The sequence below is a fragment of the Bos javanicus genome, chromosome 17, assembly GCF_032452875.1.
Source record: "Bos javanicus breed banteng chromosome 17, ARS-OSU_banteng_1.0, whole genome shotgun sequence".
Lineage (NCBI taxonomy): Eukaryota > Metazoa > Chordata > Mammalia > Artiodactyla > Bovidae > Bos > Bos javanicus.
Window position 1 is genome coordinate 4,101,016 of NC_083884.1, and position 288,358 is coordinate 4,389,373.

Sequence of the window (288,358 nt, forward strand, 5' to 3'; positions counted from 1 at the left end):
GCTGCAAACAAATAACACTGGCGTGTGCTCGCAGTGCCTCAGCCACACTGGGCCTGCCCCCGCTCATGGCACATGTAGCCTGCCTGCCCACAGTGCTCAGGCTCTAGGTTGCTCCGCCAGGAACCATCCGCGGCTGGCCCTGGGCTGCTTGCACCTCCCAGGTCTAAGCCGCTCAGGTTCAGGCACTCGGGTAGTCCTCAGAGGCGCAGACTCGGTTGGGCCTGTTTTGTGCCCTTCCCAGGTGTGATCAGCTCAGGTGATGAGGTGTTTGGCGAGCACGGTTGCTGTGACTTATTGCCTCCCCGCTGCTCGGTTATCTAGGTGTACAACCGGCGCACCTTCTCAGGCAAATGTTGACCGTCCAGAACCCCAAGAAGTTTTAGTTAGCAAAGAAGCCTGCTTACAGTTTTGTAGATAATGTCTCTCTGGGGCTGCGATTGCCCCCTTCCAGCTCTGGCTGCCTGTCACTGGAGGGGACGGTCTGCAGCCGGCTATCTCTGTTCAGTCTTTTGTTCCTTGAGTGGGTCTGAAGGTGTCTTAGGTTAGGGCTGGCTTTTCGCATGGTAGATATTCCACAGTCTGGTTTGCTAGCCCAAATTATTTCGCTCAGATAGCGCTCGGGATATTCAGGCCAGATCCTTACTCTAAGCGCTGCAGCCCGCGCAGCGCCTCCCTGCCCAGCCCCCGCTTGCTAGTGCCACACCCTTTTTATCCTTTTATGGCTCTTACCGTCTGGTCCCGGCTGCTGGCAGGGGTGTCATTTTATTAGGGGAAGCACACTGATTGAAACCGCCCACCCTGGTCAGGCACCATAGTAACCATTTGAGTGAGTTGTTTTATGACAGGAGATCCCGATAAGGAATACAGAACTAATAAGCCACCACCAACCGGAAGAGTTCGGGAAAGGTGGAAAGGATACACCACGTGTCTGTCCACTTCCCAGAATCCCTCTCCCTAGCATCCATCTTGGCTGAGCGATATGGATTCAAGAAAGACTCTGAATTAGAATGATTGGCCAAAGACCACCGGAAAACTAATCCCATCACCATAAAACCTGAGACTGCAAGCACGCAGCAACGTAGTTCTCCTGGGTTCCCTTACCCTACTGCTCTCCACCCAGGTGCACTTTCCCAATAAAATCTCTTGCTTTGTCAGCACATGTGTCTCCTCGGACAATTCATTTCCTAGTATTAGACGAGAGCCTGCCAATGATGACTGCCATTCAACCGTAGGGGACTGGCTTGGGAATCTCCCTCTAAATTAGAGGCCCTGGGAAGCTCTAGAGGGCAGAGCCTATTCAGTGCTGCACAATCTGAATTCCTGGGCTGACCTAAGACAGCAGCCATAGGCCCTCTAACTGTTTCCACTGGGCTTCTATTATATGCAGATTGCTATGAGACTTTAGGGGTAGAAAGACAAAGAGGGGTTCTCACCTTACTTATCTGTGTGGCTTATTGTCTGTCTCAAGCACTAGTGATTTTCATGTGTTGTTAACCACTCTGCCCAGTTCCTAGAGGTGGTCCTCAGGAAATAGTTCGAATGAGTAAATGTTTGAAATACTGGAGACTCTATCATCTCTAGGTAGCAGTTTTCTTAGTTCTTTAATGCATTGCCCCCATAATATTTCCTAAACTACCCAATGGCCAACTTTGTCTAGTTTCTAGCCCTGTTTTGCCTTTATTATGATTTGTTAAAATCCTTCAAGCTAGACTCCAGCAATATGTGAATTGAGAAGTTCCAGATGCATAAGATGGGTTTAGAAAAGGCAGAGAAACCAGAGATCAAATTGCCAGCATTCACTAGATCATAGAAAAGCAAGGGAATTCCAAAAAAAAAAAAAAAAATCTACTTCTGTTTCATTGACTACATTAAAGCCTTTGACTGTGTGGATCACAACAAACTGAAAAATTCTTAAAGAGATGGGAATACCAGACCACCATACCTGTTTCTTGAGAAACCTGTAGATGGGTCAAGAAGCAACAGTTAAAACCTTAATGAACAACACATTGGGAAAGGAATATGTCAAGGATGTATTATTGTCACCTTGCTTATTTAACTTCTATGCAGAGTACATCCTGTGTAATGCCAGGCTGGATAAATCACAAGCTGGAATCAAGATTGCCAGGAGAAATATCAAGAACCTCACATTTGCAGATGATACCACTTTAGTGGCAGAAAGTGAAGAGGAACTAAAGAGCTGCTTGATGAGTGTGAAAGAGGAGAGTGAAAAATCTGTCTTAAAACTCAAGACTAAGATCACGGCATCCAGTCCCATCACTTCATGGCAAACAGAAGGGGGGAAAGTGGAAGCAGTGACAGATTTCTTTTCTTAGCCTCAAAAATCACTGGGGAGAGTGTCTGCAGACATGAAATTAAAATATGCTTGCTTCTCGCAAGGAAAACTATGACAAACCTAGACAGTATATTAAAAAGAAGAGATATCACTTTGCCGACAAAGGTCTGTATAGTCTAAGCTATGGCTTTTCCAGTAGTTATGTATGAATGTAATAGTTGGACTATAAACAAGGCTGAGCACCGAAGAATTGATGCTTTCAAGCTGTGGTGTTGGAGAAGACTCTCGAGAGTCCCTTAGAGAGCAAGGAAATCAACCCTAAATATTCACTGGAAGGACTGATACTGAAGTTGAAGCTCCAATACATCGGCCACCTGATGTGAAGAGCTGACTCATTGGAAAAGACCCTGATGCTGGGAAAGATTGAAAGTAAAATGAGAAGGGGGCAGCAAAAGATGAGATAGTTAGATAACATCACCAATTCAATGGACATGAATTTAAGCAAACTCAGGGAGATAGTGAAGGAAAGGGGAGCCTGGCGTACTGCAGTCCAGGGGGTTGCAAAGAATCAGACACAACTTAGCAACTGAAAAACAACAACAACAATGATTTGTTAAACATGTTTCTCTTCCATCATTGAAACCATCATTTCAGTTTTATGGTTAATATAGAGACAAGAGGGAACAATCTTATCTTTTGTTGTTTATTTCAATTAAAAAAAAACCACAAACATGAATATACCAAGGGGGGAAAAAATGTAAGACTCTTCTCAATAGGCATGCTATGCTCCATTTTTCTTACCATGTATTGGTCTCTGGAGATCAACTTCTTCCAGAGGAGACTGAGGATGGGAGCTCCATGTAACAAAGCTTTGAAACAGTGTGAGACAAAGAGATGTGCCTTTGGCCTAGTAGGAATGGAGCTTTCCAAATCTGTGGTTCAACTTTACATTGAGACAGAACTGATGTCTGTTAGGAAAGTGGTTTATTTTCTCTAGAGGTTATATTGAAATGTTCACTGGCATTTCATTTAGTGATAATGAAAATGGCAAAAATAAATGTGCATTAGTCTATTTTATTTGAGATGGGCTCAAAGATCTCTCCAACATGCTGGACACATCATGGCCTTACCAGCCAAGAGGGGGATGACTAAATAGAAATCTGTTGCAAATACTCAATCAGTACATATGATCTGAATTTCAGAAACAAAATTTCCAATCCCTGTAATTCTACTGCACACCATTATTGGTGGAGGTTGCCAAACTGAGAAAAAATAAAGTACAAAGCAGTTGAACACACCCTTATATAATACATAGTTTTTATTCTGCCAGCAATAAAACATCCTCAGAGGACCCAGAGACCTACATTCCTAAGGACCATGCCTGACATTGATTGATTGTTTTCTAATACATTTTCCAAGCTACCTGGTCGAATGTGTTCACCGCAAATCTGGCTCAAATTCTAGCCAGTCCTTCTGAGTCATCCCGCCTGACTATCCTCATCTGCACTGTGCTTTCTGCTCAGCTGATGTCATTTCAATCAGACTTTCTAATTCACCCTTTGGGTTGACGTGATGCTCTGTAAAGGCCCCTCCTGCCTGTCCCATGGGCTCTGCATGGTACCTCCCCAGCTGTTGAGGGTAGAGACCCAATGTCTTCCTATCCTGAAGTCACTTAGTATTCCGTATACAATAGGAGCCCAGTGAGTGCAGTAAGAGGACCTGTGGCCACTGTCCCGCAGCTGGCTGGGTTTGGGACCATTGGGTAGTCTCCCACCAGGAGAGGTTCCCAAGGCCTCTAACTTACAGGGAGAAGCCCAAGCTGCTCCCCTAGCATTGCACAGTCACCACAGGTAGCAGTAAAGGCATGTTGCAGAACGAGGAGTCAGGTGGGTGTTCAAAAAGAAAGACCCGTCAGGGGGGTGCCTAACAAGATGGCTGCATGGGCCTCAGTCCTTCCGACTGCTTGGGCTTTACCCTGATGGTTGGAGAGCAGAGCCCTAGGGAGCCGAGTTGGTCCCCATTGCTATGGTAAACCACCACCCGCTCACCTTCTACCCTCCCACAGAGCAGCTCTTTCTTCCTTTCCCCCTTCTGACTCTTCTCACTTCACCCATCCTCCCCTTCTTTTCTTTGCTGCCCTCACCATTCATGGAGAATTTCCCACAAGGCTTTATGTCCAAGGCCATGAAGAGTCAAAGGTGAGCACAACTTGATCTCTGCCCTCTAGAAACTTAACCCACCTTGGGGAGATGAGGCCTGAACCTGGGCAGGAGCCAGAGGATATTTCAGATGGGTGGAGCATTTACTGAAGAGACATTTCACAAAGATGTTGATAGTGTCAGGAGAACTGAAAAGGATTGAGAAAACCCAAGAATCAGCAATACAGGGAAGACAGGACCACCTTAAGCCCAGAGGAGCAAAGAAAGAGTCAGAAAGAATTACGTCGGGGAAGAGGGGCTGGCCGAAACACATTGGCCGCAGGGTCTCCGTATGGATGCTTCCTTGCTCCTCAGTTCCCTCTGTCTCATCTGCTGCTCCCCTCCAATCTCTCCCTATGGCCCTAACTCAAGCCTTTATTCTCTACTGTCTCTTTTCTCCATCAGAAGACTCTTCCCCTTCCTGATATTCATAGACACCCTCATCAAATAAAGTGTACAAAATACTGCATTTATAAATGCTTATACAAGTGGATTTAAAGTCATATTCTCATTTAAGAAAATAAAAAGCTATGCTCTCACATTTATCTATACAAGTTCAGAGAGAGGATTTTGTGTCTAAAATGATGGACAACAATGAGAGGGCCAATTGAAACCAAAGAATACAGAAAAATCCAAAGAAGACAGGCCACAGAAGCCCAGAGCAAAAATAATCACTAATTTAACAGTGCAAGATAAATTAATAGAAAGAAATCCAAAAAGATGAGAAGACGAGATGAGACAAATGAGATAGGGTTGTGAGGGACCTATACAAGTGCTTTTTGAATTCATGGCAAATCCCTGGTGGCTCAGAGGATAAAAAATCTGCCTGCAATGCAGGAGACCGAAGTCTGATCCCTGGAGAAGGAAATGGCTACCCACTCCGGTATTCTTGCCTGGAGAATTTCATGGACAGAGGAGCCTGGCGGGCTACTGTCCATAGGATTGCAAAGATTCAGACATGACTGAGCAATTAACACTATTCCTACTACATTGCTTCTATCTCCCAAGCAACTCATCTGTAAAATGGTTCATGTCAAGTACATTTGGTTATGACCAGCATGGGAACAATAAAAGTCATAGTAATCAAAATTATACTGTTTCCTAAACATGCTATATTATCCATTTTATATTTAGTTACACTGAGCTTTGACACGTGCAGAATTCCACCAAAATGCCCTTGTGTAATTTCATGAGAAGTACATTTCACAAAAACTCTGCTTGGCTGATCTTGAAGGAACCGTTCTCTGAGCCCATTTGCTAGGCTGCTGTCTGGAACATGGTGTGGGACTGGGATGAAATCCATGATGGGATTGGCAGGTGGTTAGCCAGCTTTGGACAGAATATTTCAAATAAACACCTGTATGTTACTTTAGAATCTTCTGCAGTTTTGACTTTAATAGATTTGAAATATTTCAAACATGTTTAAAGTTCACATGTTTTTAGGTTTTACACCAAGGCTCAAACTGGAGCAAGTGCTTTTTTTTTTTTTTTTTCTCCTGCTATTTCAATGAGAAGCTGCAAGACTTGCTTTCAGTTCCATAGTCACCATCGAACAGCAGTGCATGTGGACCATCTCCCTGGAGGGGGCTGACATGAGAACTGCAGCACAATCCAGAGGTTTGCCACATCCATCTGTTTGTTTGATTGTGACGTTTCTGCGTACTCCTCTGACATCACTAACTTCCAAGCCACCCTCAGAGACGTGGCTCTCAGCTTCTCCTTGGCAGCTGTGAAGACTGGACATCATACAGAAGCTTGCCAAAAAGCCACGTAAGTGCCTCTAGAACTGAAATTCTGAGCTCTTCTCCATTAACAGACAAACAGTACTGACACTTGAAACATGCCATTAATTAAATGCCCAGACAAGTAGAATATCATCTTGGTGCTGACTGAACAAAAGAATACATATTTAACTGAGTCCGTAAATATCTTACCTATAGGAAGAGAGAGAAAAACGTGGTCATTATGATTGATTTTCTGCTATTTCTTAGAAATATACTAACCCAGCAGTCATTTTATTTGTCATATCACAATGGAGTTAGTGATGTTTTAGTTTTGGTTTGTTAACACCAGGGGTGGCTTGCGTTTGGGATTTATGCACTACAGGATTTTGTCCATTTTGAGAGATTTTTTTTTTCTGTGACTTTCCCAAGCCCATTTTTAACATTTCGATGTTTCCATCCTATTGATCCCTCCCCCGCAGCTTGAATGTCCAGGGCAGGAAGTTGAGCAAGTTGGAGGCCTAAGCAATGTAGAAATCCATGGAAAGGTAGCTGGAAAGCTCAGTATCCCACAGCAAAGTATCTGATGGCAAGTACATTTGGTTATGACCAGTGTAGGAACAATGAAAGGCACAGTAATCAAAATCACACTGTTTCTTAAACATGCTTTATTATCCATTTTGTATTTAATTATGTTGAGCTTTGACCCATGCAGAATTCCATCAAAATGGGTTTCCTGATTACTTGCTCGTCGCTCTGAATTGATGAGCTGGGATCATCATAATGATAATTATTTGTAGTTTAAAAAGTGTTTCTGGGCACAATATTTTTCCAGACCCTCAACCTTGTGAGGTAGGCATTACTACCATGAACATCTCAACAGATATTTGAACAGCAGACCTCCAGAAGACTAAGGATGTCTAAGAGAACAGGGCAGGTGTGCTGTAGCCCAGAGCTGAAGAGCTTTAGCTGAGTGCAGAGAATCAGACGTGGGCTCCTTTGCCGATCTTGTATATAACTCCGTCTTCAGAGAGCCAACCTCTTGATGCCCGGGGCATCAGGCATCGATACATTTGGCTCAGGATGCTCGTGGCACATTGCTTCTTAAGATGCAGACTTCTCCCACCTGCCACCCCACATGTCCATGAATATTCATTTTCTCCAATATGAAAAAGCTCTGCTCTGCAGATGAGCTCTAGGTCTTTGCCACCATTACTCATGATGCCAGGGCTTCAGACATCTGACCTTCATGCCCTTCCTTCTACTCCTCTCTTTTTTCTCTTGTCTCCCCATGCTTCTCTGAGTCCTTCAGCTTTCCTTCCCATGCAATCTTGGGCAGGTTATTTCACTTTACTTGTGCTCTAGTTTCCCCATATGTAAAATGAGGGTGATGAAAATAGCATTGACTTCCTACAATAGTTATGAAATTTGAATGAATTAATACCTGGAAACAGGTATCTAGTACATATTAAACACTAAGTAAATGCTATTTGATACTGTTGTTTCACTTATATATATAAACATCCATATAGAGATGTTTCCTTCAGGTCAGTTACTGAGTTAACCAAAAAACACTCAAGGGGGTTGATCCTTTTAAAACTTCTAATGTGGGTTCTAGGGCTGCTGTATGGTTTGGGGTTTTTTCCCTTTGCTAAATTCCTTCTTCAGTTTTTGGATATTAACCGGGGCCTTGTTTGAGTTGCCAGGCATTCAGTTTCTGAATAAAGTTTCCTGAAATAATAGGAAAGCAAATTTATTCCTATGAGTACATTGCTTAAGCCCACAAGAGTTTCATTTACTTTGAAATGATATCCAAAGAATGTGTGGGAGCTGAAGAAAACTGAATAAAGAAGCCCCAAATGATTAAAAGTTTTAAAAGTTTTAGAAAGAAATGTGTGAATATACCCAAGGTTCTATGGCCTTGAGAAAAGGAAGTTAAGGAGAGATTTGACCACAGTCTTCAAATATTTCTGTACTTATTAAGGAAAGGATCCTAGCTGGCTTCTCTCTCAAGACTCAGATAAGAAACTAGTCAAGTTTGTTTGTTTTTTAATAATTTCTTATTGAGTTATAGTGAATTTACAGTATTGTGTTAGTTGCAGGTATACTATTGAGTTATATATATAATATATAATTGATTGAGTTGTATATATAATATATATATTATTGAGTTTTATATATAATATATATTGATTGAGTTGTATATATAACATATGGAGGCTAAATAACACACTTCTGAATAACCAATAAATCACAGAAGAAATCAAAAAAGAAATCAAATTATGCATTGAAACGAATGAAAATGAAAACACAACAACCCCAAACCTATGGGATTCAGTAAAAGCAGTGCTAAGGGGAAGGTTCATAGCAATACAAGTTTACCTCAAGAAACAAGAGAAAAGTCAAATAATTAGCCTAACTTTACACTTAGAGCAACTAGAAAAAGAAGAAATGAGGAAGCCCAGGGTTAGTAGAAGGAAAGAAATCATAAAAATTAGGGCAGAAACAAAGGAGACCATAGCAAAAACCAACAAAACTAAAAGCTGGTTCTTTGAGAAGATAAATAAAATAGACAAACCATTAGCCAGATTCATCAAGAAAAAAAGGGAGAAGAATAAAATCAACAAAATTAGAAATGAAAATGGAGAAATCACAGCAGACCACAGAGAAATACAAAGGATCATAAGAGACTCCTATGAGAAACTATATGCCAATAAAATGGACAACTTGGAAGAAATGGACAAATTTTTAGAAAAGTATAACCTTCGAAAACTGAACCAGGAAGAAATAGAAAATCTTAATAGACCCACCACAAGCACAGAAATTGAAACTGTAATCAGAAATCTTCAAACAAACAAAAGCCCAGGACCAGATGGTTTCACAGGTGAATTCTACCAAAAATTTAGAGAAAAGCTAACACCTATCCTACTCAAACTCTTCCAGAAAATTGCAGAGGAAAGTAAACTTCCAAAATCATTCTATGAGGCCACCATCACCCTAATACCAAAACCAAAGATGCCACAAAAAAGAAAACTACAAGCCAATATTACTGATGAACACAGATGTAAAAATTCTCAACAAAATTTTAGCAAACAAAATCCAACAACATATTTAAAAAATCACACATCATGACCAAGTGAGCTTTATCCCAGGGATACATGGGTTCTTTCATATTCACAAATCAATCAATGTGATACACCACATTAAAAGATTGAAAGACTAAAACCATATAATTATCTCAATAGATGAAGAGAAAGACTTTGACAAAATTCAACATCCATTTATGATTAAAAAAAAAAAAAAACCCTACAGAAAGCAGGCATAGAAGGAACATACCTCTACATAATAAAAGCATATATGATAAACTCACAACAAACATTATCCTCAATGGTGAAAAATTGAAAGCATTTCCCCTAAAGTCAGGAACAAGACAAGGGTGCCCACTCTTACCACTACTATTCAACATAGTTTTGGAACTTTTGGGTGCAGCAATCAGAGAAGAAAAAGAAATAAAAGGAATCCAGACTGGAAAAGAAGTAAAACTCTCACTGTTTGCAGATGACATGATCTTCTATATAGAAAACCCTAAAGACACCACCAGAAAATTACTGGAGCTAATCAATGAATATAGTAAAATTTCTGGATATAAAATTAACATACAGCAATCCCTTGCATTCCTATACACTAACAATGAGAAAACAGAAAGAGAAATTAAGGAAACAATTCTATTCTCCATTGCAATGAAAAGAATAAAATACTTAGGAATATATCTACCTGAAGAAACTAAAGACCTATATATAGAAAACTATAAAACACTGATGAAAGAAATCAAAGATGCCACAAATAGATGGAGATTTATACCATGTTCATGGATCAGAAGAATCAATATAGTGAAAATGAGTATACTACCCAAAGAAATCTATAGATTCAATGCAACCCCTATCAAGCTACCAATGGTATTTTTCAGAGAACTAGAACCAATAATTTCACAATTTGTATGGAAATACAAAAAACCTCGAATAGCCAAAGCAATCTTGAGAAAGAAGAATGGAACTGGAGGAATCAAGCTGCCTGACTTCAGACTATACTACAAAGCTACAGTCATCAAGACAGTATGATACTGGCACAAAGACAGAAATATAGATCAATGGAACAAAATAGAAAGCCAGAGATAAATCCATGCACCTATGGACACCTTATCTTTGACAAAGGAGGCAAAAATATACAATGGAGAAAAGACAATCTCTTTAACAAGTGGTGCTGGGAAAACTGGTCAACCACTTGTAAAAGAATGAAACTAGAACATTTTCTAACACCATACACAAAAATAAACTCAAAATGGGTTAAAGATCTAAATATAAGACCAGAAACTATAAAACTCCTAGAGGAAAACATAGGCAAAACACTCTCTGACATAAATCACAGCAGGATCCTCTATGACCCACCTCCCAGGGTAATGGAAATAAAAGCAAAAATAAACAAATGGGACCTAATTAAAATTAAAAGCGTCTGCACAACAAAGGAAACTATAAGCAAGGTGAAAAGACAGCCTTCAGAATGGGAGAAAATAACAGCAAAGCAACTGACAAAGAATTAATCTCAAAAATATACAAGCAGCTCCTGCAGCTCAATTCCAGAAAAATAAATGACCCAGTCAAATAATAGGCCAAAGAACTTAAACAGATATTTCTCCAAAGAATACATACAGATGGCTAACAAACACACAAAAAGATGCTCAACATCATTCATTATCAGAGAAATGCAAATCAAAACCACAGTGAGATACTACCTCACACCAGTCAGAATGGCTGCTATTAAAAAGTGTACAAACAATAAGTGCTGGAGAGGGTGTGGAGAAAAAGGAACCCTCTTACACTGTTGGTGGGAATGCAAACTAGTATAGCCACTATGGAGAACAGTGTGGAGATTCCTTAAAAAACTGGAAACAGAACTGCCATACGACCCAGCAATCCCACTGCTGGGCATACACACTGAGGAAACCATAAAGAGACACGTGTACCCCAATGTTCATCACAGCATTGCTTACAATAGCTAGGACATGGAAGGATGTCCATTGGCAGACAAATGGATAAGAAAGCTCCGGTACCTATACACAATGGAATATTACTCAACTATTAAAAAGAATGCATTTGAATCAGTTCTCATGAGGTGGATGGAACTGGAGCCTATTATACAGAGTGAAGTAAGTCAGAAAGAAAAACATCAATACAGTATATTAACACATACGTGAACTGTGAACTTCCAGATTTTCAAGCTGGTTTTAGAAAAGGCAGAAGAACCAGAGATCAAATTGCTAACATTCACTGGATCATCGAAAAAGCAAGAGAGTTCCAGAAAAACATCTATTTCTGCTTTATTGACTATGCCAAAGCCTTTGACTGTGTGGATCACAATAAACTGTGGAAAATTCTTCAAGAGATGGGAATACCAGACCACCTGACCTGCCTCTTGAGAAACCTATATGCAGGTCAGGAAGCAACAGTTAGAACTGGACATGGAACAACAGACTTGTTCCAAGTAGGAAAAGGAGTACATCAAGGCTGTATATTGTAACCCTGCTATTTAATTTACATGCAGAGTACCTCATGAGAAACGCTGGGCTGGAAGAAACACAAGCTGGAGTCAAGATTGCTGGGAGAAATATCAATAACCTCAGATATGCAGATGACACCACCCTTATGGCAGAAAGTGAAGAAGAACTAAAAGCCTCTTGATAAAAGTGAAAGAGGAGAGTGAAAAAGTTGGCTTAAAGCTCAGCATTCAGAAAACTAGGATCGTGGCATTCAGTCCCATCACTTTATGGCAAATAGATAGGGAAACAGTGGAAACAGTGGCTGACTTTATTTTTGGGGGCTCCAAAATCACTGCAGCTGGTGATTGCAGCCAGGAAATTAAAAGACGCTTACTCCTTGGAAGGAAAGTTATGACCAACCTAGGTAACATATTAAAAAGCAGAGACATTACTTTGTCAACAAAGGTCCATCTAGTCAAAGCTATGGTTTTTCCAGTAGTCGTGTATGGATGTGAGAGTTGGACTATAAAGAAAGCTGAGCACAGAAGAATTGATGCTTTTGAATTGTGGTGTTGGAGAAGACTCTTGAGAGTCCCTTGGACTGCAAGCAGATCCAACCAGTCCATCCTAAAGGACATCACACCTGGGTGTTCATTGGAAGGACTGATGTTGAAGCTGAAACTCCAATATTTTGGCCACCTGATGCGAAGAGCTGACTCATTTGAAGAGACCCTGATGCTGGGAAAGATTGAGGAGAGTAGGACAAGGGGACGACAGAGGATGAGATGGTTGGATGGCATCACCAACACAATGGACATGAGTTTGGGTGGACTCTGGGAGTTGGTGATGGACAGGGAGGCCTGGTGTGCTGTGGTTCATGGGGTCGCAAAGAGTCAGACATGACTGAGTGACTGAACTGAACTGAACTGAACTGAACACATATATATGGGATTTAGAAAGATAGTAACAACAACCCTATATGTGAGACAGCAAAAGAGACATAGATGTCAAGAACATACTTTTGGACTCGATGGGAGAAGGCGAGGGTGGGATGATTTGGGACAATAGCATTGAAACATGTATATTACCATATGTGAAACAGATTGCCAGTCCAGGTTCGATGCATGAGACAGGGTGCTCAGGGCTGGTGCACTGGGATGACCCTGAGGGATGGAATGGGGAGGGAGGCGGGAGGGGGTTCAGGATGGGGGACACACGCACACCCATGGCTGATTCATGTCAATGTATGGCAAAACCACTACAATATTGTAAAGTAATTAGCTTCCAATTAAAATAAATTAATTAATTAAAAAAAAAAAAAGAATTCATGCTTCCACTGCAGAGTGCATGGGTTCAATCCCTGATCTGGGAACTAAGATCCTACATGCTGCATGATGTGGCCAAAAATAATTAAAATAAAATTATATAATTATTATTATGTATTCAGTGTGTGTGTGTATATATATATATATGTATATATATATGTATATATATGTATATATATATATTAGTTAGTGTTAGTTACTCAGTCGTGTCCACCTCTTTGCGACCCCGTGGACTGTAGCCCACTAGGCTCCTTCATACATGGAATTCTCCAAGCAAGAACACTGCAGTTAGGTAGCCATGCCTTCCTCCAAGGTATCTTCACAACTCAGGGATAGAACCCAGGCTCCCTGCCATTGCAGGTGGATTCTGTACCATCTGAGCCATCAGAGAAGCCATACACACAAACAGAAACACACACACACACACACATGTATGTATATTTCTTTTTCAGATCCTTTTCCATTAGAGGTTTTCAATGTTTTTTCTTGAAGTCATTCTCTGTGGTGGGGTTCTGTAATGAAGAGTCATGACTACATTAGATCCTCAGATCATTTATCCAGCTCTAATTTTATTTCCTTGTTGAATCTGGAATGGGTCAACAGGGCTGCCTTCCTTTTGAAGACTTGGAGAAGAATCTATTTCCTTGCCTCTCATCTCCTAAAGGCTGTCTGCATCTCCAACTCATGGACTCATCTCTACCTCCGATACCAACAGTGTAGTCTCTTCCAGTCTATCTCTGCTTCATCATCACACTGCCTCATATGCTTCCTCTGACCCTCCTACCTCCTTCTTATAGGACCTCTCGCTCTTTTAGAACTATATTGGAAACACCAAGATAATCCAGGAAAATTTCCCTAACTCAAGGTCTTTAACTTAATCACATCTTCAAAACCCCTTTTATTTAAGGTAACATAGTCACAGGTTCCAGATATTAGGATGCAGACACCTTTGGGGCTTACATTATTCTTCCTTCCATACCACCAACGGGTTCACACTACACAGATGCCAGAATCACAGTGGCTGTCCATTCTCCCACTTCCTGGACACCTGAAGAGCTGCCTCCCATCTCTGCCCTTACCCTAAGAACTCTCTCAGATATTTATTGGAACCTCTAGGGATACATTTCATATTCTCGCCTCCAGGACTTCGTGGATGGGGAGTGCAGAGGGTGCCTCTCTAAGAACAGTGTGTCTGTGTCTTCTTGGAAAACACTGATTTCCTACTACTCTCATGAACTGGCTTAGAAAGGAAGTCACCTGAAGTGTTTTCCTCAAGTTGCAGTCCTAGAGACAACGAACAGCAGATTCATCTAGCAAGATATGTGATAAATTGTACTATCTTGGCTGAACATTCAACCTACAGAATGAGACAATGTGTGTGTACAATTTGCTTTAAAACTCTGCTTAGGAATATGCTTTTTCCCAAGGTAGTGTTTTCGTAAGTTTTGAGATTCTTTGGCTTAACAAACAATATTAGCATTGTACAGAAAAGCAAAACATCTCCTTTCTTTTGTCTCCTGGAAACAATGTTTCACCTTCCTTAGCATTTTTTTTTTTTTTTAGGTATTTCCATTTCCCTAGAGCATCCCTAAAGCTTCAGTCAACAAAAAACTCTAAATCTGGTCATCACTACCATTATCAGTTTATGCCAGATTCTCCCAAACAATTATTTGTGTGTCTGTGTCCAACTCTTTGTGACCCCATGGACTGCCAGGCTTCTTCCAGGCAAGGATACTGAAGTGAGTCATCATTTCCTCCTCCAGGGCATCTTCCCAATCCAGGGATCAAACCCTCCTCTCTTGCACCTCCTGCATTGGCAGGTGGATTCTTTACCACTAGCGCCATCTGGGAAACAATATTTGGCTTAAATATTTGCTTCCTCAAAGCACTCTTGTGTATGTGTTTATTCTTTAAGTAAGTCAAAGAAAAATATTTCTAAAATGTATAACTCTAAGGCAACTTGAAATGTTATAAAACCAAGGCAGGCAATCACTGGGTATGTAATCTATTTAAGAATAAGGATACAGTTGTCTAAAGATACATTAAAAAGTCAACAAAAGGTTGTGAACTTGACTAATCACTGCTCAACACTGATTATATTCAGCTGTGGGCATGTTAGAAAAGGCCAAAATATGCAGTCTGTGAACTGACTCCTATTTAGCTGATTACTCATCTGCATCACAGCAAAGGAAACTTGGGAATTGTGGTCCTACCACTCAAAACCCTTGAAGACCAACAGTCTTTGGGGAGTGGGCCAAAGATTTGAATGCTTTTTGCTAGTATAATCCTGCTTAAGGCTCATTCCAGGAAACATACCCAGGGCACCATTGATTCAATATTTTGGGTCATTTAAATTGTGCAGCTGGGTCATCACACACTTAATCCTGGGGAAAGGTGAAGCAAACAGTTATTAATACAGCTCAAGATGTCAGTGGCCCATGGCCAATATTTGACATGGCCGTGATTTGATCCCCATGTTAAACACACAAACCGAGAAACTGCTTAAGCCTCTTCTATTTGTTCTGCTTTTCTAGAAATCAAGCTTTTGTGTTAGTGGTAGGCAGATTTTGAGGTGGCCCCACATTTTCTGTTTTTGAGTGACTCTCCGCTCACACAGTGCCTTTAAGGGAACCCCACTCCAAACTGCCAGACTAACATGTTGGACAATTTTGCCATGTTTTCAAAGAGCTCCCAAAAGAAAATTATGCTTGTCAGTGTATAAACTCTGCCATGGGGAGAGGCTTTGTGAATTGAAAGCCTTGCCTTCAGAATTTTCAAAATGATGGCAAATTTAGCCAAATTGGGCAAAAGTGAATCAGGTTTCACAAATTTTGGAATGTTTATTTAAATCTTTAAAACACATGTTGCCACAGCTGTGTTTAGCATAAAATTATGATGAAAATAATCTTAATGAAAATGACGGCATATTTATATAATGCCTTCCATCCAACCAGAGCCAAACCCACGACACAGCTGATCTCATTAGGCCTGACTAAATCCCCTTTGAGCTACAACGTAAATATTAGTTCCAATTTGCAGATGAAGAAATTGGGACATGGGCAAGATTATTTACAGCTAAGTAGATTAAGTTATAACTAGCCTGACTCTCCATCTGTGGAGTAAGTTGCCATTAAATCAGACTCTGAAGAGGGGGAGGGAGGAAAAGTCCTCTCTCCAAGGTCCCCACGTGGGTTGCCTTGTCCTAGCCATGGGGGCAGAGCACCATGCCAGAGATGTTATGCTGTACTCTAGAAATTCACTGTATAGATCTACAGGCAGATATTATCTTCTCAAAACATAGCAGCAAGGGTGAGAGTTGAGGTGACAGGAAGTTTTCCATCTTGGGTTTCATTGATAGGAAACAAGAGACAAGAAGAGGCTAATTCCAAGCCCCAAACAGCAAGGACCAAGAGTCAGCACCCAGCCTGCTCTTCCTGGCATCGTTAGTCAGTCTTCCATCTGTTTGGAATGTTGGGGAATGGTAAAAACGTTTTACAAAAGGTCCATTGTTAGCTCAAACACTTCAATTTGGTCTATGGAATATTGTCCTTGCCTCAATCTAGATTCTCTCTAAGTGATAAAGCTAACCCAAGCAAGCAAGCATATTGCAGGTTAGTTCCCATGGGTTTCTGCCAGCAGATGGGTAAAGTTCTGCCCATCAACTCCTAGAAGGCAGCTGTGAGATGTTACCTTATAACATAGGACTCAAACCCCCAACCTAAGAAGCACCTGAACACTAGAGATGTATCAATTACCAGTTTTGACTCTCCTTTTAACACCATATTTTGAATTATAACTTTAAAGTAGAAAATAAAGCTCTGCTTCATCTCTGCCAATCAGTACTGATGTTAGGTATGTGTTTTCCTAACTCAATAAAAAGTTGCCTTTCTTCTACTCAGAAAAAAATTCCATGAAGCCATTTTTGCCAAAACCTGAATAAAATCTGCCCAAGAAAACACACTCTCTAGAAGCAGAGAAAAACAACTCTTTTGAATGTCGTATCAGTTCACTTCAGTCACTCAGTTGTGTCTGACTCTTTGTGACCCCATGAATTACAGCACACTAGGCCTCCCTGTCCATCACCAACTCCCGGAGTTCACTCAGACTCACGTCCATCGAGTCAGTGATGCCATCCAGCCATCTCATCCTCTGTCATCCCCTTCTCCTCCTGCCCCCAATCCCTCCCAGCATCAGAGTCTTTTCCAATGAGTCAACACTTCGCATGAGGTGGCCAAAGTACTGGAGTTTCAGCTTTAGCATCATTCCTTCCAAAGAAATCCCAGGGCTAATCTCCTTCAGAATGGACTGCTTGGTTCTCCTTGAAGTCCAAGGGACTCTCAAGAGTCTTCTCCAACACCACAGTTCTAAAGCATGAATTCTTCAGCGCTCAGCTTTCTTCACAGTCCAACCCTCACACCCATACATGACCACTGGAAAAACCATAGCCTTGACTAGACGGACCTTTGTTGGCAAAGTAATGTCTCATTTTTCAATATGCTGTCTAGGTTGGTCATAACTTTCCTTCCAAGGAGTAAGCGTCTTTTAATTTCATGGCTGCAGTCACCATCTGCAGTGGTTTGGGAGCCCCCAAAAATAAAGTCTGACACTGTTTCCACTGTTTCTCCATCTCTTTCCCATGAAGTGATGGGACCAGATGCCATGATCTTCGTTTTCTGAATGTTGAGCTTTAAGCCAACTTTTTCACTCTCCTCTTTCACTTTCATCAAGAGGCTTTTTAGTTCCTCTTCACTTTCTGCCATAAGGGTGGTATCATCTGCATATCTGAGGTTATTGATATTTCTCCCAGCAATCTTGATTCCAGCTTGTGCTTCTTCCAGCCCAGCGTTTCTCATGATGTACTCTGCATATAAGTTAAATAAGCAGGGTGACAATATACAGCCTTGACATCCTTCTTTTCCTATTTGGAACCAATGTGTTGTTCCATGTCCAGTTCTAACTGTTGCTTCCGGACCTGCATATAGGTTTCTCAAGAGGCAGGTCAGGTGGTCTGGTATTCCCATCTCTTTCAGAATTTTCCACAGTTTATTGTGATCCATACAGTCAAAGGCTTTGGGATAGTCAATAAAGCAGAAATAGATGTTTTTCTGGAACTCTCTTGCTTTTTCCATGATGCAGCAGATGTTGGCAATTTGATCTCTGGTTCCTCTGCCTCTTCTAAAACCAGCTTGAACATCTGGAAGTTCACGGTTCATGTATTGCTGAGTCCTGGCTTGCAGAATTTTGAGCATTACTTTACTAGCGTGTGAGATGAGTGCAATTGTGCAGTAGTTTGAGCATTCTTTGGCATTGCCTTTCTTTGGGATTGGAATGAAAATGGACCTTTTCCAGTCCTATGGCCGCTGCTGAGTTTTCCAAATTTGCTGGCATATTGAGTGCAGGACTTTCGCAGCATCATCTTTCAGGATTTGAAATAACTCAACTGGAATTCCATCACCATAGACTTTATCTAAATTTGAACTCTCAGAGTGCCACACTATATTCAACTTTAGTAAAAATACACATACTCATACATGGAGGGAAGCTTTTATTTCCATACTCCTTTTTGCCATGAGAGTGATGGAAATAGTATGTATTTAATACTCTATTTATTTTATATTTTAATAGTTAATAATAATCAAGGCTTTTCCTACATATGGACCCAGCCTCTGACAGGCCTGGGTTATTGATTCACTTAGCACATGACTAGGGAAAGTCATTCAAGCTTTCTAAACCTCAGTTTTCTCATATGTAAAATGGATATAAAATGGTTGTGAAAATTAAACTTTGACACAGAGCTTGCCCAAAGTAGGCCCTGGATGAGTGAAAAATTCCTCATACTATCTTTCCAGTCAACCATTCCTCTCCTAAACCTATAAAGATTTCCAAAATCAGTGTGCATTTAATAGACAGTGTGTGTATGTGTGTGTGTGTGTGTGTGTGTGTGTGTGTGTGGACTAGATATACTAGAATATCAATAGCAGTTATCCCTGGAAAGTAGAATAATAAACAATTTTTATTTTCTCCTCTGTACTTTTCTAATTTGCAAAATTCGCCATCATGTAAAATGAAGATATACATTTTTAAAGGCTAATTTTTAGAAAAATCACTTTGAAGACCTACTTTGAGAAAAACAAGATTGAGTTGTAAATATTTAGAGCTAACAAAAAATAATATTAGAAAAGGTTAACTGCAAGTTTTCTTATATATGAAAGAAAATTGAGGCCCAGAGAGACCATTTCAACCAAAGACTCTAAGTTGATTTGAGGCTGTAACCCACTTTCTCATGTAACTGGTACCCCAGAGCTCTCCAGCCTGTGAGCACAGATGAGGTAGCAATTTGACCCTAAGTCAATACCCCCGTCTGTTCAATGCCTGCCCTGCTCAGTGATTCCACTGATCTGCATAGATCTGTACAGGTCAAGTTAACTGGTCTCTATAAAGATATACTGGTCACATACCAGTAGATACTGGTCACATACCAGGATGTGAGAGTTGGACCATAAAGAAGGCTGAGCACCAAAGAATTTGGTGCTTTTGAATTGTGGCACTGGAGAAGACTGTTGAGAGTCCCTTGGACTGCAAGGAGATCTAACCAGTCCATCCTAAAGGAAATCAACCCTGAATGTTCACTGGAAAGACTGATATCAAAGCTGAAGCTCCAGTACTTTGGCCACCTGATGTGAAGAGCTGACTCATTGGGAAAGACCCTGATGCTGGAAAAGATTAAGGGCAGGAGGAGAAGGGGGTGACAGAGGATGAGATGGTTGGATGTCCATCACCCACTCAATGGACATGAGTTTGAGCAAATTCTGGGAGATAGTTAAAGACAGGGAAGGCTGGCATGCTGCTGTCCATGGGGTCACAAAGAGTCAGATACCAGTTAGTAACTGAACAACAACAATAATAAATAGTGGTCATTAAATTATTTGATACATGTACATCTTATATTGAAGGCCTTACCACTTCTACCTTTGTCAGGGTCCCATAATGGGAGGATGAGAAGCAGGGCCCTCAGGGGAGATGAATAAGGCACTTATCTAGACACCAAATTTAAGGGAGTGTCAAAAAGCTCAGTAGTCAAGACAAATTTTGATTTTTAAAAATCAAAATCAACAGGAAAATCCTTAATGAAAAAATATCAAAATTTTAAGCACAGATAGTGCGGTATAACAGAAAATACATATTGGTCTTTGATTCCTGGCAAAGAACTCCTAAAGCCCTTGGAATTTCCTAAGTGACAAGAGCATATTTTGTTATTCATAACATGCCTTTTCAATCACACCTGAGTTTATCCTAAGGAAGTGACTCTGGTAGTCAGCAGGAACAAGTGTGGGTACCTTGGGCACCCCACTTGCAGCTGGCATCTCAAGTGGGAAAGTCTTTTTGGTCTGGAGCTTATAACCCATGGTCTGCTTAACTGTCAGAATTGAATTAAATTGAATTGTTGGACACCCAATTGGTGATGGAGAGCTGGAGAGCTGGTGTGGAAAAAATGACAAGTACACAGTGTTGGGGGAAAACACACACGTTTAGTGTCATGAGTGATGTAAGAAAACACTGCAAAGATAGGATCAGCTGCACTACTGAGCCAGAACATAATGGAGACAGAGGCAAGAGGAAGGGTAGTCATACTGCTCCCATCCTCATGGAAAACTTTGGTATTTTGTTTATCATGGATTGCTGGCATTAATTTTTTAAATGCTGCACTAAAACATTTATCCAGATGACCAAAGTTCTTGGCTAATTAAATGAATAAATAGAATAAATGAATAAATAAAATATGGTTAGAGTAACCAAGAAGTCTATAACTGAAGCCAAGATTGGACTCTGGATTTCTTATCTGAATGAGTCATCATGGAAAATGAACTGCTCCACAGTCAAGTAATTGCCCTCTTCCAAGATCCCAGGAAAACGAGGCTTTTCTCATTTGTAGAGTGTCCCAGCTTCTCAAAATCCACGTCCAAGAAAACAAATCCAAAACAGCCAATAGATTTAACAAATGGCACCACTAAAATGCAAAAGACTTGAGTCCTGATGAGGTTTTCACTGAATGTGGTGAGAGGTCTGCCTGGGACATATAACAGAGTGGGTGCTGCATCCTGGAGCTCCCAACAAGGTGACCAGGAAGCAATCACCTGGGGGCATCAAGACTAGAAAGGAAGTCTAGAGTAGGGTCCAGGGAAATGGACCAGGTAGTAGGTCCTGCAGTAAGAGGCAGACAGCAACTCATGGCCACTCAGGTGATGGCAGCCCTGGTTAATCCCTTATGTTGGAGAAGACTCTTGAGAGTCCCTTGGACTGTAAGATCAAACCAGTCAATATCAGTCCTGGATATTCATTGCAAGGACTGATGCTGAAGCTGAAACTCCAATACTTTGGCCACCTGATGTGAAGAACTGACTCATTGCTAAAGACCCTGATGCTGGGAAAGATTGAAGGCAGGAGGAGTAGAGGATGACAGAGGATGAGATGGTTGGATGACTTGATGGACATGAGTTTGAGAAAGCTGCAGGAGTTGGTGATAGACATGGAGACCTGGTGTGCTGCAGTCCATGGGGTCGCAAAGAGTCACACACAACTGAGTAACTGAACTGAACTGAGAGCCTGAAAGCAATCAGCTTAGAAAAAAGCAATTAAGATCCCATCATATGCATGGTTTTTGCATCAACCTTTGGCGAAAATATATTAAAAGGCATTTTCTTCACTGTGCTTCACATAATATCTACGTGGCTCTTGATTTCTGGAACTCTTCACATAACCTTCAAATCTCTTGGCAGCAACACTGGAATACCACAGCTTTTGCTAACACCCAAAGCACCAGGCTTCTATGTGCTGGAAATTCCAGTTTGCTGTGTGAAACCACTGTCTCCAGGCAGTTTGGAGCAATGACTGACAGGACTGACAGCAATAATTCTAGAAGCCAAAAGTTGAGGTTCTACAAAGAGGATCACATTTTCTACTCAAGGCCAGTTGTTCTCCCAAGCTCTGAAATTTAGATTTTGAATTTTGCCACTTGAAAGATTTTTTTCCACACCCCTCTCACCACTTTAAAACAGTTCACTCAGTCTTTACAGCCATTTTGAACACTTATGGAGCATTGGAAGTAATAAAATTCACTGAATTTTATGAGACGTGGTGATGTTGTTTGTTGAATTCTTTTTTTTTCTAAACTGTCTTGATATTTTTTTTCTCCTATGTTTTGTGGTACCTCAGGATGGCACAGAACTTTTAAAATACTTGATCTTACCTCTTGTTCATTTGTGGTATTGTTGCTCTTTGGTAGTTTGATTTGATTTTGCTTTAGGCTGGGTTTGGTTGAGAGGGAATTGCTATAACAGGAGTTTTCCACTCAGCTCAAAAGTTTGAGCTGTGAAAGCTTGTGTTTCCGTCTCTATACTAAAAGCAAGGAGAAAATGAGGTCCACATAGGTTGAGGATCTAACCAGTGTCACCCAATGATTTCAGGCTGACCCATGGATGGGACTACTCTCTTTAAACCACACAAACAAAGTCTGGTCCACAAGGCTTCTGCAGAAAGAGACAGAGTTGTAGCAGGTATTAAAACCTCTTTCCCCTAAAACACAGTGACATTCCCAGGGGCCTATATGGAACATGAAACAGGGGCAAGAGGCATGGATCTCAGCCTATCACTGTCCCGAGAGTTGGCAGCTGGCGAGGGCTAGTCCTCTTCTGTCGTGAGGCTCAGCTACTCCAGGTGTCTTCTGAGACTCTCCTCCCAAAAGTCTGCTCCATGGATCAAGAGACCCAGAGACTTCAGCATCCTCTAAAGGCTTTTGGTGTCCTTCTCAACCAGTATCCTTGGCTCCATGGCATGGCTCACAATCACAGAACCTCATGCCCATCCCCTACCCAGCTCCTAGGAAGACATTCCTCTCCCTGCCTCTGGATGGGCCACTTCCTTCAGCTCTCAGCCCTGGGCTTCATCTCCTATGAGGGCTGAGATAAACTGTCTTCTTCTCCATTAAGAGACAAAACAATGCAAAAGTTATCTGCTTGTTTCCTGGAAGCTGTATAAAGTAAAGCCAGCAGTATTGGTCTAGTTGTAAAAATAAAAAATAAACCAGCCTTTTATTTCTTATAAATCAGTGTTTTCTATGTCTTGGGGCACTTATAAGGAGAAGGGCACTCCATAGGGCATCTCTGTCTACATTGGCATCCCCAGAAAACTTCAAGCCTCCCCTCCCCTCCACCTACCTCTTAGCTTAAACTCCATCTGTAAAACTCTTCACTAAGTACCTAGAACCCTGGGCTTTAGTGACCTCTGCTTGGTATTATAAAAATCCCTTAGGGCAGGAGCATATACCATCCTGATCCACTCTTAAGAAATAAGGGGCAAGGGAGTAACAGTGGAAGGATAAACACAGATTAACATTGATTTAAGTTATCCTGTCATATCTGGATAATGCTTATGGGGAGAACAGATTTTATGGGTTAAAGGGAAAAATATTTTAAAGCATCATTCCAGAGCTTTAAATTGCTTTATGCTAAATAATATTTTAAAGTTATCATATCCAAGACCATAAATAACACTTCAGAAAAGTTTGATAATGACCTTTTTTTCCTACTTATATTAAACATAATGCCAATTTCTTTCTTAATGTTCTTGTTTTATGAAATAAAAGACTTCTCTAGTTCTGCTTCCTTACCTCCTGCATTAGTTTCCCTATGACTTTTGTAACAAATTATCATAAAGTTCGTGGCTTAAAAAGCACAAATTTCCTGACTTACAGCTCTGGGGGTCAGAATTCATAAAATCAAGGTGTCAGCAGGGCTATGTTCTTTCTGGAAGCTCTCAGAGAGAAACTGTCTCCTTGCTTGTTCATCTATGGAAGCTGCCAGTATTTCTTGGCTCTTGGCCCCTTCCTTACATCATTCCTCTTGTCATCGCTGCTTCCATCTTCACATCTTTTCCTCTGACTCTCTCTGTCTCTGTGTTTCACTTATAAGGACCCTTGTGAATTCACGGGTTCATCTGGATAATCCGGAATAATCTCCCCATCTCAAGATCTTTAGATTGATCACATCTGCAAAGGCCCTTTTCCATGTAAGGTAACATAGAGACTCTGGGGATGAGAACATCTTTGGGGTTGCATTATTCAGCCGACCACTCTCCTGAGCCACTTTGACCATATTTTGATATCCCTAACCTTGCACTCACTCCTTCCCTGCCACCCTGGCCTCTGGCTCTCCTGGTGTCATGTCAGACACCAGAGCATCCCTGATGTTTCCTCTGCCAGGCGTCCCTTCCCTAGTGAGCTGCCTGAACCACTCCTTCTGCTCCTCCAAGCCTCTACTCAAACATCACCTTCTCAACAGCCCCTCTTTAATCCACCTTATTTGTAAATTTATCTTCCTCTCCCTTCTCCAGATACTTGCTATCCCTTGGCTTAATTAATTTTACTCCACAGTAATCACAATCTAACCCACTGTGTATTTTATTCATTAACTTTTTTTCTGATTTAAAAAAAATTTTTTCCTTTTAATGGGAAAATAATTACAATATTGGGATGGCTTCCCCTAGTTATCTCTTTTACCACTTTCAAATGTGGGCTCCGTGAGGGCAAGGATTCTTTCTTTTTCTGCTGAATCTTTTGGACTTAGAAAAGTACCTGGCACATAATAGGCCTTCAAAAATATTAGTTAAATAAATTGGCCTGGGTCATTTATTAGAGAATCTCCCACATCAATATCTTTAAGTTTTACATGGGGCTAGTTAGGCTCTTAATAAAACACATTTCCTAATTTTTGCAGCATGCTAAGTAAGTTGGTCACTCACCTAGAGCCAGACATCCTGGAATGTGAAGTCAAGTGGGCCTTAGACAGCATCACTATGAACAAAGCTAGTTGAGGTGATAGAATTCCAGTTGAGCTATTTCAAATCCTGAAAGATGATGCTGTGAAAGTACTGCACTCAATATGCCAGCAAATTTGGAAAACTCAGCAGTGGCCACAGGACTGGAAAAGGTCCGTTTTCATTCCAATCCCAAAGAAAGGCAATGCCAAAGAATGCTCAAACTACTGCACAACTAAACTCATCTCACACACGAGTAAAGTCATGTTCAAAATTCTCCAAACCAGGCTTCAGCAATACGTGAACCATGAACTTCCAGATGTTCAAGCTGGTTTTAGAAAAGGCAGAGAAACCAGAGATCAAATTGCCAACACCCGCTGGATCATCGAAAAAGCAAGAGAGTTCCAGAAAAACATCTACTTCTGCTTTATTGACAATGCAAAGCCTTTGACTGTGTGGATCACAATAAACTGTGGAAAATTCTTCAAGAGATGGGAATACCAGACCACTTGACCTGCCTCTTGAGAAACCTGTATGCAGGTCAGGAAGCAACAGTTAGAACTGGACATGGAACAACACACTGGTTCCAAATAGGAAAAGGAGTTCGTCAAGGCTGCATATTGTCACCCTGCTTATTTAACTTATATGCAGAGTACATCATGAGAAACGCTGGGCTGGAAGAAGCACAAGCTGGAATCAAGATTGCTGGGAGAAATATCAATAACCCCAGATATGCAGATGACACCACCCTTATGGCAGAAAGTGAAGAGGAACTAAAAAGCCTCTTGATGAAAGTGAAAGAGGAGAGTGAAAAAGTTGGCTTAAAGCTCAACATTCAGAAAACTAAGATCAGGGCATCTGGTCCCATCACTTCATGGCAAATAGATGGGGAAACAGTGGAAACAGTGTCAGACTTTATTTTGGGGGGCTCCAAAATCACTGCATATGGTGACTGCAGCCAGGAAATTAAAAGACGCTTACTCCTTGGAAGAAGAGTTATGATCAACCTAGATAACATATTAAAAAGCAGAGACATTACTTTGCCAACAAAGGTCCGTCTAGTCAAGGCTATGGTTTTTCCAGTGGTCATGTATGGGTGTGAGAGTTGGACTGTGAAGAAAGCTGAGCACCGAAGAATTGATACTTTTGAACTGTGGTGTTGGAGAAGACTCTTGAGAGTCCCTTGGACTGCAAGGAGATCCAAGCAGTCCATTCTAAAACAGATCAGCCCTGGGTGTTCCTTGGAAGGAATGATGCGAAAGCTGAAACTTCAGTACTTTGGCCACCTCATGCGAAGTGTTGACTCATTGGAAAAGACTCTGATGCTGGGAGGGATTGGGGGCAGGAGGAGAAGGGGACGGCAGAGGATGAGATGGCTGGATGGCATCACTAACTCGATGGACCTGAGTTTGAGTGAACTCCGGGAGTTGGTGATGGACAGGGAGGCCTGGCGTGCTGTGATTCATGGGGTAGCGAAGAGTCGGACACGACTGAGCGACTAAACTGAACTGAACTGAAAACACTGTCAGGCCCGCTCACAGAACTAAGGACTGAGCAGAGCTAACTGGCTCCAGACCAGCCTGTCCCCCTCTGGTGACAGGCAGGCGAGGGCAGCCAGAGCCAGAAGGGGGCAATCGCTGCCCCAGAGAGGCATTATCTATCAAATTGCAAGCAGGCTTCGTTGCTAACCAAGACTTCTTGGGATTCTGGACGGTCAACATCCGCCTGAGAAGGTGCGCCGGTTGTACACCCAGAAAACTGAGCAGCAGGGATGGGGGAGGCGATAAGTCGCAGCATCTGCTCCCGCCAAACACCTAGTCACCTGAGCTGCTTGGATCTGGGAAGGGCACAAAACGCAGGCCCAACCGAGTCTGTGCCTCTGAGGACTACCCAAGTGCCTGAACCTGAGCGGCTTAGACCTGGGAAGTGCATACAACCCAGGGCCGGCCTCGGACGGTTCCCGGCAAAGCAACCAAGAGCCTGAGCAGTGTGGACAGGGAGGGCACATGCCCCGTGAGCGGGGGCAGGCCCAGTGTGGCTGAGGCACTGCGAGCACATGCCAGTGTTATTTGTTTGCAGCGACCCTCCCTCCCCACAGCGTGACTGAAGAAGTGAGCCTAAAAAAGTGTGCACCACCACCCCTGTGTCAGGGCAGAAATTAGACAACTGAAGTGACCAGCAAACAGAAGAAGCTAAAACAGAGGGAAACTCCTTGGAAGTTACAAGTGCAATAGATTAAAACCCTGTAGTTAGTACCAACTACATAGGAAGGGGCCTATAGACCTTGAGAAATATAAGCCGGTTCAAGGAACTATCCAAAAATGAACTGACCCCCACAGTGCCCACAACAACACCAGAGAAATTCCTAGATATATTTTTACTATTTTTACTATCATTCTTTAATTTTTTTAAGTCCTCTATTACTCCTTTAATTTTCATTTTTATAACCTACTATTACTTTGCAAAAAAAGGAGGGACCCTATTTTTTTAAAGCAAACTTCATATATATATATATATATATATATATATATATATTTTATAATTTTTGTGACTTTGTTTTGTTTTTGTTTTTTTTCCCATTACTATTGTATTTTTGAAAATCCAGCTTCTACTCTAGACTTTTAATCTTTGCTTTTTGGTATTTGTTATCAATTTTGTACCTTTAAGAACCCAATCTTCAGTACCCATTTTTACTTGGGAGCAAGATTACTGGCTTGACTGCTCTCTCCCCCTTTGGACTCTCCTTTTTCTCCACCAGGTCACCTCTATCTCCTCCCTCCCCTTCTCTTCTCTACCCAACTCTGTGAATCTCTTTGTGTGTTCCAGATGGTGGAGAACACTTAGGGAACTGACTACTGGCTAGATCTGTCTCTCTCCTTTTGATTCCCCCCTTTATCCTCCTGGCCACCTCTGTCTCCTTCCTTCCTCTTCTCTTCTCTGTATAACTCAGTGAACATCTCTGAGTGGTCCAGACTGTGAAGCACACATAACGAAGTGATTACTGGCTAGCTTGCTCTCTCCCCTTTTGATTCCACCTCATCCCATCCTGGTCACCTCTATCTCCCTCCTCCCTCTTCTCTTCTCCATGTAACTCTGTGAACCTCTCTGGGTGTCCCTCACTGTGGAGAAACTTTTCATCTTTAACCTAGATGTTTTATCAATGTTGCTGTATAGATGGAGAAGTCTTGAGGCTACTGTAAAAATAAGACTGAAAACCAGAAGCAGGGGGCTCAAGTCCAAATCCTGAGAACACCATAGAACTCCTGACTCCAGGGAACATTAATCGACAGGAGCTCATCAAACACCTCCATACCTATACTGAAACCAAGCACCACCCAAGGGCCAACAAATTCCAGAGCAAGACATACCACGCAAATTCTCCAGCAACACAGGAACACAGCCCTGAGCTTCATCTTTTTTAATATAAATTTATTTATTTTAATTGGAGGTTAATTACTTTACAATATTGTATTGGTTTTGCCATACATCAACATGATATACAGGCTGCCCAAAGTCACTCCAAACCCATTGACATCTCCTAACTCATTACTGGACACTTCATTGCACTCCAAAGAGAAGAAATCCAGCTCCACCCACTAGAACACCAACACAAGCTTCTCTAACCAGGAAACCTTGACAAGCCACCCGTACAACTCCACCCAAAGCGAGGAAACCCCACAATAAAGAGAACTCCACAAACTGCCAGAATACAGAAAGGACACCCAAAACACAGCAATATAAACAAGATGAATAGACTGAGGAACATCCAGCAGGTAAAGGAACAGGATAAATGCCCACCAAATGAAACAAAAGAGGAAGAGATAGGGAATCTACCTGATAAAGAATTCCGAATAATGATAGTGAAAATGATCCAAAATCTTGAAATCAAAATGGAATCACAGATATATAGCCTGGAGACAAGGGTTGAGAAGGTGAGAGAAAGGTTTAACAAGGACCTAGAAGAAATAAAAAAGAGTCAATATATAATGAATAATGCAATAAATGAGATAAAAAACACTCTGGAGGGAAGAAATAGTAGAATTTCTTCAGAAGAAAGGATTAGTGAGGTAGAAGAAAGAATGGTAGAAGTAAATTAATCAGAGAGGAAAAAAGAAAAATGAATTAAAAGAAATGAGGACAATCTCAGAGACCTCTGGGACAATGTTAAACACCCCAACATTCGAATCATAGGAGTCCCAGAAGAAGAAGACAAAAAGAAAGACCATGAGAAAATACTTGAGGGATAATAGTTGAAAACTTCCCTAAAATGGGGAAGGAAATAATCACCCAAGTCCAAGAAACCCAGAGAGTCCCAAACAGGGTAAACCCAAGGTGAAACACCCCAAGACACATATTAATCAAATGGACAAAGATCAAACACAAAGAACAAATATTTAAAGCAGCAAGAAAAAAAAAAAAAAAAAAACAACAAATAACACACAAGGGAATTCCCATAAGGATAACAGCTGATCTTTCAATAGAAACTCTTCAGGCCAGGAGGGAATGGCAGGACATACTTAAAGTGATGAAAGAAAATAACCTACAGCCCAGATTACTGTACCCAGCAAGGATCTCATTCAAATATGAAGGAGAAATCAAAAGCTTTACAGACAAGCAAAAGCTGAGAGAATTCAGCACCACCAAACCAGCTCTCCAACAAATACTAAAGGATATTCTCTAGACAGGAAACACAGAAAGGGGGTATAAACTTGAACCCAAAACAATAAAGTAAATGGCAGCAGGATCATGCTTATCAATAATTATATTAAATGTAAATGGGTTGAATGAGCCAACCAAAAGACAAAGATTGGCTGAATGGATACAAAAACAAGACCCCTATATATGTTGTCTACAAGAGACCCACCTCAAAACAAGGAACACATACAGACTGAAAGTGAGGGGCTGGAAAAAGATATTCCATGCAAATAGGGACCAAAAGAAAGCAGGAGTAGCAATACTCATATCAGATAAAATAGACTTTAAAACAAAGGCTGTGAAAAGAGACAAAGAAGGATACTACATAATGATCAAAGGATCAATCCAAGAAGGAGATATAAAAATTATGAATATATATGCACCCAACATAGGAGCACCGCAATATGTAAATACACCACAAATGCTGACGAGTATGAAACGGGAAATTAACAATCACACAATAATAGTGGGAGACTTTAATGCCCCACTCACACCTATGGATAGATCAACTAAACAGAAAATTAACAAGGAAACACAAACTTTATCTGATACAATAGACCAGTTAGACTTAATTGCTATCTATAGGACATTTCACCCCAAAACAATGAATTTCACCTTTTTCTCAAGCACACACGGAACCTTCTCCAGGATAGATCACATCCTGGGCCATAAATCTAGCCCTCACAAATTGAAAAAAAAAAGTTGAAATCACTCCAAGGATCTTTTCTGACCACAATGCAGTAAGATTAGATCTCAATTACAGGAGAAAAACTATTTAAAATTCCAACATATGGCGGCTGAACAACACGCTGCTGAATAACCAACAAATCACAGAAGAAATCAAAAAAGAAATCAAAGTATGCATTGAAACAAATGAAAATGAAAACACAACAACCCAAAACCTGTGGGACATTGTAAAAGCAGTACTAAGGGGAAGGTTCATAGCAATACAGGCATACCTCAAGAAACAAGAAAAAAGTCAAATAAATAACCCAACTCTACACCTAAAGCAACTAGAAAAGGAAGAAATGAAGAACCCCAGGGTTAGTAGAAGGAAAGAAGTCTTCAAAATTAGGGCAGAAATAAATGAAAAAGCAACAAAAGAGACCATAGCAAAAATCAACAAAGCCAAAAGCTGGTTCTTTCAGAGGAATAATAAAATTGACAAACCATTAGCCAGACTCATCAAGAAACAAAGGGAGAAAAATCAAATCAATAAAATTAGAAATGAAAATGGAGAGATCACAACAGACAACACAGAAATACAAGGGATCACAAGAGACAACTATTAGCAATTATATGCCAATAAAATGGACAACGTGGAAGAAATGGACAAATTCTTAGAAAAGTACAACTTTCCAAACTGAACCAGGAAGAAATAGAAAATCTTAACAGACCCATCACAAGCACGGAAATTGAAACTGTAATCAGAAATCTTCCAGCAAACAAAAGCCCAGGTCCAGACAGCTTCACAGCTGAATTCTACCAAAAACTTAGAGAACAGCTAACACCTATCCTCGGAGAAGGCAATGGCAACCCACTCCAGTACTCTTGCCTGGAAATTCCCATGGATGGAGGAGCCTGGTAGGCTGCAGTTCATGGGGTCGCTATGAGTCAGATACGACTGAGCAACTTCACTTTCACTTTTAACTTTCACGCATTCAAGAAGGAAATGGCAACCCACTCCAGTGTTCTTGCCTGGAGAATCCCAGGGACAGGGGAGCCTGGTAGGCTGCCGTCTATGGGGTCGCACAGAGCTGGACACTATTGAAGAGACTTAGCAGCAGTAGCAGCAGCAGCAACACCTATCCTACTCAAACTCTTCCAGAAAATTGCAGAGGAAGGTGAACTTCCAAACACATTCTATGAGGCCACCATCACCCTAATACCAAAAATGCCACCAAAGATGGCACCAAAAAAGAAAACTACAGGCCAATATCACTGATGAACATAGATGCAAAAATCCTTAACAAAATTCTAGCAGTCAGAATCCAACAACACATTAAAAAGATCATACATCATGACCAAATGGGCTTTATCCCAAGGATGCAAGGATTCTTCAATATCCACAAATCAATCAATGTAATACACCACATTAACAAATTGAAAAACAAAAGCCATATGATTATCTCAATATATGCAGAGAAAGCCTTTGACAAAATTCAACATCCATGTATGATAAAAACTCTCCAGAAAGAAGGAATAGAAGGAACATACCTCTACATAATAAAAGCTATCTATGACAAACCCACAGCAAACATTATCCTCAATGGTGAAAAATTGAAAGCATTTCCCCTAAAATCAGGAACAAGACAAGGGTGCCCACTGTCACCACTACTATTCAACATAGCTTTGGAAGTGTTGGCCACAGCAATCAGAGCAGAAAAAGAAATAAAAGGAATCCAAATTGGAAAAGAAGAAGTAAAACTCTCACTGTTTGCAGATGACATGATCTTCTACATAGAAAACCCTAAAGAATCCACCAGAAAATTACTAGAGCTAATCAATGAATATAGTAAAGTGGAAGGATATAAAATCAACACACAGAAATCCCTTGCATTCCTATACACTAATAATGGAAAATAGAGAAATTAAAGAAACAATTTCATTCACCATTGCAACGAAAAGAATAAAAGACTTAGGAATATATCTACCTAAAGAAACTAAAGACCTATATATAGAAAACTATAAAACGCTGGTGAAAGAAATCAAAAAGGACACTAGTAGATAGAGAAATATACCATGTTCATGGCTTGAAAGAATCAATATAGTGAAAATTAGTATGCTACCCAAAGCAATCTATAGATTCAATGCAATCCCTATCAAGCTACCAATGGTATTTTTCACAGAGCTAGAACAAATAATTTCACAATTTGTATGGAAATACAAAAAACCTCGAATAGCCAAAGCGATCTTGAGAAAGAAGAATGGAACTGGAGGAATCAACCTACCTGACTTCAGGCTCTATTACAAAGCCACAGTTATCAAGACAGTATGGTACTGGCACAAAGACAGAAATATAGATCAATGGAACAAAATAGAAAGCCCAGAGATAAATCCATGCACATATGGACACCTTATCTTTGACAAAGGAGGCAAGAATATACAATGGAGAAAAGACAATCTCTTTAACAAGTGGTGCTGGGAAAACTGGTCAACCACTTGTAAAAGAATGAAACTAGACCACTTTCTAACACCATACACAAAAATAAACTCAAAATGGATTAAAGATCTAAACATAAGACCAGAAACTAGAGGAGAACAGAACATAGGCAAAACACTCTCCGACATAAATCACAGCAGGATCCTTTATAACCCACCTCCCAGAATATTGGAAATAAAAGCAAAAATGAACTAATTAAAATTAAAAGCTTCTGCACAACAAAGGAAACTATAAGCAAGGTGAAAATACAGCCTTCAGAATGGGAGAAAATAACAGCAAATGAAGCAACTGACAAAGAATTAATCTCAAAAATATACAAGCAACTCCTTCAGCTCAATTCCAGAAAAATAAATGACCCAGTCAAAAAAGGGGCCAAAGACCTAAACAGACATTTCTCCAAAGAAGACATACAGATGGCTAACAAACACATGAAAAGATGCTCAACATCACTCATTATCAGAGAAATGCAAATCAAAACCACAATGAGGTACCATTTCATGCCGGTCAGAATGGTTGTGATCCAAAAGTCTACAAGCAATAAATGCTGGAGAGGGTGCAGAGAAAAGGGAACCCTCTTAAACTGTTGGTGGGAATGCAAACTAGTACAGCCACTATGGAGAACAGTGTGGAGATTCCTTAAAAAACTGGAAATAGAACTGCCATATGACCCAGCAATCCCACTGCTGGGCATACACACTGAGGAAACCAGAATTGAAAGAGACAGGTGTACCCCAATGTTCATCGCAGCACTGTTTATAATAGCCAGGACATGGAAGCAACCTAGATGTCCATCAGCAGATGAATGGATAAGAAAGCTGTGGTACTTATACACAATGGAGTATTACTCAGCTATTAAAAAGAATACATTTGAATCAGTTCTAATGAGGTGGATGAAACTGGAGCCTATTATACAGAGTGAAGTCAGCCAGAATGAAAAACACCAAGACAGTATACTAATGCATATATATGGAATTTAGAAAGATGGTAACAATAACCCTGTATGAGAGACAGCAAAAGAGACACAGATGTATAGAACAGTCTTTTGGACTCTGTGGGAGAGGGCGAGGGTGGGATGATTTGGGAAAATGGCATTGAAACATGTGTAATATCATATGTTAAATGAATCGCCAGTCCAGGTTCCATGCATGATACTGGATGCTCAGGGCTGGTGCACTGGGATGACCCAGAGGGATGGTATGGGGAGGGAGGTGGGAGGGGCTTCAAGATGGGGAACACATGTACACCCATGGTGGATTTATGTTGATGTATGGCAAAACCACTACAATATTGTAAAGTAATTTGCCTCCAATTAAAATAAATAAATTTATATTAAAAAAATAAAGCTGAAACTCCAATACTTTGGCTGCCTCATGCAAAGAGTTGACTCATTGGAAAAGACTTTGATGCTGAGAGGGACTAGGGGCAGGAGGAGAAGGGGACGACAGAAGATGAGATGGCTGGATGGCATCACTGACTTGACGGACAGTAGTTTGAGTGAATTCCAGGGGTTGATGATAGACAGGGAGGCCTGGTGTACTGCGATTCATGGGGTCGAAAAGAGTCGGACACGACTGAGCGACTGAAATGAAGTGAACTGAAATAAGTTTTGGGAGCCCACTGGAGGAAGGTTTCTGGGCCCTTGCTATCTATTATACATTCATTCATTTAATCCTCAATTTGTGCCAGATACTCTCCAATTTACTTGATCCAGGAAACCAGTTAATGGTTGGGCAGAGGAAGAGAGTTCTCCAGGTTGAGTGGACTGGGAGAAAGGACTCATGGGTCAACTGCTCTTTAAACACCCTTCCAAGCAGTCCTCCTAATTTTAGGTGCATTACACCCTCAGTTCCAGGAGGACCAGGTGCCATTGCCTCCTAGGATTCTGGAAAACTCTGCAGTAGACATTTCCATTTAATATATTGTCTTTCACTTTTCTTTATATCTTTACCACTCGTTCGATTGCTTTCCAGCATTCTAAGTTTGATTGCTCTTGTCTCCTCTTTGCTCATCCTTCCTTTGGTGTTTACACCCATAACAAATCCTTTTAACGTTATTTTTATTAGTTTTACGAGGTAATAAGAGTAAATGTACACCCAGCCCACCATCTTCATTAGAAATGCCCCATATTTCCTACTTTGGGATTTTGGATCAATATATTGATCTACTGTATGTTCTATGCACGCTTATTTTCTTAACGCGAATTCTAGTAGAAATTATGCTTCATGTCACGTCCCAGTTCGCATTTATGAATAACACCTCATAATTGACTATCGCTTTACATTACATGGGGCATTTTTTAAATTTGTCTAACTAATTCTGTGAGGTGCTCGAGGATCCAAGACTCAGAAGAACTAGGGGACAACGTGCCCAAGATCAACACAGCCAGTCAGTGGCGGGCCTCATTCTCAAACACATCTTCCGGCTCCTGACTCTGCCACGTGGTCTCTCTCTTTGTCATTCTACCTTTCCATTTCACAAGAAAAACACATGGGATGGAGCAGTGTTTCTTTTCATAAATTTGACACAATTCAGAAAGCTGCTGAAAAAAACAAGTATATTCCTGAATGTGAATCCCGGAAGACTGCCCACTCCAGTCCTGAGCAGGGAAGACATTTTGCTTCCCTGTTAGAATGGCCCATTTGTTGTAGTTTACCTAGAATGTCTTGTCAGTACTGCCTACCCCATGCAGTGGCCTAGTGGTGATTCAGCTTAAGCTGAGAGTCTACCCACTCGGTCTCTATGGTCCTTTCTGGGTCTCAAGTCTTCCAAAATCTCATAGACTCTTCCTCTGATCCCCACGAAGTTCTCACATCTTTGCTCCCATAAGGAGATCTGCACATATGTTTCCCATGACTGTGAACTATGAGAAGTTGTCAGGGCCTTTCAATCACTCTAACAGCCTATAAAAGCTTGCTGTATTTTCAGTTTTACTAAATATTTCTATAATTCAAAAATTATGGAAATGGATAATGTTTCTGTTCTTCGGGAATATATTTAACAGCTGTGTGCATACCAGATGCAAATGAATATATCGAAATAAATTGTGCGTTTTATAGACTACACTTCATATTAACTGCCTTCCCCTTCAGACACCTTGGACCCTGCCCCTGCCAGAATATGGAAGATGCTAGAGCACTTTACAGGGGGCATTTTTTTCCTTGGCTCTACCAAGAGAAAAGGTGAGGTTCTATCCAAGCATTCTGAATATAAGCACAAGTCCTTTGGCCTAAGCCAGCACTTCTCAAGTTGAAAAGCAACTTGGTAAAGGTGACTCTGTGTTAAGGAGTGGTGGGCATTGGTTAAGCTATTAACCCTCTCTAACTCCAGTTTCCACAGTTGAAAAGCAGAGATATTTCACCCAACAGAGTTTACTCAGGGTAATTAGGTTCCTAACAAAGAGATCAGTAACTATAGGGGGATGATTGTCACATACTGCCAAACCTCCAAATCAAAAGCTGAAAAGTTCAGTCTTAGCTTTTCCTAACTGCTGGCAACTCCTTTGCAGGCAGAGGATTTGAAAATGGCCCAGTTGGTCATCACAGCCTAAGGCTTTGAATCTGAAGCAAGTATTACAAAAAACAAGAGCAATTGCAGAAGATTCCTTGGTGGCCCAGGGGCCTCCAGGGTCCAATCCCAGTTCCAGAGTGGGATACAGTGCTTGACAGCTCTGTGCATCCTTTCCTGCTTCTTCTTCCACTTCTGAGTCAGTTTCTCTGACCTCCCTACTATTTTGTGACCTACCCATTAGCCCTCTAATAAATGTATTTTGCCTTAAGATAGTTTAAAATAGGTAAATTCTCATGTTTATAACTAAGAAAGCTGTTATTAAATACACTTCTGTTCCTTTCTAGAGTTTAAGGATCCCACCTTGTGCATCACACAGGAAAGTTCTAAGCACATAATGGAGATAACAGCAGAGATTTTCCAGAAAGCTGCTTGGTAGAAACTAACCATAAGTCATATTAATTTGTTTACTTCCTCAGAGCCTCCTCTCTTATTTCTCTTATTTCCAGTTATCCAGCTTTGAAAGACAAAAATCAGACTGGGAATGGAGTTCTGAGCAATCAGGAGGGTTATCAGTCAGGGTTGCTTGGGGAAAACTGTAACTCAGGGCTTTTTTGTAGGGATTCTCTCATTGATAAGGATTGGGGAACACTCAGGAGACTGTCACAGGGAAAACCATTGTTCTTGTAGCCAGATGGCCCAGACAAATCTCCACAGACTTCCATGTACCAATCCTGGGACATCAGCAATGGCTCTGGTTTCCCAGACATGCAAGCAAGAACTCACTAAGTGAATTCACTGGGCCAGTGTTGAGACCTAGGCCATGAATCAAGAGTACATCATGCAAAATACCAGGCTGGATAAATCACAAGCTGAAATCAAGACTGCTGGGAGAAATATCAACAATCTCAGATATGCAGATAATTCCACTGTAATGGCAGAAAGTGAAGAGGAACTCAAGACCCTCTTGATAAGGGTGAAAGAGGAGAGAAAAAGCTGGCTTAAAACTGAAAATTCAAAAAACTAAGATCATGGCATCCAGTCCTATCATTTTGTGGCAAATAGATGGGGGGAAAAGTGGAAACAGTGGCAGGTTTTCTGGGGCTCCAAAATCACTGCAGTGACTGCAGCCACAAAATTAAAAGATGCTTGCTCCTTGGAAGGAAAGCTGTGACAAACCTAGACAGTGTATTAAAAAGCAAAGGCACCACTTTGCCAACAAAGGTCCATATTGCCAAAGTTATGGTTTTTCCAGTGGTCATGTATGGATGTGAGAGTTGGACCATAAAGAAGGCTGAGCACTGAAGAATTGATGCTTTTAAATTGTGGTGCTAGAGAAAATTCTTGAGAGTCCCTAAGACTGCGAGGAGATCAAACCAGTCAATCCTAAAGGAAATCAACCCTGGATATTCATTGGAAAACTGATGCTGAACCTGGAGTTCCAATACTTTGGACTTTTCCAATGAGCTGACTCATTGGGTAAAAAAAACACCCTGATGCTGAGAAAGATTGGAGACTGAAGGAGAAGAGGGTGGCAGAGGATGAGATGGTTAGATGGTATCACTGACTCAATGGACATGAATTTGAGCAAACTCTGGGACAGTGAAGGACAGGGAAGTCTGGCATGCTGCAGTCTATGGGGTTGCAAAGAGTCAGACACGACTGAACAACAACAGCAACTCACAGGAAGAAAAGTCATACAGTTTGTCTGCCTGGATCTAAACTCCAGCTCTGCATCCTGCTAGCAGAGGGACTTTGAGCTTATTACTAAAGATATCAGTGTCCTCCTTTCCACATTTGTGAAATGGGAATAATAATAGCATCTATTTCACAAAGCCCTTGTGGGAATTCAGTAAGTCATGTATGAAACGAGATGCCAGTCAAGGTTCAATGCACGATGCTGGATGCTTGGGGCTGGTGCACTGGGACGACCCAGAGGGATGGTGTGGGGAGGGAGGAGGGAGGAGGGTTCAGGATGGGGAACACATGTATACTAATTAAATAATTTTCTATTAAAGAAAAAAAAAAGAAACAATTAAAAAAAAAAAAGAACATCTCAAGTGCTTCCTACAGGGCCTAGAACAGCACTGGCACTCGATGAATTGTGGTCATTATTGTTGAAAATTTTCAGCTGCCAAATAAATGGACAACATGTAACTAATTGCCTTATAAGATGGCCATCAAGTGCTTACTTTACAAGAATTACTAGCAGTGGTACAATGGTCAGCAACTTACAAAGAACTTCTTTGCATAGGGAGTAATGGTTAAGAGCTCAATCGTGACATCAAAAGAGCTTGGGTTCAAGTCCTCATCTGTCGCTTCACAGCCCAGTGATTTTGGGCAACTTCTCTGAGCATCCATTTACACATCTCTGATACAAAGTTAATAATACCTACTTCTTGGAGCTAATTTGAGGATTAAATTAGATATATACATAAACAGCTTAGTTCAGTGCCTGACACATGGAAAACACCCAAGAATTATTATCATCTTCTCAACAAATCTATGAGGCAGTATATTTTTTATTTCTAATTCTCTAGATGAGAAACCTGAGGGTAAAAAGAATAAGTCACCCCTCCAGGATCATGTGACCCAGAAAAGGCAGGAGAACAACTTCGAATCCTACATTTTTCATCTAACCACCTTCAGCCCTCCCTGGTCAGCATGACATTGTGATTTCTACTTTTGGTGGGTAAACTGTCAGGCTGTGTCCAATTTTCTCAATTAGGTAAAGAAGTTTCCATGATGCTCAGATTATACTAGCATCATTTCTGTCTCTGCCTGTATCCTTTCGAGTCAACCAATCCCAACTTGCTGGGCAGATGATTGGGAGTGTGAGAAGAAGCTAATCCATGTTCCTATCATAGAAAGGACAGCCTTTATCCAAAACTGCATTTTGTCAGATCCTCTCTAGGCATTTTCTTTCTTGTCAATGAGCTCTCTGGTGTTTGAGACCTCTTATGGAGTATATTCTTGTCACCCTTCTTTATGTTAAACAGGATCATTTCAGGCCAGGAAACACATCAGATCCCAAAGTGAAGAGCCAGTTTCAGAGCCATAAATTAAAAACATGGGGAAAATGTTCTATCCTGTCAGAAAGAACTCCATCTTCCTCAAACTTGCTTTCCCATACTTCATCCCTGCACTTTCTCTCAGTGGACTTGACAGAAAAATTATTTGGATGTGTCATGTGCTGTCATCTTGGGCCAACAAACTGATGGTTTAACGCAAAATGACTGAGCAGCCCAGGAATCTCATGCTGGAACTACCTCACACTGGAGTTAAGGGAACAAGTCATCCCACCTGGGAATTTTAAGCAACAGTTTGGCATCACCCTAATTTGATCATTGATTTCTTAGTGAAGATAACATTTCTGGGAAGAACAGGGATTGGGAGGGGTGGGCAGCAGGAAATACCTTCTCATGGCCCTAAACACAAGGTTCTTTTCACCAAAGGAGCGGGAATCTTCTCCAATGGAAACAAATTTCTGTCTGTCTGTCTCTCTTTTCCCCTCTCTACTTGCTCTCTCTCTCAACCCACAAAAATGCTCAAAAGAGCTAGAAACATCCAACAACTCCAAAACAACGCAGGGAGTCAATTTATTATTGTACTTTTAGGATTACTTGTTTGCCAAGTGAGTGAAGTGAAGTGAAAATCTCTTAGTCATGTCCAACTCTTTGTGACCCCATGGACTATACAGTCCATGGAATTCTCCAGGCCAGAATACTGGAGTGGGTGGCTGTTCCCTTCTCCAGGGTATCTTCCCAACCCAGGGATCAAACCCAGGTCTCCCGCATTGTGGGCAGATTCTTTACCAGCTGAGCCACAAAATTGTTCATTATTGAGTAATTTAGTAATTACAGCACAGCTGGTTGGAGGAGAGCCTCTTGCCTGGGCGACCAGGTCTAGTTCACGATGCTGTGTGACTTTGAGGAAGTTGTTTGACCTCTCTGGGTCTCAGTTTCTCCATCAGGGAAAACAGGTGGTGGGTGGTGAGGAAGAATTGGATAATTTAGTATTTAATGATGTGCATGTTTTATGGACCTCAATTTGGGAAATTTTGGCTGCCCCCTGAGAAAGAACCAAAGAGGAACTCTTCTAAAAGTCTTCCTTCAGAAGAAGGATGAGTATTAGTTTATATGGAGAAACTCTATTAGAACTAGGGGTATGAGTACATGGCAACTACAGAAGTTAAGAAATTGATACAATTCCAAGTAAACTTAGAGCTGAAATCTCATGGAGATCCACTGTTGATCCCTTCCTTCTTCCAGGATGAAACCTGAAGTCCAGACAGGCAAAGAGTCAGAAACACCTGAGCTCTTCCCACACACAGGAGGCCACCACCTGGTTAGAATGACTCAGCTTGTGAACTATGGCGCCATTCAGTATTTGGCAATCAGACTCTCAGTAACGGAATGATAAAAGGATTCCCATCATTGCTTTTGCGATGTTAGAGAGGACCCTCTCACATATGCATTTTTGTGAGTACAGAGGGAGAAAAAAAAAGATCAGCTGAACAGACATTTCTTTGGGGGACATGGCCCTGACACTGAGCTGGGGCTCCTGGGGTGAAACAAGCCTAGGGAAGTTACTGGTTGTCCTCATGTGATGCGTTCTGCCTTGACCAAGGAACATGTCATTTATGTAGGACAGTTATTCCTTGAAATCAGAAAAAAAGTTTGTGTCTCCTGGAGTCTTATTTAGTAATTATTTTCCCATTACAAGTAAAATTAATATGCTCAGACACAAATATGCTGCTCTGTTCAGCTGCTAACCTAACCTGATTCTGTCTTCAGCTCTGAGTGTGTCAACTTAAAGTTTGTGACAACCATCTATTTCAACACTAACTGGCCTTGATCACATTTTTACAAAACAGTTAAATTATTTGTTTATTTAACTGACGGCTGCATTGCTCACTGGGAACACATATATAAAAAAGTTAAAAATCAACAGATAACTTCATGAACAAAACAGGAATACAAACACAAATTACCATTTTATTAGGTTTGACATATATAACAGCTCTCAATATTGCCTGGAGCCATTAGCTAAATAAATCAACTCTTGCACACTGACAGGCAAAAAAGAAAGGAAAGTTCTATTTCATTTGGCCTAAAAAGAAAACCAAATTCACAGTTTAGCATGTGAGAAAGGTACAAACTTCAGTGAGGCAAGGCTCCAATAGCTACCCATTCTTTTTCTATGGAATTGGGCATGAGCCAAATCAGCAACTAAACCATAGACAATATTTTTTTTTTTTTTTTTTAGTGGATATTTTGATCAGCCTTTCTTTTTTTTTTTTTTCCTAATTTTATTTTATTTTTAATCTTTACATAATTGTATTAGTTTTGCCAAATATCAAAATGAATCCGCCACAGGTATACATGTGTTCCCCATCCCGAACCCTCCTCCCTCCTCCCTCCCCATACCAACCCTCTGGGCCGTCCAGTGCACCAGCCCCAAGCATCCAGCATCGTGCATCGAACCTGGACTGGCAACTCGTTTCCTACATGATATTTTACATGTTTCAATGCCATTCTCCCAAATCTTCCCACCCTCTCCCTCTCCCACAGAGTCCATATATTTTAATCATATAAACCTTTATGCAAGTGAAGTTGCTCAGTTATATGCGACTCTTTGTGATCCCATGGACTGTAGCCTACCAGGCTCCTCTGTCCATGGAATTTTCCAGGCAAGAATACTGGAGTGAGTTGCCATTTCCTTCTCGAGGGGATCTTCCCAATCCAGAGATTGAACCCACGTCTCCCGCATTGCAGGCAGAAACTTTACCGCCTGAGCCACCAGGGAAGCCCCCCAAAAACCTTTACACAACACAATTTCAAAAAAGTAATTTGGAGGAGAAAGATTTAATTCCTTCTTCATTGTTTCAGCAGAAAGATGCTAGAGAGTTTTAAACTCTACCCCCTTGGAGCACTATTTTAATAAATGACTGAATTTACCTAAGTACCTAGTTTTAAAAAATGTGGTTACATGTATTTTGAAAACCAAGCCAAGAAATACAAGACCCATAAAATCCTGAAGCATATTAAGTGACGGTTCCTTTTTCCTTAATCCACAACCACAAATATCAATTAAATGTAATTATATTAAATAGGTTCCCCTCCGAGCAAATAAAGATTTGCCAGGACACAAATTGCAACCCAGGTGAACAATAGATAATTTTCTTGACTACACAGACAAATACAGATGGTATATTTCAGAATATAATGTAACAAATGTGTATTTACCATAACATATATATTTCTTTCTTTCTTAGCTACTAAATGGCAGTAGGCCAAAAAATACAAATTAAAATATATGAGTTTTTCTTTCTCTTTTCTTGTATGAGAGAATAAATATGGCACTTTATATTAATAACAGCTAATTAAAAGGCTATTAATCAGGGGCAATATTAAATAAGTGGAGTCGATGAAGTAAATGCCAGAAATAACCTTGTAGGTTTGAGGGGGGAAAAAAAACTTATTTAAACAACTATTTTTCTTATTAAAAACAAATGTTTTACTGAGCTCACTGTGAGAGGAAGAAATGAATCCATGAATAGGAAAATAAAATAGGTAGGATTAAAAAGTATGTTCCTAACTATTTAGGGAGCTAACTAGTCCCATGGAAGAGAAAGGAAAAGGAGCAAAGGGCAAAGACCAAATACAGCTTTCTCAATTATGAAAAGAGGCTGCTCGTTCAATGTTTTGGAGAAGGAAATGGCAGCCCACTCCAATGTTCTTGCCTGGAGAATCCCAGGGACGGGGGAGCCTGGTGGGCTGCCATCTCTGGGGTCACACAGAGTCGGACACGACTGAAGTGACGCAGCAGCAGCAGCATTCAATGTTTGAATGTAGAGCTCTCAAGGAATATTTTTCAGGAAAGCTTTTTGTTTTCCTACAGGAAAATGAGCAAGCGTCATACTTGTCTTCCTTTTCACTATATGATATGTAACGTATGAATTTCTTCTGTCAGATGTTCTTAGGGCTGGAAATTTAATTCATTTTTGGTGTAGGATGGAAAACCTCAAAAAATAATCAATTTAAGATTGAGCATGCTGATATGTCAAGTATTTTTAGTCTCTGCCCTTGTTTAAAGTAATAAAAATAATTATCTAAAAACAGAATCTTGGAAGCACAGGCATTTTCTTTTTCTTATTGTTCACTCTCTTCAAATAGAAACCCCTTCCCCCCACTATATTGACTTTCATAGCAAAAATATTCCACTTTCCAATCTAGGAAGTGTTATGGGCAGCAGAACCTGGGGCTTTTCAATCTATTTGATCCTCAGCTTTCTCAGCTGAAAAGTTTCAGAAGTGGCCACTAAGAACCTTAATCAATATTAGTGATTCTGTGATTTCCTATAACAACGTCAAATAATATGACCTCGTGTGTGTATGTATGCTCAGTCACTAGGTCATGTCCAACTCTTTGCAATCCTATGGATTGCAGCCCTCCAAGCTCTTCTGTCCATAGAGTTTTTCAGGTAGGAATATTGGAATCGGTTTGTCATTTCCTCCTTCAGAGGATCCTCCCAACCCAAGGATCGAGCATGCATTTCCTGCGTCTCTTCATTGACAGACAGATTCTTTACCACCTGGAAAGCACCATTATGACCTCAAGGTAGGACTTATCCTGATGAGACAGATACTGCTGTGTAAGAAGCTGTCTGCTCCTTCCCTCCTCAAGGTCCAAGGTCAGTTCTATATGACCCTGGGCTTGAGGGAAACTCCTCCCTCGAGATGCCCCTTGAGATGCCCCTCAAGCTGCCTAGAAAGATTCCTCAGGAGCTGGGGTAGCCTGTCTCTGCTGAGTTAATGCTCAAGGAGTGCAAGGACCAGGAGAGATGTACTTGGTCCTGGTCCCTCCAACTGATGGTCAGGGACCACCCTTCTCACCCAGAGAGTTCCCATCGAGCCAGGCTCTCCTCCAGGGAGGTGAGGCGGGTCAGCTCCTCCAGATCCCTTTTCCCTTCCTCATGCTATTGCCCGCACCACATTCCTCCTTGCTCCCATCATCAATACCCCTAACTTCTCATTTTCCCTAGAGTTTCTTCTTTCCTTTGTTAGGTGTTACTTTAGGTGTTACTGAACCCAAAGCTTCATGTTCTGCCTTGTGAACCTCAAGAGCCTCTTCAGCCGTGGTTGGTGAGCTTTTCCTGTCTCCTGCACTCTCTGAAGCCCAGGTGGGAATGGGGCAGGGAGCTTCCCTCCTCAGATGGGAAAGAGGGAAGGTTATAGAATGGTTCTGCATCCCTTCCTTGTTTGCCACCCTTCCTACCACATCCTACCTCTTCTTCCTTCCCTTCCTTCCTTCCTTCTTTCTTTCATTCATTCTTTTTCTCCCTCTCCCTCTATCCCTTTCTTCTTCCTTCTTTTCTTCTTTCCTTTCTTAGAGGACCTCAGAAATATTAATCACACTTTCTAGTTCATGTCACACTATCCACAACTTGTGGAAGGCTGGTCTCTAGTGTTTAATTAGTTATCCCTTTCCCCTGTTCTCTTCTGCTGTTTCCCTACTCAAACCATGAAACCATTCTGATGTTTTATATGGATCCTCCTGTTCATATGTGCACTTGTAAAATGCATGTCATACATGTCTTTTAAATGATCTAAGTGGTACTATATTGTAGATCTCATAGTAGAAGCTACTACTCAGCCTCTCATGTCACCTGTTGTTACTACCAGCTGCACAGCAACTCATGACATAATCCACATGTATACCTCCACCTGGCTTTGACCACAATAATCACCTCAATGAGCATCTCTTTGTGGACACCTGTGAGGAAATATCTGGGTCGCATGCAGGAGTAGAGTGTCTTAATCTGACTGGGCATGCCAGATTGCTCTTCAGAAGGGCTATCCTGAGCTTCACTCCCATCTGTGGTGCAGAGTTTCCTCTGTCTCCCCTGCAGCATGTGGTCCTCAGATGTTATTTAATGAAGGATAATTATCATAAGTTATAAAGTGAAAGGAAACTTCTCTGTGTTCACTGGTTCATTGCTCCCCAAATTCTTCCCAAATTTCAAAAATACGTACACTTGGATTTTTATTAGACGTTTTCTTTTTAGAAAGAATGTGACAGGTTTCTGGTTCAAAATGGTGGGGTAGAAAGATGTGTGCTCATCTCCTCCTTCGAGAACACCAAAACTGCAACTAGCTGTTGAACAACCATCACCAGGAGGATGCCGGACCTCAACAAAAAAAGATACCCTATGTCCAAAGACAAAGAAGCTACAGCAAGATGGTAGGAAGGACACAGTCATGATAAAATCAAATCCCATACCCACCAGGTGAGTGACCCACAGACTTGAGAACATAATACCAAAGAAGTTCTCCCACCTTTGTGAAGGTTCTGAACACCATATCAGGCTTCCCAGCCTGGGGATCCAACAAAGGGACTGGGGATCCCCAGGGAATCTGGCCTTGAAGACCAGCAGGATTTGATTATAGGACTTCCATAGGACCAGGGAAAACAGAGACTCCAGTCTTGGAGGGTAGAAACAAAATCTTGCTTGCACCAAGACCCAGAAGAAAGGAGCAGTGACCCCACAGGAGACCAAACCAAAACAACCTGCTATTGTTAAAGGGCCTCCTGTGGAGGCGTGGGTCAGCAGGGGCTCACCACAGGGGTTCAGGTGCTCACCACTGGTAGCAGCAGTCCTGGAAGGCCCCCCTTGGCATAAAACCCTCTTGGAGGTCACCATTAACCCTACCATAGAACTCATAGACCCCAGGACTGGGTCACCTCAGGTCAAACAACTACCAAGGAGGGAGCACAACCCAACAACAGAGAAATGGATTAAAGTTTTACTGAGGATTGGGGAGGAGCTAAGATGGCGGAGGAGTAGGATGGAGAAAACACTTTCTCCCCCACGAATTCATCAAAAGAACATTTAAACTCTGAGTAAATTCCACAAAACAACTTCTGAATGCCGGCAGAGGACATCAGGCACCCAGAAAAGCAACCCAAGTCTTCGAAAGGAGGTAGGAAAAAATATAAAAGACAAAAAAAGAGACAAAAGAGGGAGGGACGGAGTTCCTCTTAAAAAGAGATAAGTTTCCAAACACCAGGAAACCTTCTCACTGCCGAATCTGTGTCGAGTCTTGGAAGCACAGAGGGCAACATAACAGGGAGGAAAAATAAATAAACAATTAAAACCCGCAGATTGCAAGTCCTATGGTAACTCCCCCAGCGGAGAAGCAGCGCAGATGCCTGCACACACCACTAGCAAGTGGGGGCTGGGCAGGGAGGCGCGGCGCCGGCTGCAGCGCTTAGAGTAAGGATCTGGCCTGAATACCCGGAGCACTATCTGAGAGAAATAATTTGGGCTAGCAAACCAGACTGTGTGATATCTACCATGCGAAAAGCCAGCCCTAACCTAAGACACCGCCAGGCCCGTGCACGGAACAAAGGACTGAACAGAGATAGCCGGCTGCAGACCATCCCCCTCCGGTGACAGGCAGCCAGAGCCGGAAGGGGGCAATCGCAGCCCCAGAGACACATTATCTGTAAAACTGTAGGCAGGCTTCTTTGCTAACTAAAACTTCTTGGGAGTCTGGACGGTCAACATCTGCCTGAGAAGGTGCACCGGTTGTACACCTAGATAACCGAGTGGCAGGGAGGCGATAAGTTGCAGCAATCGCTCTCGCCAAACACCTCATCACCTGAGCTGCTCGGACCTGGGAAAGGCACAAAACGCAGGCCCAACTGAGTCTGGGCCTCTGAGGACTACCCGAGTGGCTGAATCTGAGTGGCTTGGACCTGGGAAGTGCAGGCAGCCCAGGGCCAGCCACGGACGGTTCCCGTCAAAGCAACCTAGAGCCTGAGCAGTGTGGGCAGGGAGGCTACACGCGCAGTAAGCGGGGGCAGGCCCAGTGTGGCTGAGGCACTGCGAGCACACGCCAGTGTTATTTGTTTGTAGCATCCCTCCCTCCCTCCCCACAGCGCGACTGAACAAGTGAGCCTAAAAAAAAAAAAAGTGTCCTCCACCGTCCCCTTTGTGTTAGGGTGGAAACCAGACACTGAAGAGACCAGCAAACAGAAGAAGCTATAACAGAGGGAACCGCCTTGGAAGCTACAGGCAATAAGACTAAAACCCTGTGGTTAGTACCGACTACATAGGAAGGGGCCTATAGATCTAGAGAAATATAAGTCGGACCAAGGAACTAGCCAAAAATGAACTGAACCCACAATACTCACAACAAAACCAGAGAAAGTCCTAGATATATTTTTACTATGTTTACGATCATTCTTTCTTTCTTTTTTTTTTTAATTTTTTAAAAAAATTTTAAGTACTCTATTATTCCTTTAATTTTCACTTTTATAACTTATTACTTTGCAAAAAAAAGACCCTATTTTTTAAAGTAAACTTCATATATATATTTTTTTTTTAATAATTTTTTTGACCTTGTTTTTTTTCTTCTTCTTCTTCTTCTTTTCTTTAACATTGTATGTTTGAAATTCCAAACTCTACTCTAGATTTTTAATTTTAGCTTTTTGGTATTTGTTATCAATTTTGTACCTATAGTTTTTTTTATAATTACTGTGACTTTTTTTTTCTGTTTCTTTCTCTTTTCTTTTATATAACATTGTATATCTGAAATTCCAAACTCTACTCTAGATTTTTAATTTATGCTTTTTGGTATTTGTTATCAATTTTGTACCTGTATTTTCTTTATAATTTTTGTAACTTCGTTTGTTTTTGTTTGTTCGTTTTTTCTCTCTTTCTTTTTCTTCTTCCTTTTTTTAGCATTGTATTTTTAAAATTCCAAACTCTACTCTAGATTTTTAATTTTTGCTTTTAAGTATTTGTTACCAATTTTGTACCTTTAAGAACCCAATCTTCAGTACCCATTTTTCACTAGGGAGCGAGATTACTGGCTTGACTGTTCTCTTTTCCTTTGGACTCTCCTTTTTCTCCACCAGGTCGCCTGTGTCTCCTCCCTAACCCCTCTCTACTCTTCTCAAGTGCACATGGAACCTTCTCCAGGATAGATCACAGCCTGGGCCATAAATCTAGCCTTGGTAAATTCAAAAAAATTGAAATCATTCCAAGCATCTTTTCTGACCACAATGCAGTAAGATTAGATCTCAATTACAGGAGAAAAACTATTAAAAATTCCAACATATGGAGGCTGAACAACACGCTGCTGAATAACCAACAAATCACAGAAGAAATCAAAAAAGAAATCAAAATTTGCATAGAAATGAATGAAAATGAAAACACAACAACCCAAAACCTGTGGGACACTGTAAAAGCAGTCCTAAGGGGAAAGTTCATAGCAATACAGGCATACCTCAAGGAACAAGAAAAATGTCAAATAAATAACCTAACTCTACACCTAAAGCAACTAGAAAAGGAAGAAATGAAGAACCCCAGGGTTAGTAGAAGGAAAGAAATCTTAAAAATTAGGGCAGAAATAAATGCAAAGGAAACAAAAGAGACCATAGCAAAAATCAACAAAACCAAAAGCTGGTTCTTTGAAAGGATAAATAAAATTGACAAACCATTAGCCAGACTCATCAAGAAACAAAGGGAGAAAATCAAATCAATAAAATTAGAAATGAAAATGGAGAGATCACAAAAGACAACACAGAAATACAAGGGATCATAAGAGACTACTATCAACAATTATATGCCAATAAAATGGACAACGTGGAAGAAATGGACAAATTCTTAGAAAAGTACAACTTTCCAAAACTGGACCAGGAAGAAATAGAAAATCTTAACAGAACCATCACAAGCACGGAAATTGAAACTGTAATCAGAAATCTTCCAGCAAACAAAAGCCCAGGTCCAGACAGCTTCACAGCTGAATTCTACCAAAAATTTAGAGAAGAGCTAACACCTATCCTGCTCAAACTCTTCCAGAAAATTGCAGAGGAAGGTAAACTTCCAAACTCATTCTATGAGGCCACCATCACCCTAATACCAAAACCTGACAAAGATCCCACAAAAAAAGAAAACTAGAGGCCAATATCACTGATGAACATAGATGCAAAAATCCTTAACAAAATTCTAGCAATCAGAATCCAACAACACATTAAAAAGATCATACACCATGACCAAGTGGGCTTTATCCCAGGGATGCAAGGATTCTTCAATATCTGCAAATCAATCAATGTAATACACCACATTAACAAATTGAAAAATAAAAACCATATGATTATCTCAATAGATGCAGAGAAAGCCTTTGACAAAACTTAATATCCATTTATGATAAAAACTCTCCAGAGAACAGGAATAGAAGGAACATACCTCAACATAATAAAAGCTATATATGACAAACCCACAGCAAACATTATCCTCAATGGTAAAAAATTGAAAGCATTTCCTCTAAAGTCAGGAACAAGACAAGGGTGCCCACTTTCACCATTACTATTCAACATAGTTTTGGAAGTGTTGGCCACAGCAATCAGAGCAGAAAAAGAAATAAAAGGAATCCAAATTGGAAAAGAAGAAGTAAAACTCTCACTATTTGCAGATGACATGATCCTCTACATAGAAAACCCTAAAGACTCCACCAGAAAATTACTAGAACTAATCAATGATTATAGTAAAGTTGCAGGATATAAAATCAACACACAGAAATCCCTTGCATTCCTATACACTAATAATGAGAAAACAGAAAGAGAAATTAAGGAAACAATTCCATTCACCATTGCAATGGAAAGAATAAAATACTTAGGAATATATCTACCTAAAGAAACTAAAGATGTATATACAGAAAACTATAAAACACTGGTGAGAGAAATCAAAGAGGACACTAATAGATGGAGAAATATACCATGTTCATGGATTGGAAGAATCAATATAGTGGAAATGAGTATACTACCCAAAGCAATTTATAGATTCAATGCAATCCCTATCAAGCTACCAACAGTATTCTTCACAGAGCTAGAACAAATAATTTCACAATTTGTATGGAAATACAAAAAACCTTGAATAGCCAAAGCGATCTTGAGAAAGAAGAATGGAACTGGAGGAATCAACCTACCTGACTTCAGGCTCTACTACAAAGCCACAGTTATCAAGACAGTATGGTACTGGCACAAAGACAGAAATATAGATCAATGGAACAAAATAGAAAGCCCAGAGATAAATCCACGCACATATGGACACCTTATCTTTGACAAAAGAGGCAAGAATATACAATGGATTAAAGACAATCTCTTTAACAAGTGGTGCTGGGAAATCTGGTCAACCACTTGTAAAAGAATGAAACTAGACCACTTTCTAACACCATACACAAAAATAAACTCAAAATGGATTAATGATCTAAAAGTAAGACCAGAAACTATAAAACTCCTAGAGGAGAACATAGGCAAAACACTCTCTGACATACATCACAGCAGGATCCTCTATGACCCACCTCCCAGAATATTGGAAATAAAAGCAAAAATAAACAAATGGGACCTAATTAAACTTAAAACCTTGTGCACAACAAAGGAAACTATTAGCAAGGTGAAAAGGCAGCCTTCAGAATGGGAGAAAATAATAGCAAATGAAGCAACTGACAAACAACTAATCTCAAAAATATACAAGCAACTCCTACAGCTCAACTCCAGAAAAATAAATGACCGAATCAAAAAATGGGCCGAAGAACTAAACAGACATTTCTCCAAAGAAGACATACAGATGGCTAACAAACACATGAAAAGATGCTCAACATCACTCATTATCAGAGAAATGCAAATCAAAACCACTATGAGGTACCATTTCACGCCAGTCAGAATGGCTGCGATCCAAAAGTCTACAAATAATAAATGCTGGAGAGGGTATGGAGAAAAGGGAACCCTCTTACACTGTTGGTGGGAATGCAAACTAGTACAGCCACTATGGAGAACGGTGTGGAGATTCCTTAAAAAACTGGAAATAGAACTGCCTTATGATCCAGCAACCCCACTGCTGGGCATACACACTGAGGAAAAACAGAAGGGAAAGAGACACGTGTACCCCAATGTTCATTGCATCACTGTTTATAATAGCCAGGACATGGAAGCAACCTAGATGTCCATCAGCAGATGAATGGATAAGAAAGCTGTGGTACATATACACAATAGAATGTTACTCAGCCATTAAAAAGAATACATTTGAATCAGTTCTAATGAGGTGGATGAAACTGGAGCCTATTATACAGAGTGAAGTAAGCCAGAAAGAAAAACACCAACACAGTATACTAACGCATATATATGGAATTTAGAAAGATGGTAATAATAACCCTGTGTACGAGACAGCAAAAGAGACACTGATGTATACATCAGTCTTATGGACTCTGTGGGAGAGGGAGAGGGTGGGGAGATTTGGGAGAATGGCATTGAAACATGTACAATATCATATATGAAACCAGTCACCAGTCCAGGTTCAATGCACGATACTGGATGCTTGGGGCTGGTACACTGGGATGACCCAGAGGGATGGTATGGGGAGGGAGGAGGGAGGAGGGTTCAGGATGGGGAACACATGTATACCTGTGGCGGATTCACTTTGACATTTGGCAAAACTAATACAATATTGTAAAGTTTGAAAATAAAATAAAATTAAAAAAAAAAAGAAGTTTTACTGAGCAAGGCCCCAGTAAAAGAATAAGACCCAGTTTTTCCCACTGCAAGTCCCTCCCATCAGGAAGCTTACACAAGCTTCTCTATCTCTCTCTTTCTTTTTTTTTTTTTGGATGTTCTTTCTCAAGCCTTTTTCAAGTATACCAGAAAAGCTTTTTTACACACACATATATATATAGCATGTATAACATATGTATATATCTTAGAAAACTTATGAATTTTTGCTTAACTAAAAAATTTATGACATTTTGACTCCACTTATTTGTCTTAGTATGAATAGAATGCTATATTCCTAATTTTAAAAATAGATATGCAATAAACAACAAGGATTTACTGTATAGCACAAGGAACTGTAGTCAATATCTTATATTAACCTATAATAGGAAATAATCTGAAAAATAATATATATGTATATGGGTAACTAAGTCACCTTGGTGTGCATCTGGAACACTGTCAGTAAACTGTACTTCAGTAAAGTGCATATGTTATGAAAAAAGAATGTGACAATATTATTATAGATGAAAAAGGAACAGAAAAAAAATGAATTACGCTGGTGTGAATAGTCCCCAAATGTTATATACTAGGAAAAAAGGTGTAATGTGTAAGGCTCCACAAGAAATACATTAGGATTTACTGATTGAAGATCTAGCTGGAAGATGAACTTACCTGGTAAATCTTTCATCCATGAGATTTATTTTACTGAAGTATAATTGCTTTACAATGTTGTGCTAGTTAACGTAGTCTCGCCCTGAAAGCGTTCACTAACACTCGAGCTGGTTGGGTGCACTCCCTGTGTGTTAGAATTGCCTGTTTACTTGTCTGTCTCCCTCCAGGCTTTGTCAGAGTGCAGGGCCTCCTGCCTTGTTCATTGTTGAACCTTACTGCTTAATCCACACTGTGTCTAATTCATTCTGAGTGTCTGATCCATACTGATTATTGAATAAATAAGTGTTCTAATTAGGATGTTTTTGCTCACAAAAGCAAGAAATTCTTGTACTCCAGCTGGGTGTCCCACAATTCAACTCCAAGTTTATCTACCTGAAGCGCGTGAGATCTCACGTCCTCCTGGTCTTCCCTCCAGCACACACATCAGATGCCGAGCGTAAGTCCAGGTTGCCCCTGTCCTTCTGACCATCCATCTGCAGATCTGAGGTTCCAGATGATCTCAGGGAGAGAGAAATGAGCAGTGGCTTGAAGCTGAATCTAGTTCCTTGCCCAGGAATTGAACTTGGGTAGCCTGGATGAAAACCAGGAATCCTAGCGAGTCGTCCACTAGGGGCCAGAGGCAAAGTTGCCCTGGTTCTTGCCCCATCTGAAAAATGAATTTCTCAAAGAGGCAAAAGCTTATTTTGTACAAAGTTGATTATTAAAGGCACAGCATTATATGTGGGAGAGCACACAGAGAAATAATTTATTTAAGACAGAATCAAAGCAGAAATACACACCGGGAGAAATAAGGTGTGAGAGTACCCCTCTAATGAGGAGACACACACCAGAGAATTGTTTCAGGTAACCTGTATACATCCATTCTTCCAGGTCTTTGCTTACCTTTGGCCAATTATCTAATTTCTTTTCCACACCTGACCTGCCCCATGTCCCCCCTGGACATGCATGCACATCTTTCTGCCAAGATACAGATTTCAGCACAGAGAACTGCAGGGAGGGGGATGCCATCCATTATGGGATGGTGCCCTCTCCATTTTTGACCCACAAGGACCCATTCTGTGCATGTGTAGTTGGGGAGGTCTCCTTGACCTCAAGAGTGAGAATATGACAGAGCCAAGATGGTGGAGGAGTAGGACGGGGAGAACACTTTCTCCCCCACAAATTCATCAAAAGAGCATTTAAACATCGAGTAAACTCCACAAAACAACTTCTGAATGCCGGCAGAGGACATCAGGCACCCAGAAAAGCAATCCAACTCTTCGAAAGGAGGTAGGAAAAAATATAAAAGACAAAAAAAGAGACAAAAGAGGGAGGGACGGAGTTCCGTCCCAGAAAAAAAAAAAAAAAAAGAGTGAGAATATGTGGTTTATCTTTTACCCAAGCAGGATGCAGCTCCTCTGGGCTCCTTCCTTTAGCTTTATCTTGGAGTATCTGTCCACAGGAAACAGATTCCAGCTGCTCAGCCTGAGGCCCATCTATTACCTGCCTCATAGGACCTCTTCCTTGGGTTTGATTAGATTCCAAAAGCACTCACATAATCCAGAGACATATCTTATCTACCATATCACCAGTTTATTATGAAAGGATATAACTCAGGAACAGCCTATGGAGAGGTGCACAGCACAACATGTGGGGGAAGGGCGTGGAGCGTCCCTGCCATCTGAGTGCACCACCCTCCCCACACCGCCCGTGGTCATGAATCAGAAAGCTCGCAGAACCCACGTTTAGGGGTTCTTATGGAGGCAACATTCTATAACCATGATCGATTAAATTATTGGCCATTGGCAATTGATTCAACTCCAGTCCTCTCCCCCCGCCACCAGAGGTCAGAGTGAGATTGAAAGTTCTGACCATCTAGTTACCCTGTTGGGTGCCCTGGCACCCAGCCTCCATCGTTAGGTTACCAGAGCACTTTGGAAAAGCTGCTTCATTACCTGACAAAACACATCTTAACACATTACATAACATAACAAAAGACATCTTAACTGTTCTTAACACTTAGGAAATGGTTTTAGGAACTCTTTCAGAAATGGGAACAAAGACCAAATTTTATATTTTTATATATATATATATATATTCTTTTTTATAAATTATAATATCACAGCAAATATTTCTTCAATAAATGAATGCATAAATAAGTGCACTGATTTGGGATTGTCAAAACCTAACATAGGCTTCCCTGGTGGTTTGGGGTAAAGAATCTGCCTGCAAGGCAGGAGACAAAAGTTTGATCTCTGGGTCAGGAAGGTCTCCTGGAGAAAGAAATGGCAATCCACTCCCGTATTCTTGTCTAGGAAATCCCATGAACACAGATCGTTTGTTGTTGGGGAAACTAGAAAGGCCCATGCTCCTGGAAAAGTTGTGGGCCCCTGGACAGGAGTGAGAAAGAACAGCCAAGAGGTAGTATTCCTTGAGGCACAACTTCTCTCCCACCTCCCCTACCCTACAGGCTTTCTCCTTCTTGACAGTGTAATGAAGGGCTGGTTTGGGGCAGGGGTCCCCTGATGACACACAGATCTATACATGCACATACCAAAGAGAAAACGCATAGAATCATAGTAAGACTATTTGTTTTCACATCCTTGCAGTATAAAAAGTAATCTAAAGTTGACAGTTTCTAGGCATAGTTTTCCCTCAATAAGCCTTCCATATTTTTCCTGGATGTGAAAGACTGTTTTCACAGCCAGAAAAGAGCACTTGAGAAATTCTTCAGGACTGAGTGACACTACAGGCCATCTTCCTTGATTCACAAGGAGTGAAAAAGTCATACTGTGTTTCTACCTAATTAAAATCAGCAAGAGAGCCTTCCAAATCAAAGCCATCCTATGCCAACTATTTGGCCAGAGAACTCAGACATTTGATAGCTCCAGTCTCAGCTGTTTACATTCCAAATATGATAACACTTCTGCTTGTGCTGTAGAGTCTGCTCAGGACTCTAGACTGAATGCCTCTCACCTCTCTGCGCCAACCTTGGTGTTCGTGCTGAGATCTGCAGTGGAACACTGATAGCACAAATTACAGGGCTCTGACTCACTGTTCACTTGGAGATTACGATAAAAAGAGAGCATTTATGCTAAATTTATGTTCCCCGAGAACCTGGTCTATCACTAAGAGCTTTAGGGTCTTACCCTTATAGTAACATATCGAGATTGGTTGACTTACTGATATAAATTTGAAAATCAAACTAGTCCTACCGTTACTTCTGGCTCTCCCTTCTAAGGTTGCTGTACAGATGTCCTGTCCCACCTCTAAGACAACTGAGGTAAAAGCCCCACTTCCCTGGCATGGTCACCGGCAGGATGGTGATTTCTTCGGTTCTTGTCCTCCAGAAGGAAAGAATTCAGTCAAGAAGCATAGAGAAGTTTCAGGCAGCAAGATTTTTATTAAGCAGAGTGAAAGTACACTCCTGGAAAAAGATGAGAGTAAGCTTCCTGGAAACCAGAAGCAGCCCTGCAATGTGGTAGGGTTGGGTTTTTTAGAATGGTTGTCCCTCCCTGTGTCCTGTGTCATCTGAATGACAAGTTGATTGACTGCTTTATAACTTCTTTCCTAGAATTCAGGTGCTTCTCAAGGCCCCAGCAGAGCCCGGCAAAGAGAAAGCCCAGGCCACATCCCACTGCCACCTCCAGCCCTCCCAGCACTCCACTTAAAAGCAAATCTGAGTCTGTTTCAAGAATCTCAAAATAAATGTTTTCAACCCACCAGAGCCTGTTAACAAATATGAAATTGTTATATATTTTGCCTCACTTAAAGTGTACCTGATACAACCTGTGATGATCAGGATTTATACAAAAAATACATTAAAAGATGAGTATTAATTTATGAATATTAATGTATCTACTCTAAAAGATTCAAGCAATTCCCCTGCAGAGCAAGTTTCCTTAGTGGCCTTAAACATACAATTCAAACTCCAAACCCACCCCTGACCTCCACCATACACACTTCATCTTGTTTCATTTTAAGTGAAGGTTTTTATTTTTCCAGGAACCCATTTATTGTGTGTTTACAACATATGCTTATCTGGGAGCTTATCAGCAGAGCTCTCCCCAACAACTAAAAATATGTAGGACTAATCTGAAGTTGAGTACAAGTGGTTCTATAAACACTGGGGTCCCCCTTACCCCTCCTTCTTGGCTCTCTGTGAGTAACTGAGTTCTCGTCTCCCTCGGGCTCCCAGCGAGAACACAAGCCTGCTGCTGACAAGAAGAAATGCTGCTCATTGACAGACTGGGGCTGGAAGGCGGGACCCGAGTCACAGCTTCAGCCCGCGGAGGAGGATCGGCTCCGGAGGCGCATCAGCAGACAGTCACCTGATGGTAAACAGTTTGACTTTAAAGTAGTTTTATGGCCGCAGTAAGTGATTTCCACTCTGTCTCACAGGTGTATGTGCACATTTTTTTCTTTTTTGTGGAGGAAACTATAATATCCTACTCTTAGCACCACAGAATCCCTCTCCCAGAGAGCATATTAAATGACTTTTCAGTTTCCAAGGCTTCATTAAGAGCTATGTAAAAACAGTTACATATTTTACACAGGCTGTCGCTAAGCATGTGGACTCCCCTAAAGACACTTCCAGCCAAAAACCCATTCAATTTTTATGAAAGGAGTTCAAAAGAACTTCCTTTTCCCTCTTCCTCCCCACCCTACACCTCATCTGTGCATGCATGGGTGCATGCTAAGTTGCTTCAGTCTTGTCTGACTCTTTGCTACCCATGGACTGTAGCCCACCAGGTTCCTCTGTCCAAATTCTTCAGGTGAGAATACGGGAGTGGGTTGCCATGCCTTCATCCAGGTGATCTTCCCGACCCAGGGAGGGAACCCGTGTCTCTAATGTCTCCTACACTGGCAAGTGAATTCTTTACCACTAGTACCATCTGGGAAAACCCACATCTGATCTAAGGCCATCAAATCATAGCCAGCATGCTGGGAGTATGATCATCAGTGTTGGTCACTTAGTCATTTCTGAGTCTTTATGACTCCACGGACTGTAGCCCACCAGGCTCCTCTGTCCATGGAATTTCCCAGGCAAAAATGCTGGAGTGGGTTGCCATTTCCTTCTCCAGAGGATCTTCCTGACCCAGGGATCGAACCTGGGTGGCCTGCATTGTAGGCAGATTATTTATTGTCTGAGCAACCAGGGAAGCCCTGTTAGGAGTATAGTGACCCCTAAAATAACATTGTGTCATCCCTACCAAATTCCCAGATCAGTAGTCCAGGATCTGGTTCATTTGGAAGTTTCAAAACCTGCATAAGAAGCTACACTTCTACCTCTGAGGACCATCTGTTGCCTTGGCCAGATGAATCCTGTGAAAAGAGAGAGTTTCCTTTGCTTCTTGACAAAGTAACAGAGAGTCCAGCACAGTTCCACGGGCCCAGGATCCGGCACTCTGTGTGTCTCAGTCAGCTCAGTCTGCTGTCACAGAATACCACAAACAACCAGATATTTATTTCTCACAGTCCTGGAGGGTGAGATGTCTGAGGTCAGGGCACCAGCAGATCTCGTGGATGGGGAGGGCCTGTTTCCTAGCTTGTAGATGGCACCTTCTCACTGTGTCTTCATTTAGTGAGAGCTCTGGTCCCCTCATTCTCTTATAAACACACCAATCCTTATCAGGGCTCCACCCCCAAGATGTAATTATATCACAAAGGCCCTGCTCCCTAATGCATCATCCCAGTGGGGGTTAGGGTTTCCACATATGAATTTGCGGGGGCACACAAATGTGCAGTCCAGAACAGTGTATTACTCCCACTAACTATCTTTAATGAACTGTGTTACTTCCCAGAAAATTTACCTCTTCACTCTCACAGGGCAGGATGCAAATCAAGCCTTGTTGTAGTATTTTATTTCTAGCTTTGCACAATGCTTGTACAACAGGTATTCAATAAATACTTCTTGAATGAATGAATAAATCTTAAACAATGCAGGCATGGTGACAGAGACTTTCTCAGCTGATGGCGCTTAAAGCACTCGGCCCCTAGCGAGGCTCCATCCACCCTGTCATCAGGCAGATGCTGTGGCCCTGCCCTTCTCCTCCCTTCCCCAGATACTAATTTCTCTACACAGCTGCTCTCACTCTTGGGAGGAAGAAAAGCAGAAGGAGAGAAGGGCAGATTCAAGAGGTTTCTCTTCTCCAAACACCCACAACAATTTTTCTTAATGACAGCTTTAAATATGTAGATGCTATCATTGCTTCCTTAAAAGATGGTGGACTGAATTGCTTTGCAGCCTGTGCTTGTTAGGGAGAATTTATTGAAAAGGAAAAGAACCATCTGTCCAAATTTCTCTGAATGTTTTTCAAATACACATGAATCTAAAAAGTTAGATTAACTTTTAGATTAACCCTAGATTCTTCCCAAATACTAAGAAAGCAAATACATTTTTATTAATTGAATGCTTCATGTTGCTAGCATATTCCTTTTAAAATAGGTTACATTTTAGATATACTGAACGTTAGTTCACTGACTTTCCATGTTGCTAAGCAAACTTTGCAAACTTCTGGCCAAAATTAGGGTGGGTCTACCCTTTTGCTCGTTCAGAAATGAAGACCATGGAGCCCCCAGGCTTTCTCAGCTAACCTTGCCTTTGAGACTAGCTTCTCTCACCTGTAAATTGCCAGGTTGGGCTAAATTCCCATCAGGAAATGGGGGTAGAGGTGTGGGAGAGGCATGGAAGAGCTAACAACAGCAGTTCCAGTTTCATCTGCGTTCATACTGGTTCAGTCTAAAATTTTCTTTGATCAAAACAGAGTTCTGATATAAAAAAAAGTAAAAATGTCTGAAAACTCTTGGACTAAATGAATGATGGCTGAGGTCCTTCGGGCTTCCAAATTCCCATGGTAGAGTTTAGTCTTATAATTTTACCACTTGGGGGCTTCTCTGCTGGCTCAAATGGTAAAGAATCTGCCTGCAATGCAGGAGACACAGGTTTAATCCCTGGGTTGGAAAGATCCCCTGGAGAAGGGAATGGCTACCCACTCCCATATTTTTGCCTGGAGAATTCCATGGACAGAGGAGCCTGGTGGGCTACAGTCCATAGGACTGACAAACAGTCAGACATGACTGAGCAACTAACACTTTGCCACATAAGTAAAACTCACAGTTTTGTAGTCGTTGATCATTGGTTTGGTTTTAAAAGCAAAGAGTAGCTCTGTTTGGTAAGAAATGTGATACCCTCATTTATAGCAGGTCCTCTGGAAAGATAGGAATCCCCATCAAGAAGGCCTGCTTGGCATAAGGAGGGCACAGGAGAGGCAAACGGCAAGGGATTGCCCTTCTGCTACTGAAAGAGGAGGAAGAGAAGAAGGATGAGAAGACATAGGAAGAGCATCTCAATAGTAGAAGTTGTGGAGAAAGAAGGGCTCCAGAGAAGGGAATCGCATATGGAAGGAAAAGACGGTTCTCAGCTGATTCCCTGCCTTGAACAGAAAGGAGGGGTGTACAGAGCCCCTCACTGGTAGGATCCTGCAAAGACAAACAGGGCCAAGGAGGAGGAAAGAATACAGTGAGCGGAAAGTGATAGAAGAATAAATAAGTCATCTACATACAAACTTTCAGGTTGCCATCCTTCAAAGATATGAATGTGGGTTCCATCAGTGTCAGGTGTGAGTGAAGTTGCAGCCTGCCATCTATCACCTACTGCTGACAACTTTTCAGCTGTGCCATCTCTCACCTCCCCGCCCTCCTCCAGTCAGTAACTCTTCTTGTCTGTTCACTCAGTGCCAATCCCTGCTTGCCAGCTGTTGTATTGCGCTACTGTACTTTTCAAGGTGAAAAGTTAAAGTGTTACTCACTCAGTCATGTCTGACTCTTTCCAGCCCCATGGACTGCATCCCACCAGCTCCTCTGTCCATGGGATTCTCCAGGCAAGAATGCTAGAATGTGTTGCCATTCCCTTCTCCAGGGGATCTTCCTGACTCAGAGATCAAACCCAGGTCTCCCACAATGCAGGCAGATTCTTTACTCTCTGAGCCACCAAGAAGCCCTTTTCAAGGTATTAGATTGTAAGATTACACATGTTTATTTTCTGTTTGTTTTTATGTGATATTTGTGTGAAAAGTACCATAAACTTATTACAATAAAATACTATATAGCTGATTGTGTTAGTTGGGTACTTTGGCTAACTTTGTTGGACTTATGAAACAAATTGGATTTATGAACACATTCTTGGAATAGAACTGGTTCATATGTAGGGGGCTTACTGTAGAGGATGTGTTGATAGTTTAGCATGCTTTGAGAAGGCTTTCAAGGCATGACTGATGGCTGAAGTGAAATAAAAGGTTAAAATCAGAAGATACAGATGAACCAAATAAGAATTTCACAATAAGTGGGGGGAACAAACAGCAGAAAGAAAAAGAAAGAGAGATTTGGCCAAGAAAGAGCTTGTTTCAAACTGCATAGGAAAAAAGATGACTCTTTGGTCAAAGTTAACAGCCCTAAAGATTAGCTTCTGAGTCAAACTATCAATGAAAGTTCTTATAACTGCCTCATAAATGGCCTTATTAATTTCATGACACTGTAAGGGCTCAGAACAGATTCTTAAAACATCTTGGAAATAAAATCTGACGCTAACTATGTCCAGCTTTTATTCAGGAAGCTTCTATACTTACCATTTGCAAGATTTTTACTTCTCTTAATTTATTCTCCCTGTTAGATTTTTATCCACACTTTTAAAAGTCTGGGCGGAAATCAAGAAATATAAGATTTCTATAGAGAAGAGGGAGAAAAAGTGACTAGAAGGAGGTAACATGTATTACAGTCTAGAGAGCCTCATTTTCCAAATCTAAAATGTTAAGTGATTGAAATATTGTGACAACTTGCTTCTGTGCAAAGAAAAACTGACTCTATTTTTAATACATTGTCCCTAAGAAGAGTTGACTCATTGGAAAAGACTCTGATGCTGGGAGAGGTTGGGGGCAGGAGGAAAAGGGGATGACAGAGGATGAGATGGCTAGATGGCATCACCGACTCGATGGATATGAGTTTGAGTGAACTCTGGGAGATGGTGATGGACAGGGAGGCCTGGCATGCTGCGATTCATGCGGTCGCAAAGAGTCGGACATGACTGAGTGACTGAAATGAACTGAACTGAACTAAAGAATACCTCTGCCCACCAAAACAGGCAAGATGAGATTGTGCAAAATTAACAAGCTGAGAGTCCATCCTTCCTCGAGGTTTGAATCCTTTGACAGACTGTCTGCTCTCTGTCATAAAATGTACCACAGTCTCTTTAAAATAGTGACAACTAATACCCTTTATTAATGATCGTGATAATTCTTTTCAGTTCAGTTGCTCAGTCGTGTCCGACTCTTTGCGACCCCACGAACCGCAGCACACCAGGCCTCCCTGTCCATCACCAACTCTCGAAGTCCACCCAAACTTACGTCCATTGAGTCAGTGATGCTATCCAACCATCTCATTCTCTGTCGTCCCCTTCTCCTCCTGCCCCCAATCCCTCCCAGCATCAAGGTCTTTTCCAATGAGTCACCTCTTCATATGAGATGGACAAAGTATTGGAGTTTCAGCTTTAGCATCATTCCTTCCAATGAACACTCAGGACTGGTCTCCTTTACGATGGACTGGTTGGATCTCCTTGCAGTCCAAGGGACTCTCAAGAGTCTTCTCCAACACCACAGTTCAAAAGCATCAATTCTTTGTCACTCAGCTTTCTTTATAGTCCAACTTTCACATCCATACATGACTACTGGAAAAACCATAGCCTTGACTAGAAGGACCTTTGTTGACAAAGTAATGTCTCTGCTTTTTAATACGCTGTCTAGGTTGGTCATAACTTTCCTTCCAAGGAGTAAGCGTCTTTTAATTTCCTGGCTGCAATCACCATCAGCAGTTATTTTGGAGCCCAGAAAAATAAAGTCAGCCACTATTTCCACTGTTTCCCCATCTATTTGCCATGAAGTGATGGGACTGGATACCATGACCTTAGTTTTCTGAATGTTGAGCTTTAAGCCCACTTTTTCACTCTCCTCTTTCACTTTCACCAAGAGGCTCTTTAGTTCTTCTTCACTTTCTGCCATAAGGGTGGTGTCATCTGCATATCTGAGGTTATTGATATTTCTCCTGGAAATCTTGATTCCAGATTCTGCTTCCTCCAGCCCAGCGTTTCTCATGATGCATATAAGTTAAATAAACAGGGTAACAATATACAGCCTTGATGTACTCCTTTTCCTATTTGGAACCAGTCTATTGTTCCATGTCCAGTTCTAACTATTGCTTCCTGACCTGCATACAGGTTTCTCAAGAGGCAGGTCAGGTGGTATGGTATTCTCATCTCTTGAAGAATTTTCCACAGTTGATTGTGATCCACACAGTCAAAGGCTTTGGCATAGTCAATAAAGGAGAAATAGATGTTTTTCTGGAATGCTCTTGCTTTTTTGATGATCTAGCAGATGTTGGCAATTTGATCTCTGGTTCCTCTGTCTTTTCTAAAACCAGCTTGAACATCAGGAAGTTCAAGGTTCACGTAGTGCTGAAGCCTGGCTTGGAGAATTTTGAGCATTACTTTACCAGCATGTGAGATGAGTGCAATTGTGAGGTAGTTTGAGCATTCTTTGGCATTGTCTTTCTTTCGATGGGATTGGAATGAAAACTGACCTTTTCCAGTCCTGTGGCCACTGCTGAGTTTTCCACATTTGTTGGCATATTGAGTGCAGCACTTTCACAGCATCATCTTTCAGGATTTGAAATAGCTCAACTGGAAATCCATCACCTCCACTAGCTTTGTTCATAGTGATGCTTCCTAAGGCCCACTTGACTTCACATTCCAGGATGTCTGGCTCTAGGTGAGTGATCACACCATCGTGATTATCTGGGTCATGAAGATCTTTTTTGTAGAGTTCTTCTGTGTATTCGTGCCACCTCTTATTAATATCTTCTGCTTCTGTTACGTCCCTACCATTTCTGTCCTTTACTGAGCCCATCTTTGCATGAAATATTCCCTTGGTATCTCTAATTTTCTTGAAGAGATCTCTAGTCTTCCCCATTCTATTGCTTTCCTCTATTTCTTTGCATTGATAGTGAGGAAGGCTTTCTTATATCTCCTTGCTATTCTTTGGAACTCTGCATTCAAATGGATATATCTTTCCTTTTCTCCTTTGCTTTTCACTTCCCTTCTTTTCACAGCTATTTGTAAGGCCTCCTCAGACAGCCATTTTGATTTTTTGCATTTATTTTTCTTGGTTTTCAGGTCTTGATTCCTGTCTCCTGTACAATGTCACGAACCTCCATCCATAGTTCATCAGGCACCCTGTCTGTCAGATCTAGTCCCTTAAATCTATTTCTCACTTCCACTGTATAGTCATAAGGGATTTGATTTAGGTCACACCTGAATGGTCTAGTGGTTTTCTCCACTTTCTTCAATTTCAGTCTGAATTTGGTAATAAGGAGTTCATGATCTGAGCCACAGTCAGCTCCCAGTCTTTTTTTGCTGACTGTATAGAGCTTCTCCATCTTTGGCTGCAAAGAATATAATCAATCTGATTTTGGTGTCTATCATCTGGTGATGTCCATGTGTAGAGTCTTCTCTTGTGTTGTTGGAAGAGGGTGTTTACTATGACCAGTGTGTTCTCTTGGCAAAACTCTATTAGCCTTTGCCCTGCTTCATTCTGTACTCCAAGGCCAATTTGCCTGTTACTCCAGATGTTTCTTGACTTCCTACTTTTGCATTCCAGTCCCCTATAATGAAAAGGACATCTTTTTTGGGTGTTAGTTCTAGAAGGTCTTGTAGGTCTTCATAGAACCATCCAACTTCAGCTTCTTCAGTGTTTCTGGGATTATTGTGTGTATTTGCTGATTTGCCTTAGCCAAAAGAGCAAAAGCTCTATGCTTAAAAGTTACACTGTTTCCTAGAGCCAAGTGCCCACAGCTTAGTGACAACATCAGATGTTTAACACAAATAATAAACTGAATAAGCTTGTTTTGTGTCATGCCCATAATGGAGAGTTTCTAGGACAGTTTCCTCCTTATATGGGAGGACACAGGATCTACCACTGATCTTTTCTGGAATGTGACTGATTGAAGATTTACAAATCTTACTCTGAAGAAATCCCTCTCTGTGTGGGTGAGGTTTTTCCCCTCTTGCAAGCTATAGAAAGAACAAAATAAAAACTAAACCAAGAACTAAATCAATAAAGCGAACTGGCAGGGAGCATCGCTGGCAGGGTAGAGCACTTCAGTGTCCCATATTGACTGAACCCAGGAAGCCTGTGGGTCTCTGTCCTCCTCTCACCAAAGCACGAGTGTGCAGAACCAGGACCCCAAGGCCCCATGGGAACACTGCTCCCACCACCCCTCGCCCCACCTCTTTGCCCAGGAGGCCAGTTCTCAGAGCGCCCCCTCTACCCTCAACATAGCAGTGTATGCCCTCTCACTTCGGAAGGAAGCTGCTCAAACCCCACCTACCCCACAGTGCATCCCCACCAGCCACTGCAGCCTCAATTCTTCCTCTTCCAAAATGTTTCCAGGCCAGAAGACTGACTTGAGAACTTGATGTTAAATCTCACACTTTTCTTTCCCTTATAAGGTTTAACCCCTTATAGGGTTAAACCTACCTTTTCTTTCCCTCCAGATCAAGTACAATTTTTTTTGCTATCCCATTCAGATGACAAACTAGAAGAGGGCCAGGCATGTTGTATCTTTTGTTTCCCTGGTGGCCTCAGCCTGAGCCTCACTTGGCGAGGTGAATTGATTTAGTCTGATCAGTAAAGGGTAAGAGGGCACAAAAGCATTTATTTTGTAGATAAAGATCCTTAAAAGCTGAGGGATAAAACTATCATATGATCCAACAGTTCCACTACTGGGCATATACCCTGAGGAAACCATAATTGAAAAAGACACGTGTACCGCAATGTTCATTGCAGCACTGTCTACAATAGCCAGGACATGGAAGCAACCTAGATGTCCATCAGCAGGCGAGTGAATAAAGAAGTGTTGGTACATATATACAATGGGATCCTATTCAGCCATAAAAAGAAATGCATTTGAGTCAGTGCTAATGAGGTGAATGAACCTAGAGCCTATTATACAGAGTGAAATAAGTCAGAAAGGAGAAAACAAATGTATATTAAAGCATATGGAATCTAGAAAGATGGGATTGATGAACCTACTTCCAGGTCAGCAGTAGAGACACAGACCTAGCGAACAGACTTGTGGACCCAGTGGGGGAAGGAGAGGGTGGGATGAATTGAAAGAGTAGCGTTGAAACGTGAACATTACTGTATGTAAAATATATAGCCAGTGGAAATTGGCTGTATGATGCAGGGAGCTCAAACAGTGCTCTGTGACAGGCTCAGGAGTGGGATGGGGTGGGAGGCAGGAAGGAGGTTCAGAAGGAAGGGGACATATGTATACCTGTGGCTGATTCATGTTGATGTATGGCAGAAACCAATAAAATATTGTAAAGCAATTATCCTCTAATTAAAAATAAATTTCAAAAAAAAAAAGATCAGAACCCTTCCTCTTTCTTAAGCATATAAGGTGAAAAACCCCCACCAAAGTCCCTCTCTGCACATATTTGGGGTCAAAGAGCAAAGAGGAGCCTTTGCTCTCTCCTTGCTACTTTCAAATTTTTTTAATTGCCTGTGATTTTGGAGAAAAATAAAAGAATGGAGGAGGATTGACTATCAAAGACAATCGATGAGCTCTAGAAAGCTAACTTTTCTTTTTCCTTATTAATTATATATTTATTAAAATATATCATTATTGAATGGTTTTATGTATGTATATATATATAATATTTCACACTGCAGTATGGTCTAGGCATGCACTGGTGGGTAAAAATGTGCATGGCCATGATCCTCACAGAGCTTGTTGCCTACCAACTGGGACAGATTTTGAACAAGTAAAGAGACAAGACAAAATACTAATGGGTGGGTTATATGATCTTTGAATTATATCTCCATAAGTTTGTCACCAAAAAAGTAAAGACTATGGAGAAGGGTCTTTGTCAGTAGAGTGTCAGGACCGTGTCTCCACTCTGTGTTGCTGGGGAGGGTCTCATGTACCATCCCATCCTCTGCGGGCCCTCAGTGATAGCTGGCCCATGCTGGGTGCTGCTCACAACATCTGTGCAATGATGATGTTTGCAGAGCCAGAATCAAACCTTTCCTCTCAAAGACTATGGAGACTGGGACAAAACGTTCAGCGGCCCCTCCTATCACTAGAGTTCTGGCCACATTCCAGACTTGGCAAATCAGATCGGCTATTCCTGAGGTCACTCCTCTCCCCCTCTCCTGGAAGGTAACTTCCATCTCTAACTGCTTCCACAGCTTCATTTTCCACTTTGGTGAGTCACCAGGCAGAGGATGGAGAATGTGTCATTTTGGTCCTCATCTGTGCAGATAATCTGATACCATACACAATCCTTTAGCATATTTCTTCTGTATTTGTATCTTGGCAAAGGCAAGCTACATTGTTTGCAGTTCTATTCCAGCTTTTTCTGGAAAAATCACAGAAAAGATGAGAATACCTCAAGCCACAAGCACTTGGCTCCCTGGGGTAGGGTTCTGCACATTCCCCTGCCCTCCTCTTTGGTTTCCAGCTCACTCTCTACTCCCTTTCTGTCTCTCTCTGTCTCTCTTTCAGCTGATACTCTTGACAACAACCTCTATAGACTCTTCTGGGGCTCCCAGGTGTACTCTGGAGCTGCCTGAGAACACACTAATCCCTTTCCTCTTTCACACCATGAAAATTAAACATTCCAGAAGAACTCTTCTTCCAGGTGAAACAGACTGGCTTCATCTCTGACAGGTTTTCTACTTGTCCTGACATGAGAGGCAACGAAAAATTAGGTGTTCTCCAATAGGCTCTCTAAGAATACAATGAAAGGAAGCCCCTCATCTAAAACAGCCCAGAATTCCAGTGTTTTGGACATGTCCTACCATCTACAAATCATTAGAGCTAGCTCCTCTAATAACAGCAGGGACTTGTTGGACTTCCAAAAGATAAATTACTGTTTGCTCCAGCACCACATTTAGGGACGCTTTCCCTACAGGGCCAAGCCACGGTTACAGGCATGAGAGTGTTCATTTGGTGAACCAGAGTTGCATATTGGAAGTTATTTACCAACCTTCATCACTAACAATATTAAAATATAAGCCTTGGCTTGTGAGTCAAACTGTTTTCTTGATATGTGGGTTTAAATGTTTTCAATATATTAAGGCTCTGCAGTGAAATATTGACACTATATTTGTCAGCTTTATGTCAATCACGTGTCTGAAATATTTCCTCTGGATAAACAGTGTGACCCAGATTTATTTGTGTGGAGCACTGCATGTTTATTCTTAAAAGCATCTTTATTCCTCCATTAGCTACTGTAGAGAACTCCCCCAAGAAGATAGTAATAGATTGTGAATAGAGAGAACTAAATAAGGAGTTGGGACCATCCCCTAAGTGGAATGCCAAGCAGCAAACTGAATAACATATTTGATTCAATTATCACAAAAAAAGGTTGCATCAACAATTCAAAGATGCAGTCATGGGTTCAGTCATGAATTTGAAAATAATCAATCCCTAATACTATTAGGCTGAGCCAAAGGATGTATCATTTTAGTATAGATTTAAGATGACCCAACAATCATTATAATAATGTAAACACAGCAGAGACTCCTATCAGGGCTGAGCACCCAGGTGGATTTTCTTTTTCCTATCAACTCCAGGATTTGACAGATAATTATTTAGATGGTTAGATTAGTTGTGTAAATGTATCTTCTTGAATGTTCTCTGCAGACTTCACCCCAGGAATGTGGTGCTGCCATGCGTGGTTGCCTGGTAGAAGCTGCATAATTTGTCACCTATAAGTTTGCCTCCTGTTTCAGAAAACCATTTATGTATCTAATTGAGCCAGTGCAGACTTCTGGCCTCAGGTCAATAGAATCTCTATCCTCACCTCAACTGCAGTTTAAAGCAAGCAAAGAAAGGACTGAACAACAGATGCCCAAGTGTGAATAGAGCAAGTAGCAGACACAGCCATTGCTCTCAGGGACTTAGATCCCATTTCCTCTTAATGTAACTTGGGTCATATTTTTCCTCTATTAAAATATTGGATTGTGTCATAGGTTGAATTGTATTCCCCAAAAGTATGTTGAAGTCTTAACCCTTGGTATCTGTGAGTAGAACCCCATTTGAAATAGGATCTTTGCAGATGCAATATCATTAAGACAAGGACATATGGGATAAAGGTGAGCCCTAATTCAATTACTGGTTTTATAATAAGGAGAGAGAAATTCAGACACATGGACTCACAGGAGAGGAGCTCATGTAAAAATGGAAGTAGACATTGGAGTAATGCATCTATGATCCAAGGAATGCCAGCAACCATTGGAAGCTAAAAGAGGCAAGAATGGAACCTAGAGTTTTCTAAGAAAGTATGACTGTGATGACATCTTGGTTTTGGACTTCTAGCCTCCAGAACTATGAGAGAATACATTTCTGGTGTTCTAAGCCACCCAGGTTGTAGAAGGAAATCAATACATGTTGATTTCCCTTTTTTCTTCCATTTCAGTTACTTAATCTCTGAGTTTTCTATTTTTAATGTCTGTAGTGCCTGTACAGGCTTTCCTGGTAGCTCAGCTGGTAAAGAATCCCCCTGCAATGCAGGAAACCCTGGTTCGACCCCTGGGTCAGGAAGGTCCCCTGGAGGAGGGCATGGCAACCCACTCCAGTATTCTTGCCTGGAGGATCCCATGGACAGAGGAGCCTGCTGGGCTGCAGTCCATGCTGTTGCAAAGAGTCAGACATGACGGAGCGACTAAGCACACACACACACAGTGCTTGTGCAGGGCTTCCCTGGTGGCTCAGATAGTAAAGAATCTGCCTGCAATGCAGGAGACCTGGGTTCAATCCCTGGGTCAGGAAGATCCCCAGAAGAAGGGCATGGAACCCACTCCAGTATTCTTGCATGGAGAATTCCATGGACAGAGGAGCCTGGCGGCTGCAGTCCATGAACTCACAGAGTCAGACATGACTGAGCAACTAACACTTTCACTTTCTTTCATTCATAGTGCTTGTGTATTGATTTGAAGATTACATTTTTATTTTAGAATATATTTCTGGGAATGTTATCAAGTTTTGTTGAAGACTTTGCAGTGGAATGTTTGCATATAAGACAGAAAGAAAGAAAATGCTTGTTTGTGTGTTTAAATACATTAAACTATTGCCAAAATAAAATAAATGTTCACCCATGGTATGATGGTTAAATTGGAACTAATACTACTGCAGAAAACCTGTGGAGAGTAAGCTTACCCACCACTTAATGGACACAATTCACTGTGCAGGGGCTCACCAATGGGCTTCTCCATGAATTGTTTCTAGTGGGCTGCCATGTCCATTTATATCAATAAGTGCGGAGGAACAGACAAAGTGGAGAAGGCAATGGCAACCCACTCCAGTACTCTTGCCTGGAAAATCTCATGGACGGAGGAGCCTGGTAGGCTGCAGTCCATGCGGTCGCTAAGAGTCGGGCACGACTAGGCGACTTTACTTTCACTTTTCACTTTCATGCATTGGAGAAGGAAATGACAACCCACTCCAGTGTTCTTGCCTGGAGAATCCCAGGGACAGAAGAGCCTGGTGGGCTGCTGTCTATGGGGTCACACAGAGTTGGACATGACTGAAGTGACTTAGCAGCAGCAACAACAAAGAGGATTTGAATCCTCATCAAATTGAGTGGCAGCAAGGATTAGACAGGATGATATAGTTCCTGCTGAGCGCCTAAGGCCCACTGAAGAGAAACCACTACCATCATTATTAACTGCAAAGATACCTAACATTCTCTTACTGTAAATCACTCTGCATCTTTTGTGAAAGGTGAGTTTGTGATCTCAGTGTAACAGCCACAGATAGGAGAAGAGATTCCTTGCCTCGGCTATGATTCCCAAAGTTAAGAGAGTAGACAGCAGGGTCGGATAGAAAGCAAGTGTAGTGTCGTAGTGGATTTCCCATGCTGTTTGTTGACATCAAATTTAATCACATTTGTTTTTATAAGTATTTTAGCTTTTCATTTTAAAATAATTTAAAATTTAGCTTATAAAAACAGTACAAGGTACACCCCATATACCCTTTACCCTGAATCATCAATTGTTTATTTTATTCCATTTATCTTTCTCTTTCTCCAGATAGACCAGTAGATGATAGATAGATAGAAGACAAATATATTCAGAGGGAAGAAATAGATAATTGATAAAGATAAACATGTGAATATATGTGTGCACGTGTGTGTATTTTTTCTATGTGCACACACATATGTATATGTATGTATACATACACATGCATATTATTTTTTGAAACATTTGGGAGTAACATGAAGACATTATATGTCTTTACCCCTGAATGCGTCAGAGTATATTTCTTACAAACAAGGACAGTCTCTTACAAAACCGCAGTGCAGTTAATTTTGGTGCAATTCTCTTATCTACACAGGCCATTTTCAGCATTTGTCAAAGGTCCCCAAATGAACTTCACAAGATTCATGCCAGGCACACACTCTGCATTTGGGGGTCACATTTCTCAGTCTTCTTCAGAGGAGAACACTTACTCAGGCTTTGTTTTTGTTGGCCTATTCACTTTGAAGATCACAGACCATTTATTTTCCTCACAATCAGATTCAGATCATGCATTTTTGGTAGAAACATCAAAGGGCCAGGCTGCGCCCTCCTCAGGGCTCAGAAGAGGAGGCTCTGCTCTCAGTGAATTTCGTTGGTGCTGGTGTTGACCTCTACCACTTGGATAAGGTGGTGTTCACAGGATTTCTCCACTGTGAAGTAACTTTTTTTTCTATGTAATTAACAAGTAATTTGTGGGGAGGCTTTCTAAGATTCCCAGGGAACTCAGCTGGTAAAGAATCCACCTGCAATGCAGGAGACCCTGGTTTGATTCCCAGGTTGGGAAGTTCCCCTGGAGAAGGGATAGGCTACCCACTCCAGTATTCTTGGGCTTCCCTGATGGCTCCTGCCAAAGCAGGAGATGTAAGAGATGCAGATTCTATCCCTGGGTTGGGAAGATCCCCTGGAGGAAGAAATGGCAAATCACTCCAGTATTCTTGGCTAAGAAATTCCAGGACCAGAGGAGCCTGGCCAGCTACAGTCCATGAGGTCACAAACAGTCAGACTTGATTGAGCAACTAAGCACAGCACCACAGACTCTTAGATTATGAAGGCATCCTGTTCCTTATCAAACTTTCACCCACTATCTTTAGCATCAGTGGTTGATTTTCTAAGTTCATCATTCCTTCTATATTTATTACATGGCATTCTATTCTTTTTTATTATTTTCTTATTATTTCTTATTTATTATTCTTTTTTATTATTTTTGATTCCATGATTGTTAGTTAGCATGTATTCCTCCTATTTATTTTTCTACTTGTGTCAGTATGAACTCGTAGATTTTTATTCAATGTATTATAATCCATTACTATCATATTCATTATTATGCTTAAATTAACCCAGATCGATCAGTAGGAGCCCTTTCAAGCCGGCTCCTCTGTGGTTTTGATATGTCTCCATTAATCTTTGAGCACTACCTTACTTTCTAGCAAAATAAGAGGCCTATGAGCACTTTTAGCAAAACAATAACCTGTTTGCATTAGTTCTCGCCACACAAAAATAAATAAATAAATATCACAGAGTCAGCCTCCCCTTTGCACACCCTTGTCCTGAGGTTCATGGAAGGAAACTGGTTCTGAAACCCTGTGTCCTATAAGGCCATGGAGAAGCATTTGGCAGAAGTCTTTCTGTGCGTGTAGGCACTGAGGCCTCTGAGTAGAGGGAAAATGTGCTTATTTCCATTTACTTCTTATTCAAGTGTCTTTGAATGTCATTTGGCATAGTCTTATGACACTTTATCTGCTCTTAGTTTGGAAGAGCGATGCTGAAGAGAGAAAGTACTCAGATTCAAAAAGAATCAAGGATCTTATACACAGGTCCCATGCCTCAGCCACCAGTAGGCACAAACTGTATTCATATTGGGCATCTCTGAACCAGGAGACAAGAGCAAGAGGCAGCAACACAGAACATGGGGGGACGGGCAGGACAGAGTTCAGAGTGGACTGCAGTGTGACCACAGACATTTCTCAGTGGGCCCACACGTGTAACAGGATGGGGAAGACAAGAATCCTGAAGGAAATGTGATGGGAAGGTTATATTTCATGTTTAAACCTAAATTCCCATTCCCTTATCACAAAGGGTTAAGATGGTTAAATTATTCTCCACTTATAAAAAAGAATGTTAAAAGATTTAACTGCTAATCCCTCTTTAGATCTTAAAGGAAGATTAATGGGGTGAGTAGAGGACTAATTCTATTGCACATTTTGTCTTCAGATCACATTTTTCTAGCAGGTTACATGATTACCGAGTATTAATCATAATACTTGTTTGGAGGGAGCACAACTGGGAGCTGAGTTCTGCAGGGTGAAGGTCTCCATATGCTTAGTGAATAGAAAAGGGAGTAAGTAGTCCTGGACTCGGCTAGAAAATCAAATTCGGTGAAACTGGAAACAAATTGCTGCAGGGACTTTTCATAGATGGCCTTCCATCTGTGTTTGCCAGATGCGGACCTTACTCCCAAAGTGGGAAAACGCAATATCCCACATGGACACAGATGATGACAGCCTAGAAAGAGAAATAAATTATACCCATAATAGCCTTGATTTAATCTTTTGGGCATGGTTAGACCGAGCACGTGAAATGAGGCCAAAACATGTCCTCACATACCTCATAACAAAGTAAGCCCTTTTATTTCTGCAATAAACATTACTTTTATGGTTTGGTTAGGCACCATCACCCTCACCTCTCCACTTAGAGAAGAATTTCCCCCCAACTGAAATCCAGAGAAGGGCAGAGGGCGTGGGGGGAAGCAACAGGCCGCAGGCACCAAGGGGCCCAAAGGCACCACACGTCACCGTATGTTATTTGGAAATGTGGCTTTAATGTGACTTTAAAAGCAATTTAGAAATAAACGTGTTAGCATGTGGAAAGTCAGCTTCAACACAATGGATAAGGGGTCTCTTGGCACACAAAAGGTGTCTGATAAAGTGTGTTCCAGACCAAAGCTCCAAATGAAGTATTTGAGAATGTCCTCCAAAAGAAAGAGGGGAGAAAAGCCAAATATTTGGCAAAAACACTGCTGAATCGTGAAACTGTACACCAGGCTGCCAAGTCTCAAAGAATACTCTTAGGTACAATTTGCTCAACCAACTAAATAAGAGGCAGCCATAAATTACAGATGTATATAAATGGTGGTGGGCTTCAGGGTCACCTCCAAGCCTATTAAAACTTTAAACACTCTGGTGCCTGAAAGGTTGAAAATAGTGCCTGGTGCTGTGGTGACCTGCCTAAAGAAGACTGTGCATGCCCATGTGTGTGTTGTGTGTTGTGTGTGTTGTGTGTTTTGTGTGTGTGGTGTTGTGTGTGTGTGTATGTGTGTGAATGGGAGACAGACAGATAGACAGAGTTCTACTGCTGGTCTACCCTGCTGGTCTGGCTTAGTACTTCAGAAAATAAAACAAAATGCCTGGGGAAATAACCACATGATGCCAATGGAAAATGAAAACGGCTCCAAGAACAAAGATGCCAGTGGAGCTGTGGAACTTTCACTGATTTTTCAGCAACAAGATGCTTACATCAGGGCCATTAAGACAATGCCTGAGGGAAAGCAAGCACGAATGTCAGGTTAGGACAGCAGCCCCCACACTTTCACCCCAAGGAGATGAAGCTGCAGGCGGGGCATAGAGAGAGATGCTGCCTGAGCGGCTCTGGGTCTCCTCAGACTCAGGGGCACATCTCTCTGCCTGGGATGCATCTGTTTGCCTCAGAATAGCAAGGGGGATCTGAACTTTTATTTGTGCTGTGCTCTGCGGTATACAGAAGGTGAGCATATACATTGAAACTTTTAAAGATCCAACTCTTCTAAAATGTGGCATATCTTTTATTCTGAACTCAAAGTGTAATTTTTTATGAACACAAAGTGTAATTCATAAAATACTGCCTAACATGTTATACGACAGACCATACTCAGCTGTCTTAAGATGAACCTCAGTAGAAAGGAAGATGGTCAAGGAGTAGACAATGCAGATCATTGACTGCCTTTACAACGAGCTCCATCCACATTTCAGAAACTTCCCCAAACGCCTTCCTTTCACAGGTCTAGCCTAGGACTCCTCAAAGTACATTCACTAGAGTCTGTCTTCTCAAAGCTGATAACTGAAAAAACAAATAAAAGATACATAAGACTTATTGATGAACAAACAGTTCAGAATGCAGCACAGATGACATATATTTAATCTCATGGCAAAAAAAACACAGACCCGGGGGTTGGACAGACTCTCAACTGCACCACTTACTGTACTGATAACCTTCAGCAAGTTACCTAAATTCTGTGTCCCAGTTATCACATCTGCAGAACAGGAAAATCATAAAAATACTTACTGGAATTAGTCAGGGTTTAGTAGAACTAATAAGATGTATACATATCCTATTTCTATTTAGAAAGAGGTATTGAGGAGTTGGCTCATACAATTAGGGAGACTGGCAAGTCCACAGTCTGAAAGGTGGCCAGCAGGCTGGGGACTCAATGGAGAGGAGACATTGCAGGAGACAGCTGAAGATCATCTGAAGGCAGAGTTTCCTCTTGCTTGAGGGAGGTCAGACTTTTGTACTAGTCAGGCCTTCAACTGATTAGATGAGGCCCATCCACACTACAGAAGGCAGTCTGTTTTACTCAAAGTTTACCAATTTAAATGTTAATCTCATCCAAAAATACCCCCACAAAAACCTTCGAAATGATGTCTGACCACATACCTGGACACCCTGACTGGCTAAATCAACACATAAAATTAACTACACACCACTTCATAGGGTTTTGTGTGCTCAGTCACTCAGTCATGTCTGACTCTTTGCAACCCATGGACTGCAGCCCACCAGGCTCCTCTGTCCATGGGGATTCTCCAGGCCAGAATACTGGAGTGTGTTGCCATGCTCTCCTCCAGGGGATCAGGGATCAAACCCAGGTCCCCCACATTGCAGGCAGATTCTTTACCATCTAAGCCACCAGGGAAGCCCCCAAAGGATTTTTGCCAGAATTAAATCAGTTGGTTTATGTAAAATGCTTTGGACTGTGACAGGCACCTAAAAAGTGTTAGGCATGTTAGCTATTGCTATTATTGTTACTATTATTATTATCATTCTTATTAGGTAAAGATTAATGAGTGGCAAAATGAGCCACTGTGAGGATGGCTTTCCTGGAGAGAGACCCAAGCATTTGGGAAAGGCCTCGGAAAGAAACTGGAGGTTTCTGGAAGTGTGGGAATAGGGAAAGAGTGGGTGGAAGGCCATGAGATGAGGTGTGGCTGGAAAAAACTCTGACTGGGAGCACAGGGGGATGCGTGGGAAGACGAGCACAGTGGTGGCCTTTGGAATAGGAGGTAAAACCTTCAGGCTTCCTTGTAGAGTCACTGAAGTTTCCCCAGAATAGAATAAACTAAGGGTGGGGTGCTTAAAATAACTTTGGCAGGAAATTTAAAGAAAGGGCTGAGCAGGAGGTAAGAGCTTGCAACACTTCAAGTAATGAATGAGGAACAGCCATTTTGTCCACTGCCCCTAAGAACTACAGAAAGGGGGAGGACTGAAAAAATGATAGGTTTTCTTGTGAGGATATTGAAACCTGCCTGCAGGTAGATCCCGGTATGGGGGAAACTTGGCCAAGGGGAAGAGTGGCAGAAAATTCAGCAACTTCTTTTGGCAAGTGTCATTTTCATTCAGTCTTTTCCCTGTGCTGCTTATCTCTTACTTTACATAAGCTTACCCTTCTCAACTTATACCATTAATAAAATAAGACACTAATTTATTCTATTTGGTCAAAAGTCTCAAAACATACCACTGAATGGTTCAGTTCAGTTCAGTTCAATCGCTCAGTCATGTCCGACTCTTTGCGACCCCATGAATCACAGCACGCCAGGCCTCCCTGTCCATCACCAACTCCCGGAGTTCACTCAGACTCACGTCCATCCAGTCAGTGATGCCATCCAGCCATCTCATCCTCTGTCGTCCCCTTCTCCTCCTGCCCCCAATCCCTCCCAGCATCAGAGTCTTTTCCAATGAGTCAACTCTTCGCATGAGGTGGTCAAAGTACTGGAGTTTCAGCTTTAGCATCATTCCTTCCAAAGAAATCCCAGGGCTGATCTCCTTCAGAATGGACTGGTTGGATCTCCTTGCAGTCCAAGGAACTCTCAAGAGTCTTCTCCAACACCACAGTTCAAAAGCATCAATTCTTTGGCGCTCAGCTTTCTTCACAGTCCAACTCTCACATCCATACATGACCACTGGAAAAACCATAGCCTTGACTAGACGGACCTTTGTTGGCAAAGTAATGTCTCTGCTTTTGAATATGCTATCTAGGTTGGTCATAACTTTCCTTCCAAGGAGTAAGTGTCTTTTAATTTCATGGCTGCAATCACCATCTGCAGTGACTTTGGAGCCCAAAAAAATAAAGTCTGACACTGTTTCCACTGTCTCCCCATCTATTTGCCGTGAAGTGATGGGACCAGATGCCATGATCTTAGTTTTCTGAATGTTGAGCTTTAAGCCAACTTTTTCACTCTCCTCTTTCACTTTCATCAAGAGGCTTTTTAGTTTCTCTTCACTTTCTGCCATAAGGGTGGTGTCATCTGCATATCTGAGGTTATTGATATTTCTCCAGACATAAATCATAGCAGGATCCAATTCTCTATGACCCACCTCCCAGAGTAATGGAAATAAAAGCAAAAATAAACAAACAGGATGTGATTAAACTTAAAAGCTTTTGCACAATGAAGGAAACTATAAGCAAGGTGAAAAGACAGCCTTCAGAATGGGAGAAAATAATAGCAAATGAAGCAACTGACAAAGAATTAATCTCAAAAATATACAAGCAGCTCAGGCAACTCAATTCCAGAAAAATAAACAACCCAATCAAAAAACGGGCCAAAGAACTTAAACAGACATTTCTCCAAAGAAGATATACAGATGGCTAACAAACACATGAAAAGATGCTCAACATCACTCATTATCAGAGAAATGCAAATCAAAACCACAAAGAGGTACCACCTCACGCCAATCAGAATGGCTGCTCTCCAAAAGTCTACAAGCAATAAATGCTGGAGAGGGTGTGGAGAAAAGGGAACCCTCTTACACTGTTGGTGGGAATGCAAACTAGTACAGCCACTATGGAGAACAGTGTGGAGATTCCTTAAAAAACTGGAACTGGAACTGCCATAGGACCCAGCAATCTCACTGCTGGGCATACACATCGAAGAAACCAGAATTGAAAGAGACAGCGTGTACCCCTTTGTTCATCACAGCACTGTTTCCAATAGGCAGGACATGGAAGCAACCTAGATGTCCATCAGCAGGCGAACGGACAAGAAAGCACTGGTGCATATACACAATGGAATATTACTCACCTATTAAAAAGAATGCATTTGAATCAGTTCTAATGAGGTGGATGAAACTGGAGCCTATTATACAGAGCAAAGTAAGTCAGAAAGAAAAACACCAATACAGTATATTAACGCATATATATGGAATTTAAAAAGAAGGTAATGGTGACCCTATATGCAAGACAGCAAAAGAGACACAGATGTAAAGAACAGATTTTTGGACTTGGTGGGAGAAGGCGAGGGTGGAATGATTTGAGAGAATAGCATTGAAATATGTAGATTACCATATGTGAAATAGATCACCAGTCCAGGTTCGATGCATGAGACAGGGTGCTCAGGGCCAATGCACTGGGATGACCCTAAGGGATGGGGATGGAGGTGGGATTGGGGTTCAGGATGGGGGACACATGTACACCCGTGGCTGATTCATGGCAATGTATGGCAAAACCACTACAATATTGTAAAGTAATTAGCCTCCAATTAAAATAAATAAATTTATTTTTTAAAAGACGAAAAAAAAAGAAATATACACTCTTATGTCACATCCTTCTGAAGCTACTGGCACCTTTGTGTGTTGTTCTTCACAGCAGATTATCTCAACTTATACTGAGACCACTCTGTCTTCAACCTATTTCAATAAATATGATGACCCAATAAATATGATTATCAAAAGTACGTAGAAAAGCAATTTAACTACAATGTCTAAAATAATTCTGAAGAATTTTGCTAGAGTATTCACTATACCTGATGTGAAGACTTACTATAAAACTATAGGAATCAAGACAGTGTGATATTGACCAAAAAGTCAACAGAATCTGGCAATAGACTCATACATATACGATCAATCAATTTTCAACAAAGATGCAAAGACAATTCAATGTAGAAGACAATCTTTTCAACAAATAGTTTTTGAGTAATTGGACTCCATAAGACCAAAAATAAACATTTCCTATAACTATCATCAAATACAAAAATTAAACCAATATGCATCACAGAACTAAATGTGACACCAAAAGTTATTAAACTTGTAGAAGAAAACATAGAAGAAAATATTTGTGGCCTTTAGTTAGTGCAGTGAGTTGAATAGTGTGTCTCCAAAACTTATGTTCACCCAGAATCCCAGAACGTGACTTTATTTGGAAACACAGTCTTTGCAGATGTGATTAGTTATGTTAAAATGAGGTCATACTAGATTAAGGTGGGCCCTGAATCTGAAGAATGGTGCTCTTACAAGAAGAGAAGCGGACACATAGAAACAAGTGGAAGGGAAATCACCATGTGAAGACGAAGGTAAAGATGAAGTGACGCACCCATAACCCAAGCAACATCAGGTCTTGCCAGCAGAAGCTAGGAGAGAGGCATGGAACAGACTCTCCCTTAGAGCATCCAAAAGGAACCAACTTTGCTGAGATCTTGATTTGGGACTTCTGGCCTCAGGAAGTGTAGAGAATAAATTTCTATTGTTTTAAGCCACACACACACACACAAAAAATTATCATGTGCCCAAGGCTAGAAGGCTAGAAGGCAAAGCCATAGGAAAAAAGGTAGTCACAACTTCTCTTTCCATCTTCCTGGCGGGGGGCGGGGTGGGGGGGAGAGAGAGCAAGGTCACGTTTACTTTTATTCAGTATTTACTTATCATGCATCTCTTACTGAAAGATGTTGTGTAGGACCTAACCACAGGTACCTCCAATGGGCTAGCTACTTTGAATCCATTAACTTGAGAGGAAACAAGACCATTTTCTTAAAGACACTTGATATAAAGAGAATAGACTGCCTCCCCAAAATGGTTAAGTCAAAATGGTTAAGTCATAGGTGGTTGCCCTAACAGGTAGCAGAGAGGCATGTTCAACGGGCTTTTGTAAATAAGGAGAAGGGGTGAGCACTGAAAGCCTTCAGAGCTGAGGAAAGATGTAAGTCTTCAGCTGGTTTCCAAGGATGGTAGGATTTGAATTGGCACCTCAGCCTTGGTGGGGGAAAGGCAGTAACGGAGGAAAGGACAACAACAGTGAGCATGGTGGGACTTTCCTATCCCACTAGGAGAGAAGTCTGCAATAGGAAACAAGAGGAAAGGTCACAGGGTCCCACTGCATCAATGTGCTCTCTGGGGAAACCCATACTTGCTTTCTTCCCTTGCCAAGATCTGAATCCAGCTGAATCACTGTGCTGACTGAGAAGAGCTAGCCCAGTGTCCAGCATAGGCTAGGTGCTCAGTAAGTGTTTGTTCAATGAATGGCCCATCTACTTTACTGACATCTATTTCTTCAGTTGCAGAGATCAATTCCACAGACATTCTGACTATGGACAAAGGAGAGGGTGAGGCCCCTGGAAGCATCTCACTTGCCTTGACTACCACACATCAGACATCTGGGTTGAGCATATGAGATGAGCAGATGCCAACTGTACGCAAGTTCTTGTAGCAGGTGCTGGTAAAGGAGTATGACTTTTTCAGACATTTTTCTTCTCTTGAGGATTTTGGAAAACCAGGAATTTGGGGAAACAATAAGCAGAAAATAAATGAAAAGGGAGAAGCATTAAAATATATTTTTTAAAACACAGTCTCTTCTCACTGGGGCAAACATCTCTTGTGAGAGTAAGAAGGAGGTCTGGTTTGATAGTGATAAAAATCACCATTAGCTTATTATTTTTATAATGCTTTCTCCAAAAGCAGAATCAAGAAAAGTGTGACTATAAAATTATAAGGAAAATCATATCTGGAAAGGGAAGACTCAGAACTTAATAAAGCAACTCAGCTTCAGAGAAATGCCCTAGTGTTACTTCTGTGTTACTTCTGTAGAAGCTTCTCTTCGAAGACCTGGAAAGCACAGCAAGATGGAGTCTCTGTCCTGGGTTTCTAGAGATGGACAGACGCGGCACACCCTCTGCCAACACACAGAGGACATAGCATGTGTGTGAAAAAGGAACTTGGGTTGGGTAAAGCCAATGAGATTTCTGGGTCTTTAATGCCTCTTGAGAAACCTGTATGCAGGTCAGGAAGCAACAGTTAGAACTGGACATGGAACAACACACTGGTTCCAAATAGGAAAAGGAGTACGTCAAGGCTGTATATTGTCACCCTGCTTATTTAACTTACATGCAGAGTACATCATGAGAAACGCTGGGCTGGAAGAAGCACAAGCTGGAATCAAGACTGAGGGGAGAAATATCAATAACCTCAGATATGCAGATGACACCACCCTTATGGCAGAAAGTGAAGAAGAACTAAAAAGCCTCTTGATGAAAGTGAAAGAGGAGAGTGAAAAAGTTGGCTTAAAGCTCAACATTCAGAAAATGAAGATCATGGCATCTGGTCCCATCACTTCATGGGAAATAGATGGGGAAACAGTGGAAACAGTGTCAGACTTTATTTTGGGGGGCTCCAAAATCACTGCAGATGGTGACTGCAGCCATGAAATTAAAAGATGCTTACTCCTTGGAAGGAAAGTTATGACCAACCTAGATAGCATATTCAAAAGCAGAGATATTACTTTGCCAACAAAGGTCCATCTAGTCAAGGCTATTGTTTTTCCTGTGGTCATGTATGGATGTAAGAGTTGGACTGTGAAGAAAACTGAATGCTCAAGAATTGATGCTTCTGAACTGTGGTGTTGGAGAAGACTCTTGAGAGTCCCTTGGACTGCAAGGATATCCAACCAGTCCATCCTAAAAGAGACCAGTCCTGGGTGTTCATTGGAAGGACTGATGCTGAGGCTGAAACTCCAATACTTTGGCCACCTCATGCAAAGAGTTGACTCATTGGAAAAGACTCTGATGCTGGGAGGGATTGGGGGCAGGAGGAGAAAGGGATGACAGAGGATGAGATGTCTGGATGATATCATCGACTCTATGGACATGAGTTTATGTGAACTCTGGGAGTTAGCGATGGACAGGGAGGCCTGGTGTGCTGCGATTCACGGGGTTGCAAAGAGTCAGACATGACTGAGCGACTGAACTGAACTGAAGTGAATGCAGCAAAACCTACTTTGTCCTAAGACAAAAGTTTAGAATAAAAACTAGAAGATGGAGAGGAGAATCTTGTTGTTATTTAGTCATTCATATTCATATTCATTAAGTCGATGATGTATCCAACCATCTCATCCTCTGTTACCTCCTTCTCCTTCCATACTCAATCTTTAACAGCATCAGGGTCTTTTCCAATGAGTCAATTCTTCACCTCAGGTGGCCAGACCACTGGAGCTTCAGCTTCAGCATCAGTCCTTTCAGTAAATATTCAGGACTGATTTCCTTTAGGATTGACTGGTTTGTTCTCCTTGTTGTCCAGGTGATTCTCAAGAGTCTTTGTCAGAGCCACAGTTTAAAAGCATCAATTGTTTGGCGCTCAGACTTCTTTATGGTCCAACTCTCACACTGTACATGACTATTGGAAAAAGTATAGCTTTGACAAGACTACCTTTGTCAGCAAAGTGACATCTTTGCTTTTTAATGCACTGTCTAGTACTCTTGCCTGGAAAATCCCATGGACGGAGGAGCCTGGTGGGCTGCAGTCCATGGGGTCGCGAAGAGTCGGACACGACTGAGCGACTTCACTTTCACTTTTCACTTTCATGCACTGGAGAAGGAAATGGCAACCCACTCCCGTGTTCTTGCCTGGAGAATCCCACGGACCGGGAAGCTTGGCAGGCTGCTCTCTATGGGGTCGGACAAAGTCGGACATGACTGAAGTGACTGAGCAGCAGCAGCAGCAGTAGGTTTGTCATAGTTTTTCTGCCAAGGAGCAAGCATCTTTTAATTTCATGGCTGCAGTCACCATCCACAGCAATTTTGGAACCAAGGAAAATAAAATCTGTCACTGTTGCAATTTTTTTCCCCATTTATTTGCCATGAAGTGATGGGGCCAGATGTCATGTTCTTAGTTTTTTGAATGTTGAGCTTTAAGCCAGCTTTTTCACTCTCTCTTTCACCTTCATCAAGAAGCTCTTTAGTTCCGCTTCATTTTCTGCCATTAGGGTGGTGTCATCTGCATATCTGAGGTTATTGATATTTCTTCTGGCAATCTTAATCCAAGCTTGAGCTTCATCCAGCCAAGCATTTTGCATGATGTGCTCTTCATATAAGTTAGATTAGCAGTGTGACAATACACAGCCTTGACGTACTCCTTTCCCAATTTTGAACCAGTTCTTTGTTCCATGACCAGTTCTAACTGTTGCTTCTTGACCTGCATACAGGTTTTGCAGGAAGCAGGTAAGGTGGTCTGGTATTCCCATCTCTTGAAGAATTTTCCACAGTTTGTTGTGATCCACACAAAGGCTTTAGCATAGTCAGTGAAAGAGAAGTAGATGTTTTCCTGGGACTGTCTTGCTTTTTTCTATGATCCAATGGATGTTGGCAATTTGAGCTCTGGTTCCTCTGCCTTTTCTAAACCCAGCTTGTACAGCTGGAAGTTCTAGAATAACAATCTTCAAAATATATACTAAGCATTAAACTCTAACCTCCACAGTACATTATTTGTGAAGGAAACAATGATTGTTTGTCACTATCTGATCCATTTCCTTTCCTCCTAACACATATACCCATAATAGCCTTAAAATAAGTAAGGCAGCAGATGAGTAGCCCTATGAAGAGTCATTATCTATAGTAAATAAATTGATGATGCACAAGATAAAAATGCTGCCTGCGTGGCTTCCATTAACTGACCCTGGAGACAGACAATAACAATAGCAAATACATTGAACACTTAATGTGTGTCAAGTACTTTTCCAAGAAGTTTACAGACATTATTCTGTCTAAAGCTCAGGACTACTCCATAATCCTGATTTTATGGATGAGGAAGCTGAAGTTCATAAAGATTACATCACTTGCCCAAGGTCATACAGCTGATAAACAGTAGAGTTGAGATGAATCCAGAGTGAGGCTTCAGAGCTCACCTTCTTAGGCCATATGCTATGACTGTCTCTTCACTCTTCCCAAGCCCTCTGAGGTTAGAGGGTTCTCCCAAGGTCACAGAGTTGGCAGAGGGTCAACTACTGTCTAGATTTTTTTTCTTCCTTCTTCACTGCCCTGTCTCTCCCCAGTCTCTTCCCCTTGACTGCATCTCCTCCCCCTGTCTGTCCCCCAGGACTTCCTGTTAGAACCCTGGTTGTGTTCTAGTCCCAGGGGGCTGCATTTCTAAGGTATTTTAGGACACTGGCCTTCTCTACTAAAACATGGCAGTGTCACAGATACGCTGCTAACTGAACTAAACTCCATCATCCTACCCTCTGCCTTTGAGGTTCATTACTTGCTTTTGCTATTTGTGTGTTTTTATAAATTTTTTAAAGTTTCCAAGTGATTCTTCTGGGCAGTCAGAATAGAAAACTCTGCCCAAAGGGAAGTTAAAGATGATGAATAAAAGTTGGCCTGTCTGCACTTCCTGTGAAGAGACTGTTCCCACACCACCAACTGTGAAGGCTCTGGCCTGCCTACACTCTGGGCCAGGTGCTACTCCGCAGAGCCTCCCCTTCCACTCTGTGGCCGCGGAGGCGCCGCAACGGGAGGAGTCGGGTCTGCGGCCGGCACCGGAGGCACCTCCAAGGGCTTCCTGGCGTCCCGCTGCAGTCAGTGCGCCAAGGTAACACCGGGAACGCTGTTCTCAAGGAGAATTTTAAGGCTTAGGTAGAGCCTCAGAGGACCCCCCACTTCTGCTTTTCCTTCTAAACAAGCCTTCGAGACTCCACGGAAAGTGCTGGAAGCAGAGGAGAGGCCCGGCTCTGCAGAAGAAGCCCGGCTCTGCGGAAGCCAGCTCTGAGCCCAAGCGGGAGGAGCTGCAGCCAGGTTCGAAACGTTTATTTCCATGGCTAATCATGGCAGAAACAGAGGATGTGACCTGAAGGATTTGACAGATCCCGTCTCTCAACTGTTTAGCCGTTTTTATTGCCTTTCAGATTCAGGGAACTTCGATGGGGGTTAAGGGAAGGTGCAAAAATCAAAATCTGGGTTTACAGCAGAATCCCAGAGCCTCGGAAGGCAGTTTGTGGAGAGCTGCTGGCACGACACTTCACTGTGCACCCGCCATCCCTGCTCCTCAAGCCGCGGCCTCGCCCCGTGAGATGGGAGACGAGAGGTGCATCAGCCAAGATGGACGCCATTCAGCGCGCCCCGCCTCTACCCCCACTCCTAACCTGCCTCCCCATCGCCAGGGGGCCTGACAAACCCAGCTTCTTGCTCCAGGAATCAAAGCAGAATTCCTAACGGTGATCTGAGAAGGCTGGGTGGAGGCGAGTAAGAAAAACTAGGTAAAAAATCAACAGTTTTGTTCCCTTGCCTTCATATTTGCCTTCAGCTTGGGGATTTCCAGCATACCTGTTACAGCTTTTTTTTTCCTCCCCCAAGTTAAGTAGAGCTGAGCCAAGTTTTCTTTCCTCTTTCCCTGGAGAAAACAAGGGGGGAAAGGCCTGTGTCCTGTATTTTAAAACATCTGGTGAGGCCATCAGGAGGAAAAAAAAAAAAAAAACCTAAAGGCTATATACAATTTAACTTACCTTTTGGGATAGTTTTTATTACATTTACTTTCTTGGATATACACAAAAAAAGTTTGGCATTTCCCCCATTAGTTAATGGGTTCGGAATTTTATTAATCAATGTCTAAATGTTCATAAAATAACACCACCTTTTAAAAGCAGGGCAAGGACCATTTCCAAATGCTTCCAGTCAGAAGGAATAATATTAAAATGCAGGTTAGATATGTGCTAAAACCAGTCTTTGGGGAGTGGGGCATAAGCTCTCAATTATCCCAGCCACCTCCAGAGCCAGAGATCAAGGCCAGAAATGCCCCCCAGGCCAAGGAATGTACCTGGGGACTGGGCGGACAGGGCCCTCAGGCAGCCAAGCTGAACTCACTTCCCTCCACCCAAGCCCCACTGGAAACCCACCTCTAGTCCAGCCCCAGCAGTGGGGCATTAATCACTTGTCTCCAGGAAGTGGGCAGCCCTCTACATGCTGAAAAAAGGTGAAAGTGTATGTTACATCTTCCTTTTTTTCAGAGTCACACGTTTGCTATGACTATTAATGAGAACAGGGACCATGTTTCTGCTCACATTTAATAATTATCAAACACCCAGCACAGAGCCGGATATAAAATAGGTACTTAATACACAGTTAATGAATATCCAGCAACTTCACTCCTAGATAACACATCAGAGAGGAGTGCATTTGTTCATCAAATATCATGGGTGCAAAGGCTCTTGGCAGATCTGTTCTTAACAGCCAAGATCTGAAAACAACCCATGTCTGTCAGTAGTAGAATGGATAAATAGAATGTGGGATATTTGTGCAATGGAATACCCCGAAATTTTAAAAAAGAATAAGAAAACAAAGTTATTATTCTATTCAACAACACAATATTGAGCAAAAGAAGCTCCCTAAAATGTGCAATTACCTTTTATAGTTCAAGAACAAAGCAGAATAAATGTGTGATGATGGAAGTCAGAAAAGTAGTGACTTCTGATGGGGGCAGGTAGCTGTAGGTGGGTGGCCTTACAGGAAGCTGTAGGCCGGTGCCAGGGGTATTGACTGGGAAGAGTTCAGAACTCCTTGAGGAGCTGGAAGTCCTGTCTTTAGTTTGAGGTGCAACAGATGCTAAATTGTCCCACACCGAGAATGATAACTAGTGAAGGAAAGCTGTGATTTAGCGCTCTGCCTAAGAATGTGACCTAATTAGATGTCCTGTTACAAAAGAAAAGCTCCAGGAAAGCAGTGACTTGTCCCTGGTCATCCTGAATCCTAGCACCCGCAACAGGGCCCATCAGAGTAAAAACGTTCGTGAATGAAGTCAAATGCTGGCCACGCTCCTCCCCTGATCCTGCCACCCTGTCATGCTCACTCACTGCTCTCCCCACCCATGAGAATCCGCTGGGCCTGGAGGCCAGTGCTGCCCCCAGTCCCAGTGTCTAGTGGGCACACCTTAGATTTCCACCTCAGTCGGCTCTGTCTCCTGGGCTGGCTCTTTCTCTTCCACATTCTCCCGCGTACCCATGCTCGACACCTCTGCCCCCTGGTGGACCACAGCTCCTCTATAGCCAAGAGACCATCTCATGGGTAAGATGGTCTTCCAGCTCCTACCACTATCATCCTAGTTCAAGCCTTCATGACCTCAAGAAATATCCCCCAGGAAGCTCCCATCCATAATTACCACCCCCCTGACCCCCTAGATCAGTCTTATGCACAGTTTGAATCCTGGCACTCCTGTCCACAAACTTTCACAAGGTCTTCTTCATTGTCTATCAGATGAGACACCTTGCTCCTTGGCCTGGCACTCAAGATCCTCTGAACCTAGGCCTCAAAATGCCTTTTTTTAATCTTTATCTCCTATTATCCTTTCACATGCACCTTTCCTTTAAGTCAAACTGAATGACTTGAAATCTCTAAACAAATGTGGCAATTTACCACCCCCAGCACCTTTGCTTATAGCTTTCCCTCCCCAGGAATGCCTTCCTCGCTTGTCTCTTCACTTGGCACCCCCGGCATCGTCATCAGCTCCACTTGAGATCTTCACCATCTTTCACAAATGCTTAACCTTCCTATTGCCTCTCAGCATGCACTCTGAATTCCCCAGCTGTTTGTCCTTAGTTCCTACTCTCAATCGATTTTTTTTTCTATTTGTGTTATTCTTATGGCTTACTATTTGGTATCTTATGGTAGCGTTTTAAGCTCACTTAGGGCAGAAGACAGGTCTTCCTCCTCTTTTAACTCACACAGTATCTTGTCCTCAGACAAGATTAAATGCATGTTGATAGAATAAATACATAAAGGGAAGGAATCAGCCCTCAATTAGCTTCTATGTTTAATAATATTCAATAAATTAATTTACACTTAGGAGTAAATAAATGCTCAAAGAATTATACACACAAAGATATTTTAACTGTAACTGGGGACAACCCATCAAATGAAACAATGGCTATAATGACTGAACTTCACGCATGTAATACTGGAGCTTCCTGACACCACCTCAAATCAGATCAAGAATTCGTCTGCTTTGGATAAAATCAGCCTTAAAGACTGGCTAGGCCTGGATGTTGCAAGGTTCCCAAGAGGCATTTACCTTCCTTGTAACCCGATACAACCTTACAGTACCACTCAGCTCAAAATAAAACAAGACTAACTGTTACCCCCTCTCTGCCGTGTGTAGAGACTGTTACTCTCTCTCTGCCGTGTGTAGAGACTGTTACCCCCTCTCCGCCGTTTGTAGAGACTGTTACCCGCCTCTCTGCCGTGTGTAGAGACTGTTACCCCCTCTCTGCTGTGTGTAGAGACTGTTACTCTCTCTCCGCCGTGTGTAGAGACTGTTACCCCCTCTCTGCCGTCTACTACAACGTGCAGTTTTAAGAAAATGGCTGCCTTCCCCAGGCTCAGTTTCCTTCTGTCAGATCTTGCTCGAAGGCGCCAGTGTTTAGCCCTTAGTATTGCAGCTTCTGCTTGGACCCTTGGCTGTGTGCTTGTGGTCCCGGCTGGCTCCTCGTGACTTCAGCAGGAAAGGGGAACCTGCCCCTTTCCATCCCCAGTCACTGCAGGGGAATGTTCTAAACTTTCTCCAGTCCTTGTGGGAAGTTATACTAGGAGGCAATTTGAGGCACACTCCCTAAATCTTATGAATTCCTCCACTTCTGAATTCACTAAGACCAGAGGAGCTTTTCCCAGGGCCGAAAGAAACATTCCAGTCCACTGACATAAAAATGCCCATGGGAGAGTCCAAGGGAAATCAGGGAAAATGTACAGGAAGGAGACTGATGAGATTACATAGCAGAGGTTTCACAAGAACACAAGGTCACAAGGTCAGACACTCAAAGTGAGAAAAGGAGAGAGTGCTTCTGCCAGTTCCTATAGATAATCACAGAGGCTTAGCACCAAGAGCAAACACACACACACACTAAAGATACCAAAAACAAATGCAAAGTTTTCCCTTAGAAAAAATTAAAGTCCCTGGCAGAAAACTGGGAAGGGAATTGTGAGGAGCCGGGGTGTCCTGGCCAGTGTTCACTAGACACTCCATACATAGAAAGCTACCGCTCACTCACCAGGCCAGGCCCCAGGCCGGCCTTCCGCGCTCTCGGCTCTCCTGGGGGAGGACTCAGTCCTGCTGCCAGCTGGCAGCATGTCCGAGCAGATTGGCAGGGCCCTGCCTTGCTCTAAGTGAATGCATGTGGTCCTCTCAACCTCGCAGTGCATGCCCGCTAGCCTGCTCTGCTGCCCCTTTCTGGAAAGTTAAGGTGGCCTTCCACCCACACACGACAGAGCCCAACTCATGCGACTGGTCATCTGCTGAGGAGCGGAAAGAGGCCTCTGCTCCCCAAGTCCCTGGATATACACAGACTTTCTGTTCAAGGAGTCAAATGCAAATTTCTTGTGCGTTGGATTCTCTGTGCACATTTCTGTGGCTGTGTGCTACATCCAAAGTTGAGAGAAGTGGATAGAAATGAAAAACCTGAAAAAAGTTAGCCACTGAGCGTGAACCTCAATGTGTCCCAGGGAACACAGCCCAGGAAAAAAATTATTAATCAAATCTCAGTGGAAAGCTGTCTGACCACAGTCATCTTGAATCTAAAGGAGCACCTGGGGAATAACAGAGACACACCCTGTGGGTTTGCTCTCCAGAATCTTGTCACTGCCTGGCCATGGGCAAGGACGCCATCTGCACCGTCTCCTCGGGAGCCCTGACCACGATGGGTGAGACCTGATGGACGAAGGCTTCAAAAGGAAGCCCGAAAAAAAAATAAAAGGAAGTCTGCCAAGTTTAGGGGGTTGACACTTGTCTTCCTTCCCCAGAGGAAGGCTCCTTCCTACATCCTCCTCTTTGTCACATTCCTTCTCTCACCCCATTTTGGGTCAGCTCTTCAAAATAATGGATTTCCTATTCGATAATTGTTCTTAATTCTTTCAGAAATGGAAGGAGGATCAGTTGCCACTTGATAAACAAGCATGTGTGCCTTGGGCCAGTTGGGTGTTTCAGTAAGTAGCAACTGTTGGAGGACAGGGAGAAGTTTTGGGAATCCTTCTGTAGAGAGTGGAAAACAATAGCAAACAGAAGGCCTCTGGAAGCACTAAGTGCCCAGCTGCGGTTCAAGGTGACTTGTATGGAGTGGTGCCCATCTATCTACAGGGCCGCGTGGCTTTCTCCAGCTGTCAGCAGTCCAGTTATAAGCATGGAAAGAACAGGTGTGAGCAAGTCCTGGCTGGAGAGCCTGAGCACAGTGAGGCAAAGGAGCTAGGGTCCTGGTAAGAGAAGGGTGGACTTCATGGGTAATATCCTGTCTGCAGAGGAGGGAAGGGAAGGCTGAGGGCAGCTGAAGGGCAGAGAGAAAATCCAGGTATAAAGAGACTGAGGGACATTCTGGAAGCCCCAACCCCAAGTGCATCTTCCCTGAACAGAGTCCAGGGCAGTCTGTTGAGCTCGTGGGTCAGCTCTCCGTGAGTCTAGAGCAGACACAGGGGACATCGGTTACACACCCCATTCAGTGCCTCCTCTACCACCCACAGATTCCTTGCCTTACCTCATCCTCACAGGGGCTGAAGGGAGAGGTGGAGAGAAGACCAGGAGAGAGGGAACAAAAGCACCATGGAAGGCAGGGCCAGAAAAGATGGTGCCACGCAGCTTTTTTATTCTTTTTTTTTGGTTCACTTCCTTGATGGGTGACCACTGTGGAGGGAGAGTCAGAGACACAGGAAATCTGCCACCCTCACCTTGCTGCCAATCAACCAGGGCTCAGACCACAAAAAAGAGACTACTGGAGGCCAGCGAGGGGGCAGACAGGCCAGCCTCGGCTGCCCCCCACTTCTCTGCGCCATCCCTCCTGCTGGGAAGAAGTGAAGAGGCGGTCTGTGCCCCTGCCCCCTCCTGCATCTCCTGCACTGAGGTGGTGAGCACGGAGCTCCAGGAGGCGCTGCGACATCAACACGCCCCACGCAGAGGTGCGGTGACGTGGTGATTCAGTGACACAGGGTCAAATCAGGTTGCAGCCCTGTCGATCCTCCGCCTGATGTTCCTTCTGGAGATACAAGGAAGCCAACAAGCACTCTTCGTTTTTTGTTCTTTGCTTTTTTTGCTTTCCTATGTTAATTTTTGAAAACTGACACCCAGCACATCTGTAGAAATTCTCTTAGTAAAACAAAAGTACAATTTGAATGCAACATGCCATTCCCTGAAGACACGGTCCTTAGCTTAGTCCTTCCCGTATTTCTGCTTGGTCCGCGGATCCTTAACACCTTTTCTGACCTGGATCAGCCAACGTAATGAAAGGTGTAGGGAACTGTGCAGTTCTCAGGGAAAATTTGAGAACTTTTGAAAAGCAGTTTGATAATACTGTTTAAAGTGTTCACCTTATATAACCATCAATTCCACCTCTAGGAATTCATTCCAGGGAAATATGTAAAGATTTATGAATAAAAATAGTAATAGAAGTTTTCTTTATAAAAGCAAAAAAGTTTGAAAGTGGAAATTTAGCTGAATGACTTACAACATAAGGGGATATTTCAAAACCATTAGAAATTATATAATATGTATAGATATTTATCACAAAAAATAAAAGGGGGTTATAAGCTGTGTGATCCTATTTTGGTGAAATGGAGGGCAGATCCTTAAAGTTTCTCTGTGGTGACCTTTCTTTTTTTATGCTTATTGCATTTTATGAGTGTTCCTTATGAACTGTATTATTTTTTAGTAGAAGGAAAAATCATGCTACTTACACATACATGCACACACAGGCTCTGCCGGCTTGGCTGTCTCTCCCCGGCTGTGGGAGGCAGGCTCCAGGGCTCTCTGTGTGACTGGAGCCGGTCCTGTTCCTCCTACCGCTGACCCACGGCTCTCTCTCAGAAGCTAGTTGAAGGCCTGGAAGAGATGCTTGGAGGGGAGCATGGGAAGGAACTCAGCTCTCCAAGTTCTCCTGTTACCAGTACAGGTATGTCAATCAAACCAAATCTCCTGTTCCAGAATATTTTTGTCTGCAGACTCCAAAATACTGAATCTACAGGAAAAAGAGAAAGCCCTGAAGGGCTCTGCTGGCTCTAAGTGGGTTCTCTCAATCCATGGCTTTACATTCTTGGTCAAAGTAGTTTAAATGTTTACTTTCTGTCGAGGAGAATGAGCATGTGCTGTCCATACGGTGGCTGGTTGCTGATGGTCTCAGCAGCGCCAGCACCACGACCCTGGCACCTTGGTTCATCCTCAAGCTTAAGTGTCCTCTTGTAAAATCAGAGGCAGTATGTGTTCATTGTTTCTCAGGATGTTCTGCATTTTGAGGAGCTTGTGGCTCAAAGATGCAGGAAGGAGGAGTGCTATGTGGGAGCAGCCAAGGAAGATGCCACACCCACAGCACTCTGGACCCCCCACTCCCAGTGTAACCAGACCAACCGCTCTTTCATATAGGAAGGGTCAAAGTAGAGTAAATCTGGAAAATAGAGTCTTACAATGACCAGTTTGAAAACCACCAAAAGATAGCTATCATGTACTTAGTGATACTTACTACTTCCTGTATTTAGTATCAGCTCCAAATCCAGGTGACTTCTTAGTATTTTTCAGTTGAGTAAGGCACTGATCACCCAGGCTCTTTTCCCACTTTCCAGTGTGATTTTTTTTTTCCCCCACAGACAAAGGCTGCCGTCTTTAGGTACAGCTCCAGAAATGAGATTCAAATATGCACCAGGCAAGGATGTGTTATGAACTCGTCCTCCCACAGAGAGAGAGGGACACCTATCAGCCTGGCATGTCTACAAGGCACCTGGCACCCATTAGTCCTGCCCTGGCTAAGTGGCCCTGCGCAAGACTGCTCGAAAGGAAAGTGGAGCTATTTGGGGTTCTTTGCTTGGGTTTTTCTCTTTCTTTCCATATGAGCTTCCCGGGTGGCTCAGATCTGCAGTGCAGGAGATTGGTTTCAATGCCTGGGTCAGAAAGATCCCCTGGAGAAAGGGATGGCTACCCAATCCAGTACTCTTGCCTGGAGAGTTCCATAGACAAAGAAGCCTGCTGGGCTACAGCCCATGGGGTCCCAGACAGTCAGCCACGACTGAATGACTAACACTTTCGCTTTTTTTCTTTCCATTTGGGGAAATGGTTCAATGCCCCATTGTCCATGGTACCTGCTATTTTGCAGCACTGATGGGTCTGTTTGTGCATACATGTGATGCCCTTTGGTGGTGGATGCACGCACGCTCAGTTGTTCAGTTGTGTCTGACTCTTTGTGACACTTTGGACTGTAGTCCTCTGCACTCCTCTGTCTGTGGGATTTTTCCAGACAAGAATACTGGAGTGCATTGCCAGTTCCCCCTTCAGGGAATCTTCCCGACCCAGGGATCAAGCCTGCATCTCCTGCATCACTTACATTGCAGGCAGAGTCTTTACTGCTGAGCCATCAGGGAAGCCTTTGGTGGTGGATATCTGGACCTTAAAAGTACATTGAATGAGGATGAAATGGTGCCAAACTTCACTTCTCAAAATGAAAGCACCAAAGCAGGACTTTCAAAGCTATCTTATCCTTTGATTAAACAAGCTTAAAAATTGTAAACAAGATCAAAAAATCTCTTTTCTTTTTTTCCCTGAAAATGAAAAGTGGTGGGGACAGGAAGAGAAGAGGAGGAGATGGGTCAGAAAGAAGAGTAAAAGATAAATTAAAATTTGTTTATTTTAGAGCAAGATTTTTAATCTCAAGTACTAGAGATTTCAGTTCTGGATGGGCTGGGGAATTCTTAGCTTCTTAAGTACAGCTTGTTAAGTTGAAAAACAAAACCATCTATGGGAAGGGCTGCAGGGGACCTGGATTTGATTGCATTTTGCTCTCATATCTTGAGCAGTGTTGGAAGAGACCACGATGAGGATGAAAGTCATGTTGACAGAATCCAGAGCAACTTGGCCAAGAGCCCTCACCTTTCTGCTCTCCACACCTCAGACACGCACACCAGATCATTTACGACTCATGCTGAGACTTCTCCACACCCATCCTGCCCAGGCAGGGGTAAAGATCTGGGCAGCCTCTCTGAGAGCCATGTATGGGCTGGGCTGGCCTCCCCCAAACATGGCTCACAGAAATCTGACCCCCTACATTAGAATGTGAGAAGATGAGGGAGATTTCACTTTGATTTAAATTAAGCTGGGTATTTCCCATATTTTACTGTTCATAAAAAGCTGCATTTGTCTTATTATGAAACATCTTCATATCTATACAGAAGGGCTTTGAAGATTGATACATTTTCCCAAGTATAGCAGGGTTTATAGCAGTGCAGAGAAGAAAGAAGGCATCTTCAGAGTAGCTCTGAGTTTGTGCTCTAGCAGATGCACTAGGAGGAGCTCATCTCTGGGTGCACAGTACCCACCCCTGCTGTGTGCTGGCAGCGATCATAAAGCCAACATGTGGTGCATCACACCCTCTCCAGAAACATCTCTGAGCCCTTTTCCTGAAATAACTCATGAAATATTCTACACTCCTCGCGGGTGGTAGGCCATGTCACAATCGTCATTTTATGCAGGAGGGTGGGTGATACAGCTAGGAGGTGGGGAACGAGATAGAACCTGGCACTCTGGCACCAGAATCTAGGACTGAAACCACTGCATCCCATCAACTTATTTCAATAATGAATGAGATCGGCTCTGCCTTTGAAGGAAAGTACTACCAGGTGGAAGGAGGAAGTAGTCCTGCTCGTGTACAGCATGGGAGAACAGCGCTCGTGGCTCCGTGGAGAGGGATGTAAGGTCACGGTTCTGAGTGGAAGCATCCGCACTGCAGGAAGGCATGAAAACAGAGCAAAGAGCAGAGCAGCTGTTTGGTTCTGGGAACTGAACAGAAAGTCAAATGTCTTACCTAAGTGCTGTATTTAATTCCTGCATTGTTTCATTGGGTGTTTACATCTCTAGACACACTTGCATCAAAACTTGGCAAAACTGGGTTTTTTTCTGAGTAAGCTTTCCAGAACGGTTGCTGCCCACCAGCTGCTCAAAATGGGAGGCCCTCCCAAACCCTGGTTTTTCCTTAACCAAGGCCATTTCTGTTTGTTAGGACCTTAATGACATCATTATTCTGCTCTGGAAAGCAGCATACAATGTGTATTATACATTCTATTGAAGAACTGTATAAACAATGAAGGGGGAGCCATTATCCAAATGCATCATTAGCAGGATGATTTTATTTTATCTCAGTGCTACTTATTTTTCCAACATTACTTTGCAGACAAAGGTCCATATAATCAAAGCTATGGTTTTTTCAGGAGGCATATATGGATGTGAGAGTTGGACCATAAAGAAAACTGAGCACCACCGAATAGATGCTTTTGAACTGTGGTGTTGGATAAGACTCTTGAGAGTCCCTTGGACTCAAGGAAATCAAACCAGTCAATTCTAAAGGAAATCAATCCTGAATATTCATTGGCAGGACTGATGCTGAAGCTGAAGCTCCAATACTTTGGCCACCTGATGCGAAGAACTGACTCATTGGAAATGACGCTGATGCGGGGAAAGATTGAAGACAGGAGGAGAAGGGGACAACAGAGAATGAGATGTTTGAATGGCATCGCTGACTTAATGGACACGAGTTTGAGCAAACTCCAGGAGATAGTGAAGGACAGGGAAGCCTGGTGTGCTGCAGTCCATGGGGTCGCAAAGAGTTGGACATGACTGAGTGACTAAACAACAACTTATTGTCACTTTGCCAGAATGAGACACTGGGCAAGGCTGATTTAGATTGGAGAACTTCTTTTTTTTTTTTTTAATTTTATTTTATTTTTAAACTTTACATAATTGTATTAGTTTTGCCAAATATCAAAATGAATCCGCCACAGGTATACATGTGTTCCCCATCCTGAACCCTCCTCCCTCCTCCCTCCCCATACCATCCCTCTGGGTCATCCCAGTGCACTAGCCCCAAGCATCCAGTATCATGCATGGAACCTGGACTGGCAACTCGTTTCTTCTGAGCTGAATGGGACACTAGTGTGAGTGAGTTAGTGAGGAAGACTGGGTTGGGAAGTCTGAAGAGGGGCTGGGGCAGGGGGACCTAAGAGCAGGGGCAGCCTGCTCTATGCACTTGAGAGCCACAGGGTTGGGCCCTGCAAAGAGGCAAGTAGAGCAAAAAAAAATAGAGTAGGTTTGGCCACCCTGGAAATACTCTGCTTTCTTCTGTTGGGGATACGTGTTGAAAAGTAAGTCATGTTGACAGAGTGGATTATTTTCATCTCTTGGTATCCATGGAGGATTGGTTCCAGGAACTTCTCAGATACCAAAATCCACAGATGCTCAGGTCTCATATATAAAACGGGCTAGTGCTTGCATATAACCTGGGTGCATCCTCCCTTATACTTTAAATCATCTCTAGATTACTTATAATGCCTATTATTAGTGTTATTACTTATAATACTATTTAAATTCTATGTAAATAGATGCCCAAATTCAAGTTTTACCTTTTGGAACTTTCTAGAATTTTTTCTCCAAATAGTTTCAATCCCAGATTGGTTGAATCCATGGATGGATAATCCATGGATATGGAGGGCTGTCTGGTTATATACAGAAGATTTTCTTCACATGAGGAGGTCAAGAAAAAAGTATGAATTCCAAGATGACACCAAGATTCATTTCCAAGAAAGAAAGGGTGAACAGTGACGTAATAATTAAGGTGGTATTTCTTAGCTGTCCTTAACTGGCAGGATTCACCAGGACCTATATTACATGTTTGAGCAAGTCTGGAATCCGTGTGCTGCAACAATATGCACAATTTTGGCCTTGGTCCCAAGCCCTAGAGAAAAAGAAAGGCAGAGACCGCTCAGCCGTCTGAGCTGTCCTAGTGAAACTACTGCCATATCCGGCAGGGGACACTGGAGGTCACTTGTTCAAGGACAGACATCTGGTCCAGACTCACTTCTGGAGTCCATGGGAACTGGGCCGTTTCTGGGTCAGAGATGGAGGTGAAGGCCTCAGCAAACCACACTCTCACACACACTCACAGGTAACAGCCAGCAGGGACTTGTGCCCAAGCCCTAGTCCCCTCCTCGAGGAAAATACAACAGAGAATTGCTGACCCCTATTTCCGGCAACTTGATTCAAGCAAAATCAAGTCAACAAATAACTTCAAGAAGAAAAACGGGGAAGGGTGCAGCACGTGGTAAAAAGTGCTACCTTGGTATGAAGTGGGGGAAGGGCAGCACCCCTGATGCCTGGTGCCTGTGCGCTGAGTCGTGTCCGGCTCCATGTGACCCTGGGCATTATAGCCTTCCAGGCCCCTCTGTCCAAGGGATTCCCCAGGCAAGAATCCTGCAGTGGGTTGCCATGCCCTCCTCCAGGGGATCTTCCAGACCCAGGGATCAAACCCGCATCTCTTATGTCTCCTGCATTGGCAAGTAGGTTCTTTCCCACTAGTACTACCTGAGAAGCCCCTGTTGCCTCCTAACTAAAGCCAAACAAAGCCATGTTTAGGTCACCAGCTCACTTAATAACTGTATGGTAAAGTTATTCAACCTCTCTGAACCTCACTTTCTTCATATGTAAAACAGAAATAAATCATAGGAGCTGTCTCAGTGTGTTCTTGGAAGAATTAAGATAAGGCCCAGGACATAGCACTTATTAAGCATTTCCATGGATGCTCCTCCTGAGGGTTACCTCCACCGGTGGAGACCAGGCCCCTCTCAGATGGGTGCACAGGATCCCAAACTTGCCAAGAGATCTGGTGATTTCAGTAAATCAGATCCCACCCACAGCAAGATTCCAAGGCAGAGGCAAAGCCTTGCCATCCAGACTGGCAAAGCCATGCCATGTATTAGCAACCACAGATTCTCCTTGGTCACAGATCCACTTTTTCTTGGTGACAAAGCAAGATCAAACCTTCAGAGACTGGGGTGTCATTCATTTTAAAATGTGAGAGAAAATCTAGAACAAGGTCAAAGTTTTCTCTCTCTGTTTGCACAGTAAAGTACTACTTATATACTGTAAATTTCATTTCTTTTAGGTGCACAGTTCTGAATTTTGACTAACGTACACAGTCATGTAACCACCAGTACAATCAAGATATCAAATATTTCATTACCCTTGAGCCTTCAGTCCTAACAATCACTGATAATTTCTAATCCTATCATTTGTCCTTTCTCAGAAATCATAGAAATGGAATTATACAGTATGTAGCTATTTGTGTCTTTCTCCTTACACTTAACCATACTTTTGAGATTCAAAAAACATTGCATTTTTAAAAAATTTTTATTGGAGTGTAGTTGCTCTGTAATGTTGTTAATTTCTACTGTACTGCAAAGTGAATCAGCTATATGTACACATATATCCTCTCTTTTTTGAATTTCCTTCCCATTTAGGTCACCACAGAGCACTGAGTAGGGCTCCCTGTGCTGTACAGCAGGTTCTCCTTAGTCAACTGTTTTATACATCAGTCAGTGCGGTTCAGTCGCTCAGTCGTGTCCAACTGTTTGCAACCCCATGAATCGCAGCACGCCAGGCCTCCCTGTCATCACCAACTCCCACCTTCAATCTTTCCCAATATCAGGATCTTTTCAAGTGAGTCAGTTCATCGCATCAGGTGGCCAAAGTATTGGAGTTTCAGCTTCAGCATCAGTCCTTCCAGCGGATATTCAGGACTGATTTCCTTTAGAATGGACTGGTTGGATCTCTTTGCAGTCCAAGGGACTCTCAAGAGTCTTCTCCAAGACTACACCACACAAAAGCATCAATTCTTTGGCGCTCAGCTTTCTTTATAGTCCAACTCTCACATCCATACATGACTACTGGAAAAGAACACAGCTTTAACTAGATGTACCTTTGTTGGTGAAGTAATGTCTCTGATTTTTAATACGCTATCTAGGTTGGTCATAACTTTTCTTCCAAGGAGCATCTTTTAATTTCACGACTGCAATCACCATCTGCAGTGATTCTGAAGCCAAAAAAATAATAATAATAATAAATAAAGTCTGTCACTGTTTCCATTGTTTCCCTATCTATTTGCCATGAAGTGTTGGGACTGGATGCCATGATCTTAGTTTTCTGAATGTTGAGCTTTAAGCCAACTTTTTCACTCTCCTCTTTCACTTTCATCAAAAGGCTTTTTAGTTCTTCTTTTCCTGCCATAAGGGTGGTGTCATCTGCATATCTGAGATTATTGATATTTCTCTGGGCAATCTTGATTCCAGCTTGTGTTTCATCCAGCCCAGCATTTCTCATGATGCATATAATAAGCAGGGTGACAATATACAGCCTTGACATACTCCTTTCCCAATTTGGAATCAGTCTGTTGTTCCATGTCCAGTTCTAACTGCTGCTTCTTGATCTGCATACAGATGTCTCAGGATGCAAGTCAGGTGGTCTGGTATTCCCAATCTCTTTAAGAATTTTCCACAGTTTGTTATGATCCACACAGTCAAAGGTTTTGGTGTAGTCCATAAAACAGAAGTAGATGTGTTTCTGGAACTCTCTTGCTTTTTTTGATGATCCAACAGATGTTGGCAATTTGATCTCTGGTTCCTCTGCCTTTTCTAAATCCAGCTTGAACATCTGGAAGTTCACAGTGCATGTACTGTTGAAGCCTGGCTTGGAGAATTTTGAGCATTACTTTGCTAGCCTGTGAGATGGGACCTTTTGAAGGAGTTTTCCATTATCTTCATTTACCTCCACCATAGTTTGGCCTCAGGTCAAATAACAGGGAGGGAGCACAGCCACACCCATTGACAAAAAAATTGGATTAAAGATTTACTGAGCATGGCCCTGCCCATCAGAACAAGACCCAGTTTCCCCCTCAGTCAGTCTCTCCCATCAAGAAGCTTCCATAAGCCTCTTATCCTTCTCCATCAGAGGGCAGACAGACTGAAAACCACAGTCACAGAAAACTAACCAATCCGATCAGAAGGTCCACAGCCTTGTCTAACTCAATGAAACTATGAGGTATGCCATGTAGGGCCACCCAAGACGGACAGATCATGGTGGAAAGTTCTGACAAAATGTGGCCCACTGGAGAAAGGAATGGCAAACCACTTCAGTATTCTTGCCTTGAGAGCTCCATGAACAGTACTGAAAAGGCAAATAGGTTCATCTGTCCCGTTTTTCTAGATTCCACATACTCTACATTCTACACGGGTTGCTTCCAGATTTGGCAATACTGAATAAACTGATAAAAACATTTCACATACAAGTTTATGTGAAGACCTATGCTTTCATTTTTCTTGAGAAAATACCTAGGATTTTTATTTCTGGGTAAAATTGAATGCCTAACTTCATAAGAAATTTAACAACCTTTATTCAAAGTAACGATAACATTTTGCATTCATGTATATTCATACTCTGCTGCCTTGTCAGCCCTTAATATTATTTTTTGTTTCCTGTTTTGGGTGTTGTTTTTTTTTTTTTTTAGCCATTCCAATAGGTGTGTAATAATACACCAATATTTTTTTCTTTTTTAATTGAGATATGATTGATGTTATTTTATAAGTTGCAGGTGTACAACATAGTGAGTCACAATTTTTAATGATTATGCTCCATTTATAGTTATTATAAACTATTGGCTATATTCCCTGTGTTGTACAATTTGTCCATGTAACTTAGATTTATTTTGTATGTACTAGTTTACACCTTTTAACCCCCTAGCTACCTCCTTCTCGCCCCTCTCCCCTTCTTTCTCCTCACTGCTGACCAGTAGTTTATTCTATTTGTGAGTCTGTTTCCTTTTTGTTATATCCCTAGTTCGTGTTTTTTTTTAATTACACATGAAAGTCACACTTATCTTTCTCAGTTTAACTTATTTTACTTAACATAACACCCTCCAAGTCCATCCATGTTGTTGGAAATGGCATATTTTTATTCTTTTTCATGGCTGAATAGTATTCTATTGTATATGTATATACTTCTTTTTTATTCATTCATCTTTTGATAGATACTTAAGTTGCTTCCATATCTCAGCAATTGTAAATAATGTTGCTATGAAAATTGGGGTGTATAAATTTTTTCAAATTAGTGTTTTTTTTTCAGATATATTCCCAGGAATGGAATTACTGAATCATATGATAATTTCATTTTTAATCTTTTGAGAAACCACCATACTGCTTTCAACAGAGACTGCACCAATTTATATTCCCACCAATACCGTATGAAGGTTCCCTTTTCTCTACATCCTCGCTAACATTTGTTATTGATGGTCTTTTTAGTGATAGCCATTCTGAAAGGTGGGATGTCACATCTCTTTTTGCTTTTAATTTGCTTTTCTCTGATTATTGGGCCTATATTATATGTTTTCATGTGTCTGTTTTCCTTCTGTATGTCTTCTGTGGAAAAATGTCTACTTGGGTGTTCTGCCCATTTTTAATCTGGCTGTTTGTTTTGCTTTGTGTTTTGATTTTGAGTTGTATGAGCTGTTTATATATTTCAGATATTAACTTCTTATGAGTCATATCATGAGCAAATATTTCCTCCCATTCAATAGGTTGTCTTTTAATTTTGTCAATGGTTTCCTTTGCAGTGCAAAAAGTTTTAAGTCTATTAGATCCCATTTGTTCATTTTTGCTTTTATTTCCTTTGCTTTAGGAGACAGATCCAAAAAATATTGCTATGATTTATGTCCAACAATGTCCTGCCTAGGTTTTATTCTAGGAATTTCATGGTTTCTCGTCCTACATTTAGGTCTTTAATTCATTTGGAATTAATGTTTGCATATGGTATGAGAAAACATTCTAATTTCATTTTTTACATGTAGCTGTCCAGTTTTCCCAGCACCACTCATTAAATAGACTTTTTCTCCATTATATATTCTTATCTCCTTTGTCATACATTAATTAGCCATAAGTATGTGGATTTACTTCTAGGCCCTCATTTCTGTTCCATTAATTTCTCTGTCTGTTTTTGTGCTAGTACCATACTGTTTTAGTTACTGTAGCTTTGCAATAAAATCTGAAGTCAAAGACTATGATTCCTCCAGCTCTGTTGTTCTTTCTCAAGATTGTTTTGGCTATTTGTGTTTCCATACAAAAAAATTTTTAGTTGTTTGTTCTGCTTCTGTGAAAAATGTCTTTAGTATTTTGATAGGGATGATGTTTTTTAGTTTGTGTTTTACTCATGACTGTAATATGTAACAGTAATATGTAGCATCTTTTCATATGCATATTTGCCTTTCAGATCACTTCTTAATTAAAATGTCTGTTTAAATCTTTTGCCCATTTTTAAAAAAATAAATAAATCTTTTGCCCATTTTTAAAAATTAGATTGTTTTCTTTCTGAGATTTGAGAATTTTTTTTCATAGATTCTTGTTATCAGTCTTCTTTCAGGTACATGGTTTACAAGTCTTTTCTTTCCATTTTCATACTGGTGACTTTTAATGATCAGAAATTTTAAATTTTTATAAAGTCCAATGTATCAAAATTGCCTTTTATGGTTTCTGTTTTCGTATTCTATCTAAAAACACCTTTGCCTAATTCAAAGTCACAAAGATTTTCTTCTACACATTTGTTTAGAGGTTTTATAGTTTTGTGTTTTATATTAGTTCTATGAATCATTTGAAGTTAATATTTATAAAATCTAAGATATAGATCAATGTTAGGTTTTGTGTGTTTTTGTTTTTTGTTTTTTTTTTTTTTTGCATGTTCACCCAGTTTTCCTAGTATCATTTGCTAGAGACTATCTTTTCGTCATTGAATTGTCTTTGTCTTTTTATTAAAAATCAATTGATCATATTTGCAATGTATTTCTAGACTCTGTTGTGTTCTGTTAAACTGTATGTCCAAATTTTTGCCAACACCACAGTTTTGATTACTGTATCTTTATAGTAATTCAAGCATTCTGAATCCTCCAATTCATCTTGGCTTCAGATCCTTTTTGTTTTCCATGTACACTTTAGAACAAACTTCTTGATTTCTACAAAAAAAGAGAAAAAACCTAGCTAAGATTTTGATTTGATTAGGATGATGTTGTAGCTACAAACTTCTTTGTGTAAAGAACTGACAGCTTAACACTACTGAATCATCCAATCTATTAATCCATGTATATGTCTCCATTTATTTAGATCTTTTTTACATATTTTGCTAGATTAATTCCTAAAAGTATTATTTTATGATTTAAGTTGCTATTGTTATTGTTGTTTGGGTACTATTATAAATTGAAATAAAGAATTGCTGTTTGTTATTCCAACACTTAATTATTTATTACTAATGTGTAAAGGTGCAATTGATTTTAGTGTAATGGATTGTATCCTGCAACTTAATGAAATTCATTTATTGGATTTAATAACATTTTTCTAGATTGAGATTTTTATATGTAAACAACCATGTCATCTGAGAATAGGCAGTTCATTGCTTCCTTTACAATACAAGTTCCTTGTATTTCCTTTTCTTACATTATTGAACTGACTAGAACCTACAGCGCATTGATTAATTGGTATAATAAGAGCAGACATGCTTGCCTTGACAATCTTAGGGAGAAATATTCATATGATGTTCACATAATATATTATGTATATCTTTAGATTTTTCACAGGTACTCTTTACCAGGTTAAGGAAGTTCTATTTCCTGCTTGCTGAGAATTTTTATTCTGAATAAATGTTGAATTCTGTTACATAATTTTCCTGTATCTAATCAAAATGATCACATGGTTTTTCCTTTCTAGGCTGTTGAATTACATTACTTTTCAAACATCAAACCAACCTTCATTCCTGAGAGAAACCCCATTTGGTCATGATGTATTGTCATTTCTATATATTATATTCAATTTATTATTTTTAAAGGATTTCCATTTTTATGTTTGTGGGTGATGTTGGTCTGTACTTTTCTCATAATGTCATTCTCTGGTTTTTGTCATTAGAGTGATGCTAGTTTCACAATAAACCAGGAGAGTCAGTGTGATCAGACATCTGGGAAAGAGCTGTTTGCTCTTTCTCCATCTGGCTTTTAGTTGTGGTTCTAGAGTTGAAAGAACTGTCATGTTTCTTCAGTAGAAATCTGCATTTGAAGGGAAATGGATGTTGATTTTCAGCATAACCATTAGAAATTAAGAAAACAAAATCTCACAGTTATGGGGATCTTTTCTTCTGAGTGACAAAAAGACTATGCCATTTATGCAATGGCAGAAACAGATCTGTCGGTGACTGACCAGTGTTTTTTGTTTAGGTTCCTTCGTCATCATATCTAAGGAGCATGGGAGAAACAATATTGATTCAATAGTTACCACTCTCAGAAGCTGAAATTAAAGTGCCGGGATGACCACTAAATTTTCACTTTGTCTGGGTATTTAGATGAGAGCATGCTTTCTCCATGCTAAGGAAGTACACTTTGATGTTTCACATTTCTATGGAGAAAAATATAGATTAGTGCTTCCAACAAGATTTTCTCTTATGATGAAAAAGGTCCATATTTGTGATATTGTTAGGGTAGGCATTAGTCCTTTGTGGCTACCAAGCTTTTGAAAATGAAACTGGAGTGACTAAGAAAGTAAATTTTAATTTTATTTCAATTTTTAAAGTTTAGATTTAAAACCACATGTGGCTAGTGACTACCAAATTGGACAGTACAACAATAGAATGCTAATTTTGCCTCTTGAAAAGTTTTAAGAACAGAAGTTTTCACTAAGGAAAGACCAAAAGAAAAAAACTTGGGAACAAAGTTGTAAGTTTAGAGATACAAGCTTTACTGTACAACCTGTAGGTAAAATTTCCATCAGACTGCAAACTAATGGAATCTCAATGCTTCTTCAGTTCAGTTCAGTCACTCAGTCATGTCCAACTCTTTGCAACCCCTTGGACTGCAGCATGCCAGGCCTCCCTGTCCATCACCAACTCAATGCTTCTTAAGTGAATTCTATTCTGATTCACTTTGGTATTATTACCATCATACTGGCAAAAGTACCAAGTTGACAATGGATGGCAATATTATTGTTTTTTTGGAAACAGATGTTCTTCTGGTGCTCTGTACTTTTATATTTATATTCTCTATGGGAAGCATCAAATTGACTATTCAAAGTGGCTTCTTTAAAGTTCGATTCCCACACACTGAATACATGTTTTGGCTCTTGTAGCGTGAATGCCTGAACTTTATATCACCAATAGAAGATTCAAAAAGGAATCAAACTTCATTTTTGTTGTTTCTTGCTGTTTAATTTCATTTTCTATCTTTTCTTCTCTTTCTCTTTCTTTCTTTCATATTTATTTCTTAATAACTAAGCTGGATGAGGGGAACAATTAAAAATAGATGCCATGCTTGGGGGTGGCATTGAGCTTGACTCCACTTCTATGCATTTCTCTCAAAGGACCCTTTATGTTAAATCACTTACTTGCTATCAGAGATACTCAGTGAACACAACTTAGAGATTCATCAAAATGACAAAACTGAGCGGCTCCAGGGCAGGAAAAGGTCACCAGACTCTGTACAGCGCTTGATCTGTTTGAGTCCTTAACAAATGCTCTCAGGACGGTGATGCCTTTGTTCTCATCTATTCTGGTGGAAATGATTTAGTGAATGGTCTGCACCTTTCTCTCCCGTCAATGTCACCCTTGACCCCTCACCCCCACCCTTTCACATTAGATCTTTTTGCTTCACTGGCCTTTCCGGATGAGGAAGAGTCTCACCAAATCAAGAATGCACCTTTTGAGAAGAGGTCAGTTAGTCCTGGGGAGTAATGAGGACTAAGCTGCTCTCTCCACTTTGACCGTTGATTTAAACACTATTCACAGGCTCCAGGGTGTGAATGAGGCAGCACTCTGGGAACTGATGAGGGACTTCACCCTCCATTCCCATAACCCATGCCCAGTCACCCCAGAGAATCAGCCACCAGCCAGAGCTCCCTCCCACCCAGCCACATGGTAACCAAAACAAGCCCCTTCTGTGTACACTTTCTGTGGCGTGTAATTGCCAGCTGGTGAAAGAGAAGAATAGAAAGGAAATGGATGGAGAGAGCTCTGACAGAATGATCACAACAAGGATTCTGAGGTGCTAACCCTACATGCCAAGAGCCAAATCTATGGCATGGCCCAGACCTGCAGGCTGGAAAGTGCAGGAACCACTCCATCACAACGTGGCCTCTTCGCCGATGCCATGCACACCACAAGGGCAGTTTGTGCATCCTAAAGCCACTGACCCTCAGAGTCAGGAGGCCATGAAAGTCCTTTACCCTGTCTCAGCTTGAAGATTCCCCTTCAGATCCTTCACAAGTGGCCACCAAGGAGACACCACTATTTCCCTAGAATAGATCCAAATTGAACCAAATAATTCATAGTTTATCAAACTTTCCTTGATTTTATTATTTCTTCCCCAAGATAAATTCCTATGGTCCTTTCAATTGTGCCTCATAAGGTGTATCAGGTTATTCCCTGTCCTGGTCACTCTCATAGTCTCAAGGTCAGTAAGGACATTAAAGCTCAGCTATACCTATACTGATATCTTTCAGTTCAGTTTAGTTCAGTTGCTCAGTCGTGTCCTACTCTTTATGACCCCATGAATCACAGCACACCAGGCGTCCCTGTCCATCACCAACTCCCAGAGTTTACCCAAACTCATCTCCATCGAGTCAGTGATGCCATCCAGCCATCTCATCCTCTGTCGTCCCCTTCTCCTCCTGCCCCCAATCCCTCCCAGCATCAGAGTCTTTTCCAATGAGTCAACTCTTTGCATGAGGTGGCCAAAGTATTGGAGTTTCAGCCTCAGCATCAGTCCTTCCAATGAACACCCAGGACTCATCTCCTTTAGGATGGACTGGTTGGATCTCCTTGCAGTCCAAGGGACTCTCAAGAGTCTTCTCCAGCACCACAGTTCAAAAGCATAAATTCTTCGGCGCTCAGCTTTCTTCACAGTCCAACTCTCACATCCATACATGACCACTGGAAAAACCATAGCCTTGACCAGACGGACCTTTGTTGACAAAGTAATGTCTCTGCTTTTGAATATGCTATCTAGGTTGGTCATAACTTTCCTTCCAAGGAGCAAGCGTCTTTTAATTTCATGGCTGCAGTCACCATCTGCAGTGATTTTGGAGCCCAAAAAATAAAGCCTGACACTGTTTCCACTGTTTACCCATCTATTTGCCATGAAGTGATGGGACCAGATGCCATGATCTTAGTTTTCTGAATGTTGAGGTTTTTTTTTTTTACTGACCTCTAAATGTTTTATTGGAGTTTAGCAGAGTAGGATCTGAGGTATGTGAAGACTGTGGAGGTAGGAGGTCAGGGGAAGGGACAGTATCTTTAATCTATCGCTGAAGCAGAATTGAGTTAGGGTAGGAGTAGTAGAGGCAGGAACTAGGTTTCTCACTGTGGAAGAACTTCAGTCTTAGAAATGTGTTAAGTTGCTTCAGTCATGTCTGATTCTTTGTGAGCCTCTGGACATTAGCCCACTAGGCTCTTCTGTCCATGGGATTCTCCAACGTACTAGAGTGTGTTGCCTGCTCTCCTCCAGGGTATCTTCTCAACCCAGGGACCAAACCTGCATCTCTTATGCCTTATGCATTGGCAGGTGGGCTCTTTACTACTAGCACCACCTGGGAATAATCGTTTAATTTTTGAGCACCTTTTCAGAACTATACCAGGCATTTCCCATATATTAATCCTTACAATAAAAATAAACCTTGCTGTTCTCATATGCAATGAAAGTGTGAGGCTAATAGAGAGGTAAGTGATTTGTCCAAGGTCGTATAGTTAATAAGTGGCAAATAACGTGTTAATCCAAAATTTCTAACTTAGAATCATATCTCCTGATCAATACTACATCCTCAAAACATACAAACTATCAAGGTTCAGATATTCTGTTTTGACCTTTCAGATCTGTCCAATCATTCCTCTTTGGTCTGATGCTTCTTGGCTTAGCTTATTACCTGTATGACCTTCGATTTCTTCATGATCATTCCAGACTTTCTGCTCTGAACTTGTATATCTTCCTGATACCACAAACTAGCCTGAGTCCCTGGAGATCCCCTTGTTGTTATGTGTGAACATACACTTGAGCCCCCTCAAGAGAAAGGGAGATTCCAGCCCCTTGAATCACTGAGTCCACGTGTTTCTTCCCAGAAAGTTCTGTGAAATGATACTCTTGGTGGTAAAGAGAAAATTTAGCTCTTTAGCTCTAGGCTTCCAAACACCACTAGGTGAGTTTTAAATTCTCCAAATTTTTCTGCTAAATGTTCATGTAAGTGTGTATGTGATTTTTCTCAGAGTTCAAAAGTCCCATGGATGTTTCCTGAGTTGTCAGAAAGTGAAAGAAAAACTAGAACAAGCATCCAGTTGTTTAAAGGCTCATTAAATTGGCTTTTAGCTCATACCCAAATGATGTAGTCAAATCTCCAGAGACCTTTTTAAGCTATCCTGCTTGTAATGCAATTCAGTTGATTGAGAGCCATTAGAAAGTTCACAGTAGAAATCCACTGAAGTTGAACACGGCCATGGTATTCTGACTGAAGAACCCGTTTCTCATGAACTGAAGACAACTTTGTACTTTACCAACTGTTTCATAGACTAGGGCCTCAGGTCGTTCAGTCTTTGCAAGTTACAGCATTCAGGTAAACACAGCCCAACAAATACAAGTAATTAAAAGCAATTCCCATCTTTTTGTGAATATCTTAAAAGATGTCAAAGAGAACCAATTTATTACAACAGTGTTTCTTAAAAGTCTCTATTATTTTTCTTCTCAATATTAGTCAAATTCCCAACTTCTTCAAAGCTTCTCCCTACATACTTTACTTTCGACTTCCAGTCCCCAAATCTTCCTCTAAAATTAAGTTGGCACAGACCTATTCTTTCTTCTTGATATCCCCTACCCAGAGATTTTCTTGGAACCCACAGGAGCCCACTCTTTCTTCATTCATGTGCAGTCTCCCAGTGCGAGGTAGTTAATGCCCTATGGATAAACCTTGACTATGGAGAATAGGAGCAGATTGATAAATGTTTCCTTGTTTCTTCCCCTTTGCATTTCATAAGCATTTCACATTGTCCTAGAGAGGGAATTTGTGAGATACTTAATATCTTGTAGTAAATTCCTCTTTTTTTCTTTTCTTTTTTTTTTTATGTGAAGTAGTCAGAGTGAATTATGTTGTTCGCAATCAAGAATTACATCCAATAAAGATTCCAACAGTAGTTGTTTGAGTTCCAGTGTCCCTGGGTCCTTGACAACACTGGTTATTATCAATTAAAAGAAGCAAACAAAATGAAACAAAAATGTTTCCTTAGGGTCCAGACTTATAGGACAAAAAAAGCAAATAAATTTTTACAGAGTGCCCACAGTTGAGCAAGCTCTTAACTGTGTAGCTACAAACTGGGTTTGGGATTCATTTAAACCAGTGATCATAGGAATTTAGCGGGAAGGCCATTTCCATCCTTTTATTACTCTGATCATTTCATATTGTGACCCCAGGTTTCATGTGATGCTTGGTGGAAAACATGTGTTTTGCAAAGCATGACTGTTTCTGGTTGGTAAACAAGAAGATGGATTTTTCTGACCTGCTGGAGGATATCATGGATTCCTTCTCTACTAAGGAACCAATTCCCAAGGCATTTATCCAAATTGCCTTGCCTCATGACAGCTTCTCAAACTCATCTATTAATGTACCCCTAACAGTAGAGCAAATATATTCCCTTTGGGATACAGAGGCAGGGTAAGGAGTGTCACAGTTTGAATTTTAAGATGTTTTTGAAATTTTGTTCGTATCAAAAAATTAATTTAAATTTTACATTCTGTTCTCTAAAATGCCAAATCTACATTTACATTAAAATAATAAGCAAAGTTGTTTAACTAAGGAGAATTTCCATTAAATAAATTAGATGGAAAAATGCATCTATCTCTGTTCCATCCCAAAATGAATTGACCTGATTCAGATGTCAAATATGCTAGTCACACCTCAGTTTGAAACTTACTTCCCTCTATGTCAGCATAGTTAGTCAGTGACCATCAGATGCATTAAATACAGAGACCAAAATTAATAAACGAAAAAGATGAAACAAAGACCAGACTGGGGCAGAAGGAAACTTAAACTTTAATGTAAAATCTTCAGAGATAAAAGAAAACATTGCCTACTTGAATAGCAGTAACAATAATAGGATGTTATTTAAAAAAAAGAGAAACTTTCAGAGAACAGGAAAGCGCTCTCATGAATACATGCAAGATAAATTTTAAAAAGAAGGTAAATTTGAGGAAGTCTTCATAGAAGTAGAACAAAAAATGATAACAAATGGGGAAACAGAAGAAAAAAGAATTTTTAGAATAGAAGATCAATTCAGAAAGTCTGATCTCTGACTAATAGAAGTTCCAGAAAGAACACCAAGTAAACAGAAGTTAAAAGAATCAGATAATATTGGAAACTTTCCCAGAACTAAAGGCCATGAATTTCAGAACTGAAAGGGTCCACTGAGTGCTCAGGACAATAAATAAAAAACAGACCATACCAAGGCAAACCACTGTGAAATGTCTGAATATTGGAAATAAAGAAAAATAGCTTAATAAATCCCAGAGAGAAAAAATAGGTCATATATCAGAGGCCAAGAATCAGCAAAGCATTAGATTTTCTAAAAACACCTTGAAATTTAGAAGATTCTGGAGTAATATTATCAGTATTTCAAAATCTAAAAATATCTTCAATCTAGGATTTTATAGGCCACTGAACTATAATTTATGTAATTGTACAATAAAAGTTTTCTGATACTCAAGGCCTCAAAAAATTTACTTCCTATGTACCTTATGTAGAAAGTAACTGGAAGATGTGTTCCATAAAAACAAGAAAGTAAACAGAGATAAAAAAGAATGCAAGATGCCCAGGAAATGAGGAGTATAATCTCAGGAAGAGACACGAAAAGAATTCTTTGAATAACAATAATGGAAATACCTAAGTCAGTGTATATAGGAGGCTTTGAAAGTCCTCAACTTTGGGTTGGAGGAGGAAATTAATTAATCCAGAAACAATGTCTCCAAGAGATTAAAAAAAAAAAAAAGTGCCAATTCCTAAAGACATGTTCTTCTGAAGAAATACGCAAACTAATTAGTGTAAGAAGGTAACACCAACCAGATTTTTTTAAGACAATTTGAACTCCAGGAAAAACAAAAAGCTGTACAAAAAGAACATGTAATCATAGCTATGAGCAGTATTTATACTATCCTAAAAATGCATTTACACTGGGTACTAATTTAACAAGTAATTATGGCTTAACTGCACTGAGAGTATGAATCTTAGAGTACGTGTGTGTAAGAGAGTTCAACTTCCATTTTTCATAAGAAAAGTCAATCATTATAATGTGAAGTAGCAGTATTGTTCTATTATTTAGAAAGATGGAGCAAAATGCCAAGAAATGAAAGCAGATGCCTCTGGGGAGCATGAGGGAATGACCAGGCAGGGGACTGCTACTTTATTTAAGTCTTATATTACTATTTTTTTTTAATTATGGTAATAAAAGTAATATATGTATATTACTTTTGGCAAATATATTTAAAGAAAGAAACAGCAAATCAAAATTCTAATGGAAACCCCCAGATTTAATGTGTCAAGAATTAATATAAAGTTAAAACATAAAACGGGAGGAGGGGTGGGCATCAGATTCCAACAAAATATCTCCTTGACCTCTCTGGGCCAGATCAAGCCTCTGAGTAATAGAAAGGCTTTGAAAGGAAGGGAATAAAGAGTTCCTTTCTTCCTTCCCTTGGTGGACAATTTTCAGAGATCATTGCAACTGGTCCTCACCACAACTTTTAGGAATAAAGGTAGTGATTTTCTAGGTGAGAGACAAGTCCCTAAAGGATGAAGCATTTAACTACAGATATTGTTTATATGTTTTAGCATAAGCCCCAGGCAGTCTGTGGATGGATTTTCCAACTTGTGATACACTTGAAGCCATTTTACAGATAGGAAAACTGAGGCTTGGCAGATCAAGGGGCTTAAGCAAGTCCTACAAATAGTAAGTGGCAGAGCTACAATATGGTGCTAGCCTCCAATACAACAGCCTACTCTGCACCACTGGAGCACATGGAGATTGTGTTTTAATCCTGCTGGGAGCCCCAGGACCAAGCACCCTATGCCTGGCACACAGGACTTGCTCAAAGAAGCAGGCAAAGCCCTAAAGAGTTCTCATCTGGTTTATCAGCCCAAGAGAATTTTCAGCAGAACAAGCCACCAAATCCCTCCTCCCTCTACCTGCCATGCACTTGACCTGTGAAGAATCATGCAGATACAGCTTCTTCAGGTGGGCCCTCCAACAAAACAAGAGAGAGCCAACCAAAGTGGCCCAAAGAGTCAGCTTACAGACTGAGGGGCCAGGCTTTCACACTGAAATGTCAAACACTTTAAATTATAGGACAATAACCATTTGGTCTCAAAAAATAGCAAATTTAAACCTCTCATGCAAAAAAAAAAATGAAATTGTGGAAACAATTTTGGAACCCACAGAACTTTTGAAAATGTCATTAACAAACTGTGAAATCTGGGAGATAAAAATCAGATGACCCAAGGGGGAATGGCAATGCCCCCAGCTCAGCCCCTCACACTGAGTCACGCAGAGTGGGGTTTCCACGCTGCAGGTCCAGGAGGCAGGGGGTCCGGAGCTAATGCATGTCTCCTGCTTCGCACCCCACCCAGGGCAGCAGCCTTTGGAAGGCACGGAATGAGAGAATTCGCCAGCAGTGAAGCTGGACGTCCTGGAGTTTGACAGCCCAGGACGTGGAAACGAGCACCGCAGAAACCTATTAGTAGGCATCTCTCGTTTTAACAGCAGAACGGTAACTGTTACATAGTGGGGCCAGAACATCATATGCAAAAGCACGTAGGCAGGACCCAACTGCCTATCCTTGTCTTCAAGAATGTGGTCCAACCATCTTTGCCCCTGAGACCCCTGAAAACCTGTAATATCTCCTAGGAGAGCGCTCGTCCCTCCTTACCTAAATGCACATTGATGTAAGCATCCTACGAGAGGGCAGAAATGTAGGTTTTATGACTTGATTTGTTGGACGGTGTTTTGCCCGATGGCTGGGAGAAGCATTGTTATCGTGCTACTTGGCTTAAAGGTCTGTCCCTGCTCTGCAATTCAACAAGCCCAAAGTGTATTTATGCTTCAACTCAAAACAGTCTCCATCACATTCCTCATACTTAACTCTACCAAAGCATTTCAAATGCTGTGAGTCCAGATTACTTTTTTTTTCAAGTTCAGTAACTACAACCCTGGCTCCTCTATCTCTAGAATCCTTCTATATCAAACACAAGGCTTATGATAAAGATTGCCCCAGTGCTGATGGTGGAATCAAAATCAGCACAATTACTCTGAAAGATGGTCTGGCGCTATGTACTATAATGAAAGTGAAAGTCACTCAGTCATGTCCAAGTTCCAGTGTTCCCACATGCCGCAACTAGAAGTTCGTTCACGCGCTGCAACTAACGGTCCTGCACTTGGCAATGAAGATCAAAGATCCCACAAGCCACAACTAAGACTCAGCATGGCCAAATAAATAAATAAATAAAATTTTAAAAAGAAAGTCAAGTTCACCAATCCATTTTAAAGTGAAAGTGAAAGTCGCTCAGTCGTGCCCTACTCTTTGCGACCCCATGGACTATAGAGTCCATGGAATTCTCCAGGTCAGAATACTGGAGTGGGTAGCCTTTCCCTTTTCCAGGGGATTGTCCCAACCCAAGGATCAAACCCAGGTCTCCCACATTGCAGGCAGATTCTTCACCAACTGAGCCACAAGGGAAGCCCAAGACTACTAGAGTGGGTAGCCTATCCTTTCTCCAGCAGATCTTCCCAACCCAGAAATTGAACTGGGGTCTCCTGCATTGCAGACAGATTATTTACCAACTGAGCTATCAGGAAAGCCATGTACTGTAATACATAGTACAAATGAGCACACCTTACATCAAAGTCATTTCCAACAGCTTATCCTGTGGTTATCGTTAAGACTGTTCCTAAAGAATTGATGCTTTTGAACTGTGGTGTTGGAGAAGACTCTTGAGAGTCCCTTGGATTGCAAGGAGATCCAACCAGTCCATTCTGAAGGAGATCAGCCCTGGATTTCTTTGGAAGGAATGATGCTAAAGCTGAAACTGCAGTACTTTAGCCACCTCATGCGAAGAGTTGACTCATTGGAAAAGACTCTGATGCTGGGAGGGATTGGGGGCAAGAGAAGGGGACAAGAGAGGATGAGATGGCTGGATGGCATCACTGACTCGATGGACGTGAGTCTGAGTGAACTCTGGGAGTTGGTGATGGACAGGGAGGCCTGGTGTGCTGTGATTCATGGGGTCGCAAAGAGTCGGACACGACTGAGCGACTGATCTGATCTGATCTGAAAGATGTTCATGTCAGAGGTCTTTATAATAGGAAAATTTTGAAATCAGGCTGAAGGTCCACTAATACTATGTTGTTTCAATTAATTATTGTACATCCATACCCCACACAAAGATCTACTGTGCTACCAATAAGAATGGAGTAGTCAAGGTCTATTTACTGGCAGAGAAAATGCACAGGATGCAGTACGGGATATTAAAGCGGGCCACGACACAATACACAGTGTAATAAAGTTTATAACATACATATGGATAAAGAGACTGTTCATTCACTCATCTATTCATCAAATATGTAGGAAGCACTTCTGCATTCTTACCATTCCTGACACCGTTCCAGGCACTGAGTAGATAGCCATGAACAAAACTTGCCAAGTTCCCACTCTTATACAGTTTACAATGTAAAAAGGCACAGAGAAAGAAACAAATATTAAATATAATGTCAGAGATGGATAATTGCTGTGAACAAAAATTAAAATTAGGGTAAATAATTAGAGTGTGGTGGAGGGGACCATTTTAAATAGCCTCATTATGGTAGGGTTCTCTGAGGAGATGACATTTGGACAGAAATCTACAGGAAGAGGGACAGACTGCAAGACTCTCTCCAGGTGACACCAAGTTCAGATGCTGGCGGAAAAGAATGGTGGGAACGTTCAAGGCTCAGCAAGAAGGAGCCGTGACTGGGAACAACTGGGAGGTAAGGTCAGTGGGCTAGCAAGGCCAGGGTCTTTTGGAAATCAATGGAGGGTTTGGGCTGGGGCAGGACTCTGGCTACAGTGTAACAGTCTACAGGGGCACAGAAGTGGAGGCAGAAAGACCAGTTCAAAGGCCATTGCAGGAGAGGCTCATGGCTTGAATGAGTGTGGTACTAATGGAGTTGGTGAGAAGTAGTTAAATTCTGGATCCATATTAAAGATAGAATTTCCAGGGTTGATCCAGAATTCACAGCGTGAGGTAAACAGAAAAGTGAAACTTTGGGTCTGAATAACTTTTAAAAAAAATGATAATGTCACTTATGGAGCTAGGAAGTACTAGGGAGGAATAGTTGGGAGGGGAAATCAGATGACTATATATCAAGGTATATGGTCATGATGCTAGCTAACACTTATGTAAGTGCTTGCTTGCTCTGGGCCAGGCACTGTTGTAACTGATTTATTTCTATATTTACTTACTTGATCATCACAAGAACTCTTTGAGGTGGATTACTGTTATTGTACTTGGGAATATGGCTTACTTTTATATTTATCTGAACATGCTCACTTTCTTTGCAATGAAAGTTCAATTTCCATTACATAAGAAACAAATGTGTGTGTGTGTGTGTGTGTGTGTGTGTGTGTGTGTGTAATGATCCCAGTGAGAAAATAATTATGTATTTATAAATTTTAGTCCTTGGCAAGTCTCTGCGGATTGCTCAGTCTATAGTCTTTTAGTTCAACAGATTTTCAACTCCTTTTCCTGCCGGGTCAGTTAAGTTCATATGCAAGCCCCAGTCTCATGGCCATTCCCAGAGTGGCCATTCCCACATGGTTCCCTGCATCCTAGTCATCATGTAACCCTTTTGTTCCTTGACTTTTGAAAACACCAGCATCAGTGACAGAGAAATAAGCATTAAAGGGATAATCTTGAATCTGTTTTATTTTCTCATATGAAATTTTGCAAATGGATTACTTTAAACCATTATACTTAATACATCCTCACAGATTATGTTTGATACATCTCACCAGTGGGTCCCCACACCAGGCTCTGGTTTGAATGTTTATACAAATCAGATAACTGGAGGGCATTGATTTCTTTTAAATTTCAACATTTCATAAATGAGGGCTCTCATTTACATTTTGTCTTTTCTCTCCAGTCACTAGCATTTAACCATAGATTTGGCTGTTCTGTGCAACAAGTTTTATCTATGTGAATGTGCTCACTAGACCGTAGAGAGCAGGGCTGATTGCAGCTCCTCACAATGGATGAACAGGGGGACATTTGGGGCAGGGGCCTCCGCCAGTTACCATAGTGACAGACTCCTGACTGGAGAATCCTGCCACTCCACCTGCCATGGAGAAACTGATTTGCATGGAATTTTGACTGTCCTCCATTGCCATCTGATACTTTCAGGGTATATAAGCGAAAGAAGAACAAATCAGGTCCAATTTAAAAGGAAAAGTCAGATTGAGATCTCAGCTCATTCTGCTCCTCCAAAACGCTTAATAAGCCCCCTGATGCTGGAGTTACACCAAAGGCAGTCACATTCAATTATTGTCATCCAAAACAAATATCTCTTTTTATATTCTTTTGAGGATGTAGAGAGGAATCTCATCATAACATGAGTCTTATTAAATGGAATTGGATATGCCTTGAATCAAACTGAGTCTCCTGAATAATCATGAACACTGGAACCAGAAAGGAATTAAAGGTTACATAGTCCAAGCATGTCACTTACAGATGAAGAAAAACATGGCCAGAGAATCTGAGTGACCTTCCCAGAAGCACACAGAATAACGGTCCACCCCGAGCTCGTTCAGCCCACTGGTGCCCGCCAGGGCCCCTCCCGGTGGTCTATTGAACCCCCCGTAGGCCCAGGATAGGATTCAGGACCCGTCCCCACAGTTTCACCATGTGCCCTCTGTCTCCTGGGCCACGTGGGAAAGGGGAAAGCTCGTGCAGGCAGCAGGAGGGATGCTACAGTACCTCAAGCCTGGGAGCCATGGAAGCCTGTGGCCCTGCCCTGAAGTCCAACCTAGAGACTGTGAAAGGACATTTTGGAGGACTAAAGAAAGGAAGAAAGGAGGGGAGAAGTCAGAGGATGCTCGTGGATGTATAGAAATTTAAGGAGACATTAAGGAAACAGAGGTGAGAAGCATTTAAGAATCAAGGTCAAACTTTTAAAAGCCACCTTCAATAACATCTATCATCTAAAAGCCTCTACCCTCCTTATGAATGTTTGCTCAAGCTCTGAACAAGATAAAATTCAGATCACAATTGTTTTCTTGACTTACACCTTTCTTCCCTTGCACCTCAGCTATATTTCCTTTAGCGTATCAACATGTAACAAATTCTCAGCCTATATCACAGTCAAGAGACAAAAAGCTTATGATAGGAATAATTTTAAAAATTAAAGGTTGTCATCCTATCAACTATGCAGTAATCAAAATGTTCTTAGCTTTGAGAGAACATTACATGTGAAAATGCAATCTGCATTCAATGCCAACTGTATAAACAGCCTACTCCTGACTTTAAGTATTTGTCACAAGCTCGTAACCAACTACTGACTTTTATATATGCTGGAGGGTACTATAAACAGGCTGAGTTTACCTAACAAAAATCTCTACGCTCTGTTTTGATGACAAGAGTGACAATTCCCGGCCAGCCACTCTGTGGAAAGACTTCCTCACAGTGGTGACAAGCCAAAGTGCCACGTCAGTTATGTAGCTAGGTCTGGAGTGTCAGCCAAGAGCAGCTGGTCTGTCCTGGGACTGCACTGTCGACCCGTCAGTTCCTACTAGCTCTAATTCCTGGTTAGCTGTCTCTTGGATTTACTGATTCAGTGGAACCTACAAATAATGTAAGTCACATGCAAATAGATTCACAAGGCAACACTGCCCCTCTGTTTTAGTTAAGAGTGATTGGTGATCTTTCCAGAGACTGGCCTGGCTCCTCCTGATACTGCTGCTGGCTTTGCCACCTAAGTCAGGCTCTTCCCCTCTGAGCCTCCACTCTCTCCTCTGTAGAATCAAGCAGGAAGTGAAGAGCAATGACAGGCATCTCAGGCTCTAACATTCCACCGTTTGGCTTTGGAAGAAAGTGTCTATTTATACAGAAGGGTCAGAATGAGAAAGATGTTTCTTATAATTGAAAGCAACAAGCCTTGAGAATTTATGAGACTCGTTACAGGCCAGGACAATCCTTTCCTCAGGACAAGTCAGATGCCAGTCTGGGCCAGAGGAAAGAGGGTGTTCATCTGCATGTTTGAATGAAGGTCTGCAATCCTTTGTAGAACCATTAGCATCTCAATGTGCATTCCTGAGCTGTCTTTCCCTTGGTGAGTACCAGAAACCTCACGATATTTAACCAAGGGCCAGTGTTCCCACATGCCGCAACTACAAGTTCGTTCACACGCTGCAACTAACAGTCCTGCACTTGGCAATGAAGATCAAAGGTCCCACAAGCCACAACTAAGACCCAGCACAGCCAAATACATAAATAAATAACATTTAAAAAAGTCAAGTTCGCCAATCCATTTTAAAGTGAAAGTGAAAGTCGCTCAGTACAGTCTATGGAATTCTCCAGGCCAGACTACTGGAGTGGGTAGCCTTTCCCTCTTCCAGGGGATCTTCCCAATCCAAGGATGAAACCCAGGTCTCCCACATTGCAGGCAAATTCTTTACCAGCTGAGCCACAAGGGAAGCCAAATTCATTTTAAACCTAGTTCAATTTTCCAATAGAATAGTATTCAGCATTAAAAAAAGGATACCCTACCATTTGTGACAACATGGATGGTCCTTAAGGGCATTGGTGGTGCTGGTAGTTTAGTTGCTAGGTTGTGTCCGACTCCTGCGACTCCAAGGACTATAGCCCACCAAGCGCCTCGTCCATGGGATCTCCCAGGCAACAATACTGGAGTGAGTTGCCATTTCCTTCTCCACTTAAGGACATTACACTGAGTGATATAAGAGAAAGACAAAAAACTGTATGTTCTTACTTATATGTGGAATCTAAAAAAGGCTGAATTCATAGAAACAGAATAGTGGTTTCCGGGGACTGGAGACAGGTTGATCAAAGAGTACCAGCTTCCAGTTAGAAGATGAATAAGTTCTCAGGATGTAATGCACAGCACTTGGACTATAGTTAATAATACTATAGTTTAGATCTGAAGGGTTTCCCTGGTGGCTCAGTGGTGAAGAACCTGCCTATCAATGCAGGAGATGTAAGAGATGTGTGTTTGTTCCCTGGGTGGGGAAGATCCCCTGGAGGAGAGCACGGCAACCCACTCCAGTATTCCTGCCTGGAGAATCCCACGGACAGAGGATCCTGGTGGGCTACAGTCCATAGGGTCGCAAAGAGTTGGACATGGCTGAAGTGACTAAGCATGCACACTTGAGATCTGAAAGTGTTAAGACAATAAATCTTAAATATTCTCACCATGCCCGTACACAAACACACACACAAGATCCCTAACTACTATATGAGGTGACGGATGTGTTAACTGACTTCATTGTGGCAATCATTCCATAATATATACATATATATGCCAGATCATCATATTGTACACCTTAACATACACAATATTCTATGTCAATTACATGTCAATAAATCTTGAGAGGGGGAACCTAGCTCACTTTCGAAAGTTAACTCACACTCAGATTTCAGGAACATGCCTGTAACATTGATCAACCCACTCCCTCCCTTAAGGGCATTCTCCTTGTGAGATCACTGCATCTTCCCCATGCTGCGGGGAGAGCCTTTTTTTGTAAAATATCCTAACCGATGAATTAAATTCAGGCCTAGCTCACCCCTGACTACAGAGCACACAAGCAGATCTCTCGGCCTTGGAGCTGATTCCTTCTAAGACCGGTCCCCACTCTCCAAGGCCTCCAGCCCTGCTGCAGTCTTACAAGTGTTCAAGCCAGAGCTTGGTCAACCACTATTATGGAGCTGACAGATTCTTGGCTTTTCCGAGTTCTCTCCATCTCCTTTTTTTTTTTTTTTAAAGTGAATAAATAGGTCTAGTTAGGTTTATTATAGGAACAAAAGTTCTTCTGGAAAGCTCATTCTTTTGAATGGTTGAAATGAAAAATAATATCCCCTCCCTGCCCTTCAGAGTCCACACCGGTTGAAGTAGATGAAAACTCTAGCATTTCTAAGCCCAAGGCTTTGTGTGGGATGGAGAATATAAAATGCCTTTTCTAGCCATTGTGACAGGAACGGAATGCACAGGTTTCTCAAGAGAAGACTCCAAGGCCCACACTGATCTAATTTATGTATCTTCCTGCCAGGAATAAAACCTCAAGACTGTGGCACTTAGTCTGTGATTATTTGATATTTTATATATTCAGTGCATATTTGGAAATGGCTTTAAATTGGGGTTTTAACTACCTATAAAGAGAAAAAGTAGTGTATTCCTCTTTTAACTTCTGGACATCTCTGTTGAAAAGCCTTCCTTCTATGGAGAAGATGAACCATTACAGGCGCACACGTTGAAACGTGATGGTTACGAAGCCCAAGGACAGCTTCTCCCTGATCAGGGAGACACACGTGGTACTGTATTTGGCTTCAGCTTTCGATGTCAGCAACAATCACTTGGAAGACCTTCCCCAGCAAACTGGACCCCTTGTTTTTGCTCTTTCTCTCTTGGGTGGAGAGGAGCAGTGGAAGCTGGGCCTTGATGGGAGTGGGCACACTGCATAGATGAGCTGGCTCTGAGAGAGGCAAGGCCTGCGGCAGTGACCCAGGCACTGGCCAAAGAAAGGGGGCCTTTACTGTAAGAGACTGAGCGTCACACTGCCAGGGTTTCAAATTCTTTCTGTTGACCTTCTTATTTTCTCAATTGTAAATCCATTTAGAAGAAACACAATTAGAAGGACTATTTAAAAAAAAAAAAAAAGGTAAGAAAAGAGAATGTTTAAAAGATTTTTAGGTATTTCCTCAGTTCTAAAGATGAGCTTTATTTACCTTGATATCCCATTGTGGTATTAGCTTCCTAGGGCTGCTGCAACAAATCACCACAAACTGGGTGGCTTCACACAGCAGTATTAGTCTCTCCCAGTTCTAGAGGCCAGAAGTCAGAAATTAAGGAGTCAGCAGGGTTGCTCCTGGCGACTCTGAGGGCAACGGCTCCATGCCTCCCTCCCAGCTTCACATGGCAGCCCACAATTTCTGGCATCACTCGGGTTGTGAAGGCATCATGCCAGCCTCTGCCTCCTTCCTCTCATGCCCCCGCCCCCACATGACTTCTCCTTTTCCGACTCTTATAAGGACACCATCAGGGCCCACTCCAACCTGGGACGACCTCACCTTGAGACCCTTACCTTGATGATACTGGCAAAGACCCTTATTCCCAAAGTCACGGTCACAGGTTCCGGTTGCACACGTGTTCAGGTGACCACTCTTCACCCAGGAAGCAATGCCAGAGTCACTCTCCTGGAAATCCCCAAGGTTCATAATCGTGGTTTCATCTCTAACTTTTCTTGTATTTTTCTTATCTCTGCTTCACTCTCTGCTTCCCTCCTCCTGTATAGCACACACATAACACAAACATGTAACTCAATTCAATTATTCCTACTCCACTATAGTGCTGGAAAGGCTGCAGCAAAGTATAGAAACCTATAAAAATTAAAGACACTCTACTGGGAGTTTCTTGGTGGCTTAGTGGTTAGCTCTGCAGGGCCCAAGTGCAATCCCTGGTCGGGGAACACAGATTCCCACAAGCCACGTGGCTCAGCCAAACCATCATTGTAGACTGTAACTCTTTTTCATCTAATTTAAATATATACAAAGATGGGCACAATAAAGGACAGAAACGGTATGGACCTAACAGAAGCAGCGGATACTAAAAAGAGGTGGCAAGAATATACAGAACTGTACAAAAAAGATCTTTATGACCCAGATAACCATGATAGTGTGATCACTCACCTAGAGCCAGACATCCTGGAGTGTGAAGTCAAGTGGGTCTTAGGAAGTATCACTATGAACAAAGCTAGTGGAGGTGATGGGATTTTAGTTGAGCTATTTCAAATCTTAAAAGATGATACTGTTAAAGTGTTGCACTCAATATACCAAATTTGGAAATCTCAAGAGGAGCCACAGGACTAGAAAAGGTCAGTTTTCATTCCAATCCCAAAGAAAGGCAATGCCAAGGAATGTTCAAACTACCGCACAACTGCACTCATCTCACACGCTAGTAAACTAATGCTCAAAATTCTCCAAGCCAGGCTTCAGCAGTATGTGAACCGTGAACTTCCAGATGTTCAAGCTGGTTTTAGAAAAGGCAGAAGAACCAGAGATCAGATTGCCAACAACTGCTGAATCATAGAAAAAGCAAGAGAGTTCCAGAAGTATATCTTCATCTGCTTCACTGAGTATACTAAAGCCTTTGACTATGTGGATCACAGTCAAAATTCTTAAACAGATGGGGATACCAGACCACATGACCTGCCTCCTAAGAAATCTGAATGCAGGTCAAGAAGCAACAGAACTGGACATGGAACAACAGACTGGTACAAATTGAGAAACTAGTATGTCAAGACTGTATGTTGTCACCCATCCTGCTTATTTAATTTATATGCAGAATATATCATGCAAAATGCCCTGCTGGATGAAGGACAAACTGGAATCAAGATTGTTGGGAGAACTATCAATAACCTCAGATATGCAGGTGACACCACTGTTATGGCAGAAAGTGAAGAGGAACTAATGAGCCTGTTGATGAAGGTGAAAGAGAGAGTGGAAAACCTGGCTTAAAACTCAACATTCAAAAAACTAAGATCATGGCATTTGGTCCAATCACTTCATGGCAAATATATGGGGAAACAATGGAAACAGTGACAGACTTTATTTTGGGGGGGCTCCAAAATCACTGCAGATGGTGACTGCAACCACGAAATTAAAAGACACTTGCTCCTTGGAAGAAAAGCTATGACAAAACTAGACAATGTATTAAAAAGCCGAGATGTTACTTTGTCAACAAAGGCCTGTCTAGTCAAAGCTATGGTTTTTCCAGTAGTCATATATGTATGTGAGAGTTGGACCATAAGGAAGGCTGAGCACCAGAGAACTAGTGCTTTCAAACTGTGGTGCTGGATAAGACTCCTGAGAGTCCCTTGGACTGCAAGGAGATTAAACCAGTCAATCCTAAAGGAAATCAAACCTGAATATTCATTGGAAGGACTGATGCTGAAGCTGAAGTTCCAACAGTTTGGCCACCTGAGGCAAACAGTTGACCCATTGGAAAAGACCCTGGTGATAGGAAAGATTGAAGCCAAGAGGAAAAGGGGATGACAGAGAATGGGTTGATTAGATAATATCACTGACTTAATGGACTTGACTTTTAGCAAACTCCAGGAAATAGTGAAGGACGGGGAAGCCTAGCATGCTGCAGTCCTTAGGATCACACAGAGCTGGACATGACATGGTGACCGAACAACAATTGTGTGCCAGGCATTGTCAGAGGTTCTGAAAACAGAACAATAAACCAAAAATACCTGCGCCAGAGGATTACCTAACAGTATATCAGCAACTATATAGTATTAACAAGTATTAACATGCCACACCCAAACTTGATTCACCAGGTGACTCTATGGGACTACCTGCCCCTGGGGAGCATCATTTGACTCCAGTTCAGTTCAGTTCAGTCGCTCAGTCGTGTCTGACTCTTTGTGACCCCATGAACCACAGCACGCCATGCCTCCCTGTCCATCACCCACTTCCGGAGTCCACCCAAACCTACGTCCATTGAGTCAGTGATGCCATCCAACCATCTCATCCTCTGTTGTCCTCTTCTTCTCCTGCCCTCAATCTTTCCCAGCATCAGGGTCTTTTCAAATGAGTCAGCTCTTCACATCAGGTGACCAAAGTATTGGACTTTCAGCCTCAGCATCAGTCCTTCCAATGAACACCCAGGACTTATCTCCTTTAGGATAGACTGGTTGGATCTCCTTGCAGTCCAAGGGACTCTCAAGAGTCTTCTCCAACACCACAGTTCAAAAGCATCAATTCTTCGGCACTCAGATTTCTTTATAGTCCAACTCTCACATCCGTACATGACCACTGGAAAAACCATAGCCTTGACTAGATGGACCTTTGTTGACAAAGTAATGTCTCTGCTTTTTAATATGCTATCTAGGTTGGTCATAACTTTCCTTCCAAGGAGTAAGTGTCTTTTAATTTCATGGCTGCAATCACCATCTGCAGTGATTTTGAAGCTCACAAAAATAGTCAGCCACTGTTTCCACTGTTTCCCCATCTATTTGCCATGAAGTGGTGGGACCGGATGCCATGACCTTAGTTTTCTGAATGTTGAGCTTTAAGCCAACTTTTTCACTCTCCTCTTTCACTTTCACGAAGAGGCTCTTTAGTTTTTCTTCACTTTCTGCCATAAGGGTGGTGTCATCTGCATATCTGAGGTTATTGATATTTCTCCCAGCAGTCTTGATTCCAGCTTCTGCTTCCTCCAGCCCAGTGTTTCTCATGACATACTCTGCATATAAGTTAAATAAGCAGGGTGACAATATACAGCTTTGACGTACTCCTTTCCTTATTTGGAACCAGTCTGTTGTTCCATGTCCAGTTCTAACTGTGGCTTCCTGACTTGCATATAGGTTTCTCAAGAGGCAGGTCAGGTGATCTGATATTCCCATCTCTTTCAGAGTTTTCCACAGTTTATTGTGATCCACACAGTCAGTATACAACCTCATTTCTCTGTTTCAGCAGCTGCAATCATCTCCTAAATAGAGTGAACTGGGACATCATCTGGCACAGTCACAGCATTTACACATGAAACTCACTTTTTTCTTTTCTTCTTAGTTCTCCGCCATTACACAGTATATGACTCCACCACACCGTTCCATTTTCTTGCATCCCAAATCAACATGTCACTATATGACACCATTTAAGAAACCAAAAGCTTGCTCTATAAAAGCTCCTTTCAAGTGAAAACTTCACTACGGACAAGCGATTTTTTCCTTTGGAACTGATTAAAATAAATTAATGTTCAGTCTGGGTTTTTCATGGCTTCAGAATTTCCAACATTTCAAAGTTCACTAGTTTGGAAAAATACTTGCTCTATCCTAGTATTTCATGAATGCAACCTCTGGTTTTTTTTCTTTCCAGTATTTAGATTAAGAAATGGAATACATAAAATATATCTGTCAAATTTCAATGTAATACTTTAAATTTAACACTTTGGCTTACCTTCCAAAACATGCACAATCCAGAACCAACACAAATCCATTTTACTAGCAAAGGAAAAAGAGAAAAAGAGAGAGAGGGGAGTGTGAGACAGAGAGACCATTTATGGTCAGTCACATCTCTTTGCTGCCCCAGCCACCTGGTCCTCTGAATTCCCAGGCCATTCATTTGGAGCAAATACCCTAGAGCTAATCAATCTTTATTATTATGAAGCAATTTTTTTTACAATTATTTTAAAATCGTTTGGAACAGTTTTGTTCTTTGGACACATCCAGTGTTTAAACTCCTGGATAAACAACCCTCTACTCAACAGTAGTGGCTGAGGAAAGGTTATTGTGATTTTGACATTAGAAGCAGCTGACCTAAGCACAGCCAACATAATTAGCAGCATATTTAAAAGTTCAGTGCTATCATTTTGGTAATTACATAATGTCAACACTTAACCACAAATACAAGGAAAGCACAGCACCTACAATCGCATGGCAGGGTTCGGTCACCGCATGGTCATCCGGATGATAAAAAAGGAAAGGCAGCGTTTTCAAATTCTTAGAAAGGACTTCCTGGCTCTGACACCATGTCTATAGACCCTGCCTGAGAGACAGATATCTCTCAGGTCTCAGGTCTCACCAGGTCTCAGACTTGCTTTGTCCGCCCCCAGGTTTCCCCTCCCCAGGGTCCTGTCCCCTCCATGCCCACCACCACTTCTTGTCTATTGGTCTTGGCCATACCTTCTTTCTCTGCCTTCATCCCTGTCCACTCCAACTCTCCTCCTGCACAGCAGGCTGACTAATTGTCCTCACTTCATGCAAAGTTTTTCAGTGCTTACTGTGTGCCAGATGCTATGCAAAGTCCTAGGAATACCGAAGCGAAAGGTCTGATTTCTGCATGCAAAGAACACTCACACTCGGGATTCTTCTAACAATCATGAGCTCCTTCCCTCCTTTGAAGATGCCTTCAATTTATTTACTGTCCTCTTTTCTTCCCAGACTCATCTCTCCGGGTCCTACTCCCAGTGACACCGTCAGTAACTCACTCAGCAATAACACAGAACCCTTGGAGTTCATGGTAAGTCATATTTTTATGTATACTTTTGTGCATATTTTTCTGAGTTCCTGCTGCCTCTTTTCTTTAGAGAGCTCCTCAGAGATGAAGACTTTGGGTCCTAGATTCAGTCTTTAAATGAATATTTCCTCATATTTCCTAATATTGATACTATTTCCCAGGAGACAAAAATTTTCTCCTGTGTTCTTAGAGTGACCTCTTTGATAACCCAGTTCAATCTGGAAATTAAGCCAAGACTATATCAAAGGGCAAAAGTGTTTGCTCCCAGAATTTATAGCATTTGAGGCAAACCCAGCGGGGACCGGGCTTTAGAAGCCAACCAGTGTAGAGAGAGAAGCCAGGCCTTCTGCTCTCCCCAAGCCCCACACTGTTGGACCAAGGACACCCTGCAGAGCCCTGGCCTTCTAGAGTCGTGTTCGGTGGTTTGCATACTTCCTTTCACATTTAGTCAACCTTCCCTTGGGGGCCCAACCTGAGTCATATCCTCCCTTAGCTCTGCTTGGCTCTTGTGCTGTTTATATTTTTATAACCTAATAGGAAAAACAGGCCAAGTTTTAAATACTGTCTGCCCAGGGTAATTCAAAGGCTTTGTAACACCCGCAATGTCCAGAAGAAGACAATGTCAAGAGCCTTGGAATTACCTAATAAAGCGACACATAAAATAACCCAGGAACCCCAAGCAAGGGGGGTTGCAATGACAGAAGGTAAATGAGATCTGGAAGCACTCAGTGTAGTTCATTACATTCTAGAAACCATTCTCCAAGATTCTCGTCCTGGAATCAAAGCAGGCACACAAACACACAGCATAGTAACAGCAGCAAACACTCTTCTAAGACTCTCCAGTTTAGCTCCCTTAATCCTCACAACAGGCCCATGAGGTGGATAGCATTATTACCTACATATTGATAGACTCAGAGATGCATCACCAAGCTCTCTCTGCAAGAAAGAGGTGAGACAGGCTGGGACCTGGGCCCCTTTGCTGCAGTGCTTGCCCCTAGACAAACATCTCCTTGAGCAACAAAATACTAACTATATATATGGACAATTGGGGAACACCATGGACAAGGGGGCTTCCCAGGTGGTGCTAGTGGTAAATGACCTGCCTGACAATGCAGGAGATATAAAAGATGCAGGTTCAGTCCCTAGGTGAGGAAGATTCCCTGCAGGAGAGCATGCCAACCCACTCCAGTATTCTTGTCTGGAGAATCCTGTGGACAGAGGAGCCCGGAGGGCTACAGTCCATGGGATCACAGAGTCAGACATGAATGTAGCAACTTAGCACATATGCACACATGCACAGAGAAAACTGACCATTAAAAAATTTTTTTTCATTCATTAGTGTTCAGTTTGCTCTTCTGAATAACAAAGGTAGTTGAGACAGTAATCTGTTGCCACGGGTGCCCACCTGTGACCAACCAGTGAGAGAAGGGACGCTACTTCTGAAGTGACAGCCTTGAGGGGAAAGAAACAGGGAAAGCGGAGCCCTACAGAGCAGGATGGGGTGGAGGGCGTCAGAGGAGCGTTTCCCACAGAGGCCCTGGGGGTGACCCTGAGGACACCGCTGCCCGCTCACCATGCAGTGTCTGGGGGAGGTCCTGAGATCCACCCTACGTCCATTTTCCCCTCCTCTCAGTGGAACAGACAGCACCCAGTGCTGGTCCAACAGGAGTCGTTCATCTCGCGGTATATCATCTCCACATTCACCCTTAAAGGAAACACCCCGACAGGGAGGACACAGCACTGGGACTAGGGGGAGCCTCGGGTGCATGCTGCAGGGCCGGGCGGGCGGGGAGGAGCTGGGCTCCATGTCGCTCCCTCCGTCTCCAGCGAGGGTGCCTGGCAGACACCCATGAACAAGCCTACTTCTTCTGGGGCTCTGGCAAGTACCCCAGGGAATCATATGATGTGAACAGGCCAAGGTGAATGTTTTAGTCCGTGTTCCAATGAACTCCTCAGTTAACTCAGAGAAAACAGGCAACTAACCTGACCTAAAATCCAAGGAACCACTGGGAATTCCCATTTCCTGAGATCTCTCAGCAAAGCTAGAATCGTCCCTCTTTCCCACTCTCTCCCGACTCAGACTTCTGCCCCAACATTGTGACAAGCCCCACGTGTGATGTAATTCTTCACTCCCCTGGCAGTTTTTGAAAGCATGTATTTGGAGTTCAATGAATGAGTGAAATATATAAATAAATGGTCATTAAGTTTTCTTTCTCATACCACTTCTGGGCTAGCTCTGGGGAGAAAACACATAGACTGTTCTAGAAAGATCCAGTGGCCCTTTTTGCAGTGGATTAAATTGAGAGTTTGTCTTCATAAAGAAAATGACTCCTTGAATTCCTATGGATCCTCCAAGATTCCCAGTAAAGGTAGGAAATGCCCTGACTGGAGTCATGAAAACTAAATAGTCACAGACATAAATGCTGAGGAATAACTCTTTTGTGGTATGGTGTTGCCTTAAATAAGTGTTTCTTTAATGCACCAGATCAGACCGCATGCTTTGCTGACATGGTCTCATTTCTCCCTTCTGTTGTCCTGCAGATGTAACCCTTAGGTGTCTACCCAGCCACGGGTTTTGCCCAGCTCCCTGCCTGGAATTCCCTTCCCTGCACTTACTAGGTTAACCCTTCAAGGTCCGGCTCACCTATCGCCTCCTCCATGAAGTTTTTCTTAATTCTCTTGACCTTGAGTAAACTTTCCTCTAAAGCCCCACCAGTCTTGCTTACCTAATTTATACCTTTTTTAAAAATTTCTTATTGTAGACAGTTGCTTTACAGCATCGTGTCAGTTTCTGCCCTACAACAACACGAATCAGTCACAGGTGTGTATATATATATCCCCTCTCTCTTAAGCCTCCCTCCCATCTCCCACCTCATCCCACCCCTCTAGGTTGTCAGAGAACAGGAAGGAGAGGATGGAACAAATTGGGAGAGTAGCATGGAAACACACACCTTATCTTTTTAGTCTCCTCTTTATCTGATAAAGGGAAAGACTACCCACTCCAGTATTCTGGCCCGGAGAATTCCGTGGACTCTATAATCCATGGGATCACAAAGAGTCAGACACCACTGAGCAACTTTCACTTCATCTGCATGTGACTGACTCCCAGCTAAAATGTAGACCTCATGCGCTCAGGAATCAGTGTCTTCTATAAATATTTAAAATTAATATTTGTAGGAAGGTAGTAAATACGAAAATACAGAGAATAACAGTCATATCACTCAGATTCAACAATGGTCCCCATTCCTGCTTCCAGACTCACCCCTCCCATCCCCCTCCCCAGAGCCAGAAAGCTGCACTCTTATGAGGCGGACACGTCCCATACGAACACGCATATATTGCAAAAGTGTTATACAGTAGTATATATATATGAATTTCAAATGTGAACATTATATTCTGTTGTCCTGACTCTTGATGTTTCCATACAACATTATGGTTTTTCCACTATTAATTAATTGCTTCCTTAGTACACTATTGTACCTCCCAATGTTCTTGACAGCAATGAAGATGGTGAAAGACACACTGAGCAAGAGAGTAGCTAGGAATTCAGTAAGTTTTCCATGACCTTGAGAGCTGAGAGCTAGGTATATACTTTATACATCCTGTGTTCTCAGCTTACAAGATATGCAATTTAAGACGAATTACTTCCCTTCTATGTCTCAGTTTTCTTGTCTTTAGAAGGTAGTTCAGTATCCACTAGCTACTTCATATAGTGAGAGTTAAATTAGTTGATGTATTTCAAATTCTGAGAACTATGCCTATACATAGGAAGCACTCAAAACATTATATCTAACAGTAATAGTAACAAATATTATTTTCATGACACACTAAAGATACTAGCTGGAGAATTTGAATGACATAGATCTTGAACCTGAGGAAAACAGAGAAGAGAAGAGATCACGAGGAAGTTTTTCCTATTATAAATAGTAATTAATTCTATCATTAATATTGCCCACAAAGCCCAACTCTTAAAAGCCTAGACATTTGGCTTTTTTCACCCAGTTAGTTTCACGCATGGGGCCAATCAGTTGTCAATCATTTTAGACTCTTAACCTAACACCACAGAACCAAATATTTTCAAAGAAATCTGCAAAGCATTTGTTGGCTGCATTTTTCCTGCAGCCTGTGCTTTACAGAATCCTTGGCTGGTAAGAAAAAAATTTCCTCTAAAGCCACTGTGGCAAAGTTATTTTAGAGCTTCAGTAGTTTTTCTTTCTTTAAGCCAGGTTAAAAAAAAAAAAAACTGTTACCCTTACACTCTATCTATTTATTTATTTTGGCCTTGTGGACTAGACCACAGCTAAAACTTTATGGACCTAATAAAATTCCCAACATTCTCAGACACGGGTCGTGACGTTTGTGTGCTGGGCAGGAAACAAAGGTGCAATTGTGAGGAGAACGGATTCGCTTGGAGATAAGTGAGCTGAGGTCAGGCCATAGGGGAAGCTGCAGCCGCACCATGTCACTGGCCGTGTGTGTGTCTAGCGTGCCCCTGGCTTTCCCTACGCCCTCGCCCTGCCTTCCGCTCTCCACCAGCAACACAGTGCCTGGGGCCGTTCCCCGACTACCCAGCCTTCCACTGTGTCCCTGCCCGCGGTGACCCCAGTCGAGAACTTTCCATCCTCCCTCACGTCTTCACAACCAGTCTGTCCTGGGTTTTCTTCCCTCGCAGCTTCACTTTCTTGTAGGTGACAGTTGGTTAACCTGATAAACTGTTACCTCAACTTGGTAGGGAAGGCTTTTCAGCAGAAGCTTTCTGGGGCCAGTATCTCAGTCAAAAGCAGTGGTTCTGTTGTTGAGGAAGCGGGCAGAATTTGTGGCCCTTCTGAAATAACACTACACCAGTGGTTGCCTGATTTACTCATTACTGGGGACTACTCACTACTATGGACTATCTCCAGGAAATCCATATGCTGAAGCTCTGCCCCACACTGTGGTGGTATTTGCAGGTGAGGCTTTTGGGAGGTAATTAGGGTTAGATGGGGCTTCCCCAGTGGCTCAGATGGTAAAGAATCCACCTGCAGTGTAGGAGACCAGGGTTCGATCCCTGGGTCAGGAAGATCCCCTGGAGAAGGAAATGGCAATCCACTCCAGTATTCCTGCCTGGAGAGGTCCGTGGACAGAGGAGCCTGGTGGGATACAGTCCATGGGGTCACAAAGAGTCAGACAGGACTGAGTGACCAACACTTTCACTAGGGTTAGATGAGGTCATGTGGGTGGGCCCATCATGATGGTATCTCTGCTCTTAGAAGAAGAGGAAGAGACATGAGATCTCCTTACACTCAGAGAGACCCAGAGAGTGGGAGAGAGAAGGCCATGTGAGAACATAGCCAGGAAAAGGGCACTCACCAGAACCCAAACATGCTGGCACCCTGATCTCAGACTTCCAAGCTTCAAAACTGAGAGAAATAAATGCCTATTGCTTAAGCCACCCAGTCTATGACATCTTGTTACATCAGCCAGAACTCAGACACCCAGGCACGGCACTAGCCCCACAGCTCGCGCGAGTGTGCAGTACTAGATTTCCCTGTAGCTGTGACAGCTGACTTAGACAGCGTCGCTTCACCTTGCACTTTCTGTGCCTTATAATTTTTCAATAAATTGATCTTCACAAAACCTCTACCTTGCTAGGTAAACAATCCTATCCACAAATTGGTTTTCTCTTCCCTATACCAAACCAGAGTTCTCTTACCAAAAGGACTGGCTGAAATTGATTACTTGGAAAACTACATTTCATCAGCTAAAAACACAAAGCTTCCTTTAGGTATTAATGTGAAAGAGAAATAAGAAGTGGCTCTTACTCCTTTGTATGGGAGTAATGATTTTAGTTCTTTAAGTAAGAATTACTGTTCCTGAAAGAAAGTAAGATAGTGAGAGCATATGGCCTTTTTCTTCTTTGAAGACGTAAAAACTCAGTGAGAATATATTACAAGATTAATTATGCCTAGAGCAAATCAACACTGCTTGTCAGTCTTCATAAAAGATTAAAGTTGGGGGCTTATTTATTTCCTCCCCAAAGATTTCATCTATGCACTTTCTATCATGCATGATGCTTTTAAAACTGCTTTTAGCATTAACATCTTGCCATACTTCCTGTCCCTATATTTTCTCCCTTGCTTCTTATGTCTGCACAAGTTTTCTATTTAGATTATATTTCCAACAGACATTATCTCTTTTAGAATGTTTCTCTTCATTAAAAAGGACATGTAATACATTTCATTATTTTGAAAGAAAACAGTCTAAAGAAAGATGTTCAGAAATCCTTAATTACTGCTTTTCACTCTATGTGTGTGTGTGGTGGGGGGGTGTGTGCATACACGTGAAAGTATGCACACAGTTTTTGGAAATAGGTGACCTATAGGGAGAAAGCTTGTGTTTCACAAACAATGAGGGAAAATAAAACTATCTTCCACTTGTTCTTAAAAAGGTAATATAGAAGACCATTGCTGCTAAGTCACTTCAGTCGTGTCCGACTCTGTCCGACCCCATAGACGGCAGCCTACCAGGCTCTGCTGTCCCTGGGATTCTCCAGGCAAGAACACTGGAGTGGGTTGCCATTTCCTTCTCCAATGCATGAAAGTGAAAAGTGAAAGTGAAGTCGCTCAGTCGTGCCCGACTCTGCTGCTGCTGCTGCTAAGTCCTTCAGTCGTGTCCGACTCTGTGCGACCCCATAGACGGCAGCCCACCAGGCTCCCCCGTCCCTGGGATTCTCCTGGCAAGAACACTGGAGTGGGTTGCCATTTCGTTCTCCAAACTCTTAGCATTAAAACACAATAAAAACTTCCACTGCAGATGCATATTTTCAATATACAAAACTGTATGTGTGTTAAGCAGGTTGTTTATATTTTCTGAAGCTTTCCCTTGCTGTTCAGTGCAAAGATTAACTCACAACACTAATGAACAACTCTCTGGGGATTTTAAGTGTGTAAAAAATCTGCATTTAGCTGTACTAAGTTTTACTTCAGTTCTTCTTAACAGACTGATAGCTCTTGAACAAAACGATGGCTGCATCAATTTTTTTTTTCTTTTATAAGTAGAAACCCTTCACTCAAATTACCAGTGCGCTCTAACCCATCTTTTCTCTCTTCTCCAAAAAGGGAAACCTATTGATTATTAACATTCTTTTTAGCTATAAAAAGAATGGAGTAATTTGAATTTTTAAACATCCCTAAACATGTAATGATCTCAGTTTCTGTTAGCAGAATCCTAGCCATTAGTAAGCAAGGGTGAGGTCAGCGGAGAGAGGCAGGAAAACACACTTTACTTGGCTCCTGAGATCACCTGGGCTGCTTGTTTATTTCCCAGCAAGGCTGACCTTGTTAACTGTAACACAAACAGTGGTAAGCATTAAACAATAACAGAATCTCCACAGCGCTTGGAGGCTATAAAGCCTCTGAGTCTTGTGAAACTGGCATGCAGTCTTTCTTGGCTTCTTACTTCTCTTGAGCAGGGAAGCCATTTTTCAGGCATTCTGCTGCTGCTGCTAAGTCGCTTCAGTCGTGTCCGACTCGGTGCGACCCCATAGATGGCAGCCCACTAGGCTCCTCTGTCCCTGGGATTCTCCAGGCAAGAACACTGGAGTGGGTTGCCATTTCCTTCTCCAATGCATGAAAGTGAAAAGTGAAAATGAAGTCGCTCAGTTGTGTCCAACTCTTAGCGACCCCATGGACTGCAGCCCACCAGGCTCCTCCGTCCATGGGATTTTCCAGGCAAGAGTACTGGAGTAGGGTGCCATTGCCTTCTCCGTTTTCATGCATTATGGAGTATTATATCATGATTTTTTTTCTTTTGTCTAGATGATACCTAAGATCAGCAATGTGAAATTCTTGGGTTTTACTTAAGACCTTCAGACTTTAGCACAGTGACAAGTTAGCACTCAACAAATATTGAATGCATGCATGAATGAATGAATGTCCATATTTGAGAGTAAACTGAGATATCCATTCCAGCAGACAGTTGGAGGAGGACTAACAAACTAGTACAAAGATCCGAAAGAACATTTCCAAGACTGATCAAATTAGAATTGATAGCCCATTATCCAGTTAGAACTTTTGGGGATGGTGAGTCAGCCTCAATCAAAGAGCATTCCTTGGAAATGGCATAAAGAGATTGCATTTCCTAAGCAAAATGTTGATACAGCTTCTGAGCAAGAAGTGTCTACTGTATTAGAAGAGTATGCCAGAGAAACTGGTAATCAGGAAATACTATGCTGAGGTTTTCTGTTCTGCACAGGAAGATTCTAGTTAATCACCAACTCAGCTCATTCAGCACTTCAGCTGGAATTTCAGCACCTAAGAAGATTCCTTTTTAGGGATTTACAACTCCCACATAAACTCTTTAGACTACATCCTTGGTCTAAGGTCAACCTTCCTTTAAAGAAATGAGCCTTTCTTCCCCATCCCAAATTCTTTCTACCTGGATTGACAAACAAGGACTTTCACTCCACGGTGAGATAAGTCTTAAAACAGATCTACCAACTCCCCCTAATCAAGAACTGTAAATTCATCATGTTCAATTCTTTCCTGAAATTCCAGAGATTGAGCAAGAAAGAAAGGACCTAAGGACTGGGAGTTAAGAAATGAAATGTTAAAAGGAGGTTGAAACAGATAAAAGCAAGAGAACTGGAACACAGAGAAGAGGGCTGCTTGCCCCTGAGTCAGCCAAGGATTTACACTGCTAAGAGACCTTGACATCTGAACACTTCCTTCCTTCCCTGAAGTTTTAGCAACACACCCAGGGGACTGGACAAGAACCACCAAGAAGCAGGAACTACCATGAAGCAAGAGCTTCATCCTCTGTGTCTGCATCAAATCCCCAGCCCTAGTACTACCCACCCCCACACTTCTCCCTACTTCAGGCCAATGACAAGAAGCAGGAAGAACTAAATTTGTCAGAGACACTCTCCGTAAGATCTCAAAGGCCCGCCATTCCTCTCCTTTTGGCTCCACTTCCGGTCACGTTCCCCTTGAGCAGTCAGTACTCCAAGGAAGGGGAATAAGAGCCACTCTTCATAGCTGAGCACCATCTCCAGAGCTCTAAGACCCCACTTGAAGGTTTTAAAGTCAGTGAAATTCATTATTCTATGGGATTCCCTGCCCCTTACATGCTTTCCTTTGCCCACAAGTAAAACAACCAACAAAAGATCAATGATTATTCTCAAAACAAAGAGGAAAATGTATTTTTCAAAGGAGTTTGATGGTTGGCTTGATTTGAGAAAAACTGTTCCTGAATTTCAATTATCTTGAAATTCTTAAATTTAAATTGAGCATTAATGGATTGGAGGTAGAGAATAGATTTATTTTGTTTATATTCTATAACAAAGCCACTCTACTAAATTCAAAATTAATATTTTTACCCAAAAAAGGTTCAAACATTTTTAACAATATTTTCCCCTTCAGGTCAATCTTCTTGTATATTCAAGTGCATCTTGCTAATCTTGTGTGGGTAAATGTATGTTAATATTATCACAGTTATTTAAGCATTGCCTTCAAATATTTTAAAGCATTGATTTCCTTCCTTTAACCAAATACATATTAACAGATTCATAATAATAAAGCATGATTTATAAAAAAATTTTTAACAGAAAAGCTACAAGGATTACTTTTAAAACATAAAATAGAGAAATGCCAATTGCATATTTTCTAATTATGCAATTACACATATATAAAATCCTGAGATAACAAAATCATTGACTTCCACTGAAATGTTGTCATCTTTCAAAATCATTTTCACCTTTCTGTTCTGAGTAGCAAGACAGGAACCTCCTAATTTACTTCCCTTTGGTTTTTCTGTGAGCTCTGTAAAAATGCATTATCTCCAGATTTCTCCCTGTCTCTCACTCCTCATTGTAGTTTTCACCAAATAAACAAAGTACTGTCTGAAATCTTCCCCCATGGAAAAGTACATAATTTACATAGATAGGGGAGGTGGTGGAAAGAACTCACAAACAGATGCTGTTCCACTAGGTGTCTCCACAAGATGGAAATCAGAATTTTCCCCTTCATTTCTGTGATGATGGAAAAAGTCTTCATTTACACCCTCACACAACACTGAACTATGGCTCACACACTATATTTTATGAAACTGCTTAACATGCTATTAGTTGCATGTTTTTTGTTTTTGTCAACTACAATAAATATTCTCTCTGGGACGTCAGGACATTCATTCAGTAGGTACATTGGGAAGACCCACCTGCTCCACATATGGCTATGTATCTTTTTCCTTGTTACTACACATATATATCTATTCATTTCACTGGTGCACATTCTATTTCCCATTTGCAGTGAAAATCATTTCTCAAGTATTTCTTGAATTCCTAACCTAGTTCAGACACAGAGATGAAGGGGGAAAATGAAGAAAAAGGAATAGAGTCTCAGAGATCTGTTAGAGAATGCCAAGTGGTAGAATATGATTGTAATCAGAGTCCCAGAAAGAGGAGAGAAAAAAAATAGGCAGGAACTATTTGAAGAAGTGATAACCAAACATTTTCCAAATATGATGAAGTACATAAATTTACAGATTCAGCCTACTCTATGAACATCAAGAAGGATAGCCAAACATTAGAGTCAGACTCAGAAGTCAGGAGCCAGAGTCAGAATCAGAAGCCAAGTATAATGAGCAATTTAGAAAGCAGAAAAAGAAAATGATATATTTTATACAGGAGAACAACAATTCAGTTGTTGACTGACTTCTCATTAGAAACTATGAAAGTCAAAAGAGAGTAAAATAACATTTTTAAAGTGATGACAGGAAAAAAAAAATCAATCCAGAATTCTATAGCCAGCAAAAATATCCTTCAATAACAAATAAAAATGATGATATTTTCAATTTAAGAAAAAACTAAGAGATTTATCACTAGAAAACTCATACTGCAAGGAATCCTAAAGAAAGTTCTTCAAGATAAGTGGGAAAATACCAAACAAATCAAATGCTTTAAATGGCATAAAGAGCAATGGAAATCATGGGAAAACATTTGTATCAAAATATTAGAACATACATTCATTTTGGGCCATGATAAACAAACCTGTATCAGATCAACTTTCCCTTATCAAAAATACATAACTAAAACAACTACAGAAAACAAAAACCTTAAGAAAGGAAACACAGAAGATAAAGCAGACTTCTGGTGCCACATTTGTCCTCAAGGCACTTGCTTATTCTGAAGTGATGGCCAAAAAAATGAGAACTTGAGCCACACTTTTAGAACTCTCACAAGGCTAGAGGGACAAAATTGGAGTTCAAGGTTGTACTAGGTTGAACAGTGTCCCTTAAAAATGTATGTCCACCTGGAACCTCAGAATGTAAACTTATTTGGAAACAGGGTCTTCACGGATATAATTAGTTAAGATAAGGTCCTACTGGAGCAGGGTGGTCCCTGAATCCAAGATTACTGGTGTCCTTATAAGAAAAGGGAAGACACATGGAGACAGAGAGATACGTGGGAGCAGGCCACACGGCGACAGAGGCGGAGGTTGGAGTGATGCAGCAGCAAGTCAAAGACTGCTGAGAACTACTGAAGCCTGCAGAAGCTAGAAGAGACATAGGATTCCTCCCTGGAGACTTCAGAGGTCCCATGACCCTGCTGACACCTCAACTTTCCATTTCTGGCCTCCAGAACTGTGAAAGAATAAATTTGATGTGCTCTAATCCACCTATCGGAGGGCAATGGCACCCCACTGCAGTACTCTTGCCTGGAAACTCCCATGGGCGGAGGAGCCTGGTAGGCTGCTGTACATGCGGTCGCTAAGAGTTGGACACGACTGAGCGACTTCACTTTCACTTTTCACTTTCATGCATTGGAGAAGGAAATGGCAACCCACTCCAGTGTTCTTGCCTGGAGGATCCCAGGGACGGGGGAGCCTGGTGGGCTGCCATCTATGGGGTCGCACAGAGTTGGACACAACTGAAGCGATTTAGCAGCAATAACCCACCTATGGCAGAAAGTGAAGAGGAACAAAAAAGCCTCTTGATGAAAGTGAAAGTGGAGAGTGAAAAAGCAGGCTTAAAGCGCGACATTCAGAAGACTAAGATCATGGCATCTGGTCCCATCACTTCATGGCAAATAGATGGGGAAACAGTGGAAACAGTGTCAGACTTTATTTGTGGGGGCTCCAAAATCACTGCAGATGGTGACTGCAGCCATGAAATTAAAAGATGCTTACTCCTTGGAAGGAAAGTTATGACCAACCTAGATAGCATATTCAAAAGCAGAGACATTACTTTGCCAACAAAGGTCCATCTAGTCAAGGCTATGGTTTTTCCACTGGTCATGTATGGATGTGAGAGTTGGACTGTGAAGAAAGCTGAGCACTGAAGAATTGATGCTTTTGAACTGTGGTCTTGGAGAACTCTTAAGAGTCCCTTGGACTGCAAGGAGATCCAACCAGTCCATTCTAAAGGAGATCAGTCCTCGGTGTTCTTTGGAAGGACTGATGCTGAGGCTGAAACTCCAATACTTTGGCCACCTGGTGCAAAGAGTTGACTCATTGAAAAAGACCCTGATGCTGGAAGGGATTGGGGGCAGGAGGAGAAGGGGACGACAGAGGATGAGATGGCTGGATGGCCTCACCAACTCGATGGACATGAGTTTGAGTGAACTCTGGGAGTTGGTGATGGACAGGGAGGTCTGGTGTGCTGCAGTTCATGGTGTCACAAAGAGTCGGACATGACTAAGCAACTGAACTGAACTGAATTGAATTGAATCCACCTATGTGGTAATTTTTAATGACAACCCTAAAATTCAAGACCCATTTACAATTTTTTAAAAAGCCTCTCCAGAAAGCGGGCATAGACAGGACATACCTGAGCATAACAAAGGTGATAAATGACAAACTGACAGCAAATATCATTCTCAATGGTGGAAACTGAAAGCATTTCCTCTAAGATCAGGAACAAGACAAGGATGTCCACTCCCACCACTATAATTCAACACTGTTTTGGAAATCCTAGCCATGACAATCAGAGAAAATAAAGAAATAAAAGGAATCCAAATTGGAAAAGAAGTAAAACTGTCACTGTTTGCAGATGGCATGACACTATACATAGAAAATCCTAAAGATACTACCAGAAAACTACTAGAGCCCGTCAATTAATTTGGTAAATTTACAGGTTACAAAATTAATACACAGTAATCCCTCGCATTCCTATATACTAAAAACAAAAAATCAGAAAAAGAAATTAAGGAAACAATCCTGTTTATCAACACCACAAAAAGATTAAAATACTTAGGAATATACCTACCTAAGAAGGCAAAATACCTGTCCTCAGAAAACCATAAGATACTAATAGATTCCCTTGGTGGTCCAGTGGTAAGGAATCCACCTTTCAACGCAGGGGACATAGGTTTAATTGCTGTTCAGGGAACTGAGATCCCACATGCTGTGGCATAACTATGCCTGTGCACTGCAACCAGAGAAAGAATGCACACTGCAGTGAAGAGTCTGCATGTCCCAATGGAAAAAAGAAGCCAAGTTTCTTTGATGAAAGAAATCAAAGATGACACAAACTGATGTGGAGACATCCCATGTTCTTGAATTTGGAAGAATCAATGTTGTGAAAATGACTAAAGCTGCAGATTCAATGCAATCCTTACTAAATTACCAATGACATTTTCCACAGAATTAAAACAAAATAATTTACAATTTGTATGGAAACCAAAACACAAAGCAATATTGAGAAATAAAAATGGAGCTGAAGGAATCAGGCTCCCTGGCTTCAGACCATACTACAAAGCTACAGTAAGCAAGACAGCACAGTACTGGCACATAAACAGAAATACAGGTCAACAGAATAGGGTAGAAATCCCAGAGATAAACACATGCACCCATGGTCAGCTAATCTATGACAAAGGAGGCAAGAATATGCAATGGAGAAAAGACACCCTCTCTTCAATGAGGGGTGCAAGGAAAACTGCACAGCTATATGTAAAAGAATGAAATTAGAACACTCCCTAACACCATGCACAAAAATAAACTCAAAATGGATTAAAGAGCTAAATGTAAGGCCAGACACTATAAAACTCTTAGAGGAAAACATTAGGCAGAACACTCTTTGACACAGAAAAATCTTTTTTGACCCACTTCCTAGAGTTATGATAATGTAAACAAAAATAAGCAAATGGGACCTAATGAAACTTAAAAGCTTTTACACAGCAAAGAAAACCATAAATGAGACAAAAAGAAAACTTTCAAAATGAGAGAAAATATTTGCAAATGAACCAACTGACAAGGCATTATTCTCCAAAATAACAAACAGCTTATGTAACTCAATATCCAAAAAACAAACAACCTAATCAAAAATGGACACAAGACCTAAATAGACACTTCTCCAAAGAAGACATATACATGGCCAACAAATACATGAAAAGATGCTCAACATCACTGAATATCAGAAAAACGAAAGTCAAAACTACAATGACATATCACCTAACACCAGTCAGAATGGCCATCATTAAAAATTCTACAAACAGTAAATGCTGGATATGAGGATATGAAGAAAAGGGAACCCTCCTACATTGTGGGTGGGAATGTAAATTGGTACAGCCACTTGGAAAACAGAATAGAAGTTCCTTAAAAAACTGAAAATAGAGCTACAATATGACCTAACAATTGAATTCTTGGGCATATACCCAGAGAAAACCATAATTCAAAAAGATAAATGCACTCCAGTGTTCCCTGAAGCACTAGTTACACTAACCAGGACATAGAAGCAACCTAAATGTCTATTAACAGAAAAATGAATAAATGGTACATATATACAATGGAATATTACTCAGCCATAAAAAGGAACGAAATTGTGACTTTCAGAGATGTGGATGAACCTAGAGACTGTCATACATAGTAAAGTAAGTCAGAAAGAGAAAAACAAGTTATCATATATTAATGTACATATATGGAATCTAGAAAAGTGGTGTAGATGAACTTACTTGCAAAGCAGAAGTAGAGACACAGATACAGAGAACGAATGTATGGATACCAAAGGCAGAAGAGGAGATGATTGAGAGATTGGGATTGACATACATACACTATTGATACCATGTATTAAATAAATAACTAATGAGAACTGATTTATAGCCCAGGAAACTGTACTCAGTGCCCTGTGGTGTTCTAAAGGGGTTGTTGTTTTATCACTAAGTAGTGTCTGACTCTTTTGTGACCCATGACTGTAGCCCTCCAGGCTCCTCTATCCGTGGCATTTCCCAGGCAAAAATACTGAAGCTGGTTGCCATTTCCTTCTCCAGGAGATCTTCCTGACCTAGAAGAAAGGTTAAACCCACATCTACTGCATTGGCGGGTGGTTTCTTTACCATTGAGTCAACAGAAAAGTCCTCTAAATGGAATGGAAATCTAAGGAAGAGGGGATATATGTAATCATATAACTGATTCACTTTTTTTACAGCAGAAACTAACACAGCACTGTGAAGCAACTATACTTCCATAAAAAAGAAAGAAAAGAAAGCAATGCCCAGCTCAGAGGAGCAGATGGGGGTGGGGCAAGGATAGAGGGGGAAAGCATACACATGGTCACTTCCTGTCTGTCATAGTAAGAAGGCTGTTGCTGCTGCTGCTGCTGCTAAGTCGCTTTAGTCGTGTCCGACTCTGCGTGACCCCATAGACGGCAGCCCACCAGGTTCCCCCATCCCTGGGATTCTCCAGGCAAGAACACTGGAGTGGGTTGCCATTTCCTTCTCCAATGCATAAAAGTGAAAAGTGAAAGTGAAATCGCTCAGTCGTGTCCGACTCTTAGCGACCCCATGGGCTGCAGCCTACCAGGCTCACCGTCTGTGGGATTTTCCAGGCAAGAGTACTGGAGTGGGGTGCCATTGCCTTCTCCAGTAAGAAGGCAAGCCTTACCATCTACGGTTGGTAACATCTATGGTGATGCAGTTATTTTATAAAAGTACACAGTAGAACAATGACAGATAAAATACAACAAAAACTTTGGAGGAAAGTGTAAGTAAGCTAATTCCTCTAGTTTCATAGTGAGGGATTAATCAGATAAGATCAGATCAGTCCCTCAGTCGTGTCCGACTCTTTGCGACCCCATGAATTGCAGCATGCCAGGCCTCCCTGTCCATCACCAAATCAGATCAGTCCCTCAGTTGTGTCCGACTCTTTGCGACCCCATGAATTGCAGCATGCCAGGCCTCCCTGTCCATCACCAACTCCCGGAGTTCACTGAGACTTATGTCCATCGAGTCAGTGATGCCATCCAGCCATCTCATCCTCTGTCATCCCCTTCTCCTCCTGCCCCCAATCCCTCCCAGCATCAGAGTCTTTTCCAATGAGTCAACTCTTCCCATGAGGTGGCCTAAGTACTGGAGTTTCAGCTTTAGCATCACTCTTTCCAAAGAAATCCCAGGGCTGATCTCCTTCAGAATGGACTGGTTGGATCTCCTTGCAGTGCAAGGGACTCTCAAGAGTCTTCTCCAACACCACAGTTCAAAAGCATCAATTCTTCGGCACTCAGCCTTCTTCACAGTCCAACTCTCACATCCATACATGACCACAGGAAAAACCATAGCCTTGACTAGATGAACCTTTGTTGGCAAAGTAATGTCTCTGCTTTTGAACATGCTATCTAGGTTGGTCATAACTTCCTTCCAAGGAGTAAGCATCTTTTAATTTCACGGCTGCAGTCACCATCTGCAGTGATTTTGGAGCCCAAAAAAGAAAGTCTGACACTGTTTCCCCATCTATTTCCCATGAAGTGGTGGGACCGGATGCCATGATCTTCGTTTTCTGAATGTTGAGTTTTAAGCCAACTTTTTCACTCTCCCCTTTCACTTTCACCAAGAGGCTTTTGAGTTCCTCTTCAGTTTCTGCCATAAGGGTGGTGTCATCTGCATATCTGAGGTTATTGATATTTCTCCCGGCAATCTTGATTCCAGTTGTGTTTCTTCCAGTCCAGCGTTTCGCATGATGTACTCTGCATATAAGTTAAATAAACAGGGTGACAATATACAGCCTTGATGAACTCCTAGGTGCTATCTAACAATACAGGAAGCTTGGGGCTGGTGAACTGGGATGACCCAGAGGGATGGTATAGGGAGGGCAGTGGGAGGGGTTCAGGATGGGGAACACGTGTACACCCATGGCAGATGCATGTTGATGTATGGCAAAACCAATACAATATTGTAAAGTAAAAAATAATAGTAATAATTTAAAAATTTTTAAAAATAAAGTTAATAATCATGCGGTAGTTTGAGCATTCTTTGGCATTGCCTTTCTTTGGGATTGGAATGAAAACTGACCTTTTCCAGTCCTGTAGCCACTGCTGAGTTTTCCAAATTTGCTGGCATATTGAGTGCAGCACTTTAACAGCATCATCTTTCAGGATTTGAAATAGCTCAACTGGAATTCCATCACCTCCACTAGCTTTGTTCATAGTGATGCTTCCTAAGGCCCACTTGACTTCACATTCCAGGATGTCTGGCTCTAGGTAAGTGATGGTCAACCCTGAAATCAGATTGATTATATTCTTTGCAGCCAAAGATGGAGAAGCTCTATACAGTCAACAAAAACAAGATTGGGAGCTGACTGTGGCTCAGATCATGAACTCCTTATTGCCAAATTCAGGCTGAAATTGAAGAAAGTAGGGAAAACCACTAGACCATTCAGGTATGACCTAAATCACATCCCTTATGATGTGGAAGTGAGAAGTGAGAAATAGATTTAAGGGACTAGATCTGATAGAGTGCCTGATGAACTATGGATGGACGTTCATGACATTGTACAGGAGACAGGGATCAAGACCATCCCCATGGAAAAGAAATGCAAAAAAGCAAAATGGCTGTCTGAGGAGGCCTTACAAATAGCTGTGAAAAGAAAGAAGCAAAAAGGAAAGGAAAAAGGAAATATATACCCATTTGAATGCAGTGTTCCAAAGAATAGCAAGGAGAGATAAGAAAGCCTTTCTCAGCGATCAATGCAAAGAAGGAGAAAAATACAGAATGGGAAAGACTAGAGATCTCTTCAAGAAAATTAGAGATACCAAGGGAACATTTCATGCAAAGATGGGCACAATAAAGAACAGAAATGGTATCGCCCTAATAGAAGCAGAAGATATTAAGAAGAGGTGGCAAGAATACAGAGAAAAACTGTACAAAAAAGATCTTCACGACCCAGATAATCATGATGGTGTGATCACTCACCTAGAGCCAGACATCCTGGAATATGAAGTCAACATCCACTGGATCATCAAAAGAGCAAGAGAGTTCCAGAAAAACATCTATTTCTGCTTTATTGACTATGCCAAAGCCTTTGACTGTGTGGATCACAACAAACTGTGGAAAATTCTGAAAGAGATGGGAATACCAGACCACCTGACCTGCCTCTTGAGAAACCTATATGCAGGTCAGGAAGCAACAGTTAGAACTGGACATGGAACAACACACTGGTTCCAAATAGGAAAAGGAGTTCGTCAAGGCTGTATACTGTCACCCTGCTTATTTAACTTATATGCAGAGTACATCATGAGAAACGCTGGGCTGGATGAAGCACAAGCTGGAATCAAGATTGCTGGGAGAAATATCAATAACCTCAGATATGCAGATGACACCACCCTCATGGCAGAATGTGAAGAGAAACTAAAAAGCCTCTTGATGAAAGTGAAAGAGGAGAGTGAAAAAGTTGGCTTAAAGCTCAACATTCAGAAAACTAAGATCATGGCATCTGGTCCCATCATTTCATGGCAAATAGATGGGGAAACAGTGGAAACAGTGTCAGACTTTATTTGTGGGGGCTCCAAAATCACTGCAGATGGTGACTGCAGCCATGAAATTAAAAGACACTTACTCCTTGGAAGGAAAGTTATGACCAACCTAGATAGCATATTCAAAAGCAGAGATATTACTTTGCCAACAAAGGTCCGTCTAGTCAAGGCTATGGTTTTTCCAGTGGCCATGTATGGATGTGAGAGTTGGACTGTGAAGAAAGCTGAGTGCCGAAGAATTGATCCTTCTGAACTGTGGTGCTGGAGAAGACTCTTGAGAGTCCCTTGGACTGCAAGGAGATCCAACCAGTCCACCCTAAAGAGACCAGTCCTGGGTGTTCATTGGAAGGACTGATGCTGAGGCTGAGACTCCAATACTTTGATCACCTCATGCGAAGAGTTGACTCATTGGAAAAGACTCTGATGCTGGGAGGGGTTGAGGACAGGAGGAGACAGGGATGATAGGTGATGAGATGGCTAGATGGCATCACTGACTTGATGCACATGAGTTTGGGTGAACTCCAGGAGTTGGTGATGGACAGAGAGGCCTGGCGTGCTGCGATTCATGGGGTCGCAAAAAGTTGGACATGAGTGAGTGACTGAACTGAACTGAAATATATTTTTTAGACCATCAGGAATAACCCAAGAGTTCAAATACAAATTATTCGAAGTAATTGAGCCTGAGGAACTACTGAGCATGTTGGAGTGAAGGTAAACAGTCACATTCACTTTTCATATATCTATGTTTTTAAATGATCAGCCCAGTTTATTTTTGTGTATGGTGTGAGAGTGTTCTAACTTTGATTTAAATGAAGCTGTCCAGCTTTCCCAACACTGCTTGCAGAAGAGACTATCTTTACTCCATTGTATACTCTTGCCTCCTTTGTCGAAGATTAACTGACCACAGACGTGTGGGTTTATTTCTGCACTCTCTATTCTATTTCATTGGTCCATATGTCCATTTTTGGGCTAATACCACACTGTTTTGATTACTGTCACTTTGTAGTATTGTCTAAAGTCTGGGAGGGTTCCGGCTTTGTTCTTTATCCTCAGGATTGCTTTGGCAATTCTGGTTTGATATAAATTTTAGGATTATTTGTTCTAGTTCTGTGGAAAATGTTATGGATAATTTTATGAGAATTGCACTACGTCTTTAGATTGCTTTGGGTAGTATGGCCATTTTAACTATATTAATTTTCCAATCCAAGAGCTATCGTTCCATTTCTTTGAGTCATCTTCAATTTCCTGTATCAGTGCTTTATGGTTCTCAGCATATAGCAGGTCCCCTACACATGAATGAATCCCATTCTGAGAGCAAGTTCATAAGTCCAACTCGTTTGTAAGTCCAATTTTTTGTAGGGCTAACAAAGTTAGCCTCAGTACCCAACTAATACAATTGGCTATATAGTACTGTACAATAGGCTTACAATACTTTTCACACAATAATACAGAGAAAACAAAAAATAAATAAAATATATTTAGTCATATGATATATGTCCTTGAAAATTACAGTCATACATCACAACGGCTGGCATATAGGGCTAGCACTGAATGAACAAGCAAGAAGAGTTACTGACTGGAGGAGAGAAAGGAGGCGGAAGGTGGTAGAGCTGAAGAATCATCCACAACAGGAGACAGACGGCAAGCTGCAATTTCACGCATGCCTAATGTCGATGGCACAGGTTCTGGGTTCAGTTCTATCTACCCTGTTGAAAAAATGATCCAACAATGTCTGGATAGTAGCTTGTTTTTTCTCCTCACAGATGAGACGGTAGCACTGGATTGCATTCTGAACCGTTGTTTCAATACTTGTGTACCATTCTACATTGGGGTCCTAGGTCTCAAAATCTAACAAGTGCTTCCTCAAATAAAGAAAATTCCCTGCCATTTCCTACATCATGAACCTCCTTGGTTCTTCAGGTACTTCCTCCTTTTGTCTCTCTTTGTCCTTTCTCTGGTACTCCACTTCCTGGAGCTTGTTAGCAACTACCAGCTACATCCCCGCTGCTTTTACATTTGCCTCTAGACATCCTGGGCTTGAAATAAAGACACTACTATTGTGCTCTACACAGTAGTATACAGTAAAGTACACAAAAGCACAAGGGCTTGTAGAGAAAGCAGGCAGGTGACCACGTATGCCAAACACATGAACGAACTCATGTGATTGGATATGTGAACGCCTGTTCACATCTTTGAAAGTTTGCAACATGAAGGTCGTATGTGTGGGGCTTACTGTATAAGTCTTTCACTTCCTTGGTTAAGTGTATCCTTAAGTAATTTTTTGATGAAATTTTTTTAAAGTTTCTTTTTTTTGCTTTCCTTTTCTATCTCATTTTTAGTATAAAGAAATGCACAGATTTCTGTATGTTTATCTTGTATGCTGCTACTTTGCTGAATTTCTTTATCAGTTCTAGTAGTTTTTGTGTGGGGGTCTTTAGAATTTTCTGTATATAGTATCATATCATCTGCATATAAAAAGTTACTGCTTCCCTGCCAATTTGGATATTTTATTTATTTATTTTTTGTATGATTGCTATGACTAAGCTTTCCAATACTACATTGAGTAGAAGTGGTGAAAGTGGTCATCCCTGTCTTGTCCCAGATTTTAGCAAGAAGGCTTTCAACATTTCATCTCTGAGTAATATGTTATCTGTCAATTTGTCATAAATAGCTTTTAATATGTTGAGATACATTTCCTCTACACCCCCTTTGATAAGTTTTTTTTAATCCCACTCTTGAGCATATATCTGGAGAAAACTCTAATTTGAAAATATGCAGGCACCCCAATATTCATTTACTGTAGCCAAGACATGGAAGCCACCTCAATGTCTATCAACAGACGAATAGATAAGGAAGACGTGGTGTATGTGTATATATATATATAAATACATATATACACACATATATATACATGCATATAAACACACACACACACAATGGAACATTGCTCAACCATAAAAAGGATGATATAATGCCATTTGCATCATATCATTTGCATTATATAGGATATAGGAGGTCCATCAATGGGTGGACCTAGAGATTATTACACTAAATGAAACAAGTCAGAAAAATAAAGACAATTACTTTATGATATCACTTACATGTGGAATCTAAAATGTTATGCAAATGAGCTTATTTATAAAACAGAAACAGACTCTCAGACTTCAAAAACAAGAGGAAGGGGGAGGGGGGTGGGAGGGGTAAATTGAGAGTTTGGGATTAGCAGACACAAACTATTATACATAAAATAAGCAAGGTTGTACTGTATAGCACAGGGAACTATACTCAATATCTTATAACAAACCATAGTGGAAAAGAATATGAAAAAGAATTCAGTATGTACAACTGAAGCACTTTCTTGTATACCTGAAATTAACACAACATTGTAAATCAAGTATACTTCAAAAAAAAGTTCAGTCAATCAAGCGAATAACCTTAATAATAAACGAATATCTACTTGAGAACAGATTAGGTCACCAGGAAACTGTAAGAAGGGGGCCCATTAGAGGTCAGGAGGAGTTGGAAGCATCAGCAATGGAGACCCAGACTGACCCACGACCCACAACCAAAGGGAAAGAGCCAGGAGATAGTGGCACGCAGCAGCCGAGTGTGTTCCACACCGAGGGTGAGGGTGTTCCAAAGGGAGGGGGTGCCCTCAGCTGCAGTATTGAAGCAGGCTGAAAGCAGGGCTAAGGATGAAACTGAACGATGACTTTAGCAACTTGGGGATCATTGGTCATTTGGCAAAAGCCATCTCAGTAGACTGAAATACTAGGACTTTAGGAAGTAGAAATAAAGTTAGTAAATAGAGCAGGAGAAAAGATTATTTTGGCAACAGAATAAAAAAAAAAAAAATCAATGGATATTAGGAGCAAAGAAAGAGGGGATTCAATAAATGACTCCTGGCCACATGACCGAAAAATGAAACGTGCCTTTAGCAAAATCAGAAAAGCAGAAGTGGGTGTGGAAAAATAGATAAATAAATTTTTAAGTGGGTGTGGAGGATGGAAGAAGGTCAGCTTGTATTCTCCCTACTTAACCTCTTTGTCCACTTTCTGTCTATACATCTACTCCGCAAAGAGTTCTTAAGCTCATGGAACACATGGGCACAAGTTCATGGGCAGGCTAAGAGAGGAGGAAGCTACAGGAAGTTGGTCTGATTTCTGCTGTATTTGACTTGACAGTATTTGTTCAGAGGTGCTGGATTCCCAGTCTTTGTGCTGGCAGGATCATTCATGCTCACAGCCTGTGGTTTAGCCTTTAGTTCTGAGACTCAAGAAATTTTCAGGAGGAAGATTTAGAAATCTGCTTTGAATTACAGCACTGCTAGGCAATATTTTTCTTAACCAGTGGGGTTTTTCTCTTTATTGTGCTTTGGAACATGTTGGAAGAGCAGGACATTGGAATGTTGGAAGGGCAGGAGGTCTCTCAAGTTCCCATCTCCAAGTTTAATAACATGAATATATTCTGGTTAAGTCATTTTCAATAACTTGTATCCATTTTGGTGTTATTTTTATTTTCCATAAAGCCATTTTCCAATTTTTAAACTCCTCATAATAGCATGATCCACAGAACAATGAATTTGGACTTTGTTATTGTTAGTGAACCTTCATCATCTCCAGGTTCCAACATCCCTAAATTAGAACCACAGATTGATTACAAAGTGTATTCCATGGAACACAGAACCCTTGAGAAAGCTACTGTGACCTCTTTCTTTAGTGATTATAGAAGATATTTGCTCAGGAGTCCTGGGTGAGTTCTAGACCTTCTGTAAAATGAATGGAAACGTCAAAAAAATGAATGAATGTAGGAAAAATCATAAGTCATGTAGAAGTGGCCACAACATAAGAGAGGCCAGGGACCCAGTGAAAGGTGCATGTGACACGGGTCTCACAGTCTAGTTTGAGGGCCTGATGTGAGCTCCATGAGAGCAGAGCCCTCCCCTGTTTTTTTTACCTCTGTGTCTCCAAAACCTAAAACAGTGCCTCCAAAGAGTTGGGGCTCAATAAACTAAAAAACAAACAGGAAATGTTACCGTCACTCAACATTTTAGAGGGAAACGTTAAAGAACAACAACAAATCCGCTTCAGCTCACAAAATACTATTTTCCCATATATCCAGAACGCTCGGGGCAAGTCTTGGGCAAAAATCAGAACCTTCAAAAATTGCTTTTAAAACCTGTAAGAGGAAGTTCTGAGAACAGATAGCAACAATTTATGTCTCTAGCACTTTTCCTGCTCTGGGTTTTATAGTCACTAGTTTATATCCAGTCCAAACCACCCTTCACTGAGAAAGGCCCTTTGACTGTTACATCCCAGACTTCTCCAATCAGAAGTGTTATAAGACCTCAGAACAAATCACCCAGGGCATTTGAGATCTGTTGTTGGCGATCTCTATGAAGAGTCGTTCTGGGAGATGCTGAATTTCAACTTCCATGCAATTCTGTTTTCACAGTTCACTTTATAACGAAACTAACCAAGGTGACCTCACTCCTCCAAAAAGGAAAGGATAAAGTTAAAACCCTCTACAGTGAGAATGTGTATTACTCTCAAGACTTGGACTCTGACAGTTGTTCAAATCAGGGAAATCTGAAAGTGTATGTATCTCTCCACTGGATTCAAAGTCAAATACACATTCATCAAATGGCTATGAAGATATTCTGCCATAGTATGCTTAAAATCTAGCACTGTTTTCATTGTCCTAGAAAACCAGGAGCTGTTTGCCCTCGAGTGATAAAGACTTTGGGACGTGGGGAGAGCTGGTTATGACCTGCAAGTCAAACACACACAAAGTTCCATTTCCACCCTTCCCCAACTCATCTCTAACATTTCCCAGGAAGCCCTCTGGTTAGTTCAACTGACAGCAGCTTATCGCTGTTGCAATTAGATTGTATCATCTCTTTGTTTCTTCCTGTGTAAAATGAAGCCTGGGATCCTGCAGAGACAAACAGAACCAGATGGGCCATCAAACCCTACACTTATCAACTTCAAGAAGTACAGATCAGCCCTCATTTCAGCAGTCTAACCTCACAAATCCAACCACAGGCTCTAACGCTGGATTTTTTCACGTTGCTTTTTATTGCTGACTTGGGCAGTTTTCTCCACTGTTTAAGTATTTATACATTTTTAAAGATTTGTTGAAATTTCTTTGCATTAAGGTTTATTTGCATTTCACCCTGTAAATCTAAGATATTTTACTCTTGAACTTGCTGATTTTTAAAGGATACAAAAATAAAATATCATTTAAGTATTTACTATTTCCAGGAATTTAATAAATATGATTGTATTTATACCTTTCAAAAGTCTACATGAATGTTGTCTTAATTTCAAAAACAAAAAGGAGTCTACATGGTGGATGTTATTATTTCTATCATATGGATGAAGAGAATGAAAGTAATAGAAGTTAAGCAACTTGCTCAAAATATTACACAGCTTATAAGTGGTGATACGGGAATAGGAATAGAGATCTATCTGACCCCACAGATGTAGTCTTTCCACTCCACCACCACTCGTCAGAGATCTGGGTGTGTAGAGGATCAAGGAAACGTAATGAGTCTGCAAAGTGATCCATGTACTAATATCATCATTAAAAAGGATTCCATATAATATTTATAAGAGGAATAACCAGGGTACTTCCTTATATTTCCCCCCAAATGTGGACAAATATAACTGTCTCAGTGCCTTAAGGACTGATAATATCTTTTAAAATTAAACTATCTATGTAGAGAATGCCATTGTATAAATTCACTGGAATTGGGGTCAAATGACCTGAGTAAAGGTGCAGCTTCTACATTTAATATCTGTGTGAATTTAAGCAAGTTACTTACTATTGAGTTTCCTTATTTGTGAAATGTGTGTGGCAGAAGGTAGAGGCACCCTTCCCAACCTCCCTGTAGTGCGACTAGGGCCAATGAAGCATGAGAACTTGAGACCTGGGTCACTCTAGATCAAAGCAGGTATAAGCCAGTGTACCACCTCCATCTCCCTCTTTCTCAGCAGAAGCAGCTCTAGAGGCCATATGTTCTACATGTCCTATTTGGTGCAGCTGCAAGATTGCAAGGGGTACCCAGTTGCCATAAGAGTTTTCCTGAGTAAGAAAGAAATCTTTATTGGGTTAAATCACTGAGATTTCAGGGTTTACCCGCTATGGCAACTAATGTTAATTAACCTCACTAACACAGGGAGATAACAACTTCTACCATGCTACATTAGATTATTATGATAATCAAATAAGAATGTTGAGATGAGTATTTATTAACCCTATCGTACACAGATGGAAGGCCTACTATTGTTATTACTCATACATTTAAAGAAATTTGACTTTTCTTCAAGATTTTTGTAAGATCATGATTATATAAAAGTTGTAGTTCCAACAATTATTTGTAAGAAAAAAAAAAGACTGCTTATAATATGGTTTCAAGGAAAACGGATATTTTATCTTGTGTACACTATTTTCTTGTTCAACAATCTTCCACAGATAGTACAAATAAAAACTTTAACTCAATTTAATTGAATAATACCAGTATCCAATTACCCTTTTCTTAATTAATAAAAATTCACTGTAGTTTACATCCTTGGAGATTTCTCTTCTTCCTGCTTACATAGTAGAAAAGACAACAGTTGGCACACACGTTGGCTTTCATGAGACTAACACCACAGGGCAAATGATGCCCATCCACATTAACATGGTAGCCTGTCTTGCTTTCAACTCCATTAATAACTGGCCTCATTCAAATAAGCCCAGCTCATTTACTAGGTATTAGAAAAACAGAAATCCTAGATAGGGCAAATAGACATTGTCAGTCATAGCTTCTACTCTCCCTCCCCAGGTGCCTATACACTTGCATTCAGAATCAAGAATGGGAACCAAAGAAAGAGGACACAGCGTGACAATGACCTAAATTCATACACACAAACAAGGATGCTATTTACTGCTATAAAAATGGCTGGGGGGGAGGGACAAAAACAAAGTGAAAATGAAATGCACAAAAATGTGTTATCAATAGTACCCATCAAAAGATGAATGGGTAAAAAAAAGTGTGGGATCAACACAATGAAATACTATGCAGCCATACAAAAGAAGGAAATTCTGCCATCTGTGACAGCATGAAGGGACCTTGAGGGCATTGTGTTGAGCAAAATAAGTCAGATAGAGAAATACAAATATTGTAAGCTCTTACTTCAAAGTGGAATCTGGAAGAAAAAAAATGAACTCAAACATGTAAAGAACAGATTGCTGTTTGTCAGAAGTGGGTGTGTGGAAGTGGTGGGCAGGCGGGTGCATGAAATGGGTGAAGGTAGTAAAAGGTCCAATCTTCTGATTATAAAACAACTAAGTCCAGGGGGTGTAATAGAAGGTGTATGTTATATCAAAATATTCTCTTAAAGGCTGCCTCACTTCATTCTGAAGAGACAGGAAGGATTCCAGTCTTAGGTAATGGACCCACTTATGGGGACATGAAATTCACTTCTTCCCATATTTCACTTTTCAGTTCACATAAATGGGCAAGTGAGGAAGGGAACACACTTATGAGACTATGATGTTATTGACACAGGGAAGCCCATTTATACATACACACACATATAAACCTTACACACCGCACAAATACACACACACACACACATACGTACACATACACGGAACGCAAACTATATCTTTGTTTTCAGTGATTAAGCAGTAATATTATCGTGCCGTGTTATGTCACAATGAAAACAGCAGAACTTTCAAGAACTGAGGAGCAAGGGTGGGGTAGCAGGAGAGCAAGAGGAAGAAGAGAAGGGAAAGACCAGGGGCAGGCGAGAGCGGGCAGAGGAACCACCCTGAGCACAGGCTAGACTTTTGCCAGAGGGTCAATGTCAACGAACAGGTAGATGTAAGAGGTTATCTGGGAAACCATGTTTTCTCTCGAGAAGAATATTTGAATTGGGAATGAAAACATTCTGTGCTTCCTGGCGCATTTTACAGTTACAAAGAAGGCTTTTAGAAGTCTGCCAGCAATCTAGCTGAAGAAGGTCCAAAGCATCAAGGTTCCGTTTGGCTTTTTTTCCTGAATTATTGTGTGCACATAATGTTGTTTTAGAAAAATAAAGCAAACCACTAAACTTAACAGGATTCTTTAATGCTGGCAGAAGAAACATGTCACTGTCACAATAAAGAAAACTCTGTTGAGAAATACTTTACAAAGTAAGAGCTAAGGCAGTTAACAATTGATTCTCAAAGTGGTTTGCTTTTGTTCTAAATCACAAGCAGACCCTCACAACCCCACCCTTTCCCGCTTTCAAGTGTGCAATCCTGGCCTGAGAAGCTGTCCTGCAGGGTCATGCTCAGCAGTGACACACAGAGCCGGGCGCAGAGGTTAAAAGGTCTGGTTCTCCAGGCGACAGGTCAGCAGCCAAGAGAGATGACAGGCACCACCGAGAGATCCTCATTCAGACGGCACCAACAAGGCTGACGTCTGAACTGAAAACCTCTGCCGCTGGCCCAGTGCTGACCACTCACCACCACAAGCAGTTAGCGGTACCCCCAGCAGCTCCTAAATAATCCCTCTGGGCAAGTTGTAACAGCAGATTCAGACATGGGAAGAGATACAGCAGCTTAACCTGGATTTTAAACATCACTGCCATCTTAGAACTGGGTAAGTGTTCTATTAGCTAACAGAGTGGGAGGCTTCCTTAACTGAGCCCTCCCTGGCTGCCTAATCCTTGAAGAATCTATCTAGCTTTTCTTCTGCCTCCCACAGATCCTCATGCTGTAGCCAAACCTTGAATCTGAAAGGAAGACCATGATCAGTGCTCTGAGACCTCCTCCTTATTGGCAGGTCTGATCCCTTGGTATGCACACAAAACCACTAATGCTGGCCTCCTGCTCAAGTCCTGTCCCACCCTTTGTATGGCCAAGTCTAGATGGTGGAGAGTAACATGTGATATTATTGGTTGACTGGTCTCTATTACTATCTGCTGTCTTATTTGAGCCATAAAGCAGTGATGGCAAGTAGGTTTCCTCTTGTGGGATAATTCTAACCATTTAGCTTTTTATGCCTAAACCTCTGTGTTAAGGAGGATTCTGAGGACATATCTGCATTCAAGGAAAACCATGGAAAATAGAGGAAAACATATCACTTCACTTAAAAGCTAAGTTCGCAATTTTGTGAAGAAGCATCAAGTCAAAAGGGAGAAGCAGTAAACCAGGGGGAGGTAAAAATAAAGGAAAAACCAGCATCATGCGGCTGGTAGCCTGAAACTGGGTGCAATTTTTTCTAGAAGGCAATTTGAGGATACACATGAGGAGCCTTAACCATGTTCACATTCCCTGGTCCAGTACTTCTAGGAACTTATTCTAAAAAACCACTATGGATGCTCTCAAAGATTTGTCTACAGGTGTATTCATAGGAGCACTGCTTATGACAGCTAAAAATTAGAATCTACATAAATGCTAAAAAAGTAAGTATTGTATAAATTATAGAAATGACAATAAAATACTACGCACTATTTTATCAATGATTCTTTTTAAAAAATCACTCTGTAGAGGACTATTTAAAAATAATGGGAAAATGTTCATAGTATGAAAACTTGCTCTATGAAAAAGTATCCAAAATATTATACGTAGTATGGTCCAAATTTATTTTAAAATACAAAATAGAAAGACATATATATATGTTCTAAATGTTAACTCTGAATATCCCAAATCCTCGACAATAATTATATGCCACTTTTGTGACAATAATAATAAAATCTTATTTGTTTTTAAAGACAATAATATACAATCTGAAGAAGCCCTGCCTGTGGCCATCCAACTTCACTGCCCCCTAAAATGTAACTTGAGTAAAATGTAATTTGGATCAGAAAGTGAAAAATGTGATGCACAATAAACAGGAAAGAGATGAATGATTTAACATGAGGAGAAGAGCACTGAAGCCGCCCAGAGGCATATCTGGGTCCAGCGGGCTGTGTCAGTACATACGAGTTGTTAAGTGGACCACAACCAGCTTCATCCTGCAGCAGAATTAGTCTTTTATTCCTGGTGCTTCACTGTCTGAAATAACCACCATCACACACTCAGAATTATGTGTTTTTTCCAAGACCACCAAGTGGCTTAATAAAAAATAAAATTCGCCTTCATTGCAAAGGACTCTACACATATTGCTCAGAAGTGGTCACATGACCTGCCAAATGTAGAAGACTGTGTTCTGCTTTTTTTTTTTTTATCAAGTGAAAGGACATCTTACAGTGTACCAGACATGCAGCATCTCCCTGTATGAGCCTGTTACCAGTCCAAACTTGGGTTGGCTTGCCCACACACAGTAAAGCCAGGGTGTGGTGAAGGAAAGCACAGCATTTACGGCAGGATGCCAAACAAGCAGAATGGGAAGCTCGTGCTCAAAAGACCCAAATTCCTTGATGGTTTTCAGGGAAGGGTTTTTAAAGTCACTGTGAGAGAGGATTCTATAGGGTGTGTGATCAGCTCATACACAATTCTTGAATTGGTTGGCATCAACATAAAGTTTCAAGCATCATCAACCTTCTGGTTTTGACTAGTCTAGGGTCATGTTCTCGCCCTCAGCAGTTTCCATCTGGTGGGGGTCTGCTTCCTATAAAAACAACTTGGAATGTGTGTTGGGCCTTTATCTGTATCTTTCAGGGAACTGGGAGTTTGGCGATTCTGCTACATCACAGATTTATAGTCTAAATTGTTACCAGTTCTCCAGCCCAAGAGCTATTCTTTGTTTCTACACTTCATATCTCCCAATTATTAACTCCTGAGTCAGCCTTTTACCTCAAAATACAAAGGGACTTGTGCACGATTTCAAACCCAGGATGCGGAAATCAGCGTTCCATTCTGAGCACCACTGAGCACCTCTGCCCTCTGTAGTTCAGTCCCAGCGTTCCTGTTCCCAAAGTAGGGTGAATAGTCCTCAGAATTCTACTTGTTTTGACCCAGAAGAATGAATATTGTTGAGACTGTGTCTGGAAAAATGCTAGTCACAAGTTGTAAAGAGTGTGCACCTTTCTGTGAATCAGAAAGCTCTCTTTTCCTCCTGCTGCACTTTGTACAATAAGCTTAAAAGGGGAAACTCTTGCTCTAGTTTACTGTTATCTCATTTTCCAGCAAAATCTAACCCCTAACTGTCTGAGGTGAGGATATGTGTACACCCTGATTCAAAGTTGTCTGGAGTCTACTTAGGAAGGAAATGCAAGCTAGCTTTATTTCCGCTTTTCCATATGGGAAAAAAGCAGCCACCTTGATGATCTGAGTTCAGATTCCCACTAGACTGTCTCCAAATTAAAGACATTTTCAAGCATTTTATCCTGTGGTTACAGCAAGGAGTCATTAAAAAATAAAATATCCAGATATTCAAAAGGAATAAAGGTCAATTAAAGAAGAAGGAGGCTTCTGTTTTTCACAATCCCAATTAGTAGGAGAAAACTGGAATTTCTAGACTTCATAAAATACAAGGAAAATATCTGGAATGCAGAACTTGAAGGATCAAGTGAATGAAGTTAGCTTTGCTGGCCAGCAATTTATTCTCAGCAAAATAATAATGTATTGAGTGACTGGTCCATAATAGAATTTTAGAGATGACCTTTCATCTGAAAGGAATTTTCTAGAGAAGAAGAGAGAATTATAGACCTGAGACTTGATATCACACATCTTTCCAGGAGAGAACCCTCAAAGACCTTCTGTGACCCTAAACCCACTGCTAAGTGTCTCTAAGATGAGGTGCCCATGATCTTGTTGTATACTCATGTCCAGGGTCTTTATAGGAAGGAAGTTCTGGCCGCAAGTTTGTTGGATACATCGAATGATGTTGTTTATGCTTGAAATCAGACTGCTTGGAATCAATAATTTAAATGTTTCAATAGAGAACTGTCCAGAGTATTTGGGAACAAGGTGTTACTTAGAATCAAAGCTAAAATAAACCTTCTACTTTATTTCTTGGTACCAACTTAAACTACTCAAGACATTTAAAAGTTTGTTTCCCTAATGCTGCATACTGTAAGGTTTTCATGTTTGTGCCTACTTGCATTTATTGTCATTTTATGCTTTAAAAATGGCCCCTTTGGAATCATACCACATTGGTCACCTCAGAATCATACTTATGCTTTGCTATAAAACAGCACTGATCGTTTAAAAATATCTGACAATTGCTTTTTCCAAAAATATTTCCTCAACCTAAAAATATGAAATTCAAGTGTCATGAAAATGTTAGTTGCTCAATTGTGCCTGACTCTTTGCTACCCCCATGGACTGTAGCCCACGAGGCTTCCCTGTCCATGGGATTCTCCACAGAAGAACACTGGAGTGGGTTGCCATTTCCTACTCCAGGGGATCTTCCCAACTCAGGGATCAAACCTGGGTCTCCTGCATTGCAGGCAGATTCTTAAGTGTCTGAGCTACCAGTGAAGCCCTTCAAGTGTCATAGACAGAAATAATAGAACGTATGCTAACCAGACAAAAAACCATGTTTGTGTGTTTTTGTGTAAGTGGTTGGTGGATGTGGAAGACAGAAACACATTTCACACAAGTATCTAAGCAGAGTGCTTGTACTGAGGCAGCCTGACTGGAAAGCCTAGACAACAGTCTGTGATACTGTGCTGCATGTCCAGTGGAATTCTATTCCTATCATGGAAAAATAGCTAAGTCTGTGGTGCTTGGTCTTCATGCAAAATAATAAGCAGGGCCACTACTCAGAGGAACTTCAAAGAGAACTTTAAGAGATATTTAATTCTCCTTTTGAGAGACAAATATTATGAAAGCAATATTTTAGCTTGCCTATGCTGCTGCTTGCTCTGATTAAGAAGCTGCCATCCCCTCAGAAGAGATCCAACCCTCTCTAAAAGGGAATAAATCAGAAGGCTTGGGTCTTTTCTCTTTGGAAGCCTGACCCTTGACCCTGTCCCTTCTCCCAGTCAGAGGCTTTTTAAAATTTCTTTTCACTTTTGTCCTGGATCACTGCTTCCATTCCTTCTGCCTCCAGAGTGGCTGAGCTTGTTGCCAAATCCAATAGCTCCAAGAAAAAGCCTGAAGCTTCTCTAGACCAAGAGAAGCTTCTTTCTGCAACACAACATGTCTCCAGAATCTTTTCTCACTGAAGTATTTATAGCCTGTAGTTTTGTTTTGAAACAACGCAGAAAATCTAAGAATACCAAAAAACAGCTCATGAGAGGAGGCAAATAAACAGTCCAACCATGGAAAAAAACCTAAATTTTGTCTACACTGGATCAAATCTCCCATACCACACACACACACACACACATGCATCATAATGGATTTATCTGCTTCCATCAAAATGCAACCAAAAGCTTCTTAATCTGATAAAATTTGGGAGATCTGTAAGTTTGAAAGGGAAAAATTAATCCTTATTTTCACTAATTTCTAATAAAAATTCATTATTTCCTTTCATTATTAGTAGAGTTCCTTGACTTGGTCATCAAAATAAGCTCAGTTATTTTCATTTCTGAAAATTTACTTTTTTGCTCATCAGTTCAGTTCAGTCACTCAGCCGTGTCCAACTCTTTGCTACCCCATGAATCGCAGCATGCCAGGCCTCCCTGTTCATCACCTACTCCAGGAGTTCACTCAGACTCACGTCCATCGAGTCGGTGATACCATCCAGCCATCTCATCCTCTGTCTTCCCCTTCTCCTCCTGCCCCCAATCCCTCCCAGCATCACAGTCTTTTCCAGTGAGTCAACTCTTCACATGAGGTGGCCAAAGTACTGGACTTTCAGCTTTAGCATCATTCCTTCCAAAGAAATCCCAGGGCTGATCTCCTTCAGAATGGACTGGTTGGATCTCCTTGCAGTCCAAGGGACTCTCAAGAGTCTTCTCCAACACCACACTTCAAAAGCATCAATTCTTCGGCGCTCAGCCTTCTTCACAGTCCAACTCTCACATCCATACATGACCACAGGAAAAACCATAGCCTTGACTAGACAGACCTTTGTTGGCAAAGTAAAGTCTCTGCTTTTCAATATGCTATCTAGGTTGGTCATAACTTTCCTTCCAAGGAGTAAGCACCTTTTAATTTCGTGGCTGCAGTCACCATCTGCAGTGATTTTGGAGCCCAGAAAAATAAAGTCTGACACTGTTTCCACTGTTTCCCCATCTATTTGCCATGAACTGATGGGACCAGATGCCATGATCTTTGTTTTCTGAATGTTGAGTTTTAAGCCAACTTTTTCACTCTCTTCTTTCACCTTCATCAAGAGGCTTTTTAGTTCCTCTTCACTTTCTGCCATAAGGGTGGTGTCATCTGCATCATACTTCAAAATTATGGTGATTGTTAGACCCATTGCTGCATGTTAGTATCTGATATCTTAAGAAGCAAAAATGTTAACATAGCCTAGTACTGCTTTTCTTAATACTTTATTCTGTTTTAATATATTTGTTTTTAATTTATGTTTTTTTTAAAGCAGTAAAAGCAGATTTTATTCAGGAACTATTGGAATAGGGGAAACCAGATCTCAATATAGAACTGGGCTCAATTCCAAATATAGCATTTTAAAATGTCATTCTGATAAAGAATCTATAGGCTTCACCAGACCGCCAAAAGGGTCTGTGATTCTTTTTGCTAAAAAGCAAGGATCCCTGGCAGTAAAGGTTTTAGATAAAGTTTACTCGTGGTTAAAATGGATGCTCATATGGTTGAGCATGAACCATTGTTTTCACTTAATCTCTTTTCCTTTAAGTGGTATTCTGTATTGTCCAATGAATGTTGCATTTTCTACTCAAGTTCCGTCTTTTTCTGGTGAACTACAGACAAAAGTAGGCTGGTGTTTCCTGAGTTTGGAGTGAGAAATAGCTTTCTTAAAGCAAATGCTTCAAGATTCACCTGAGGAACCCTGCCCTAGCCTGCACAGTCACTTTAAACAAGGCCTCTTTGTCCACTTATCTCCTGGTTCTCTTTAGCAGACAGAACTCGGACGGCATGTGCTCACCTGGCCTGAGGTCACTTCAGAGCCTTTTTTCTTCACTAGGTCCACACTCTCCAAGGGGACTACCTTGCTCTCTGTGTACCAGGGCAGGCTCCACAGTGAACACCGACCCACGACACATCCTGGGACATGCTGGGTCACAGCCACCATCAGCATCTGTATTTTACAGGCTTATAAACGTGGGCAGTGGAGAAGGCTATGGCACCCCACTCCAGTACTTTTGCCTAGAAAATCCCATGGACGGAGGAGCCCGGTAGGCTGCCGTCCATGGGGTCGCTAGAGTCAGACACGACTGAGCGACTTCACTTTCACTTTTCACTTTCATGCACTGGAGAAGGAAATGGCAACCCACTCCAGTATTCTTGCCTGGAGAATCCCAGGGATGGGGGAGCCTGGTGGGCTGCCGTCTATGGGGTCGCACAGAGTCGGACACGACTGAAGCGACTTAGCAGCAGCAGCAATCGTGGACGGTACGGATTTCCTTTCACAACACTTGGATACAGGAAATCTTCGATTCATTTATTTCTCTAAATCATTACATCTGATGTGAGTGCTCACTCAGTGAAATCCATGGCAAACTCTGGTCTGTATTGAGAATCCCTCCCTACCCTCAAAGGAGTCCTGCTCCAATGTGGGGTCCTCCTGCTGCCAGAAAAAAAAGAGTGAAGTGTCATTTCTGGCACTGCCATCATTTTTTTTTTAATAATTTTGTTTATTTATTTTTGGCTGTGTGGGGTCCTTGTTGCTGCCTGGGCTTTTCTCTAGTTACGGCGAGTGGGGCTCCTCTCTAGCTGCTGCACTCCGGCCCCTCACTGCAGTGGCTTCTCCTGCTGCCGAGCATGCGCCTCCGGGGCACACAGGCTGCAGCGGTTGTGGCACATGGGCTCAGTAGTCGCAGCTGTGGTTCCTGGGCTCCAGAGCACAAGCTCTACAGTTGTAGCACATGGGCTTAGTTGCTCTGAGACATGTGGAGTCTTCCCAGATCAGGGATCAAACCTGTGTCTCCTGCATTGGCAGGCAGAAACTTTACCTCTGAGCCACCACGGAAGCCCTGCCATCATTCTTGTTGTCCTTTCTCCTAGTCAATGCCTCTTGGATCTCAGGAAATGCAGAGCTGCCCTCTCAGTGGGCGCTGGTCCTTGGAGAGCCTCACCACTGCTTTCAAGGTTGCAGAGCACACCATGGCCTCTACTGGCCTCCTGATCACAGACCCCCTCAGCCCAATCCTGTTCTCTCTCTTCTCCTCTGTGATGGCTTCCACATCTGCAAATACTCTCCTCCATCCTCCCCCTCAATGAAAGCCCAATATCATTCCTTTCAATGAGCCAGACTTCCAGAAGCCAAAGATGAGACAGGCAGTTCTCTGGTGACGTCTCCTTTTTATCTGTAACTCCAAAGCCCCTGAAAACCAAAAGAACATACATGCCTGGCTACATTATGGGGACAAAATAAAAACATTATATTAACAGAAATGAAACACAAATTACTATTTTAATCAAATACCCTGCATATAAAAGTAAGGACAACTGTTAGAGAAGCATCTCTAAGGAAAATAGATTATGACCAACCTAGATAGCATATTGAAAAGCAGAGACATTACTTTGCCAACAAAGGTTCGTCTAGTCAAGGCTATGGTTTTTCCTGTGGTCATGTATGGATGTGAGAGTTGGACTGTGAAGAAGGCTGAGCACCAAAGAATTGATGCTTTTGAACTGTGGTGTTGGAGAAGACTCTTGAGAGTCCCTTGGACTGCAAGGAGATCCAACCAGTCCATTCTGAAGGAGACCAGCCCTGGGATTTCTTTGGAAGGAATGATGCTAAAGCTGAAAGTCCAGTACTTTGGCCACCTCGTGGGAAGGGTTGACTCATTGGAAAAGACTGTGATGCTGGGAGGGATTGGGGGCAGGAGGAGAAGGGGACGACAGAGGATGAGATGGCTGGATGGCATCACTGACTCGATGGACGTGAGTCTGAGTGAACTCCGGGAGCTGGTGATGGACAGGGAGGCCTGACGTGCTGCGATTCATGGGGTCGCAAAGAGTCGGACACGACTGAGTGACTGATCTGATCTGATCTGATTAATGTACAGTTCTAGAAATAAAGCTGGAAACTGTAAATGACTTTTTTGAAGTGAGTGAATTTGTCCTCAGTTGTGCACACACACACACACACACACACACACACACTACATGTTAGCCTTTAACCAATCTCAGTTTAAGACAAAGTAAGACCCAGTTAGCAGCCAGTTTATCATCAATTTCAGTGAAGCACTTGGAGATTCTGTGTAATCAGTGACTCATCAGGAGGTCACATCAAGTAACACAACTAACGCTTTAAAGATAACAGTGGTGACAACCCTCATCACACCCACGAGCAGTCCCACAGACTCTGCTGTCTGGTCAGGCCATGCTGAATTTCTAGACTGCATCCCCCACTCAGAGAAGAAAAATATTCCAACTCTTATGGTCATTACTCACTCTTAAAAGGGAAAATGAATACCCACCACAGTAATGAATGTAATTCAATGGGAGAGTGGCTTGAGAAAGCTAGCCACACTGGAAAGCTTTACTTCTTAAATTAATGACAGATCTGAAGATTATTTTCAGATTTGGTCAGCATTTTTGAGAAGTAATGATTAGCCAGGGTGGGAAAAGTCCAGATTTGTATTAAGCAGTTGCATCTTATGAGCAGAATGAGCTAAATCCAAGACTGTGACTTATTATTCAGGCTCTCACCATACGCTTTGCTAACAATAAGAGCTAACATTCATTAAGTGCTTACTATGCAAGTCAATTGAAAAAGCACTTTGTGTGTATTATTGCATCTATGCCACAAAACTACATATTAAAGAGGTACTATTATTCTCTCTAAAAATGAGTGAGGATACTTAGGAACAGAAATGTTGAGTAATCTGCCGATGCTCACAAAGTTGGTGCACGTGGATAAAAAACTTGTTTCTAAACAATATAAGCTAGAGAGCTCAACCCTTTAACACTGTTCAGTACTGTTGCTATCGCTGTTCAGTCACTAAGTCGTGTCCAACTCTTTACAACCCCAAGAACAGCAGCATGCCAGGCTTCTGTGGCTTTCCCTATCTCCTGGAGTTTGCTCAAACTCATGTCCATTGAGTTAGTGATGCAATCAAACCACCTTATCTTCTGTTGCCCTCTTCGCCTTTGTCCTCTATCTTTCCCAGAAACAGGGTCTTTTCTAATTAATCAGCTCCACATATCAGATGGCCAAAGTATTGGAGCTTCAGCTTCAGCATCAGTCCTTGCAATGAATATTCAGGGTTGATTTCTGTTAAGATTGACTGGTTTGATCTTCTTGCTGTCGAAGGGACTTTCAAGAGTTTTCTCCAGCATCACAGCTTGAAAGCATCAATTCTTTGGCATTCAATCTTCTTTATTGAATGCCAAATTCTCATATCTGTACTTGACTACTAGAAAAACAGTAGCTTTGACAATATGGACTTGGTCAGCAAAATGATGTCTCTGCTTTTTAATACAATGTCTCGGTTTATCATAGCTTTTTTTCCAAGGAGCAAGCATCTTTTAATTTCACGACTGCAGTCATCATCCACAGTGATTTTGGAGCCCAAGAAAATGAAATCTGTCACTGTTTCTCCTTTTTCCCCATCCATTTGCCATGAAATGATGTGACCAGATGTCATGATCTTAGTTTTTTGAATGTTGAGCTTTAAGCCAGTTTTTTCACTCCCCTCTTCCACCCTCATCAAGAGGCTCTTTAGTTTCTCTTCTCTTTCTGCCATTAGAGTGGTATCATCTCCGTATCAGAGGCTGCGGATATTTCTCCCGGAAATTTTGATCCATTTTGTGCTTCATCCAGCCCGGCATTAACATAACGCAGTCTGCATATTATAAGTTAAGTAAACAGAGTGACAGTATATAGCCTTGACATATTCCTTTTCCAATTTTGAACTAGTCTGTATTTCCATGTCCAGTTCTAACTTGTTTCTTGACCTGCATACAGGTTTCTCAGGAGACAGGTAAGGTGGCTTGGTATTCCCATGTCTTTAAGAATTTTCCACATTTGTTGTGATCCAGAAGTCAAAGGATTTAGCGTAATCAGTGAAGCAGATAGATGTTTTTGGAATTTCCTTGCTTTTTCTACAATCCAACAGATGTTGACAATTTGATCTCTGGCTCCTCTGCCTTTTCTAAATCCAGCTTATACATCTGGGAGTTCTCAGTTCATGTACTGTTGAAAGTGAAAGTAAGTCGTTCAGTCGTGTCTGACTCTTTGCAACCCCATGGACTATAGAGTCCATGGAAGTCTCTAGCCAGAATACTGGAATGGGTAACCTTTCCCTTCTCCAAGGGACCTTCCCAACCCAGGGATCGAACCCAGGTCTCCTAAATTGCAGGCAGATTCTTTATCAGCTGGGCCACAAGGAAACCCAAGAATACTGGAATGGGTGGTCTACCCCTTCTGCAGCAGATCTTCCTGACCCAGGAAGCAAAACGGGGTCTCCTACATTGCAGGTGGATTCTTTACCAACTGAACTGTCAGGAAGCCCTGTACTGTTGAAGTCTAGCTTAAAGGATTTTGAGCTTTACCTTGCTAGCATGTAAAATAAGCACAACTGTACAGCAGTTGGAACACTCTTCAGCATGGCCTTTCTTTGGGATGAGAATGAAAACAGACCTTTTCCAGTCCTGTGACCACTACTGAGTTTGCTGGCATATTGGGTGCAGCACTTAAACAGCATCATCTTTCAGGACTTGAAATAGCTAAGTTGGAATTCCATCACCTCCACTAGCTTTGTTTGTAGTAACGCTTCCTAAGGCCCACTTGACTTCACACTCCAGGACGTCTGGCTCTAGGTGAGTTGACCATGCCATCGTGGTTATCTGGGTCAGTAAGACCTTTATTGTATAGTTCTTCTGTGTATTCTTGCCATCTCCTCTTAATAGCTTCTGCTTCTGTTAGGTCCTTGCTGTTTCTGTCCTTTATTGTGCTCATCTTTGCATGAAATATTCCCTTGGTATTTCCAGTTTTCTTTAAGAGGTCTCTAGTCTTTCCCTTTCTATTGTTTTCCTCTATTTCTTTGCATTGTTCACTTAAGAAGGCCTTCTTATCTCTCAGTTGGGTATATCTTTCCCTTTCTCTTTGCCTTTTTCTTTTCTTTTCTTAGCTATTTGTGAGGCTTTCTCAGACAAGCACTTTGCTTTCTTGCATTTCTTTTTGGGGGGGATGGTTTTGGTAACCACTTCCTGTACAATGTCATGAAACCCTGTCCATAATTCTTCAGGCACTCTGTCTGCCAGATCGAAACCCTTGAATCTATTCATCACACCTGTGTATAATCATATGGGATTTGGTTTAGGTCCTACCTGAATGGTCTATTGATTTTCCCTACTTTCTTAAATTTAAGCCTGAATTTTGCAATAAGGTGCTCATGATCAGAGCCACAGTCAGCTCCAAGTCTTATTTTTGCTGACTCTATAGAGCTTCTCCATCTTTGGCTGCCAAGAATATAATCAATCTGATTTCAATATTGACCATCTGGTGATGTCCATATGTAGAGTCGTCTTTTGTGTTGTTGGAAGAGGGTGTCTGCTTTGACCCGTGTGTTCTCTTGGCAAAACTCTGTTAGCCTTTTCCCTGCTTCATTTTGTACTCCAAGGCCAAATTTACCTATTACTCCAGGGATCTCTTGATTCCCTACTTTTGCATTCCAATCCCCTATGATGAAAAGGACTTTTTGGTTGTTTTTGGTGTTAGTTCTAGAAGGTCTTGTAGGTCTTCATAGAACCACTCAGCTTCAGCTTTGGCATTAGTGTTTGGGGCATAGACTTGGATTACAGTGATATTGAATGGTTTGCTTGGAAATGAACTGAGATCATTCTGTCACTTTTGAGATTGTGCCCAAGTACTGTATTTTGGACTCTTTTGTTGACTATGAAGGCTACTCCATTTCTTCTTTGGTCATCTGAATTAAATTTGCCTGTTCCCGTCCATTTGAGTTCACTGATTTCTAAGATCTCAATGTTCACTCTTGCCATCTCCTGCTTGACAACATCCAATTTTTCCTGATTCATGGACCTGACATTCCAGGTTCTTATGCAATATTGTTCTTTACAGCATCAGATTTTACTTTCCTCACCAGACACATCCACAGATAAGCACTGTTTCTGCTTTGGCCCAGCCTCTTCATTCTTTCTGGAGCTATTTCTCCACTCTTCCCCAGAAGTCTATTGGACACCTTCCAACCTAGGGAGCTTATCTTCTTGTGTCATATCTTTTTGCCTTTTCATACTGTTCATGAGATTCTCAAGGGGAGAATACTGGAGTGGTCTGCCATTCCCTTCTTCAGTGGACCACGTTTTGTCAGAACTCTCTACAATGACCCTTCTCTCTTGGTGGCCCTGCATGGCATGGCTCATTGCTTCACTGAGTTACACAAGACTGTGATCCATGAGATCATTTTGGTTAGCTTTTTGTGATTGTGGTTTTTGTTCTGGAGACTGTGGGATTATAGCTCTTACTTCTTCTGTCTGCCCTCTGATGGATGAAGATAAAAAGCTTGTGCAAGCTTCCTGATGGGGGGAGACTGGCTGTGGGGAAAACTAGGTCTCTCTCTAGTGGGCAAGGCCATGCTTAGTAAATCTTTAATCCAATTTTCTGCTGATGGGTGGGGCTGTGCCCCCTCCCTGTTAGTTGTTTGGCCTGAGGAGACCCAGTCCTAGAGTCTAGAGGCTCTATGGTAGGGCTACTGGTGATCTTCAAAAAAGACTTATGCCAGCACATGTCTCCCAGGACTGCTGCTGCCAGTTCCCCTGTCCCTGGGGCGGCCCCTTCCCATTCATGCCTCTGCAGGAGACCCTCAAACACTTACAGGCAGATCTGTGTCAGTCTCTTGTGGGGTCACCGCTCTATCCCTGGGTCCTGCTGCACACAAGATTTTTTCGTGCCCTCCAAGAGTCTCTATTTCCCCCAGTCCTCTGGAAGTTCTGTAATCAAATCCCATTGTCCTTCAAAGTCAGACTCACTGGGGATTCCCTTTGCTGAATCCCCAGGTTGGGAAATCTGATATGGGGCCTAGAACCTTCGCAACAGTGCAAGAACTTCTTTGATATTATTGTTCTCCAGTTTGTGGGTGGCCTACCCGGCAGGTATGGGATCTGATTTTAAAATGATGCACCCCCACTACCGTCTTGTTGCAGCTTCTCCTTTATCCTTGGATGTGGGGCATCATTTTTTGGTGGATTCCAACATCCTCCTGCTGGTGGCTGTTCAAGAGCTAGTTGCAATTTTGGTGTTCTTGAGGAGAAGATGAGTGCATGTCCTTCTGCTCTGCTAACTTGTACTATCCTGGATTCTGTGGGCCCTGTGTACTGTAGCCTGCCAGGCCCCTCGGTCCATGGGCTTCTCCAAGGAAGAATACTGGAGTGGGTTGCCATGCCCTTCTCCAGCGGATCTTCTCAATCCAGGGATCAAACCAGGGTCTCCTGCATTGCAGGCAGGTTCTTTACCATCTGAGCCACCAGGGAAGCCCCTACTCAGTACTGTGTCAAGGACCGAAATTGCATACACCCACATATACAGAATTGAAGCTTCTCCTACATTTGTGCAATATGACAAATTATTTTCACAGGTACTGTCATAACTCATCCTCACACAACAGTAATAGTGATAGGCAGCTTTTACAGAGCCTGACTTTGTACAGAGCCTCTGACCTAACTCCTTACATCTATTTATTCACTGACTTCATAAAACAGCTCTATGAGATACATATTACTATTCCCTGCATCTCACATATGAGGAAACCAAGGCACAGAGACACTTAGCTTCTCATCCAAGGTCACATAGCTAGAAAGCAGTAAAGCCAGAATTGAACCCATGAAGTTGTAATAACTTGATGAAGTTGGCATTATTATGCCTATTTTACAGTTCAGGAAACAAATTCAATAAAATTGGATGTGATTTGTTTCAAAAAGGTGGTGCTAATCTGTTGTTAGCTATTAAAAGTTATAAAACATGGAATAAACTTGTACGTTATTTTGTAAATATGTATATGTGTGTATTCTTTATCCTTCAGGTCGGACCAAATAGTAGTAAAATATATACGTGATTACACCCAAAGTTTTAAACAGATATGGTCTTGAAACCTTGGCCTTTTTCCCACCTCTGTGTCACTGCTCACACTGCTGCTGCTGCTAAGTCACTTCAGTCGTGTCTAACTCTGTGCGACCCCATAGACGGCAGCCCACCAGGCTCCCCCGTCCCTGGGATTCTCCAGGCAAGAATACTGGAGTGGGTTGCCATTTCCCTCTCCAATGCATGAAAGTGAAAAGTGAAAGTGAAGTCGCTCAGTCGTGTCTGACCGTCAGCGACCCCATGGACTGCAGCCCACCAGGCTCCTCCGTCCATGGGATTTTCCAGGCAAGAGTACTGGAGTGGGGTGCCACTGCCTGCTCCGAGAAAACTTCTAGTAGCCTAATAAAAAGTTCTTTGAGAAGAGAGACTTAAACATTCTTCAAAACCCCTCCCAGTCCCTCTTCACACCATACGACCTGGCAGGCACATGGATGGTTGGAGAGAACAAGGAGAGAACAAGGAGACCTAGTTATAGATTACAGGTTAATTTGTAGGTAGCACCAAGTATAAAATTCAATTAATCAATCATTGACTCAACAAGCAGTAAACTAGTAAAATTCCTGGCCTCGTAACATTTACAAATATTCCAATGAAGGAAAACATACAAAAAAAAAAAAACAAACAAGTAAATATATCTCATGACTAATGATAAAACTAAGGGTAGAGGTATAGTTGCAGGATACAGGAGGCAGATTGGTAGGGGTTACCTTTTTGTACAGTATAAGGAGTCCAAAAGGACCTTTCTGGCAAGAAGAAGATTGAACAGAGATCTGAAAGAAGAACATGTGGATGAAATGTGTTCATATCTGCAAAGCATTTTCATGTCTACAAGTCTATTGGAATAGATTAGATCCATTGTGCATGCAATATAAGGGCTCTCTCTCATGGGAAGAGCATTCCAATCAGAAAGATTAGCAGGTGCAAAGAGCCCAAGGTAAGAGTTCCCAGTATCTTTAAGCTGTAAGGAGAATAGTATGGCTGGAGCTGAGTGAGTGAGGATGAAGTAAGGAAAATGGTTTGCTCAGGAAAGTAATGGATTTAGGGATGGAGGGAGAAGATTCTAGAGGCTAAAGGCTGACTTTTACTTTGAGTAATATAAGAAGCCATTGGAGAAATCTTAAGGCAAGCAGTTATATGATTTCACATAGTTTTAAGGGATTAATTAATTAATATTTTCTCCGTATTAATGTTAAAATGAAAGTGATAGGCCATGGCATAGGCAAGAGTGGGAAGCATGAAGGTTAGGCAGCAACTGCAATAATTCTGGTGACAGAAGAAGAAAGATTGGACCAGAGTGGTGGTAGTCAGATTCTGGATGTACTTGGAGAGATGGACTGAGCTGTTGATAACTATGGATGGTATTTAAGAGTCATGAGACTATTATTGATTCACATAAGGGATAAGTATGAAGAGAAAATAACAGCAGTTCAAGGACTAAGCCCTGGGACACTCCAGTGCTTGGAAAAAAATAGGGTAGAAAAGAAATGGAGAAGAGTGGAGAGCCAATGGAGAGAAATGGAGAAGAGTAGAGAGCCAATAAGGAAAGCTCCAAGTTTTTCTGCTAAAAAACTGAGGAAGTAGCTGGAAGGACATGAGGAATCAAGAAAGGGTTGGGTTATTTAAGGTGAGAGCAATTACAGCATGTTTGCAAGCAGGTGTTCTTTTTCTAGGGCTGCCATAACAAAGTACCACAGGCTGAGAGGCTCAAACGGCAGAAATGTATTTTCTCACAGCTCTGGGGGCCAGGGCTCTACAGTGTCGGCAGCGCGGGTCTCCTCGAAGGCATCTCTACTCGGTGTGAAGGTGGTCGTTTTCTCCTTGTGTCATCACACTGTCTTTCCTCTGTGCATGTCTGTGTCTTCACCTCTTCTTCTTAAAAGGACACCAGTCACATTGGATTAGGGTACTACATAATGACCTCATTTTGACGCAGTTACCTCTTTAGTGATCTTATCTTCAGTCACGCTCTAAGGCACTGGGGGTTAGAACTTCACATATGAGTTTAGGGAGTACACAACTCAGCCCATAACAAGACTGATGAGAAAGATGCCAGGGATAATCACTGAAATGATGTTCTGAAACAGGCAAGAAGGGGTAGAATATGGTGCCTAAAGGGAAGAGCAGGCTGAAGACAGAACATGGATGATGCATCTATAATAACAAGAGAGAAAGCAGAGTGTCTTGATACATATACAGTTGAGTGGGTGCATGTGGTGGTGAGCATACAGCAGTTCTTTAAACTGCTTTCATTTACTCAGTGAGCTAGGCAGCAAGGTCATCATCAGGGCATGTGGTTGAGAAGGTGTTGGAAGATGGAAAAGAGAACACAAGGTCTGTAGTGGTCATTTGGGGTGGTGGAAGAGACAGTGGACACCTGGGAGATGTAGTGTGGAGGCTGGACATCACCGAGGGTCCACTTGGGGTGAGCTAACCTGGATTACAAGTGAGACCAGTAGGCATGGTGTATTCTCCCATGCTGTTTTGCCATAAGATCAGGCCTGGAGTAGACAGATATGGGGTTGGCCAAAACGTTTGCTTGGGTCTTTCCAAATGGAAAACAAACAAACAAACAAAAATCCAAACTAACTTTTTTGCCAACCCAATAGATTTTGACTTCCCAAGTGGTTCAGTGGTAAGGAATCTGCCTGCCAATGCAGATTTGATCCCTGGATTGGGAAGACCCCCTGCAGAAGGAAATGGCAACACACTCCAGTATTCTTGCCTGGAAAATTCCGTGAACAGAGGAGCCGGGTGGACTACAGTCTATGGGGGGTGCAGAAGAGTCAGACATGACTTAACAACTAAACAACAATGATTAGATTTAACTAGGGTGGTAGGGAAAGGCTTAGGGTTAGGTGCTAACAAGACGACTATGACAGAGGTAGACTAGGGTAAGGATCTGTGGGGTAATAATGATGACAGTGGCATCTCTGCTGGTAGGAAGGTATATTAGTTTCTTGGAGCTCCCATAACAAAATACCAGAAACTGGGTGGCTTCAACAACAGAAATAGTGTTACACAGAGGCCAGCAGTCTGAAACCACGGTGACTTTCTCACGGGTGTGAGGAAGGGATCTGTCCCAGGTCTCTCTCCTTAGCATGTAGATGGCCAGCTTCAGGTCTGTGCAGCATTCCCCCTGTGGGTGTCTATATCCAGATTGTCCCTTTTTATAAGGACATCTGTCATACTGAATTAGGGCCCATAATAATGACATCACTTTAACTGGATTACCTCTGCAATGATCCAATTAAGGTCACATCCTGAGAAACTGTGGTGAGGATTTCACCACATGAATTTTTAGTGAGTGAGTGAAGTTGCTCAGTCGTGTCCGACTCTTTGCGACCCCGTGGACTGTAGCCTACAAGGCTTCTCCGTCCATGGAAAATAGAAAAAGAAAAGTAAATTAAATCCAAAGTGAGCAAAATAAAAGAAACAATAAGAATTAGAGCAGAAGTCAACAAAATTGAAAATAGGAGATCAATAGATAAAATCAATAAATCAATTTAGTTCTTTGAAAAGATCAATTGGTAATGCACAAGCCAGACTAATTAAGAAACAGAGAAGACATAAATTACTAATATCAGAAATAAAAAGATATAACTACAGATCCTATGGATGTTGAAAAAATAATGAGTAAATGTATGAGCAACCCTATGCCCACAAATTTGATAACATAGATAAAATGGATCAATTCCTTGAAAGACACAATTTACCAAAACTCATAACAAAGAAATAAATGCTCTGAATAGGCTTATGTCTGCTAAGAAAGTGAATCAGTAATTAATAATCTTCCAAAACAAAAGCACTGGGTTCAGAGTTCCCTGGTGAATTCTACAAAACATTTAAAGGAAGAAATTATACCAATTCTCTACAATCTCTTTCAGAATATAGAAGCAGAGGGAACACTTTCTGACTTATTCTATACAGTCAGGATTACCCTTTTACCAAAAACAGAAAAAACATTACAAGAAAACTACAGATCAGGTGTTGAATACCAATATCTCTCATGAACACAGAAGTAAAAATCTTTACCAAAATATTAGCAAAAAATCCAACAATGTATAAAGATAATTATACACCATTACCAAGTGATATTTACCCAAGATAGACAGGGCTGGATAAATTAATTAGCGCAGGAGGGATTCCCTGGTAGTCCGGTGGTTGAGAATGCCTTCCAGGGCAGGATATATGGGCTCAATCCCTGATTGAGAGCTAAGATCCCACAGGACTCACAGCCAAAAAGCCAAAACATGAAACAGAAACAATACTGTAAAAAACACAATAAAGCTTTACAAAAAGTCAATTAGCATAACCCATTATATCCATTGGTTAAAAAGAAAAGAAACCACATGATTATATCAATAGATGCATAAAGAGCAACTGACAAAAATTGAACACTTATCCATGATAAAAACTCTCAATAAACTAGGAATATAGGGAAACTTCCTCAGCTTGATAAAGATTTTCTAAAAAAGACCTACAGCCAGCATCATGCCTAAGAGTGAGAAACTTAAAACTTTCTCACCAAGATTAGGTACAAGGCAAGGATGACCCTTCTCATCACCCCTTTTCAACATCATACTTGAAAGTTCTAGCTGATTCAGTAAGACAAGAAAAAGAAATGAATTGTGTACAAATTGGGAATAACATGAGTTGTGTAAAGCATCTGAAAATAAATCAACAAAAAACTCCTGGAACTAGTAAGCAATTGTAACAAGATATAGGATACAAAGTTAATAGACAAAAGTGTATCAGCAATAAACAAGTGGAATTTAACATTTGAAATGCAATATCATTTAATGGCTGAGTAATACTCCATTGTGTATATGTACCACAGCTTTCTTATCCATTCATCTGCTGATGGACATCTAGGTTGCTTCCATGTCCTGGCTATTATAAACAGTGCTGCGATGAACATTGGGGTACACGTGTCTCTTTCCCTTCTGGTTTCCTCAGTGTGTATGCCCAGCAGTGGGATTGCTGGATCATTTACATAAACACCCACAAAATGAAATACTTAGGTATAAGTCTAACAAAATATATATACAATTTATATGAGGAAAATTACAAACCTCTGATGAACAAAATTATCAAGAAATAAATAGAGAGATAGTCCACGTTTGTAGATAAGAAAATCATATTATCAAGATGTCAATTCTTCCCAAATTGAACTGTAGAGACAATGCAATTCCAGTCAAAATATCAAGTCATTTTGTGATGTCAACCAGCTGATTCTAAAGTTTACATGGAAGGTCAAGAGATTCAGAATAGTGAATGCAGTATTCAAGAAGAACAAACTTGGAGGACTTATATTACCAGACTTTAAGACTTACTATTAATCAAGACAGTAGGGTACTGGCAATGGAGGAGACAAATAGGTCAATGGAACAGAATAGAGAGCCAAGAAACAGACCCTTATAAATATAGTCAACTGATCTACAACAAAAGAATGAAGGCAATGCACTATTATTTTTAACCAATGGTGCTGAAACAGTTGAACATCTATATGCAAAAAGAGAGGGAGAGAATCTAGACATAGGCCTTACACCCTTCACAAAAATTAACTCAAAGTGGACTATGTTTGAGTCCTAGAAGATAACCTATGAGAAAAACCTAGATGGGTTTGGCTATGCATATAATTTTTAAAACACAATGCTAAAGATAAAATTCATGAAAAAAATTGATAAGCTGGACTTCATTAAAATTAAAAATTCTACTCTGCAAAAGACAGTGTCAAGAGAATGAAAAGAGAATACAAGCCACAGACTCAGAGAAAATATTTACAAAAACACATGTAGTAACAGATTGCTATCCAAAATATACAAAGAACTATTAAAATTGGACAGCTTAGAAAAAGCAAACAGCTCCTCCAGGAATAACGCCGTGATGAAGAGCCTTCCATGTGCATCTAATCTTCCTGACAGATCTCCTATAGAGACAAGGGAAGTGATCTCAGCTGGCTCAGTCCCTTGCCTGAACAACTCAAAAGTTAGTAAGAAGAGGTGTGGCCAATATGGCAGAGTAGGAAGACCCTGAGCTCCCCTCTTCCCACAGGCTCACCAGAATTACAAGTATCTACAGAGCAACTGATTTTGAAAACAACATGAAGACTAGTAGAAAAAATTTTTCCATAACTAGAGATGCACTGTGGAGAAGGAAATGGCTACCCACTCCAGTACTCTTGCCTGGAAAATCCATGGACGGAGGAGCCTGGTAGGCTGCAGTCCATGGGGTCTCGAAGAGTCTGACAGGACTGAGCGACTTCACTTTCACTTTCCACTTTGATGCACTAGAGAAGGAAATGGCAACCCACTCCAGTGTTCTTGCCTGGAGAATCCCAGGGATGGGGGAGCCTGGTGGGCTGCCGTCTCTGGGGTCGCACAGAGTCGGACACGACTGAAGTGACTTAGCAGCAGCAGCAGAGATATACTGTGAGTCAGGTAGGAGAGGTGGAGGCGCGGTCTAGTCAAGACACATACCCCTGTGTTGGTGACCCACAAACAGGAGGATGATCATAATTGCAGGGACTCTCCCCAAGTAGCAAGGGGTGTTAGCCTCACATTGGGCTCGCCAGTCAGGAGGTCCTGCACTGGGAAGATGAGCCCCTAGAATGTCTGGCTTTGAAGGCCAGCAGGGCTTAAGTATGGGAGAGCCAGAAGGCTGTAGAAAACACAGCCTCCACTCTTAAAGAGCATGCGCGGAATTACCCAGGCTTCAGGTCCCAGCACAAAGGTAGTGATTTAAAACGAGGCTGGGTCAAACCCACTTGTTGACCTTGGAGAATCTCCTCGAGAGGCAAAAGGCAACTGGAATATTCCCTGGAGACACAGATGCTAGAGAAAACCATTTGGGGGAACTTATTTACCACAAGCACACTGGGGATGGCAGGTGCCATTTTGGAGTCTTCCTTCTAGCTTATTAAGGACAAGAGTTTACTGGCTCACCAGCAGGCTGGCACCAGCCTCAAGTCCCCCAGCTAGACCACCCCAGGACCCAGCCCCTTCCCACCAGCAGGCCAGCAGTAGCCTTAGGACTTGGCTCCACCCACCAGTGCAGGAAACCCAGGTTGGATCCCTGGGTCAGAAAGATCCCCTGGAGGAGGAAATAGCTACCCTTTCCAGTATTCTTGCCTGGAGAATCCCATGGACAGAGGAGCCTTGCAGGATACAGTCCATGGGGCCCCAAAGAGTCAGACACCACTGAAGTGACCTAACACACACAACAGAAGAGCCCACACCATCCACACAGGTGCACATGTAGAACTCATAGCTCTGGTAGCCAGGGAAAGCATGTTACCAGGGCTCATAGGACATCTCCTACATAAGGTAACTTCTCCAAGATTGAGAAATGTAGCCTGCTGCTGCTAACTGCTAAGTCGTTTCAGTCGTGTCTGACTCTGTGCGACCCCATAGACAGCAGCCCACCAGGCTCCCCCGTCCCTGGGATTCTCCAGGCAAGAACACTGGAGTGGGTTGCCATTTCCTTCTCCAATGCATGAAAGTGAAAAGTGAAAGTGAAGTCGCTCAGTCGTGTCCGACTCGTAGCGACCCCATGGACTGCAGCCAACCAGGCTCCTCCGTCCATGGAATTTTCCAGGCAAGAGTATTGGAGTGGGGTGCCATTGCCTTCTCAGAACACATAGAAAGAAACACAGGGAATTATCCAAAATGAGGAGACAGAGTAATATGTTTCAAAAAAAGAAACAAAATAAAACCTCCAAAAGCAAACTAGATACAGCAGACACATGTAATCTACCTGATAAAGGGTTCGAGATAACGATCATAAAGATACTTACCAAACTTGGGAGAAAAATGGATAAATACAGTGAGAATTTCAACAAAAATAAAGTATAAGGAAGAATCAAAGAGCACTGAAAAATATAATTATTTAAACTTAAAAATAGACTAGAAGGAGTCAACAGTATAGATTAGGTGATGTGCTATGTGCTGTGTGCTCAGTCGTGCCCAACTCTTTGTGACCCTGTGGACTGCAGCCCACCAGGCTCTTCTGTTCATGTGATACTCCAGGCAAGAATAATGGAGTGGGTGGCCATGCCCTTCTGGGATCTTCCCCAACCAGCACATCTCCATGTCTCCTGCACTGGCAGGTGGATTCTTTACCACTAGCGCCACCTAGGTGGAGAAGGAGATGGCACCCCACTCCAGTACTCTTGCCTGGAAAATCCCATGGACGGAGGAGCCTGGTAGGCTGCAGTCCATGGAGTCGAGAAGAGTCGGACATGACTGAGCGACTTCACTTTCACTTTTCACTTTCATGCATTGGAGAAGGAAATGGCAACCCACTCCAGTATTCTTGCCTGGAGAATCCCAGGGACGGGGGAGCTGTCTATGGGGTGGGCTGCCGTCTATGGGGTCACACAGAGTTGGACACGACTGAAGTGACTTAGCAGCAGCAGCAGCAGCGCCACCTAGGAAGCCCAGATTAGGTGGTATAAAATAACAAATACAGCAGCTACAGAGTAACGAATCAGCAAAATGGAAGACATTCATGGAAATCACCCAAGTTTAAACAGAAAAAATAAATAAGAATTTTTTAAAGTGAGAATAGTTTAAAACGCCTCTGGGACACCACCAAGTATTTGCATTATAGGGAAAAAAGAATAAGAGAGAGAAAGGGACAGAAAAATTATTTGAAGGAATAATTGCTCATTCTCCCAAACATTTCAAAAAGAGTTAACACCTATCCTCTCTAGCTATTTCAAAATATTGAAGAGGAATAAGCATTTTTGAACTCATTCTGCAATGCCAGCATTATCCTGATACCAAAACCAGAAAAAGATACCAAAAAAACAAAAAAAAAAGGAAAAAAGAAAATTCAGTATCATCATGGAACATAGATGCAAAATCCTCAGCAAAATATCAGCAAACCAAATTCAACAATACATTAAAAGGATCATAAACTATGCATAATCAAGTAGGGTTTATCCTTGGGATGAAAGGACAGTTCAATATACAGAAATCAATGTGATACATTAACAAATAGAAGTATTGTTTAAATGAGCCAAAATCTTAACAAACATCTCACAAAAGAAGAGATGCAGACATCAAGCATGTGTAAAGATACTCTATATCATATGTCATCAATGAAACACAAATTAAAGCAACAATAAGATATCCCTATATACCTATTAGAATGGCCAATATCTGGAACACAAATAACATCAAATGCTGGTAAGGATATGGAGCAACCAGAACTCTCATTCATTGTTGATGGGAATGTATAATGGTACAACCAATGTGGAACATAGTTTGAAAGTTTCTTATACAACTGAACATTTTCTTACCATACAAATCAGCACTTGCACTCCTTGTGCATTTACCCAAAGAAGCCAAAAACAAACATGTCTACACAAAAACCTACATATGGGTATTTATAGTACATTTATTAAAAATTGCCAAATCTTGGAGGCAACCAAGACGTCCTTCAGTAGGAGAAAGAATCATAAACTGTGCTACTTCCAGGCTGTGAAATATTATCCTACAAATTTAAAAGTAAGCTGTCAAACCATGAAATGACATGGAGGAAACTTAAGTGCATATTACTAAGGGAACAAAGCCAATCTGAAAAGGCGACCTACTTTTTTATCCCAATTGTATGAAATTGTGGAAAAAGCAAAAACAGGGAAACAGTAAAAAAAAAAAAAATAAAGATCAATGGTTGCCAGAGGTTGAAGGCAGGGAGATGAATAGGCAGAGTACAGAGGAATTTTAGGGCAATAAAATGATATTATGATGATGAATGTATATCATTATACATTTGTCCAAACCCCTAGAATGTTACAGCATTCTAATTGTATAATGATTGTAATGTGTAAGTTTATCCATTGTAACAAATGTACCACTCTGCTGGAGGATATTGATAATTGTGGAAGCTATGCATGTATAGGGGCAGGAAGTATATTAAAAAAAAAAAAAAAAAACTTGTGTATCATCCACTTAATGTTGCTCTGGACTTAAAACTGCTCTAAAACTAGTTTATTGTAAAAGGACATCAATGGCTTGTTGGTCTTACTGAAGTTAGAGGATTTTTTGAGTTAAGGACTAAAAGAAGTCACCTGAAAAGATGTGAAGGGAGGAAGCAGAGTACAATGCTTGTAAAACTTTGCACTATCTTCGGAATGTGTACATAGTTCAATAGCTCACACCAGTGGGTACCTCTCACCAACATGGAATTTCCAGTTTTCTTGTTCTACTTTTCTCAAGTGGACTTCTGCATTGTCTGCTTTCCAACCAGACTGATCTTTACTAGATGAAGCCTCGGGAATATGTCAACAGATATCTCTAGGGGTTTCCTTGGCTTCTAAGCAGAAAGAAGAAACTGTGGTATGGTGACATGGGCGAGACGTCAGGTATGTACCAGTGAGGAATGATACATTGCAGGAGGCTTTACAGAAGCACCAGGAAATCAGAGCCAGTTATCCTTTCCACACGCAGGTTTCCTGCGCTCTGTGCCAGACGTCCCATCGGCATTGCTGTGGCTGGTTCAGCAAACAGTTACTGAGTTCCTGCTGTGTCTCATGCACTGTCCTAGGGCTAGAGAGGTAAAGGTACTGAACTAAGTAAAACGCACTCCCTGACTACAAAAGGTTCACAAACTAGGAGGAAGAAAGGAGGACCAAGAAAAAATTAACAAAAATTGTAAAAACATAGAGCAGGAAAAGTGGTATAACCCAGGCACAGAATAGCATGAGGATGATGGAAAACTGTAAGGACCGAAAGTTTGTGGGGATGGAAATTAACAAGGTCTTTATGAATGATGTTATATTTGAGGCAGAGCTTGACAAATAGATTTCAACAGTCTGTGTGTCTGCACGAGTCAAGACACAAGGGCTGAAATTCAAGGGATGTGTTTGGAGACTGACAAGCAGTTTAATTTGCTTGGTGTCAGAAGAGCTGAGACGCACATGCACAAAACCCAGGATGAAATGGAGAATATTGGATGGATTTTGAACAAGCAGGCAACATGGTCAGATCATGATCAAATGCAAGATATTGTAATAAAGCCCATAAGACAGACTGGAATAGTGAGCTGAAGGGACAGGAAGAGTGGGAAGGTGTCCTCATGGTGGACACCAGAGTGGTTGAAGGGAATGGAAGACAGAACCTGACTGAAGAATATTGCAGACTTTGACTTGATTCGACTGTGGGTGAGTTGATCATTCATTGACTGTGGGGGACAATTAAATGAGAAGTTGGAGAGAACACCAAGGTTTTGAACCTGGTGACTTGGAGGACACAGTTACTCACAGATATAAAAACGTTAAAGGGAGTAGGTGGTTTCAATGGAAAGATGATTTCTCTTTGAACATGCTGAATTAGTGATGCTTGAGGACGTCCAAGTGAAGTCATCTAGCAGCCAGTTGAAACTGTGGGATTAGAGATTGGGACAGTATAAGGGGGTAAGGAGGCAAGAATGTAGTTGTCTTTTTCACAAAGTGAAAGTGAAAATGCTATTCACTCAGTCATGTCCAACTCTTTTCGACCCCATGGACTGTAGCCTGCCAGGCTCTTCTGTCCGTGGGATTCTCCAGGCAAGAATACTGGAGTGGGTTGCCATTCCCTTTTCCAGAAATCAGATTCCTGACCCAGGAATCAGACTCGAGTCTCCTGTGCTACAGGCAGACTCTTTACCACTGAGCCACCAAGGAGTAGTTAATATGGATGTAGTATGATTATAGAACTTTGGTTAGGAAAAAACTGATGGAGAAAGATGTGGAAGAATTGGCAATAACAGTCAGAAGGAAGGTTTCATGAAGGAGGGGTACTCAATAACATCAATAATGCCAAATACTGGAAGACACAGATATAAAGAAGAAATCAAAACAAAATGTTGGGTTTTCCAGTTAGTGGGACAATGAGGAAACCTTAGGACCAAGAAAACAGACCATCGTGACTCATCCACTGTAGTCTGTCTCACTATGTTTCAAGAACAAGATGTCAGCCTGTGATTAAGAGCCTTGACTGTTTCCAGGTTACATGAATTCAAATCCCTGCTCTTTTAAAGAGTTAAAAGCTCTTGACCAAGCAAGTCAAGCTCCCTTCCTTATATAAGGAGACTTTATATAAGACAAGCCTTATCCTCCTCATCTGTAAAAATATAGGATTTGTCCAGGGACCTTAGGTATAATAGGGCTTCCCAGGTGGCACTACCAATAAAGAAGCCACCTGATGATGCAGGAGACCCAAGGGACATAGTTTTAATTCCTGGTTCAGGAAGATCCTCTGAAGCAGGAAATGGCACCCCACTCCAGTATTCTTGCCTGGAAAATTCCACGGGCAGAAGAGCCTGGCAGGTTACAGTCCATGGGGCCACGAAGAGTCAGACCCAACTGAGTGACTGAACGCACACGCTTAGGTACAAAACATTGACCATGATAATGTTCATTGTTCCAAATGGACTGAACACTTGGATGTTCTACTTAGTTCATTATACTGCATAGATTCAAAAGTAATCTTAGAGAACTATGTAATACAAAGGAAGCCCATATATATTTCTCATAGGTTAAACACACATTTCATTTAATGCGTGCCACCCCTCAACCTGATACTTTCATTTTCAATGAAGGACTTTGTTTAAAGAAAGAAAAGAAAGAAGAGTACAGAGTACAAAAGCAAGAAATTCTAATTTACTGAAAAGAAAGATCACCTTTTAGAGAAGTTTCCATGGTTACTATGGAAACAAGCAGTTTGCAGACGGATGAAGATGATCCCAACAACTACAAAACAACATTTCAGAATACAAGGAGGTAACAACTTCTGTTCCTTCTATATTCGGATATGTGGGGGAAGGTAAATGTGCTCCAATTATCAGCCAAACATGGACAATGCATGCTGCTGCTGCTGCTGCTGCTAAGTCGCTTCAGTCGTGTCCAACTGTGAGACCCCATAGACGTCAGCCCACCAGGCTCCCCCGTCCCTGGGATTCTCCAGGCAAGAACACTGGAGTGGGTTGCCATTTCCTTCTCCAATGCATGAAAGTGAAAAGGGAAAGTGAAGTCGCTCAGTCGTGTCTGACTCTTCGCGACCCCATGGACTGCAGCCTACCAGGCTCCTCCGTCCATGGGATTTTCCAGGCAAGAGTACTGGAGTGGGTGGACAATGCATAACATTAAATTATATAAAGGTGCTTGATGTTTCTATTCTACAGAAAACTAAAGTAGTCATAAAATGCAATATACTTGATCCCAAATGCACTATAGTTTTATAGGCTTAAGGCAGGAAGGAGAATGGGGTCTGTTTCCTGCTCATTCTTGTTTAATTGTTTTTAATGATCAAAAGGCTAGTGATAGTGCAGGCGGACTCTAGTATGTTTATGGGCGTGAGAGAAGGGGTAAAAGTTCAGCCATTCGATTTTGCTTCTTAAGTAATTCTTACGTCCTGTTTCTGCTGTTTGCACACCAAGCACAATTTCAACATTTGTAACATACTGCTAGAGAACTGACCTCACAGGCAGAGACAGAGTGCTGGCCTAGTTTCTATCCACTCTGATCTATAAAGTCATACTTTGGCACACACCAAAGAGATGAGCTTAGCACGTGCTGGGCTTTAACCATGTCAGGGTGTATAAACTAGGGCTAGCCAGGCATCACAGGCACCTGGAGAAGGAAATGGCAACCCGCTCCAGTACTCTTGCCTGGCAAATTCCATGGATGGAGGAGCCTGGTAGGCTACAGTCCATGGGGTCACAAAGAGTTGGACATGACTGAGTGACTTCACTCTTCACTCAGGCATCACAAATCACCCAGACAGGTAAATCACTAAGAAAGAACAAAGCATTAATACAAATTTCTCAACCTCATAAACATTGACATTCAAGCCAGATTAAGTGTTTTGCTGTGAAAAGGGGCAAAGCTATCCCTGTGTACAGTAAGATGTTTAGCAGCATTCTTAGTTTCTATCCACTTGTTTTTTTTTCTAGCCAAAGTTTACTATCACACTGTATCCATATCAATCACTCCTGTATGACAAAGACAGCCACATTTCTGCCTCCTTACTCCATCTACTGCCCCCATCTCTGATCCCACAGCTCCAACTGGCTGCTAGATGACTTCATTTGGACGTCCTCAAGCATCAATAATTCAGCATGCTCAAAGAAAAATCATCTTTCCATTGACGTCAGCTTCTCCCTTTAATGTTCCTGTATCTTGAATAACTCTTTGCCCTCTGTGCCCTCAGGTTAAAAACCTTGATGTCCTCTTCATCTCCTCCTCATTTAATTGACCCCCACAGTCAGTAAATGATCAACTCGCATGCAGTTGAGTCTAATTTCTGCAATGTTCTGCAATCAGTGTGCCCTCTTTTTCATTCCCTTCAGCCACTCTTGCGTCCACCATAAGGACACCTTTCAACTTTTCCTGCCCCTTTGGCTCACTATTTTGGTCCATCTTATGTGCTTTTACCAGAATATCCTTCATGTGATCATGATCTGACCATGTCACCTGCTTGTTCAAAATCCCTCCAATATTCTCGATTTCATCCTGGGTTTTGTGCATGTACATCTCAGCTCTTCTGACACCAAGCAATTTAAACTGCTTGTCAATCTCCAAACACATCCAATGGATTTCAACCACTCTGCCCTGACTCATGCAGACACACAGACCACTGAAATCTCTGTATTTGTCGAGCTTTGCCTCAAATATGACATCATTCACAAAGACCTTCTTAATTCCCCCCAATCATGACAACAAAAATGTGTCAGACATCTAAACTTGCTTCAGGCTATGAACCAGTAAAATATAAAAACAAACTCATAGATGATCACTTGATATCCTTGTTTCATCAGAGTATTTTGAAAAAAAAAAATTCTTTTTTAACAAAGAAAAAAGAGGTTTTCCTAAACTGTGAAAATCCAAATTTCTCAATATCTCCCATATTGGAGAAAGTCTATGTTTAGTCACCAAGTCAAAGCAAAAGTCCTGGAAAATTTCCCATTCTAGTGCCATCAAGAGATTCATGCAGACCATTTCTTAACCAAAACCCATTTTGTTAAGTTTTTGTTTTTCTTTTTTTAATTTAATTGGAGGCTAATTACTTTACAATATTGTATTGGGTTTGCCATACATTGACATGAATCAGCCACGGGTGTACATGTGTTCCCCATCCTGAACTCCCCTCCCACCTCCCTCCCCATCCCATCCCTCAGGGTCATCCCAGTGCACCAGCCCCGAGAACCCTGTAATACCCTGCCTTAACACTGGATGGGTTCAAAAGAACCCAAATTCTACACACAGAATTTGAACTGTGGGACAAGAGTTATGAGGCAAGGGTTATAAAGATGAATCTTAGTAAGTCTACTTTTATCTATAGAGTAGTTGCTAAAGAAATAAACATGTACAACTTTTTCCAAAGAACAGCCAAAGTCATTAAGTAGATAATCATTTTATACTTTCAGTTTTTGAAATGAAGATCTTAGAGCTCTGTGTGGTATTGGGATTCACAAAAATTATGGATGACTGACACTTAATCCCTTTCTGCCTTGTAGTAATAATTCTTTGGATTCATTCACAAAGAAAACACAAAATAAAACAAATCAAAAAAACTAATCAGATATAGAAACAAGGAGAATTTGTAACAGAAGCCATTAGACTTCTTGGTTCTAGACTCAATTTATCTTTACCCCAATTTCTCATTGTTAATCCTTAGAGCTTGGTTACTTTATCTCTACAGCCCCTTCCCATGCTGACAGTACACACATTTTACTTTTTTAATTCAAGAAACCAAATAAAAAAATATTGAGAATGAAAAGAATTCTTGAAACTGTGTGTCCCACTTTGGTACTTTCATATTCAGATTCAGATTTGCCTAGACTTTGTAAAGGCATTATATTCTGCTTCAGACAGAACTAAAACCTCTCTCTCTGGAAGTCTTGGGTCATATAGTATGTGCCTCCTATCACAGTACAGGGGAATGTCTTGTCTCCCATTTTGACAAGGCTATGAGTTTGTTACTCTATGGGAAAAAAAGAGGATTTAGTCAAGCTAAAGGGAAATCCCAAACCTCTGGCCTGGGGTATTGCAGAAAGCAGATATGAGATAGAGTTAGTTCAGTTTTGCTAAATACCTTCCATTTCCCCAAGGAACTCCATTTCTGGTTTTTCCTGTTGTTGTTACATGTAGAAGAGTTTAATAATCAACTGAATTTTTGAAGGAGAGAAAGACAAGAATATATACCTGATCATCCAAATTTCCATAATAGTTGGTGCATAGAAAATTCTGACTCTGAAAAGAGGAAACTTCCCAAACCGGAAAAACCAGAAGACTGCGCAAACCACTTCTCAAGGTGGTCAGCTTTCACAGACCGTGCTACTACTGTTATAATTTCTTGGACTACAGTTATATCCAAACACAAACCCATAAAGTCACTTTGGTCATCATTTTGGCCAAAACATCAGTAATTGTCTTTCTTTACAATAAAATGATTTTGTGCATGTAAAAGAGTTTATTACTCAGATTTCTTCTCCTTGGAAACAGACCAGCTGATTGGAGAAAAACCTCTGCTAAAAATGAAAATGCTTCCCAAGCTTAAAAGGTGAAAACTGTGGTCTTCACCACATGACAGTGTCCAAACTTAGTTTTTATTTCCCTGTACAAAGATTTCCATATATGTCTTTTCCCCAAAGAGCATAGCATTTTATTCAGGTTTTTTAAATTGTTATTAACAATGGTAACATTGGAAACTCTTACGTGGTGAGGTTTATGGCTACTCTTTCTGCTATATTCTTTATCATATATATAGTGGAAAACTTTAATCATTTTTTTTGAAGTATAGTTGACTTACAATGCTGCGTTAATTTCAGGTGTATAGCAAAGTAAATATATATATTTACTGAATATATATACAAATAAATATATATATATACTGAATCAGAAAAAAATTTAAATATTTTTTCCAGCTCTTTAAGGATTTCATATATGCTTTAAAATAAGGCCTTAATATAGAGCAGGATCACTGATGAGCCCTGAAAGTAAAGGAACTGAAACTGGCAAAGATACCTTATTATGTGAATTCACAGATCCTGCCCTGAAGGTTTTTTCCCAGAGGTTTTGGGAAACACCTTATGATTACAACAGAATCTTATTCTTTCTACCTTTTCATATCCTATCCTCACCTGGCTAGAGGCTCCACAGCTTTCAAAGAATCTTGATAATTATTTTATATAATACTACGTATCTCTTTGGGCTCTTTCGTTGTACTCAGATCTGTTTAGAGCTCTTAGGTTTTCGTTATTTAGATTGGGGTTTTACTTTACTGAGGTGTTAGAACAGAAGAGGGAATGTGTTTCATTTTTATTTTGATTACCACACACTCTTCTAACCCTTCGCCCCATGTTGACCCCTCTGAAAAGATGATAATCTCATTTCCTGCATCTTAAGAAAACTTCTTAACTGGTCAAGAATCATAATCAGGTTTAAACAGTTATTTTAGCCTTTCTTCTCCATCCCACTGACATTAAACCCAAGATGAGTCAAAATGTGATGTGTTCCACGCGATCTTTTCAAATATCCTTGAAACAGGCACGTGGTTTCAGTTCTGTGATGGAATAATTTGCTCCAAAGAACTTCAGCTTTCTGATCCTCCTTAATTGTCAGCATTGTATTTCTAGAAAATTCACCACAGAAGCTTTTCACTGGGCACAACCTTTAGACAGATAAATTTAAGGAGACGACCTGAGTCATGTATAAGAAATTCTAGAATCTTCCTCCCAAGACCCATGTAAGAAGAAAGGGACAAGTACTAAATAATAAAAAATATTTTCAAAGCCATTGGCTTCCAGACCCAAAATGGGAATATACTTTCTTTCCTGACTTAGAAATTGAAGAAAAGGACCAATTTAATTGTGCAATTTCCTACCCTGCCCTGGTGGTTGGATCTGAACCAGTATGACATGTAAGAAGTCTCAAAGGAGAGCAGAACAGTAGTGTCTTTAAATTCTTGGAACACCTGTTAACAGGTTATAGGGGGTTTATATATAGCAAGGAGAACTCCAGTCTTCACTTTGCTAGCATAAAAAAGACTCATTTAAAACACATTATTTGCCAAAGTTTCATTACTCAAAAGAGTAGATGTAACTTTAAAGCCTTAGGCACTCTACAAACTGTGATTTCAACATTTCCAAAAACCTTCTTGTAAATTTGGAGCTTAAATATATTTCCCATCATTTTTTAGGCTAAAATTGTTTCTGAATTAATATCCATTTAATTACAATAGTGATTAAATAAGTTATTTCTTAATGAGCCAGCACATTGCACACATACTTTGCTATCAGTATTTATACAGTCATCTCGTAAGTATAATTGAGAGGTTAGCATAACATATGTCCAGGAAAGTCAACAGGTAACTAGACTATTTAAAACAGAATAAAGATATTACATATTCAGTCATGGGAAACTTCCAATGGATATGGTAGACCCAGAGGAAGCCTCCACTCCACCACAAACAAATAGAAATGCTAATAAAAATAAATATTAACCATAACAAAAGAAAATGAAACTGAGTAAAAACAAGAGAGAGAAACTTCTATATACCTAAAAAAAAAGATAACTCAAAACCAGAAAGATGAGCTGAAAGCAAATAACTACACAAGGAAAGACTCAGATAGGGACCCAACAAGTCTGGGTTTAACGTACTCAGGGAGGCAAAACAGAAAAATTCAGGCCCAAGAAAAATGAGAGGATTGAACTGGGTCTTCTGAATAAAGCTGAGAGCATAAAGGGCTGCCCCAACAATATGCAAGATAAGGAATAAAAAATGCCTCTGCCCACTAGCCTGGGCCCACGTTAAGATGCCTACAAAGGAAAGAGTGGGGTGATTTAAGAGAGATTGCACTGAAGCATATTCTTTACCATATGTAGAATAGATGACCAGTGGGAGGTTGGTGTATGACACAGGGGACCCAAAGCAAGAGCTGTGTGACAATCTGGAGGAAGGCAGTGGGGCGCGATGAGAACACACGTGTGCCTATTCATGCTGATGTATGGCAAGACCCATCACAGTGCTGTAATGATCCTCCAATTTAAATAAATGAACAATTTCTTTAAAAAATAGTATCATACCTCCTTTCTGAGGCAATGGACAAAAGAAGAGTGTTTGTGAGCCATCGAAGCCTTCATCCTAGCCCACGCTGAAGTGTGGAGTCTTAATTCTCCTCTCAAGGGCCCAGAAATCCAAGAGTGACACATTAACCTAGACAGTGGTCTGAGACGCTGAGATCTGTAGGGTCCTGACTCACACCAACCTCAAATGGCTCAACGGGGATACAGTAGCCCAGGGGACACGGCACCCCTAAGGCAAGCTCTGCAGCAGATGAGCTAACAGCTCACCATGACCCATCACAAGAGGAACAAACCACCAAACAAGGAGAGAACTTGCATCTCAAGAATTAGGAAGAATGAGTCCATTTGGAAAAGTGTTGGAAATAAATGTTTACAATATTCAAAAAGAGAAGGAGAGGGAAAGAAGCAGCACCACTGTCTCCAGATTGAGAGCATTGTTCTATCAAAGGAGAGAGGAGGGGGCAGAGCCCAGCTTTGTGGAAAGTGCATTATATGAGAAGTGCTCACTTGTCTGGCCTGAACGCACAGTTTGCTTTCAGAGTGAAATATCTACGCCAGGAAATGCTGTTAGTTCATGCAAGTGACATCAGGAATTATGTTGAACCACATATGGTTCAGTGGTCTTTTTCCTCAAGCTAGAAAGATTGCACTGACAAGAATAAAAAGACAATCCAATTTTCTTTGACTTCTTGGCAAACTTCAGACTGGAAGTTTTATTTGCCATGTACCAGCTTTAATCCTCTTCCAAAGGTGAAACAAGAGGCCTTGGGGAGAATTTTGATTCTCAGCTCTTCCTCTCTAGTAAAATGACTCCTTTGTGGTAATTTTTTCCAGAACTGATAAATTCTATTAAGTTTTTTTTTCAAATCATGATTACCAAGTCGTTTTCTCTTTCCCTTGTTTCTGGTAATCTTCAAAGTAGAAAGAAATCCCCTAAGTAGAGCCAGGAGTGTCATTCCTAAAGGTTGTTGGAAGATTCAGTGATAGGGTAATCTCAGTGAATGCTGGTTGCTTACCTGCCTATCAGCTTTCAATCAATAATCTTGTGTTACATTGGCTTGGTTCATCTGTGAATCACAAACTATTTTTCATCTAAAGAATAGTCAAACCCAGCAAGTCCACTTCTGTATATATATCCAGAAAAAATGAAAACCTAATTCGAGAAGGTAGATGCATGTCAAAGTTCATAGCAGCACTATTTGCAATTAGCCAAGATAGGGACACAACCCAGGGCTTCTCAGGTAGCTCAGTGTGAAAGAATTCACCTGCCAAGCAGGAGACACAGTTTTGGTCCCTGGTCAGGAAGATCCCCTGGAGAAGAGAATGGCAGCCCACTCCAGTATTCTTGCCTGCAAAATCCCATGGATGGAGGAACCTGGAAGGCTATAGTCCGTGGAGTCGCAAAGAGTCAGACATGACTTAGTGGTTAAACAGTAGCAGCAGGATACAACTCAAGTGTCCATCTATAAACAAATGGATAAAGAAGATGGGCTGTTGCTGCTGCTGCTAAGTTGCTTCAGTCATGTCCGACTCTGTGCGATCCCATAGACAGCAGCCCACCAGGCTCCCCTGTCCCTGAGATTCTCCAGGCAAGAACACTGGAGTGGGTTGCCATTTCCTTCTCCAATGCATGAAAGTGAAAAGTGAAAGTGAAGTCTCTCAGTCGTGTCTGACTCTTCGCAACCCCATGGACTGCAGCCTATCAGGCTCCTCCACCCATGGGATTTTCCAGGCAAGAGTACTGGAGTGGGGTGCCATTGCCTTCTCCGAAAGAAGATGTGCTAAATATGTACAACAGAATATTACTCAGCCATTAAAAAGAAATTCTGCCATTTGCAGAAATGTAGATGGACCTAGAGAATATCATTCTTAGTGAAATAAATTAGCCAAAGAAATACCAATATTGTATGAAATCACTTATATGTGGAACCTAAAAATTAGTACAAGTGAAGGCATATAGCAAAACAGAACAGAATCACAGATACAGAAAACAAACTAGTGGTTAACAAAAAGGACAGAAAAGAAGGGAGGGGCAAATTTAGGGTATGGGAATAAAAGATACAAACTACTATGTAAAGCTATGACCAACCTAGATAGCATATTCAAAAGCAGAGACATTACTTTGCCAACAAAGGTTCATCTAGTCAAGGCTATGGTTTTTCCTGTGGTCATGTATGGATGTGAGAGTTGGACTGTGAAGAAGGCTAAGCGCCAAAGAATTGATGCTTTTGAACTGTGGTGTTGGAGAAGACTCTTGAGAGTCCCTTGGACTGCAAGGAGATCCAACCAGTCCATTCTGAAGATCAGCCCTGGGATTTCTTTGGAAGGAATGATGCTAAAGCTGAAAGTCCAGTACTTTGGCCACCTCATGTGAAGAGTTAACTCATTGGAAAAGACTCTGATGCTGGGAGGGATTGGGGGCAGGAGGAGAAGGGGAAGACAGAGGATGAGATGGCTGGATGGCATCACTGACTCAATGGACATGAGTCTGGGTGAACTCCGGGAGTTGGTGATGGACAGGGAGGCCCTGCGTGCTGCGATTCATGGGGTCACAAAGAGTCGGACACAACTGAGCGACTGATCTGATCCGATCTGACTATGTAGAAAATAGATAAGCAAGAAGGATACATTATATAACACAGGGAAGTATAGTTATTATCATGTAATAACTTTTAATGGAATTTAAACTACAAAAACATTGAATCACTATGCTGTACACTTGAAAATAATGTTATAAATCAACTATACTTCAATAAATTAATAATAAGTAGCCAAAAATACATGACAGAGCTGATGAGTTTGCACAACCTCTTTGGACTCCCTCAGTCCTCAGCTATTTTATCATACTGCCTGTTATTAAAACCTGGGTGAGTTGCAGCTTGGCCAGCCAGACATACAGGGAAGAGTAGGCCTCCAGAAAAATCCTAAGGGACCACTATATTAAGTATTTTCAGACTAAAACTTTAATATTATCAGAGGATAGTTGATTTTCATATTTTACGGATGAGACATAAACATGTAACTGAGGGTTAAATTGCATTGACTACATAAGAGAGTCACAGCTTTTCTTCCAAGGAGCAAGCATCTTTTAATTTCATGGCTGCAGTCACCATCTGCAGTGATTTTGGAGCCCCTCAAAGTCTCTCAGTGTTTCAATTTTTTCCCCATCTATTTGCCATGAAGTGATGGGACTGGATGCCATGATCATTGTTTTCTGAATGTTGAGTTTTAAGCCAACTTTTTCACTCTCCTCTTTCACTTTCATCAAGAGGCTCTTTAGTTCTTCTTCACTTTCTTCCATAAAGGTGGTGTCATCGGCACATCTGAGGTTATTGATATTTCTCCCAGAAATCTTGATTCCAGCTTGTGCTTCCTCCAGCCCAGCGTTTCTCATGATGTACTCTGCATATAAGTTAAATAAGCAGGGTGACAATATACAGCCTTGATGTACTCCTTTCTCAGTTTTGAACCAGTATGTTGTTCCATGTCCAGTTCTAACTTTTGCTTCTTGACCTGAATACAGATTTCTCAGGAAGCAGGTCCGGTGGTCTGGTATTCCCATCTCTTGAAGAATTTTCCAGTTTGTTGAGATCCAAATAGTCAAAGGCTTTGGCGTAGTCAATAAAGCAAAAGTAGATGTTTTTCTGGAACTTTCTTGCTTTTTCTATGATCCAACAGATGTTGGCAATTTGATTGCTGGTTCCTCTACCTTCTCTAAATCCAGCTTGAATATCTAGAAGTTCACAGTTCACATACTGTTGAAGCCTGGCATGGAGAATTTTGAGCATTACTTTGCTAGCATGTGAGATGATTGCAATTGTGTGGTAGTTTGAGCATTCTTTGGCATTGCCTCTCTTTGGGACTGAAATGAAAACTGACATTTTCCAGTCCTGTGGCCACTGCTGAGTTTTCAAAATTTGCTGGCATATTGAGTGCAGCACTTTCACAGCATCATCTTTTAGGATTTGAAATAGCTCAGCTGGAATTCCATCACCTCCACTAGCTTTGTTCATAGTGATGCTTCCTAAGGCCCATTTGACTTCACACTCCAGGATGTCTGGCTCTAGGTAAGTGGTCACACCATCATGGTTATCTGGGTCATGAAGATCTTTTTTGTATAGTTCCTCTGTGTATTCTTGCCACCTCTTCTTAATATCGTCTGATTATGTTAGGTCCATACAATTTCTGTCTTTTATTGTACCCACCTTTGCATGAAATATTCCCTTGGTATCTCTAATTTTCTTGAAGAGATCTCTAGTATTTCCCATTCTATTGTTTTCCTCTATTTCTTTGCATTGATCACTGAGAAAGGCTTTCTTATTTCTCCTTGCTGTTCTTTGGAACTCTGCATTCAAATGGCTATATCTTTCCTTTTCTCCTTTGCCTTTTGCTTCTCTTCTTTCCTCTTTTCTTCTTTTCTTTTCTCCTTGGAAGAAAAGCAATGACCAACCTAGACAGCATATTAAAAAGCAGACACATTATTTTGCCAGCAAAGGTCCGCCTAGTCAAAGCTATGGTTTTTTCAGTAGTCATGTATGGATGTGAGAGTTGGACTAAGAAGAAAGCTGAATGCCGAAGAATTAATGCTTTTGAACTATGGTGTTGGAGGAGACTCTTAAGAGTTCGTTGGACATCAAGGAATCCAACCAGTCCATCCTAAAGGAAAGCAGTCCAGAATATTCATTGGAAAGACTGATGCTGAAGCTGAAACTCCAATACTTTGGCCTCCTGATGCAAAGAACTGATTCATTTGAAAAGACCTTAATGCTGGGAAAGATAGAAGGCAAGAGGAAAGGGGTATGACAGAAGATGAGATGGTTGGATGGCATCACCAACTCGATGGACATGAGTTTGAGTAAGCTCTGGGAGTTGGTGATGGACAGGGAGGCCTTTCACGCTGCAGTCCATGGGGTTGCACAGAGTCGGATATGACTGAGCAACTAAACTGAACTGACTGAACCTAAGAGAGTACCCACCCAACAAAATGTTCCATCCCTATGTATCTAATCACTTTCTTGAATACAGAGGAGACTCTAATCCAAAATATGATCCAAAAATGAATGTTAGGTGGGAGTGATTAATATAAAGTCAGTATTCAGCACAGCAGGCAATGTTGATAGATGGCAGCTGGTTAAATAACTAATGTGGTATTGTGTTATAAAGACAAATTTCCATTCAGTAAAAAACCTTGAGATAAGATGAAGCCTAATAATCATTATGAATGTGTATGCAGGAATAAGTAGGTATCAAGCGCTACATATATTTAGCTGAAACTCAAAAAACTTAGAAATGACAGTGCTTCAGATTTCGACCTTATAAAGCTTCAGGAAATTACAGAAGAACCCTGGAATTACCAACTAGAACAAAAGAAGAAAAAACTGTCATTACCCTTAGGAGAAATCAGATGAAACCTTTCCCCTGAGCACCCACTCCAGCAAGCCGTGTACTTATCACATCCTATACATCACGTCACATCACTCACACCCCTGAGGTCCAAACTAATAGCATGCCCTCAGAAATTACTAGGAAATTTAGCTTAATTTCTTTTACTATTCTTGCTTTAATAGTCATGCTACCTTAATAGGGCCTCAAATCTTTCTTTGTAACTTTTCTGAGAGAATAACAAAGGAATTCCATGTTCTTGAATTTGAGTCAGTTGGAGAGAGGTGGATGAACGTAGAGCCTGTTATACAGAGTAAAGTAAGTTAGAAAGAGAAAAACAAACATCATATATGAACACATAGATATGGAATCTAGAAAAATACTGCTGATGAACCTATTTACAGAGAAGAAACAGAGACGCAGACATTGAGAAGGGTCTAGTGGACACAGCGGGGGAAGGAAAGGGTCGGTCAAATTGAGAAAAGTAGCACTGGCATACATACAGCATCAGGTGTGAAATAGACAGTTAGCGGCAAGCTGCCGTGTAACACAGGGAGCCCAGCCTGGTGCTCTGTGATGAGCTAGAGGGGTGGGATTGAGCAGGGAGGGAGGTTTAAGAGAGAGAGGATATATATATAAAATTATGACTGATTTGTGTTGTTCAACAGAGTCCACTCCAAGATTGTAAAGCAATAATCCTCAATTTAGAAAAAAACCCAGGTTCTTTCATGACACTGAGATTAATCAGAAGATCTACTGACTGTGTAAAGATTTAAGGAAAAATAGGCCTAAAAGTTTGCTTAAAACTCTGAGAAGGCAGTGGAAAAAAAAAAAAATCAAAACTAGTCACAAAAATATCTCCATCAATCGTTCTTAAATGATTGGACTTTACCATCTGGAATCAATTGCCTTGTGATGGAGAAACAGATGTTCTATCAAGGTTGCTTTGTGATCAAACAAGCCAAGAGGAAGGGTAGGGCCAGCTTCTGAAACACGCAAAGCCCTATACAGAAAGGAGAAAATGATAAAGTAGATTGTCTTTGGCCAGAAGTGAAATGAGCAAGGGTAGGAGTTATGTTTTTTGGCTCACTCATAAGCCGTCAGTCCTGTAGCTGACCAAGAATCACCTCCACAGCTAGTCCTTATGTTTCTGATACATAAGAGAACTATAATCTTATCATTACTATATGTAATTCCTCTAGATATATATTCCATGAGGGCACTGACTTTCATTGATTTTGTGCCTTGCATGAAGTAGGTCCTCATGGATGGATGGATGGATGGATGGATGGATGAATAAAGTTGCTAACCATTGAACTACACCCTTGGCTTGGATGCCTCTCCTGTCCCTTTTAGGTTGATACCAGCCACATCCAAAGCCCCTGAGAATCCAGTATCTTGGTTTAGAAGGATGCTGTGAAGGCCACCTCCTGCAGGCCTAAGATGGAAAACACAACTGTGCAGGTTGCTCCATGGAGCTGTGACATTGATTTCTGATCTAAGTTGAAGTCCACTTTACCTCTAAAATGTGAGTTATCAGGATTTTATAAATCTTACTCTATCTGCTATTTAAAAATTAAGTCAATTATTCACGTGCAGATAATCTTAGAGTTTTAAACTGAAGTATGGAGCTGCTCTTCATTTTCTGTCCTTTTTTTAAAATAAAGGAACATAAGTTCAGAAGAATGTGAAGGAAAGCAAAAGATAAATTTTGCATGTATTTAAGTAATTTTTCTTTTTTATACTTGGTAAAATGGTAAATTATTGGCTCTCAAGAATTAAAGTAAACTTGCATTTCTGGGATAACTCCTACTTTATTACTATCTAATATGTTTTTACATGTTATTGGATTTAATATGCTGATGTCTTATGAAGAATTTGGAACCTGTATGCATGAGAAATATTGGTTTGCAATTTTCTTCCCTGTTTTGTAGTATTTTTCACAGGTTTTAGCATCAGGGGCAGGCTGGCCTCATAAAACAGGTTTGGATATATTCCCATCTCCTTTATTCTCTGAGAAAGTTTGTATGAGATTGGTCTTTCTTAAATATGTACTAAAATTCAGCACTGAAACCATCTGGGCCTGGAGTTTTCTTAGAGTCAAAGACCAGTTTTGGGAACACATTTTACTCTTACCCAACTCACCTGAGAGAATGAATAATAAACATCTTCTCTTGGCATTTCATTTAAAACTTTTGAGCCACTGTTATTCAATCATCAGTGATGGTGACCAGGAATAACTTGTGAATTACTGGGATCAAAAATAGATATGATGTTCACAGGGAAAAAAATGTTCCATTTTCTATTTTGGATGAAAGATGACCTGATTAGACCAGAGAATTAAAAGCCCAGTTAGGTAATCCAAACTCAAATCCAGCAAGTCAAGGCCTGGGTGACCAACACTCTCAATGTTTTTCAAAGTACACACAGTATAATTTGTCTTTTTTGTCCCTGGCACTCTGATTACTGCCCATGTTCCTAATTTCTAGCAAAAAATAAAACATCACCGAGTCAGTCAGTGCATTGAAATCAGTTCAGTGAAGTAAAAACTGCCAAGAGCAGGCAGATTTGTACTATAGATACATATAATTTCTGGTTTTAACCCCCTATTCCCAAATGCAAGTCAGATTTTCAGGACTCTATTTCACTTGTGCACATAGCCAATGAATGCAGATGACTCCATAAAAAAGAGATTATGTATACTTTCAATGTATCATTTTGTACATTTTTCCATCCTCAATTATAAGTCTCAACAAACAGAACATTTGGTCTACCTGTCATTCAGTCTCCAAGTTGTTTCCGATTCTTCATGACCCCACGGACTGTAGCACGCCAGGCTTCCGTGTCTCTCACCATCTCCAAGAGTTTGCACAAATTCTTGTCCACTGAATCAGTGATACCATCTGACCATCTCGTCCTCTGCCACCTTCTTCTCCTTCTGCCTCAAGTCTTTCCCAGCATCAGGGTCTTTCCCAATGAGTCAGTTCTTCATATCAGGTAGCCAAAGTACTGGAGTTTCAGCTTCAGCATCAGTCCTTCCAGTGAATATTCAGGGTTGATTTCCTTTAAGATTGACTGGTTTTATCTCCTTGCTGTTCAAGGGACTTTCAAGAGTTTCTCCAAGCATCAATTCTTTGGTGTTCTGCCTTCTTCATGCTTCAGCTCTCATATCTGTACATGACTACTGGAAATACCATAGCCTTGGTCTACCTAAAGGACTATAAAATGCATTAGATTGAATGCATCAAAACCCATTCAAAGGTGTTCCTACCAAAGGATGAAACATGGTTATAAAGAAATAAGATTGAATTATAATAAATGAACTATTTTCATTTCTTCTGTTTGCTGTGTCCTACTTCCAGTGAGTATACAGTCTTATTCTAAGTAAGGAACCCTACTCTTAGATGCCTTTGGAAGCTACACCCATTCTCCCAGTGGAGTGATTTGGGTCACAGTTAACAGATGAGAGGCAGCACTTGTAGCTCAAATGGTAAAGAATCTGCCTGTGATGCAGGAGACCAGGGTTCAATCCCTGGATTGGGAAGATCCTCTGGAGAAGGGAATGGCAATCCACTCCAGTATTCTTGCCTGGAGAATTCCATGGAGAGAGGAGCCTGGAGGGCTACAGTTCATGGGGATGCAAAGAGTCGGACACGACTGAGAGACTAACACACGAGAGCCATTACTGACTGTGTTGGATAATCTCCATTTGCCCCTCCAGAACTACTCTCTGTACCTCCCCACTTAGCCTGTGTCCTGAAAGACTGGTCTGTATGGGCTGTATTAAGGCTCCCCGGTTGTCTAGTTTTCTCTCAGATTTGGCCAAAGGGAAGTACTGTCAGAAACTGGAGGGCTGGGACTTCCCAGTGGTCAAAACTCTCAGCTTCCAGTGTAGGGGGGGAGAAGGTTCAATTCTTAGTTGGGGAACTAAGATCCCACATACTGCACAGCACAGTCAAAACATATTAAATTTTAGCAAATTGGAAGGCAAAGAGAACGAGCTCAGAGATGTGGTTGTCTTCCTCCTCCAAAGTCCCCAGCTCCAGAGAGTGTAAGGGCTCCCCATCCCTTGTTGATTTCCCATTATCCTTCTCACATATTTTGTAAATAGACCATTTATTAAAGACTCCTCAACCACACACACACAGTGTGAGTTGGTAATATGTTTCTTGCCCAAATACTAATTAATAAAGGAGTCAAGTCTTCCGAACAAAGTAGGTGATCAAGCTAGGCGGCGTGTCTTTTAGCACAAAAGATAGACTATATAATCATGAGAGTAGTTTTTGGAATCACTCATTCGTTGGCTCTGAAGTACTTTCCAAAACAGAAGTTCAAAAATTGTTTATAGCATATTCCAAATACCTAGTCTCTGAAGGTAACTACTTTGATGGAAGCGCCCTTCATTTAGCTATTGAATTTCTGGATGTTTGCTGCTTTTAAACATCTCAAGACATTATCATCACATTTTGTGATTTTAAAAATGAATATTTCTCATTTAAAAAATAGGTACTTTGGAATTCCTGAATGTAAAATCAAATTTGGGGTTAATACTGGTCCAGACAGTAAAACCAGGAAATAGCTTATTGCTAAAAAGAGAGACGGAGAGAGAGAGGAAAAAAAAATGAGAAAGAGATGTGTGAGAATAGATTGGACATAACAGGACACTAAGAAAGAAATAAGATTGCTTCCAACAAACACTTGATTAAGTAGATGTAAGTAAAATTTTCATATTGTAAGGAATGGGTTGTCTTTGTAAAATCTGCATATGCTTGCAGAATCCTTGGTTTCTTTAGACTTAAAAAAAAAAAAAGTTTTCTTTTTTTAAAGGACTCAATACCTAAGATAAAAAGTTGACACCTGACCTAGTGGCCAGTTCCCTATTTGGAGCCACTTAATTTCATAAAGCTGGTGTTAAGCTATTCTCTTTCTTTCTTCTGTACATAATGTACTATATTGAGCTGTTATTGTGGCTTAAAAATACATGACGAACATTTTGAATGTTCTCAGTGTTTTTAATTTAGATTTGCACAATCATAGAAATTAGAGATGGAAAAACTAGGATTCTTCCTTTTAATATAAACCGTAGACCGAGGTTTGAGGCTTGGTTCCTCTTTTTCTGACTAATGAGGCTGGGGAGAGGGAGTGTGAAGAAAACCCTTTGGGCCATTGCTTCCATTATTTCAGGATTTCTGAACTACTGTTATCTCTTTAATGGAGCACCATTACTTCAGTAATTTATCCTGAAGACCTAACAAATAATGTCTCTCTCTTGGCATTACATTTTAAACTTATTGGTTGACAAAGGCTATGTCTCTATGAACTGCAGTATATTTGAGCAAAGGATATTGTCACTGCAATTAACTATAATATCAAGATTGGCCTTAAAAAGGCAGCAACCATGGAATTCTCCAATCCCTTGTGTTTGGGGCCATAGAGACAACAAAATCCAGCCTGTCTTTTAGTCATATTTAATTCATATGATGGAATATTGGCACACATAGAATCCTATGTAGCTTATTTTGTTAACAATGATCTATATCTTTAATTCCTTTAATCTGCTCATAGCTCAATGTTTCTTTTTTTTTTTTCCTACTTGGAGCAAATGGTCTTTTAAATCCTCTATTCCTTTGGAGATTCTCCTAGTTTGGCTTTCTTTTCTCAAGTACAGCTCCATTTTAAACTCAGATAGCTGAAAGGAACCTTATAAATCATCTAGTTGCTCATCTCATTTCAAATATGAGGACATTAAACCCAAAAAGTGATTTGCTATTATTATGCTCAAACTTTCTCCTGATATTCACTAACAAGGTACAATGTACTGTAATTTTAACAATAACATTTGAAAGAGAATATAACCAACTTTCTAGAAGTTTCAGCCAAGTTTTTTTAACAGTTTGAAATTCTACTAAAATGTCCTATTTATTTCAAATTGGTTATTTCAAAACCAAACTCATAGTTAAGACTGTCTCATTTCAATGTAAACTGATAGCAGATCAAGACTGATTCAGCCCTGATCAAATGCTGTGTTCAGTTCAGTTCAGTTGATCAGTCGTGTCTGACTCTTTGTGACCCCATGAACCACAGCACGCCAGGCCTCTCTGTCCATCACCAACTCCCAGAGTCCACCCAGACCCATGTCCATTGAGTCGGTGATGCCATCCAACCATCTCGTCCTCTGTCGTCCCTTTCTCCTCCTGCCCTCAATCTTTCTCAGCATCAAGGTCTTTTCCAATGAGTCAGCTCTTTCCATCAGGTGGCCACAGTATTGGAGTTTTAGCTTCAACATCAGTCCTTCCAATGAACACCTGGGACTGATCTCCTTTAGGACGGACTGGCTGGATCTCCTTGTAGTCCAAGGGACTCTCAAGAGTCTTCTCCAACACCACAGTTCAAAAGCATCAATTCTTTAGCGCTCAGCTTTCTTTATAGTCCAACTCTCACATCCATACATGAATACTGGAAAACCTATAGCCTTGATTAGACGGACCTTTGTTGGCAAAGTAATGTCTCTGCTTTTAAATATGCTATCTAGGTTGGACATAACTTTTCTTTCAAGGAGTAAACGTCTTTTAATTTCATGGCTGCAGTCACCATCTTCAGTGATTTTGGAGCCCAAAAAAATAAAGTCTGACACTGTTTCCACTGTTTCCCCATCTATTTCCCATGAAGTGATGGGATCAGATGCCATGATCTTCGTTTTCTGAATGTTGAGCTTTAAGCCAACTTTTTCAGTCATCTCTTTCACTTTCATCAACAGGCTCTTTAGTTTTTCTTTGCTTTCTGCCATAAGGGTGATGTCATCTGCATATATGAGGTTATTGATATTTCTCCCAGAAATCTTGATTCCAGCTTGTGCTTCCTCCAGCCCAGCGTTTCTCATGATGTACTCTGCATACAAGTTAAATAAGCAGGGTGACAATATACAGCCTTGACGTACACCTTTTCCTATTTGGAACCAGTTCCATGTCTAGTTCTAACTGTTGCTTCCTGACCTGCATTAGGTTTCTCAAGAGGGAGGTCAAGTGGTCTGGTATTCCCATCTCTTTCAGAATTTTCTACAGTTTATTGTGACCCACACAGTCAAAGGCTTTGGCATATTCAATAAAGCAGAAATAGATGTTTTTCTGGAACTCTTGCTTTTTCGATGATCCAGTGGATGTTAGCAATTTGATCTCTAGTTCCTCTGCCTTTTCTAAAACCAGCTTGTACATCTTGAAGTTCACAGTTCACATATTGCTGAAGCCTGGCTTGGAGAATTTTGTGCATTACTTTACTACCGTGTGAGATGAGTGCAATTGTGCGGTAGTTTTGAGCATGCTGTGTTAGCTAGCTATATTTTCATATATGTCTCACTTCCTCCTTACCAGATATATAATATATAATTATATTATATATTATATATATTTATATATGATTATAGTATATATTATAATACATTATTAACATAATATTATATATATATATATATTATTGCTGCTGCTAAGTTGCTTCAGACGTGTCCGACTCTGTGCGACCCCATTGACGGCAGCCCACCAGGCTCCCCCGTCCCTGGGATTCTCCAGGCAAAAACACTGGAGTGGGTTGCCATTTCGTTCTCCAATGCATGAAAGTGAAAAGTGAAAGTGAAGTCGTTTAGTCCTGTCCGACTCTTAGCAGCCTACCAGGCTCTGCTGTCCATGGGATTTTCCAGGCAAGAGTACTATAATTAATTATATATAATATATAATTATAATATGTTATATATAATATATAATTATATAATATAATAATATAGTATATAATAATATGTAATATATTCTACAATCATATTAAAAATATTATATATTAATGTTTATAATTTGTAATTATAATTTTATATATTATATATTTTATATTTGATTATAATATATATTATAGTTTTATAATATATAATATATTATAGTTATATAATATATATAATATATAACATATACATTATATATTATATATATTATAGTTATAATATATATTATTATATAATAACTAAATTATATATATTATAATAAATAATATAACAATTATACTATTATATATAATAAATATAATATATATTATATATAATTAATATAATATACATTAATTATATAATATAATAGTTATATATATAATTATATGACTATATATAGTTTAAATATAATTTATAGTTTATAAGTCAATTTGGCCATGTCAGTAGGTTTAGAATTTGGCAGTGCCTGTAAATTTTACTTAATCTCACTTTATGATGAAATTTTGCTGAGTAAATAGAATTAAGGGAATCAAAAAATGATTGATCATAGGCTTTTTTAAAAAATATTGCCTAAAATAGGAAAAGACATGGAGTTGAAGGTAAGAGCCCATTCTAGATTAAACAGTATTTTAGAAAGGCAGGTGCTGACTAAATGTATAGAATGAAAAAAGAGTCTTGAAAAGATTTATTTTATTCTTTTTGGATATCAGTTTTTCCAGTAGTCACGTATGGATGTGAGAGCTGGACCATAAAGGGTGAGCACCAAAGAACTGATGCTTTTGAACTGTGGTGATGGAAAAGACTCTTTTGATTTAGTTTGACAGCAAAGGTGGGAGGAGAAGGGGACAACAGAGCATGAGACGGTTGGATGGCATCACTGACTTGATGGACATGAGTTTGAGCAAGCTCCCGGAGTTGGTGATGGACAGGGAAGCCTGCCATGCTGCAGTCCATGGGGTTGCAAACAGTCAGACACAGCTGAGCAAATGAACTGAACTGAACTGAATCCAACAGAAGAGTTCTGAAAAATATCATGGAGAGATAAGAAGGCCTTCTTAAATGAACAGTGCAAAGAAGTATAGGAAAACAATAGAATAGGAAAGACTAAAGATCTCTTCAAGAAAATTGAGGGTATCAAGGGAACATTTCATCCAAGGATGAGCACAATAAAGGACAGAAATGGTAAGGATCTAACAGAAGCAGAAAAGATTAAAAAGAGATGGCAAGAATACACAGAAGAACTATACAAAAAAGGTCTTAATGACCCGGATAACCACAATGGTGTGGCCACTCACCTATGTCACTCTGACAACCCGGAATCTGAAGTCAAGTGGGCCGTGGGAAGCATTACTGCAAACCAGGAGGTGATGGAATTCCGGCAGAGCTATTTAGAATCCTAAAAGATGACGCTATTATTAAAGTGCTGTACTCAATATGTCAGCAAATTTGGAAAACTCACAGGACTCAAAAAGGTCAGTTTTAATTCCAATTCCAAAGAAGGGTGATGCCAAAGAAAGTACAAATTACCAGACAATTGTGCTCAATTCACATGCTAGTAAGTTTATGCTCAAAATCCTTCAAGCTAGACTTCAACAGTATGTGAAATGAGAACTTCCAAATGTACAAACTGGCTTTAGAAAAGGCAGAGGAACCAGAGATTCAGTTTTTGCCAACATTCATTGGATAATAGAGAAAGCAAGGGAATTCCAGAAAAATATCTACTTCTGTTTAACTGACTATGCAAAAGCCTTTGACTGTGTAGATCCCAACAAACTGTGGAAAATTCTTAAAAGAGATGGGAATACCAGACCACCTTACCAGTCTCCTGAGAAATCTGTATGTAGGTCAAGAAGCAAGAGTTAGAGCCTTACATGGAACAACTGGCTGGTTCAAAATTAGGAAAGGAGTATGACAAGGCTGTATACTGTCACCCTGTTATTTTAACTTATATGCAGAGTACATCATGCGAAACACCGGGCTGGATGAATCGCAAGCTGGGATCAAGATTGCCAGGAAAAATTTCAACAACCTCAGACATACAGATGATACCGCTCTATTGGCCAAAAACGAAAAGGAACTAAAGAGCCTCTTGATGAAGGTGAAAGAGGAGAGAAAAATCTGGCTTAAAACTCAACACTCAAAAAAATTAGGATTATGACACCCAGTATCATTATTTTATGACAAATAGATGAGGAAGAGGTGGAGGCAGTGACAGATTTTATTTTCCTGGGCTCTGAAATCACTTCGGACAGTGACTGCAGCCATGAAATAAAAAGACAATTGCTCCTTGGAAGGAAAGCTATGACAAATATAGACAGCATATTAAAAAGCAGAGACATCACTTTGCCAACAAAAGTCCCTACAGTCAAAGCTCTGCTTTTTCCAGTAGTCATGAATGGATGCCAGAGTTGCTCCATAAGGAATACTGTGTTGAAGAACTGATGCTTTCAAATAGCAGTGCTGGAGAAGGCGCTTGAGAGTCTCTTGGACAGCAAGGAGATCAAACCAGTTAATTCTAAAAGAAATCAACACTAAATATTCATTGGAAAGACTGATGCTGAAGCTCCAATACTTTGGCCACATGATGTAAAGAGCTGACTCATTGGAAAAGACTCAGCAGCTGGGGAAGATTGAAGGCAAAAGGAGAAGCAGGCAGCAGAGGAGGAGATACATGGCATCACCGACTCAATGAACATGAATCTGAGCAAACCCCGAGATAATGAAGGACAGGGAGGCATGCTGCAATCCGTGAAGTTGCAAAGAGTAAGACACAACTTAGCTACTGAACAACAACAATAAGGGGCATCTAATTAGCATAAACTAGGTGTGGTTGAAAGGGGTTTATTGTGAAAACAAAGAACACTCCTCCCACCCCCATCACTTTCCCTTTCACTCAGGAAATTTCAAGGTTAAGAGATGGTCCTGCCTCAAGAACCAGGAACAAAGACTAAAATACATATTTCTTATTATATCACAAGATCACATTGGTATAAAAGGGGTGATGGGAGATGAAACAGTGGAGAAACAGGTGTCCAAATATAAAAGGACCTTATTAAAGTTACATGTATCCAGCAGTCATTAGGGAAATACTGAAATATTCAAAGGGAGTGATATAGTCATACTTGCATTTTCCAGAGATCCCTCTAGGAACAGTGTGGACAGTGGATGGAGACATGCGAGACTGACAGCCAACGCCAGTGAGTACTGGGATAGAGCTATGGCGATGCCATTGAAGAGGCACAGGCAGATGGTAGAGACAGAACAAAGGTCGATTTTGTGGGACTTCATTGGATACCTGATGAGAGGAGTAAAGGGGAAGAAGAAATTAAAGATCACTCTTAGATTTCAAGCTTAGGTGACCAGGTGGACAGTGACCCAAGTAGCCAAGCACCCAGTAGAGACGAAGAAGGACTGGCTTTCAGGCAGATGTCAGTGAGAACTCTTTTGGACTTGCTGACATCCCAGGGAATCATTCTAGTAGATATGCTAAGGAGGAAACTAGAAAGACATAAATGGAGCTCAGAAGAAATACCTTACAGGAGATAAAGATTTGGGAGTTATAGGGCTGTGGTTAGCCATGGAAATAGCGAGGCCAAGGTAAAAAGATATGACACAGCCTCTTTAGAGCAAGCGTGCATGGAGACCCCTCTTCACCCATAAGAAGGAAGCCTAATTGGAGGGTACATGCCTAAGGGCGCTCCCCACTCTTGACAGAGCTCTCTGGCTAGGAGGGCAGGAGCCTGGATCTGCCTTAAGGAGCTCTTCGGCAACATGGCTCTTAGGAAGCAGGTGCGCTCGAAGAAAGGCTTCTAACGTAAAGGCTTCCTGTGTAATGGCCACCATCATAACTGCACCACCAGTGTAGAGTCAAAACTGCTCCATGTGAAACCTGAATTATAGTATGTAGTGACATATGCGAGCTTTTGTATACAGTCAGTCCTCATCACTCCAGATTCTTTATTTGCAAATTCACTTACTCAAATTTATAACCTCAAAGTCAACACTCACAATGTTTTTGCGGTCATTTGTGGACATGCCTGAAGTGTCAAAAACTCGAGTCCCTGACGTACACAATGCCAACTGAGGTTGAACAGCTGATAGTCTCCCTTCTTGTTTCTAGTCTCATGCTGTAAATGAGTGTCCTTTTCAAGGCAGTTGGTATCATATATTTTACACTTTTGCACTTCTGGCTGGTAATTTAGCTGTTTAAAAATGCTCCCAGCATAGTGGTTAAGTGAGGTCTACTATTCTAAACACAAGGCTATAATGTGCCTTATGAAGAAAATATAGGTGTTAGATAAGCTTCATTCAGGTATGAGCTATATAGTGCTGTTGGCTATGAGTCCAATGTTAATGAATCAATAATATATATTAAATAAATTGTCTTTAAATAGAAATATACACAAAACAAGGTCATGTATTGACCGAATTATGAAAGTGTGACCAGAGGCTTGCAGGAACCCAACCCTGTATTTTCCCTAGGATTATGTATGCTCAGTTACTCAGTCATGTCCAACTCTCTGTGGTCCCACAGGCTGTAGCCCACCAGGCTCCTCTCTCCACTGAATTTTCCAGGCAAGAATACTGAAGCAGGTTGCCATTTCCTCCTCCAAGGGACCTTTTTGACCCAGGAGCTAAACCCGCATCTTTGATTGGCAGGCAAATTCTTTACCACTGCGCCACCAGCAGTGGTTTGCTGTTCATTAATCCAGTGTTCACAGTGACTGTATAGGATATAATTACTGCAAGTAACAAGGATTAACCATATTTGCAGAAGTCTAGAATGAGCCAAGAGCCACATCAGTGCTAAACGAAGCTCCTAATTTATTTAAAACAGCTCATTATACACTCACCTAAGGTTCAGAGTAAGGTATTGTTTTTGAGTTTTTATTTGGGCTTCTGAGGATGGGGCAGGGTTGAGGGGAGATTTACTCTTTGAATCACCTGACCAGTGATTGCTGTCATGTGAACTGAAGAAGTAAAGCACATCATGGAGTCCAGGGTCCCATCCTGCCACGTATTTACTCTGTGATCACAGACAAGGGTGTGCTCTCTCTGAATTTTCATGCCTCGCCCATGAAACCAGGCAATGACACCTCAGATCCCTATCAGTTCTGACAGCTCATGATGCTGTAGCCAGTCCCAAAGCAAGAGACACTGCCATCCACTGTGACTCTAGGACGGCATAAGGCTTGGGAAGAAGGATTTACTGTAGTGCCTTTCCTATATTCCCCAGAGCAACCTGAGGACAGACTCATTAGATTATTGACTTAAAGATTCTGCAACTCTTGTCTAATTTTAACTTTTATGACAGTAATAAACCCAAAGGAAAACTGTAAAACAAAGCAAAATACTCTCAATTATGTTAAACTTAAAATGGCATTAAAAGTAGAAAAGAAAAAAGAGAAGAGTGCCTAACTGTAATTATTTAAAGCAAATGACTTCAATGATCCAGGCTGGACCAAGATGCCGTGCATACCAGGCTACCCTGAGCATCCCACTCTGTCTTTTAGGTCTCTCCAAGGGACCCCAGCGTATCTTACCAGCAATCGAATGCTCCATTAAGCACTTGGCGAAGGAGTGGATGGACATGTGTGACCCAGACATTTCCATGGAAGGTTAGCTTTCCAGATGGAGTCCTCATTTTCATAATGTGTGTAGGATTAAGATGTAATCCACTATTTCAAAGAATACAATAATACACAAAATACATGCTCTGATTTATTTTTCCTCTTCTTTAACTGTAGAGGATACATCAATAAACAGAATTTTTCTTCAACAAATGGTATCTCTCTTCCAAATTAACAGAGGGTAACCTCAGGTATTAATAGTAATGGAAAAAGTTGAGATGATTAAGCGTGCACATACAAAGGATTTGTGCACACACACACAAATTATCTTGCCTTATCATTTTCTTCAACCAAGTGAAAAAATCACCATGCTATCTGCAGGCTCAGATCTAACATCTGAGGGGTCCAGCCACCTTCTCTTCCTCCACTGCCATCCCATACTTGGAGGGCTTTTTATATGCACTGGTGTATTCACCAGCATACAGTGACAGCCCAATCGCCTTTCTCAATGACGGAAAAGCCCTTGCAGGTGCTGGCAGTGGTTCAGAGCCACTGAGGTGGGGAATTCTGAGATGCTGGGTACTCAGGATGTGGTCTAGAGGTGAGCATCTGGACCACACCATTTGAGTTCCTCAGGTTCCTCACCCTGTGGGACGGGATACAACCAAACTGGCCATCTCTCTGAAGATGTAATTTTTTTCTTTCTCCACATATGATAATACATGTGTTTTTCCATGGTTTTCATAAGTACTGCTCCAACTCTAAACATCTCAGTATGTTGAAAGCTGTTTCTCTTGGAGGATTCAAAGCATAACAATGTATTGCAGTGTGTGTAATACACTTGTAAATGCAGGAGCACTCTGGACTTCTGTGGGGGGTGGGGGGTGGTGGAGAGTCTCTTCTATACGGAAGCATCTCAAGACATAAAATGAATAAAATTGGTGTTTCAGTGAGAAACAACTGTACTTTCCCCAGCACATGAAATACAGAAATGTAACCTCATTGCTTTCCCTCCACTTGATCATCTCCTCTAGAAGCGCCACGAAAGCCCTGTGGCTGCAGGACTCAGTCCGTCTTTGGCGCCTGGCCCAGTGCCTGGCATCTACTGAATGGTCAATAAATGTTTATTGAAAGAATACATTTAATTCACCCTTTTAATCAGCAGAACGTCAGCGCCTCTGCTCCAAACAATTGGATTAATTTCAAAACCCACATAATAAAGTCAGTCTGTGTTCGCCATCCCACATCTCTTTCTGTGGCTGGAGATGTTTTTAATCTTGGGAAATCCATGGGGCTGGGTGGTGTGCTTGCATAGTCCACATTAGGAGGACCCGACTTCCTTCTCTGGGGCTGCTCAAACAGTTATGTGCGTGCTTATCTTTTGACTTTAGGCAACAGACTGGGTCCTGGCAGCAGCAGCTGTGACGAGATGGTCGCTGGACAGGAGGAGAGCTGAGGGTAAGGTGCCCAGTCCTCACCCCATTCAGAACATATTCACGACACACCCAATGGTCCCACAGCTTCGGCTGGAAGCAGCCAGGATCCACGGCCTCTCAGTTAGTGTACTTAGCTCCTATCGTCTCTTCCTCCCTAAATGTCCTGGCGCTCAGAAGTCTGCATGGCCAGAGGCAAGCGCACCATGGAAACTGTCAGAAGCTGATGAAAGGCAACGCCGCTCTCCTGCTCCAGTTTCTTCACCAAAAAGTCAGGGAGCAGGGGTGGATATTTCTCTGGCAGTCCAGAGGTTAAGCCTCTGTGCTTCTACTGCAGCAGGGCACAGGTTCAGTCCTTGGTTGGGGAACTAAAATCCCACAAGCCATGTGTTGTGGCCAAAACTCATCACAATAAACTCAAAAAATGGGCAAAACCACTCACTAACAGGCAGCTAGGCCATCAGCCCAGCATCCACCTCAGGAGGGTCTCCAGAGACCCATACGCAATGACAGACATCAGAGAGACAAATCAGTAAGGGGCTGGGGGAGGGGAACAAATCAGCGATATAAAAAAGAAAAGCCCCACTGCTGTTCAGGGGATCTTAATTCCACGACCACAGATTGAACCTGAACCCTCCGTAGTGAAAGCTCGGAGACCTAACCACTGGACCACTGGAGAATTCAGCCAGCTGACAAAAGGCAGGAGGCTTTTGGTAGCTTTTCCCAAAAAAGGGGGTGTTCAAAGCATTTCAACATTTTTAAATTGATGTTTGTAGTCCCTTAAACTAAATATACAAGATAAAAATACATTTAGAATTACAAACTTAGATAAAAAACCTGCACTGATGCTGTCCTCACGTCATGCATATGAAAAGAAGGTAGAAAACCACAGACAGTGCACCCAGGGCTGTGGCGAGCTAGCCCCCAGTGCAGCCTGGACCAGGGCCAAGAAAGGGCAGCTGCCCAGGCGCCCCTGCTGCCCTGCCTCCCACCTGCTGGGGCCCCGCGTGCCCCCCACCAGCCAACCTCTCTCCTGGCTGGCACAGGAGCCTTAGCAACAGACATGCCACATTCTCTCCTCTCACGGGGGACCCAACAGACGCACCCATGGGCAGCAGTCATCTCACCACTCTTTTTAGGTGGAGCTCATACAGGCCTACCACACAACGCAGTCCACAGCCAAGCAAGTGCCTCGTGACACACATGCGCAGTGCTACAAGTGATCTCATCTGTTACATAAACCTCATGAAGGCACAGGCGCAGTGCTACGAACGAACCTCAGCTGTTACGTAATCATTATTTACAAAATGTGGAGCGAGAAAGCCTGAACAGGCCATCTTGGCTAATGTGCTCTCTCCCCACACCCTTCCAACCTGTGCTCAAATACTAGCCCCGAGGAGGCCTATCTGACCGTCCTGTTTAATACTGCAGCCCACCTCCACCCAGAACACTGGACTCTCTTCACCCAGCTCCAAGCTTTCATTTTCCAAACTCTTAGCACCTTCAAGAACAGAGAGGCAGCATCCGCACAAAGCCCTTAAAAAGCTGAGGTTGTCAGGAAAGGAGCCAGGAGCATAGCCCTGAGACAGCTCCAAGTGCTGTGGAGACACGAGGGAAAATAGATGTAGAAACGGGAGAGCCAGGCTGGAATAGAATGAGAGCAGGAATCCAGCGTTTGCTCAGAGCCTGGAAGGAAGTGAGAGCTGGGCTGGGTGATGGCGGAGGAGGGGCACAGATGTGGCCTCTGGCAAATAGGGCCCGACTCGCCAAGGCATTGCCCTCCCTCCGAGGTCTCCAAACACACCCGCCTTTTACCAGGTCCTCTGTGTGCAGAGCTGTAACTGCACAGGGACCGTAGCTACTTCTGTGTAAGACACGCCTCTTTCCTAGCCCCGCCCCCACCGCCCTCTGGGGAGCGCCCGACTTTGGCCAGCCCTGTACCATCACTGTGCATGTTGGACAGATGCCAGCAGAAAAAGCGATGGCACTTGAGTGGCTGCGTGTGTCCAGTGAGTGGTGATGTTCTCTGTGTGCAGGGAACGTGGAGAAATCCAACCGCAAACAGCACTGCTCTCCTCCCAGCCCCACATTTGTAGAATATTCTGGAAAAGGCTCAACTCATACAAAGAAGACCTAAAGTGACGATGCTCCCCTACAACCATCAGGAGACCCTCAAAACAGTCACTTTGGTCAGAAAGGGAAAAGAAGCCTGCTCAGTCATACTAAGGGGAGAGAGGTGTGTCTGGGATCAAGATAAGTTCAAGTAGTCTCATTCAACAGTTTTGAGAAGGTCACATGGAAGAATGGTATCTCTGACCCAAGCATCCAGGCCTGGGTGTTTTCTTAAACAAGGCCCCTCTCTTCCTAGTAGTCCTCAGAGGAATTAGAAAAATATATGCTGCACAGATTTCTTGAATTCCCCGTGTGGGACAACGGTTAACTGTCTTCTTTGTCCCAAAGGAGAATAGTTGTCTGTAGTATCAGACCACATGTGTTAGCATCTTCCCTGCCCTCCTGAGCTTGTCTGTGGGACTGTCCGCTTGTAAAACATTTCTATCCCACAGTGTCACAGTCAATCACTAGAAATTTAATTTTACTTTTACACTTGTCCAGCTCCTCGGGCAACACATTACTTAGTCATAACAGCAAACATCCATCACATCTATTTTCTCTCCAATCCAAGTAAAAACTCAAATAATATCATGAATCTAAAACTAGAAGAAACCATTGTAATTTCCTGGCCCTAAAACTGAATGCATTTTAAACCAAGTTTTAGACAAAGTTTTTCTTTTTTTTTAGCTTTCTCAAAACTATCTAGATCTGGTTTTCTAATTATTCATCTGTAACTAAACTAGAATACAAAACTATGTTAATCCCAATCTCCCAATTTATTACTTCCCCCCATATTTCCCCTTTGGTGTCCATGAGTTTGATTTCGAGATGAGAGTGTGTTTCTGTTTTGTAAATAAGTCCATTTGTATCATTTTTATTAGATTCCATATGTAAGTGATATCATTATGATAGATACCAGCATCCGGCTCCTCCTCACTACAGAACATCTGAAGGAGAAGCTGTAGTGTCATTGGGGTCCTTTTCTGGATGTCCCAACCATTCTTGTCCCGGAAATCTGGCTTGCTCTGCACAATGATTCTTCTGGAAGCACATTTCAGATGTGCACCAGCTCCGAAATGAGTCAATGAGTCCTCCCACCATCATTTAATAAAAAATAAAATCCCAGTGGGTCTCACGCTCCACTGTAGCTTCCACGCCAGCCCTGTGGAAGGCCATGGCTTTCCCCAGTGTCTTGAACTTTTCCACCTTCATGCTTTGCTCATGCACTTCCTCAGCCTGGGGCGTCCTTTTCCCACTTCCATTCCCTGGTTGAAATCCCATCTATCCCAGATGTCAGGCTCCTCCCTAGAGAAGCCTACTACTATACCCCACTGCCACCTCCAACTGGCTAGATCTGAAGTGCTATTCCAACAAAATTTTGGCACACCTGACCTTTGGGTTAGAGTCATACTCAATCCAAGGCCACTGAGTTTTGGAGACATTTGTCACCTGTATAACACACTCAGGAAGAGGCACTGATCATATGAGCAAACTGCCAAGATGAGAGAAAAAGAGAGAACACACTTCCCCACTGACCCACAAGTGATGACTTAGGGACAGGTTCCATGACACACAACTCTCTGAGCAAAAGCTTTACAGATCTCCTACTGTATGGAGGAAGGATGTGACCCCAGAGGGAGAGCACAGGGAGTTTTGTCTGTGAGGAAGTTGTTCTGTAACCTGATGGTAGCGATGGCAACACAAACCTCTGAATGTGGCACATTCATAGAACAGAACACCAGAAGCAACTTTCCTATATGATGGTCTTTTTTTTAATTGTAAGTGTTCCACTAGAAAAGTATACATTAATAATCAGTCATTATTTTTCTGAAAACAGCTGTCAAGCAGGATCTAATTCATGCCCTACTTTTGACAGGAGCCCTGCTCCAAGATGATGAACAGCACTGGCTTTGTGTTTGGGAGTGAGGGGAGGCGACTGAGGAAAGAGAATGTTTTGTGGCAACAATACTGTACACTTTGCAAACTTCGGCCTTGGTGTATGTAGCGCCAGATTTAATTTGCAATTTCCTTTCCCACATACCTTAAAAGGAGAATTTCATACAAATATCACATACCAGTTGTTATGTATGGCTTTTCTTCACCTGACCTAGATCTTTGTATTTATTTTCACTCATTATTTCTTATCTAATTAGCTTAGTTATTTCAACTAGACCTGGCTTCAGGGCATGCAGGCAATTTGTTTCAGAGCCACAAAACTATGTGTGTTTTTATTGTTACTAGAGTTTTCCAAAGTCTGCCCTAATTTCATCATCTGTGACATAATTTATCAGGTTAACAATCCATTTCTATATTAGTAGCAATTCTATGACTACAATAAAATCTTAACATGTGAGTCGTAAATTATCTGATATGCTATCTCTTCCATTGTTTCTTCACATTAATCTAATTTCCATCCTCATCTCATTTTGTAACAATCCTAATTGAAATCCACCAGGGCTTAGTTAAAATTCAGGCTCAAGTGAGAAACGATTTAAATGAGTTCTTAATGGAACCCAGAGACCTGCCAAATTTAAAAGCTGCCTAATGCCTAGCCAGGTTATAAAAAGCTTCAGCAGTGAAAAAGGTGCAGCCCAGATTCTCAGCAGATCTGACTGAGGGCGATGGTGACCAGGCCAAGGTTTGAAGTTTGGGGGTTTTTTCCACAGAGAATGCAAAGACAAACAAAACATAAAACTCTCTGCTTATTAAAGTTTTAAAAGCACGTGCACTCAGCCAGGTTATCTACACTGTATGTTTTATGGTGTGTCTCTGTTTTGCATAACAGCAACTGGAGTATATGATCAACACAAAAATGAACAAAAGTGGGGTTTGAAAACTTCCTAGCAAAGTATTCACACTAATTTCCGTGGACTCTGCACACGAAGTCACTGGGTTATAGGAGGGTAAAATTCTAAGACAAAAAAAAAAAAGTTTCTGTTAAGGACAAAATGGTTACCTCAGTTCTCTGCTTCAGTTAAAATTGCTTTAAGGGAGGGCAATTTGACCTAAGGAAAATTTAATAGTGGCTGGGCTAAAACTAAAATATATATATATATATATACATATATATAAAGGAGGGAAAGTTTTTTCTAATCACATACCTCTAGACTTTCACAGCTTTAAAAATACCTCACCATATTCTCTAATTTGGGCTTGTTACTTCTCTCTCTCTGGGAAAGATTTTAATGGTAGAGTACCAGAACCCACGCCCCCTGACAGGCTCTTCTACCAATTTCCCACTGAAGAAAATCCTAGATGCAAAGTCTGAGGAAACTCCTGCGCAGAGAAAAAGAAAGCCCTGGAAACCTGAAAACTCAGTTTCATGGTATCACATACAAATAAGAGAGAATTTCTTCAGTCAAGAAATTGCAGTGGTGCAAAGTAAAAGAATACATCGTAAGTGTAAACAGAGGCCTCACCTGGACCTCTTTTTTCTGGCGCTGCTACACTGGCTAGCTAGCAGATTCCTCCGTAAGAGTATCTGGGGTTCAGAAACCATCAGCTCAGTAAACTAGCCATGAAACGTTGTCTCTTTGCAGCACCCGGGATAAAAATCAGGGTGGGTCTGCAGGGAATCAGGCAATGGAACAAAGAGACACTGCCTCACTCTGCTTCCCCCGCTGACTCCCTGCATGGGACTCCCACTGGGGACTGCCAAGATGACTTCTGCTGGCAAACGCTATTTTCTTAGTCTGACAACAGGGATTTCATTATTGCTGATCCATTGTAAGAAGGAGGAAGCCCACTTCAAACTGATGTTTCCAACAGCGGCCGTGGATTTGTGTAGAGCCAGCCACATTCCCCTGGACTCACTTGTGACCCCTGGTGGAGAAAGGGCATACACTCTGGCCAGAGAACAGGGATGTACAGAGATCAGACCCAGAGTCCTTCAGCACACTCTCTCACCAGCTCTCTGAGAGCCGAATGTAAGACCACAGTAATGAGAACAGGTGTCGGGGACACAGGGAAGGGGGGGATGAATACCAGTGAACAGACACTTAATATGAAGACTAACAATTATGTTCTCCCATTCTGAGGGTGTCTTTTAATCTTGCTTATTGTTGTATACCTGAAACTGTATAACTGAAACATATAACTAAAACCATATAACTATGTTGTATAACTGAAACATATAATATTGTAAATCAACTATACTTCAGCAAAAATAAATAAACAATATAAAATAAGAACGTACCAAAGTTTGCCTTTGGACAAAAACATGACAATGAAATAAATATATTAGAAAAATATATTAGTTGCCTTTCCCTCAACTAACAGCAGATAGGAAACTTGCAATGACTTAATTAATAAGGAGTCTAAACCTTAACTTTTTCAACTAAACTATTAGAGAGGTGAGTGTGTGAGCACTCTAATGTTTGTTATTTCAAGCAGAAGAGTCTTTGGTCACACCTTCTGTTGGAATTCCCTCCATTCTCCACGTGGTTATCTCAGCACATTATTGGGGGCAGGGAGGGTGGAGGTGTTCCTCTCCAAGCCCGTCAGTTTGGAATGAAAAGCCCTGGATGGCTGTGCACTTTGATCAGAGAGGACCTGGAGGTGAGACAGCATCTGAGATCCAGGCTAGTGCTCATTGCACTACTCCAGGCAGTATAAGGCAATTCACGGCCTAATCATCTGACAAAAGAGAGTTAACAGGAGAGAGAGAAAGTACCCATCCTTCTGACTTGACTACCCTAAGAATGTCATCTTAGCCTCTCACAGTTTAGGGGTCTAAGATCCCAGACAGATCCATCTGTGTCCCTGCGTCTTGGAGTAAAGGATATGATGCAGTTGGCTGGTACAATATGAGCAATCTCGAAATAGACACTGGAAGTGTTTACTTTATAAATCATGTCTTGTTAAATTAAAATTGGGGGATAGCTGGGGAGTCATAGTCCTTCAACCCAGCCACCTCATTCCTTGTTTCCAAGAGCAATGCATGTTCAGAGGGGAATACCAGGTCAAGGTACTCATTACCCAGAGGCCTCTGCTCCATACCCCAGGATAGTTCTTCTGTTCATGTCAAAGCTGATCCCCAGCCCACATTGAAGGCTTTTCTTCATCTTATCTCTGATGACAAGCAAAGCTTAGTTGAAGAAAATGTCCAAGGGAAATGAAGGGAAAACAAGAGTTTCCCTACTGGACCTAGGTTGGTCTGATTCCCCACCTCGAGCCTCTCTAGGGCACGCTAAGCTTCCCAGGAAGGGAAAGTCCAAAATGAGCCACTGCACAAGTCCAGACCTTGAACTCATCTAATTACACTAAATCTCCACAGCCATGTCCTGTGGACCAAGAAATAGCCTTGACCTTGATGTATTTTGATCAGAACTCCTCCCCTTGGTTAGGTGCAGAAGAAGAAAATGTACTCCCACCAAACTCCCACCCTCAAGGCAGTGTAGACACAGGCCAGCTGAGACCAGCCCTAAATAGAAGCCTTCACAGCAGACACCCAGCATTACCCATCCCCAGATTCGATCAGCAGAAATGATCCCTCTACCATTCTCAAATAGCCACTTGCTTGGGCTCAGACGGAGATGACAAAGAGCATCCATCATCTCTCCAAACATGTAATAAACCTATACCTAGCCTGGAACATTCAAACTTTGCTCTAGTTCCTTGAGTTGCAGGATATCCATTTGAAGCTGGGAAAGAAATACAGTCTAAACCACTGAGGACAAAAATAAGTTCCCAAAGCTCTCATTACTTCTCCTGGACTGCAATCCTTTACTCACATTCAAGCATCTTTTGTTAGCTTCAGAGCATCTTAGCCTGCCTCTCTCCCAGTGGGGTTCAAGTTGTCTTAACACCATGATGAACTGAACACTGAGCAATAACCCACAGGGTCAAAGTGTGTCACCGTCCAGAAGGGCTTATGGCCAGCTCCTGGCCTCCCATCACCCATAAGACCCCTCCTACTTTCTGAAAGCTTTTTCTATTCATGCTGAGATCCATTTGGTGGAAAGTTTTTAAGTAAAACTTGGACAGAACCTCGTTAGGTCAGATGTCTCTTTTCTTGTCAGGAAGGAAAACCAACATGTAAATAGTCTCTTGTTGCCAATTTTCTGTATGGAAAATGATTTCTACCTTGAAAAGTTGCAACAGTCTTTAGTAAAAGCCCTTATAGTCTAGGCTCTGAGTGTATGGGGATCTTGTTGGGTCTCTAGCTGCCATCTAAGAGAAAAGACAACTTCATTGAAATATGTTGTTACAAGTTAACCAGATTTTCCCTCTTGCAGACTCAGACAATTTTGACTGTTTAGGTTTCATATCAATGGTAGATAGTCACTGAGTTGGGTATGGGATCATATCATATAAAGTAATCTAGGTAATTTTTGGAAGAGACAAATCCAGTCTATCAACATAAGGAAATGTCTCTTTCCCTCTTTAATGCATTGGCTGTGTTATCCCAACCAACTCTTATTTATCAGAAGAATTATGTTGTAACAAAATTTTTAGTCCTTGAGATACAGGTACATGAAACTCACCAAGATGCTCTCCTTCCTCAGAACTAAGGCTGGTCTCTTCACCCCAATAGCAGACTATTTTAACCCTCCTCAACTTTAAGAAGAGTTTCTCCCAGCTGCCCTTTGCTTAGTGGTAGAGCTGAGACCAGGACCTCAATCTGCTGGCTCTTGTGGTTTTATCCACAGTTCTCTTGGTTTTAGAATTACATGTACACATTTTGTGTGCCTCTTTGGCTCCAGCCATGTTATTAAACTATTATTACCTAACAATACTCCCATTAATCACCATGACAGATGGAAACCAGCCCTGGTCATGTTCTCTGAACTCAACGTCAAACAGTCCCAATGCTAATGGAGATGACGCCAGCCATGAATTAGCTCTAAAAGCTTCTGTTTATCCCCCACCCCTTTTCCTATTACTCTTCACTGCAATGCTTTTCCTTGTCACAAGACTCCATGCTTCTACATGGAGCAACTCCTTATGGAATTCTGGGAAATGGTTTTCTGTTGACAGACACCATATAATGATGATAAACGATGGACAAGTCTGCAGTCTTAAAACTGTTATTCCCCTAGCAGCACACTTCCAAATACATGGAGTATTTCTCCAGACTTAAACAGTGGAAAGCTGCAAACCTGGAAAAAATTCTCCATTCAACCTCCTTTCACAGACTGAGGAAAAGAAGTGATACTAAACAGAAAATGTAAATCACCTGTGAGGTAATATACCCCAAATGATGCCTTGAAAGTGTTGAGAGTACATAAACAATTTCCTTACAAAAGAGCTTTGTTCTGACTTAACTATAAATGGGGTGTGGGTTCTCCTTGCTTTCCCTGAATAAATTGCACCTTGAAGTAAGAGTTCCATGTAACACTGAATGTCTCTCTCTGAAAAGATGCAGTTTTTTAAGCTCACTCATGCATTTGGGCATTTTCAATTTAAAGTCACTTGATATCCTATCTTTTAAGAAGCTGTCAGATACATAGCTCCACACAACTTACTAATAGGTTATTAACAGAAGGAAAACACATAATAAAGAGACCCATCCAGAAAAACATAGGGCAGCTAATAGAACTTTCTCTGCAGCTCCCACTGACAGATGCTAAAAACTGAATTTCAAAATACAGGTTTGTGTGGGTTTCCTGCATGATATCATTCTACTCCACTGATCCCATTAAAGGATTAAAAAGAGAAAACATCATAAAGAAAAACACTCCAAACATTGCTAGTGCTCTTGCTGTTCACATCACTATTGACATCTTGCTATTTATTTGACCACTCAAGTACCAAAGAAGGAATAAAACTGCACTGTCCGATATGGTAACCACTAGCCACATGTGATGAGCTAAAATTTAAATTAAAATTAAGCAAAACTTAAAATTCAGTTTCTCAGAAGCCACATTTCAGGTGGGTAACAGGCACGTGTGAATTCGTGGCTGCCATACTGGGTAGTGCAAATTATGGAACATTTTCTCCCTTGCAGAAAGTTGAATTGGACAGCAATGGCACAGAGTATTCACTCATCTGTCCCTAAGTAAACGTCTGTTGAATACGGTAGCAACCAAAATAAATTTTGTGCTCTCAAGGAAATAACATCCTACCAGGGAGAGGCAGACAATGAACAGCCAATCAAGTAAATGAGTGAGATCAGTTTATGCGGGCAGACAAAGCCTGCCCGTGGCCGGGGCTGAAACCAGTGGCCACTGAAACCCTCTTTGAGCAGATGACATCTAAGCAGAGGCAAATCTTGTCATTTGCCTCTTTCAAATGACAAGCAAGAGGCAGGGGCTGAAACCAGTGGCCACTGAAACCCTCCTTGAGCAGATGACATCTAAGCAGAGGCAAATCTTGTCATTTGCCTCTTTCAAATAGCAAGCAAGAGGCAGCCAAAGAAATCTGAGGACACAGCAATCCAGTCCAGAGCAAGAGGAAAAGCTCAGGCCCTAACGTCTGTAGGGAAGGAGGAAGGCAGTGCGGACAGACAGCAGACCCGCAGCACAGCCCAGGCTCACTAGGGCCCTGTCACTCACCAGGGAGAGCTCACTGGTATTCTTCAAGGACCAAACATAACACTCCTTTAGAGCTCTCAAGCTGGGGGGAAAAAAAAAAAAAAACACTGAGAAATAGCTCATTCTGTTGTTCCCCCTTCAAAAGCAGTTGCCATCAAGAGAATGGTCCTGATTTGCAGGCTGCTAAAAATAACCAAACTTTACTGCCTTTGGTCTGAAAATCATGCAGAATTTTAGGAGCATCTCAAGACTCCCTCCAACACTTCTTAGAAACTATTAAGTATTGTTCATAAAGGGATGAATAACAAGAAAATATATACACTCATACATACAGACATACCATTAAAACTCACTTAAAGACAGTGAGTGAGTTAGAAGTAAGCTCCAACAGCCCAGGGCTTGAGATTGGAACAAAGAAGCAGCAGAATCACCCTGCCTGTTTACAAGAGAAAATATGCTCATTTGTTTGGATTCAGTTCAGTTCAGTTCAGTCGCTCAGTCATGTCTGACTCTTTGCAACCCCATGAATTGCAGCACACCAGGCCTCCCTGTCCATCACCAACTCCCAGAGTTCACTGAGACTCACGTCCATCGAGTCAGTGATGCCATCCAGCCATCTCATCCTCTGTCTTCCCCTTCTCCTCCTGCCCCCAATCCCTCCCAGCATCAGAGTCTTTTCCAATGAGTCAACTCTTCACATGAGGTGGCCAAAGTACTGGAGTTTCAGCTTTAGCATCATTCCTTCCAAAGAAATCCCAGGGCTGATCTCCTTCAGAATGGACTGGTTGGATCTCTTTGCATCCAAGGGACTCTCAAGAGTCTTCTCCAACACCACAGTTCAAAAGCATCAATTCTTCAGCACTCAGTTTTCTTCAGAGTCCAACTCTCACATTCATACATGACCACAGGAAAAACCATAGCCTTGACTAGACGGACCTTTGTTGGCAAAGTAATGTCTCTGCTTTTGAGTATGCTACCTAGGTTGGTCATAACTTTCCTTCCAAGGAGTGTCTTTTAATTTCACAGCTGTAGTCACCATCTGCAGTGATTTTGGAGCCCCCCAAAATAAAGTCTGACACTGTTTCCCCATCTATTTCCCATGAAGTGATGGAACCGGATGCCATGATCTTCGTTTTCTGAATGTTGAGCTTTAAGCCCACTTTTTCACTCTCCTCTTTCACTTTCATCAAGAGGCTTTTCAGTTCCTCTTCACTTTCTGCCATAAGGGTGGTGTCATCTGCATATCCAAGGTTATTGATACTTCTCGCAGCAATCTTGATTCCAGTTTGTGCTTCTTGCAGTCCAGCATTTCTCATGATGTGCTCTGCATAGAAGTTAAATAAGCAGGGTGACAATATACAGCCTTGACATACTCCTTTTCCTATTTGGAACCAGTCTGTTGTTCCTTGTCCAGTTCTAACTGTTGCTTCCTGACCTGCATACAGATTTCTCAAGAGACAGATCAGGTGGTCTGATATTCCCATCTCCTTCAGAATTTTCCACAGTTTATTGTGATCCACACAGTCAAAGGCTTTGGCATAGTCAATAAAGCAGAAATAGATGTTTTTCTGGAACTCTCTTGCTTTTTCCATGATCTAGTGGATGTTGGCAATTTGATCTCTGGTTCCTCTGCCTTTTCGAAAACCAGCTTGAACATCAGGAAATTCACGGTTCACGTATTGCTGAAGCCTGGCTTGGAGAATTTTGAGCATTATTTTACTAGCATTGAGATGAGTGCAATTGTGCGGTAGTTTGAGCACTCTTTGGCATTGCCTTTCTTTGGGATTGGAATGAAAACTGACCTTTTCCAGTCCTGTGGCCACTGCTGAGTTTTCCAAATTTGCTGGCATATTGAGTGGATTGTTTGGATTAGCAATATAGTAAAAGGACATTCATGTATTCTAGCAAGGTGGAGGAAAAAAAAAGTGAAATCCTTCTTTTATGGTTGAGAAACTAAAACCCAGAAAAGGTAAGTTCAGTGCCACATGGCAAACGATTTTCTACTGTTATCAAAATGAATGAAACACCTTTAAAATAAGAAAAAACTGGCTTTATTTATGAACTGAGTGAAGACACTTACAAATCAGAAATCAAATTGGTTGTTCACAAACCCCAGGAAGAAGTATGAAGTCTGCCTCCCCGTTACCCCAGAGTCTGTTAGCTCTTGGGACAGAGGTTGCCCACAAGTTGCCCCGAGTGAGCAGGGAGATGTGAGAGACTACAGCCAAAGAAAGGAGACCCCCTGATTTCACACGACATCTCAAGGGACAGATGTTCACTCTCGACAATCAGGAAGTGATCCCCATAAAACCTTCTTCCTACCATTTAAGACAGGCCCAGGGCACAGCTAACCATGGCTTTTGCCAAGATTGGGGAAAAAAACAAAACACATAAAAATGAGTTTTTACCTTATTTCTCTCTTTTCTTTCTCTCATGGCTCAGTGACTCACACAATCAGCCCAGTGCCTTCTTCATTCTCCTTTTCAACAGAGGGATTCATTGGTGACATTACTAGCCAATGTTCAGCACATTTAGTATACTGGTTCTTTCTTTTTCAAAGCTTTTATATAAAATTCTCAAGTTTGACATTACAGGCACCAAAAAAAGTAAATAGAAATACTCTCTTGTTCTAATTAGCAGTTCATTTTGACCTGGAGATGCTACTGGAATGCTATTTTCCCTCTGTGAGAATCAGATGTGCCAAAAAGCACAAGGTTTTGATTGGGAGTTGGGGGGTATTTCTCAAACTCCAGTTTTCTGCTTGTAACCCAGCTAAAGCGGGTGGAATCCACCTGCAATTCAGGAGACCTCTGTTTGATTCCTGGGTCAGGAAGTTCCCCTGGAGAAGGTATAGGCCACACACTCTAATATTCTTGCCTGAGAAACCCCATGGACAGAGGAGCCTGGCGGGCTACAGTCCACGGGGTAGCAGAGAGTCGGACACCACTGAGCGACTAAGCACAGCACAGCTTGTGGAGAATGGACTGAAGGAGACAGAGAGGGTACATAGTTCATGCTTAAAGAAGTAAGACCCATAGGCCAACCCCTTCCACAGGCTGAAGGGCCAGGTCTGACTATGGAGGAAGGTGTTTACGTTTCTGAGCATCTAGTCTCCTCACTGAAATGAAGACAATGTTGACCGTTGGCTGTTTGTCAGAGTGGAGTTAATACTTAAACATGAATCAGAGTCCTTAGGTTGTCAAATAGACAAACATACCAATATGAGTTAATTCTTTCTTCTTAGTTATCTTTGAAGAACAGTCCATTTCTTCTAGACATATGAGTGCTAATTCTCTTCAGTCGTGTCCAACGCTTTGCGACCCCGTGGACAGTAGCCCACCTGGTTCCTCTGTCCACGGGATTTCCCAGGCAAGAATACTGGAGTGGGTTGCCATTTCCTCCTCCAGGGGATCTTCCTAACCCACGATTGAATCTGGATCTCATGTCTCCTGTGTTGGTAGGCAGATTCTTTGCCAAGAGCGGCATGGGGACCCAAAACGTGATTCAAGTGAATAATCATTCTAGATTATGGGTGAAAATATATGAAGTGTTCTTACCAATGTCTCTAGGGAAGGATATAGGCTTCAGGAAACCAGACTAGATTTCACTCAGGGCTGAGTCCTGCTGCAGAGGATTACAACCTGCAGTTGAGACCAGATCAAAGTGACTCTGCATCTCAGCACATGTTGTGTGTGTGTGTGCGTGTGTGCATATGTGCGACCTCAGACCTCAAATCCAAGTAGCTAGCTGCAGCAGACCCCAAAACAAAACACAAGTAGATTCTACCACAGACTCTGGACAAAAAATGGAATATCCCAACTGGATGTGTGAATGCTCAGTCATGTCCAACTCTTTGTGACCCCATGGACTGTAGCCCTGCCAATTGCCTCTGTCCATGGGATTTCCCAGGCAAGAATACTGGAGTGTGTTGCCATTTCCTACTTCAGGGGATCTTCCTCACCCAAGGATTGAACCCACCTCTCCTGAATTGGCAGGCAGATTTTTACCACTGAGCCTGAGAAGCCCCCATCCCTACTGGATATCCAAACCTTTATCACCAAGTGCAGAGATCTCTGAAACGGTGGTGGGGGCATATTACCTGTCCTGCTGTAGGTAAACTTTGTTCAGAATCACTTGTTATTTAAAAAAAAAAAAAAAGGACCACAGAATGCCCTTTACAATAGGTACAGTAAAAATTGCCTTCCTTTGCAAAGATCAACTAGTGCTAATAATTAAATTAAATTAAAGTGCAGTAGCCCCACCCCCACCCCATGATGAGCAGACTGGAATACAAATAATATGTCTTCCAGCACCAAACATTTCACCACAATCATTTGGGTTGCAAGCTCTGAAATCCTGATGACTCGATGAGGGAATGAAATCTCTTCGGTACCCAAGTTTAATATTTTCTGTGAAGGATGTGGTTTTGCCCTTTGTCAGTCCCAAGTCTCGCTGGAACACACTTTTCCAATTTGTTCAGAAATTGTCAACAGGTTGCCCATAGTCGCCCTGTCCTTCCTGGGCTGCTATTCCTTGTGGTATTTTGCAACAACTCATAAGTAACTTGCTTCACCACTATCTCTGCTCTAAAAAGTAAACTGCATTTTTCTTCTGTTTTGGAAAAAACTTAAAGTTTTTCAGAATGACAGAGTCACCAGATCAAAGAGGCCTGAACATGTATACAAGCCCGGGAAAGTCACTCCTCGCTGAGTCACTGGGTCCTGAATGGACACTTTGGCAAGTGTACTTTTCCACAGATGCTGCACAACACAATCTAGACCCATGCTCATCGGCTCAAGTCTTCTGTGTGTGTGTATGCATGTATGTGTGCAGACAGAAAAGGAGATTATATTCAGCTAAATGCATGACCTTTAGAAGATAATAACACTTAAGATTCTTGACTTCTGGAACCCACCTACTTTATTGGTGGGAATGTAAATTGGTATGACCACTATGGAGAATAGTGTGGATGTTCCTTACCAAGCTAAAAATAGATCTACCATATGATCCAGCAATCCCACTCCTGGGCATGTAACTGGAGAAAAACATAATTCAGAAAGCCACATGTCCCCCGATGTTCACTGAAGCTCTATTTACAATAGCCAAGACATGGAAGCAACCTAAATATCCACTGATGGAGGAATGGATGAAGAAGATGTGGTACATATATACAATGGAACATTACTCAGCCATAAAAAAGAATGAAACAATGCCATTTGCAGCAACAGAATGGACCTAGAGATGATCCTACTAAGTAAAGAGAGTCATACAGTGAAAGACAAATATATGATATCACTCATATGTGGAATCTAACTTTTTTAAATGATGTAAGTGGACTAATACACAAAACAGAACAGATTCACAGATTTTGAAAGCAAACTTGTAAGTACCAAAGAGGAAATGTGAGGGAAGGGATAAATCAGGATCTTGGGATTAACATACAGAAACTATTATATGTAAGACAGATAACCAAAGAGGATCTACTATGTAGCACAAGGAACTCTACTCAATATTCTGTAATAACCTATATGGGGAAAGAATCTAGAAAAGAATGAATATATGTATTTGTATAACCAAATCACTCTGCTGCACACCTTTGTTGATGGAGAAGATGCAGAGACAAAGTCTATAGAGAAAGGGAAAGTTAGGCATCAAGTATTAATAATAAGTCCTTCCAACTTCTGTCATCTCTTCTCAAGTCAGTGACCTTGTTCATCGACGCTTGAAAGCCTCTAGCATCAAGAAGAAATAAAGATAGATGTTGAACTGGCTGATGCTAGGACTAGTTAAGACTTCTCCATAGTTAAGACTAGAATCTCTTAAAATGTGATAGTTTCCATGAGCTCCAATATGAGAACGACTTCTGGCTCAAAAGTATTTCAAACCTTCTGTAGCTGAACTCCATTCCCTTTCTCATACAAACTCCCCATCACCCCTGACCTTGCCTGACTGAACCTTATACAAATTAGCCTCTGACGCTTCCAGTCTCTAGGTACCAGGATTGGCCTCACTTGCTGGTATGTCTTAGCTTACTTTATACTCATTCTTCTTCCTAGAGAAAGTGCTTTGCTTCTCACCTCTGAATACGCTTAAATAAATATCTGTAGAACACCTACTGTCATCAGTAATGTTTCTAATATTTCTGCATTAGATGCTGCTGTCAGAGACCTAAAAATAAATAAAGCATTTGAAGGAGCTGACAGTCTACTAGGAGCAGTAAACAAGGAAAGAATTATCATAGTGCAAGGCAGAAAAAGTACCAGCAAAGAATAACAAAAATACTTATTCCTAACTGGGTTAATTTGGGCATTCCTTGGGTGGTGATTAGCCAAAACGCAGCTGATCAAGAGGATTTCAATTGGAGAAGTAATGAAGAACATTCCAGACTGAGGAACAAGCATCAGCCCTCAGCACACTAAGTGCCAGGAAATGGCCACAAGTACAGGAAGGGTGGTAAACAGTTAAATTCATGGATAAACATCAATCGGGAGATTTAAGGAAAGAAGATGGAGAGCCTCAGGTGCTGTGCTCAAGAGATACAGGGCCACTGAATGCTTTTGAGACAGATTCTCCTGCAACGATGGGAAAGAGGGCATGAAGAGGCCTCTCAGGGAATAGAATTGGACGGCTGACAGTATTCAGGGGGTGAGAGCTGATGAGGGCTAAACTAGGTCAGGAGCAGTGAATGGGATAGAAATGACAAAGCAGCAATATGACCAAATGATTGGCGAGCTGTGAAAGATAAAGGGTGGCCAGATAAAGAGTGCCTATGAAACTGAGCAGAATCCTGTGGGGCTCCTGGGCACAAAGCCTTTCTGTGTCCCCCATTTCTTTGATTACAGGAATTAGGCTTCATTCAGCCTCCATGCCTTTCCCTGAGTTCCAACAGGCAGGTTCAAACAGTTGCTAATTAGGGAAGGGAAACGATGCAGAGACAAAGGAGAAGCAGTCAAGAATCAATAGTGCAGCCTGGGGACAGGTCCTGGTTTCCACTCAAGGGATACACATAACAATATCTCTGAGCTGTTTTGTAGATACTCAAATTCCCATCAGGTGAGAGAAGGAAGCTGCCCACAAGTACGTAGACTCCAGATAAGTTGGAACCAGAAGGTTGATAATGCTGACTCACACTTACCTCATCATCAACCAATCAGAAGCAAGTCCACAAGCCGATCACACCTTCCTCTTTGAACCACTACTATAAAAGTCCTCACTATACGCTCCAGGTCTGGACACACAGCTTCGAGAGCATTAGCCCACTGTGGTACTCTTTGTCTGGCAAATCAATAAAGCTATTCTTTTCTACTTCACCCAAAGCTCTGTCTCTGCAATTTAACTCAGTGTCAAGGTATAGAGGTGAGATTTGGGTTCACTGATCAGTAAGAATATTTTGGTGAGTGATGGCAAATTCTACTGTGCATATATTGAACTTGAGCTGAGGGCATCCATTAAGAACGGCCCAAAAAGCAACCAACATGTTGGAATTCATCTTCATGGAGATGGCATTTGAAGTTTGCTGGATGAAATCAGAGCAAAAGCAGCCTTGACTTGTCCACTGTTGTTGGATTACAAGTAACTAGCGTAACTTCCAGTGCATATTAAGTACCCGTTAAATATTTAATAAATAATTATAATCTAGAGAGAATTAAGCAGGAAATGAATATGGAGAAAGGCCTATATTTACAGAGGAGATACCAGTAAAAAAGGTAGGGAAATTAGTAAGAAATACAAGGAGACCTCTTTTAGGATTTGAAATAGCTCAACCGAAATTCCATCACTCCACTGGCTTTATTCATAGTGATGTTTCCTAAGACCCACTTGACTTCACATTTGGAAAACTCAGCAATGGCCACAGGACTGAAAAATGTCAGTTTTCATTCCAATCCCAAAGAAAGGCAATGCCAAAGAATGTTCAAACTACCTCACAATTGCACTTATCTCACATGCTAGGAAAGTAACACTCAAAATTCTCCAAGCCAGGCTTCAACAGTGCCAAAGGCTTTGACTGTGTGGATCACAACAAACTGTGGAAAATTCTGAAAGAGATGGGAATACCAGACCACCTGACCTGCTTCCTGAGAAATCTGTATGCTGGTCAAGAAGCAACAGTTAGAACTGGACATGGAACAATAGACTGGTTCCAAATTGAGAAAGGAGTACATCAAGGCTGTATATTGTCACCCTGATTATTTAACTTATATGCAGTGTACATCATGTGAAATGTCAGGCTGGATGAAGCACAAGCTGGAATCAGGATTGCCAGGAGAAATATCAATAACCTCAGATATGCAGATGACATCATCCTTAAGGCAGAAAGCAAAGGAGAACTAAAGAGCCTATTGAAAGTGAAAGCGGAGAGTGAAAAGTTTGGCTTAAAACTCAACATTCAGAAAACTAAGATCATGGCATCCGGTCCCATCACTTCATGGCAAATAGATGGAGAAACAATGGAAACAGTGAGAGACTTTATTTCGGAGGGTTCCAAAATCACTGCAGATGGTAACCGCAGCCATGAAATTAAAAGACACTTGCTCCTTGGAGGGAAAGCTATGATCAACCTAGACAGTATATTAAAAAGCAGAGACATTTCTTTGCCAACAAAGGTCCGTCTAGTCAAAGCTATGGTTTTTCCAGTAGTCATGTATGGATGTGAGAGTTGGACTATAAAGAAAGCTGAGCACGGAAGAATTGATGCTTTTGTACTGTGGTGTTGGAGAAGACTCTTAAGATTCCCTTGGACTGTAAGGAGAGCCAACCAGTCTATCCTAAAGGAACTCAGTCCTGTATATTCATTGGAAGGACTGATGCTGAAGCTGAAACTCCAATACTTTGGCCACCTGATGCGAAGAACTGACTCACTAGAAAACACCCTGATGCCGACAGAGGAGAAGGGGCCGACAGAGGATGAGATGGTTGGATGGCATCACCAACTTGATGTACATGAGTTTGAGCAAGCTCTGGGAGTTGGTGATGGACAGGGAAGCCTGGCATGCTGCAGTCCATGGGGTTGCAAAGAGTCAGATACGACTGAGTGACTGAACTGACTGACAAGGAGACTACAACATCTCAGGAGCTGGTGATAGGGCAGATTGTAAGAAGCAAATATATTCAATCATTTTTCAACAAGTATTTATCAATAACCTCCTCATGCCAGACACTATGCTGTGTGTTGAGGACTTGGCACAAAACAAGCAAACAAGAGTCCTACTTCTATAGACCTGTTTCTAGAGAACCATTAGCAGTGCCTGATGCCCATTTCTTCTGAAGATAAGTGGGATGTGGATAAGCAAGCCATGCATTGGCAATTAAGAGTCTTCAGCTGTCAATCTTCAATGACTTTTAAAGAGCAGCTTAGTGGAGCTGTGGCAATAAAAGTCAGATTTACAACTTACATGTCTGGGTTTTTTTCCACAAGCTCCTGAGGGCAGGGACCAACCTCATCCGTTCCTGCATTCATACAAGGTCTGACAAACCCTGGTTGGATGCAGTAGATATGAATTCACAACAAGGGATTAGGAAACAAGTGTTTGGTGATAAAGACAAAGCACAGAATAAACTCTTAAGTGAATTAATCCATTTAACACCTGTCTGTTAAATGAGTAGAAAGATGAACCATTATCATGCAGTTTTTATTGGTCAGGGTTTGGTTTGATGAAAGATAGAATCTGTTTGTATTAACCATGGTTTAACAGAGAAGCAAGACCACTATGAGTGATGTGGAGAAAGGGATAGGAATGTAAGGAATAGACTTTGTGCAACTGTGGAAGTCATAAAAGATCCACTGAGAGGCTACTGCTTCCCTATACCTGCTGCAGGCCCAAAGCTGCCACAGGTCTGAAGACTCGCAGGCAAAGAAAAGATGGCTGATGTGGTTGCTTTTCAGTCGCTCAGTCATGTTCAGGCTGTTTGTGACCCCATGGACTGCAACATGCCAGGCTTCCCTGTCATTTACACTTCCTGGAGCTTGCTCAAACTCATGTCTATTGAATCGGTGTTGCCATCCAACCATCTCATCTCCAGTGAGTCCTTGATGACACCCAACCATGTCATCTCTTTCTACTCCTGCCTTCAATCTTTCCAGCATCAAGGTCTTTTCCAATGAGTGGACTCTTCACATCAGGTGGCCAAAGTATTGAGCTTCAGCATCAGTCCTTCCAATGAATATTCAGGGTTGATTTCCCTTAGGATTGACTGGCTGTGGTGTAGCAGCAAAGACAAACTGGAATATGGACTTGTCTCTCACCAGCTCCAACCTCTGTAACATTGCTGTTTTAAAGGAGTTGGTGCCCTTCACCATGAGGCTGTGCAAACAGCCGACCTACAGTCCCAGAGACTGAAGGAGGACCCGCTAGGAGCTGGGGAATGTGGGTCCAAGGTGAGCCAGCGATCAGCCTCCCTGCGTGGGAGCAGCAGGTACTGCTTGCGTCCCCACGATCTCACAGTGCTTCACTTTTGCCTTCCAAATCTCATGCATATTTCTTCTACGGTCAACTGTAGCCTCATCCTAACACCAAATCACAGAGGAAATGAATTCTGGGAAAATTAGTAAATTGGTATGACCATTGGTATTACAACCTGCAGTTGAGAACAGACCAAAGTGACTCTGCATCTCAGATGTGGACACAGGACATTTTGACACAGGACAAAGCCACCACAGTCTTCCCCTTGCCCACAAACATGTTTAACTATCCCTAACATGCAAATCGGAGAAGGCGATGGCACCCCACTCCAGTACTCTTGCCTGGAAAATCCCATGGACAGAGGAGCCCGGTAGGCTGCAGTCCATGGGGTCGCTCAGAGTCGGACAGGACTGAGCGACTTCACTTTCACTTTTCACCTACATGCATTGGAGAAGGAAATGGCAACCCACTCCAGTGTTCTTGCCTGGAGAATCCCAGGGACAGGGGAGCCTGGTGGGCTGCCGTCTATGGGGTCGCACAGAGTCAGACACAACTGAAGTGACTTAGCAGCAGCAGCAGCAACATGCAAATGGCTTCCCAGGTGGTTCCGCAGCAAAAGAATCTGCTTGCCAATGCAGGAGACAGTGGTTTGACCCTGGGTTGGGAAGATCCCCTGGAGGAGGAAATGACAACCCACTCCAGTAATTCTGCCCTGAAAATCCCAAGAATAGAGGAACCTGGAGGGCTACAGTTCATAGGGTCGCAAAGAATTGGACATGACTGAGCAACTAAGCATGCGTGCACACAACTTGCAAATACAAATAATTTCAAAAGCATGCCTCTACCTAACACCTAACATTATGCCACCCTTGTCCAATGTAAAACACTAACCCTCTCTCCCCAAAAGACACAAAGCCCTTTTGTCCATCTTTTGATGACACTCATACTTCTAGCTGAGTCACTCTTCCCCTTTGATGTCCATCCATTACTTTACTGAGATATAAGGTTACACAGTAGGAAATTGGAAGGGGGCAAAGAATTTCTATACATATATATGTTTATACATAAATTTATATGCAGCAAAATAAGGGAAAAGACTCATAAGCCTTTTTACTGAACTAGTCTTGTGGTCTTAGCTGCTATTTATAACTTCTTCTATCAGCCCTTCCACATTCCCTTTGCCCTGAGCAGGCCCCTTATCTGTCCTAGCTCTTTGCCTGGTGAGGTGACCCAAAGCTTCGTTCCTGCAGGGTCTGGCCTGTTTTGTCTTAACCGAGCTGTCCTCTTGTGCACTGGCTTTTATCATAGAACGTTAGAGTACAAGGAGGCTCCCCAGGGGATCACCTGAATTCCAGGTGTCTTCCTTGCCCCCACTGTTTCGTAGCAACCCTCAGCGATCAGCACCAATCCCCTGCCCCCTCAGTACAGTAACCCTTACAGCAGTGCTTACTGCTTCACTGCCATGAAAAGCCCCAGGGACAAGGTGGCAAGTGCATCTGCCAGGTTAATAGGACCCTTACTGCAGCCCCCAGTGGAAACCTTCCTCCTTTGGGAACTGAGTCTTCTTACACTAATAGAACCCAACGTCACAGAGATAGGAAGCAAAAATTTTGGCAGCAAACTTTCAGGGATAGTAGTGGAAGGAGCCCCTCCCATTTCTTCTCCTTGATTTCCTGGTCCTGTTTATGGGAGAGAACACACCATATATTAGTTGCTGAATCAGAGCATATACATCACTTTGAGGACATTCCCTAGACCATGCAGGATGCTTCCACCCAACTGGCACCACAAATGAACCTTCAAAAGGCCAGCTGCTTCGAAGTGTTGAGGATATTGGGAAGACCAGTAATCTGTGTGAAGAACCCTATTCCCAGGCTTCATTGCTATCAGATGAGTGATTTGGTCAGAAGTCATGCTGTGTGGACTGCTGTGACAATGAATAAGGTCTTAAAGTTCAGAGATCATGATTTTGACAAAAGCAGGAAAGGCAAATTTGTATCCTAGAGTAAGTGCATACTTTCATAAGAACAAATGCCGCCCCTTCTCTAACAGAAGTGGCCTGGTGTAATCAGTCTGCCCACAGTGGCTGGTGAGCCCGGGTGGGGAGGATGCCACATTCAAGGCTGGGTGTTGGTCTTTGCTCCTGGCAGGCTGGGGAATCAGCTGTGCTCTGGCCCCATCCCCTTGTTGCATTGGATCCACTTGCTAAGACCAAGCATAACCTCCAGCCCCGGTGCTTCAGCCGCCTTATCCACGGGCTCACTGACCAAGGACAGAGGTCCCTGGGGAAAGAAATGGGCTGGATTCTACAGAACCAATCACCTCACCCACCAGATTATTTAGCTCATCCTTACCGAGGCAGCTCTCTGGTAAACATTCAAGTAGGACACAAATGTACGTATGCTCTGCCTATTTGGAAAGGTCTAGTCACCCACCTCTTCCTCAGATTTCCTTGTCATCGTTAACCCATCATGCTCCTTTCAAATGCTTGAGAATCTAGGATAGCTGAGCCATTAAGCCTATGAGTCAGGGCATCTCTTCTTCCAGGTCAGATGTGCAACCTCGACCAGCAGTCAGGGGTCGGTCCTTCAGGAGGCCCTCCCTTTGGCATGGTCCTCACAGGGCCCCCAGGAGGCGGGCTATAGCACTGCAACCATGCCCACTCAGGCGGTGCCAGCATTTTTATGATAAGCTATGAAATGACTTGCCAGGAAAATGGGAAGTCTGAAAGGACTGATTCAAGTCTACGTTTCCAGAAATGGCTCCCAAAGCCATGACCCAAAACCAGGCCACTTAGGAAGCTGCTGAGCCTGCCATGACCAAGATGCAGCATAGCCAGGAAGCCCCTGATGAAAGCAGAAGCCGCTGCTGCAGCGGCAGAGTGCAGGAGCGTGCCACGTCCACCACAGTGCACTCCAGCAAAACGGGCCTCCTGTCCTCACCCTTCCACAGCCAGAAGGCTGGATGCAAGACATGCAGGCCTCTGCACCAGCTGCCACTGAAGCGAACACCTCCGGGACTGTGGCTTCCCGGGAAAGAAACAGAAATGTGAGTCTCTCCTCATGTTTCATTTTATTTTCATTTTCCAAATCAGCACCTCTAATTGACTGAACCTAAATTACATCCAAAAAAAAACCTGGCTTCAAGATATTCAGACAAATGTAGCTTTCAGTCTCCCAAACTCTACAGAACAGTGAGGACCTCAGGCAGAGGCTACAGTAAATGGTAAGACAGCCAGTTCTGTTAGCCACCACCCAGGGAAGTGGTTTCAGAGTACAGTTTGCTCACTTTAGGGGTCGTGTGAATATGTTCAGAGGAAAACAAAAGGGAAACACAAAGGAGAGGATAACTGACCCAGCAAAATCATAAAAAGGAAAGAAAGAGGTGAGAGCCCCCCATAGGTTGAAGGTTAACCCTTATAAAGAAGGAAGGGCACTTGCATCTCCAGAATAACAGAGAGGGAGCATTGCACAGGAGCATTGGGGTAAAACAGAGGGGCATCCTATCAGATGACCTCAGCATCTTTGGTGAAACAGGGGGTAAAGTCATCTGCCATCAGTCAGTGTTGAGGCCGGAAGGGTTTGAGTGGAGTTGGAACGTTTAGAAATGTGGGAACTTAACTGACAGTTGATTACAGATACATGAGAGAAGATACGTGCATTCCTGTGTGTGGATTCAAGTATTTAATAAAAGCCAAAATATTGGGATTTTTGCCAGTCCACCATTCGAGCTGATAAGGCTCAATGGATGCCAACATCAAAGATGGCCATATTCCAACATTTTTGCACTCCTCAACTCCTCTCAACATCTTTCTTCTCCCCCAGGTGTAGGTACATTTTAACAGGAAACAAGAAGCCTTCCATTTAAGCTCTAAAGCTTGAAAAGTTAAACTTCAGTCATCAAGGCCGTCTCGTCAATTTTGAAGGCACTCTACTTTCTTGGGGTCAACCCGCCTTAGAGTGGGAAATTTTAGATAAATAATGCCCATAAAGTCTCAACAGAGACAGTAATTTGGGAGAATAATATTTTTTAATTCAATGATCCATGATTATGAAAAGTATATCCTTTTCATAATCATGGAAAGTATATACACAAACGTGTAAGATAAGACCTTGCTTTTGAAAAAACTGGCTCACCTTGTAGATTAAAATAAAATTAAATTCCTATCAATATTACAACAAAGATATCCTCAAGATGGACAAAGACTGAACGGAAAGTTCCAGAAACTTGATAGAAGAAAAAATAAAATATCTTTGTAAACTAAAAGTGAGGAAGAAGTATTAAAGAAAATCCTAAAGCACAAACCAAAGCAGTAATAATAGTAGTAATATTAACAATTCACTTACATCAAAAATTTTAAAGTATACCACTGATAAAGTTAACAGATGATGAATTAGAGGGAAAACATGTGCGTCTAAAACCAGTTAGGAGCTAATCGTTAGAATACACTGTTGCTGTTGTTGCTGTTGTCATTGCTTAGTTGCTAAGTCATGTTAGACTCTTTGCAACCCCATGAACTGTAGCCCACCAGGCCCCTCTAGAATATACTGGAAACCCCTAAAGACCAACAGTAACAAACCAAGGAAGAACACGAATAGGAAAACATGGAAAAGGCTATGAATAAACAATTTCTATAAGAACAAAGACAACAAACTACAGGCTTTTAAAGACATGTGCAAACTCAGTCATTAGGGAAATGCAAATTAAAACAGCAATGAGCATTCACTTCACGCTCATTAGACTGACAACATTTGAAAGCTGGATAACAGGGGACTGTAGAGAATATGAGGATGAACAAAGCACCCTTTCATGAACCCTCAGTGGAAACAGCTCTTCTGGAGAGCGACCTGACAGTATTCAGTGTGCTAAGCCATTGAGGTTTGTAAATAAATCATGATTTTGTCTCTCCTGACTAAACACGTAGATGGACACAATATGGGGCACTGATGCTTAAAACAAATAAACAAATATGTGACACTGATGGTCAGGGAGCAGGCACTGAGAAAATTGTTAGAGAGGCTGAAAAGATGGTGATGTTTATTATATTTGGTTAACTGCTGCTTGCAGTGACCTGGGACATAGACCCCACATACCTCATGAACTTGTAGCTCTAAGGGAAGGGCTGGGAAACAGAACCGTAGTAATGCCTGTTGGCTGTTATTAACTGTTTGGCAAGGAACTAAAAATAAAGAGATGGCCTAGTTTACAAATAGATACTCCAGAAATTCAGGCAGTGTTACAAAGTTGGAAAGACCTACAGTTTGCCTGATGCCGGATCTTAAAGAGATGGAGAAGGCTTTTGAGGAATAAGGACCCTAAGTGATACAGAACAAAGATCAACCTAAGAGTGTAGTGCTTTATTTTTTTCTTTTTTAACTGGAGTATAATTGTTGTGATAGTTTCTGCTGTACACCAGTGTGAATCAGTATATACATACATACATATATGTATGTGTGTGTGTGTGCACGCACGTGCCTGCATGCTAAGTCACCTCAGTCATGTCTGACTCTCTGCAATCCGACAGACAGACTGTAGCCTGCCAGGCTCCTCTGTCCATGAGGATTCTCCAGACAAGAATACCAAACTGGGTTGCCATGCCCTCCTCCAGGAAATCTTCCCAACCCAGGGATCGAGTCCTAGTCTGATGTCTCCCACATTGACACGCACGTTCTTTACGTGTGTGTGTGTGTGTCTGTGTGCTAAGTTGCTTATATATATATTATCTCCCTCTTGAGCCTCCCTCCCACCCATTCCCCCATCCTAACCTAGATCAGCACAGAGCACCAAGCTGAGCTCCCTGTGTCATCCAGCAGCTTCCTGCTAACTATCTATCTGTCTCTATTCTTCCCTGCAAATAGGTTCATGAGTACCATTTTTTGAGATTCATACATATGTGTTAACATACAATGCTTGTTTTTCTCTTTCTGACTTACTTCACTCTGTATGACAACCTGTAGGTTCATCCACATCACTATGACCGACTCAATTTCATTCCTTTTCATGGCTGAGTAATATTCCATTGTACATATGTACCATGACCTCATCCATCTATCTGTTGATGGACATCTAGGTTGCTTCCCTGTCCTGGCTATTGTAAATAGTGCTGCAATGAACACTGGGATACATGTCACTCTTTCAATTATGGCCTTTTCAGGGTATATCCCTAAACTGGGTTTCCCGGGTCACATTGTGGTTTTATTCCTAGTTTTTAAGAAATCTCCACACTGTTCTCCATAGTGGCTGTATCAATTTCCATTCCCACCAACAGTGTAAGAGGGTTCCCTTTTCTTGTGGAACTTTATAAAATCTTCCAGTAGAAAAAGAAAGAAAAAAAAGAAACAAACTCAGGGTAAAGTTCAGCGCATTAAGGACATGACCTTCCATCTGTTTCCCAGTTGGCCTGGAGGTGCCCCCTTAGGCTGAAAGAGGTGAGATACAAATGAGAAGCAAAGCCATCACGTACCTTTGAAAACTGTGCCTTACAAAGAACTTAGGCATGGCTACTGGCTCACAGAACTGACTAGAAGTAAACAGAAGTTTATGCCGTGTTTAAGATATCTGCATTACCAAAGAAGCACCCAAAAAAAGGCCTTCGAATGTTTGAGGCTAAAAACATCCTTCCTTGCTCAGGACAAAGCTTAAGAAAGCTCTTTAGCCCCAAGGAGAGCATTTTCCCCAAATTCCATTTCTTGTATTGTCAAGAGGGAAAAAGAAAAGAAAGAGCATCTGGAAGGGCAGGCCTGGAATCACAGAGGTCCCGGACCCTACACTTCTGACCTGACTACAGTTTAGACCCTTGCCATTGCCCACATCAGCCCCTCCCAGGCCTGCCTGAAATGCCAGCCTCCATACCCACTTTTTAAATCTCGTCCTCCTCCAAGACCCAGCTCAGTCACCACATCCACTATGAAGCCCTTTGGTCTCAGGGCTTGTCAACTACAAATTGACACTTGCCTGTAAACTACAAGATGGCTCTTGCCAATTACTAAGCTAACATGTTCATCGATTCTAAAACAGAGCATAAGCTCTCTATTTCACCTAATTTGATTAGGGAGATGATTAAAGTGTCTTTTATTATATAGATTATCAATAATCATCAGTGAGCACTTCACCACACCAACTCTATGACAGGGCCTGTGCTTCCTGGCACATACTTTGAGGCTACTGCATCCCCTGCCATCTCTATTAGCATATAGGAAACAGAGAAGTCAATACTACGCTTCAGGTACATTATGAGTCACACAGCTCCCACCAGGTGACCGAGGCCCTCAGCCACTCTCCCGGCTTGACACGTACAATGTAAACCGAATACTGACGTGCAACAAACTTGCAAATGTGACCGCACAGAGAAGAACGTGAGAGACAGATGTCAGCGTATTCTTCCAAGAGGAGAAAGGAGGCCCTTCCAGTGAGTGGAGCGATTTGAACTCAGACGTGACGCAAGATAAAAATGCAGAAACTGCTGGTTAAACTGATGCGTTTATGAAGTGACTTTGTTCAGAAGACTAGGCAGAAGTAGAGTAAGGTGAGGGAGTCTACATCTCCCCCAAATCTAGGAACTATAGACGCACTGGCCTTTCATCTCGGAGATTCTGATGAGAAAACGGAAACGTCTTACGACATCATCGAGAGGATGTTACCCAGAATCTTTACTGCGCAGCCCACTGGGCTAACACGGCACATCAGTGCTACCCACAGAAATGCAACACACGTCTCATAGTCCACCTTTTAAAAAGATATAGACACAACTATTTTAATAATAGATTTTATTTAACCTAATGTATCCAAAATATTATCATGTTTACATGAACTTATGATGGACATTTTATATATATCCTGTTTCTCATACCTCTCAACTCTTACTGGCTATGACCCACTAGAGTTTAGAGAAAAACCCAAAAAGAATTCAGAGTTTTTGAGAAACAGAGATTAGCATATGTTTACTAGATGCTTCTGAAAAAAAACATGCTTTGCAATGTTTGAAAAGGCCTCCATGTTATTTTCTTCAAATGTCGGTCAACACAAGTCAATGTATACATCCAAATCAAAGTAATCAAATAACATATAAGAAAAATAGAGCACAACATATTATTCTATTTATACAAAGTACAAAAACAGGGCTTACACTTGGGGGAGGGGTATGACTTGAAAGAGGTGTGAAGGGCCTTCTAGGGTAATATTAGTAAAATTCTATGTTTCCAGGTGCTGGCCACACAGATGAGCTCAGCTAGTGAAAATTCATTAAGCTATTCATTTATGATATGTGATTCCTGTGTGTGTGTGTGTACATGTAATCTTTATATGCACATTGTATCTATGCATATATATACAACTTCAATAAAGAGTTAAAGAAAACAAAAGAATAAAGACTTGGGATTCTTTCTTTAGTAAAATGAAATGATTTAAGGATCAAAACTTTGGATATAAAATGGCATCATTTCATAAAACGTAAGTAGCTCAAACATTGTGGCATAAAAGACCTATGAGGCATAAATTCTCCTGTTTGCATTGGTGAATAAATCAAACGTTATCTTTCCTTTCACCTTAATTAATTTGAATGTTGACCATGTAATTTCAAAAATTATCTTCAAGAGCATATTTTGAAATCAGATGGAGTAACTTAACACTGTTTGAATATGTGGATGAATCTGTATTTCAGGATACATGTATTTCTTAGATACTAATCTACTCCAGCTCTTCCTTATCTGCACATGAAATATGCAGCATAATCCTTTGGGATCTCTTGGAAAATCTGTTCCTTATGAGAAACTTGGAGCTTAGCATTTGCCAAATATAACATTGCAAGTTTTCAAGGTCACTGTGACAAAATATACCCATCCATTTCCAGCTGGATGGATGGCTGGCCCTTGGACTGCCAGGGACTGCCCCTTGATGAGAACCACTGAGTTAGATGATCCAAGATTAATATCTATTAACTTCGTGACTTCCACAGAAAGAAACTGCTGCATTACCTTCAGTAACAATGACTGAAGAGAAACACTTGGTTTTTTTTAAAAAAAAAAAAAAAAAAAAAAACCTTGTATTGAAATATTGCTCAAGAAAGATAAGCTGATTTCTTCAAATCCATGGTGAGCTAGTTTTTAGTGAGTGGGCCAGGAATGCTAAGTGTCTGGAATGGTCTCCCACAGTTCAGAATTATCTTACATTCAGTGCCAATAACCCTCCTCTTAAGAAACACTGAGAGCTATTTGTGTTGATAAAATGTAGTTAGAGCACCTAGAACTGGGTTCTCATAATAACCTATTCTTTCCAGTTAAGACTGGAGCTGTCAAGGAGGTAAGCGTATTTTTATGTGTAAAGAAAGGGATCATTATTAAATATCTGAGAGAGTAGGATGTGCACCTCTTCTCAAAGATGTGCTGGTAAAACCCAGGAGGGATTAACTAAGTACCCTGGAATGAGTGCACCTCCTAGAGTCGGCCTCTCTGCTTCTATCAGTGTTCTCTTTTAAAGCAAACAACTCTTGTGTGCTGAATTTGTGAACAGTACAAACACATGTCCTCTTACCAGTGTCAGAACAAAACTACTTTTTTATACTCATTTCTTTTTCAAAAAGAGATCCCCAAAATAACACTCCAGCACTTTTGTCAGTTATTTTCAAAATTGAGCTATTTTAAGATCACATTATTCCTAGATAATGTTCAGAAAGTGATGGGCAATCTGGATATACACTTTTTTATTGTACTTTGTCCTAGTAAAACTTTTAAAAGGCAAAGCTTACCAATAAGAGTACCAAATCAAATGTCAAGAAAGTATTTCCAGTGTTAGAATAATAAGTGCATGTGCCTCAAGTTAAACTGTGCAGAAAGTTGTTACAGTCTCTTGAGTTTTCAGCTCTGAAATATATATCAAGTTAAATTTAGTCATGGGTGTTCTAAGATGTCCTTAAGGAGTGAAGGAATCTTTTTGTTCACTTTTTATATCTGTTTTTATACCTGCATATCTGTGCAGAAATGCTTTTACCAGAATTACTCATTAAAGTCATTATTGACCTTTGGAAAAAAAAATATATATATATAACATTCAAAGAAAAAAGCCTTATTATCAATAAGAATCATTATTACTTTAATTCTATTTCATATGGTGATTAAAATACATTTTCAAATGTCTAGAGTATTGCAAAGAAAGAGCCAAAAGAAACCCAGGAAATAATGGAAGATCAAAAAAAATGTGAGATCAAGACTAAACATTATCTTCCTCAAACAACTCATTTTCAATACCTCTTCCTCCTCTCCACACACACACAGCCCCCAACCACATATCTGGCACCAAATAAATAGAAGCCAATAGAAACTAAGTTCAGAACCTATGGTGCTGACTTGAGTCTACAATTCTTAACACAAAACAGAACTCTATCAGTTCAAGGGGAGTCTTGCCTTACTTAGGTCACGCCCATTAGATAGAGAAGAGGTGACTCCAACAGCCAGCTCTGGGATGGAGCCCTTCTTGTCCTCCCAAGATACTGCATACCTGCCTTGAGAACAATTCTGCTGTATTTTAATGGCTAGTTTAGTATCAGTCTTTTCCTACTTAAACTGGGAACCTCTGAAGGGGAAAGTATAGGCTTAGCCAAAAGTTTGTTCAGGTTTCCCATTATATTGCATGGAAAAATTCCAACCAAGTTTTTGATCAACCCAATATTTACTATAATGCCTGGCACATAGTAACTACTTCTTGAATTTAAAATACTTTTACAAAAATAAAAGAAAATGCCAAAAGACCTAACTCTAAGGTTAAAAAATATATTAAGTCATGAATTCACAATAAAGCATATTTATTATGGTTCAAGTCAAAATCTGAGTGTAAAGTAAGGAGAGGATAGATAAAGGCCTTTAAAATGTACATGCTATGCTATGCTAAGTCGCTTCAGTCGTGTCCGACTCTGTGCGATCCCATAGATGGCAGTCCACCAGGCTGCGCCATCCCTGGGATCCTCCAGGCAAGAACACTGGAGTGGGTTGCCATTTCCTTCTCCAATGCATGAAAGTGGAAAGTGAAAGTGAAGCCCCTCAGTCGTGTCCGACTCTTCACAACCCCATGGACTGCAGCCTACCAGGCTCCTCCATCCATGGGATTTTCCAGGCAAGAGTACTGGAGTGGGTTGCCATTGCCTTCTCCTAAAATGTATATAACCCTTTTTTTTTAAATGCCCAAGAAGACCCACCTTAAGGGTCCTTAGCATCCTGGAGAGTTGCTAAGATTTGTCTGATACACTACAATATGCCCAGTGCATACTGGAATGTTTCCTAGGCCCATGGTACATCCAAGATAAATAGTAATCAAATGAATGCACAAATAAAATAATTGTCACAACACACTCAGTTACCATTTCTACAGTGCTCTCTAAAACTCTCACTAGAAAGCTGCAAAGTCCAACCCCTCATAATCATATAATCACCTGCTGGTCAAAATGCAGATTCCTAAGCCCACCTCAGGGTTCTCCAAAAAAATAGAACCAATTAAATATGTTTGTGTGTGTATGTGTGTAAGAGAGAGAGAGAAGTCACTTCAGTCATGTCCAACTCTTTTCGATCCTATGGACTGTAGCCCGCCAGGCTCCTCTGTCCATGCGATTCTCCAGGCAAGAATACTGAAGTGGGTTGCCATACCCTCCTCCGGGGAATCTTCCCAACTCTGGGATCAAACCATTGTCTCTAGCATTAACCTGCACTGGCAGGCAGGTTCTTTACCACTAGCACCACCTGGGAAGCCCATATATATGTATACATACAGAGAGAGGGGGTGGGGAGAGAAAGCTACTTATTTAAAGGAGTTGGCTGGCATGGTTACGGTGGCTTGCAAGTCCAGAAACCATATGGCAAACCCAGAAGACAGGAAATTCAAGTAAGAGTTAAATTCACAGAGCAGGTCAGCAGATTGGAAACTCAGGCAGGGTTTCTCTGTTGCAGTCATGAGGCCAAATTCTCTCTCTTTCAGAAACCTCAGTCTTTGTCCTTATGACCTTCAACTTATTGGATGAGATTCATCCACATTATGGCTTCCCTGGTAGCTCAGAGGTTAAAGCGTCTGCCTGTGATGCGGGAGACCAGGGTTCAATCCCTGGGTTGGGAAGATCCCCTGGAAAAGGCAATGGCAACCCACTCCAGTACTCCTGCCTGGAAAATCCCATGGACGGAGGAGCCTGGTAGGCTACAGGCCATAGGGCCGCAGAGAGTCACACACGACTGAGCGATATACATTAAACTGCATCCACATTATGGAGGGTTATCTCCTTTACTCAAAGTCTATTGATTTGAACGTGAATCACATCTTAAAAACACTTTCACATCCAACATTTCAGTTGACCAAACAACTGACCACTATAACCTTGCCAAGCTGACACATAAAATTAATTATCATACTCACCCTGAAAAGTTTGTCTAAAATGCAAGTTTATCTGGAGGTGGGGCTCAGGGATGTGTATTTTTAACAAGCAACCCAGGTGATTCTGATTAAAGTGTTCTATGGAACCACAGCCAGAGAAAGAAAGCAATTTATATGTTTCCTGGGTAAGCTTTTGGAGCGCATGATATTACCCACATTCTGGAATTTGAAAGCAGTAGTATGAAGTGTTAATATCACTAACATGGCTAACACCACTAATACTACAAATGTCACAGAAAGATAGACACGGTTGGTATCAGGGTTCACTCAGAAAAGCAAACATCCACCAGTTGCTCTTTCAGCACAGAGAATTTAATGCAGGGAATTGTTTAAAGGACTGAAAAAGCAAAGGGAGCCCTTAGGTAACCCAGATATAATTACTGGAGGTAGCAGCCTTCCTCCTGTGGTCTGGAGGAACAAAAGGAAGCAACTGGAAATATTAGAGATTGGGAGCCTGGAATAACAGCCCTGCAGAGTGAGGACCCTGACCTCCAAGGAAATAGGCTACTTGACAGACACTGGCGTTTTGGAGCTTGGAGGAAGGACCCCATGGAGTTAGAATCAGGTCTCTGAAGGAAAGGACATTAGCTGTCTGGAGCTGCATCCCTAGGGGAGTGCAGTGAGTCTGATTCTGAGAGTGGGGAAGGACTAGCCCCAGCGGCCATTGCCAGATGAACAACAACTTCTGGGGCAACACTGTCAGGACAGGAAGTTAACCAAAAGGAGCAAATCCTTCTTACTCCTCCATCCTTGCACTCTCTCTAGTGCCCCCTATCAGCAGAGCCTAGCGGCGAGCCGGCTGGCACCCCGCTAAATCCCAGCCTCTATGCCCTGGAGCACAGCACAGGGAGGGAGGTGAGCTTTGAAGCTGACTGTCAATAGCTTGGTAATCCAGATACTGACGTTACCAAGTAGACACAGCACCAGATCAAACAGCAGCATCCAAAGGGAAACAGACAACCTGGGCTAGATGTAATAAAGAACCTCTCTGGCTTGGACCAGCACATCTCCTGTTTGTACAAACTCACACCAGGACCTTCAGTTCAGTAGTCCAAAAGCATATATCAACTTCAGCCATTTATAAACCAAAAGACTGGGTGAATTTAAGTAGATTTAAACACAATATGGTCCAGATGTAACATCTATAAACAGTAAAGCCTACAGATATTCTAACACTGCTGCTGCTGCTGCTGCTAAGTCACTTCAGTCGTGTCCAACTCTGTGAGACCCCATAGACGGCAGCCCACCAGGCTCCCCTGTCCCTGGGATTCTCCAGGCAAGAACACTGGAGTGGGTTGCCATTTCCTTCTCCAATGCATGAAAGTGGAAAGTGAAAGTGAAGCCCCTCAGTCGTGTCCAACTCTTAGCGACCCCATGGACTGCAGCCTACCAGGCTCCTCCATCCATGGGATTTTCCAGGCAAGAGTACTGGAGTGGGTTCCATTGCCTTTTCCAATATTCTAACACAGTGCTTCTCAAAGGTTGGTCCCTGGAGCAGCAACATCAGCTTCACCTGGGAATTTATCAGAAATGTGAAGTCTTGCCCCCAATCCCAGACCCACTAAATATGAACCTCTGGAGATGGGACCCAGCAACCCGTGTTTGAATGAGCCCTCCAGGTGATTCCAATGTACAGTCTGTGACCCAGTGCTCTAGCTTAATTCATCAGATTTCTGAACTGGAGTGTCTCTACTTACTGTTCCCTGATGCACCTTCTCTAGCTCTCATCCTGTCATCAGTCATTTTCCTGGTACAAATGATTGATTACTAGCAGAGCACAAATTATAAAAGTTCTCTGTTTCAAAAAAAAAAAAAAAGTTCTCTGTTTCTTCTGTCGCACTCAAATATCTTGCCTGTTTGTATCTATAATTTTTTTAGATTTGCCCTGTAGTGTAAGGGCCCAATTTTAAAAAGGAAAAAAAAAGTACTATTTTCCATTTTAGTTTTAGTAATATACTAAGTAATGAAGCTTTTCCTGGTTCCCGGAGCAATCCAACTTTTCAGAAACCTTTAAAATAAACAAAGAAAATTCAGTTAATAGGCACAGACATAAGCAAATCAACTTCCTAAAATTAGAGTCCTGGAGAGGTCACAGCATATAACCAGACTGAGAAGAATTAAATGCATTACTGTGCTTTTCTCCAACTATTCATGTTTTTTTCCATATTACTGTTTTCCTCCATAGTTATACAGGAAAGGATAGATTTGACACATGAAAATGAGAGAATTAAGTTAACCCCAAAAGAAGTTTTCTAAAACACAGGTTGCACACTTGGTGCCCAGGAGCCAGGTTAAGCCGACAGACATGCCATATTTTACCCATATGCTGTTTTGTTTGCATAAAACTTGCCAACCTGTTTCATTTCACTTATTTATTGACTTTATTTTTGGCGGTGCTGGGTTTTCCTTGCTGTGCAGGGTTTTCTCTGGTTGCAACGAGCATGGGCTATTCTCTAGTTGCTTCCCTGGCGGCTCAGGCGGTAAAGAATCTGCCTGCAATGAGGGAGACCTGGGGTCGACCCCTGGGTGGGGAAGATCCCCTGGAGGAGGGCATGGCAACCCACTCCAGCATTCTTGCCTGGAGAATCCCATACACAGAGGAGCCTGGCAGGCTGCAGTCCATGGGGTCGCAAAGAGCAACCAAGACTTTTGACTCTAGTTGCCGTGCTTGGGCTGCTCACTGGCGCCTTCAGAGCGTGGGCTCAAGGGCACCGTGGCTTCATTAGCTATAGTTCCTGGGCTCTAGAGCACAAGTTTAACAGTTGTGGCATACAACTGTTGCTTAGCTGCTCCATGTCATGTGGAATCTTCCCAGATCAGGGATCGAACCCGTGTCTACTGCATTGGCAGGCAAATTCTGTATCAGTATGCCATCAGGGAAGCTCCTCCCAATCTTTTAAGATTGAGAGATTTTACATAAAAACGCAGAATTTCAGTCTCTCTTGATTTAGGCCCACTGGACCTCCATTCCTCCACTCCTAGCATAGCAGTCAGAGCCCTGCAGCAGCTGCTATCCTGGAAGGGCAGACAGGCTGTCCAGAGTCCCCACCTACCTACCTCACTTCACTCACACCAACCTTTCTGATTTCTACCTTATATCCTACTCGAACTATTTCTAGATTGGGAGCATGGTATCCTCTGTCCCTTTAAACCCAAAAAAAAGTTTCACTTTATAGACCAGGTCCACTGAAATTGCTTTTTTGGAGTGACATCCACCATTTGTGGTCGGGAAAATCTACTGGAGAAGGAAATGGCAACCCACTCCAGTATTCTTGCCTGGAGAATTCCAGGGACACAGGAGCCTGGTGGGCTATAGGCCAATTGGTCACAAGTAGGCAGACACGGCTGAGGGATTTGCACTTCACATCCATCGTTTGTGGAAGGCCGGCCCGCTCACCTGGACCCTCGGCTCTCATCACCTCCTCTGCCCCACCTGAGTGCCTCCCTCTCACCCCTCCTGGCCCTCTCCCCTTTCTTTTACTATTGGAACATGGCACAGATTTTTCAAGCCCTGAAATTAAAACATAAAACACCTCCTTGAGCCCAAGACTAACTCGAAGGCACCATCCGGCCTATTCCACACCCACCCTTTCTCTTTCCCGCCTGATTCCTCACTCCCTGGTTAGTCCCCAGTCTGCTGCAATCCAGCGCCCACCCCACCACTGACTGTAATGTGTCTGGCTGATGTCACTCATGGCGTCCCAGCTGCCAAATCCAGCAAAGTCGTCTCACTCTGCATCCTGCCTCCAGCCTTCCTTGAAGTCCTTTCTGAATCTTCCTCAGTCTTCAAGCATCAGCTCAGCCTCCTTGGAGCTTCCCCAGGGGCCTCAACCGGTCTGTAAGCGCCTCTCTGAGCCAGTCTCTTCTGACACCCTGTTTCATCTCGTCACCCAACTCGAGACATTGTACCACAACTCTTGCTTATGAATCTGTCTTCCCCATGGCCAGTTAAAGGCTCCGCCTCATTCACCTTTGTATGTACAGTGACTGAATACAGGAAGTGGTTTCTGGAGAAGGAAATGGCAACCCACTCCAGTATTCTTGCCTGGAAAATCCCATGGACAGAGGAGCCTGGTGGGCTACAGTCCATGGGGTCGCAAAGAGTCGGACATGACTGAGCAGAAGGAAGTAGTTAACAAACACCTATTAATAAAGAAATGAACGGATGAATGATTGAACGAACCAAGAATTAAAATAGCTTTTCAGTTTGTTAGGAGTATGAAGGTCTGAAATTCCTCCAGGAGAAACATTTTGTTCCCAAACTTGGCTTTATCTGGGAGGCCACCCTACCTAAAGCAAATTAAATCAAGTGTAGGGGGAAAAAAAAAAAAAGTATATGCTTATCTCCCTTCCCTGCTGTACATTTAAGAGTTTGGCACAGTAATGTCCTTCAATATCTACCAGGGGTCTTAAGAAGGTTCTACTCACAAGTGTTTTACACCTCCCAGTGCACAATGATAGAAGCCTACTCACAAAGACCCTGTGTTGAAAGAGAGAGGAAGACCACCCGAACCGTGACATCTAGAGATTTGGAGTAATCGAAATTATATAAAGGGATAACAAGATAAGAATGAAATAAACATGCCTCAAAGTCCTTTAGTAAATCACTTGTTGACATCATCACACAGAAGCAGCTGGATGTAGTAACAAGGCTAGAGAGTTACTCCCCTCATTGCTCCTTCCTTCCCGAGTTCTGCGGTTCCCAGCTCCACTCTGGCTGGCAGAGAGGTGGAGTGGACAATAAAGCATGAGGTTTGAGGTCTCGGCACAGACATCCTACCTGTGTTGGCAAGAAGGAGGGACGGTGGTGCTGGGAGGTCAGTCTATGGGAGCAGAAAAAGAAGTCGGTTTATTGCGGCCATCTCACCCTGGACAAGCTGCCCTCCCACGTGGCCCTTCACACAGTGCAGCAGACTTTTTTTAGCCCATGTTTATGACAGATAGCCAGATGATAGACAGATATTGGACATAGATATGGATACAGATGCGCACATACATGGGGCTTCCCCAGTGGCTCAGTGGTAAAGAATCTGCCCGCAATGCAGGAGCTGCAGGAGACGTGTTTTTGATCCCTGGGTCAGAAAGATCCCCTGGAGGAGGGCATGGCAACCCACTCCAGTCTTCTTGCCTAGAGACTCATATGGACAGAGAAGCCCGGAAGGCACAGAGTCGGACATGACAGAGGCAACTTCACACACACGCACACACATACTCTCAACTCTGACTCAAAGAACGGTGTCTGGAAATTTCCTGCGCTGCCATCACCCACTTCCTCATGTAGCTCCTGACATCCGGGTCGACGTGGTAGAATTTCAACCTCTAGCAATGGCTGAAGGGCCTTGGTGCTGGGACTAGATGCCCACCCCAAAATGTCCAAGCATTAAGCAACTAGAACCCCCCATCAGGGTCATGTCTACATCCCTCCTTGTGTATTTAGAGACATCAGAATTGGCTGAATACACTCCCCTTAGGCTCTGGAGTCTCTCTGGGCCCTCACTAAGCCACTTTCCAGTATATGAAGAGCAGCACCTGGGGGCATGGAGACCCCATATTCCAGCTCCCTTGGTGCAGAGGGGCCTTACTTACACCTCCCTCCACGCTCTTTCTTTCTGGCACTGCCAGTTGACCAAACATAGTAAAAGAAAGGAGCAGCAGTCTTTAAATTCTCCTCACAACAAAGCTGAAAGGAAAAACACTAATTCCATGCATGCCTTTCTCCCAGCTCAAGTGCCTTGCCTCATCCATCCACAGCAACCCTCTAAAACAGACTGGTGGAAACTAAAACTAAAAGCTATTTCACTGATCAACTGATATACACATCATGCAATTTCCAGGCAATTGTTATCAGATATATTAAAAAACACAATTTTGACTATTTCAAATTACTATTGGCTCTGAGAATAGCCCATCACTCCTCAAATTAACAACAGCTTTTTCAAGGTGATGAACCCTAAGCCAAAAAGTAAATAAAAATGGAAACTATGATAACTGAGACTGCTGTTTTATGTAAAAACTATTTGAAAGCTACGAAGAATTTTTCTACTAGAGATACAAGTATTTTAAGCTTCTAGATAATTTCATCTTTGACAACTTTTTCTGAGCCTCTCTGTAAAGTACTATGCCTCTGGTTTTCTTATTTTTTTAATTTGTATTTTATGTTGGAGTATAGTTGATTTACAATCTTTAGTTAGTTTCAGTTATACAGCAAATTGATTCAGCTGTATGTATTCTTTTTCAGATTCTTTTCCCATATAGGTCACTACAGATTATTGAGTAGAGTTCCCTGTGCTGTATGTTTCTCGTTGATTATCTATTTTATACATAGCAGTGTGTATATGTTAATCCCAAGCTCCTATTTTATCCTTCCCCCATCCTCTTTTCCCTTTGGTAACCATAAATTTGTTTTCTATGTTTGTGAGTCTCTTTCTGTTTTGAAATAAGCTCATTTGTATCTTTTTTTAAGGATTTTTCTACTAGAGACTCGAGTATTTTAAGTTTCTAGATAATTTCATCATTAACATTTTCTGAGCATCTCTATGTAAAGCACAATGTCCCATTTTCTATTTGATACCTTAGTAATAAACATAATTCTGTTAACCCTAATATAACTATAGTATTTGATGATATAGAGCTTGATCTTCAGTATCTCTCAGCTCCTAAATGCCAGGACTTAAAAAGAGTATATTAATCACTACTCTTAGTTCTTGGATACTCAATGGAAGGACTGAAGCTGAAGTTCCAATACTTCGGCTACCTGATGCGATGATCTGACTCATTGAAAAAGACCCTGATGCTGGGAAAGATTAAAGGCAGGAGGAAAGGGGGATGACAGAGGATGAGATGGTTGGATGGCATCACTGACTCAATGGACATGAGTTTGAGCAAACTCTGGGAGATAGTGAAGGACAGGGAAGCCTGGTGTGCTGCAGTCCATGGGGTCACAAAGAGTCAGACACGACTGAGTGACTGAACACACGCACACAGTCCTCAAGTGTTCAGATTCCTCAGACGGGGAAAGCCGAGGCATGCAATGCCCTTGCTGAGTTCAGCAGGCTGTCCTGAAAGGGCACATAGTTATGACCACTTTGCTAAGAGCGTACGTGTCAGGGCAAGCCTAAATCTCAGCTGCCAAAGCCAGCTGCCCTGCCTGAGTGTCTAGTCCCAAGAGCATTACCGTTTGCCTGGTGTTTTCCAAAGCCTTCCCCTCCCTCAAGACACTTAGGGGCAGAGAGCTGAGACATTATAAGCTGTGAGAGTCTCAACTAATGGCAACTGCCTCGCCCTGCTTTCTTCCCACTCTCGTGGCTCCTGAGCAATGATGAGTGTTGGAGTCACTTAGCACAATGGAAACCTCGCTACCACATGGTTTCTTAGAGTGACATATATGCTATCTATGTAGCTTCCATTTACATGCGGAATTTTCTGGATGCAATTATCCTTTGCAACTAATAAAATAAGATGTAATTACAGAGGTACTGTTAGCAATGCCACTTCACATTTAGGTTGGTGTGTGCGGCTCTCTGGAATTTCAGAGCTGAGCACTGCTCACACTTTCACCCACACACTGCTGCTGCTTGGGTGAGAGCTTTCTGAGATGGCACAGTCACACTCTTTGGGGGGCCTCTCTGCCTCCATGGGCCCCCTGGCTCTCAGCTTGCAGCTGCACTTTTGACCTGCTCCTGAACACTCAGCCCGAGCAGAGACCCTGATTGCCACCCCAAACCTACCGTCTAGTGGCCTGACTTTAAATGTCAGTCTGATTTCCATGAGGATCAGAGATTCACATACAGAGGCTCCATCAAAAATTTCAGAAAGAACCCAAACTTGGACTGGGACATAACTTCTCTATATTTTCTACAATGCACTAGCATCATGTTTATTAAACCAAAAAAACAAACAATATATGTCATATAAAATGAAGAGGAAGCTAGGTCCTTCTTTCTGAGACCCTGCCATATGGGAACCCTGGAGGTGTGTGAAGACCTATCACGCCACTCATAGACTCGAGGACATTTTAAGGAATTCATTTCTAGAAACTCAACTTCCCCAACCAGGGCCTACTGAAAACTACCTGAGATGTGTACATTCCCATTTGCAAGCTTGTTGTTGTTCAGTCGCTCAGTCATGTCCGACTCTTTGCGACCCCATGGACTGCAGCATGCCAGGCTTTCTGGTCCTTCACCATCTCCCAGAGTTTGGTCAAACTCATGTCCATTGTGTCGATGATGCCAAGTTTGGTCTCAGCATTAAAAAGATTTTTTTTTAAGAATAATGAAGAAATTTGTGTTCAGAAAATAACAGATGGAAGACTGGTTGCCTAGGGTTTCTCTGGACTTGAACACCTTAGAGGCAGCACCCTGTGCAGGCATGCCTGTCAGAGAGGGGGTGGAGCGTGCCTGTGAAGCCCTCTAGTCTGTGAGCACAGCGTCCGCTTAGACGCAAGCCAAGCAATTTGGATTTGTGCTGCCCTTCAGATGGACCAAGATGCTCAGTGCAGGCAGGTGAGAAGGAAGTCGGGAACCTGCCTCAGAGCATCCTCCTGGGTGGCTAAGGCCTGAAAGCAGCTGAGACATCCAGGAGAAAGCAGGTAGCGGGGAGGGAAGTCTCACAGAAGACTGGGTAGTGGAATGACCCAGCCTCACGAATCCTGAGGGCTGAGCGGCTGAAGGGACAGTCAGCACAGCGCCCAGAAGGAAGTGTATGGAAGTATCCCTCTAGCAAAGGAGCCTGGAGATATGGGACTATGCGCCACGGCCAGTGGGGTTAACAGGGGACAGGCTGCTGATGCCACTTAGTCGCTTCAGTCACGTCTGACTCTTTGCAGCCCCGTGGACTGCAGCCCTCGAGGATCCTCTGTCAGTGGGATTCTCCAGGCAAGAATACTGGAGTGGGTTGCCATGCCCTCCTCCAGGGGATCTTCCCAACCCAGGGATGGAACCTGGGTCTCCTGCACTGCAGGAAGATTCTTTACCACTGAGCCACCAGGGAACCCCAGGGGACAGGCAACTGGAAGTCCAAACACTGGGTCCTGCAGTGGGGAAGCTCCAAGACAGGTTTCAGAGAGGGACACGGGGTGAGGTCAGCTCTGATCGCAAACACCCTAGACAGGGCTCCAGCTCCACCCCACGCCTCACACTTGCTGTGAGACCCGAAGCAAGAGAAGTTTGTGGTGCCTCAATTTCCTTTCCCATAAAACAGACCTATTAGTGGTAATTATTTTATAAACTGTTGTGAGAATTAACTTAAAAAATGATACAAATGAACTTATCTACAAAACAGAAACACACTCACAGACTTCAAAAACAAACTTATAATTACCAAAAGGGAAATGTAGGTGGGAGGGACAGATTAGCAGTTTGGGATTAACATATACACAAACTATATATAAAATAGATATAAAATAGATAACTAAGAAGGACCTACCATATAGCACAGGAAACACTACTAAATACTCTGTAGTAAACTATACTGGAAAAGAATCTGTAAAAGAATAGATACGTGTATATGTATAACTGAACCACTTTGCTGTACACTTGAAACTGACATACATTGTAAACGACTACACTTCAATATATTTCCAGCTGGTTCCAAGTTGGGAAAGGAGTACATCAAGGCTGTACATTGTCACCCTGTTTATTTAACCTATGTGCAGAGTACATCAAGTGGAATTCTGGGCTGGATGAAGCACAAGCTGGAATCAAGATTGCAGGTAGAAATATCAGTAACCTCAGATATGCAGATGACACCACCCTTATCGCAGGAAATGAAGAGGAACTAAAGAGCCCCTTGATGAAAGTGAAAGAGGAGAGTGAAAAAGTTGGCTTAAAGTTCAACATTCAGAAAACTAAGATCATGGCATCCAGTCCCACTTCATGGCAAATAGATGGGGAAACAATGGAAACAGTGAGAGAGTTTATCTTTTCGAGCTCCAACATCACTGCAGATGGTGACTGCAGCCATGAAATTAAAAGATGCTTGCTCCTTGGAAGAAAAGCTATGACCTAGACAGTGTATTGAAAAGAAGAGACATTACTTTGCCAACAAAGGTCCATTTAGTCGAAGCTATGGTTTTTCCAGTAGTCATGTATGGATGTGAGAGTTGGACCATAAAGAAAGCTGAGCGTTGAAGAATTGGTGCTTTTGAACTGTGACACTGGAGAAGACTTTTGAGAGTCCCTTGGACTGCAAGGAGATCCAACCAGTCCACCCTAAAGGAGATCAGTCCTGAATATTCATTGGAAGGACTGATGCTGAAGCTGAAACTCCAATACTTTGGCCATCTGATATCAAGAGCTGACTTACTGGAAAAGACCCTGATGTTGGGAAAGATTGAAGACAGGAGGAGAAGGGGCCAACAGAGGATGAGATGGTTGGGTGGCATCACTGACTCGATAGACATGAGTTTGAGTAAGCTCTGGGAGTTGGTGATGGACAGGGAAGCCTGGCGTGCTGCAGTCCATAGGGTTGCAAAGAGTCAGACATGACTGAGCAACTGAACTGAACTGAACAATATAAAATAAAAAGTTTAATTAAAAAAATTAACTGGTAGAATTCAGGTAAGGTGCTTACCACAATGCATGGCAAAGGATAAGAGGTCAGTTGTCAGAATTATGATTTGTTTTCAACTTTTCAGGTGGAGGAAAACGCCAAGTCAAAGCTGGAGTTTTGTCTCCTGCCACAGTCGGGGGCAGAGGATGAAAATGAAGACATTAGAGGGTGAGACAGAACGGGCTAGAAGGGGCACTGACTACATTACATGCCAAGGGTTTTCCACCCTTTTCTTCGCTGGAATGCCTAGTGGGCCAGTCAGCACTGGACACTCCCGGATAACAACATGTCCAGAGAGGGGATGCATAGACCAGGGGCACCGAGGGACTTGGGGGACAACCGACATCCCAGAAGTAGAAGGGACAACTCATGCTGTGCTCAGTGTGGATGCCTAACTTGGCCAAATACAGGCTCATTCCGATATCTTTTCTGTGAATTCATTTCCTGAATAAGCACTTGCCAAGCATCGTTCACACATGAGGTCCCCATGATGTAAAGATCTTTAAAGCACACACACACACACATACACACTCTCAAGGAGGACACAGTCTAATGGTGTTTCAATCAAGACAGATGTTAACAAATTGACCCTTCAGAAGTTAAACATGCTCAAGGTTTATTTTCTCTCTTATTTGCAGGATGGGAGGGGGGTTGTGGAAGGGTGGAAGGATCTGCTCACACAGCGACCCAGGAACCCAGACTGACCAACGCTGGCAGCTCCACATCTTCCAGGACACTCAGCAAAGCTGGAGATAACTGGTGGGCTTCACACAGACCCTTTTTTTTTCTTAATTTATTTTAAATGAAGGATAATTACAATATTGTTATGGTTTCTGCCGTACATCAACATGACTCAGCCATGGGTATATATGTTTTTCCTCCTTCTTGAGCCCTCTCTCACCCCTACCCCATCCCACTCCTCTAGGTTGTCACAGAGCCCCAGTGTGAGTTCCCTGAGTTATACAGCAAATTCCCACTATACATTTTATGTGTGTTAGTGTATATGTTCCTATGCTACTCTCTCCTTTCATCCCATCCTCTCCTTCCCACCCACTCCAGTGATAAATCTGTTCTCTATGTCTGCATCTCCACTGTTGCCCTGCAAATAGATTCATCAGTACCATCTTTTTAGATTCCATATATACGCAGTAATATATGATATATGTTTTTCTCCTTCTGACTTACATCATTCCTTATAATAGGCTCTAGGTTCATCCACCTCATCATCACTGACTCAAATGTGCTCCTTTTTAAGGCTGAGTAATATTTCACTGTATGTATATACAGCAGTTTCTTTATCCATTCATCTTTCACTGGACATCTAGGTTACATCCATGTCCTAGATATTGTAAATAGTGCTGCAGTGAACATTGGGGTACATGTTCACACAGACTCTTCCGTCAGGAATGGCCTGCATCTCTCCTGCAAGGGCCCATTGGCCAGATGCCATCACATAGCCCTGCCTTGCTATGTGGGGAACCAGAGGCCAAAGGGAAGAACAGAAGCATCTTCAGGCAATGGCGAGTCCTTAAGCAAAATATAAAAAAAGATGCTCTGCCTGGTGAGCCTCAGACATTCACTTGCAGTGCTGAGCTATCAAGCATTCTATTTACAGCCACTTGAAAAATTTACCCCAGAACATCAGGAAACGTTCCCTTCATCTGCAAGTCCTCCTGTCACCTATTCTGGCAAAATTCATTTTGTAAAACTGTGGGAATTGTTGAAAGTAAGGAAAATATACTGTGTGCATGCCAAGGAATGCTTTAAACTTGCTATTTAAACAGATCCTATGCATGGGAACCAATTAATACCTATCCTGACTTGTCTACCTTTCAGGAGAAGTGTGGCTCAAATGAGGCCACGCATGTAAGAAATACAGAATCCTGGTGTGGGCAGGAGGAGGTATAAATTAGAGCTCGGGATTGACATATACACACTACAATATTTAAAACAGGTAACCAACAAGGACCTATTCTATATCACAGGGAACTTTGCTCAACATTCTGTAATGACCTAAGTGGGAAAAGAATCTGAAAAGGAGTAGATATAAGTATATGTATAACTGAATCACTTTGCTGTATACCTGAAATTAACACAATCCTATAAATCAATTCTGCTATGATATACAATAAAATAAATTTTCAAGGGATGAAAAAAATTAAATGTTTCATGAAAAAAAAAAAGAAAATATACAATCTTATGAAAATATATGCCATAGCTGTGGATAAGATATTTTGGGTTGTTTACATAAGCTGCAAATAAATTATCTCACCACCTCACCTCAGAAAACAGAGCCAGGCAATGTCATTCCAAAGAGCTGCATCCATCTTCCTAGTCTTTCAGCTCAGTTCAGTTGCTCAGTCATGTCCGACTCTTTGCAACACGCCAGGCTTCCCCGTCCACCACCAACTCCCAGAGCTTGCTCAAACTCATGTCCATCAAGTCAGTGATGCCATCCAACCATCTCATCCTCTGTAATCCCCTTCTCCTCTTGCTTTCAATCTTTGCCAGAATCAGGACCTTTTCCAATGAGTCAGTTCTTTGCATCAGGTGGCCAAAGGACTGAGCTTCAGCATCAGTCCTTCCAATGAATATTCAGGAGTGATTTCCTTTAGGATGGACTGGTTGGATCTCCTTGCTGTCTTTATCTCACTGATATTTATGGTACACTCACTGCACCAGGCCCTGGAGCTCCCTCTGCGTACTCAACAGAAATGGCCCTAGTCTCATGGAACTTAAGAGTCTGAGCTACAAATGCAGTGCCTTTGTAAGCTAGGAACACAGACAAAAGCTTCAGTAAGGAGGCTGTTGGTATGTTTTACAGAAACAAACATACACCAACAGCTGCATCTTTTCAGTGAATGAAGAAAAAGGGAGTACTAACTAGTGCATCTTTTCCTGCCTCTAAGATTGAATAATTGATAAAATCGGGATTAGGATGACACTTGCTTGACCTAAAACCCCGAGCTCCTTCCTTCATACAATTCTGGGGCTCCAGCCAAGTGGATGATTGTTAACCAAGCGATTTTTAAACCGTAAAAAGTGGGTACCCGTGCAGACCCATGAGATAAATAAGTTTAGGTGAACCAATCCTGCCCACCTCCCCCCTGCTTTGTAGTAACTGGCCATAGGTGTCACCACACTGTATCCACACTCTGATCTTTTCTGATCAGTTCCCACATAGAAAATGGAAGTGTTTCAAAAGATCACAGTTCAAAATAAGGTAGCACATCTCCACTATAAGAAATTCTACTGGGGAATGTATTTCTCAGAGCTTTCTCCTCACAGGCACAGAGAAAGTCTCTTGAACTGGACAGGGACTTCTGTAGAATTCTCATACCTTACTCCAACAGCACTGGCAGGCAGTGCCTGGCTTTTTTTAAACATCCTTGAAAAAAAACTCCAAGCATTATTCAAAGAAAGAAAACCAATCTGTGCAATCTAGATGACGTTTAGTGCATTGAGGCAACAATTTATTATTAAATCATGTTCTGAGTCTGCAATGTCCCACAGAGGTTCCTCATATATAGTCCCTAAACCGGGAAACACTGGATCCGGAGCCTCTGGCATTTATCAGGCTTTTTAAAAAGTCATAAATCTGACCACAAGTAAATGTTTTCTAACAAGCACAAAGCGTATAAATAAGCCTTTCCTGGGACTTCCTGGTGGTCCAGTGGTTAAGAATCTGCCTTGCAATGTAGGGAATGTGGGTTTGATCCCTAGTCAGAGAACTAAGATCTAAGATGCCTTAGAGCAACCAAGCCCACACGCCACAACCAGAAAGTCCACGTCCTGCAGTGAAAGCTCCCACATGGTGCAGCAAAGACCCTGCATGCCGCAGCTGGAAAAATCATAAAATAAGTTCTCTCTTTAGAAAAACTTTCCTGGTTGCTCAGATGGTAAAGAGTCTGCCTACAACGCAAGAGATGCTGGTTCGATCCCTGGATTGGGAAGATCCCCTGGAGGAGGGCATGGCAACCCACTCCAGTATTCTAGCCTGGAGAATCCTGTGGACAGAGGAGCCTGGTGGGCTATGGTCCATGGGGTCACACAGAGTTGGACATGACTGAGCAACTAACACTTTAAAAAAAAAAAAAAAAGACTTTCCTGACTATAAGGTTGTCCAGCGCTAAACAGCTGCCCTCCACAGTGGAACTGGCAGCAAATGGCCAGAGGCTACCTGACAAGCTGACTGGTCTCCGAAAGCTGGGTGGCTGCCACTGCACTTCTGGGTAAAAAGCCTAAGTTTTGAGGACAAAAATGAAACAATACTACTCACCCTCAGAGAAACCTTAAATATCATAACCTTTTTTGAGTTCTACACCAACATTTTTTAGGCTGTTCATTAAAATGTTCAGTGGTCTCACCCTGCCACCACTCCCTACCTCTCCATGGCAGAGTTTGAGGGAATATTTGCTTTCTTCTTTTACCTATCAGATTTTTAAATTTTTCTACAGTGAGCATGTACCATATTTGTAAACAGAAGAAATAAATTAATTATTAATATTTCTCTCATGAAGATAGAGTATATAAAAAAGAGGTTTTGAAGGTAGCGTGGGAAGCTGGTTAGTAAAGAAGCAATAGTATTAAGTACTGGGGAAGGCTGCTCTCAAAAATTGAGAGACATCTCTCAAAAATTAAGATAGCAAGTAAGTTAACCTGCTCTTTTTACTATTTCTCATCTGACAGAAAAGCATATTTGCTAACTGCTGAAACTTACGTAATTAGTTTTATGAATTATGGAAATCTCTGGGGTGCTAATTGATGCAATGCTAAATTATCATGCCCATTTCTAAGTCAAGTCACCAGGATGGCTGACAGTAACTTCTCTCTTCTGGTGGATCTAGCTAAAACTTCATTGATTATTAGTAAGTTGAAAAGGTACAGCAGTAATTTTTTAAAAATAAAGAAAATTCAAATCCAAATATGACTTTAATGATCTAGTAATCAAGGGCAAGTACTTTTTACCTTTTGAAAAGCTTTGTTACTGTCAACCACAATACCATAGCATAGCTCTTTGGCTTTATGGATATGCTGCTCATTTCACATAGAAAAATCCCAAAGAAGGAAGTGAAATCCATTTGGAGGTGCACCCAGCTTCTCCCTTCCCCGGTACTTCATCCCATTGCCTCTTCACTAACCAGCTCGGGACCGCAACGGCCCCTCATCCTCAACCACCTGAGTGGCTCCTCGTCCTCCTTGTCTTGACAGAAGTCTGACTATCCTGGAAGACATGGCTTCCTCAGCTCCCCTCTCCTCTGTAGAGGCCAACGTTCTTTCTGAGCCTTCAGGGTCAAGACTGGGAGACGGCATGAGTCAATCTTATTTCTCCAATATGCCTTCCAGATCATTCTTCTAGTTTTCTAGAAAACTACACTCCTCGTCAACATTGTCATCTTTATCCACCATACTTTGAGTCACCCCTCTCATTCTTGTAACACTTTAGTACCTGTTCACTGACTTCATCCCAATCTACAAATACTCATCTCCAAGTTTCTCAGTTCCTTGATCTGTCTGTGGGGATTAAGAAGTAACAAGACATTTTACTATACAAATTACCATATCTGATCATCTTGAGTAGGCAGACATACTAACATAGATTAATTATTTTCATCTGTGACCATGGCCAGAGAAGGCAATGGCACCCCACTCCAGTACTCTTGCCTGGAAAATCCCATGGATGGAGGAGCCTGGTAGGCTGCAGTCCATGGGGTCGCTAGGAGTTGGACACGACTGAGTGACTTCACCTTCACTTTTCACTTTTCATGGATTGGAGAAGGAAATGGCAACCCACTCCAGTATTCTTGCCTGGAGAATCTCAGGGATGGGGGAGCCTGGTGGGCTGCCGTCTATGGGGTCGCACAGAGTCGGACACAACTGAAGTGACTTAGCAGCAGCAGCAGTGACCATAGCCACCTTTGAAATATTAAGCCCAGACTTCCTGCTCTCTCATACTCTCCTGCCCTAGTTCTCTCACTGAGTTATTCCCCGTATCTAGCAGCCCCATCCAACTGCGGCTACACACAGCCAGCTTCAATTCTGTCATCTGACCACTCTCATCAAGTCATCTGCCTAACTGGCCTCCCATCATGTCTCCCTAGATCTATGCACATTCAGCTTTCCACCTTCTCCATGCCATACATATATACTGTTAGCACTAGTTAAGGACCAGGCTGGTAAATTACTATTAGAATAATAATAACAACATCAATAATAGAAAATATTTAACAATATTAATTTTTTCAGTCCAAGAACACCGGGTATATCTTTCCATTTGTTTAGGTCATCTTCAATTTCTTTCATCAGTCTCATAATTTTCCAAGTATTTTACCTCCTTAGGTAAGTTTATTTCTAGGTATTTTATTCTTTTCGATGAATGGTGGATGGGATTGTTTTCTTAATTCCCATTTCTGAGAGTTTCATTGTTAGTGTATAGGAATGCAACAGATTTCTGTACATTAATTTTGTATCCTACAACTTTACTGAATTCGTTGATGAGCTCTAGTAGTTTTCCTAGTGGTGTGTTTAAGATTTTCTGTGTGTAGTATCATGTCATCTGCAAATAGTGACAGACAGTTTTACTTCTTCCTTTCCAATTTAGATTTCTGTTATTTCCTTTTCTTCTCCGATTTCCATGGTAGGACTTCTAAAACTATGCTGCATAAAAGTGACAAGAGTAGACACCCTCGTCTGGTTCCTGATCTTAGGAAATGCTTTCAGCTTTTCACCACTGAGTATGTTAGCTATGGCCTTGTCATACGTGACCTTTCTTATGATGAGATATGCTCCCTCTATGCCCAGCTTCTGGAGATTTTTTGTCATAAGTGGATATTAAATTTTGTTAAGAGCTTTTTCTGCATCAATTGAGATGATCATATGGCTTTATTCTTCAGTTTGTTAATGTGGTGTATCACACTGACTGATTTGCTGATACTGAAAAATCCTTGCAGCCCTGGGATAAATCCCCCTTGAGCACGGTGCGTGATCCTTTAAATGTATTGTCGGATTCAGTTTGTTAATATTTTGTTGTGGATTTTTACATCTATATTCATCAGTGATATTGGCCTGTGATTTTGTTTCTTTGTGATCTCTTTGTCTGGTTTTGGCATCAGGATGATACTTGTCTCCCATAATGAATTCAGATGTGTTCCTCCCTCTGCAATTTTTTAGAATAGTTTGAGGATAGGTTTTAACTGTTCTCTAAATGTTTTGTATAATTCACCTGTGTTGTTTGAAGCTTTTAAATTACTGACTCAATTTTGTTACTGATAATTGGTCTGTTCATATTTTCTATTTCTTCCTGGTTTAGTCAAGATTGTAATTTTCTAGATTATCCATTTTATTGTTTCTAGTAGTCTCTTACGATCCTCTGTATTTCTATGGTATCAGCTGTAATTTCTCCTTTTCACTCCTGATTTTGTTAATTCAGGCCCTCTCCCTTTTCTTAAATTTCTTTCTACAAATTCAGTGCAATCCCTATCAAAATGCCAATGGAATTTTTCACAGACCTAGAAAAAATAATTTTAAATTTTCTATGTCAAACAAAAGTCTCTAAGTAGCCAAAACAATCTTGAGAAAGAAGAACAGAGCTGGAGGAATCATACTCCCTGACTTCAGACTACACTATAAAGCCACAGTAATCAAGACAGTATGGTACTGGCACAAAAGCAGACACATAAGTCACAGGGACAGAACAGACAGCCGAGAAGTAAATACTACACTTATGTCAACTAAACTATGACACAGGAGGCAAGACTATGCCATGGAGAAAAGGCAGTCTCTTCAACAAGTCATGCTGTGAAAACTGGACAGCTATGTATACAAGAGTAAAATTAGAATATTCTCTAACACCATATACAAAAATAAACTCAATGGGCAAAATGGCTTAAAGTTCTAACTGTAAGATCAGATACCATAAAGCTAGAGAAAAACATAGGCAGAACACTCTTTGGCATACATCATAGCAATACTTTCTTGGATCCACCTCGTAAAGCAAAGGAAATAAAAGCAAAAATAAACAAATGGACCTAATTAAACTTAAAAGCTTTGGCACAGCAAAAGAAACCACTGACAAAAAGAAAAGGCAACCTACTGAATGGGAGAAAATATTTGCAAAACATACAACCAATAAGCAATTAATATCTAACATATATAAGCAGCTCATATAGCTTGACATCAAAGAAACAAATAACCCAATTTTTCAAATGGGCAAAAGAACTGAATAGACGTTTTCCAAATAGGAAATGCAGATATTTAACAGGCACATGAAAAGATGCTCAATATCACTAATCATTCAGCTCAGTTCAGTTCAGTCGCTCAATCATTTCCGACTCTTTGCGACCCCATGAATTGCAGCACAGCAGGCCTCCCTGTCCATCACCAACCAGAAATGCAAATCAAAACCACAATGAGATACTACCTCACACCTGTCAGAATGACTATCGTCAAAAAAAGATACAAATAGTAAGTGTTGGTGAGGCTACATAGAAAAGGGAACCCTCCTACATTGCTGGTGGGATTATAACTGGTGCAGTTACTGTGGAAAATAGTACAAAAATTTCTCAAAAACCTATAAATAGAATTATACTATGATGCAACAATGCTACTCTTGAGTATATATCTGAAAAAAAAAAAACACTAATTCAAAAAGACACATGAACCCCAATGTTCACAGCCATATTATCTACAATAGCCAAGATATGGAAGCAACTTAAGTGTCCATAAACAGATGAATAAAGAAGATGTGAGATATATATATATATATAATGGAATACTACTCAGCCATTAAAAAGAATGAAATTTTACCATTTGTAGCAACGTGGACAGATTTGTTGGGCATTATGCTAAGTGAAGTAAGTCAGACAGGGACTTCCCTGGTGGTCCAGTGGTTAAGAATCCACCTTCCAATGCAGGGGATGCAGGTTCAGTCCCTGGTCAGGGATTAAGATCCCAACATTCTGTGGGGCAACTGAGTCTGAGCACTGGAACCAGAGAACCCAGGCATCACAACTAGAGAAACCAATGCATCATGACTAGAACCCATGCATCACAAGTAGGGAAACCAATGTGCCACAACTAGAGAGAGCCCACACACTGCAAAGAAGGGCCTGAGCACCACAGTGAAGACCTGAAACAGCCAAAAAAACAGTTTTAATAAAATTAATTCTTTAAAAGTTTAAAAAAAAGAAATGTCAAAGGCAACTTTGGTATGATACCATTTATATGCAGAATCTAAAAAATTCAACAGATACAGAGAACAAACTAATGGTTGCCAGTGGAGAGAGGCAAGTGGGTAAGGGAAATATAGGGGTTGGGGATTAAGAGGTACAAACTACTACATATAAATAAGCTATAAGGATATATTGCACAATGTGGGGAATATAGCCACTATTTTATAATAACTATAAATGGGTATAACCTCTAAAAATTGTGAATCATTATACTGTTCAGCTCATATGATATATAATTATATTATATATAATATGCATATTCTATAAGACTATATTATATATAATACATAATGTATAATATATAATATTATATTATATTATATATAAAATCCTTAATATATAAGGATTAAGATATTGTTAATATGTTAACTATATGATATTATATTATGTATTATATAATACATACATACATTATATATTATATAATTAAATATATTATGTTATATTAATATGTGATATGTATTATATTTAATTATACATTATATATATTAATATATTTTATTATAAATAATGTCATATATTATATATGTTTATATATTATATATAATATATTAATATACATATTGTTATAATACAGGTAATCATAATATAATTATCTATATTAAGTATAATATATCATATATTATATATAGTAATATAAAATAATTATAAAAACAATTATATATAATAATTATATATTATTAAATATATGATTATATGCTGCCAAGTCACTTCAGTCGTGTCCGACTCTGTGCGACCCCATGGACTGCAGCCTACCAGGCTTCTCTGTCCATATTTTATATGTGATATATTATAATTAAAATAATTATATTATCTATATTAATTATAATATATACCATATATTATATATAATATATAATCATATATACATATTACATATGTGTGTATATATGTATATATTTTATATATGATATATATAATATATATGTATATATAATTTTATAAATATATATATTATATATGTAATATATGATACATGATATATATTCTTATATATTATGCATATATTATAACTTGTATAATATTGAACATCAGCTATACTTCAATTTTAAAAATGCAATAAAACATTTATTAAGTGCTAACTACCTGCCAGACACTTGGACTATCTCATTGAATCCTCCCAACAAGCCGATCAGCAACCTAGTGAACTAATATGACCTCTACACCATGAACAAACTATCAGAGAAATTGTGTGTGTGTGTGTGTGTGTTGTGTGTGTATGTGCGCACGCTTACTCAGTCATGTCTGACTCTTTGTGACCCCGTGGACCCCTGCCCACCAGGCTCCTCTGTCCATGGGAATTCTCCAGGGAAGAATATTGCAGAAGGTTGCCATGCCCTGCTCCAGGGGATCTTCCCAACCCAGGGATCAAACCCAGGTCTCCCGCATTGCAGATGGATTCTTTACCATCTGAGCCACCAGGGAAGCCCAGGAATACTGGAGTGGGCAGCCTATCCCTTCTCCAAGTGAATGTCCTGACCCAGAAATTGAACTGGCATCTCTAGCAGCACAGGCAGATTCTTAACCAGCTTACCCAGGAAACCCCATCAGAGACATTATACAACTGCCCAAAAAGTCACACACAGTGTGTCAGAATAGGGACTCACTGAGGCTTGAATCCAAGCATGTCTTATCTCCGAGTCCATGCTCCTTATCACCACAGGGGACAGTCCTGTTTTCCAACTCCACTGGCCCTACACTGCCTTATAGTACTGTATCCCTCCTAAGATAGAAGCCATTCCAAATCTTCATTCTCCTCAGACCTCCCACTTATAACCACCACCTCCCACCCAAAGCTGAGCCCCTCAATTCCTGCTTTACAGGGAAAATAAGAGCTGTCAAAAAGGACAGCAACTGCCTCTGTTTCCCATCACCAACCCTGTAAAATTACATCCCATCCTTCCAGCCTTTCCTCCTCCCTTCTAAGACTAAATTTAACTTGGCAAAGAATTCAATTAAATAAGAAAAGAGGAATCATTGAAGGTTTTGAGCAAAAGGATACAATGATAAAATCTGAGGGGTTTGCTGTTTTGTTTTATAAAATTCATTTTGTCATGACTTTGGAACAAAATGAAGTACAGAGACTAGAGTTTTGAGGCTAATTAAAGCAATAATACAAGCATAAAGTTAACAAATATCTTATCTAGGGTTGAAGTGGTAGAAATGACATCATATTTTGAAAAAAATATCAACAGGACTTTCTGATAGACCCATTCATTATGTGGGCTGAGTACATGGATAAGTCAAAATAAATCCATCTACTACACGATTGCATAGTATACATGTAAAAGACTGTATACAAACTCTAAGATGACAAGTATGCTATAGGAGCTTTGATTACTTGCCTAAAAGTTATTTAACCTGTTTTATTCTTTCAATATGTCCTTTTAACTGATCATGATGTCTTGGATACAACAGGTGCCAACCGAACAGGGCAGTTCAATCAGTTGAGTCATTCAGTCATGTCCAACTCTTTGCTACCCCATGGACTGCAGCACACCAGACTTCCCTGTCCTTCACCAACTCCTGGAGCTTGCTCAAATTCATGTCCATTGAGTCAGTGATGCCATCCAACCATCTCATCCTCTGTCGGCCCCTTCTCCTCCTGCCTTCAATCTTTCCTAGGATCAGGCTCTTTTCTAGTGAGTCAGTTCTTTGCATCAGGTGGCCAAAGTATTGGAGTTTCAGCTTCAACATCAGTCCTTCTGATGAATATTCAGGACTGATTTCCTTCAGAATGGACTGGTTGGATCTCCTTGCAGTCCAAGGGACTCTCAAAAGTCTTCTCCAGTGTCACAGTTCAAAAGCACCAATTCTTCAACGCTCAGCTTTCTTTATGGTGCAACTCTCACATCCATACATGACTACTGGAAAAACCATAGCTTTGACTAGATGGACCTTTGTTGCAAAAGTAATGTCTCTTCTTTTCAATACACTGTCTAGGTTGGTCATAGCCTTTCTTTCAAGGAGCAAGCATCTTTTAATTTCATGGCTGCACTCACCATCTGCAGTGATTTTGGAGTCCCTTAAAATAAAGTCTCTCACTGTTTCCACTGTTTCCCCATCTATTTGCCATGAAGAGACAAGACTGGATGCCATGATCTTAGTTTTCTGAAGGTTGAGTTTTAAGCCAGCTTTTTCACTCTCCTCTTTCTCCTTCATCAGGCTGCTCTTTAGCTCTTCTTCGCTTTCTACCATTAAGATTGGTGTCATCTGCATATCTGAGGTTATTGATATTTCTCCCAGCAATTTTGATTCCAGGTTGTGCTTCATCCAGCCCAGCATTTCTCATGATGTACTCTGCATATAAGTTAAATAAGCAGGGTGACAATATACAGCCTTGACGTACTCCTTTCCCGATTTGGAACCAGTCTGTTGTTCCATGTCCAGTTCTAACTGTTGCTTCCTGACCCGTATATATATATGTGTGTGTATAAATACGTATATGTATAAATGTGTATATGATTATATATACACATTCCCATTTCTTTTGGTGTCTTTTTTTCAGTCACAATAGTCGTAGTAACACATAGGAATGAATTTTTTTCTTTTTCCAAACCTTTTTCTATCTGATTTACCAATGTACACATTTTTCTCCCCAAAAATATTATTATGATCTGAAACAGACTTCATCAGAGAAATGCAAATGGACAATAAACGCATGAAAAAGTCCCCAACATCATTAATAATCAGAGAAATGGAAATCAAAACCACAATGAGATTATTGTTGAGATATAAGCTTTATTGAGGATGTGGAGAAATTGAGATCTTCATACAGCACTGGTAGGAATGTGAAATGGTATAGCCACTATGGAAACAATAAAGCAGCTCCTTAAAAAGTTAAACATAGGGTTACTATTTGACCTACCAACTCCACTCCAAGAGAAGTAATATACATATACACACACACACACACACAAAAAAACTTATACACAAATGTTCATAGCAGCATTATATATAATAGCCAACAGGTGGAAATAAATCAAATGAATAAACAAAGTATGGCATATCCATTCAATGAAATATTATTTGGATATAAAAAGAATTAAACACTGATTCCTTGGGAGGGAAGTTAAACTAAAAATATCTCAAATGTATTCAGCTGTGAGATCTCATACAAACTGCATTGTCTCACTTGTAGAATGTGGAGGAGGGCACTTAACTAGATATCTCTAAGGTTGCTCCTAATTCCAAAATTCAATGACTATGGCATAGACTCCAGTCACAGAATATACATTAAAAACTGTGGCCAAACCTATATGGATTAAAGAGGAAACTTTGTGATTTCTCAGGTATTCAGATAAAAAAACACACCTTGGCTAGCAGTTGAAAAACACTGTCTAAGAACTCATCCTCTACACAGACTCTATTATCTGAAATAGATTAGGATGGGAAAAATTCAGTTCAGCATGATCACTAGCTCTACCTTCTGTAAAACTAACTGTATAGTTAAGCCTGAATTGTTTCAATCACTGTATGAGCAAGAACAATCACAGGAAGATTCTCTCTGAAATTATCTGGTCTGTTTAGGTTTTTGGTTTTTAAATTGGGATTGGCAACTTCTTCCAACTATCATTATGTTATTTTCATGGAATATGGACTCAGCAAGAAATTTTTCAGGCCAAAGTGATACATTCCTTTTCCCCCTTGGTAAATTTAGACAAGTTGGGTATTCAAAATAAAGAAAAGGACTTTGAGACAAGGAAGGAATGCCTGCTGGCTCCTTAGCTTTGGAACTGAGAAGTGAAATTCCAAGGACTAGAAACTCAAAGATGAGGTGGTCCACTGGGGAAGCATAGCTTTGTCGTGGAGGAAGCTAGGGGAAAAAATCTAATGAGTTTTCCAGGAATTGCAAGTGCTTAACAGTGAATGAAATTCAGAGAATTAAAATTTGGGTGAACAGAAAATGTATTTTATCTCTTTCTTTTAAAAAATATTTTTTTTAGAAAGACACAGGCTAGGCTGTCTGGGCAAGGAACTAAAAAATGCTAATACAATAATAGTCTAGTATTAGAGGCTCTCTTGGTTGTTCTTAATCCCACAGGAACTAGTCTCTGCCTTCACTTCATAAGGAATGAACCAAAAGTAGCACTTAAAAATGAAATGGGTTTGGTCCACTCAAACCAGCTCAGATAGTTTCCATCTTCCTAGATTTTAGTTGGCTTTTAGGGAGGAGGCACATAAAAATTACGCTTCCCTCTCCAGTCCATAAGTTTAATTTTACTTCCATGTGAGCAGGCCTTGACATCAATCTGGTATGCCCTTCCACTCTATTCCAGCTGGATTTGTAAAGGCTTTCTGCATTGGGCAGCAAAGTGCCCAGTTTCATGCCTGAAAAATTAATTTTGGGTTGCATAGATGGTACTTGGGTAAGGAAAAATGAGGAAGACTGGATATAGTATTATACAAATTGCATACTGTTGTGGATAAGGAAAGGAATGCAGAAGAGAGGAAGGAAAAATCTATTTGCCAGTTGTTTTAACAAAATGTCAGGCTTTTTTCAAGGTTTCTATGATGTTCTTTGACCAGATTTGACTCGTATGTAGGACTTGTAACTAGAGTGATGGTCCTCTCTGTGATTTATAAGAGACTATTGTAACTAACTCAATCCATCTACATACAATGCAATAAACTACACAAAAGCCCACCAAAGACTTGTTTCTTACAGAAGTATAGAGGCAGCTTAATTTGAGTTTCCAGAAACTTCCACAAATGGGACTCAGTTTCATAATTTTTTTCAGATGAAAATGTGGGTCCCTTGGAAGCAAAATTAGTATACTACCCTACATTCTCCATAAACTTACCAAAAGGTAACTGTTATACCATTACATTTCTCCTGCTTGACTTAAATTTTATGTGGTGAGTAAAATTTACAGCAAAGACCCTGCAAAGCAATTCAAATGCTCAATGAATTTATGGGAGAAAAAACAAAGGAAATCATTATATGGTTTTAAGGATGAAAAATTCTCAGATCCAAAATGAAAATGCATCTTTCTGTCTACAAACTCACGAATAAACTGCATGCCCTGAAAAACACTAAGAGGAAGCGCACTAAGGTATGTGTGTGCTCAGTCGCTCAGTTGTGTCCAGCTCTTTGCAAACCCACTTCTCCTGTGTCTCCTGCTTTGGCAGGTGGTTCTTTACCACTGTGCCACCTGGGAAGCCCATACCAAGTCACAGGGGTAAGAAAATCCCTGATATCCATGGAGCTTTAAGGAAATGAGAAGCTTTCACGAGGTCCTACGAAGAGTCAGCTGCCTTAAATACATTATATACATCAACCCTCCCCACGACACTGAAATGTGTTTCTCCCTGTCTCACAACCAAGACCCCAAGCTCAGAGAGGCTGAGCACTTTGTCCCAAGACAGCCCAGCTGGTAAACAAGCCAGAATTTGAACACTAGTCTGTCTGTCTCCAGAATCCAGGCCATTCAGTCACACTCCATGAATTACCCATGATTTTATACACTAGAAAAAAGAATTCAGTTCCGTTAAGTTGTTCAGTCATGTCTGACTCCTCGTGACCCCATAGACTGCAGCACGCCAGGCCTCCCTGTCCATCACCAGCTCCCGGAGGTTACTTAAACTCATGTCCATTGAGTCAATGATGCCATCCAACATCTCATCCTCTGTCGTCCCCTACTCCTCCCACCTTCAATCTTTCCCAGCATCAGGGTCTTTTCCAATGAGTCAGTTCTTCACATCAGGTGGCCAAAGTATTGGAGTTTCAGCTTCAGCATCAGTCCTTCCAATGAATATTCAGGACTGATTTCCTTTAGGATTACCCCATCAATTTTCCTCGTTTGCTCTCTTATTTTTTCTGTAAGGGACCACCTCAGCCTGAATATAGTGACAATCCAGGCACAAATATATTCCCTTCTCACCCCCACAGACTAAAGTAAGCTCTGCAACATCCACACGTTGTTACTAGAAATACAGTGTGTGGAAAGAAGTGGAAATGCCCAAGATAACGTTAGTTTTCCATTTGACTTAATCCAGGCAATGGGGTTCATAAAAGGAATACTGCATCACATATGAGGTCTTTATGTTCAATTCTTTCAGAAATGCAGCTTCATTGAAAATAACATTTCAACCGTTCTTTTTAAAGTTTTTTTTTTTCCCCCAGAAGCTCTACTCATTTAATCTTGATAACAATCCATGGGTAGAAAGCTACTCACTCATTTTATTAGTTGCTATTATAATATGGGCAAAGTATAGCCTTACTAGACAAATATTAATAAATACTTAATTGGCATATTAACTGCCTGGATACAAAAGGATTATATGAAATATTTGAAATGAGTTGTTTTACATACAAAAGACTCTCAGTTCACCATTTCCAGTGTGGGCTAGCCACTGAGCCAATCTGCCTTCCTCCCTAAAAAAATGACTCTTTTGTTTTCCATTCTTAAATTCATTCAAAGTGTTTTTTTCTCTGAAGGTCCACTGAGGATAAGAAACAGGGCTAGACATCAAGAAGGCTACAAAAACAAAGAATTCCTCAAGGACCAATAGTTTGACAAAATAAAAAATGCAGTACCCCTAAAATAATCTACAAAAATGTCACATATTAGCACACACAAATTCTTGGCTGCATATAGGAATCACTTGGTGAGCTTTAAAAAATACTAATAACTGGGTCACAGCCACAGTGATTTTGATTTAATTGGTCTGGGATGCAGCTCAACATTAGTGCTTTTAAAAGCTCCCAGATGATTCTGTGTGGTGCTGAGTCTGAGAAGCTCACAGCACCACAGTGATGGGAGCCCGAAGGTGCCTGAACGTTGAGTGTATCGGATCAATAGCTGAGCCACATTGTAGGAATCCCCTTCCTTCTTTCTTTCCTTCCTTCCTAAATTGACCCCTTGAAGTAGCAGCAGTGTCGACTCAGGGCCATGAAGAATGGGGAGTTTTGAAGCACTGGAGATGGAAAGCAGAAAAAGGGTGTCAGACGAGGTAGAAATGCTAAAAACCAAGGCTGAAAAAATAACAAGGAACACTTTGGGGATTTTAATTTTGAATGAAGCAGAGTCTTCTGGGAAATTAGAGGCAAGAATAAGCTAGAAATGTGGGCCAGGGTCCTGAGGCAGAGGGATCCATGGCAGTTGTGTTTGAAGCTGACTTCAGAAGCAGTAAGACTCCACTGATAACGTCTGAGCCAGGAAATGATAGGACCAAATAACTATAACTCTGCAAGTGGAAATTCAGGAAAATTCATCTCTAGAAAGTGCAGTATGGGCTGCAGGAAAGAGTCTGGGGAGAAAGAGATCCCAGGGAACCCAGGGAAAAGGTGATGGAGATGAGAGAGGCAAAGGTCAGGGGCACCGAACCAGGGCCATGGCAGTGGGAGGATGAAAGACAGGTTCCAGGCACACAGCCCCCGAGGGAGTGACAGGGGGTAAGTGGCTGGTAGGAGACAAGGAGAAAAAGGTGATGGCCGGAGGCTTAGTGCCGGGTGACATGATTAACAGAGATGGGGAGGTGGGAGGAAGAAGCAGACCATGAATTCCATTTTATACACATTTTGCTTCAGCTGTCATCATGTCATCAACTTGGGAAAGCCCAGTGACACGCTGGAAATTTGGAATGGGAACACAGTGGAGAATTCCAAGTTAGAAGCAGAAATGTGGGTGTCATATTGTTGTGGGTCGTCAGCACGTGAGGCCTATGGGGGACATGAAGAAGATGAGAACAGCCTTGGCTATGCCTGTGAGGGCTTATGAAGGAGACATGGGCAGGTAAACACAGGAAGGGACCAAGCCAGGCTGTGTCACAGGGCTCAGTGAGACAAAGAGAGTCCAAGAGCATGGGATAATCTACAATGGCAAATGTTACAGGTGAAAAAATCACAAATTAAGGCAGGAAAAAAACAGGGCATAGTCATTCACAGATCATTGGCAACCAAAAAAAAATATTAGGATGAGGGCAGCATCCTAACAGGTGGGGTAAGAGCCAGATGACTGGGAGCTAAAAGTTGGGGGAGGGGCCAGAAAATGACGCCATGAAGTCAGGTCCACTAATGTAGAGAGTGTGTGGTGGGGGAGAGGGAAGTACCCAGATGAGAGTGTGCAGAGACAGTGAAATTGCTAAAGGAGCTCCGTGAATGTGGACACTCGTGGGCTCCAGAGCAATAGGGGAGGTCAGATGCTTGGGGGCAAGGGGTGCTGGGGAGAGGGTGAGGGCTCACTCAGAAGGTCAGTCAAAATGCAGCCCTTCCCAGGAATGAAGGCTGAGTCATCTTTTTCTTGGAAACAGAAGGAAAGGAGAGGGGATTCATGAAAGAACAGCTCAGTAGACATGGAAAGGAGAAGAACTAGGGAGCTTGAAAGCCTGATGACCAAGATTTTCCCAGTGCAAGGCACCTTTGAAAGCTGTAAGAGCAGGGAGCACAGAGGAGGGCGGACAAGCGTGCACAGTGGGGACAGGGAGAGCTCCACCATGGACCCGTCCTGAGACAGACGACCCGGAGGAACCAAGGAGCCCAGCCAACACCTGCCTCCAAGGGGTCTCCTGTGGGCTCTACCACCCAGAAGCAAGGTGAGGGCACGAGCCCCTCCTTGAGGTCTGACAGAGTGAGTAGAGCCCACCTTCCACTTAGAGTGTCAGGAGTTCTGCAGAAGCCTACACACCTTCGCTGCCCTGGCTTTCACCCCCTGCCCAGTTTGACTTCACCACTGTTACCTTCACTTTCAAGGTGCTTGTGGCCCAGAGCAGGCCCATTCTCAACTCAACCTGCGTTCTTGAACAAGTCACATATCACACACCCCCTGGACTGGAAAATGAAGGCGATGATAATGGGGCTCTGCCTCCAGCACAAAGGCTTATGAGGATTAAAGGACAAAAGGCTGAGCAATTTGCAATTATGAAGCCATAGCAAAGCTCCGTGATCATCTCTGCCTGGCTGGGCACAGCACAGTCCAGCGAACACAAAGGCCACATTCAGACCTTCTCAGGTGCCAGAGACCCACAGAGGGCCGGCTAAATGAAGCAGAAGCCAAAGACAAAAGAAAATCCCTCAACAAAACAAGGCAAGAGGAAAGAGGACACACAGAGGAAAGGGATTGGGAGGTTAGAGGGTCATGGAGTTTGTGCCGCTGAACTTCCCCTGGACAAAGAAATCATTGCATGTTTCTGTTTGGGTTACACCATACGGGGGCATACAGCGGAGCCTGTGTGCTGACCCCGCACTGGCTAGGAAATCTATCTGATGGAGGAGCCTCATTGCCGGGCCATGTCCAGTCCACTGGCAGAGCGCGGCCCTCCAGAGAAGAAGCATTCAGGGTGGGCCGCTTTTCATTTTCTACTCCACCAGAGACTTGCTCTGTAAAGAATTCACAAATTTTAAAAGGTTTCTGCTTAGATAAGAACCTGGGCAAAACTGCTCTGCACGCATGCACTCCAAGTCACTTCAGTCATGTCCCACTCTTCGTGACCCTGTGGACTGTGGCTCACCAGGCTCCTCTGTCCATGAGATTTCCTAGACAAGAATACTGGAGTGGGTTGCCATGCCCTCTTCCAGAGGATCTTCCCCAGCCAGGGATCGAACCCACATCTGTTAAGTCTATCTGCCATGGCAGGTGGGTTCTTTACCATTAGTGCCACCTGGGAAGCCCAAAACTAGTAAATGCCCAAAGTCCAGTAAATGCCGAAAGTCACCAAGCTTGTCAACCCTTACCAGTGTTGTAAAGTGCTGTCTAATGTAAACACTTTACAAAGTGCATCCCCTGAGCACAATGAAGCAACATACGCCTTGCGGTGGGTCATACTTGTATCTGTTGGATAACCTGGGGCTCCCAGGACCCCATCCAGCTTTCAGGCTATATGTTGGCTCTGTGAGTGGCCCTCATCCACTAGAGCCTGGTTCCCTCCAGGCTCCCTGCCCCGAGCTTTCTGGGAGGACCTGAAAGGGGAGTCAGGGTGCTGAGATTACCTATGTTCAGGGCTGAGCCATGGTCTTCTCAGCCTGGCCCCCCGCTCCAGCTGCTTCCCCAGCACACAGTTCTGGGCCGCTGGGGTCTGCATCACTCCTGTTTGGTTGCCAAGCCCACCCTAGCCTGCACTGAGCAGCTCATAACCAACCACAGCTATCCCCGGCTTCAGTCCTTTCTGTGGACCAGCCTCGGCACTCCTCATGGTCTCCGCCATAGGATGGCCATACTCCCTTCCTCTGGCTAACAGGGAACAGCATTTATAATGTCCTCCTTGTCCAGAGGAGTGAAGGACAGTCACAGCTATGGGATGGAGGGCTTTGTCTCCCACTGCAGCCTTCTCTCACTGCTTTTGAGAGGGGGGGAGGGAGGGCTTGAGCAGTCCTGAGTCCCTTAGCCTTCTGACAGCAGGTCTCAGGCTGGGTCTGACTTACCTGCTCAAACTCATTCCTCCTAGTGGTTTCCTTCTAGGGGCCCTGCTCCCAGTCTTCCCTGTGGCAGGTTTCCAAGGGGTAGGAGTGAGGATACTCTTACAGGGACAGTAAGAGTTACTCAGATAGTATAGAAAGATACTCAGATAGTGTAGTCAGTCCATCATGTCAGGAGAGGTCTGAACATCAGTTGTGAATGAGGTTTTGAACCTTCTGAAAGGGTTTCTGGGCCTCTGGTCTGCAGCTCATTCTTTCAGAAAGGTCCCATAAAATGACTCGAGCCTAGGAAAATTCATCTTCTTGCCACTTTTTCCAGAGTGAGGACAGGCCCTGCTGCTGTCCTTTGCCCTTCACCAGACAGCTTCTGAGAACGCTCACCAGAGTCCATGCCAGCACATGCAGGGGGCTGTGAACTCGGTGGCCCAGCAAACATCCAGGTAGGAAGTGAAATGGCAGATTCTCCTTCTTTAAGAGGATCCATGAGCAGCCACTACCTCCTAGGCTGACACAACTCTAAGTTTAACTCCTTACACTTTACTTTGATCGTTCTTTTCAACCCATCTTCCATAGGTCTAGTCTTATCCTGGGTAGGCTGAGCAGGTGACAGGGCTTCATGGCTGGCTCTGCTGGCCCCTTACTCAGTCCAGCAGAGATGTTTCTGGCCCCCTCTTTGGAAAGCAGGAGATACTCCTTTGTTCTCAGTTTTAGGGTAACACCTGAAATTAGAACACTATGATATCATTTGTTTACCTAAGTATTTCGGTTATTGTTGTGATCCACACAGTCAAAGGCTTTGGCATAGTCAATACGGCAGAAGTAGATGTTTTTCTGGAACTCTCTTGCTTTATTAATGATCCAATGGATGTTGGCAATTTGATCTCTGGTTCCTCTACCTCTTCTAAATCCAGCTTGAACATCTGGAAATTCATGGTTCATGTACTGTTGAAGCCTGACTTGGAGTATCTTGAGCATTACTTTGCTAGCATGTGAGATGAATGCAATTGTGCAGTCGTTTGAGCATTCTTTGGCATTGCCTTTCTTTGGGATTGGAATGAAAACAGACCTTTTCCAATCCTGTGGCCACTGCTGAGTTTTCCAAATTTGCTGGCATATTGAGTGCAGCACTTTCACAGCATCATCTTTTAGGATTTGAAATAGCTCAACTGGAACTCCATCACCTCCACTAACTTTGTTCGTAGTGATGCTTCCTAAGGTCCACTTGACTTCGCACTCCAGGATATCTGGCTCTAGGTGAGTAATCACACCATCATGGTTATCTGGGTCATGAAGATCTTTTTTGCATAGTTCTGTATATTCTTGGGCTTCCCTTGTGGCTCAACTGGTAAAGAATCCACCTGCAATGCAGGAGACCTGGGTTCAATCCCTGGGTTGGGAAGATCCCCTGGAGAAGGGAAAGGCTACCCACTCCAGTAGACGATGAGATGGTTGGATGGTATCACTGACTCAATGGACATGAGTTTGAGTAAACTTTGGGAGTTGGTAATGGACAGGGAGGCTTGGTGTGCTGCAGTCCATTGGGTCGCAGAGTCAGACATGACTAAGCGACTGAACTGAACACTGAACTCTGTGTATTCTTGCCTCTTCTTAACATCTTCTGCTTCTGTTAGGTCCATACCATTTCTGTCCTTTATTGTGCCCATCTTTGCATGAAATGTTCCCTTGGTATCTCTAATTTTCTTGAAGAGATCTCTAGTCTTTCCCATTATATTGTTTTCCTCTATTTCTTTGCATTGATCACTGAGGAAGGCTTTCTTATCTCTCCTTGCTATTCTTTGGAACTCTGCATTCAAATGGGTACATCTTTCCTTTTCTCCTTTGCCTTTGGCATCTTAAAGAGATGGGAACACCAGACCACCTGACCTGCCTCCTGAGAAACCTGTACGAAGGTCAAGAAGCAACAGCTAGAACTGGACATGGAACAACAGACTGGTTCCAAATCAGGAAAGGAATACGTCAAGGCTGTATACTGTCACCCTGCTTATTCAACTTATATGCAGAACACATCATGAGAAATGCTGGACTGGATGAAGCACAAGCTGGAATCAAGATTGCCAGCAGAAATGTCAATAAACTCAGATATGCAGATACCACCCTTATGGCAGAAAGCAAAGAAGAGCTAAAGAGCCTCTTGATGAAAGCGAAAGAGGAGAGTGAAAAAGCTGGCTTAAAACTCAACATTCAGGAAACTAAGATCACGGCATCTGGTCCCATCTACTCATGGCAAATAGATGCAGAAACAATGGAAACACTGACAGACTTTATTTTGAGGGGCTCCAAAATCACTGCAGATGGTGACTGCAGTCATGAAATTAAAAGACACTTGCTCCTTGGAAGAAAAGTTATGACCAACCTAGACAGCATATTAAAAAGCAGAGACATTACTTTGCCAAGAAAGTTCTGTCTAGTCAAAGCTATGGTTTTTCCAGTGGGTATGCATGGATGTGAGAGTTGGACTATAAAGAAAGCTGAGTGCTAAAGAATTGATGCTTTTGAACTGTGGTGTTGGAGAAGACTCTTGAGAGTCCCTTGGACAGCAAAGAGATCCAACCAGTCCATCCTAAAGGAAATCAGTCCTGAATATTCATTGCAAGGACTGATGCTGAAGCTGAAACTCCAATATTTTGGCCACCCAATGCGAAGAACTGACTCATTTAAAAAGACACTGATGCTGGGAAAGATTGAAGGTGGGAAGAAAAGGGGATGACAGAGGATAAGATGGTTGGATGGCATCACCAACTCAATGGACATGGGTTTGAGTAGGCTCCGGGAATTGGTGATGGACAGGTAAGCCTGGCATGCTGCAGTCCATGGGGTTGCAAAGAGTGGAATGTGACTGAGTGACTGAACTGATCTTAGGTTATTGTGTACAAATTATTGACATAAGTTGTTGAAAAGTAATGGTTCCAAACAGTTTTTAATATAAATTAGCCAGTATTATATCTGCTTCATGATGAGATGCTTTCAAGAGTATACTCACAATTTTAACACATAGAAAAGAAATCATAAAGATTTACTGGAGCTTTAAATAAAGCTTCCTTATTCTAGGAAGAAATCCAACATGGAAGTATTTAATACAGATTATTTCACTTCTTTCAAATCCAGTGACTCATCAAGCCTCTTCCAGGTTGCTATACGAGGTCTACAGAAATTGGAAATCAGGAAATTAGTCTAAAAAATTACTCTTTGCTGTCACATATTATGTTGTATATTAAAAAACAGATTGACCCTGGTGCTTCCCTGGTGGCTCAGTGGTAAAGAATTCTGCCTGCCAATGCAGGAGACATGAATGTGATCCCTGGTCCAGGAAGATCCCACATGCCACAGGGAAAATAAGCTCATGGGCCACAACTCCTGAAGCCCATGCACACTGGTGCTCATACTCCACAGCAAGAGAAGCCTCCCTGGATGAAGAGCCTGTGCACCTCAACCAGAGAGTCCACACACAGCAACAAGACCCAGCACAGCCAAAAAAAAAAAGATTCACCCTGCATGGGGTCTAGTTATTAAGTTGAATTCTCAATTTATAACATAATCCTCAACACCAGAGTTTATCACTCAAGTTTTTCAAAGTCCAAATAAGTTAATATGCTTCCAAACCAAAGACAGTGCACTATTTAACATCATCCAGAAATGATCACATTGGCTTGACATTTAATCCCTGCTGTCATATATTTGGCTCTCTCTGTATCACTGACCAATATATGAACGTCTACTCTGAACTGTCTAGTCAGGGCTATGGTTTTTCCAGTAGTCATGTATGGATGTGAGAGTTGGACTGTGAAAAAAGCTGAGCGCCAAAGAATTGATGCTTTTGAACTGTGGTGTTGGAGAAGACTTTTGAGAGTCCCTTGGACTGCAAGGAGATCCAACCAGTCCATTCTAAAGGAGATCAGTCCTGGGTGTTCTTTGGAAGGAAAGGTGCTGAAGCTGAAACTCCAATACTTTAGCCACCTCATGCAAAGAGTTGACTCATTGGAAAAGACTCTGATGCTGGGAGGGATTGGGGGCAGGAGGAGAAGGGGACAACGGAGGATAAGATGGCTGGATGGCATCACCGACTCGATGGACATGAGTTTGAGTGAACTCCAGGAGCTGGTGATGGACAGGGAGGCCTGGTGTGCTGCGATTCATGGGGTCGCAAAGAGTCGGACATGACTGAGCGACTGAACTGAACTGAACTGAACTCTGAATCTAGATGCAGTAAATCAGCTGTATCTTTTGCTGGGGCTCTTTTGGCAGAGTTGGCAAGTTTTGACACAGAAAGGCTTCAGAGCAGAGACATCCCTGACAGTTACACTGTTGACAGCTCCCTGCAGTCTTCACGTCTGAGATGCAGGACAGCCACAGATTTTGTTGAGATACTGTTGGCCAAAGAAAGCAACTCAGGCAGCTGGTCCCACCCGGCATGGCCTTCCTACACACCGGCATCCCGTCTGCCCCAGAAACCCCTGCTTCTCCCAGAGCCTGGGTGTGTTCCTCAGCACTTCCTCAGGTTACAGCCTCCACAGAAACCCCGTCCTTGACACTCTCCCCTTGCCTCCTGTCCCCAGTCACTGCCCTGAATCATCACACCCTAACCAAACTCGGAAAAGATGTCTTTGAATCTCCCACTTCCTCTCTTTTTCTGCCCTTTTCTTATCATCATCATCTCCTGGTCACCAGAGCCCAGGGGCTGTGAGTTGGTTCCCTCCTTCCTCTCAGAGTATGTTCTCAGGAAGTAATCAGGACCAGTCATTATTAGTTCATTGAGACTGAAGTGCAAGTGACTGACAAGGTTGTGCTTTTCCTTAATGATTTTAACAGTCATTAAATCTTTTGTTTGGTTTTAGCTGAAGCTCTGATTGTGGCAGACCTCTGCCAGCCTCTCTCTGCAATATACTCTCATTCCTTCAAAACCAGCTTCCCAATCTCCTGATCTGGCCCAGCACAGCCTTCCCCTACTCCATCCCCCAGCCACTTCACTTCTAAATATCTAAAAAGATTCTCCTTTTATGCTCTGCCAGCTACTTTGCTTGTCCCCAAAACATGCACATATACACTATGGCTCAACCCTAAAACTGCCTTATCTTCCCTCGTTAACTATACTCTCCACTCACTCCTCTAGCTATAAGCAAAACTGTTAAGCAAACTTTCTGAGCTGTCTCTTGCCTGAAACCTCTTGAAAGAGAACAGAGCAACTGTGAGTTCCCTAAAGTGGGTTCATAGCTTATTCCTCCATTACAATAAAAAGCAAAGGAGAGAAAGCAAAGTGCCCATCAATTCTTGGTTAATTGAAACCAAGTCGGTGTGTTTACAAACAAGCCTCTAGCACAGGCTAAAATTAGTTAGCGAAAGAGTACTAGGTTTAATATATAGAAAGCTCATTTTTTTTTTTTTAAATTTTTTAATTTCAGATATACACATGCTCCCCATCCTGAACCCTCCTCCCTCCCAACCTCCCCATACCATCCCCCTGGGCCTTCCCAGCGCACCAGCCCCAAGCATCCAGCATCGTGCACTGAACCTGGACTGGCATCTCGTTTCATACTCATTTTTTTTAAAAAATCAGTGATTTTCAATAGGAAAATGTAAAAGTTATATGAATAAACAATATAAAAATAGGAAATGTAATTGGTCACAAAAAGAGATCTCTCTCTACATAGTTAATGGTTCAATGAAATTAATGCTGTTTGTGCACAAAATTAGAGGAACAAAACCATAATATTCAATATTATACTAGAGTAAATTAAGAAATTCTTTTAGAAAGCAATTTTGTAAAACATATCTAGTAGCCATAAGAAGTTATACTGTTTAATAAGTAATTATATTTCTAAGGGAAAATTCTAAATACAGAAAAAAATAAGATTTTTTAAAGTTTATAGCAGCAATGCTTATAAGAGCAAAATGTTTAACTAATCCAAAGATCCAATAAAAAGAACACTTTAGAAAAATACGATATATACACTTAATAGAAAGGGAAAACAGAATGAAAAGTTTATATATACATCTATTATGCACAGAGGGAGAAGGCAATGGCACCCCACTCCAGTACTCTTGCCTGGAAAATCCCATGGACAGGGGAGCCTGGTAGGCTGCAGTCCATGGGGTCGCTGGGAGTCGGACACGACTGAGTGACTTAACTTTCACTTTTCACTTTCATGCATTGGAGAAGGAAATGGCAACCCACTCCAGTGTTCTTGCCTGGAGAATCCCAGGGACAGGGGAGCCTGGTGGGCTGCCGTCTATGGGGTCGCACAGAGTTGGACCCGACTGAAGCTACTTAGCAGCAGCAGCAGCATTATGCATAGAAGAAATGGAAGGAAATACATTAAAATGTTAGCACTGTTTTCTCTGAGAGTTGAAGCTAATAGTGATTGCTTCTTTTTAATTGATACTATCCAGATTCAGACTTAAATTGAAGAAAGTAGGGAAAACCACTAGACCATTCAGGTATGACCTAAATCAAATCCCTTATGATTATACAATGGAAGTGAGAAATAGATTTAAGGGACTAGATCTGATAGATAGAGACCCTGATGAACTATGGACTGAGGTTTGTGACACTGTACAAGAGACAGGGATCAAGACCATCCCCATGGAAAAGAAATGCGAAAAAGCAAAACAGTTGTCTGGGGAGGCCTTACAAATAGCTGTGAAAAGAAGAGAAGCGAAAAGCAAAGGAGAAAAAGATATAAGCATCTGAATGCATAGTTTCAAAGAATAGCAAGAAGAGATAAGAAAGCCTTCATCAGCAATCAATGCAAAGAAATAGAGGAAAATAACAGAATGGGTAAGACTAGAGATCTCTTCAAGAAAATTAGAGATACCAAGAGAACATTTCATGCAAAAATGGGCTCGATAAAGGACAGAAATGGTATGGACCTAACAGAAGCAGAAGATATTAAGAAGAGGTGGCAAGAATACACAGATCAGATCAGTCGCTCAGTCGTGTCTGACTCTTTGCGACCCCATAAATCGCAGCACACCAGGCCTCCCTGTCCATCACCAACTCCCAGAGTTCACTCAGACTCACGTCCATCGAGTCAGTGATGCCATCCAGCCATCCCACTCTCTGTCGTCCCCTTCTCCTTTTGCCCCCAGTCCCTCCCAGCATCAGAGTCTTTTCCAATGAGTCAACTCTTCGCATGAGGCGGCCAAAGTACTGGAGTTTCAGCTTTAGCATCATTCCTTCCAAAGAACACCCAGGGCTGATCTCCTTTAGAATGGACTGGTTGGATCTCCTTGCAGTCCAAGGGACTCTCAAGAGTCTTCTCCAACACCACAGTTCAAAAGCATCAATTCTTCAGTGCTCAGCCTTCTTCACAGTCCAACTCTCACATCCATACATGACCACAGGAAAAACCATAGCCTTGACTAGACAGGCCTTTGTTGGCAAAGTAATGTTTCTGCTTTTGAATATGCTATCTAGGTTGGTCATAACTTTCCTTCCAAGGAGTAAGCGTCTTTTAATTTCATGGCTGCAATCACCATCTGCAGTGATTTTGGAGCCCAAAAAATAAAGTCTGACACTGTTTCCACTGTTTCCCCATCTATTTCCCATGAAGTGATGGGACCGGATGCCATGATCTTCGTTTTCTGAATGTTGAGCTTTAAGCCAACTTTTTCACTCTCTACTTTCACTTTCATCAAGAGGCTTTTTACAGAAGCAGAAGATATTAAGAAGAGGTGGCAAGAATACACAGAAGAACTGTACAAAAAAGATCTTCATGACCAAGATAATCATGATGGCATGATCACTCACTTGAGCCAGACATCCTGGAATGTGAAGTCAAGTGGGCCTTAGAAAGCATCACTACGAACAAAGCTAGTGGAGGTGATGGAGTTCCAGTTGAGCTATTTCAAATCCTGAAAGATGATGCTGTGAAAGTGCTGCACTCAATATGCCAGCAAATTTGCAAAACTCAGCAGTGGCCACAGGACTGGAAAAGGTCAGTTTTCATTCCAATCCCAAAGAAAGGCAATGCCAAAGAATGCTCAAACTACCACACAATTGCACTCATCTCACACACTAGTAAAAGTAATGCTCAAAATTCTCCAAGCCAGGCTTCAGCAATATGTGAACCGTGAACTTCCTGATGTTCAAGCTGGTTTTAGAAAAGGCAGAGGAACCAGAGATCAAATTGCCAACATCCGCTGGATCATGCAAAAAGCAAGAGAGTTCCAGAAAAACATCTATTTCTGCTTTATTGACTATGTCAAAGCCTTTGACTGTGTGGATCACAATAAACTGTGGAAAATTCTGAAAGAGATGGGAATACCAGACCACCTGACCTGCCTCTTGAGAAACCTGTATGCAGGTCAGGAAGCAACTTCCATGTTAGAAGTGGACATGGAACAACAGACTGGTTCCAAATAGGAAAAGGAACATGTCAAGGCTGTTTATTTTGTTATTGTCACCCTGTTTATTTAACTTCTAAGCAGAGTATATCATGAGAAACACTGGACTGGAAGAAGCACAAGCTGGAATCAAGATTGCTGGGAGAAATATCAATAACCTCAGATATGCAGATGACACCACCCTTATGGCAGAAAGTGAAGAGGAACTCAAAAGCCTCTTGATGAAAGTGAAAGTGGAGAGTGAAAAAGTTGGCTTAAAGCTCAACATTCAGAAAACGAAGATCATGGCATCTGGTCCCATCACTTCATGGGAAATAGATGGGGAAAGAGTGGAAACAGTGTCAGACTTTATTTTTTTGGGCTCCAAAATCACTGTAGATGGTGACTGCAGCCATGAAATTAAAAGACGCTTACTCCTTGGAAGGAAAGTTATGACCAACCTAGATAGCACATTCAAAAGCAGAGATATTACTTTGCCAAAAAAGGTCCGTCTAGTCAAGGCTACGGTTTTTCCTGTGGTCATGTATGGATGTGAGAGTTGGACTGTGAAGAAGGCTGAGCGCCAAAGAATTGATGCTTTTGAACTGTGGTGTTGGAGAAGACTCTTGAGAGTCCCTTGGACTGCAAGGAGATCCAACCAGTCCATTCTAAAGGAGATCAGCCCTGGGTGTTCTTTGGAAGGAATGATGCTAAAGCTGAAACTCCAGTACTTTGGCCACCTCATGCGAAGAGTTGACTCATTGGAAAAGACTCTGATGCTGGGACGGATTGGGGGCAGGGGGAGAAGGGGACGACAGAGAATGGGATGGCTGGATGGCATCACCGACTGGATGGATGTGAGTTTGAGTGAACTCCAGGAGTTTGTGATAAACAGGGAGACCTGGCGTGCTGCGATTCATGAGGTCACAAAGAGTCGGACTCAACTGAGCAACTGAACTGAACTGAACTGATGCATGATGAATAGGTATTCTATTTATAGACTTTTTAAGTATAATTTAAAAGAAATCATTTATAAGCTATATTTATTTTCAGCCTAATAGATCTAGAAATCAAAAAAAGTCTGGAAAAGTCTGCTCACCAGGTTCATCCTTGGCTACTTCTTGATGATAGCCTTCTGATTCTCATTGGGGGGAAAATCAATTAAAAGATAGAAAGTAATCCTAGTTCAAGACAATAAATTGAACATACACTCATGCACACACAGCTGCCTTTTGTGCTGGCAGAATGTAATGGAAACTGATCCAGGCTATCATACCCAGTTCTCCTGGCCTTCCTTCACACAGCTAAACTTCATTTCTCAGCTTTTCCTGATGCGTCCAGCCACTTCACATTGGCAGAGATGATACCACACTTCGAGGCCTCACTATAAAACATTCTACCTCTAGCTATCCATCTCTTCCTGCCTGCATGGCTGGAAGTGAAGGACTCAGCTTGGAGGACAGCTGACCAGAAGACATGTCCAACAGGAGCACCCAATTAGACCCGGGATGAGCAGAAATACACCTTCCTAATATTAAGTCACAGAGATGTCAGGATTTGTTTGTTATTAGAGCACAGTGTAACCCCCTCTGCCTAATACACCAAGACCCCAGTGAATGTAAAGGAGTATATATAGAAATTAACCCATAAACACATTTTGAAAAAGAAGGCTGAGGCAATCTGATGAAAGAAACAGAAAAGAGTCACAGTGCCAAGGATATGCAAAATGAGGCTGCAGTTGGGGGCGGATCTTCCCACCAAAACCTAGAGAGGGTGTCAGGGAGAATGAGGATGGGTCTGGGAAATGGATCTGAGACAAGGAACTGGATGGATATCTATCAGTGGGAAAACTTCCACCTACTTGGCTCCCAGTGACAGGGCGACCAGTACTCATCCTCAAGGGAAAAAGCAATCTCTTCCCTAAACAGCAAATGGAAAAATGAGTAAGGCACTAGGAGGGATCCTGTAGGATTTCCTAAATGGAGAACCTGGAGAGTAGGAAATTAGAGAAATAATAATCAAATATCCCCAAACTGAAGAAAGGGTGTATTTTGATTGCAAGGGCCCATGGAGTACAGACAGAAAACGTAAGTGGGCTAAGACAGCATCGTGAAATTTCAAAACTGCACAGAGGACAAGAAGATCTGTTCAGATGGTGAATCGTCAAGGTGGCCACCCACAGAACTGAAAACTGAAACAGTTCAAAGTGACCGCCTCTGATAGGCACTGTTGCTGGGAGGGGTGGGCTGGGGACTCACCTTCCATTAGAACTGCTCTGTCTACTTTGTGTTTCCTGTTTCATGGATCATCCTGATGCACTTTTATTTTAATTTGAAAACAAAAGAAGTAGAAGTGCCATGTACCATATTTCTAGACAAACCCATATCTGTGAATTATGAATAAGAGGCCTTTAGAGAGCTCTTATTTGCATAAGCAAAGTCCATCAATTAATGCAGCATACGCCTTCTCCTGAATATCCACAATGGGCCTTGGCCTCTGGTTCTCTCACTAACCCACCTTATTATTGGCAGGAATGGGGATGTAATGCGTATCTGTGTGGTAATGTCAGAATTGCAATCGGAGTTCAAAGGAAAGTGGTTTAAATTGGGAACTATTTAAATCATCTTTTTCCCCCCATTAATAACTGATTAATGTTCCATTTAGCGTATTTAGTGTAATTAGTAGTTCCATTTAGTGTATTCATATTCTGCTGATTTTCAGGGAAAAAAAGATTAGAGGTCACTTACAAAACAAATATCTTAAAATCCCTCAAAATAGGGATGAAAAAGAAGGTAACATGGCAGCAGCAAGAGGAAATCTGAAGGCCGATCATTGAAAGGTATGCGGTAACCACGACCAAGCACAGAACCAGCATCACATTTCCTTGCAACTGAGACTTGGGAAGGGAGGAAAACAGAGAAGTCAGTAGGAAAATTCTCATAGAAAAAAAAAGTCCCTTAGGAAAGACAAAGGTTCTTCTTGGACCAACTGTGAGAGAAATACACAGGGTGGGGCATGACAGAGAGCTTCAAGAAACAGGAAGACAAGTTCCTCCAGCATCTTTTCAAGAGGCAGGATGGTCCCTCCGATGCTGTTTACCATCCCACTGCAACTCCACACACATCCAGCCACAAAACCCACCCCTTTATTCCCAGACTTGCCTGATGACAGCCATCAGCTGTCCGTTTCCCAGGCCCCTGGGCTGCAGACTCCGATTTGATGAGTCTGCAGGAATCGCCACAGTGAACACTCCCCAGGTGAGCGGACAAGCCTGGGAAACAGGTGACGGGGGATAGCCCCCAGCTGCAGATGAGATGCCCCTCGGATTGATTATGGCCCCTGGTCACCTCCCTCAGCTGGCCTCTCTCCAGATGACATGACAGCCCAAGCAGTCGTGCGTTTGCAGGAAAGCGTTTGAGAAAGATAAGGAATGTAACATTTGTTCCTTGATGGTAATAACTCAAAACGCTCCCCTCCCTTCCTTCATAACACTAATTCCATCCATGGGGCCGTGATAAGTCACTGGAGGCTCTCAGGAGGTTCATCACCCACACGATTTGATACAAAAACATCTGTGCTGATGCACACAGCTTTGTATCATTACAGATGATATGCGGGCCGCTGCAGAACGTTTTTAAAGTCTTAAGATTGCATCTATTATTTCTGAAACAAGGGAGGAAGAAATCTCCCTTGGAAAAGAGCTGCACAGAATGGGGCATATGCAACTTTTGCTAGATGCCCATGCTGAATTAATTGCATTTCCAAAACACTCTTGCCTAAACCAAGCACATTTCAAGAAGTCTCTCAGCTACGGAGAACAAAAACTCCCTCCATACACACCAAAATCAGGAAATCAGAAGAGGCACCAGATTTCCTCCCCCCAGTGTCTTATTTCTCTCTTGCCATTCATGAAAAACCTGGTCCAAGATGTTGCCTTGCAAGGAAATTGAAGATGAAATGGTCACAAAAGAAGAGAGATGTTTAGCCTAAGGACAGTTATATGTGTTCCAGAACAAAGTAAAAAAAGGTCAAACCTAAGTCAGGGGAATGGCTCAGCTTTCTCTCTAAAATGGAGACAGAGAACTTTTCTCAGGTGAAAACATAATAATTGCAGGAGAGGAAAGAAACCTGAGAGGGAGCTTAATAGCATTCTCTTTTTAGTTGGCCAAATGTTCATTTGGATTGTCAAAAGTCATAGAGACTCAAACTGTGTGCAAAGCCTAAAGGTAAAGAATGCGCTAAAAATACAAAAATCCTTAATCATGAGTTAGAAGTGGGGCCCCCAAAATTCATTGTCCATGTACCCTGAAATTTTAGGATGCATTGGAAGTCACAGATTCAAAAAGGTTGATTGGAGAGGTCAGACCTGCTACATACATTCTAAATCAGCCTAACCAGTCGAACCCTGGCCATCCAAAAAGGATTAAAGATTAGTTATCATTTCAATCCTGTGAAAGAAGATCTGCATTTCTCTTTTAGACACAAAATTCTCTATAGAGGATGGTGCTTGCCAACACTCTGAAAAAATAATCTCTCAAAATTCTTGCAACCACACTGTGTTATGATTTCATCTCATGAAATACAACACCTTTACATTAAACCTCATAAAACTAAATCCCACTGGATCTCTTCCAAACTCAGAGAATAAGCAGCTCTGTTGATGATGCTTAGAAAAGTGAAGCATGGCTTCTCCTCATTGGGTTCATTCCCACCACTGGGTCCATTTTGCTTTACTTCTACCAAATATTTACATGTGATTATCTCACACATAATAGATCTTACAAATGTTCTGTGATTTAAATAACACCTTCTGACATCACAATGTTAATTCCCTTAAAAAGGATCTTTTAAATTGAAACATACACACACTCATTCTGGCTTTCCAGTCTGTGAAACTTATCTCTGGTTGCCTTGGATTCGCCTGTGGGTGGTCATGAGTGTGAAAACAAGTTCACAACAGACAACATAAAAGTCTCTTCTGGCTAAGGAGAGATTCCCTAGGGTTTCCACTATATTCTTGACTCTAGAACAAGAAATGGTTGCCTTGCTGGAGTGACAATATCTCCATCTAACAGACACACGCATTCACATAAAGCAAATCTCACATGCTCTTATCAGTGGTTGTATATTTTCCCAAAAATATAGCTTTCAGCTGCAAGTCATTTCTTGATAAAGATTTCACCAAAAACTCAATCAGTGATCAGTACCCCAAAGATCAATACCTCCTGTTTCCAGATTGTTATCATTAGAATCACCTCCCTTCACTCTCATTTACCTTCAGTCTTTCCATTTGTCTCAAAGGTGGGTCAAATGTCAAGAAAGCTCCGCTGGAATCCCACGTCTTCTCACGTGCCCCCGATACCATTCTTATTCTGTCACATGTAAAATGATGCAGTATAGGTGATGCATTCGTATCATCAAGACAACCTCCTGCACACCCCAGCAAATGTTACTTGGAATAGAGGCTACTCCAGGTAACAGCCTGTGAAATTTTTCTCTAGTCAGACATGCATATGATAGGATAGAGTCACCGTTTTATTTAACCAGTAACTGGTGAATGCCTCCAATGAACCAGCATGGAGATGCAAGCAGTGTTATTTGGTAGTTAGGATTACCCACCCCATGAAGAATGCATTCTCATTTCTAATACATCTTCTAAAGGGCATTGTACAGATTTGTCATCTGTTTTTACCTTTTCTATGTACATACATTTTCAAGGCTTAACACACATTCTTGAGTAAAAAGTCTGGGATGATTAGTCAGTGACATTTAGATGTGGCCCTGGAATTTCAGTGTTTTGCAAGAGTTCTATAGCATTCAAGCTCATAATGTACTCATTTCTCTTCTTGATTTCAGGAATATATTAATAATTTACCCATAATAGTCTCTCAGACATGTAAATCCGTTATTTCCACTATTTCTATATTAGTGGGGATAAAGGTTATAATCCCCATGTTTCTGGTGGTAAGAAAAAATGGCATGAAGAGTATTAATCTTGGTTCCATCAAGTTTCCTTTATCTCATTCAGATTGTCAATTATTCTTATTAATGTTAATACAGAGAAAGTATTTTATTTTTCAAACATCAAAATGCTTCTCCCATTTGGTATTTGCAACCACTGGACCTATAAAACTCCCTGTATTGACCCTCTCTGGCTACCTCTGAAATACAAATTAAAGACAATGTTTGTGTTACTCCAGGGCTGGTAGGGGCCATGAGCAGTTAATATAAATTTCAGCAATGTTTTCTCATCTAGATGTAAACACACTTGTTCTCTGAACCAGTACACAAAAAATACAGAGCAATCACATAGTTACTCTTTTACTTAATATGCCATTAAAGCATTTACTCATCACCCTAAATCTGGCTGTATGGACAAGAAATAATGGGGCCTACAATTTGTAATACAACGATCATAACATATGAGACCTTAAGTTGTTTAATTTTTCCGATCTTCCTCAGTTTTCTCATCTGTAATATAGAAACAGTACCTTTTTACCAGGGTTTTTGTGACTGTTAAGTGAGAATAATACCAATGAAAACACTTATTAAACTAACATTAGTAGTAGTTGTTGTGGTTGTTAATAAGCCCAGATAGAATCTTCCAAGGCTACTCTTTTCAGAGATCATATATTCACTCTACAAATATGTTCTGAGCCCCTATGAAGTGCCAAGCACTGCATGAATCAGTGATGACCAAAATAACCATGGCTTCTGCCCCCAAAATTTTTGCCTAGTGAGGGGAAAGACATTAATTTAATAATCACATCTTTTAAAAAACTGAAACTGTAATAAGTGCTTTGAAGGCAATATACATAGTGTTATGAGAATTTATCTTAGAGGACTTTGACCAGAAGGGGCCATTATGGTTCATTTATTTGACAGTATTAATTGGGCACATGAATTGCCACACACTGTGAAAGTGCCAAGGATTCAAAGACCCAAGCATGATGTCAATCCCTAGTCAGCTCCGTGTGCAGAGGAGGGGCTCACGTGGGTAAGCAAGCAAGCGCCTGCCCACAGGAGGCCAGCAAGGCACCAGAAGAGGGCATTCTACAGAGAAAGGAAGGGAAAGGGAGATGAGGAAAACTTTTTGTAAATGAGGTAGTGTGTGTGAGTTAGTCATTCAGTCGTATCTGACTCTTTGTGACCCCATGGACTGTAGCCTGCCAGGCTCCTCTGTCCATGGAATTCTCCAGGCAAGAATACTGGAGTCGGGTGCCATTCCCTTCTCCAGGGGATCTTCCCAATCCAGGGATCAAACCCAGGTCTGCTGCATTGCAGGCAGATTCCTTACCATCTCAGCCATCAAGAACGCCCCCAAACGAGGTGGGCCCAGCCTTAAAAGGTAAGTAGCAGCTTCACTGTGAGGAAAGGCAATGAAGAAAGCAGCAGAAATGTGAGCAAAGACAGAGCAGTGAAAGCGCCATCCCCTGGAGAAGCAGTTGGTGGGGGCAGTGACTTCCCCCACCCCCACTACCAGGGACATGTGACAACTTCTGGAGACA

General features: G+C 41.6%; 2 long non-coding RNA genes across 3 annotated transcripts; one reads left to right on the top strand and one right to left on the bottom strand.

The window, feature by feature from the left end:
• Positions 1-6,173: 6,173 nt before the first annotated feature.
• On the top strand, positions 6,174-58,642 carry LOC133228493 (uncharacterized). The gene is made up of 4 exons (XR_009730223.1): positions 6,174-6,261; positions 52,788-52,908; positions 56,650-56,788; positions 57,227-58,642. It is a non-coding gene; the product is annotated as an uncharacterized LOC133228493 (long non-coding RNA).
• Positions 58,643-71,816: 13,174 nt separating this feature from the next.
• On the bottom strand, positions 71,817-209,874 carry LOC133228495 (uncharacterized). 2 transcript variants are annotated; one of them, XR_009730224.1, is made up of 5 exons: positions 209,146-209,874; positions 121,077-121,278; positions 120,721-120,816; positions 91,564-91,708; positions 71,817-74,677 (listed from the first exon to the last, which is right to left on the bottom strand). It is a non-coding gene; the product is annotated as an uncharacterized LOC133228495 (long non-coding RNA). The 2 variants fall into 2 exon arrangements; XR_009730225.1 differs by lacking the exon at positions 209,146-209,874 and adding an exon at positions 172,016-172,167.
• Positions 209,875-288,358: the final 78,484 nt, after the last annotated feature.